We start from the raw sequence: 288,358 nt of genomic DNA, 5'->3' as shown, positions 1-288,358 counted from the left end.
TTAGATTATCTAATGTTTTATGTGATTTAAGAACAGTGATGATATACCCAACATCCCGAGAATGAGAAGTTCCTTATTTGGTAGTCATGCAGATTTAAATTTTTTGTTTTTAATTTCTATTTCCTTTAGCTATCTGACAACTAACATAAACTCATCTTCAGAAAGGAAGTAGTTGGCTGAAAGGAAAGCAATGCATTTGTCTTTTTGTATGAAAATCATGCGCTTAACAGCTCCTTTGCATCCAAAAATTACTGTTCTATCACTGGATGATATGTCTGATTTTCTCCAGAGTTCTATTATACCAGGAATCCTTAAAGCACAATCCCCAGTTCAAAGCCAAAACTAGGTTTTCTTTAGGGGATAAAAACCCCTTTAATTTTTCTGAGTCATGCCTTGCCCCCCAATTCATTGGCCTAATTATTGATTTATCAATCAACTCTTATTCTTGTAGGGATCGTTGCTTTTGAAATGTTTCCTGCTTCAAGAAAGGGCTGCTTTGAGAACCAGGAAGGATGTGGAATATGGGGCGATTGGGTGATGACTAAAGCCAAAAGGAAGGAACTTGGAAAGAATCTAGGATTTTAGGAAGGACATAACATCCTCATGCAGATTTCCTAATTTTGGAGCCTAAGTTTACAATTTGCCTCTTCTCATTTGACCTTATCAAACAACTTAGATTTTTCCCTCCAAAATGGAACAAATTTAAATAATATGAAACTTTCAAAAATCTTAAAAATAGTTTTAAAATGAAAATGTTATAGGAATATGTCTGACTCAATAGGAATAAAACCATATACTGCATTAAAACCTAATAATAAGTGCAAAAAATATCTGTACAGAACTATATTGAAGGATATAGAAGAATATCTAAAGAAATGAAAAGATACACTATAGTCTGTGAAGGACGGATTTTAGGTTGAATGTTTTCAATTCCCATTCCTCAATTAATAAAAACTTCCAAACCAGATTTTTATAGTAATTAACCATCTGGCTTAAATTAATCTACCAGAGAGAAATGGATAAAGATAGCCAAAACCTACTTTAAAATGAGGAAAAGATTTGTCCAAACAGATATCAAAATTTACAATAAATAGAATAATCAAAATGACAGGCAAATGTATTCAGGAATACATAAATCAGAAAAGTTAAAATAGAGTCACATACAAAATAAATCCACTTACATTTGGGAATTTAGTTTATCAAAAAATTGGCATTTGAACTCTAGAAAATTAATGCTCAATTCAATAATATATTGGGACAATCAGCTATCCATTTTAAAAAATGTAACCTTACATCATTTCTAAAAAATGCACTTCAGAGTGAATACAGAGGTAAATTTAAAGTCAAAAGTGTTCAAATAAAACATGTGATATTTGCCTAACTTTGGGAGAGGAGACTCCTTAAACATACCCATATGTTAGTGCTGCTAATTACAAATCCTGTGATGTGATTTCACCATTTCTATTCATTTCCAAACATTTTCAAACAACTTTTTATTTTACCAATTCTGCACAGATGGAACCTCAACTTTTCATTTTCTAACCACATTCTTTTCTCTGGTGACTTATATTCTGGCTGTTAACCCCATGAAGTTTGCTTATTATATTTAGTTCATAAAAGTGACATTATACAATATTTGTCCTTTGGTGCCTACCTTACTTAACTCAACATAATGTCCTCCAGTTTCATCCACATTGCATATACTTCACTACATCATTTCTTCTTACAGCTGAATAATATTCCATCGTGTATGTGTACCACAGTTTGTTTATCCATTTATCAGTTGATGAACACTGGATTGTTTCCATCTTTTGGCAATTGTAAATAATGCTGCGATGAACATCATTGTGCAGATGTCTATCATGTCACTGCTTTCGGTTCTTCTGGGTATATACCTAGTGAGTATTATTGCCAGGTCACAAGGTAGATCTATATCTAACTTCCTTAGGAACCACCAAACGGACTTTGACAGTGGCTGTGCCACTCTACACTCCCACAAGTAGTGAACAAATGTTCCTATCTCTCCACATCCTTTCCAACACTTGTAGTTTTCTGTTTTGTTAATAGTGACCATTCTAGTGGGGGTGAAATGATATTTCATTGTAACTCTGATTTGCACTTCTATAATAGCCAGTGATGTTGAGCATTTTTTTCAAGGTTTTTTTGCCATTTCGATTTCTTCTTTAGAAAATATCTATTCAGGTCTTTTGCCAAGTTTTTAATTGGATCATTTTTTTTTATTGTTGAGTTGTAGTATCTCTTTCTGTCTCTCTTTTTTTAAGATTTATCTTATTTCTCTCCCCTTCCCCTCTGTGTCCATTCCCTATGTGTTCTTCTGTGTCCGCTTGCACCTTTGACGGTACTGTGAAACTGCATCTCTTTCTTGTTGCGTCATCTTGCTCTCCATGTCTGCAGCACCACTCCTGGGTGGGCTGTGCTTTTATCATGCAGGGCAGCTCTCCTTGCCGGGCACACTCCTTGTACGTGGGATACCCACATGCAGGGGTGCCCCTGCTTGGCACAGCACTCCTTGCATGCAGCAGCTCTGCATGTGGGCCAGCTCACCGCACAGGTCAGGAAGCCCTGGGAATTGAACCCTGGACCCTCCCATATAGGCAGATGCTCTATCAGTTGAGCCACATCCACTTCCCTGTAGTATTGCTTTATATATAATGGATAGTAGACCTTTGTCAGATGTGTGATTTCCAAATATTTCTTTTCATTGAGTAAGCTGTTTTTTATACTGTTCAAAAACTCCTTTGAGGTGAGATGTTTTAATTTTGAGGAGGTCTCATTTATCTATTTTGTTGTTGTTGCTTATGCTTTTGGTGTAAGGTTTAAGTAGTAGTTTGATGTTGTTTAATGAATTCCAAAAATAGTTATTGGATTATGTTTGTAAACTGCTCTGTCAGAGGTATCACTTTTAATTGATTAAATTATGATTAGGACTTTGGGTCACATCAATAGGGCATTGACTACCCACCCCTCAGTGGCAGGGACTCACAGAGAAAAGACATGGCAAAGGACAGAGTTGGGAGTTTTGAGCTGGAGCCTGGAAAGTGAACACACAAGAGAACACAGGGGAATAGAGACATCTCCTTAGATATAGCAGAAGTCCCAAGGAGAGAGTCAGAGCCATTCACCTAATAAGCTAAAGCTGGTCTTGTGGAAAGAGCACAACAGCTGAGCCCAGAGAGAAACAGAGCACTGGGAAAAGAAGAACCAAGAAGGCTGAACTCTTGGCAGATGTCAGCAACCATCTTTTTTGAACACGTAGCAGTAGACTTTGGTGAGGGAAGTAACTTACACTTTATGGCCTGGTAACTGTAAGCTTCTACCCCCAATAAATACCCTTTATAAAAGCCAACCAATTTCTGGTATTTTGCATCAGCACCCCTTTGGCTGACTAATACACCCATCTACTACACATAAATTTGACTTTGACTTTTATATTTCTGTAAAGTAGGCTGTTGGAATTTGTATTGGTATTGCACTGAATCTATGAATCAATTTGGGTAGAATTGACATCTTCATGATGTTTAGTCTTCCAATCCATGAACATGGAAAACCCTTCCATTTATTTAGATCATCTTTGATTTCTTCTAGCAGTGTTTTGTAGTTTTCTGAATACAGATCCTTTACATTCCTGGTTAAATTAATTCCTAGATATTTGAGTCTATTTATTGCTATTGTAAATGGAATTTTTTCTTGATTTCCTCCTCAGTTTACACATTACTAGTGTATAGAAGTGCTACTGATTTTTGCATGTTGATCTTGTATTTTGCCATTTGCTGAGCTCATTTATTTGGTCCAGTAGCTTTGTCGTAGCTATGTCAGTGTTTTCTAAATATAGGATCATATCATCTGTGAAGAGTGAGTTTTGCTTCTTATTTTCCAATTTGGATGCCTTTTATTCCTTTTTCTTGCCTAATTGCTCTAGCTAGAACTTCTAGTACAAAATTGAATAACAGTGGTGACAGTGGCCATCCTTGTCTTGTTTCCGATCTTAGAAAGAAAGTTTTCAACCTCTTCCCATTGAGTATTATGTTGGCTGTGGGATTTTCATATATACCTTATATTATGTTGAGGAAATTCCCTTCTATACCGATCTATTAAAGCATTTTTATCAAGAATGGATGCTGGATTTTGTCAAATGCCTTTTCTACATCAATTAAGATGATCATGTGGTTTTCTTCCTTTGATTTGTTAATGTGGTATATCATGTTACTTGATTTTTTTATGTTGAACCACCGTTGTGTACCAGGAATAGAACCCACTTGACCATGATGTATAATATTTGCATTCAATTTGCAAATATTTTGTTGAGAATTTTTGCATCTATGTTCATTAGAGAGATTGGTCCATAATTTTCTTTTCTTGTTGTATCTTGCTATTAGGGTGATGCTGGCTTCATAAAATGTCTTAGGCAATTTTTCCTCCTTTTCAATTTTTTGGAAGAGTTTGAATAGGATTGGTATTAATACTTCTCAAAATGATTGGTAGATAAAAATAAATCTTTAAAAAAATGATTGGTAGAATTCATATGTGAAACCATCTGGTCCTGGATTTTCTTTGTTGGAAGATTTTTAATGACTAAGTCAGTCTCTTTGCTTCTGATTGGTTTGTTGAGTAATGTATTTCTTGTAGAATAGGTGTTAGTTGTTTGTGCATTTTTAGGAATTTGTCCATTTCATCTAGGTTGTCTAATTTGTTGGCATACAGTTTCTCATAATATCCTCTTATGATCCTTTTTATTTCTGTGGCATCAGTCATCATGTTCTCTCTTTCATTTCTGATTTTATTTATTTACATCTTCTCTCTTTTTCTCTTTGTTAGTCTTGCTAAGGATTTGTCAACTTTATTGATTTTCTCAAAGAATCGGCTTTTGGTTTTGTTTGATTTTCTATAGATTTTTTTCTTCTCAATTTCATTTTTTTTTTGCTCTTATCATTGTTATTTCTTTCTTTCTGCTTGCTTTGGGATTGGTTTGCTGTTCTTTTTCTAGTTTCTCCAGTTTTTCAGTTCTTTGATTTTAGCTCTTTCTCTTTTTTTTCATTATAGGCATCTAGAACGATAAATTTTCCTCTCAGCAGTGCCTTCACTGTATCCCATAAGTTTTGATATGTTGTGCTTCATTTTCATTCACTTTGAGATATCTACTAATTTCTCTTGCAATTTTTTGACCCACCGATTGTTTAAGAGTGTTTTGTTTAGCCTACATATCTGCAAAATTTCCCCTTTCTTGCCTATTATTGATTTCTGACTTCATTTCATTACAATCAGAGAAGGTACTTTGTACAATTTCAATCTTCTTGAATTTATTGAGAGATATGTTGTGGCCTAACATTTGATCTATCCTGGAAAAATATCCATGAGCACATGAGAAGAATGTATAACCTGCTGATTTGGGATCCAGTGTCTGAAAATGTTTGTCAGGACCAGCTTGTTTATCATTTTGTTCAAGTTCTCTCTATTTCCTTGTTGATCTCCTGCCTAGTTGTTCTATCTATGATGTGAGGGGCATGTTGAAGTCTCCAACTATTATTGTGGAGACACCTATTTCTTCTTTCAGTTTTGCCTTATTTTGCCTCATGTATTTTGAGGCACACTGGTTATGTGCAGAGATATTTATGACTGTTATTTCTTCCTGGTGGAATATCCCTTTTATTAATATATAATGGCCTTCTAAATTTCTTATCATTCTTTTGCATTTAAAGTCTGTTTTGTCTGACAACAGTATAGCTACTTCTGCTCTCCTTTGGTTACTATTTGTGTGAAATATCTTTTTCCAAACTTTCACTTTCAGTCTACTTGCTTCCTTGAGACTAAAGTGAGTCTCCTACTAACAGCATATGGGTGGCTTATGTTTTCTTATTCATTCTGTCAGCCTATATCTTCTTTTTTTTTAAGATTTGTATTTTTTTTCAATTGTAAATGAAAAAAATAACTGTTTGGAAATCTTAAAGGAAAGGAATACCTTGCATTCATGGAAAAAGTCACTAGAATAAAAATTACAATTGTGTGACTCCAGTCCTTCCCCATCTATTTAAGGGGCAGAGATGGGAAGACTGTTGAAGGTAACAAGCAATTCTTTAAAAACCGAAAGACTTAGAAACCCTACAAATTTTATTAAAATCTAAATTTGTTTCATTTTGAACTTTTTTTTTTCAATATATCAGAAGTCCTGCTCTAGTGACATGCTATTCCCACTGGAAAATAACCCCAATACCCTCTTGTTGGGAACATTCTTAAATTGACCAGACAACTCAATGCTAATAGCCTGTGTGTATACAAGCTCATGTGAATCTTTTAAACCAGAGCCATTGGACATGGGTGACTGCCAGTAACTGCTAGTAACCTGCTTCTACCTGTTAACGGACACATTTCCACTCCTTCAGAAAGGTGGGTAGGGCATTATCAAACTCCTTAAGTGGGAGGGAATAAATAGCCATTTTAAGCAATGCTTCTCCCACCCCACTCAAAAAGAGATCCTTATTTCTAAGTGTACTACATGTATCAAATTTGCCTCCAGGTGCTTAGAATATTTTTTTCTTTTAGAAAAACACACATATCCACACACTTATATTTATAAATATATTAAATTTAATATATTAAATTATATTTATGAAATATAAAAATACTACTCTGCTTTGTGTTACAAATGGAAGAACAAGTGATAGGAATTTTTCTTCTTCTTTAGGTAGGGATATCTATCAGTTAATCCTCTGAGCTTTGTCTTCAGGCTAGGACGTTAACCCCAAGCCTGAAAGCATAACAGCCAAGAGCCCAAGGACATTTTCCTCCTGATCTCCCTAACCTTCTTTCTCTACTAATTCCTTCTTCCAAATTGGTTATAATCTTCTCAAAAGATGGAGCTTCCCACCAAAATAGAGGATGTGTTCTAACTACTGAGTAGTCAGGCCCTCCTCACCTTTAGCTACCTCACAGAAAAAGTCCTGCTTTTCCTTCAAAAACATAGATGCTCTCTGTCCAAACTTCTATGCCCAGTGGACAAACACACATGATTAAATGGAAGCAGTGGTTTGATCTCCCTACCTTCCTACTAATGCACTATTTCCAGAGTCTTCAAAAGCTTCAATGATAGGGAAAAAGGGGTGGGGTAGGAAGGGTATGTAGAGATTAAGAACTTGACCCCACTATCCTGGCCCCAAAAATCAAGAGTTATAAACTGGGCAAGAGAAATAAAAAAGACCTCGATATTCTACCCTTTGAGTTATAACTAGTTGGACAATTGGGAGAGAGGAAAAGCGGGCATGGGATGAAGAACTGGGAGGAGTTTGATGGCTGAAGGTCTAGTCCACTTTGTTTTTGTATTGGAAGGGTTCAGGCCAGTTCTCATTGAGAAGACATGGATATGAGAACTTCTGTCACTACGAAAGGGTCACAATTGGCAGGTGGGTGGTGGTCTTCAAAGTAACCCTTCTTCTCTGGCCAACAGTCCAGGGAATGTTGATACTGGTTCCACAGTTGGCCACATCAGCAGAAAAATCATTGATATTGGAGATTTTTTAGAATCCAGTTGGCAATGGGCATTGTCCTGCCCGTCCTTAGGATCGTAGGCATGGATGTGGTACTGATGCTGCTTGCCTAAGTTTCTTGATGGACTCCTCAATGTACTTCAGACCATTTTCTTCTCACATGGCCTTGGTGATGAAGTTCGTTTAGCAGCCTGCACCATTCCAGTTCTCTGGAATGGGCTTATGATTAAAGGTTGCTATCACACTGAAGTCCTCGCATACACAATGCAAGATGAAACTGGCCACCCAAAGATGTTCTCCCATGTTGATTCCTTTATAGGGGCATGTCTGGAATTCCCACTGGGTGGGCATGACCTCAGCATTCATTCCTGCAAACCTGATGCCTTCATACAAGCAGGCCCAGTAGTGGGCCTTCATGATGTCTCTGTCTTAGGCTCTGTTCCCACACCATAGTGATATGGTCCTTGGGACCCAGGGAAGCTATTGGAAGGCCAGCCAAAGGGGTGTCCATCTGTTCCCATCAGGATATATTCCTGCTCCATTCCAAACCAGGGGTCCTGGTTGCTCACCATGTCCACTATCCATTTAAAGGTGGACCTCAAATTGGTCTCTGCAGATTTTTGGTTGTACTTGAAGTCTTCATAAAATGACAGCTTGTTAGGGTCCTTGTGGAAAGGGTCCTATAGGGCTGAGATACACGTCACTGTTGGGACCTTCAGACTGAAAAGTACTAGAGCCATGAAAATTCTGCTTGGGCAGCTCTTCTGTTGGGCTCACTGTCCAGTGTGTGGATCTTGCAGCACAGTCCTTCTCCAGTGCCATCAACTCAGATATACATAGCTTGGACTTTCTCACCCTGAGGCAGAGCCATGTAAACCTGCTTGATGCCTTTGTTTAAGTGGGAACTTACAGAAGTGGCCATGGTAGAAGGTGTTTTGTGTGGTTAGCAGAACAGAGAGTGGGCAGGACGCAGAAGTGAGGTGAGGAGAGGAGGCCAGGTTTGCAGGTCAGTTGCCCAGTTCTCTCATTTTCAGCTCTCCTATGTCTTTTTACTAAGGAGTTTAATCCATTAACATTCAGTATTATTATTGTAAAGGCATTACTTCAGCGATTTTATCCATTGGCTCCCTTCCAAGCCTCTCTCTCTTTTGTCTTTTCTTCTCCAGATGCAGAACTCCCTTTAGTGTTTTTTGCAGAACTGGATTCTTACTTAAGAACTGTCTTAGTTTCTGTTTATCTGTGAATATTTTAAGCTCACCTGTCATTATTTGAAGAACAGTTTTGCCAGATAAAGAATTCTTGGCTGGCAGTTTTTCTCTTTCAGTACCATAATTATATCATACTACTGCCTTCTCACCTCCATGTTTTCTAAAGAGAATTCCGCAATAAGCCTTATTGGACATTTCTTGTATGTGATGTTTTACTTTTCCCTTATTGCTCTCAGAACGTTCTCTTTTTCTCTGGCACTTGACATTCTGCATATTATGTGTATTGGGGAAGGCCTATTTGGATTTATTCTAATTGGAGTACACCATGCTTCCTGGACATGTTTATTCATGCCTTTCATAAGAGTTGGGAAATTTGAGTTAATTTTTGAATAAGGTATGAGATAGGGGTCCTTTTTCTTTCTTTTGGATCTGGCTATCCAGTTCTTTCAGCACCATTTGTTGAATAGACTGTTCTGGCTCAGCTTGGAGGTCTTGGCAGACTTGTCAAATTCACTTGACTATAGATGTGTGGATCTATTTATGAGTTATTGATTTGGTTCCATTGGTCAATCTGTCTGACTTTATGCCAGTATCATGCTGGTTTTTTACCGCTGTAGTTAAGTAATATGCTCTAAAGTCAGGAAGTGAAAACCTTCCAATGTTGTTCTTTTTAGAGACATTTTTGGCTATTTGGGGCCCCTTATCCTTCCAAATAAATTTGAATATTGGCTTTTCCATTTCTGCAAAAAATGCTGTTGGCACTTTTATTGGGATTGCATTAAATCTGTAAATTAGTTTGGGTAGAATTAACATATTAATGATATTTGGTCTTCCAATCCATGAACACAGAATGTCCTTCTATTTATTCAAGTCTTCTTCAGTTTCTTTTAATAATATTTTGTAGTTTTCTGAATACAGGTCCTTTATGTCCTTGGTTAAGTTTATTCCTAAATATTTGATTCTTTTAGTTGCTTTTGTAAATGGATTTTTTTCCTGATTTCCTCCTCAGTTTGCACATTGGTGGTATATAGAAACACTATTGATTTTTTTGTCTTTATTTATTTTTTTAATGTTACATTAAAAAAATATGAGGTCCCCATATATCCCCCACCCCTCTCACCCCACTTCTTCCCCCATAACAACAACCTCCTCCATCGTCATGAAACATTCACTGCACTTGGTGAATACATCTCTGAGCACCGCTGCACCTCATGGTCAGTGGTCCACACCATAGCCCACACTTTCCCAGAGTTCACCCAGTGGGCTATGGGAGGACATACAATGTCTGGTAACTGTCCCTGCAGCACCGCCCAGGAAAACTCCAACCCCCAAAAATGCCCCCACATCACATATCTTCCTCCCATTCCCTACCCCCAGCAGCCACCATGGCCACTTTCTCCACACCAATGCCACATTTTCTTTGATTATTAATCACAATAGTTCATGAAAAGAATATCAGTAAGTCCACTATAATCCATACTCTATTCCTCCATCCTGTGGACCTTAGAATGGTTGTGTTCACTCCACCTCTATATCAAGAGGGGGCTTAGATTCCACATGGATGCTGGATGCAATTCTCCTGCTTTCAGTTGTAGGCACTCTTGGCTCCCTGGTGTGGTTGTTGACCTTCTTCACCTCCATGTTAGCTGAGTGAGGTAAGTCCAATAAACCAGAGTGTAGGAGTTGCAAGTCTGTTGAAGCTCAGGGCCTGGCTATCACATGGTCAGTCCAGAGATTCAGGTCCCCTTGGTAGACACTAAACTGCAGCACCAACTACAGATCTGGTAAAAGTAACAGGAGAGACTTGTGGACAAAGATCACATCTGAGTCCAGCTCCATCACACAGAAACACAGACTCCAAAGTAGGGCCAACTGAGGTGGCAGTGAACTCCATCTGCCATGACCAGAGAACCTGTGGGTTTCTGGAGTCCTCAGAAGAACCAGTACCTGGGGTTGTATCTACTTTATCTGTCTCTGGGACTCTGCTGAGGTGTGCATAAGGGCAACCATTCTGATAGCCTCCCGGCTCTTTTTGGAGACTCACAGCCATATAAACTCATTTGTCCTTTCCATTTCCCCCTTTTATTCAGGTCAAAAAGCATTTTTAACTCCTGGTATTATATGTAGACTGAGATATTTTGCTGGTCTGAGTTGACCCTTTTATTCAAGGTCGTTTTCTAGCTACATCATCAGCTGGTACTTGATAGTAATCCCTCGGTGCCAGGGAGGCTCATCCCTGGGAGTCATGTCCCATGCTGGGGGGAAGGCAACACATTTACATGCTGAGTTTGGCTTCGAGACTAGCCACATTTGAGCAACACAGACTCTCAGGAGGTAACTCTTAGGCACCCTACAGCTCTAGGCCTTGTTCTTATTTCAGGTGCACAGGCTCACAAGCATAGTCATTAGTATCAAGGGCTCATTGTTGGACCTTCCTTATTTTTTGGTCTTTGCCATTGCACTTGGGGGATTGTTGCTGTTCCTTTAGGGACTGTGATAGAGCTCCCCTGGCTAGGAACTCAGCACTCCCTCAGTTGTTGTTTTTAATTGTATCCACTATGAAAATATCCAAACATTTTTATGTACTCTGGATATATGCCCTGGAGAACTCCCTGCCAACCATGTGTCCTCTGTCAGTAACATCCCACACCACTATTCCTCCCCTGCCATTGTTGGACCTCTCTGTGATCCAAAACTTCTTCAAAAATGAAGCCCAATCTATTGCCAGGTTCCATTAATAGTTAAATGGAATATAGTGATGAGTTTAAAGGTTAGATATAGAATACATATTAGTTTAGAAAAATTAAGGTAAAAATAAATTGGGGTATCAAAAAATTTAAAAATGCAAAAGCTTTGTTTTTGATGTTTTGCCTTCCATCACTGCAATAAGTGTTGCCCTTTATGCAAATTGGCAAGGCAACTTCTTCCATTTTTCCTCAGTGTCTATGTCCTTTCTTTTTCTTTTTTCCCCTAATTATTAAGCTTATCTTCACAAAAGTTTTAGATCACAGTAATTCATATGTACAATATACAGTAATCCCACATATCCAACATAAAACCCTTTTCCCTTCCATGGCAATAATCTTTTCACATGTTCATACTATATTTACTGAAACTGATGTACAGATATTGAGACAATAGGTTTCAAACAAGGTAACATTTGGGTTTACATTGTGATTTATATTTTAGACTATACAATTTTCTAAATTTTTAGTTATCTTATGTTTTACATTATGATTTACATTTTAGTCTATCAGCCCTATATATTTTTGGTGTAATTTTACAGGTCTTATATCCATCCTTGCGTATTCTTGTGGAACACTTCTATTGCCCTCACAGTTACATTGATTCCATCTATTCAATACCTCTTTCCCCCTCCCCTTAGAACCCACAGTGACAGTCAATCTTCATTGCTTGAAGGGCCATGTTCAGAGATACTTGCAACGGTGTTGGGGGCTTGACATGCTCAACTACCCTAATGCATTGGGAGCCACCATTTCTCTTGAGAGATACAATGCCCTCTATTTGAGAACATCAGTCCTCCCCAGGATGTGGGTATACCTTCACTCTCATTATATGGGTCTCTATCCAATGATATAACCCACTATGGCAAAATGAGCAATCGCACACTCCCTAGGAGCCTGTTCTGCATCAGATTATCCCCTTTAAGCATCTTAAACAGGTAACCTTCCTTACTATATTTTTGAAAAAGTTTTCTCTGCATTATACTCTTAACCAAATACCTGACATTCTCCTATGTTCATATGTTCCCCCACCCTCCCCCCAATTTCTTGGGCAATATGACCCATCCTCAAGCCCACAAAGCCCCACCCAAAGGTAACCCTATTCCCCCATTTTATCCCTTCCTTGTACATATACTTACCTCCAGCTTATCATAAATTTCTCCCATGTAGGTGTCAGCTTACATCCTTCCTCTACTCCCCAATTTCCGTTAAGCCTATCATCCAGTCTCTAGCGCTCTGAGGCAGCTTGGTTTACTTATTTCATATCATTGAGGTCATGTAGTGTTTGTCCTTCAATGCCTGGGTTGCTTCACTCAACATAAGGTTCTCAAGATTGATCCATGTTATCACGTGTGTTTGTAATGTATTCATTCTTAAAGCTGAGTAATATTCCATTGTATGTATATATCACATTTTATTTAGCCATTCATCCGTTGATGAGCATTTGGGTTGATTCCAACTTTTGGCAATAGTGAACAATGCTGCTATGAACATTGGTGTGCATATATCAGTTTGTGTCCTTGTTTTCAGTTCTACTGTGTATATACCCAGCAGTGGAATTGCTGGGTCATATGGCAAATCTATAGCTAGTTTTTTGTGAAACTGCCAAACTGTCCTCCAGAATGGCTGGATCCTTCTGCATTCCCACCAGCAGTGGTTGAGTGTTCCCATTCCTCCACATCCTCCCAGCATTTCTAGTCTTCTGTTTTTTTCATAGCTGCCAATCTTATGGGAGTAAGATGGTATCTCATTGTAGTTTTGATTTGCATTTCCCTAATAGCTGGAGATTTGGAGCATTTTTTTTTTCATGTGCTTTTTAGTCATTTGTATTTCTTCTTTGGAGAAGTGTCTGTTTAAATCTTTTTCCCGTTTTTTAAATGGTTGCTTGTCTTTTTATTTTTGAGATATAGGAGTTCTTTATGTATGCAGGTTATAGGTCTCCTATCAGATATATGGTTACCAAATATTTTCTCCCATTGTATAGGCTCTCTTTTCACTTTCTTGACAAACTCCTTTGAGGTGCAGAAGGTTTCAATTTTGAGGAAGTCCCATTTATGCATTTGTTCTTTTGCTGCTCGTGCTTTTGCTGTGAAATCATGAAGCCATTTCCTATTACAAGGCCCTATAGATGCTTCCCTACACTGCTTTCCAAAGTCTTTATGGTCTTGGATCTTATATTTAGGTCTTTGATCCATTTGAGTTGATTTTTGTGTAAGGTGTGAGGTGATAATCCTCTTTCATTCTTTTACATATGGATATCCAGTTCTCCAGGCACCATTTGTTGAATAGGCCATTCTCTCCCAGTTAGGAGTGTTTGGTGGCTTTATCAAATATTATATGACTATATATATGAGAATCTATATCAGAACTCTCAATTTGTTTCCATTGGTCTGTGTGTCTCTCCTTGTGCCAGTACCATGCTGTTCTCACTACTGTAGCTTTGTAGCATGTTTTGAAGTCAGGTAGTATGATTCCTCCAATTTTGTTTTTCTTTTTCAATATGTCTTTGGCTATTTGAGGCCTCTTTCCTTTCCCAATAAATTTCATAGCTAGTTTTTCTAGTTCATTAAAGAATGCTGTGTTGATTTTTATTGGGATTGCATTGAATGTGTAGATCAGTTTTGGCAGGATAGACATCTTAATAATATTTAGTCTTCCTATCCATGAACAGGGAATATTCTTCCATTTATTTAGGTCTTCTTTGATTTCCTTGAACAATGTTGTGTAGTTCTCTGTGTATAAATTTTTTACATCTTTAGTTACATTTATTCCTAGGTATTTGATTTTTTTATTGACTATTGTAAATGGTATTTGTTTCTTAATTTCCTCCTGAGCTTGCTCATTATTGATGTACAGAAATGATACTGATTTTTGCACATTGATCTTTTAACCTGTGACTTTACTAAACTCATTTATGAGTCTAGAAGCTTTGTTGTAGACTTCTCAGGGTTTTCTATGTATAGGATCATGTCATCTGCAAATAATGAAATTTTGACTTCTCCCTTTCCAATTTGAATGCCTTTTATATCTGGTTCTTGCCTCAGTGCTCGAGCAAGTACTTCTAAGACAATGTTAAATAGAAGAGGTGATAGTGGACATCCTTGTCTTGTTCCTGATCTTAGAGGGAAAGATTTTAGCATTTCACCATTGTAAACAATGTTGGCTGAGAGCTTTTCATATATACTCTTTATCATGTTCAGAAAATTTCCTTGTATTCTGATATTTTGCAGTATTTTTTTATCAAGAAAGTGTGCTGTGTTTTGTTGAATGCTTTTTCTGCATCTATAGATATAATCATGTGATTTTTTTCCTTCAGTCTGTTTATATGGTGTATTACATTGATTGATTTTCTTATGTTGAAACAATCTTGCATACCCAGAATGAATCCCACTTGGTCATGGTGTATAATTCGTTTAATGTGTTGTTAAATATGGTTAGCAAGTATTTTGTTGAGGATTTTGGCGTCTAGGTTCATTAGAGAAATTGGTCTGTAATTTTCCTTTCTTGTGGTGTCTTTGGCTTTGGTACTAGGGTAATGTTGGCATCATAGAATGAGTTAGGCAATGTTCCTTTTGTTTCAATTTTTTTGAAGAGTTTCAGAAAGATTGGCATTAGTTCTTTCCGGAATGTTTTGTAGAATTCACCTGTGAAGCTGTCTGGCCTGGGGCACTTCTTAGTTGGGAGGTTTTTAATGACTGATTCTATCTCTTTACTTGTGATTGGTTTGTTGAGATCATCAATTTCTTCTTTCATCAATATATGCTGCTTATGTGTTTCTAGGAAGTTGTCCATTTCTTCTGAATTGTCATTTTTGTTGGAATATAGTTTTTCAAAGTATCCTCTTATGATAGTCTTTATTTCTGGGGGGTCAGTGGTGATATCTCCTTTCTCATTTCTTATTTTGTGTATTTGCATCTTCTCTCTTTTTTTCTTTGTTAGTCTAGCTAAGGGTTTGTCAATTTTATTGATCTTCTCAAAGAACCAGCTCTTGGTTTTGTTTATCTTTTCAAGTGCTTTCTTATTTTCTATTTCATTTAGTTCTGTTCTTATCTTTATTCTTTCTTTCTTCTTCCTTTGGAGTTACTTTGTTATTTTTTAAATAATTCCTCCAAATGTGCAGTTAGTTCTTCAATTTTTGCTCTTTCTTCTTTTTTGATGTATGAATTTATGGCTATAAATTTCCATCTCAGTACTGCTTTTGCTGCATCCCATAAGTTTTGGTATGTTGCATTATAATTTTCATTAGTTTCAAGGTAGTTATTAATTTCTTTTGAGATTTCCTCTTTGACCCACTGTTTTTCTAAGAGTGTGCTGTTTAATTTCCATATCTTGGTGTGAAATCTGGGTCTCTGGTCCTTGCAGATTTCCAGCTTCACTCCACTGTGGTCAGAGATACTATTTTGTATGATTTCACTGAGCCTTTCTTTTTGGCCTAGCATATGGTCTATCTTGGAAAATGATCCATGTGCACTTGAGAAAAATGTATATCCTGCTGTATTCAGGTGTAATGATCTGTATATGTCTACTAGGTCCAGCTCCTCTAATATACTGTTCAACATTTTTGTTTCTTTATTGATTCTCTTTTGAGATGTTCTGTCCAAAGTTGATAGTGGTGTATTATAGTTCCCCACTATAATTGTAGAGGCATCTATTCTTTCACTTAGTTTTTCCAGTGTTTGCCTAACGTATTGGGAGGCGCCCTTGTTAGGAGCACAAATATTTATGATTGTTCATTCTTCCTGAAAGATTATCCCTTTCACTAATATGTAGTATCCATCTTTGTCTCTCACAATTGTTTTGCATTTAAAGTCTGTTTTGTCTGATATTAATATAGCTACTCATGCCTTTTTTTTTGGTTATTGTTTGCTTGTAAGATTGCTTTCCAGCCATTCACTTTCAACCTCCTTGAATCCCTGGGTCTAAGATGTGTTTCTTGTAGACAGCATATAAATGGGTCATATTTCCTCATCCAATCTTCAAGTCTGAATCTTTTGACAGGTGAGTTTAATCCATTGACATTCAGTGTTATTGCTTTCAAGGAATTATTTATGTTAGCCATATTTTCTTTGGACTTGTGTTTGTCATATTTCGTTTGTTTTTTTCCTTCTCTTTTTGTCTTTTTTGTTGCTTTTATGCTCTCCTTCAACTCTGCCTCTCCTGTTTTTTTCCTTTCTTCCTGCAGAACTCCCTTTAGTATTTCTTGAAGGGCAGGGTTCTTATTGTCATACTCTTTTAATATCTGTGAATATTTTGAACTCTCCATCATTTTTCAATGCTAGCTTAGCTGGATAGAGTATTCTTGGTTGGAAATTTTTTTTTTTTTTTAGTACCTTGACTATATCATACCACTGCCTCCTTGCCTCCATGGTTTCAGATGAGAAATCAGCACTTAATCTTATGAAGCCTCCCTTGTATGTGACGGTTCTCTTTTCTCTTGCTGCTTTTAGAATTTTCTCTTTGTCTTGAGCATTGGATAATCTGATAATATATGTCTTGGGGTCAGCCTTTTGGGATTTATGGTGTTTGGGGTGCATTGTGCTTCCTGGACATGTACATCCATCTCCCTCAGTAGATTTGGGAAGTTTTCACCCATTATTTCCTCCAATACCCCTTCTAACCCCTTTCCCTTCTCTTCTCCTTCTGGGATGCCTATAATATGTATGTTTGTGCATTTTGCATCATCATTCAGGTCCCTAAGTCCCAGCTGGATTTTTTCTTTTTATCCATCAGTTCTACTATCTGTTTGATTTCAGATGTACTGTCTTCCATGTTGCTAATTCTCTCCTCTGCCTCTTCTACTCTGCTGCTATTTGCTGATAGTGTATTTTTGATTTCTTGAACTGTGGTGTTCATTACCATCATATCTATTATCTTTTTGTGTATGTCTGCAATTTCCTCTCAAAGTGTTTTCTTCATATTTTTAATCTCTTTCTTTACTTCATTAAGTTTGTCTCTAATATATGTTTTGAGATCTTTAATTACTTGTCCAATGTTCTGCTCCTCTTGCTGGTTTTCAGTTTGTTCGTTGTATTCAGCCATGTTTTCCTGATTATTGGTTTGGTTTGTGTTTTTTTGTTGCTGTCTGGTCATCATTTTATCTTGATGGGTTTAAGCAGTTCCTTAGCTGCTTTGTCTAGTCTTGGTGATTAATTAGTTGTTGTTTGTGTGTAAGTATTATGTCTTCTCTTTGTCACTTTATTCTTCTTACTCTATTTTCTTGTTGCTAGCTAAGTTCACTTTGAAGGAAATTATTAGGGCCAGGGAAAGCAAAATGAGTAAGAAAAGAAAATGTGTAAAGTAGTATTGGTAATAAATGTTAACAGAGCAACAATGTGAGATGTAGGAGAATGGATATAAGACTCATGTAAGTTGTGTAGAGTTATAGCAGTAAGTAGAGTACCTATAATGAGACAGTCAACTGAATATGGGGAGGAATATAGTATGAATTAAAAGGCCAGTGTTTTTCATGAGAGAGGGAAAGAGAAAAGAAAGACAATAATATCAAGAGTAGATAAAAGACAGAAAACAGAACAAAGGTATTAGAAATAAAAAGTCAGACAATTTGGGGGCCAAAGAAAGGAAGGTGGAATGTAAGAGAAACAGTAGATGATGGAGGATAGAAAGATGTGGGGGAAAGGGGATAGTGTAGGTGGCCAAAATCAGTACACACAGAAAAGAGCAAATGGAGGATGAGGAAACACAGTAAATGTGAAGTGCTCCCTGCAGCACCTTTTATATAAAGAAAATAAAATAAAAAAGGAGAAAAAGATAGAAAAGGAAAAAAAAAATAGAAGGGGGGGCAAAGAAAAGGGTAAAACAAGCAAGAAAAAGAAAAAGAAAAAAACTAAATAAATGAAAAAGTACCTCGGGGGATAAAATGGGAGTAAAGACCAGGAGACAATGCAATATTAGCAACCATGACAAAAAACAAAAAACAAAACAAAAAAAAAACAACAAAAAAAAAAACCAGAACCAAAGTACCAAAGTTTCATGCTAGGAATACTCTTTGCAGTTAAATAAAACACTTAGGGATCTGACCTTCCCCCTTTCTTGCTTCCTCACTTCTCTCTCTCCCAGGGCAGCAGAAAAGCTGCCTGATAGGTCCAGTAGGAGATTCAAGTAGGTCCTTGTTGAACCAACTCAACACAGAAGACTATCACTCTTTATTTCCAGCGTGAGAGCACCTACACCTCACCAGAAACCCCAAATATGCTATTGGAAGCTTGGATAGCATGTACTATAGTCCCTCCCCCTTAGGTGTGCTAGGGGAAGTCTAATTGATTTTCTGACTCCATCTTCTCCCAGACCAAGTTTCCTATCCCAGGATGTTTAGGTAAATTGGGCTTCCTCAGCAGATTTGCCTCTCCTTTCTTCCCAGACTCTCCCCAAGTCAGCTGGTATACTCCTCCAAGCTCAAGGAGAAAAAAAATAACCACACAAAACATGGAGGGCTAGGGTAATCAAGGACCTCAGACGGACTTCAGGGCATGGTGGATTCAGGAATGGGAAGTCCGTGATATTGCAGACTCAAGGTGTGTGAGTCTCTGGAGAATGGGCTACCAGGGTTTAGGGGATACAGACCTGGGAACCACATATCCAGTTAACACGGGGCCTGGGAACACCACAGCACAACAAAGATTTCAGGGATTGCTGCAGTCAGGCAGCCAGCCCTAGGGGGAGGGGTTCCACTTACAACTTCTGACCACCATATCAGAAACCCAAAATTCCACCTCTCACAAGAATCTCTTCTGTCACTGTCTGACCTTCGTGTAAGAGACCCAAAATTCTACCTTTTGTAAGAATCTCCTCTGTCACTGTCTCACCAAATCGACATCCAGACACCTCCTGCCCTGCAAGCACCTGAAACAGCCCAGTCCAGCAGGACTCTGACCCTACTCAGCCACTTCTTTGCAGGAGAGATTATGAGGTGCACTCACTCAGATGCCATCTTGCCACTGTCCACACTATTGATTTTTGTGTTTTAACCTTGTATCCCACCACTTTGCTAAGCTCGTCTATTAATTCTAAGTGCTTTGTTGTGCATTTTTCAGAATTTCCTAGATATAGGATTGTGCCATCAGTGAATAGTGAAAATTTTGCTTCTTCCTTTCCTATTTATTTCCCTTTTATAACAGTGGTGACAGTAGGTATTCTTTTCTTTTTCCTGGTCTCAGCAGGAAAGCTTTCAATCTTTCACTATTGAGTACAATGCTTGCTGTAGGTTTTTTGTATATGCACTTTACCATATTGAGAATGTGTCCTTCTTTTCCTATCTTTTGGAATGCTTTATTAAGAAAGGGTGAGGGTGTTGTATTTTGTCTTATTCCTTTTCTGTGTCAATCGAGAAGATCATGTGATTTTTATTCTTCAATTTATCAATGTGGTTTATTACACTACTTGATTTTCTTGTGTTGAACCATCTTGCATGATAAAACCCACTTGATCATAGTGCATAATTATTCTAATGTGCTTTTGGATTCTGTTTGCAAGGATTTTATTGAGAATTTTTACATCTATATTCATTAGGAATATTGACCTATAATTTTCTTTTTTCATAGTATCTTTATCTGGTTTTGTTACTAGGGTGATGTTGGCTTCATAGAATGAGTTTGGTAGCATTCTTTCCTGTTAAATTTTTGGAAGAACTTGAGCAAGATTAGTATTAGTTCATCATTGAGTGATTGGTAGAATTCACCTAAGAAGCCTTCTGGTCCTGGGATTTTCATCTTTGGGAAGTTCTTAATGACTGTTTCAATCTCTTCATTTTTGATTGGTTTGTTGAGGTCTTCTGTTTCTTCTAGGGTCAGTGCAGGTGGCTCATGTGTTTCTAAGAATTTGTCTATCTTTTCTACATTGTCTAGTTTTTTGACATACAGTTGTTCATAGTGTCCTCTAATGATATGTCTTCCTTCTGCAGAGTCAGTGGTAATGTCTCCTCTCTCATTTCTGGTTTTGTTTCTTTTCTCTTTTTTTCTTTGTCAGTCTAGCTAAGCATTTGTTGATTTTGTTGATTTTCTCAAAAAACTAACCTGTAGTTTTTAAAATTTTACTTTTGTTGTTGTTGCTCTTGGTTCATTTATTTTTGCTCTTTCTTTCTTTACTTTGGCTTGGTTTGGGATTAGTTTGCTATTCTTTTTCTAGTTCCTCCAGGTGTGCCGTTAGATCTTCAACTTTACCTCTTTCTTTTTTCTTTTTTTTTTTCCAGGGCCAGGGATTAAAACCAGGACCTCATATCTGGGAACCTGGCATTCAACCACTGAGCCACATAGGCTCCCCTGAGTTGGGTTTTCATTTGTTTGCTTGCTGTCTGTTTTTGTTTTTAGGAGACACTGTGGACTGAACCCAGGACCTTCCTTGTGGGAAGCAGGTGCTCAGTCACTAAAGCTACATCTACTCCCTGGTCTTTCTTCTTTTTAAATGTAAACATTGAGGGCTATAAATTTCCCTCTTAGCACTGCCTTTGTAGTTTCCCATAGGTTTTGATATGTTGTGTTCTCATTTTCATTTGTCTCAAGGTATTTACTGAATTTTCTTGCAATTTCTTCTTTGACTGACTATTTAAGATTTATGAATTTTCCCCTTTTCCACCTATTATTGATTTCCAGCTTCATTCTGCTATGATTAGAGAAAGTGTTTTTTATAATTTAAATCTTTTTACATTTATTGAATCTTTTCATGTGACCCAACATATGGGTTATCCTGGAGAAGGATTCATGAGCACTTGAGAGGAATGTATGTCCTGCTACTTTGGGGTGCAATGCTTTATAAATGTCTGTTAGGTCAAGTTAATTTATCGTATTATTCAAGCCCTCTTTTTTATCCTCTGTTGAGATGCTCTATCCAATACTGACAGTGATGTATTGAAGTCTTCAACTATTATTGTAGAGATATCTATTTCTCCCTTCAGTTTTGCCAGTGTGTGCCTCATGTATCTTGGGGCACCTAGCTTAGATACATAAGTATTTATTATAGTTATTCTTGGTGAGTTGCCCCCTTTATTAATATATAATGACCTTCTTCATCTCTTATAACAGTTTTGCATATAAAATACAATTTGTCCAATATTAGTGTTGCTACTCCAGCTCTTTTTTGGGTTACTCTTTGCATAAAATATCTTTTCCAACCTTTCAATTTCAACCTGGTTGTGTTCTTACATCTGAGATGAGTCTCTTGTGGCCAACATATAGATGGCTCATAATTTTTTTATCCATTCTATCAGTCTATGTCTTTTGGTTGGGGCATTCAAATCATTAATATTCAATGTTTTACTTGAAGACATTATATACTTCATCCATTTTGTCCTTTGGATTTCCTTTGTCATATCTTATTATTGTCTGTCATTTTTACCCTTTAATTCACCTTTCCTAATAATCTTCATTTCTAGACTCTTTTCCAAGTCTCTTGTCCTTTTCCTTCAAGCTGCAGCACTCCCTGCAGTATCACTTGCAATTTTGGTCTTTTGGTAACATATTCTATCAGATTTATCTGTGAAGACTGAAATAATCCACATTTTTGAAACAGTTTTGTCAAATACAGAAATCTTGGCTGGCAGGCTTTTCTCTTTCAGTACCTTAAATGCATCGTATTATTTCTTCTTGCCTCCATGGTTTTTGATAAGAAGTTGGCATTTAATCTTATTGAGATTCCTTGTATGTGACACATTGTTTATCTCTTGCTGTTTTCAGAATCTTCTCTTTATTTCTGATATTTTTTATTTTGAATAGTAGGTGTCTTGGACCAGTCTTTTTGGATTTATTCTGTTTGGGGTGCATTGTTATTCTTAGATATTGATATTTATGGCTTTCATAAGGGTTGAAAAGGTTTCAGTCATTATTTCCTCAAATATTCTTTGGTCCCTTTTCCATTCTTTTCTCCTTGTGGGACATCAATAATGCATATTTTTGTACGTTTGACATTGTCATTCACTTCCCTGAGACCCTATTCCATTTTTTCCATTCTCTTTTTTTTTCTCCTGTCTTTTCCAGGTCAGATATTCTGTCTTCAAAATCACTAATTCTATCTTAGAGAAATTCAAATCTGCTGTTATGTGCCTCTAGTGTATTTTTAATCTCATCCAGTGTGTGTTTCATCCCCATAAGGTCTATTACTTCTCTTTGCAGGCTTTAAAATTGTTCTTTATGCTCAACCAGTGTCTACTTAATATCCTTTATCTCTTTGGCTATATTTTCTTTCACTAACCTGATTTGGGAGATTTGTGTGATTATCAACAATTTTCTTCAATCGTGTATCTCTTCAGGATATTTGATTTGTTCCTTTGGCTGGGCTATCTCTTCCTGTTTTCTAGTATGGCTTGTGTTTTTTACTGATGACTAGGCATCTGAATATGTTGGTGAATTTACTTGATGGCTAATTTCTCTCTCTTGCCTAGTTTTTCATTTTTAACAGCTCTTCTTTGATATTTGATTCAACTTATTCTCAGCCTTTAAAACTGCCCCGCTTAAGTTATTAAAATTGGACCAGGACCCTCTAATGGGGTGCAGATTTTCTCCCAGGGGTGGTGTAAAGAAAGACCTAAAAACAGTTTTTCTCCATGCAGTTTCAAGATTGCCCAGCAGATGGTGCTCATCAGTGAACCTTTCCACTGAAGTATTTCGTTCAATCTCTGCTTTCCTGTTTCTGTTCTGGCCAGAGTTGAAATTTAGAAAAGAACGAGGACACCTCCTCCCTTTACCTTTGCAACAGCTGACAGGAAGGAAGATGTCTGTTTCCCTCTCAGTCACCTGGAATGAACCAGGGTTTTTATCCTGGCTTAATGTCTTGGGGTGGGGGATGGGAACCCTTCCTGGCCACCATGGCAGTTGGTAACTCATGTTTGTTGTTTCTCATTCTTTGTCTCTCTGTCCTTTACCCTCTTGGGAATTGAGTAGCACTGTCCTGGTCTGCTGACCCCCAAAGCAGACCCCTTGGCAAGTTATGGTCCTTTCTCCATTGTTGTTGTTGTGAGAGAGTTGAGCCCTTCCTGCCTACTCTGACACCATCTTCCTGGTACTCTCTCAGTGTCTTCTTTTTTTTTCCCCTCTCCCCCTTTGTAGCTTTTTGCATGCTAACTGCTCTATGTGTCTATTCACTGTATGTTCCTCTGTGTCTGCATTTATTGAATTTTATTTTCCCTCCTCCTTTGTGGCTTGCTTGTTGTCTGTTCTCTGTGTCCATTCACTGTGGGACACTTCTGTGTTCTTGCTGGTCTCCCTTCTTTTTTTTTTTTTTTTTTTTTTTTTGCATCACCTTGCTGAGTCAGCTCTCTGCAGTGTCTCTGGGCCAGGTGGTGCTCCAAAGCATGTGGGTGAGCCTGCCTTCACAAGGAAACCCCAGGACCTGAACCAAGGGCCTCCATATGATAGATGGGAGCTCATCTGATTGAGCCACAGCTGCTTCCCCCTCAGTGTCTTCTTAATGTCTTTTATTTCTTTAGCCATGTTGTCCTTCAACTCCATGGTTTGTTTTAGGAGATTGTATGAACCTCATTGATTAGCTGTTTCAAGTCCCATGTCTCATTTGGAGCTTTGATTTATTCCTTTGCCTGAGTCATATCTAGCTTTTTCTTTGCCTGTCTTGTAATGTTTTGCTGATGTCTAGGTATCTGATTCTAATGCCGATTTTATGCTGATGGTCAATTTCTCTCTCTAGCCTAGAGATTTACTGTTAAGTAGATGTGTGCTACCACTGTTCTTTGACACATTGTTCAACTTGTTCTAGATATTTAGGATTGTCCCTGTTTAACTGCTCACACCAGAGATAAGGACTCAGTAATGAGGTGCAGACCAGTTTTGAAGGGCCTTGGAGAGGGTGGCAGTAAAGGCACTTGCCTGCCTATTTAATTTATTCATTATTTTCCCTTTTCATGCACTTTTCTGGCCTTTAAGCAGATGGTACTCTTTGGCAGATCTCTCAGCTCAGACCTCAGGTGTTAAGGGGATTGCATGCAGTGTAACTCCTCAGGTGGGTGGTCAGTGCAGAAGCAATATCTTCAGGGCTGGGCAACATTCACAAACAAACTTTCTCACAGGCTGTTCTTCACCCTTGGTCAGCCATATCCTCCCTCCCTCTGCCTCTTCAACACCCAGCCCAGGACAGTAGGGAGGGTGTATGAGAAGACAAATTATCTTTAGCTCCCTGAGGCTCTCAGGGCAAACAATGTCATGGCCCCACATGGCCTAGAAATGTGTGACCACCTCCAATGCAGCACACCAAGTTCACTTACCAAAATCTAAATTTCTTGTAGGCTGTGTCCTTCCCTCTCTCTTTTCCTTGGGATATAGGAGACCTGCAACTCCCTCAGTCCAAAGCACTGCAGTCCATAGCTGCCATCCACAGACTATTTACTCCATAGGTGAGGAGAAGGACATCTGCTGCTGCTTCTACAGCTCTACTCATGGACTTTTTCTGCCAGCTAAGTCTCCTTTCTTTTGTTTCTCTGTCTTCTGGGGGGTGCCTCACCTTGCTCTGGTGTCCTGAGCCCAAGAGCATCCCTCTAGACAGTCTCCGCCTGTTCTCCAGCTATTTTTCTAGGAAAGAAGTGATCCCTCTTCCTCTCTAATCGTTCACCTTCCTGTAAGTCCTAAAGCTTAATTTTTAAAATGGTAGATTGTATTCATGTACTAATTGTATAATTAATGAATTCATAAATGAAAGCAATAATACTGTAAAAAATAAGAGCAAAGAAAAAGTACATTTATGTATTGGGGTTTTGTTTGTTTGTTTAAAACCACTCCCCACAATGCTACACTCTTTGGTGTTGATTTGTTTTTTTTAAAAAGATTTATTTCTCCCCTCTCCCCTCCCCCTGCCCCTGCATTGTTTGCGTTTGCTGTATCTGTTTGTTGTGAGCTGGTCTTTTTTTAGGAGGCACCAGGAACCCAACCTGGGATGTCCAATGAGGGAGGGATGTACCTAATCACTTGAGCTACCTCTGCTCCTGCTTTCTTATGTCTCTCATTATATTTTCCTCTCTGTGCCTCTTGTTGCATCATCTTGTGCCAGTTCCCTATGCCAGCCTATCATGTCTGCTCACTGTCTTGCTTGTCTTCTTTAGGAGGCACTGGGAACCAAACCCAGACCTCGCATGTGGTAGGCATGAGCTCAATCACTTGAGCTACATTTGCTTTGTACATATAAGTGTTGTTGCAACCCAGCTCCTGCAGGGCATTCAGGGCAGCAGCAGGACCAAAGGACACACACAACACATAATCAGGCATGAACTTTATTGATTGGGGACTTACGAACAGGAGAGATTTTCTGGTGTCAATAGGCTGGATAGTGGAAGAAGTGCTCCACCAAGAGCTGGGAAAATGAGGGGCAATATATAGGGTCTTAGAACAAAGACATTTCATAACAGAGTTTCTGCTAGGGTCACATGAAGCACATAAATGAGGTCTGGTGATTTTATTTTAGGAAGGTATTATATTGTCTTGAGAACATTGCAGTCTATATACCATCTGTGTACATCTGTGAGGAGGTTTGTTACATTTTAACTTGTGTCTTGGTACATGAGGGTGGCTGTGTACTACGGGATATGTTTTCTTTTGGGAGGGGACCTTTTGGATTCCCACAATCCACCCCTATGCAGCAGTTTGCTTTGCCCATAGGTCACACACTGCATTTGCATTTCACAACAACGGTACAGCATATAACAGAATACTAAGTGTCTTCCACTAACAGCTAATAGATTTAGAAAGACATGTCACCAGGATTAAGAAAGGGAATTAAATGATTTCAACAGGGGTTAATATCTAATTTATCAATATGACTTATGTGTGCTTGCATATAATTTAAAATCTGTGAGATATTATGAGAATGATCAGGAATATATACACAACATTGAGCATTATTTAACGAAAAGGTCTTGTTCCAAACTTGATGATAGGCCATATTCTGCCATGCCAGCAGGGTGTCCCATGCTGTCCAATTTGCCAGAGTTATGGTTCAAGGCCAACTGTGCTAGTCTAACAGTAAATAAGCAACATTTTCATTAGTAGACAATAAAGTACTAGGTAGGGGAGTCCTATGAGAAGGCTTCCAATACCATACATTTTCCCCTTCTAAATTCTCTGAGTTTCTTACAGTGACATTAAAAACTAGTTTAGGCTTAAGGAGAGTCCACACAGACACATAGGGCCCAAGCTATTTGCTATCCTGATTGACTACCTTTTTACCCTCACCTGTCAGCTTTCAGAGATCAATGGGGAGGCCTTTTTGTTTGGAGTTATCCAGAACTTCTTTTGAGCCAGGGACTTTTAAACTGGACCTTGTGACCAGGATCTTTGGCAGGCTTTATTCTGACCCACTGCCTTCCTGTTTCCTATAATAACCTGCCTCAACTTTCCCCTCAGAGAGTGTACACCCTTATTCTTCAAAGGGAGATGAAGGGCAATGGTCATTTTTCCTGCTGGTTAGGGGCAGTAATCTAGTCCCTGGCTGACAGGGTGTGAAACTCTCTGGGTATTCTATTGAGGGTGAGGGAAGGCAGGTCTGGCACCATGGTTGGAACTGGATGAAATCTCCACATGACTAACATCAAGATGGCCTTGACTGTGGAAGAAATAAACTTAGAAAATGAATTAAGTTTACAAAGACTTTTAACATGTTCAGTATCCTTCTGCATAGATCTAGAATAGAGGAGATATTATTATATTTATCAGATATATAGGTAAAACAATACTAATCAATGTACTGATTAATTCACAAGCTCTTCTTTGAGCCGTAGTTAATAGATCTAAGCTTCAGGTTTGCAATACCATATATGTTGTTTCTCCATGGGAGTAGACCATAATGCCAATTGTGTTGGTTTAAGTTCAACTCACAGTACTCTGGTAATTATTGCTCCGTTTGGTGTGTGCTTCACACAGCCAGCATGCTGCAACACTCTTGGCCCTTGGAGGGCAGTTCCAGTGTGCCACTGGCCTGCTGGACAGCACCCTTCAGCACCGTAAAACAGAGCCAGTCTGGAGGCAAAATCTGGCGGTATCAAGCCAGTGCCAGCTCCCACAGGAGTCTAAAACAGCATTGCAGTTTCTGTCCACTTCAGGAGCCTTGTCAAGAGATGTGGTAGACACTTTCATTGTTTCAGGGGTCATAGTGACCTACTTAGCCAATAACTCAAATGGAGAGGCACTATGCAGGGTACTGAGGCTTGGTTTGAATGTGCAAGAGAAATGGACAATATTCAAGTGTGTTTCTTTTAATTTTTATACACTTTCTAAATACTTTCAACACAGTTTATAACATATCAAATAAATTTAGCTATTTTAAATACTTTACATTTTACTTTAGCAATGCACGAAAAAAAACTTTTCATTATTTTAAGAAATCCCAAGATTTCCAGTGAAATTAAGATTATCTTTCTCTACCACCACCTTAATATGCATTTTTGAGGGCCTCTGACAAGTTTCTTTATGAAGTTACTTTTTGTTATTAATATTAATTCAAGTTTTTATTTAATAATGACTTCCTGGGATTAGCTATGTAAATAATTCAGTTTAGAAAATGCTTTTTCCTATAGCCACAAGTTACTTTTACCTTTAAATAAGCTTATTAAATTATATTTAGGAACCAATGAAATTTGCTTTTATCCCTTTAAATCTTGTCTTATATTTCTCATTCTTTTCTGTGAAAACTAGTTATTTCACTTTAGGACAGATTTATATTTCATTAAACACAAACTTACAATTTTCATTATCTTAAAGATTTACTACATATAGTACTAATTTATTTTATTAATGTCTTATAAACCTAGCGAGATTACACCCAAGCCAAATAAAATTGGAACAATTATAGTTTATGCAAGAAATGTTCTTCTTCCTCCTTTTACAGGAGCCAAAGCCTCTTTTTATCTTTAATAAAATTTAAAAAGTTTGAATAATCTTAAAAGCATACTAACTGCTAGGTTCTGGAATATATTATAATTGTTTAATTAGTTTTGATCATAATTTAGAAAATAAATTTTCATAGCTTTTAAGCACTTTTCTTTACTGAAATTTGGTAATTGGATTAATTACCCTCATTTTAAGGCTGTTAAAAGATTTAAGTTGGGGAATTATAGGACAAACTATGATTTTTAATTCCCCAGCCTACATTTTCCTATTTTGCCACATCTAGCCCTTTTCCCATTCTTCTTTCTCCTCATCTGAGGAAGAGTCCATGGGGTCCTATGCCTTAGGGTCCCACCCAAGGGTGTCAGTATCCTCTGGTCCTGGACTTGAGGTAGTCTATGGCCCCTAGCCCAAGCATATCTATAAGTCAGGGTTTTTAACTGATCATTAACTTTGTGCAGGCGATAAGTAAAAGAATCTTTCATATTTGCCTGTGCCAGGTGCATGTTCCTTTTTAACTTTGACTTTTCTTCTAAGTGGCCCACAGAGGACTTTGCCACTTGTTCTACCTCAGTAGCTACAGGGAAGGGCTTTTAGTAGCTCCCATGCTACAGCTGCTGCTGTCAGTCTCCCTTTTCTTATTTAAATGCAGGTGCTCTGCTACCTGCTGTAGCACAGTCAGTATACCTGCTGGTGGTTTGGGGTGTCTCCATACTCTTCCAGCAGTCCTCACTCATCCCGGAGAGCAACACCCTACCCATGTGGATATTACAGGCAAACCCAGGATTTCCGTCATTAATTCTCCTTTCCCAGAGCTCATTTCTGCTACTGCCAGCAGGCCTTTGGTCTCCTGGCTGGTGGCTCACTAATTGTTGCAACCCAGCTCCTAAAGGGCATGGGTCAGGGCGGCAGCAAGACCAAAGGACACATGTTGCACATAATCAGACATGAACTTTATTTATTTAGGATTTACAGCCTGGAGAGATTTTCTGGTGTCCGTAGGCTGAATAATGGAAGTAGTGCTCTGCCAAGAGGTGAGGACATGAGGGGCAATATGTAGGGTTTTAGAACAAAGACATTTCATAATGTCTAGAGTTTCTGCTAGGGTCACATGAAGCACATAGATGAGGCCTGGTGGTGTTACTGTAGGAAGGAATTGTACAGCTTGGCGGACATTGTAGTTTAGATACCATCTGATTATTGTTCTGTGTGGAAGTTTGTTACATTTTAACTTGTGACCTGGGACATGTAGACAGATGTGTACTGTGGGCTGAGTTTCCCTTAGAAGGGGGACCCACTGGACCCCGACAATGTATTAAGTAGAAAGTGAAAGTTTTCCCATCTGAACCTCCAGACAGGTTTAGATATGCTTTCCTAAACATGTTTGTGCATATATGTAAATCCTTTTGTTTTAAAGAAATTGAACAGTGTTCTAAATACTTACAGTGCAGTTTATAACATATCAAATGATATTTTAGCTTATTGTATCTGGCACTCTTTTGTCAATTATTCACTCTTTTATTAAATATTTATTGAGCACACTCACCACTGTTCTAAGCATATTGATTTTTTTAGAAGATCATTTTATAAACTGAATAGTGTCCCATTGATTAGATTTCTGTGGTTTTAATGACTACCCAATTAAAAGAATATTAGGTTGTTTCTAGTTTTATATATTAACAAACTCTTCTGTAATGAACTGATGAACTTCTATGTACAGAGCTTGTACAGTTGAGGCAGGTGAGTGTAGGGAAAGGCAGAAGGCAGCTGGGACCGTGAGACCCCACCTGGAAACCCCCTGTGGGAAGGTTGCTACTAAGAACAAAGCTGGAGAGACCCCTCCAAGACCCTGGCCAGGAGGTCCCATTTGGAATTCTTTCCAGGGTCAAGGGGAGGACATGGATATCTCCAAACAGCCCTCCTCACTGGGTTCCTGAGAGCTAACAGGTGAGGATCATAAGGCAACGAATCAGAAAATAGCAAACAGCTAGGGCCCCTCCCAGTGATAAGAAACGGGAGAAGGAAAGATCTTAAAAGGCATAACCCAGGCCCCATGTGTGCCTCTCACCCTGCAGCATGCCCATACCCATGTCTCAGCTTGTATACTTATCTCTTTTCTTGTTTCTTAATAAACTCTTTATGATTTTGCCTACCCTATAGCATATTCTTATATGCTTTTATGCAACATAACCAAGAACCTAGAAGCCTGGAACCCAGAGCATTCTGCTAACACAAACATCTTTGCTCACTTGTTTAATTATTTTCATTGGATAAATTCCTAAAAGTGGAATTGCTAGGCTGAAGGGAATACACAATAAAATGTTGCTACATATTTTCAGATTGCCTCCTGAAATCTTGGATGACAATGCTATGAGAATTCTTGATTCTAAATACCTTTAGCAATATTAAACATTACCTGTCTTCTAAGTCTTTGGCAATATGATAGGTAGAAAATTATATATCAGTTGTTTTAATTGCAGGTCTTCAGTGATAAATGTGTTTGAGATTATTTAAAAGATTTGTTAGTAGTTTATATACTTTTATGAATTTCCTCTTCATGCCCTTTGCTTTCTATTTGAACATTCATGTTTTTCTTATTAAAATATATTTAACATATTAGTCTGATGTTTGCCAAGAGTTTTCAAAATTAAGTACTTTCAATTTTTGTTAGTGCTCACTTTAAAAACATGCATGGCCAAAGGTTGGCCAAGCTAAATGATTACAAACTTAATTAGCAATAGGACAACTGAATCCCAGTGACCTGACACCAAGTTCATGTTTTTTTCTCATTTTACCTCAGTGCTTTCTTGAGAGATAACTGATTTTATAATAATGTTATGAGAATATTAAGGTCAGTCATTGTTTTCCTGCCTTTTAGGAACAAAGGGTAGATTAGATTCTTTGCAATATTTTAGAATATTTCTAATGAGGGCCTAAAACCCACAAATTTGTTGCTAAGTTTCCTAGTTACTGATTTCCAAGGTGCTAAATATTATAGAGTTTGGAATTAGTCAGAATTCTTTGGGTTACAAGTGGTAGAGAACCAACTTATCAATTTAAGGAAAACAGAGGTGTTATTGGAAAGATACTACCTGTGAGAAAGGAGCTTAAAGGGTGTGTGCGGGACTTGAATACTATTAGCTTTCACCTCTTACTCGTATTCCCTCTCTGCTGCTGCTCTGCTGTAAAGGAATAGAAAACCCCGCCACGGCTGGGACCTGGGTCTTGAGGTGCCAGTTTTGTTCTTCTCACTGGATTTTTCAGCAACTGAGCCAAAGTAATAATAAAGAATTTTCATAAAGTCAGTTTATTGACTAGATAAGTGGTTTATGATTAACACAGCATCTATGGGATTTATGGAGTACCTGTGAGAGAAGGCAGAATGGGGCAGTGATTCAGAGGAGTTCTGGGAAGAATCCCAGCTCAGTCGCTGACCGACATTATGACCTTGGGCCAGGTACTTTTAAAAAGCTTGAGTTGCCTCAACTATAAATGAGGATGGCAATGGGAATCAGCTCAGAGGGCAGTTACAAACTTAAATGAGGTTATAAGTTTCTAGTACTTAACACAAACGTGGAACAGAATAAACAATTGGTTAATGTTAGCCGTTACTATTTTATGCCCCCTGGAAACCAATATGTTTTAATAACAATTAGGTTTAGCTACAATTAACAGAGTTCAAATAACAGTGGCTTAAACAAGGTAGACATTTTATTCTTTCCAAGAGTCCAGGGTTTTATAAATCATGCCTGAAGTTCCTCCTCCAATTTAAATATTTACTATTTGTCTCTACCTAGCCAAACCTTGATTTTTTCATAACATTTTTAGTAACTTTTATTGAAATTGTGAATTCAAAGAACAGTGTCCAAGATAAACTGCAGCAATGATGATAATGTCATTAAAGTTGGGTTGAGATTAGAACTCTACCGGAATAGAGATAGGAGGTTTTGAAGTTTGAATGCTGAGAAGATCAAATATGACAAGAAGAGTCTCTAGAAAGAATAATAGGGAGTCAATTAGTATTTGCAGAAACCTCCAACCAGGGGTGGGAGGAAGAAAAGAAATGAGCAAAAAGTAAAAGAATAGAAAGTGAATATTCTTAAGCCAAATGGTTCATTTCCAGACATATACTTGTATACACACTCACACACACATGCACACTTTCTTAATATATACAGATACAAAAAATCCATATACAGAGGGAAGTAAAGACATGATGAACACGAGATTCAGCATGATAGTCACTTGAGGTAAGGTGAGGTAGAGAGAGGATAGAGAGGACTGTAGGTGTGTGCGTGTGTGGTGTGTGTGTGTAGCAGGTTATTGAGTGGTGGTTTCACAGGTACTTATTACTTTCATTAATAATAACTAAATATTTTGCAAAAAAATGGATACCAGAAAAGAAAAACTCTCACAGAACAATTGCTATAGAAGAAATAGCTTTTAAACCAGAAATTAAGGGAGAAAGACCACGGTTATAACAGAAATGAAAGATGATAAACTCTTAAAAATAAATTTAACAAGAAATGTAAACATTTAGGATACAGGGGATTGAGGTTTACTTGTTAGCTCTAGGAGTGCTGCCATTTTTCTGGGCTCTGTGTCCTCAACTCTAAATAAGACAACCAGGCTAAACAATTTTAGGATCTCTTTCAGCTTTAATATGCTATGAGACATTCCTGGTCAAGTCTTCAATGAACTTGACATTAGCATAAGGATTTTCATGACCTTTCACTGTCTTTAGTAAAGATCTTGGATAATAGCCTACACAGAAAACAGCCAAACATTGATTAAAACCTGTTTAGTAGGTATTTGACCTCTCCTAAGCCAGTTAACCACAAAATAGCAGGGTCCTGGTCTATAAAATGAGATGATAATACAATCCTTACAGATTTACTATGAAAATTAAAATAAATATTATGACGACACTTCATGAAATGTAAAATGTTATACTTCATAAATTATTTCTCAGTAGATTATTAAAATTCTATTTTAAAAGCTTCCTAGGTATGTATCTCTTACTTAAACTATGAAGAATACTATTTTCTATGGAGTCAATGTCTACTTGGCTCTATAAACCCAGACTTCAGGGCTTTCCTAACATCCTGGAAGAAATTTTCAGAGCAAATCTTTTTTTTTGTTTTGTTTTTTGCTATTATCTAGATGAGCTTATGAATTCATATTCCTTCTCCAAATTGTCCTCCAAGACTTTTAATAAAGAGTGCTGCTTATTTGCAAAGTTATTACAGATTAGAAAACCCACCTTTCTGAGAGAGCAGCCTCATAGGCTAAGATTTTGCTGCTGGGATCAGAAGTTCCATCATCAACGCTGGAGAGTTTTCAAACACAAATGCTTTCAGGAAATAGGACCAGGCCAGTAATGAATGACAACCTCCAGAGTTAGAACATTTCACATTCCTCTTATTTGAAAAAACACCAGTATAAACATAATGATACATGTCAATTGGCACTTTGGTCCACTGGAGAGAAGAGGGAAAAGTGGATGTTGTAAATGACCTCCAAATGTCTGTCTAAAGGGGGATGGCTATTTCTCAGTGACAGCCAATTTGTCACCAATTCCATTTTTCATGAAAAAACCAGAAACCTTGATTTTTATGTCACATTTCACAATTTTAAAATGCTGGCTGATAATTCAAATTCAAAAATCATTGTGCTGACCAATAGCTTTTAATGGGAAAAAAGTGTCCTATGCCAGATTCCAGTGGCCAGTTAATGACCTCTAGGTCAGAGGACTCTTTGGTTTATAAAAATTTCCATAAATGAATGCACTCACTCAATCCAGGCTGCTCCTAGGGAAAGAAGGCAGAGGTTTTGCACAATACTCTTTTCCTTCCACATAATGTGGAGGTGGTTGGGTGGCAACAGGACTGATAATCCCACTGCTGCAAATCATTTAGCATAGAGCTTGGTCTAGTATAGGATAGTTTTTTTCTTTATTGTTCTCTTATTTAAAAAATTCACTGCCTCACCAACTCAAGATGTTTTAATCTTTAATTATTAATATAAAAGAGGATAAAAAGAAGTCATCTTGCTTTCTTGGTCTCCCTGCTTTCAACCAAGAATTCAAATATGATTTGAAGTCTCTGCAGAATATTAGCTAATACAGTGTTGGAGATCCAGAGAAAGCACAACATTTTAGTTATGATTCTAATTATTTCAGGAAAAGGCTACTTCTATCAAGCTTTTCCTCAAAATAAAATTTCTTCCTTTACTAAACTGGTGCTATCTATTCCTTATTTAAGGCAGAAGAGTAACAATTGTGTAAAGCAGGAAATGATTTCCATTTTATTGTAAACAGAGATGCATTTAAATCTTCTAAGAATCTAAGTAATGAGTAATGTGTATTCAAATGCAATTTAACTCCAGAGTAAGTTACTTTCTTAACTATTCATATGGTGTGCCAGTTTGAATTTTGCGAATCCCAGAAAAGATTATGTTTTTGAACTAATCCATTCCTGCGGGTGTGGGCCCTTTGATCACATTAAATTCAGTTAAGAAACTTTTATTAGATCACTTGATTAGATCACTTTAGAACTTTTAGATTGGATTTCTTCAGTGAGGTGTGAACCATGTTGGGTCTATGCCCTGTTGCTGGGTCTTATATAAACCCAGAGAAAACACAGAGAGAAGAAGAGATACAGAGAAGGGGAACTCTGTCTTTTTGACCCTGCCAAGTGAGAGAGAGGATTGTATATTTGTTTGCAGCTGCAGAAAGACACAGAAGCCCTGAGGGGCTCAAGGAGACAAAGTCCAAGGAGGGATGCCTGATTACCCACAGCTGAGAGGGAACAGTAGACCCACCATCTTGCCTCACTACATGGCAGGTCTCCAGGATCTGCTAGCATTCAACCTTTGGTGAGAAAGCATCTCTGAAGATGCCTTGATTTGTATATTCTCATAGCCTTGGAACTGTAAGATTTTCCCCTAATAAAACTGTCATTTTAAAAGCCAACCCATTTCTGGTATATTGCATTGGTAACCCTTTGGCAAACTAAAGCATAAGGAAAATTCTGTGTCACCTTTATTTCCAAGAAAGAATAAATATTGCCAGAATTAATATACCAATGACTTCTACTTAGCACAGTATTAAGGGGGGAAAATGTATTTTGACTATTAAACATAACTCTATCCCTAGACTCTCTGACTTGAAATGATTTCCAGACTCTCCATCTTGGGACATTGGCTTTATCATCACTAATGTCCACTTTTTCATTGTCAATGTACCATTTTGACATGGAGATTTACAGGCTTTCTTTCCATGTATGGATAAGTGTTTTCTAGGTATGCCAAAAGCTTTCACATAAAAGCTCACCTAATTCCAACAACAACCTGAAATGAGGATTTTTGTTTGTTCATCTTCATACAGGAGAGGATGCTAAGTTTCAGTGAGGCTGAGCAAGTTTCTCATAATCATAAATCAAGTCATTGGAAAGGTGGAAAAGGAGGCATCAGTCCTCAGGCTTATTTGAATCCCAGCTTAATGATTCATGGAGCCATGTCTTGACAGCATGGTTATCACATGATTCTTTACAGAGGGTATATCAATTGAGATTGATTTGTTGTAAATGACAAGAATCTTCAATATTTTTTTCAGTGATAATGGGTAGCTTGGTAGGGACCCTGAAGAGACTAGGCAAAGAACAAGAGAAGACATATACCAGCCCAGATGTTTAGGCTACAAGACATATTTTCATTCCATTTTAGAATGAAGTTTCAAAAGTCATTTTCACCATCTTATATCAGTTGGCTTATGATTAAAATTCCTTGATGGCTCAGCTGGAATCATGCGTCTTGGTGGGGGGGGGGGGCAGAGATCTTTATTACAAAATCACGAGATTGCTCATAACTAAGAAGAAATAATTCCCTCAAAGGAAATCAAGGTACTCTAAGAATGGAAAATGGATCCTGAAATACCAAAAAAGAAATAAAAGATAACAAAAGTCCACATGCAGTTCTTTTTCAGAATATCAACCTCACATAATACTAAGAATCATCCCTATTTTACTTAGGAATCTATTATGGATATTTCATACATTAATTTTCTCAGATTTCATCTTCATGAATTTCTTCTTCTATTGAGTCATTCCCATTGACTCTGATAAATTTTCTTCCAGTAGTTTTTACATAACTACTTTATTCAAAAGCAATATTTTGATTTTATCTAAATGACCACTTTTAATATTTGAAGAATATCTGTATTCAAACCATGGTAAACAATGCCTTTTATTCACAGTCTTTGTAATTTATAGAACCCATGCTATCCTATGCTGTTCTTGGATTTTGCTGTTACATTTCTGATCAGTGGCAGCATATCTCAGTCAACTGCAATAGGATCAGGCATTCAGCTAGCCATAGCCAGAGCATGACATAACTTCACCCTAGGTGGGCACAGGCAGAACACAGGGGCAAATTTCCAGACAATGGTGAAACATCATGATGGAAAATCTAAGAGCAGGAGATACCCCTCATTTCTAGGCAGGTTTGGAGTCAACATCAGAAGTTTGTCAAAAGTAGTGTGGCTAGTTCCATTAGGGTGATGGAAGAGTTTTAGTAATGGATGATGGTAATGGTAGCACAACATTGTGAATGTGATCAACACTACTGGAATGTATACTTGAAAATGGTTAACATGGGAAATTTTAGGTTGAACATATGTTTTCAAAATAAAAAAAGTTTAAACTCTTGGAACTGTACAATGCAAAGAATGAGCCCATATATATATACTATAGACTATAGCTAATAATATAATTATAATATTCATCAATAGTAACAAAGGTACCACACTAATGCAAAATATTACTAATAAGGAAAACTGCATGTGTGGGGGTGGTATATGGGAACTCTGTACTTTCTGAGTGACTTTTCAGTAAATAATCAATGGCTCTAATTTAAAAATGTGTTGGGAACAGATGTGGCTCAAATGGTTGAGCACCTGCTTCTCACATGGGAAGTCCCAGTTCCATACCCAAATCTGGTACCTCAAAAAAAATTGCATTAATGATAACTCTCAGCTTTTGTTTATCTGGGACTATCTTAATCTCTCTTCCATATTTGAAAGATAGTTTTGCCAGATATAGAATCCTTAGTTGGCAGTATGTTCTTTTTTTATTTCAGCACTTTAAATATGTCATCCCACTGTCTTCTTGTCTCCATGGTTAATGATGAGAAATCTCCACTTACCCTTATTGGGGCTTCCTCATAAATGATATATTGCTTCCCTCTTGTATTTTTCAGAATTCTCTCTTTATCTTTGGCATTCAACATTTTAATTATAATGTGTCTTGGTGTGGGTCTAATTTGGTTTATACTGTTTGGAATTCATTGACATCTTGAATGTTTATGTTCGTGTCTTTCATTAAATTTGGGGAGTTTTCAGCCATTACTTATTTGACTATTTTATCTTCATTTTTCCCTTTCTTCTCCTTCTAGGACTTCTACAGTGAGTATATTATACTTGAATGTATCCCACTGGTTCCTCAGCTCTGTTCACAATTTTTCATTCTTTTTTTCTTTCTTCTCATCAAACTGAATGATTTCAATTGTCTTTCTTCAAGGTGCTGATTCTTTCTTTTGCCTCCACCAATCTGCTGTTGAACTCCTCTAGGGAGTTTTTTTATTTCTGGTATTGTGGTCTTCAGCTCTGTTTGATTTCTTTTTACTAGTTCTATTTCTCTATTAATCTTTGTTTTTTCTTCATCTATCATATTCTTAATTTCCTTTAATTCTTTGTCTATGTTTCTTTTAGCTCTTTGAACATGTTTAGAACTCTTTTTAAAAAGTTTGTTTTGGATGGTAGCCAGTGTAGCTCAGTGACTGAGCACTGGCTTCCCACATATGAGGTCCTGGGTTTAATCCCCTGCCCTGGTACCTCCAAAAAAAAAAAGTCTGTTTTGTACATCCTAGATCTGGTCCTCTTCACAATGGTTTCTAATGCTTTAATAGTCTACTTTGCCTGGACCATCACTTCCTGTTTCTTTGTATGTCTTGTCATCTTTTGTTGAAATGTGGACATTTTGATGTTTTAGTTTGTTGTCATTGGAATTTAGATTTTGAGGCATCTATTCCTTAAGCTTGTATACAGTTAGTGTTATAACAGAGCTTTCCTTGCAAGCCAGGAGCCAGGAGCTAACCAAAAAAAAGAAAACCTTTTTTTACCTTTCCTAGTTTTGTCAGATTGATCTGTGCAAGTGTGTCCTTCAGAACTTATCCATCCAGTGAGTTTAGAGGTTCCAGGCCAAAATTAGGAGCCACTCTGCATATGCATCTGTTCTTGGGTGCAAATGTGTATGGCCCTAGAGATTTCCTCATTTACATTGACACAAATATCCCTTCTTTTCTAGAAAAGTTTCCTCATAGTCCCAGGCACTGTACTTTCACCAGACAATCCCTTTCACCAGGCAGCATGACTTGACTGTTCTCCCACAGTGTTCTGTATGAAAGCTCTGTGAGCTGCCTTCTATATGCAGAACAATTTTTGGGATAGCAATTCCCTCAACCACCACCAGACAGATTGGGCCAGGTATTCATGTGCTCAGTATGTGCATAAGGGTTACTCTGCTCCCTTCAGAACAAGGAAGGACCATACTAGGATGTGGGAGGGAATGGAAGGGACCATCCTGGGTGCTATGAAATCCTAACATTCTTAAGCCTGGAGCCTTTTTCTGTTACTGAAGTTTTTTACCTATTTCCTAGAGCTTTGAGCAATCCGATTCTGGCAGTTATTGCTATGGCAGGACAGAGCCCTGAAGGATCTCTTTCTACCATCTTGGCACCTGACTCTAAGGTAAAATTTTTCTGGGAGTTATATCCTCAGTAATCCAGTGGAACATTTGAGGAAAAAGAAAAAACTATATATAATGCTTCTTAATTCCTATCAAGAATTCTTATTCTTAAACCATTTGCTTGTAAAATATCTCAGATTAAATACTATAAAGGATTATTTCCTAGTTTCTTTTTTGCCTTTTGAAAGTTCTGACTGTTATTTTCATCTGTTTGCCAATTTACTCTCATGAAGACTTGCAAACTGGTGTCCAAGGCTTACATGGGGCCAGTCCACAAGATTATTTTCCAACACTGTATTATTTCAACAATTAAATTTTTTCATAATCAATATTGTTAAGTGGTTTGTCTTCATAATTGCTTTTTCCTGCTTCTTATGTTCCCAACATTCTTCCTTATCTTTATAAGGATATTTATTATACTTATTTTAGTTTCCCATTTTGTCTGTTCCATTGGTTCTGCTTTCTTTCAGTAGGGTGTTCTGTTTATTGTCTGTGTTACATAATTCTTGGTCCTCAAATGTCACATATTTTACCACTGTGGATTTATCTTTATTGCTTTGAGAAAATTAGTCACTTTAGCTAGTGAGGTCTACTTGGGGAAAGGAGAAAATCCCAGGCCCTTTGTTGTGCCTTCCCAGGAGAGTTTGGGAAAGAGGTGGGCCTCAGGTCTGAGACCCTCTGCTAGTACTAATTGGGCCTCAGCACCTCCCACCCCCATGCCCAGGTGGCAGTGTACCTCCCAGCCTCTTCATCCCTGTGTATTGTGGCACAGTCATGGTGGGAAGGCAACTTTCGTGTCACTACCTAGCTAGAAAGGAGCAGAGAGGGGGTTGTTCACAGGCTAACCAGCTACCTGCACCCTGCCAAGTTCAGCCCTACCTGATTCTACCCACCACCTGTGGCTGGAGCTTGTTCTTTTCACACCCCACTGTGCAGGTTGGGAATGTAGTGTCTAGGGATCCAGGCTTCAGAGCAATAAATGTTTGCTCAGGCAGTTTAAATTTTCTGGGTCAATGACTGTACTTGGTTGAGTGCCGTGCATCCAAATGCCACATTCCTCTAGGAAGCCCTAGTAAAGTTTTCAAGTACAAGAGAGAAGGGCCTCCCAGCTTAGTTGCCCTAATGACAACTTTTCATCTCTCCCGCTCAACACTTTTTTCTGCATCTTTTCCCACTTTGTACTGTTATTTCCCTCAAAATGCAGGTGTTTAGTCACCTTCTATCTCCCACAGACCTCTCACAGTTTTGGTGTCAGGTACTAAATGGGGGTGCTGAGTTCTAGTACTCTATTTTGGTCTCCTGTAGCATCTTCCTTTGACATCTCTTGGGTTAAGCATCTAGACAGACCATGCTTAATTCCCTATCAGGTTCCATCAATACAATACTGTTTTTACATTCGAATTTGAATAACCTAAGCCCCACAGATTTCCCTGGCCAGCTACCATTCTTCAACTCCCTAATATCCTGAATCTTCCAGTTTTACGCCTTTATGTTACCTGCCTGCCTATTGAATGCATTTGAATTTCCAGCTCCTGGTTTGAGAACTTTTTCAAATTTACAAATGTTCCTGTGTATTTCCTCTCCTGAGTCTTAATAAAAATGTTAAAGGGCCACCCAGAAAAGAGTTATGAGGTCCTTTTCACACTTGTTCATGCAGAAATGCCTATTTATTAAATCCAGAGGAAAGGATGTAGCTCAAGTGGCTAAGCGCCTTCCCATGTAGGAGGTGCAGGTTCAATCCCTAGTACCTCCTAAAAATAAAACAAAACAAGAAAATAAACAAATTGAAAAAAAAAAAAACAACTCTCATTGGGGAGTAGATGTAGCTCAGGGGTTTAGCACCTTCTTCCCATGTAGGTCCTGGGTTCAACCCCTGGAACCTCCTTTAAAAAATCCAATTATTTGCTTGCTATCTCTTAGCGCTTTATCAGTGATCAAATAATACTCCAATTTCACAATGATTTAATTGTTAATATCAAAGTCTTGTTGGAAGTCTAAATAAATGATATTTGTAGATGATTTATGAACAAATTATTTATAAATAAATGATTATCTCTGGTAACATGGAGATAATAATATCACTACCTATCTGGTTGGGTTGTTGTGACAATTAAATGATTAGTACAAGTAAAGCATTTAGAATAGAGCACGATGTATAATAAGTAGTCAATAAATGTTAACTAGTACTTCTTATTTAAAATGCTAATAATTAAATTAGGATTGATTTCCCTACTTTTAAGGCTGGCAAGTTTAGGGAATGAAAAAACAAATCTAGGCCTTGACAGAAAACCAAGGCCATGAAACACATGGACTTTGGAATCCCACCTGGAAAAAGACACCTCCCCTACCACCAGAAAGCAGTCTGGGATCAAGGAAAAGCCCCCGATATTCTTATCATTGGGCCCCCTGGGAAATTGGTGGGTGGGGTAATCAATCAAAACAGCAAACAACTGGGACCCCTCCCCTGAGCATTAGCAAATGGGGAAAATAATTAATGGTTTAAAAAAGAAAGAGCAGAAGCTAAATCGTCCCTCTTTTCCCTTTCTCTGCCTGGATCAACCCACAAGTATACATGGCACCCATAATCTTTCTCCATTTCTATTCTCTTCTCTTGTTTCCTTAAAAAACTACTGGCCTAACTAAACCAGGATGTTCTTAAATTCTTTTATGTAACATAGCCAAGAAACCAGAGGAAATCCAGCTTCAGTTCTGTCAGCTTCTAGGATCCAGAACATTCTGTGTTTTGACCATGGAAATGGTTGGTGTGAAAAAAAGCAACAGACCAGCTCTTTTTGGCTGAGGATGTGACCTTGGGCTCTGAGTCTCTGTGTCTGCATTTATGCATTGCATTTGGACTTTGTACCTTGATCTCTGTCACCGGAACTGGACTTTTAAGTTTCTTCAAGCTGGAACAATACAAGCTATTGTAGACTTGCCTAATTCATAGCGCTCACTCTCTAAAGAACTGTTCTGGTATGGCATCTCTCATAGCCCCTCTGTAAATGGGTCTGTTATCTTCTTGATCATGCTTTGCCATACATATTTCTCACAAAATGTATGTAGTAAACTGAATATTTACCCAAAAGATGTCCTGATTCTAATCCTCCAAACCTGTGAATATTCCTTTCATAACAAAAGGAACATTGCAGAAGCGTTTACGTTAAGAATACTGAGATGGAAGATTTATCATGGATTATCCAGGTGGGCCCAATGTAGTCACAAGAGGTCTTTAAAAGATCTGAGGGACAGGAGATCACAACGACTGAAGGAGATGTAAGGATGGAAGCAGAGAGCAATTTGAAGATGATACCCTGCTAGCTTTGAAAATGGAGAAACAGGCCATGAGCCAAAGAATGCAAGGGATTCAGGTCTAGAAGCTGGAAAAGGCAAGTAAATGAATTCTCCCCAGAGGCTCTGGAGGGGCATCACCCCACCAACCCTGGTTTCGACTCAGTGAAACCATTTCAGACTTCTGACTCCAGAACTCTAAAATAATAAGTCTGTGTTGTTTTAACCCACTGTTTGTGGTAATTTGTTAGCATAGCAATAGGAATCTACTACAATGTTTAAAGGTACAGACCTGTGAAAAATAACGGTACTTTGTGGAAGGTATCAGCAATGCTGATGTATAAAGTATAAGCCAGAAAGAGACAGTAAGATGAGTTAGTCATGGGGTGAGGTTTGAGGGGTGGGCAGGGGACTAATTGTGAAAGGCCTTGCATGATAAAGAAGATAAGCAATACCCAATAATGGACCCCAAGCTGCCTATCTAGCCTTCTCACAATATTTTCCCTATCTTAAAATCTCTTACTAATTCTTCTTATATTTGTTCTCTAAAATACTCAGTTTTTTTTTGTGTGAGAAATACAATTTTTCCTCTGAACAAGTCTTGCTTATAATATCCTTAATTCATAAAGTAAATAATTTATGAAGACTTTTTATATTATGTTATGTTCTAGAAACAGGAAATTGACCCTCTTTCTTTTATCTAATTACAATAACTTTAGATGTAGGGAAAAAAATCATCATTACAATCAACTAGATGAACTTATACTTCATGAGAAGCAGACATTTTTATGTGCCAATTGCAACACTTGTAGCATCATCATTTAGTTCTCCTATGATGCTCACAGTGGGAAACGAGAAGGGAAAAGAAAATACTGTGGTCTTGGAAATCTTAATTATGATATATGGTATGTCTTTATAACAGGAATTTCTCCCAAAGAATATAATTAGGTGAGTGAAAGTCAATCCCAAACATGTATATATATTGTTGAAAATAAACAACCCTTTGCATATGTACCTAACATTTTTATTTTTGCAGATTAACCTACCGAGTCACTGCTTAGCTCCAAATTCAAATCAAGGAGAAGGTTAAAGATCACAGGTTTTTTGAGGAATTGAATGACATGATGGAAATAATATTTTAGTAAAATTAATTTTGAACTGGGGGAATAAATATTTCTACCACATTCTTCTGTCCATGGTCCAAATTAAATTGGAAGGAGGGCAGGGAAGCTCTTGATTCATCTGCCACCCATATTGTTTATCTTTGCAGGTATGGAGCAGAGAGGAGAGGGTTAGAGAGAATGGATCTGAAGAAGCAAATAGAAAAATCTCCAGCAAAGAGGCACAGATCAGGGTGGAAATAGAACACAGATAAATAGCCGTGAGTGCTTACATAGTTGTTAATATAAAGTAAACGTTTCTTTAGCTTCCTTGTGATCAAAACAAGAAAGAAGATAGTCTTACATAGCTCTCACTATCCATGAGGAAAAAGCAGTCAGTTTCTTAACAAAGCTTTCCTTAACACTTAGAACCAAAGTTTATCAAAAGGGCTCCATGAGAGGACACTGAAAGATGGAGAGAGAAAAAATTTCCACAAAACAGCTCCACATCAATACCATGGCATTTTCAATGTAAAGCACTTAGAATTGAGACTAGTGAAAGAGGCACTCAGTACTTGGATTACTGGATATGGTGTGTTCATTTTCAATCGCTGCGTAACAAATGACCCCAAACAGCAGCTTAAAACAACTCATTTATTATCTCATAGTTCTGTACGTTAGAACTCCAGATAGGCTCAGTTGGGTTCTCTTGCTCAGGGAATCATAAGGCCAAAACCAAGGTGTTGGCTGGGCCAGGCTCTTACCTGGAGGCTCTGAGAAAGAATCCATTTCCAGTTTCATTCAGGTTTTTGGCAGAATTCAGTTCCTTGTGGTTGTTGGACTGAAGTCCTTGTTTTCTTACTATCAGCTATGCTGCTCTCAGCTCCCAGGGGCTTCTCTCAGTAACATTTCCTGTGGCCCTCTTCATCTCAGAGCTGGCAATCGTGCATCAAATTCTTCTCAAGCTTGGAATCTCTCTAACTTCCTCTTCTGCTCTTGGCTAAAACAAAACAAAACACTGATTAAAACTCACCCACCCAGATAAACACCTTTTTGTTTAATTCAAAGTCAACTGATTAGTAACCCTTCTACTATTCAACATAACATAATCACTGGGGGGCAAAGACCATGGGGGCCATCTTATAATTCTGTCTATATGGCTATTATCATGATTTCCATAGCATCCATTTGGGACAGCCTTTTGACTATGCTCAAGTACTTATCAAGGACAAAAAAATAATATCTTCCAAGAAGTGGAAAACAAGAGAATATCTGGTTCTAATTATATAGGGACCTTGAAGATCTGAAGAATTACATTTAAAGAAATAGTACTAAATGTTGAAACTATTACGTTGCTTTCAATTTTCTTCAGTTAATGTTGATGTGAAAACGTTGTAGATTGCCTCAAAAGTGTTTTATCTTAGGAAAGATATATTCTAGTATAGAGTAACAGAGAATTAAGATACTCAGAGCTATGGCTGTCATAACTGTAGTAAAACTTTTATTACTTACCGAATGTTAGTTTATATGGGTGCTAATTTCATTTGCTAGAATTTCAGCAATGTTTAATGCCCAAGTGTCCCTTTGATGTTAGCAAAAATAAACTTTTCAGACTTCAAGATGCCTATGCAGACCTGATAATAAGACTTACTACCAGATATAGTTAGCAGTACTTTCCATGGTTTCCAGGTGAATCTCTTTATTTTAAAGTGATTCACAGGGAAAAATCTATGTATTTCCGTGTGAATGAAATGTAAGATCTCAATGACTCCGTAATTAGTGAAAAATATCTCCCTAGGAGGAAATGGCACATACGTGGTTAAGCTTGTGAGTTTTGGAATCAGAGAGACCTAGTGTCATTAAGTCATCATTTACCACTGTGTCAGCCAGGATGGACCAGGTTAGGCTGCTTGATAACCTCAAAATAGACAAAGCTTTATTTCTTGTTCACTTTGAATGCCCAATGTAGAATGGCTTGGGTCTCTGCTCTGCATTGTCAAACTGACAGGGCTTCACATCAATATCTAAAACACTGATGGCATGTAGGAAAAGAACTGTGACAAATTTCAAGCTGATTCGTCAACCTTCTGGTCAAAATGGCACACATCACTTTTATCTATACGTCACTGACCAAAGCAATTTACATAAGCTGAACTTAACTTCAAGGGGCTGGAGAAATAAAATTGGCTATTGCCTGGAAAGAGACATGAAATATCTGCCCTGGTGTTGCCCAAAACCACTTACCGGTAAGTGACTTTATGCAAGTTATTCAATCTTGCTATGCCTCATTTTCCTTAATTGAAAAGTGGGAAATAATAATATAATTAAAACATATCGCATTAGATTCTCATGAAATGAAATAATGAAAAGAATGCACTCAGCACAGTGTTTGGAAAAGGGTAAATATTCAATAAATATTAACTCATATTATTATTACTATAAATAATGTTAGAACATTCTTCAGATGGAAGAAACTATAGAAATCTAGTTGACTTGTCTCTTTATAAGTGAGGGAAAGGAGACCCAGAGAGGTTAAGTGACTATTCAGTGGAATAGAACCTAGGCCTGAGAATTCATTGCTTCAGCCACCGCTCATCTGTACTGTGCTGACCTTTCACAGTTTCTTTTTAAATAAACAATTGTCTGAAGAACTATAACGATAGCTTATGGTTTGGGGACAGTTCCAGGTCTTGTAAGAGTTTGATGGACAGGAAGACAAGAAGTGTTTTAGGAAAGTCTCCTTATCAATAGTAGGGTGGGGACAGGACCAAATAGGCAAGAAAGAAGATGAGCTGCTGAACCCTGCCAACTGGCATCACTGCTCAAAAACAAGCTGACAGGTGGACTATAAAATGAATATAGAAAATACTAGGGGAAAGAGAGCTATGTAAGTGTCCACAGCTGCCCTCTTCACATGCATGATCCCTTCACAAACACATTTCCTGAACTAATCATTCTCAGCAGAAAAGTAGTCTCTTTACTGAGAATAAAAAACAAGATATTCTCAACTCCTTGGACAGGGAGGTTTTGCTTTGGAAGGGTCTGCCTTTTTCTGTATTTTGCAGAATACCTGGGAGAGGAGCTCTCAATTCTTTCATACTTCTTCCAATTTCTGGAAAATATTAGCACTTTTATTAGGAGAAGAATTGATTGAGAAGAGTGCTGCCATTAAAATATTTAAGGAACAATGGTGCAAAATGAAGAATTTCTGAGAGAGCCAGAATGATCTGGAATAGAGTTAGCCCAGGCACAATCTCTCATTTGAAAACACCCGTTTAGACTCAGGCCAGCTGACCTTAGTTATAACCACTTTCTTGTGGTTATTCTGGAGATTAAATATAACATCTAAATCCATACATGCATGGCTCTATTTGATACCAATTTAACTTCAATAGCAATCACAAACATTGTTCCTATATGCCTTCATCATCCCATCTTTTTATGTAATTGTTACAAATTACATTTTATTCACTGTATGTCCAGAACCATATATTTATCATTACTTTTTATGTAGTTGCATGCTAGAACCTATAAGAAGTAAAAAGTGAGTTATATACAAAATTAGAGCACAATAGTACTGGAAATTATAATAACCCATTTGTTTACCTTTATTGAAGTTCTCTATTTCTTTATTATTATGCTTATTTTTTAAATCCTCTGTATTTGGTATTGATACACTATCAACTTGCTTCTTGACTCCAACTTTCTTCTCTTTTTTGGCCACCAGAATAATCTTGTCAAATATAAGTTAAGACGTGACCCTCTTATATTCAAATCATAGCAATGGTTCTGATTTAATTTAGGGTTATCCTTACAAATGCCCACATTGTCTGACAAGGGCTACCTCTCAAATTTCATCTATTAGCCTCTCCTTCACCTCACCCACTTTGCTGAAGTTACCTTGGACTCCTTGCAGCTCTCACACTTTCTAAGCATAATCCTACCCTATGGCATCTGAATGGAATTGTCTAGAAATCAACAGCCTTCCACAACTGGATTTCAGTGGGAAAGTTGGAGCAGAAAATGTCAATGTTAGAACCATTCACTTAGACTAAATAATAACTTTGATGATAAATAAATAAATATGAAAAGAACTAGATGGCCAACAAATTGTCTTTGTGAGTAAGAGTGGTATTTAGAGAAGGAGAGGTCAGAGGAAAATCACAGTCATGCCAGGGTTATAAATGCATGTCTTCGTAGTCAGTAGTAGCGTGTGAGGCTGCGGGTGAGGATTGTGTAAACTTCTGAGTGCCTGAAATGGCTAAATACAACTTTTGCTAAAACAGTACGCTGGAAAAACAAACAAAAAAAACCCCTGTATGTCTAATTTGTCATTGAGTAGGCCACCAGGTTCTAACTTTTGGCATCAAGAGAAAAGAACATCAAGCAAAAGCTGGAAACAAAATATTACAGATGATAGAAAAATCAAAGCATGCAACTTGAGAGTAAACTGTCCATTGAAGTTAACCCTTAAGAAGCTTTTTTGTGGCTTTTAATAGTGCTGGTTCATCATTGGAATGGATGGGTTAGAAATCACCTAGTTAATACTCAACAGAAAAGTGAACAAGGAAAAAGAAGAGAGAAACCCTATGAGTTTGGGTGTGAAAAGAAGCAAACACTTGGTATGTTAGCCAAAGGGATAAAGGGGATGAGGAAGGAGAAATATGCCATGTACAGAGGCAGAAGGAAGTGAGCCCATTCTGAAGAAAAGGTTGAGGTGAGATCACAGGGTACACATGTAATCAAATGGAATTAAACTTCAAAGTGTTACCACTCTAAAATAGTGATCATTCTTTATTTACTTATTTAGCTTAGAGGCAAACTCTTGGCAAAAAGCAACTTGTCTGTTTCTAGAATTCTTCCTAATTATTTAAAATAAGTGTAGACTCAAGTAATTTACAAGTGTGTGGATGTTAAAAAGTTGTGAAATTACTCATTATTTTGAATGAATGGCCTTTCTCCCCCCAATTTTTAATTTTATTTAGTTCTAAGGATCCCTGCTGAGACTTGTTTTGCTCAACAAGCTGCCTCCTATGCTGGCACTCCATGATCCTTTCCCAGCTTTCTGCATCCAACCAGAGGGAGAGCTTACAAACTAATTAGACAGGTAGCTTAAGAAAATATAAACTGTGGTACATGCTCCCTGCCACATGCACACACACAAAAGGCTTACAGGCACAAAATGAGAGCATTTGGGCCTGCCCAGCACATCCAGGACTGCTAAATTTAGACTTTTATCTCATTCTTGGAAAATTGGTTTTGCTTTGCTTTGCTTTGTACTTTGGCATACTGTATAGATGTAAGACAATTCATGGAATAAAAGCTACATTTTGGAATGATGAAATCTGCATTGGGAAAAGTGTGCATGAGCAAATTTGGAGATACAACCTAACCATTTGTCATTAATGGATATATAAAGTAGCATAATAGCAAAATCTGCTTTTCCTGTTGAAAGGTTGAGGATGGCTTAAAGGGTTCATTTTTTGTGCCACATAAAGGAAAAACCACACTATTAACAGCCCAATTGTCAAATATAGTATTTTCTGCCCAGCTCCTGGTAGAATGATGGCTTTGCTGAACACAATTATCTTGGCCACAACGGGGTTGTAATTATGAGTGTTGGAAGAGAGGTCAAAGATAAGACAGTAGTTCTAAATCCATGGTCACTGGCATTAGAATCATCTGAGATGCTTGTTAGAAAAATAAATAAAAGCAGATTCCAAGAATTAAGTCAGTGGGTGAGTTTTGAGAATTTGCTATTTTAATAAGCCCCCAGATAATTCTTATGAAAATTAAAATTTGAAAACTAGATTTCAAAACATACAATCACCATTTAAAATTTTTTAAAAGATTTATTATTTATTTGTTTCTCCTCACCCCCTCGTTGTTTTGCAGTGGAAGCAGAGAGGATTCAGTGATCGCGTATTGAAGGTTAGGACTTAGGAATCTCTGACAAGGAAGATTTATTACGACTGGTCAGGCCCAGTGGACTCCTGTCTGAAAATCTGAGCCCCGAGTAGAGGTTTTAGGTTATTTTTATACAAGTGACACATGGGTGGGGCCAGGAGAGGTTTAGGGGTTCGTCTGAATACCAGCTAAGCTTGAATTAACATATCACTCACATTCTGTCTGGATGTAACTTTGAATACACATTCAGTCTATATCCTTTCTGAATATTCAAAGCCTATAGCACTTATTTGGCTTTCTAGAAACTAGGCATACTTGGATACAGAATTAGGTAAGTTTGAATTCATGCACAGGCTGTATTATAGTTTTATACTTGCTGTGTTTGTTCGTCTTCTTTCTTTCTTTAGGAGGCACCAGGAACTGAACCCAGGGCCGCCCATGTGGGAGGGAGGTGTCTAATCACTTAAGCCAGCTCCGTTCCCTACCATCACCATTTTAGATTCAGCACTGTACTCCATTGGTCAGAGAGGGGCAAATTCAGCATTTTCTTTATAATGTGCCAGTGTTATCTCTTCATAAAATTTAAAATATGGACATCCTTTGACACAGCAATTTCATTTCTAGATATTTACCTGAAGGAATAATCTGACAAATGTGTGAAGATATGTGGACAAAAATAGTCCATTACAAATGGACTATTTTTGTAGAAAAGTGGTACCAACTTAAATGCCTGTGAAGATATTTCAGTGAACTAAACCATATTACTGAGAGAGGACTTAATATGTGCTAGACACTGTTCTAAGCACTTCAAAAGCAGAAATAATCTAATCCTCATAACAGCCCCATCAGGAGAGTAATAATATTCTTACCCTCAATTTACAGATGAGAAAGCTGAGGCATAAAGCTGTTAAGTACTTGTCCAGTTCACACTGCTAGTATGTGATAGAGCCAGGACACAAAGCCACTTTGTCTTGCAAAGAGATTGTAGTTTTAACTCTGCACTATCTGGCTCTATTTTCTGCTGCCTTCACATAATGATTATATGCAAGAAATAAATGTTATAAAAGAGTATATTTGACATGACCGCATTAATGTAAAAATGCACAATTATATGTGCATGTTTAAATGAAAGGATTTTCATGAAAAGATAAAGAAATAGGCATTAGAAGCGGGTATATAAACTGAACATAGTGATCTGTGAATGAGTAGAATTTTGAGTGTTTTCTGTTTTCCTCCTTTAGTTGTCTATGATTTCTTTCTTTTCTTTTCTTTTTATTTTTTTGGAAGAAAGAGCCATATATTGTGCTTAGAGGAGGAAAAAGAAAAGAACAATGTGTGAATGGGCCTGGCATGCAGGCATCATAAATGTGCTTTTGTAAGAATGGCCTTTAAGGATAAATAGATTAAACCATAAACAGAGAAGATAAATAAATTTCTTATCTTCCAACATTTCTTATCTTCTTCCATATTAGTCCAGCCCTATCAATCTTCTCAGTTAGGCTTCTTTTTCATGAGCAAGCTAATATAGGTGGCTGTTTTGTTTCTTAATTAATACTTTATTTTCTATTTAGTTTTTCTTTCTTTTCACCACAAAGGGATAAGATTTCTCCTTTTTTTAAAAAATGTTTTCTCTTCCTCATCTACATACCTGAAAGTGGGGCACGATTTCATGGGGTTATCTTGGAACTTTTGTATAGTCAGGTTTATTCAGAACTATCTGAGTTTATATGTGTTGAGAAACCATTCAGTTATGATTCAGTCAAAGGTAACTATATTTACAAAGGCCTCAATGGTAGATATCACACAAATTCTGGACAAAGATTGGACTTATTGGGCTAACTCAAACTTATAACTAAAGCAATTTTCCTGAGCTTACTTTACTTCCATACAGGCAGGTACAATTGGTGTTCTTGAATTAGATGTTGTCTTTTCATAAATGTCAGTATTCTTTAAGAAGAATCTGGTAGAGCAACACGATGTATTTGCTTCCTGGAGATTTTAACTCTGGATTGTTATGTTTTACTGGTAAATTATTTAAACTGACTGTATTGCATTAAACTTGATTGTGTTTTAATCCACTCAAAATTCATTGCCAAATCACTGTCTTTAAAAAAAAAATGATTAAATGAATATTCTAGATGGATTTGGAGCCATCAAAATAAAAGAATATATACTTTTGAACAACAACCTGTCATTTCTCAGGAAATTTAAATTGATGTTTTTGTGTCTCAGCAAACATCAAATTCTAACAGAATTAGGAAGTATAAAACCACATCTTTACTATGACCCATAGTTACTTATCTGAAAAAATAAAAACTTTGCCATTTGAAATGAAACCATCCTCTTTTCCTCTTTTTCTTTCCAAGAAACTCCCTTTCTTTATCCAAAAGATAAAGCCAAAAGATAATTTCTTATGGGATTGGCACTTTTCTAAAAAATGTTAAATATTAACTCATAGACACTCATTCCCTTTTATTCTAAAATTCATTGTATTACTACATATTCTTGGTTTTTCTACCACTAACATTTTATTTGTTCATATATGTTCCTGTTTTAAATAAAACTTAATTAACTTTATTTTTAAAAGTAGAAAACAATTTATGGCGTGATTATAATGTTTACAAGCACACATTCTCTAAATTATTCCATAGAATTTGCAATAAATCTTTCAAAGGTATTCCAGGTGATTAATTCAGGATCAAAGTCTCCAGTATTTTAAATATAGTCAAGGAGAAGTAGTTGCTGAACAAATTCCAAAAGAGCTCAACTGTTATTGGTAGGTAATTAAGCTATAATTAATATAGTATACTGCTTAGTCTTTTATTGTACAATGTCCTTCCCATTTTGAGTTTATAAATCTGCTTCACTCCAAATTTCTGGTGTTTTTACAAATTTTTTCTAACATTACATTTTACCTGTCATAAAAAGTGCTCATTCTTTGCAGCGTCTAGGTACATAGTATCTAATCAATTGAAAAAATTTTGACTCAAATATTTTTATCAATTCCATTAGCTGTAGATGGCCCATTCAGTGATATAACTGAAAGGAAACTTGATATTTATTGCTTTGTGTAGTAAAAACTGCTCTGAAATAGGCCAATATTGGGTTCAAGTGGTTCTTAAAATTGTCATTATCACAAAAGCATGCAATAAGTTGACCGTTTAAAAGAAAACAACACTGTAGAATGGAAAGGCACTGTAATAGATTCAGTGCATCTGTTTGACTCTCATGTGTGCCATGACCTCATGTATAAAATGGGGATAATAATACCAATCTCTCAGGATTATTGGGAAGTAATAAAAAATGAGCACGATACTGCCTAGACAACAATGAAACTAAGTGGGATATCTACCTAATTATCAATGCAGTCACATTATTTTTCATTCATTCTGCAAGTATTTATTGAAAAAGCCAGTCAGGGTTTGGGCATAAAAACAGAAGCCACTCAATGTGTTCCAAATATGACTATTTTTGTTTTTTTCTCAAAGATTTGTTTTATTTATTTCTCTCCCTCCGCATTCCCCCCATTGTCTCCTCTCTCTGTCCATTCGCTGTGTGTTCTTCTGTGTCTGCTTGTCTTCTCATTAGGCAGCTCTGGGAACTGATCCTGGGACCTTCCAGAGTGGTAGAGAGGTGATTACTCTCTTGTGCCACCTCAACTCCCTGTTCTGCTACATCTTCTTTTTTTCTCTTCTTTGTGTCTTTTGTTGTGTCTTTTTGCTGGGCCAGCTCTCCGTGTCAGCTGGTACTCCTGCGGTACTCTGGTACTCTGGCTTTCCAACACTGGGTGGCATTCCCACACCGGGCAGCACTCCTGTGTGGGGCAGCATTCCTGTGTGGACCAGCACTCTGTGTGGACCAGCTTTCTGCGTGGGCCAGCTTGCTCCCTCAGGATGCCCTGGGCATCAAACCCTGGACCTCCTATATGGTAGACAAGAGCACAAATGGTTGAGCCACATCTGTTTCCCATGACTATTTTTAACAGAGGGAATTAGACTAGACTTACACAATGGTTTGCAGGCTGGAGAAGCCAAGGTCGGGGAGGCTACCTGTCTTAGTTTGCCACAGGGCCACTGATGCCAAGTAACAGAAATGAGTTGGCTTTTATAATGGGGATTTATTTGAGGTGAAAGCTTACAGTTCTGATGCTGCAAAATGTCCAAATCAAGGCACCATCAGAGATGCTTTCTCACAAAAGTCAGCTACTGGTGATGCTGGATTCCTGCCATGTGGTGAGGGAAGATGGTAGCCAATGTCTGCCAAGGTCCCTGCCTTCCCCTCTGAGCTCACCATCTCCTGGAGCTCAGCTGTAGGTGATCGGGCATAGGGCTGGTCTCTTTCCAGACCTCCTTTCTCAGTCGCTGAGAAAGCTGCTCTGCTTTCTTCCGGAGTTCAGCAGTGGGCTATGAGGCATATGGCTGTCTCTTCAGCCTTGCGCTGTTCTGTGGGCAGCCTCTTGGGGGCTTCGGGCTTAAGCTTTGGTTGCTAGTGATCCTCTAGTCCTCTCTCACATGGCAGGGTCAAAAATGGCAGTTTACTTTTTCTATCTCCTCTCTCTGTGTCTCCATTATATAAAGCTCTGGTAAATGAAGAACTTATAAGGGGATGGCAGTGATGCCAGGTTGACCCCAGATAACCTAACACACCAACTGCAGACTTGTGCAGTTGTTATGGGAAACATAAGGATTCGTATATGGAGCTTGTTCTCACGCTGCTTCCAATCTGTCCCTGATGATAAAACACGGAAATAAAAACAGTGGTTCAAGGCAAAAGATCCTGTTTAGGGGCAGATTTAGGGACAACGCTGGGCAGGGAAAGGCAGGGTGGTTTCTAACTGGGGGACAGAGAATCAGGGAAGATCATGAAATGGGTGGACTTTGGATCGAACTTTGAAGAAATAGAAAGCTTGGGGTATAAGTAAACATGGAAAAGCAGGGAAAACCAGGGGAATGAAAATGGCATGAGTAGAGACTCAGAAATAGAAAAGAGAAAAGAAAAAAGAAAAAAAAAGTAGAATAAGTATTGGGAACACCAGTAATTCTATGAAGCTGAATAAAAGTGTTCTTGAAAAGAAGCAAAAAAGAGGGGAAATCCTAGAAAGTATTTTTGTTTACTCATAGGATGCCATTATCAAATCAGAGTTTAAAATCTCTTTGTTGGAAAATGGAGAGGAATTTAAGGTTATGAGTGAGAGTATAATGATTAGATTGCTCTATTATGAGTCTTTACCACCATTTTATTACATAAGTATTATCGCTGCAGGACCTCTGAAAAACCAGGTTGTCAACTTCATCCCCTAGAACTATGGAGAATTCAATATGTACAACCATATGTTGCGCCTTATTTAACAGATCAGTAGAGGACATTGAGGTTAACAATCGATGGAACTGGAATTTCAACCCAGATCTGTGGCTGCTGTTTCCAAAGCTAAATTGTTTCTAGGATAATTTGCTGAACCAGCCCTTCTCTGCAGCCCTTCCAAATTTGAAAAAAACTCCAGATGTTTTTGTCCCCCGTTTTTTATATGTACAAATATTACCTTGGAATACTGAGAAATAATCAGAGGGTTGAAAATTTTGCTCCAGCCGTTGATCAGCCTCATAGTCTATGCTCTTCCTCATATACATATTACTGTCTCAATACTGTGCCATTTTACTTAATAAAATTTTGAAAATTATTCTTCTTTCAAAGAAATCTATTGAACAAATTCTCTGGCAATACAAATATTCTCAGTCCTTATTTTTGTATGCAATGGTTCTAGATTAAAGATCAACATTCTGCTTGGTCGACCATAGAAGTAATTTTTAAATTCATTTATTTTTTACTTATCTAAGCATTATAATCCAATCACCATGTTCATAATGAAATCTTATATCTTGTAGAAGTTTATTTATAATCTGAAATTATTACTCAAAACACCAGCTTTTGTTTCTGGTCCTACTTATCAACATTTCTCTTTCTTATCTTTGCTATTTTTACTCCGTGCCCCAGGATTTCTCACTTCCATGTCTCTCTGCCTAAAATGCCCATCTCCACACACCAAAATTCTACCCATTCTTTAAATCCCAATTTAAATTTAAATTTCCTCATGGAAGTCTTTGCTCATCCATCTCCCCACCATCATCCCCACTGAACCCTCCTTCCTCTGCTACTCCTGTATCACTTTAATCATTCCTAGAGACTCTATTCACATTTTCTGTATTTATATATACATAGTGTCTCTTTCCCTCTGGGCCACAAGGTCCACAAGAGGCAAGATTGTGTCGAATTTCACTCACATCATTTAGTAAAGTGTCTTACACTAGCAAGCTTTCAGTCAGTATTTATTGTGTTTGGGACCATTCATTTCTTCTTCCCAATCCACTCTCCACTGTTATCCACCTACTCTCTGCTCCCAGGAAATGGACCATTTAGCTTTGGCCAATGGGGAGGAAGGAGGCTAGAAAGAGAGGTTGGGTATTTCTCCCAGCTTTCTGCCAGTGGGATTCCAAGGAGCTGTCATTCCCTTTAGGGAAGACGACAGTCTCTTAAAGGCAGCGCTTTCCCACAGCCTCAGCTCTGGCAACGACTCACACTCCTCAGTCATTTGAGGCCCAGAGATGTGAAGAGTCCCAACTCCTAAAAGCCCTGAGACCTGCACTATCCCGAATAGTTTTTATATAAGCAGGTCAGAACTGGGGTACAGATTGAAATAAGGGGCTTAGTATCAAGGAGTTTAAGCATAAGAGTTTGAAACAGTTTTATAGAACAATCTACCATGGCTGATAGGGTTTTTGCTTTGTTTGTTTGTTTGTTTTAAAGGAGATATCAGGGATTGAACCTGGGACCTCACACATGGGAAGTAGGCACTCAACCACTGAGCTATATCCACTCCCCAGCTGTTGGTTTTTAATATCTGAGGTCAAAATATTTTGGGAGATTACCACATCTGTCTTAAATTTGTCACCTGAGACTATGATTAAAATGACTCCTACTTCTCTTTCCACAGCATACCATGTATTTTTGAAAAGAATAAAATTATACTTGCTTCTTTACTTCCATTCTATTACTCAGATTCACTCTATCAAGCTGGACTTGTCTACCATTGGAATGAATAAATAATAAAAATAGTAAACTCTTATGAAGGATTATACTAAGCCTGAGCACTTTACCAAATAATGTTTTTAATATTCAAAACAACCTCATGAGGTTGGTTCTATTATTATCTCTGTTTTACAAATGGGGAACCTGAGTTCCAGAGGAGTTTAATAACTTGCCTCAGGTCAGACAGCTAATACTTGGACAGAACTGGGATTCAAAGACAGGCAGTCTGATTCCAGAGTTTGCTTTTCTAATTATATTGAAATCAAAGTACATCAGGAAAGCAAGATCAACTCGATACATGACAGCAAACAATTCAGGCTTCTGCTGTGATCATAAGTGTTTGAAACTTTTGTCAGATGAGGATTTCTATCTTTGCTGCTTAAGGAGTTGAGTCACTTCTTTGAACCAAAGAATCTGATGCTATTTAAAATAAATTCAAATATAAGTTTGGACAAGATGTTTTATTCTCATTTATGCCAGCAGTGTCGTTTTATCATTTCACTGATCTGACTTCTCCATCTCAAACATTGCTTTTTAGTTAATGGATATGAAAACAGGTGAAGAAAAAAAAATCTCTGAATCTGAAATATGTGAAACCAATGATGAAGCTAGCCATCATATTGAAATACATCCATGCAACTATAATTATTTTGCAAGAAATATGTAAGTACCAGAATGTGGATCACTATATAGCTAATTAATATTAATTTATGGGACATTTACCAAGGTCTACATTGTATATTGGTGTTCTCTTCACATTATTTCACTGGATTCTCTTAATACTTTATTGATATAGGTACTGATAGTAGCATGATTTAGGTAAGGTAACTGAAGCTTGAGGAGATTAACTTATTTATCTGAGGTCATAGAGAGTAAGCAGTAAATCCAGGATTTGAGCACACGTTGGCCCCAACTCAACAATGTAATGATGCAAAATTAGGGTAAACTGACAGCTCTGAGATAGTAACATGAAACCATTACTCTGGTAATCCTCAAATCCCTCTGTCTGTCAGAATTAACTGTGGAGCAGTATAAACAAAACAAAACAAAACAAAAGCCACACATAAAGCTGTCTCTCCTCATATCTAGGCATCTAGAATTTTAAACGTTAACATAAATCATTCTTATGCACAACAAAGATTAAGAACCACTGCACTTTGTGTAGTGTTTATAGAGATATAGATGCATTCCTTTTTAATGACACAGACATTATAATAAATTTTCACTAAAAGATTTAAGCTGTATAGAAGTATACAGAGGAAGACAATGTGGATGCATTTCTCTTGGATTATATGCTCTGCCATATTATTTCAGAAATTTTTAACACATGGTCTATATTAATTGAAAATTTTATTTGTGCCATAAAAATCAGATTGTTGATAAGGTAAAGTGGCACTTCTGCCAAGATGATGCACCTATATGAAACCATTAGTGGAGGACTTTGTATCTTTGTGTATCCTGCCCTCTCCACACTCCTATAGCATTATCTTCCATATTCAAAAGTTCCTGCTGATTGTGCAGTCCACAGGCAAGGCTGTAGAGTCTGCCCTATGACTCACTGTTGGTTCATTTACAATTCGTTCCCCACTTAGTTATTCTTGGCAGGTCTTATTGCTGTTTGCCGCTCTGCCTCTTTTTCCTATGACTGCCTGGCAATTTGGCTTAAAATAATTTACCTTTTCTCTGACTTCTGCAAGTTATATTGATCATTCTGCCCAGGGTCTCCTCAGCCTTTCTGGCTAAGGAGAAAATTTTGATTTTGCTGAAACTTCTGTTCACCATCCTACCTTGGGACTGAGAGTAGAGAGAATGGGGCACATTGACAGAGAAAGTAACCCAACAGGAGACCCTGATTGAACTACAGCATGATTCAGGCAGTTGCCTGCCATCATCTCTTCCTTGTAAGATTTCCCAAGTATGGGGAGGGGATTGAAGCTGCCTCAGCCAATTTTGACTGGTAAGGACTCATGAAGAGTCAGCAGATCACTAGTGGCCTACCAGTTCATCCTAGTTCAGTGAACTTTGGCCTTCAATAATTCATTTATTCTACTCTGAAGAATGCTCTTTGCTACAATTTAACTAATTCTTCCTTACCCAGCAATATATGGTCAAGAAAACAAATAAACAAATAAAAATATTGTTAAAATCCTTCCTAAAGGAAGCGGATATGGCTCAATGAGTTGGGCTCCCGTCTACCATATGGGAGGCCCTACGTTTGCGAGCCAGGGCCTCCTTGTGAAGGCAGGCTTGCCTGCACACTGTGGAGAGCCGTGGGCGCTGCCCGGCCCACGAGTGCTGCGAAGTCTGCCTTCCTGCTAGCACCGCGGAAAGCGGACTCAGCAAGGTGACACAACAAAAAGCGAGACAAGCAAAAACACAGAAGAGCGCGCAGTGAATGGACACAGAGAGCAGACAACAAGCAAGCCGCGGGGGGGGGGGGGGGGGGGGGGGGGGGAAGCCTTCCTAAGAAGTAAAGAAGAGGCTCTAACTCTCCAAAATAATGTAGAAAAACTGAACAAGGGAGAGTTTCCATGTCCTACCCAGAGTCCCAAAATGTGCAGGACATCATCCATGTATCCCTCCAGATCCACTCCCCACCCTTCTGCATGTGCTCTGTGCCCTGGAGGTTTATCTGTGTGGACTTCATCAACTTCCTGATGGGTACAGGCCATGGGGACCACTGGAAGGAGATCAGACAGTGAAGTTTATGAATTTCTTCCCTTATGTCTCTTCTTTTGAGATTGACAAGGGCAAACTGTACCTATAAACCAAAGGACACAATTCCAGTTAGGCTGCACTCTATACCCAGCTCTCACTATCTCTTCATTTTCCCAGCTGTTCCCTCCTTTTTCTCTTTCAGCCACTGGTGACAGCAAAGCCCTAATGTTACTAGTACCAGGGCAATCAACCTTGGTTGATTATCTACATGATGCCTGTGCCTTTGTAAATCTTCCATTTCTTAAATTAGCTTATTTCTGTGTGCCATCTCCTTCCTGCAGGGATCCACATAAAGCAAATAGAGGACATCATTGCCTTTCTCCAAAATAGCATACTAATGCTAAGAAGTAAACTAAAATTTTAGATTTTATAAAGTAGGTAGCCCAGAACGATGAAAACAGCAATATTCTCTGTATATTCATCCCAGAAAGATATTCTAATGGGGCCCTATGCTTCAAATTGCACCTAAGGAAATCCTCTCCCATCATGGATATTAGCTCCCCCTCCCCCATTTAACTTAGCTTCTTATTAATCCTGAGAACTAATTCTTAGATTTGAGTTCTACACTTTAGTCAATAAATCACAGATGTAGCCAACATTTTTCTTTTTTTAGCAATTTTTTTTATTGTCTCTCTTTTTAAAAGATACATAAATCACACAAAATGTTACATTAAAAAATATGGGAAGAGGATGTGACTCAACTGATAGAACTTCTGCCTACCATATGGGAGGCCCTGGGTTCCATCCCTAGGGCCTCCAGGTGAAAAAGAAGAAGAGAAATCATGCCTGCATGGCAAGCCAGTGCCCACGCGAGTGCCTGTGTGGTGAGCCAGTGCCTGTGCAAATCCCCACGTGGTGAGCCAGTGCCCTGCACGAGTCACGCAGCGAGATGATGACACATCAAAAGAGAGACAAGGGGAGAGTCAAGGTGAAGCACCAGAGAAACCAGGAACTGAGGTGGTGTGATTGACAGGGAACCTCTCTCCCAATTAGAGGTCTCTAGGATCAAAACCAGTGAATCCTAGAGGAGAGAAAATGAGAAGAGAAGATAACACAGACAGCAAAAACAGCAGTACAGGAGGAGGGGAAGGGGGGGAAATAAATTTTAAAAATAAATCTTCTAAAAAATTGTATATGTGTATAAGAGTTTCGCATATGCCCCACTCCCCCCCCCCCCCCCACTCCTCCCACATCAACAACCTCTTTCATCAGTGTGGCACATTCATTGCATTTGGTGAATACATTTTGGAACACTGCTACACCATATGAATTATCATTTACATTGTAGTTTACACTCTCCCCTAGTCCATTCAGTGGGTTATGGCAGGATATGTAATGTCCTGCATCTGTCTCTGCATTATTCAGGACAACTCCAAGTCCTGAAAATGCCCCCATATCACACCTCTTCTTCTCTCTCCCTGCCCTCAATAACTCCTGTGGCCACTGTCTCCACATTGATGATACAATTTCTTCCATTGCTAGAGTCACAATAATTCTATAGTAGAATAACAGTAAGTCTACTCTAATCCATATTTTATTCTTCCATCCTGTGGACCCTGGGATGGCTATGTCCACACCACCTCTAAATTGAGAGGGGCTTAGATCCCACATGGCTGATGAATGTGATTCTCCTGCTTGCAGTTATAGGCACTCTCGGTTCCCTGGTGTGGTGGTTGGCCATCCTCACCTCTGTGTTAGCTGACCTGGGTGAGTCCAACATACCGGAGAATAGGTGTTACAACTCTGCTGCAGCTCAGAGCCCAGCTCCAGAGATTCAAGTCTCCAGGGGATACACCAATGTCAGCATCAACCACAGGTTCAGTAAAAGTGACAAAAGAGGCATATGTAGAGAGGTCACATCTGAGTCCAACTCCATCTCATTCAGGAGCACAAATTCCAAAGTAGGGCCCACTGGCAACACACTGAACTCTAGGTGCCATCTGCCATGACCATAGGACTAGGTGTCTCCATAGCCCTCAGGAGAACCACTACCTGGGGTTGTATCTACTTTGGTTGTCTCTGGGATCCTGCTGAGATGTGCATAAGCACAACCCCTCTGATGACCTTCTGACTCATTTTTAAGTCTCTGTATCCAATTTTTTTAATATGTTAAAGACAAGTGCATTGATTAAAAAATCAACAGTAAAATGTTGCTCCTATCTTGTAGTAGGTTGACTTATGGACCCCAAGAAAAGACATGTTCTTAATCTTAACCCATGTTCCTGTGGGTAAAAATCCAATTGTAAATAGGAATTTTTGAAGATGTTATTTTTATTAAGCTGTGGCCCAGTTAAATCAGGTTGAGCCTTATTCCATATTATAGGAGTCCTTTATAAGCAGACAAAATTTGGACACAACTAGAGAAGACCTCTAGGAAGAATGCAGAAGTCAAAAGAAACTGGAAGAGTAGGCAAAAGGGGAGAGAGACTGCCTTGTGATGGCCGGCAGAAATGCAAGTCAAGTAACCCCAAGGATTGTGACAAGCAAGTTCCAGAACACCATAGGCTTCCAGAAGAAAGCATAGCCTTGCTGACACCTTGATTTGGGCCTTCTGGCCTCTGAAACCATGAGACAATAAATCCTTGTTGTTCATGGTAACCCATTGTGTGGTATTTGTCATAGCAGAATGGCAAACTAAGCCATACCACAAGAAGAAGAAGGAGAATTATCTGTAAAATCATAACTTTTATCAAGAATTGGGTTGGCAAGACCACAAGGGAACTGAATTCTAAAGCATGAAAACTCCCTCTGAGGAGAGATAGGACATACAAACTCATTCACCTTTGGCAGAGCAAGGGAGAAAAGGCGGCAGCCATAGAAATAAGTAAGAAGAAATCAGAAAAAAAGAACTAGTAAATTTCTAAAGTTTGCATGTGGAATAGCATATCACTTTAGAATAATAGGAAGTGCCAGGCATAAGGGGAGTTTGCATTGACTCACAAACTCTTCTCCACAAGTAATTACTCATGAGAAAGAAGGAGGACAGGACAGGAGACCAGAGAGAGTCCACCTTGATGATACAAGAGTGTAAGAAGTGAACCACAGGCACTGGGAAACAGGTGTGAAATACTGCCTGCTTCCCAGATGCTCCTCTCATGCAAAGCAAAAGTTTGACTATTGGGGGAGCGGCAGCAAACATTTTCTGGACAAGAAGTAGAAAACTCTTCTTTTCACTCCCCAAGATCACAGCCTCTGTAGGAAGGGTAGAAGCAAGAGAGGTGGGGGAGGTGCTGGAAAGCCTCTTGGGTCCTGCATTCTGCACTAATAAAAAGTAGAGGTTTGCTGGGGGAGGAGGCAGGATCTTTCTCCTTCCTAAGACCCAAGAATCAAGGCAGGTTGTGGATGCCACAGGGTGGAAGAGAAGGAATGCTCAGAAGTCCCCATTTTTGAAACCCAAATGCACTCCCCTGCCTGAGGCTGAGACTGGATCAGGAGAAGAGAGAGCTCTGCCTGCCTTCACCTTGAGCAACTCGGGGAGGGGCAAGAACATGGAGAGAAAACTGGCGTTTTCAAATGGACTGATATTCAATGCTAGTAATTCATCGACAAGGAGGCCACCAGTAGCAGCAGCAGCAGCAGCAACAGTAGCTTCCTCGGGCCTCAGGGCAGCCAGTGCCTCCTAGGACTCATATATAAGTTTTAAGTCTCCTCAGTATTAACTTACATTATTCAGTTTTATGACTTGATCATTGAAAATTGAATATAGCTATACATTCATATGTATGTGTGTTTACTACTTTAATGTTCCACATCATATGTTCATTCAGTTATCGAGCTTTGCTATGTACTGAGCTATATGTAATCCTAATGTTGGATGTTAGCATTTACAATTCTAGAAGGTAAATTTTTCAATGGATTAAAGGTGTACAAAACAAATTTTTGTATTGTCAGATTATATATGACTATGTACATTAATAAACTGAACAGAATATTGGGGCAATTTTTATATTAAGAAGTACATTTTACGTTATTACTAAACTATGTCAAAGTAGTGTACAATAAGTACTCATATAACCTGTCTTAGATTAATTAAGTAGTAATATTTTGCTGTGTGGATCTTTTTCCCTGTTTCTTTCTATACACACGCACACACACACAAACAAACACACATTCCCTTTTGCCAACCATCCAAAATTTAGGCTTAGATATCAGTTCACTTTACCCCCAAATCTTTCAGCTCTCAAGAGCAAAGACATTCCTTTACATAACTATACTACCAGAACCACATGTAAGAAAATCATCCTGAATTCAATAATGGCATCCACAGACCATACTCAAGTTTCCTCAGTGTTCCATCATGTCCTTTATTGCTAGGTTTTTTCAATTCAGAATCTAATCAAGGTTTACATATTGCATTATATTATTGTGTCTCTTTAGGTTCTTTCAATTCTAATCCACTTTATTGCCTCTCTGTTTATAATGTTAAATTCTTTGAAGAGTTCTGCAGAACAACCTCCATTTGGATTTGTTTGTTTCCTTGTGATTAGATTCAGTCCAGCATTTCTGGTAAGAAAGCATTACAGATGATGCTATGTATCACCCATTCCATGATATTACAAATCAGGATGTGAAGCCATCCTACTACTGGCAATACCAGGCTCGATCACTTGGTTAATATGGTAATCTCTCCATCACAAAGGCCTATATTGCCCTTTGTAATTAGTGTCTTCTGTAGGGTGATACTTTAGAACTGGGAGACTATCCTCCTCCCCAAGAATCTTTCACCTAATTGTTTTAGCATCTAGTATTGACGACTTTTATATGAATCATTTTTGCATTGGGGGTTACTTCTGCATTTACTAGTAGATGAAGTGGACTTTAAATATACATTGACTGGAAATCCCAGATGGTGGAATAGGGAGCAGCAGGCTGCAATCCTCCACCAGAAACTGCAGGGAGGTGGGCAGGTTTACCTTGGCAGAAGGGATGCGGTGGGACGGTGGAGGCAATTACAGAGGGTAGCTAGAGAGGGGAGCCCAGTTGGCGGGAGTGTGTGTGTGGGGGTAGGGAACCCGTGCAGGACAGAGGTAGCCCGCTCAGAGGCTAGGGAAGCCAGGGAAGGGATCTGGCTGGAAGAGCAGCACTCAGCCTGCCTCTAGAGTAAGTTAAGTCCCCCTCCCCAGGACGACAAGGGGAACATCCTGGTGCCCAGCAGGCTTTTAAGGTGGGAGAGCTATGGGGCAAGCAAGTGTGGGGGTCCAGCACACAGTCAACGCGGGGAAAGATGTGTAGTGGGGGGACGGGGGGTGGGGGGTGGAAGGAGGGAAAGGAGGTTGGACCAGGAAAAAAAAAAGATACCAGCCTTCTCTAAAGCAGGTCCAGGGAAAGGGGAAGAGGGAACTGAGCAAGGAGGCTGCCACAACCACCTGCCCTGGGAGAGAGAGGAAATGAGTCTTTGCTGGGCAGGCTGACAGGCACCTATCAGCCCAGGAGAGAGGGAAGCCTGGAAAGGCAATTGCAAAACTTTAGAAGTGTAACTGGCCTGATGTAAAAAAGGGTAGACAGAGGTAGAGGGCAAACCTTCAGAAGTCTTCAGAAGCCTAACCTAACTGGTGGAGCTGGTGTAGGTCAGTGTTTAAATTCTTGCTTCACATATACAAGGTCCCAGGTTCAATAATACTCTGTACCTCCTAAAAAAAAAAAAGCCTAACTGGACAGAGTGATAAAGGGGTGGGGGTAGGGATAGGCACCCCAGAAATTGCGGGGAGCAGGAGTTAAAGGACAAGCAGCCTCAGGAGAGGGAATTTAAACATAGATTATTTTTTTAAGGTTCTTTGATTTATTATTATTTTTTTAAATTCCTTATTCCTTTTTCTATACACTGGTAGGTTACCTAGGGAAGGCAGGCCTGCAAAGAGATTGGTGAGCACTGGCAACCTGAGACTGTTCCAAGTGGCCTGAGAGGGAAACCTGTTTTTTCTGGGTTTGTTGTTTTCTCCCCCCTTACTCTCTTTACTCCTTAGTTTATTTCTTTTCTTTATTTCATTTTTCTCTCTTCAATTGCATTTATTTTATTCCACCTTCTCATGTTAGGTCTTTGTTTTCTTTCTTATCATATTCTGGTCTTTTGTTTATTCTACCTTTTTTCCTGTTTCTTTCTTTTTAAAATTTAATCCACTTTTATTCTTATTCTTTTTGTTTTTTATGATTTTTCATTCATATAAACTTATTTTTTCTTTTCACCTGCTGCTTTTTTTTTATATTTATTTCTAACCCTGACCCCTCCCCCCCACCCCCATTGTCTGCTCTCTGTGTCCATTCGCTGTGTGTTCTTCTGTGACTGCTTCTATCCTTATCAGTGGCACTGGGAATCTGTGTTTCTTTTTGTTGCACCATCTTGTTGTGTCAGCTCTCCGTGTGTGTGGCAACATTCTTGGGCAGGCTGTACTTTCTTTCACGCTGGGCGGCTCTCCTTATGGGTGCACTCCTTGTGCGTGGGGCTCCCCTACGTGGGGGACACCCCTGTGTGGCACGGCACTCCTTGTGTGTATCAGCACTGTGCATGGGCCAGTGCCACACGGGTCAAGGAGGCCCGGGGTTTGAACTGCAGACCTCCCATGTGGTAGGCGGAGGCCCTATCCATTGCGTCAAGTCTGCTTCCCTCCTGCTTTTTTTAAGGTTCATTTTTCATCATACATGTGTGTGTGTTTTATTCTTTTTCTCTTCTCCTTTCTTTTCTTTTCTATGGTCTTAACACTTTTTTCAGGGAAACACAAACAATTACAAGGATATAGAATAAGTGGAACCAAGTGTCAAAGAGGAACTGTAACAGAAAACAAAACAAAATAAAAACCTAAAGTAGATAGAGAACCATGTGAATAAGCCCATCAAGATAAACAGATGCTTAGATGCTAGCAAAAAATTACAAGTCATACTAAGAAACAGAAAGACATGGCCCAATCTAATGAACAAACTGAAAAACAGGAAGAGATGCAGAATGTGGAACAGCTAATCAAAGATGTCCAAAAGATATCATGAATCAACTTAATGACGTGAAGGAAGAGATAAAGGATATTAAGAAGACAATGAAGGAACATACTAAAAAAATTGTGAACATACATAAAAAGATAATGGATCTGATGGTGATTAATGGCATAATGCAAGATATTAAAAACAGGCTGGCAGCACATAAGAGCAGATTTGAACAGTCAGAGGAAAGAATTAGTGACATAGAAGATAAAATATCTGAAATTGCACAGATAGTAGAACAGATGTATAAATACAGAAAAAATTGAACAGGGACTCAGGTTTGAATGACAACATGAAACACACAGACATATGCATTGTAGGCATCCAAGAAGGAGAAGAGAAGAGAAAGGGGGAAGAGGTGTTGGAGGAAATAATGGCTGAAAATTTCCCAAATCTTTTCAGAGATATGGGTATACATGTCCAGGAAGCGCAGCACATTCCAAACAGTATAAATCCTAACGGGCATTCCCTGAGACATATGCTTATCAAAATGTCAAATGCACAGGATAAAGAGAATACTGAAATAAAGAGAAAAGAGATGAGTCACATACAAGGGAAACTTGATAAGATTAAGTGCTGATTTCTCATCTGAAACCATGGAAGCAAGAAGGCAGTGGCATGATATAGTTAAGATACAAAAAGAAAAAAAAAATCTGCAAGCCAAGAATTCTGTATCCAGCAAAACTGGCATTAAAAAATGAGGGAGAATTCAAAATATTTAAAGATAAACAGAAATCAAGAGAATTTGTCAACAACAAACCTGCCCTTCAAGAAATACTAAAGGAAGTTCTGCAGATTGAAAGAGAAAAAAAGGTGAGAGAGGGTTAAAAGAGTGTAGAAAGGAAGATTATTAGTAAGAATAACTAAAAAGATAAGAGAAATAAAAACAAAATATGTCTATGTATAAACCTAAAAAAAAAAGGTTAATGTAAGTACTGCCTTGACAGTAATAACATTGAATGTTAATGGATTAAGCTCTTCAATCAAAAGACATAGATTGCCAGAATGGATAAGGAACTATGATCCATGCATATGTTGTCTACAAGAAACTCACCTCAGACCCAGGAATGCAAGGAGTTTGCAAGTGAATGATTGGAAAATGATTATACATTCAAACAACAAAAAGGGCAGGAGAAATATTAAACTCCCATCCTGGGGAGTCCTGTGACATTCTCAAATAGAGGAGCAAGAACTTCTTGAGTACATAAGCAGCATCTAATAAAAGAAAATAGACCAGTATGTCAATCCCTCAATATTAATGTATGTAACTACGAACTTACTGTTCAAAAATTGAAACTTAGTGGTTGCCATAGGTTCTAAGGGGAGGGAGAAGGAGGAATGGGTGAAACATGGGCCGTCTTTGGGGTATTAGAGTTTTTCTACATGATCTTGCAATGAGGATGGGAGGGCAGGTGTGGTGTGTATGGGACTCCCCTGTGTTTTCTATGTGACTTTTATGTAAACTAAAGCTTTTTGGAAAATAAAGTGGATAAAAGTAAGACATTGGGGGAACATACAGAAGAAATTGTCAATATACATAAAAGATAAGAGATCTTACAAGGATGAAAGGAACACAATGTTAAATAAAAGCTGTAGGCGGCAGACTTGGCCCAGTGGTTAGGGTGTCCGTCTACCACATGGGAGGTCTGCGGTTCAAACCCTGGACCTCCTTGACCCGTGTGCAGCTGGCCATGAGCAGTGCTGATGTGCGCAAGGAGTGCCGTGCCTCGCAGGGGTGTCCCCCGCGTAGGGGAGCCCCACGCGCAAGGAGTGCGCCCCATAAGGAGAGCTGCCCAGTGCGAAAGAAAGTGCAGCCTGCCCAGGAATGGTGCCGCACACACGGAGAGCTGATGCAACAAGATGACGCAACAAAAAAAAACACAGATTCCTGTGCCGCTGACAACAACAGAAGCGGACAAAGAAGCAGCAGCAAATAGACACAGAGAACAGACAACTGGGGTGGGCGGGGGGAAGGGGAGAGAAATAAATCTTAAAAAAAAAAAATAGTGGTGACCAGGGGCATCCCTATCTTGTTCCAGATCTTAGAAGGAATGGCTTTAGCATTTCACAATTGAAGACAATGTTAGATGTGGGTTTTTCATATGTACCTTTTATCATGTTGAGGAAATTTCCTTCTATTTCTATCTTTTTAAGTGTTTTTATCAAGAAAGGATTCTGTATTTTATTGAATGCATTTTCTGTATCAATAGAAATGATCACATGATTTTTTTTCCTGTCAATCTGTTAATGTAATGTAATGTATTACATTGATTGATTTTGTGTTGAACCATCCTTGAATAGTGGGGATGAAATCCACTTGATCACTATGTATAATTCATTTGATGTGCTGTTGAATATGATTATCAAGTGTTTTGCTGAGGATTTTAGCATCCAGTTTCATTAGAGAGATTGGTCTGTAATTTTATTTTCTTGTCGTATCTTTATGTAGCTTTGGTATTAGGGTGGTATTGGCATTATAGAATGAGTAAGGCCATGTTATTTATTTGCATCTTCTTTTTTTCTTTGCCAGTCTAGCTAAGGATTTGTCCATTTTATTAATCTTCTCAAAGAACCAGCTTTTGGTTTTGTTCATGTGGTCATTAGGTGTTTTCTTGGTGGGTGAAGACCGACGCAATAACTGATGGAGTATTCAACTCCCATCCTGGTGAGTCCTGCTACATTCTCTCATAGAGTGGTAAGAATCTCTGGAGTACATTGGTAGTGACTAGCAAAGAGGGAGAGACCAATACAACAGGCCTTGATATTGATGCTTGTAATTATGAACCTTGGTCTTGTGAAATTGAAACTTGGCCTGGTAATATATATTGCCTCAGAGTTACCTCTGGAGGCCCTCCTTTTTCTCAATTGTGGCCTCTCTCTAAGCCAAACAGCATGTAAGTTCACCACCTTCCCCCTGACATGGGACATGACTCCCAGGAATGAGCCTTCCTGATACTAGCAATGCATCTGGAGAAAGACCTAGACCAAAAAGGTGAAATATTAAATGCAAGTGAGTTTTTATGGCTAAGAGATTTCAAAGTGAGTTGGGAGGTCATTCCAGAGGTTACGCTTATGCATGTCTCAGGAGGATTTCACGGTCTGCCATAGTTAACAGTGCCTCAAATAGGGGTCCTCCTAGGGGCCCTAGAGATATCTAGACACTATAGGCAGGGTACACAAAAACCCAGAAAATCAGCACCTCATAAGTGGGCCTTGCCTTATAATATAAGATAATCCATTTCCCCCAATGTATCAGAGTTAGACTCATTTATAATTTTCCTACACATGATTCTTCTATTTCCATTTATTTGAACCTATAATTAGCACTATATCCATTAAATATATGTCCCAGAGACTTAAATCTTCCAGCCATACATATGCTGGTGGCACCCTGAATCTCTGCGTTGTTGCAGCCAACATCTGCTCTTCAATTTTTCAGATTCACCCAGGGCAACTAACAAAAGAATGATGATGGACAAAGCCCAACTCAAGAAGCAGAGTATCTTCAACTGCGAACAAGACAGTTCCACTTGTCTGCCCCATGGATCTAAGCCCCCTCTCCCTTGGAAGCAGACTGGGTGGGCATCACCATTGCCCAAATCCTCAAGACAGAGGAACAAACAAACATGAGGGACTGCAACTATGGACTAGAGTAGATTGCGTATTATTCTAGTAATGGAAGAACTTGTAAAATTGATATAAAAGCAGTGGCCACCAGAGGTTCTGAGGGGAAGGAGAGGGGACAATAAGTGTAACAAGGGGCATTTCTGAGACATTGAAATTGTTCTGCATATTACGATGACAGATACCAGCCATTACACATTTGGTCAAAACCTATAAAAATGTGCAATGTAAAGTGTAAAACATAATATAAACTATAGACCATGGTTAATAGCAATGCTTCAATGTGTTCATCAATTGTAACAAATATACTAATGAAAAATGTTGTTAATGGGGCAAAGTGTGGGAGGGGGAGGGGGTGGTGTATATGGGAATCCCCTATATTTTTAGTGTAACATTTATGTAATCTAAAACTTTTTTTAAAATAAAGAAAAAAAAATTTTTTAAAGCATTATACCTTAGTCTTCATACTTTTGGCGTCTAGGAAAAATAGGGTATCAATATATGTTTATTAAATAAAGTATTGGCACCACAAAAAATAAATATACATTGAATAAAGTAATAAAATCTCAGTAACTAAACAAAGTAGTACCATTTCCTCATCAGGTCTTAGTACTTCTGAAACGCTGATCTTCAGCCATTCATCCAGTCTCTCCAAGTTCACGGTCGCTCAAAACCAGTTGGTCGAATCCAAAAGTGCCTGGGACACCACAGGATTTCAGTTTACTTCCAACTGCACCCCACCAAGAGGAAGGTGTACCACCTTCCCATATCAGTTTGAGTGTCCTCCCCTTCGGGGAGCACTTCCTCATTAAACCAGGCTGAGACAGTGGTGTTCCCTTTGTGCCCAAGCTGTGCCGTGCCCTGCACAAACCTCCACCGGTATATCTTTGACATTTTATTGCACGCAATTATTGTTGTGTTTATCTCCTTTTTCTGGATCAGCTCTGGGGAGATAAGGGCCTAATTTTATTGGTCGTCTTATCTACAGTACTGAAGATGATGCTCACTCAGAACATATTGAATTAACATTAAATTGAGAAACATAATCTACATTATCTAACTAAACTCCCAAGAGTACGTAGGGCACATATAACTGCATTTTATTTATGTGGAGAGCAACTCAAAGACGTTAACGAAGGGTTTGGGTTTCATGTCCTGTAACAGTGCACTACACAACAATTGTTGCCCAAGAACAACAATTTTTGGGATTTTGGGATTTTCAGGAATAGAAAAATGTCTCCCAAGTTGATTTCTGTCACAAATGCCTTGCCAGTTTTCTTTAAACCTGTCTTTCTTGGATAGTCTTTTCATTTTCCTGATTGTTAAAGCTATTATTTCTTATCCTCATTTTGCAAAAAGAAACAGGGGCAAGGGAAGATGAAATAACTTGCCCAGAGTAGCGCTGCTGAAAATGAGAGCACCAGGATTCTCCCTGATAGTTCAGACACAGCGCTTTAACCCTTGCAGGACAAAGCCTGTATCATTGCTCTAGAGTAATCTGTCAGGCCCTGACAAAAAAGAACCACTTAGATAGGAAGTGTTAGGGTCCTCATTTACATGTGATTCAGAGAGATATCAAGTAATTTTCCAGGCAAGAACTAATAAGTGGCAAAATTGGGTTTTTTGAAGTCAAACACTTAAACCTTTAATGCACTGTCTCCTTAAGTTGCTACTGCACCCCCCATCTGTCTGATTGCACCTCCTTCTTATATAGTCTGCTTTTCAGAGGAAGGGAAATCAGTATTGCACTAAGAATAATAACTACTAACATTTACTGAGCTCTTACCATGAGCCAAGTACCAGGTATTTTAAATACGTTGTCTTGTTGCAGCCTCACATTCACCCTAAAGTAGGTGGGGTTCTAAGCCTTGCACAAACATTTTCATTTAATCTTCACAACCAATATCTTTCTGAAATCATTGCGATTTTACCTCAGGAATATCACTGGCTCATGAAAATATACACAGAATAAGCAATTTAATAAAGAACAACTTGAGGACCTACAGTGAAGCTCCAGATGGGTAGGTCACAGAATGTCCTACTGTGTCACTTTCCACTAGATGAAATAACAATTAACTTTAATCTTATGACTTAGAAAAAACTGGAAAAATTATCTTCCCCAGGATAAAGTTAAAAAGCATAGATTTGTTAAAACAAACACACCACTTATAAGGCATCATAATCAAACCAGATTTAGTCGTATTTTCTGTCTTCTTTAACAAATTTTGTAGTCACATGCTTTCATCCAAACCTCTTATCTGCAAAAAGAATATGGATGCACAGCTAAGAAAGAAGAGTACTTGCAATGTGGTCAACACGTCACATGGAGAAAACTTCTTAAATTGGTTTTACTGAGCTTCTAAGTTAATTTCTGTTAACTTTAATTCCAGTGAGCCACACTGCTTCAACAGAGTTGACAACAGCAAACACTAATCTCATAGCAAAACTAAGTAGAGGGGATTTGCATTTCATTAAGGAGAGGAGTTGTTATACTAATATGTATTCCTACTGCCCAATGGAAGTGGTTTTGAGTATGTTCTAGCTTAAGTAAGGGAAAAGATTATGCAGCAGTACTAAAATTTTTTGTGGTGATGAATGTACAACACTGTGACTATACTAAAAGCCACTGATTGTACACTTTGTATGGTATGTGACTATACCTCAATAAAACTGCTTTTTTAAAAAAACCACAGGAAAATGCAGGTCATTTTGTCTTCAGAAAGTCTGACTAGGAAACTGTTCCCAGAGAATTCCTAGATTAGGCATACCTGTCTTTCAGTCTTAAAGTGTCTTTTTCTGACTGCATGTTTAGGGAAAGTACAATGTTCACTGTAAGGGTAGTCATAAAAATCTCCATTGACCTGGAGCACAAAGCAGGACTTGTCATGGACGGATACATTGCTGAGGGCCCTTAGTGACCCCTGAGCAGTGAAGCAAGGAGGAGAGCCTCTTCCAGATGAGCTTGTTGCAGCAGCAAGCTTGCACATGGGAAGGGAGGGCATCTTTAGACCATTAGCTTTTTTCAGCTCTTTTTCTTTCAAAGTCTAGATCAGGCATTAATATTATGATTTAGAAATTAGAAAGAGAAGGGGCAACAGCAAGGAAGGAGGCTTTGAGTATCAACTGAGAAAAACTACACACATACACAAACACACACAACTATAGGAGTTTGTCTAGAACATACTTCAAGACCCCAGGAGATTGGAGAAGTTGAAGTCAGATGCTCAGTGGCCCTGAAAAAGAACTAGAACGCAACAGAAAGAGCCTATTAACAAAATGTTTTTTTGTGTGTGTGAGGGAAATAACAGGTGCTATTCTAAATCATGTGGATTCTGTCAGAGCTGAGGGGCTCCTCAGAGATGTTAGTCCACAGGTTTTCAAAACGTATTCCACGTAGCCCAAGGATTTTCTGAAGTTCCTCTAGGGCCATTTTTGGTAGGTAAAGATAAGTAAGCTATGCTCTGGGCCACTGTTATGGATTGAATCATGTTCCCCACCCAGGCATGTTCAAGTCCTAAACCCCAGTCCTGTACATGTGAACTCATTTGTAAATAGAATCTTTGACGATCCTGTTAGTTAAGATGAAATCAAACTGAATCAGGGTGGACATTAATCGAATATGCCAGATTTCTTAGCAGCAAAGGAAAAGAGTAGGAGAGAGATGGGGAGAGAGACAGCCATGCAGGGAAGCAGTAACTGGGTTAGAGATTGCTAGCAAGTTGACACCAGAACACTGCAGACTTCAAAGAAAGCATGATCTGCCAACACCTTGATTTTGGACTTCTAGCCTCCAAATTTTTGAGACCATAAATTCTTGTTATTTAAATCAACTAATCTGTAGTACTTTGTTACAGCAGCCCTAACAAACTGACAGCCATCCCCTCTTCCACTTCAACCAGAAAAGCTCAGCTTCCCTATGTTTTCATAATATATTTGTGCATTCTTTAGAGAAAATATTTTTTTAAAAACTACCAATTAGTCCAAATATGTTCAAAGTGATGGAATCCCTTTAGGCTACATTAACTACCTGTCGGCACTCTTTCCTGATCAAAAATATTTAAACATAGTCCCTTTTTTTCATTCTTGCTAACAAAAAATCCTACTTTAAGAGTATAGGATAAATCCCATTATGAAAAACAACAACAACAACAAAAACAAAACTTCCATGGGACTATCCAAATCATTTTCTTGCCCTTAATATTATTCAAATCTGAAGAAACATCAGCTAATGCTTGAAATTTTGTTAAAATGGTATATTTAAACTTTAAATTACCACCTTTCTCAGGGAATGAGTTATTTTAGACTTTTAGCTTTAAGAATAATGTCTTGCCTCAGTTTTGATACATTTATATAAAATAAATATTAAAAATGTTCATTTAACTTTTTGAAGTCTTACATGACACATAATTTCAGTCCTCATTCTCAAATCAGTCCTTATCCTGCTTATTTAGTTGTGACTATAGAATGTGTGAGGAATTTGTCTGAATTTATACTCCTAAGATTGATGTCTTGGAAAGTCACTTTTTAAAAACTTCCACCCCTTCCCTTTTTTCAATAAAACTAATATATGCCTGGTACATATAAGAGTTTCTCTAGGGTATAATCCTCAAAAATGAAATTGTGTGATGATAGGGCATGTAAATCCTCAAATTTACTGCATCAAGCCAAACTTTTCCAATTTTGTTTCTCCCCATCTATGGCTTGCTTGCTCATATTCTTTGTAGGATATTTTGAAGAGCAGAAGTTTTTAATAAAGTCAAATTTATTATTTTTTCTTTAATATTTAATACTTCTTTGTGTCCTGTGATATTGTTGTCTACCCCAAATATTTTCTTCTAGAAGTTTTATAGTTTTAAGTTATACATTTATGTCTTTAATTCAAATTGTTTTATTGTGTATATCACAGTATGGGTAAAGGTTCATTTTCTCCCATAAAACTGGCATCTTCCCCACAGTTGTTTTAGCACCATTTATTTCAAAAATTGAAACATAAAACCTCTCCTATCCTCACTGAAGTATCTTGGAATCTTTGTCAAAAAATCAATTGTCATTTGGATGATGTAATGTGGCTAACAGTACAAATATGAGCGTATTCTCTCATGAACTATAACAAATGTACAATGCTAATACATGGTGTTAATAATACAGGGGTGTATGGAAAAAATACACCAATTGTAAGCTATAGATCATAGTTAGTAGCAATATTTTGATGATGTTCTTTCATAATCTGTTACAAATGTTCCACAACAACGCAAGGTGCTGGTGGTGGGATGATATATGGGAATTTTGCATGCTATGAATGATTGTTCTGTAAGCTCAGAACTTCTCTAATAAAAAAATTTTTTTAATCAATTGTTCATTTGTATATGGGTTTACCTTTAGCCTCTTTATTCTGCTTCATTATTTTATGTCTAGTTTTATATCAATACCTCACTTTTTTGTTACTATAACTTTATAATAAGTCATGAAATCAGGTAATGTAAGTTCTCCAAAAATGTATTGTTCTCTTTCAAAATTATTTGACCCTTCTAACTTTTTGCATTTTTGTATTAATTTTTTAACTGGTTTGTAAATGTTTGCCTAAAAATGCCTATTAGGATTTAATTAAGATTTAAGTTGAATCCCAAGATTAATATGGAGAAAAATGACATCCTAACGATACTGACTCTTCCAATCTATAAACATCATATATTCTCCATTTATCTGGAAATGCATTAATTTCTCTTGGCAAAGTTTTGTAGTTTTCAGTGTACAGGGCTTAAACAGAATTTAATAAATTTACCAAAATATTTCATGTTTTTGGATGCTAGTAAATGGTTTGTTTTTTCATTTTTCAATCTTTATTGCTGGTTTATGTAAACACTATTGATTTTTTTGTCTTGTTAGTGTTTATTGTGACCCAACAAGATTAATTATCAGTGATTTCCTAATCCATTGTTCTTCTCAGTTCTAGTTGACTCCAATCTCTAGACTCTTGGCTATGCTGTCTGTGACATCTTTCCTTTTGGTAAACAAACAAACAAAATTCTGTTTGTAGTTTTATAGTTGAGTAATGGTCTCAACTGGATTTCTGCTTCCTGCCCTCAGAAAATTGGTAGACCAATGGCTTCTTTTCTTTTTGTACTATGTCTATCATTTTTATTTAATTCAAACCTGTTATGTTTTCTCCAGCACATTTCTCAAAATCTCCTCTCATCCCTACATAATGGTTACAGGGCAGGTTTCTAAGAGGGTAAAATATATATAAACTTTGCCTCAATATACTCCCATTATTATTGTCTTACATGTTATAATTATTTCTTCATACAATATTATATCCTTTCAAAAAATTAATAGAAGAAAGGAGAAATTAAGCCACATTATTACCATTTTGATGTTCACTTCCGCCTGTGGATTCTTGGTCCATATCCTTGAGGCAATACAGCACCATTCTGTTTTGTCTCCTTTGTGCTATTATTGTTATATAGGCTAAATTTTTGTGTGCTATTAGCCCCAAAATACATAATCATAATCATTTCATAACCATTGTTTTATGCAATCATATCTCAAAATAGTTAAGAGAAGAAAAGAGTGCTCTTTTAAAATCATATTCTCTTTGTTATTCATATGGATTTGGGTTACCATTTGCTGTCATTTCCTTTCAGTTTAAAGGATTTTATTTAGCATTTCTTGTAAGGCACATCTTCTAGCAACAAATTCTCTTAGTATTTGTTTACCTGGAAATGTTGTGATTTAACCTTCACTTTTAAAAGTTGTTTGGTGTTTAGTGAGGAAAATGAGGCACTCACCTCAGACAAAATTAAGGGAAACCAGAAATTTCAGTAATCAAGATAAGTAATATTTTAGTGCAATGTTTCAAATAAAAATTAATGCAAAAATATCAAAATTTTAAATAAAGACAGGATTACTATTACTAGATTTTTCCTTTTGCATCAGGCTCCAATAATATAATCCTGCACTGGCAATTTTTTTTTTTCTTTCAGCACTTGAAATATGTCATAATAATACTTTGGCTGCCGTTGATGAGAAATCAGCTGTTAAAATTACTGTGATTCCCTTGTAAGTGATGAGTTGTTTTCTCTTGCTACTTTCAAGATTTTCTTTTTGTCTTTTGTTTCAGCAGTTTGTAAATGATATCTCTAGGTGTGGATTTCTTTTGTGTGTGTGTGTTTTTGTTTTTGTTTTTTTTTAATTTCTTTGGTGTTCTTTGAGTTTCTTGAATGTGTAGATTAAGGTTTTTAATCAAAACGGAGACCTTTTTGACCATTATTTCTTAATTTTTTTTCTAGTTACTCTCTTTTCTCCTTCTGGGACTCTAATTATGCATATATGGGTGTGTTTAATGTATTCCACTCTTCTAATAAACTCTTCCTTTTCTTCATGCTCTTTTCTTTCATTTCTTTAGATTGGTCATTTCTATTCATCTGTGTTCAAGTTGGTTGATTCCTACCTTGCCAGCATAAATTTTCTTTTAAGTTCCCCTAAATGAACTTTTTTTCATTCTAATTATTTTAGTTTTGAAATCCATTTGGTTCATTCTTTTAAAAAAATAATTTCTCTCTTTTCATTGATTGTCTGATCTTGAACCTACAGAATAGGTTCCTCCAAAGTTCGATGGGCACTTAAGACTGAAAAATGAAGCAGATCACCAAATACAGCAAAATAGTTAAGAGTTTATTAGGGGACTTACAAAGCAGGAAACTGGTCCTGGGCAGCTGCAGGACGTTCAGAGTAGTGGTTCTCGCTGCCCAGGGGATTACAGGGGATTATGTGGGATAAGAACAAAGGCTGCACAGAGTCAAGTTGGGATATGCAAGATCCTAAATATGTTTCTTTAAAGTCACTGATACGTTCTTCTATGTCCGCAGAAGAACACACAGTGAATGGACACAGAGAGCAGACAACTGGGAGGGGGAAGGAAGGGGAGAGAAATAAATAAAAAATAAATCTTTAAAAAGAATAAAATAAAGTCACTGATATGTAGCAGTAATAGTTTAGTATAGAAAGCTATCATGTTTAGGAATGTGTACATGTGCTTTAAGATGTACCTACAGGGAGGGGGTTTTTTGGTCTTAACTAGGAATTTATGGCTTCTCTGTTTCATGCTAAAAAAATTCACTCTTATATTCTACACACTCTTCTTCTTTCTTGAATATCCTGAGTGGTAATTGAGAGGCACATTGTGGAGGCAGAATCCACAACAATATAAATTACATATACTAATGCCTATGCTACTAATGTCAAGAGGAAAATTAGTGACGCATATCCCCAAACTCTTGGTAATGGATGCAGCCAAGGGGTGAAAGCATCAGGTATCCCCACATTAGTAATAGTCAATATTTCATTTTTCATATGCAATAAAAGATCAACAATATTTGCATCATTATCAGGTATGTATGTGCAATAATAGCCACATTGGATCCCCTGAGTTGGTTTTTTCATTTGTTTGCTTGTTTGATTTTTAGGAAGCACTGGGAACTGAACCCAGAAGGAAATAGGCACTCAACAGCTTGAGCCACATCTGCTTCCCAATTAGTTTAAATTAAGGCACAAGTTCCTCCCTGCGCTGCTGTGAGGCCATACAGTTTTGGAGGATTACCTTGAACATCTGGGTGGTTTCTTCTATTAAAAATTAAATACTTTGCTTACTATTATTTAAAGCTTTAGCAGTATAGTGTTCAAGAACATCCATTTGTAAATGAACCTCAAAGACTCCTGCTGATGGGAGAAATATGGCCAGGGGATATTCCCACAAAGCTTTATTATGTATCCAGTAGGCTTTCAGAGCTGGAAAATTATGGGATGTCTCTAGTAAAGTCTGATATTTGCCCCAGAAAGAGAGAATATTCTTGTGCCCATTTACCTGTCCTACCATATGGTAAATATGGCCATAGATGGTTTGCACATTCCCCTATACCCTGGCTAGGGGCTAAGGAAATGTCATGGGTATAGTTTTTGTGCCTATGTCTTATGTGCTATATATTAAATACAATATATTTTGAATGCATACTTGCATGGGAGTCCATCCTAAATGTATAGGAGTGCTATTATTTTTAATTTCATCATGCTGTAAGCATAGGCATGCTGTCTACCCTAAGACAACTTGTTCAGCTGTGAACTATCCTAGTCTGTCCCATGTTGAGTACCCTGAAGGGGAGTGGCTTGTGTTCAGTTTGTTTCTATGTTGGATGTATAGCAGTTGTTGGATGGTGTGTATGTGGTTAAAAATAGGCTAGTTAATGATAAATTCCAATCATCATGAGACTGTTGGAAATGCACGATCCCCAGTCTGTTAGATTAAAAGGCAGTACTGTCCAAGACATTCCAACTGTCCACACACTTAGCAGTCAGCCTGGTTATGAGTTGCTGCCACTTTGGTTGCCCATTTCAGGAATTAATTTCCTTCTGTTGTAAATATTAGAACCATTAATCTAAGGACAAAATACAAGATGTTTGGTAGGAACTAACATGGGGAAATCAAGACCGTTTGGTAGTATACAATTATAGACCAATGTTCTGAAAATACAGTTCCCAACTACAGGTTTCTTCTATAGGGAAGTGTACCAAATTTTAGCCCCCAAGGGTTCTAGGCATTGGGTAAGACATTATATAAAGAGACTGTGCTGGCTTTCATAGAGGAGGCTGTCTGTAAACCAGAGCAATGGGGACCTTCTACATTTAAAATAGGAGTCAGAATTATTGCTAATTCCTTTTCCTTTCCCCAAAGAATAAGATTACCTGTCCACTTGGGTGGCATTTTCCAGCACGAGCCCTATGAAATTTGGAGGATGCCTTCGGTATGGCTGTGCCAATCTCAATAAGAGTCCCTGTTCTATTTTATTTGGAGAAATACTTCTATTCTATACTTGACCTTAGCCAAAAGGTCGAGAAACGATTTTACTTCTATTCTTATAGCTGATGGAGTGGAAGTGGAGTTCTTGAATCATTCATAGCCTTAGATTTGTCCAGTAGTTGGTGTGCTATTTATTTGCCTAATTACTTCCTGAAAACGATGAGCAATGGGTGGTTTGGAGATAACTGCTGCAGCTGTTGTTTCAAAATACCATTCTTCCTCTCTATCAGGCCAGTGGTCTGGTGGGGTATATGGCAATTGAAAATGCCAGACAGTTTCTCTTCATTGCACCCAGTCCTAGATTTGGCGGCCTTTAAAAAGGTGCCTTGGTCACTGTCAATGTGTTGTGGGTACCCGTACATACAGGAAAGCTTCTCAAGTCCTCGTATTGTTGAAGCTTGAGCCACTCTTCAACATCTAAAAACCTGCAGAATCACTGAAACATTATCCACTCAAGTTAGTGCGTGCTTTTATCCATCTGATGGAGGAAGGGGTCCTAAATGGTCTATTTGCCAGTATTGCCTGGCCTGTGTTCCCTGGAGGATCTGCCCCATAGTATGAGGTAGGGGACAACTCCATTGAGCACATGTTGGACAGTATTCACAGGCTGTAAGCACATTACATCACTATATTTCAAAGGGAGACATAACCTTTTACATAATTCCCATGTAGTACTAGGGCACTTACGTCCCAATTTATGGTGTAGCCTATCTGCTTGGTCACAGTTTCCATCCACCCATCTAATTTTAGCCAAGGTATTGGCTTCCGCATTTCTTGGAGGTCTGTGTCAAGTATGGGCTCGAATGTGCCAAATTGTTATTTTGGCATTGGAGCTTTGTGCCCTAACCCAGATATCTTCCCACAGAGCTTTACCCCATATGTCTCTACTGACTATGATCCATTTCTCAAATTACTGTTGTCCCATCCAGAGAGTCATACCATGATACACGGCCCAGCTGTCGGTGCATATGGAGGTCAGCGTAGGCTCATGGACTATAACCATCCAGACAGCTTGTAGCTTAGCCCACTGACAGCCCTGACAATCTCCTTCATCCATTCATATGGTGTCCATAGTTGTTTGAACTGCCATTGTATACCATTAAAGGGATTTTCCACTGCAGGAACCATCATATACCAGGCATCCGCTGATGGGTCTCCTACACCCTCTTTTTTTTTTTTTCTTTCCCCTCCCCTCTGCTGGTTGTCTGCTCTCTGTGTCCATTTGCTGTGTGTTCTTCTGTGACCGCTTCTATCTTTAGCAGCACCAGAAATCTGTGTTTCTTTTTGTTGCGTCATCTTGTTGTGTCACTCTTCGTGTGTGTAGTGCCATTCCTGGGCAGGCTGCACTTTCTTTTGTGCTGGGCGGCTCTTCTTATGGGGCGCACACCTTGCGCGTGGGACTCCCCTATGTGGGGAACACCCCTGTGTGGGGCACTCCTTGCGCGCATCAGCACTGTGCACAGGCCAGCTCCACACGGGTCAAGGAGGCCCGGGGTTTCAACCGTGAACCTCCCATGTGATAGTCGGACGCCCTATCCATTAGGCCAAGTCCGCTTCCCTACACCCTCTATTTTTTTTTAAAGATTTTTATTTATTTATTTATTTCTCTCCCCTCCACACCCCCCCGCCCCGGTTGTCTGTTCTCTGTGTCTATTTGCTTCATCTTCTTCTTTGTCTGCTTCTGTTGTCAGAGGCACAGGAATCTATGTTTCTTTTTGTTGCATCATTTTGCTGTGTCAGCTCTCCGTGTGGGTGGCGCCATTCTTGGGCAGGCTGCACTTACTTTCGCCCTGGGCGGCTCTCCTTACGGGGCGCACTCCTTGCGCGTGGGGCTCCCCTGCGTGGCAGGGCACTCCTTGCATGTATCAGCACTGTGCATGGCCCAACTCCACATGGGTCAAGGAGGCCTGGGGTTTGAACCGTGAACTTCCCATGTGATAGACAGACACCCTATCCATTGGGCCAAGTCCGCTTCCCTACACCCTCTATTTTTGATGCTACTCTTGTTATTGCTCGCATAGATGGTGTAGGGAAGTTCGGATTCTCTACATACATAGCTGGTCCCAATAACTTATGCAACTCTTCACACAATCAGCTAAGTATGTAGAGAACTCTGTTGTTGCAAATAAGCATGCACCTTTGTAGTATGCTAGCCTGTGCACAAGCACTTTTAGCCTAATACAAATGTCTTTGACCCATCCACTTATTGGCAAAGACATTTGCACAGTTATTGACAAGGTCATTTTTATAGACTCAGCCTGCCTAAGAGCAAGATATTTTACTAGCAGTTGTTTTTCAACGGGACTGTTTTGTTCTTCTGTTCCTTTCCATTGCTGTGACCTGAACCTAAGTGGAACTCACTTCCCATTTTGTTTTTGTCACAGGCCCCACCTGAACCCTTCTGGGTGGCAGGCAACCTCACTGGCAACAAGCTTGCCCTGCTTTTAAAGTGCATAGAGACTGGATCTGTTTTATAGCTATTTTTGTTTGTTGGAATGCTTGCTCAGCCTCAGTGTCCCTACACTAGTGAATCCCCTTTTTTTCAATCTGTTTAATAGTCAAAGTATTTGAGCTAGGCTTGCAGTTCCTTTATGGTGCGTTGAGTTAAACACATTTACACTTTTTTGTACTTTACCTATGACTGCTGCTGGAACGACCTGTCTTAACTTGACCAAACAACACCTAGGAATTTTTTTTTTTAAGAAATGGGAAACATGGGAAACAGGTTCTCAATCACTGAGCTACATCCGTTCCCCACTGAGAGTTCATTTTATCTCATCTGTTTGTTTGTTTGTTTTGTTTTAGAAGGCACCAGGGATCAAACTTGGGACCTCTTATATAAGAAGCAGATGCTCAACCACTTGAACTACCTCCTCTCCCCGCTAGGAATTTCATACTGTCTGGGGCCCTGGATCTTGGCATCATTCATGGTTCTTCCTGGACTTGTTAACAGGTGCTATAATGGCAGAGCTACCATTTCTAGAGATGTAATGCTATCAGAAGTAAGCACAATACCATTGACAGAGTAAAACACAGCAATATTTGGTGATTTTTCCCATCTTGCTAGATCAGCTGTCACCATTCCATGATGGATGGCAGGGCTAAGTAGGTACCCTTGTGGCAAAACCTGAAAGTCCACTGCTACCCTCCCCATATAAATGCAAGTTGGTCTTGGCTGTCTTCAGCTGGTGGCTACTGGAAAAGGCATGAGCTAAATCTAATATGTAATAGAACTATCCTAACTATGCCAGTAAGTTATCAAGAAGCATTGCAATATTTGGCATTCCTGAGTGAATAGGAAGAACAGCCTTATTTAATTCTCAATAATCAACTGTCATTTTCCAACTACTATCAGGTTTTTTTCACTGCCATACAGGACTCTCAAATGGGCTCTGTGCTGGTTATATGATCCCCACTCTGGCCAGTTCTTGTAATGTCTCACTGATTTCAGCATGTCCACCCAGAAGGCGATGTTGTTTGGTATGGGTGACCTTCCTGGGTAGAAGCACTTCCACTGGGGACCAACAAGCAGCACCCCACATAATTGATTATAATTGATTTCACCATGCAGAAGTGGAGGCCAAAGTCACTGGTGGCGGGAAGGTCTAGGTCCTGCCCTAATACATACTTGGGATTGAGAAAAATACCTACAATATACTTCTGGGGAGTGTCGTGCCCAATTTGCAATGTTAGGGTAGTTTTCACTTTTCTCCCATATCCATCTATCACCCGTAGGGGCCAATTAAATCTCCAGGGATTCCCACCGAAGAGTGTACACTCTGTCCATTATCATTTAGGGCTACAACGTGCAAATGGTTTGTTGGAGACCCATGGATAACTAGCTCTACGTGAGGCTTCCTATCACCTGATGCCATCCGTATTTGCAATTGACTGTGGCCTCACCCCAGTCTTCAGTTTAGAGAGTAGTTGCCCTTTTATACAAGACTTACTTTTCTTGGAGGGTGCTGTGGAAGTGATAACTGGTGGCACAGATTTAGATGTATGCAGAGGCTGGCTGATATCTTTTTTCCTAAGCAGTTTTTGCCAGAGTCCTACTAACATAGCATTAGGTGGTTTATCTATTTTTTTTTCTATTGGAGTGCCTGCAGCAATTAAATCAGCCCATCATTGTTTATGGGTTGCATGCGCAGGCCCCCTCTACCCCTTCCTGTATGTGTTCTCTTTGGTTACTTTCCTTAACACTTTGGACCGTATTCTTTCCATCTCACCCAAGTCCACTATTTTCCATGCCACCTGGTGAACAGTCTGACCAACTAGTGGGCTGAGATTAGTTAGTAAGGTCCCATACCAGCCTGGAGGCACACTTTGGAGGATTTTATCCTTCATACCAACCATGAACAATTCATTATCAGGTCCACAAAAGTGTTCAGCGATATGCTGCATGCTTCATTCCTAGTTCTCTTGTTGCAACAAAGCCAGGAGTTCTGAGCAGCAGAAAAACCCAAAACGGCACTGGGAGAGGCAGAGGAACAGATTTATTATGGGCAGGCTCAGAGAAGAGTCAGTCTCCAAATTCTGAGCCCTGTTTTTCAGTTTTCATAGGTTTATATAGGATTTTATGTGGGATCAGCATGACTTTTGCTCATTGGCTAATGTGTTGCTAGGCAAAATTTTGCAAGTGGGGTTACAGAAGGAGAATGCAGGTGCAAGGCCATGCTTCTGTGGGCTGATTTATGGAAATGGGGGGCAGGAGTAGTTTGTTAGATTACAGAAGTGGGGTGCAGGAGTTGTTTGTTTGATATTCTCCTGCAAGGCCATGTTCTCACAGGCTGATTTGCAGAAGCAGGGGCAGGAGTGACTCGTTAGATATTTTTGCAAGGTTATGCTTTTTATTTCTCGGCACTCTGACTGTATTCAGTAATTCTTCCATAGATGACCATTTGTCAGTTGTGGACGGCATAGCCCCCTCATTAGGTCAAGCCAATTTTACAGCTAAAATGCACCACATTAATGAATTTTGAATGCTGTCAGGTCTTGGTCATGACTGGTAAAGATGCTGATGAAGAGAGATGTGTGGCTATGACGATGATTTTTATTTCCACTCCTGAAAGCATAATATCATTTCCCCCTATGTCCATAATCTTAGTAACCAAACGATTATACTTTCTTTGCCCTTTTGTTTAAACTTTTTTGTTAATTCTACTAATTCTGCAGGGGCATACTCCCTCATTATCATTTGCTTCTGAGCAGTGTTCTCATTCAGTCCCAGGATCCAGATTCCTGGTTGCTTTCATTTTTCAAGTTAACAGCCTTGCTTGCTTAGGCTCATCTTCCATTTCAGTTTCCTCCTCCCATTCTCCCTCTTCTGCACTCTCCCAGGTAGCCCACACCTTCGGATCCCAGCCTTCCCTCTGAATAACCTAGAACATGCCCCCATGTCCTCCTCCTTTCGTTTATATTCTAATTGTCCCTTTGGGTTTGTATCATTTTTGCTAATATATTAGCGCTGTCAGAACATGCTAACCTAATAACCTTTCCTAGAATTAAAGCCTCTTCTAATATCCTTACTTCAGTTTCTGCTTTTAATTAGGCTTTGGTAGCAGCACATCTACCTGACCAGAGCAGTCGCTTCTTTTCTTTGCATTTCCATTTGCACCCTGCCACTCCCGCCCCAGATTTCCCTTCAGGGCAAATAAAAATCTGGCTGGCATTTTCAGGCACTGGGCTGAACTGTTCCAAAAAAACAGGATCCCTCCCCCCACGTCCTGGAAGTTGGCCACCCAGGGAGTCCCCAGCCCACCGCGCCGCCCGCCCCCGGGGAGGCCTGTTTCCCTCTGCTTGTTTCCTTGTCAGTCTCCTAGCTGGCTTGCCAATTGTCTGGCGGTGAACCGACAGAATAGGTTCTGCCAAAGTTGAATGGGCATTTCAGACCAAAAGAGGAAGCAGCAAAACAGTAAGTTTATCAGCGAACTTAAAAACCGGAAAGCTAGCCCGGGGCAGCCGCAGGAGGTGCGGAGGAACGCTCCTCGCTGCCCGGAGGTTCCGGGGTTATACTGGATAAGAACAAGGCAGGCACACAGTCAAGCTGGGATCTGCAAGATCATAAACACACCTCTTTGAAGTTACTGATATGTAGCAGTAGTCATTTAGTACAGATTGCTATCGTGTTCAGGAATGTGCACATGCGCTTTAAGAAGCACCTCAAGGAAGGGTTTTTTGCCTTAACTAGGAATTTATGGCTTCTCTAGTTTATGGCTACACATTGATATACTCTATTTAATGAGTCCTTGACATCATACTTCCTTTAATTTTTAAATCATGAGTCCATTTTTTTTCGTTGAATATATCTATAACAGCTACTTTGAAATCGTTATCTCCTATTTCTAGCATCTGATCCCCTCAAGATAGTCTTTTTTTTTTTTTTTTTTTTTACTATGTACAGATTACACTTTCCTCTTTCTTTGCTTCTCTCTCTGTCACGCTTTTTTCTTCTTCTAATTTTGGTTGAAAACTAGACCCTTTAAAGAATATATTGTAGTGACCCTGGATTCTGATTTTCCCTTTAGGGAGGGGTTACTAATGGTTGTTTGCTTTGTGGCTTGCCTGGACTAATTCATTGATGTCTGTCTCCTCTGCAGTGTGCGCCATTGATGTCTTGGCTCATTTGTTGTTGTTGTTTCTTAATTCTTTTTACTTTTAAGCCTTGCTCCCTATAATTTCCTCTAGATAAGCATAACTCAGTGGTCAGCCAATGATGGTTCAGATGGTTAAATACATTGAGTCCATAAAGCTCCCATCTTGTGCTGTTGTGTCCAAATGTGGTTTAAGGAATGTTTTGATTGTTCAGTCAGTTTAGAATTGCCCTAGATTTTGCTATTTGCATGCACATGGCCTCATGTTCATCCAGAGACAAGGAGATAGCTGGAGACCTCTCTTTTCTCTCCTGAGCCAGTGCCAAGCCTTGCGAGTGCAGGTAACCCTCCTGTGACTCAGGGATAGTTAGTTGCTTAGCAAGGCTCACTAGGACTGTCTCATTTCCTGGAGCTTTAAAAATCTGACTGATCTACTCATTTGTTCCTTGCCCCAATGAATATTTGCACCACAGTCTAATGGCAATGTTGGCTTTCCTTGATTGTTGGCCACCGAGGTCGCTATTATTTTAATCTGTGCTCCTCCTTAGGCACTGCCTTCACAACCTGCCTGGCCCTCGTAGAACTTGGCGCTCCAGAGCCGAGGGGACGGAGAGGACATTGAGCACGCATACTTGCATGAATGAAAGCGGCCCCCGACTGAAACTGCACAGGCTCCGAGCTGCTTTCCTTGAATAAACAATTCTCAAATTGCTGTGTGCCTTTGACGAATTTTCAGTCTTAAAATGGTCGTTTTTGAAAACGTCAGTCTACTTTCATCATTGCTTTTTTGGAGAGAGGCGGTGTGAAGCTTCTCACTCCGCGGTTTGGGAAGCCCCTCCTCCTGCCAGACCTTTAAGATCTAGCCCTTAATGCCACCCAATATCACTGATATCACTGCCTCATTCTATGGGACAAAGCAGGTCACGTGCCAACCTTATTGACTTTCTAATGGGAAGAGTGGTGAAAAGGTACAGGGCTGAGACGCAAACATACAGGGACAAGATAATTATTGTAATCATCTCGCCGACCATCTACCACCATGTGAAGATAGATGATCTATAATAGGTAGGTAGATAGAGAGATAGACAAGGATATGGTTACATGGATGGATATAGACACAAGTATGCATTTAGATAATTATAACTTCCTAAACCTTACATAATGCTTTCTCTGCAGTGAAAGACATTTTAAAGAAAGGACAGAAGTAAAATCAATTACTGAAAATAAAGCCTTTCTTTTATATTTGTTTATTTTAAAAGATTTCTTTTTTATTTATTTCTCTTCCCTTCCCACCGTTGTCTGTTCTCTGTGTCCATTTGCTGTGGGTTCTTCTGTGTCCGCTTGCATGCTTGTCAGAGGCACCAGGAATCTGTGTCTCCTTTTGTTGCGTCATCTTGCTGCATCAGTTCACCATGTGTGCAGCGCCACTCCTGGGCAGGCTGTGCTTTTCTTGCACAGGGCAGCTCTCCTTACAGGGTGCACTCCTTGTGCGTGGGGCTCCCCTATGTGGGGGACACCCCTGCATGGCATGGCACTCCTTGTGTGCATCAGTGCTGCGTTTGGGCCATCTAACCACAAAGGTCAGGAGGCTCTGGGTTTGAACCCTGGACTTCCCATATGGTAGGTCAACGCTCTATCAGTTGAACCAAATCCGCTTCCCTAAAGCCTTTATTTTAGATCTAGCTTAGAGTTTAAGTTTTTGCAATGTCTAAATTTAAGAAAAATTTTAAAATGACAGCTTGTGATTTCAAAAAGTATACATTTGAAGGGATGTTTATCATTCGACTTTCATGTTCTGATTCACTAACACAGTTGGTTACAGCATAATCTTAGAGGCAAAGTTGTGAGACAGCTTCCCTTTCAAAGAGAAAGGTCCTTTTTTATCCTCCCTCATAACAATTCTTTGAGGTAGATAAGTACTACTAATGAGTAAACTAAGGGATTGAGTAAGGTGCCTGCACACCTGATAAGCAGTGAAAGCAGAATTTAAACCCAGGCAGTCTGTTTCTACAGTCTGTGCTGTATTCCCTTCCATATTTCTTTACACTAGTCAATGTTTTGGGTCCTCCCCACCCTTTCAAAGTCCTCCAATTATTCCCACGAATCTGCTGGTGTGTCCCACGAACATAGTACTTTTTACTTCTGTGTGGCATCCACCATTTTCCTCTGTCTGCCTCCCCATGGTTATGTCTATGGCTGAGACCCCCAAATTGGTCAAGCTTCACCAAGACAATGCCTCCTGATGCCGCTGCTATGCCACTGCGGCCTTGGTCTTGCCAACACCCCTCCACGCTGTGCTCTATCTGCCAGCCCAGATGCTGCCACTATTTCCAGCAGGTGCAGCTGCCGCCCATGCTGGCAAGGGCTTCTGCTGATGCTGGTGATGTTTCATCCTCCCAGAGCAGTGCTGAGCTGAGCCTGGCCTCTCTGTGCCTTTCCCAACCCACGAACACAGGCAAAGGACGAGGTGGGTAAGCTGAGCTGAGTGACAGAAGCTGCTGTCATAAGTCATCTTTCTCCTTCTGATGCTGAGTTCATGTCTAGACCACACTTGTGTGCTCAGCTCTCTTCTTCCCGTAGGATGAATTTTTCTTTTAAGAGGTGATTCAATCCAGATGTAACTCAATTCTTGGCATGTCTGCACCATCAGGGCTGTATCTAGACTCACTCAGACAAGTCCAATAAGCTCTATTAATTTCTATTAAAGTTAATCCGAGACCACCACACATTAATGCCTTCTTCAGAATCGAGGACTGCTTGGCACTATTCACTAGATATGTCCATGTATAGACCCAACCAATAAATACATTGACATTCATTTCCCATGTAATTAACACTATTATTCATTTTCTGGTCACTTCCATTCTGATAAATGACATTTTCATACACAGCAGGAAAGAATAACTTTCATAGAATATATTAAGCTGACTTCTACCTTGATATTCTAAAAATTGTCTTTTGATATTGAAACATGGGATACTTCAGTTCGAGGAACTAACTGCCTGTTTAGTACAATTTGCTGCTTTAGTGTGGTTTTCAGTATGTTATTTTGCATGGAGATTAAGGCATAATCTCTTGGAATAGTTTATACTAACATTTTAAAGTAAAGATGATTGTCAAGTGTAATTATGTTCTTAGTTTCTCATTTTCTCTTCTTTTTTTTTGGGTCATATTTCCATAAGTGAATAAGCTACCTTCAGGTTAAAGTTAGCTCCTCCCACCCCCACAATGTTACATACATTTTTTCAGGCAAAGAAAGGTTCACTTAGTACATTAAATTTGAATCTTAGTAAATGGCCTGAAAGAGTGACTACTATACCTCTAGTGTTGTCCCATTGAATAGTTTATCTAGCTAAGAGATTCTGGCCCTGTGGAGAACTATAAGAAACGCCTATAAAATTGAATAGTTCGTTTTCTCTCAAATTTGACATACTTTATTGGCTCATTTTTAGCACAATGTATGTAGAAAGACTGGTAATATATACAATAATTACCTGAGAATTTTATCTTTTTGACTTAATATATGTATATTTGATGTGTGGGGCTGGAAATTGAGCCTGGGACCTCCAGCACTCAAACTCTGAGCCACATTGTCTCTCCTGAGTTGGTTTTTTTGTTTGTTTGCTTCTTTGCTTTTTAGGAGGCACTGGGGATTGAACCCAGGACCTCCCATGTGGAAAGCTGGTATTCAACAGCTTGAACCATATTTGCTCCCTGACTTAAAATATTTTAAACAATCCTCCCAACCCAAATCTGCAGTGTTTTATGATAATAAAGCACATTTGGTTTTGAAAATATAATAATTCAAAAAGAATCCCCACAAAAGAGTTATTTCTTTAAAAAATGTAACTTACGAGGAATCTGAACCTATTGATTTCCAAGCTTTAGTATTAATGTATTTGCTTAGTTATTGTGCTTTTAGTATTCACACTTTTGGAATTGTTCACAAAAGAGCCATTCTTTGTGTATAATAGAAACATCAAAAATGGCAATGTTAAGGAAACTGAAAAAGGGAAGATATAGTTGATATTTTGGTTTTGGGACTGTGTAGTTACATAAATCATAATTAAGAAGTATGGTATTTTTCTTCTTTTTAAAGTACAAAATGGTTAGAAACAATTTCCATTGTAATGAGTCAGAAGAGGGAGGGAGATTTACCTGAAATTAACCAACTGTTTGAATTTTTCCTGAGATCTGCAGGCATAGGCAATTTTGTTCAATTTAGTACAACCCCCTCCTACCACTTCCTTTTCCTTAGTCTCAATTCTTTCCATGTGCATTTTAGAGGAAGAATTTTTGTAGATCTAATGTTTTGCATGGATTTACATATAGTTACAACTATCTTTGTGTAACAGGCCCTATATCATGACATTTAAGTGTAAGCATGTCTGCATGCTTGAATGATAAGGATTTTGCAAAAGACAATCCAAGTAAAATTTCACCCTGTGAAATATGGAAGTAAATCATTTTAATTACACATCAAGGTAAGTCTTATACAGACAAAATTTATTTTCACTCCTATATTTCTCACATAGGAAATGTTTCAAATTCTAATGGTGTTTTTGTTGTTGTTGTTTTCTACAAACTAGGAGAGCTAGATTGGAGATTTCCTTAAATGATCTATATTTGATGGGTTAAATCAATGTGTAAAGCAGTGCTTGGCACGTAATAAATATATGTATGTATTTTCTATGTCCATTCACAATAGAGGTAGTATTACAGTAGACAAAGTAGTTTTTTTAAAATTGGTTAAGAGTTAGATATTTGTCTCAATAACATATTATTTTCCACACATAATAAGTCAAAATGTTAATAAGTGAAGTTAGTGAGATCTGGGTAGAATTACATTGGACAGAATTTCCAAAATCTCTATTCTAAGACTATTTGTTCTTGTTTTATTTTTTTTTCTTACCTCTACTACATTTTAGCAAATAAAGAGCTAAGAAACATACCTCAACTTCCATGTAACTAGAGTGGCCAAGTTTCAATTTGGTGTGCAATGACTATTCCCTGGGAGCAATCCAAAGTATAGAACTTATACCCATAAGACCAGATTCTCTTCCCTACTAGATTCTCCCTCCCAGAATCCCCCAGGATGCTTATTTGTTACAAAAGACATGTCATGTTTGCCTTTGTCCTGTGGCTGGAAACAGAACTTAGATAGCTTCCTCCCCAGGGCTGATGAGCACCATGAATGCTTTGAGAAGCTGGATGTCCAGAATATGTTACATTGCTTCTGCCTGTTATCGCAGCTGAAGGCTGGATTGTCCAAATAAGCTCTCCATTCATTACAGCTAGCATTCTATCACATTATTTCTATTTCGTGATGATGGTTGCTGCAATGGCCAGAGGAAAAAGAAAGGCTAATCATTACAACATCAAGAACTTTAGTACCAAAATTGATCTGAGCCTCCAATATGACAGCTCTTAGAATCCCTCAGACAGTCACTCCCTGAGTACAAGACTCTCTCTCTCCACCATGCCAATGGCTAATTTGGGAGTGATTCCATTGTCTATTCCTCCATAAACCCAAATTCACATTTCCCTCTTGACCACAGAGTTAGAGTAGGCCTCAGTCAAACAATTCACTCTCTACCCTTACGGGCAATTTCCCCCCCAGGAACTTCAGTGCCTTATCCTGACCTAGTCAGGGCACTTGGATGATTCATTTTGGATCATTTCTATTGTCATGACTTAAACTCACTGATCTTACAATGTCTAAGCTGCCATTATTCTCACCCAGTGAGTTTTTCAACTTAGACCTTGTAGTTTTCATCTCTAGTAGTTCAGTTTGGGTCTTTTTAAAATTTCTCCCATGTCTAATTAACTTTCTGAATCTATGGAATATGGTTATTATAATTATTTTAATGTCTGTCTGCTAATTCTAATATATGTCAGTTATGGTTTCAATTGATTGAATTTTGTCTTTAGGGATCATAGTTTTCTGCATCTTTGCATGGCTAGCAATCTTTGATTGGATTTTAGACATTGTGAATTATTTCTTGTTGGGTTTCTTGTTGAATATATAAATATTCTTGAGCTTTGTTATGCAATTTTGGATGCCAAGAAAACTACTGAATGTGGTTCTGTTTACTGATGAAGTGGAGGGAATGTGCTCTGACACCCCACCTCCCATCCTCCACCAAAAGGCACAGAAGAGCAATTATATTCTGTATATATCAGGTGAAATGTTAAACAGAGCTAGTGAAAGTGAAGTCTCATGGAATTGGACATATGAAGAAAATTAAACCCACAAAGAAAGAAACTGAAATACTGTATGCTCTTTTTAGGGTAAAGTTAAACCAGGGCAAGTTAGAGAAAGGTACCTGCAGCCAGTGTGGCGAGTGTAGTGAAGAATGATCCTACCAATTAAAACAGTGTATATGAGCCCTCTATTGCATAGCTTAAAAGTGAAAGCAAACCGCTTGAACTATGTAAACTTTTCCTGACTTGAACTTGACTGTGCCATTCAAAATATAGTCTTAATGTCAAAACTTCTAAGATATAGTTTGGCATTTTATTTTAAAAATTAGAGTCACAATTATCATTACTCTTTGAAGGGTAAAATTTCAGGAAGCCTTCTTAAATTTGGCCCCAACTTCCTACTACAACTGACTTTTGGTATTTTTAAACAAATCAATTTTATTGATACATATTGATGAAACAGTTTATTCAAAGCATACAACCAATGGTATTTGGTATAATCACATAGTTGTGCATTCAATCACTTAAATCATTATTAAAGCATTTTTATTATTTTAATAATAATTAAAAAAAACAGATGAACAAGCAAACAAGAAAATTCCCCACCTCTTAATCTCTCTGTTTCCCCTAATGTACATAGCTGCTATTTCTGGCTATTCTTGCACAATTATTTATTTGTTTATTAAGCATTTTTATTGAGATATAATCACATGACATATGATCTTTCGAAAGTGTACAATAATGCCTTTTTTAGCTGCCAAAAAGTGCTTTGTTGAAAAATTGTAAAGTAAATAGAAAAATAGAAAGAAATTACAAATTTTAAATGATAGTACAAGGCTAGGTTAGATTTAATATAACCAATGATAAAAATAGATAGCATAACAACAAATCTTTATACATGTAAATGATAATTTAAATATAATAGAAATTAATTATAACATAATTCTAATTTTTATATTACAGCCCTCACTATTGGACATAATTATCTCTAAGAATGAAATAAATTATGGGTTTATTTTTTAGTTTCCATTTAGGCCATAATGCTTTCTAGATAATCAAATTCCTAGTTGAGAATTCTTCACATTTTATTGGAATGAATTACAGCAGATAACTACTTAGCAACTCATAATTTTATGAGGCAAAAAAATTCAAAATTCTGTTCAACACTAGTCATGCTAAATTATTATTGATCCAGATAGATTATTTTAATTAAAGAGTATGAATAAGAAAGGGTTAAAGAAAAAAATTAAGTATCCAAAAATTTATCTCTTCTCCACCCCTCCTCAATTAAAAGCAAGTGTTTATTTTGTATGAAAAAAATTACAGAATACTGATCCCAGGAACAATTTTCCAGTTGCACTGAGTAATTTTTGTTCTTATATTATAATACTCTTATTTTACATTTATCAGGTCTACTCCGGATCTTTTTTGATTACTATTTGCTTGTAATACCTTTTTCCAACCTTTCACTTTTAACTTGATTGTGTCCTTATGTCTCAGGTAGGTCTCTTGTAGACAACATATAGATGGCTCATATTTTTTATATCCGTTATATCTTTACATCTTTTGATTAGGGAGTTCAATCCACTAAAATTCAGTGTTATTAGTGTAAAGGCATTACTTACTTCATCCATTTTGTCCTTCAGCTCTCTGTTGTCATATCGTTCTATTGTCTGTCTTCTTATGCTTTAGTTTACCCTTCCTAATAATCTTCATTTCTAAACTCTTCTCCAAATCTCTTGCCTTTCTTTTTTCCTTTGAGACTGCAGCACCCCTTTAGTATCTCTTGCATATCTGGTCTTTTGGTAACATGTTCTAGCAGTTTTTGTTTGTCTGTGGAGACTTTGAACTCACCCTCGTTTTTGAAGGACAGCTTTGCTGTATACAAAATTCTTGGCTGACAGTTTTTCCTCTTTCAGTACCTTAAATACATCATACCACTTTCTTCTCTCCTTCACAGTTTCTGATTAGAGGTTAGCACTTAATCTGACTTCTGCTTGTATGTGATGCTTTGCTTTTCTCTTGCTGCTTTCAGAACCCTCTCTTTATTTCTAATACTTGTCATTCTGAATAGTAGGTGTCTCTGGTTAGGTCTATTTGGGTTTATTCTGTGTGGGGTGCATTGTCCTTCTTGGATATTGATATTTATGTCCTACTTAGGTTGGGAAGTTTTCAGTCATTATTTCCTCAAATATTCTTTCTGCCCCTTTACCATTCTCTTCTCCCGGGACAACAATAATATGAATGAATGTGAGTGTTTCATGTTGTCATTCAATTCCCTGAGACTCCATTCCATTTTTTACATTTTCTTCACTTTCTCTTTCTCTTCTCCTGTATTTTCCAGATCAGATGTTTTGTCTTTGAAAGCATGAAATCTGTCTTCAAGCAATTCAAATCTGCTCTTACATGCCTCTAATATATTTTTAATCTCATCTACCATGTCTTTCATTCCCATAAGGTCTATTACTTTTCTTTGCAATCTTTCAGATTGTTCTTTATGCTCTTCCAGTATCTTCTTAATATCCTTTATTTCTTTAGTCATAGTTTCTCTAAATTCTTTGAAGTGATTTAGAATAGTCATGTGATTATCACTGATTAATTGTCTTAAATCCTGTATCTCTTCAGGATATTTGGTTTGTTCTTTTGGCTGGGCCAACTCTTCCTGTTTCCTAGTATGGCTTTGAATTTTTTACAGATATCTAAGCATCTGAGTATACTGGTGAATTTACTCTGATGGCTAATTTATCTCTCTCTTGCCTATTTTTTTTTTCACAGCTCTTCTTTGATATTTGGTTCCACTTATTCTCAGTCTTTAAAATTGTCTAGGTTAAGTTTTTAGAATTGGGCTAGGGACTCACTAGTGGGGCACAGGTTTTCTCCCAGTGGTTGGGTACAGAGAGTACAGAGAAAAGCTTTTGTCCATGGAATTTCCAGGCTAGCTAGCAGCTGGCACTAGTCAGCACACTTTTTCACAGAGGTGCTTCAGTCTCTGCTTTCCTGTATTCCTCTGTTGAATCTCCAAGTCAGAGATTCAGAGTAGGCTCTGCTGGTCAAAGCACCACAGCCTCCTGTCCTTTTTTCCCTTGAAACAGCTGACAAGGAGGAAGCTGCTGTGAGCCAGGGGTTTTACCCCAGCTTAATATCTTGGGGATGGGGAAGGGGAGCCCTTTCTGGCCACCATGGAGGCTTGGTAACTCATGTTTTTTGTTTTAGCTTCTTCATCTCTCTATTCCTCACCCTCCTGAGAGTTGTGTAATACTGTCCTACTCTGCTAACCCCCAAAGCAGGTAACTTGGACAGCTTTTGGCTCCTTCTCCATTGTTTTTGTGAGAGCTATCAGCTTTTCCTGTTAGTCCATTGCCATCTTCCCACAATCCTTACAATTGACTCTTAATGTCCAATTGAATATTTTTCTCCTTATGCTACAAATTTATCATACAGTGAATAAAATTTCAAATGATTGCGTGAAGAAAGGACTCAAAGAAATATTTCAAGACACATTGCCAAATCTTTGTTTTTATTATTCCAATGCTAACCAAATTTTAAAGCAATTTCTACCTGAAGAACAAGAATGGATAATTAAATACAGGAATTCCTTCTTAATTTATTTTTCTTTTTAAAAGAACCTCCAGGGAAGTGGACTTGGCCCAGTGGATAGGGCGTCCGCCTACCATATTGGAGGTCCACGGTTCAAACCGTAGGCCTCCTTGACCCAAGTGGAGCTGGCCCATGTGCAGTGCTGATGCGCGCAAGAAGTGCCCTGCCACACAGGGGTGTCCCTTGTGTAGGGGAGCCCCATGCGCAAGGAGTGTGCCCTGTAAGGAGACCCGCCCAGCACGAAAGAAAGTGCAGCCTGCCCAAGAATGGCGCTGCACACAAGGAGAGCTGACGCAACAAAAAGAAACACAGATTCCTGGGGCTGCTGATAAGGATAGATTTGGTCACAGAAGAACACACAGTGAATAGACACAGAGGGCAGACAAATGGGGGGGAAGGGGAGAGAAATAAATTTTAAAAAATAATAGATCTTTAAAAAAATATAAAAAATAAAAGAACCTCCAATCAATAAATAAAATAACATCACTGTAATGTTCAAATCAGAAGTGGAATTATATACATTATACTGTGTTTGTCAAGCATATGTGACTGTACCTGAAGCTTGTGAGGGACAGATACTATAATTTATATTAAGTCACTGTGCATAATAATCATGCTTGTATTTTGCATCCTATAAAGACTGAGATAAATGAAAAGCACCAAGACCATGCCAAATCCATAAAATAAAAAATGTTTTTAAAACTTTATATCAACTGTTCATTCATTTCTTGCCAATTTTATTGCTTGCCTTCAATTGGGACAGGAATGATGACAGAGAAGAAAATATTAAATATTGTAAAATAGTTAATGCCATAACTAATAGACACTGAATTTTGCTAGATATAGTACAAAGAGCCCTGGTCTGGGTGTCTACTTATGGCTATTCCTTCACCTGGCTTAGTGATCTTTCGAAGGTGACCCTGCATTTTAACTTGCTTTTCTGTAAACTAGATTATATTTAAATTGCATTGCAACTCTCAATTTCCATGTTCTTATGAAATATGAATTTGTCTTTATTTTTATATCAGTGCAGGTAGAATCTTCTATGTTATGGTTTAATACATTCTTACATATGATGAGTTAGACAAATTATTTAGATATGGTGAAACCATCCTCAGGATTCCCATTTTGATAAGTTAGGTTTACTTAACTTCTAAAACAGATGCTGCTACTCAGGCCATAGTGAATGATTGGCATATTAATATTCTGATTCTAGGTTAGGGCATGGGTGTGGTAAGTATATGATAAGAATTTAGTTACATAAGTGAAAATTCAACCGAAAGCACAGTCCCCACCAATGATAATGGCATAATTTCATCTTTAAAGACAAAGGTCAATATGAAGATTTATTTATTAGGTTGACTGTCCATTGCAGGAACTAGTAGGAATCTCTCCAGGAACTTGGTGAATGTCAGAGGGTAGAGATGTAATCAGGGCAATGACCTGAAAAGCCACTAACAGTTTAAGAATGGTGACTAAGAGAATCTGAAGGAACTGGAGGAAAGAATTTCTCTACTCAAAGATGGGGGGTGTTCTCTTTGTGTCCTCAACAGCAGATCAGATAACCATTTGTAGGAGCAAGCAAAGCCCGTGCACTGTACCCAAAACTAGTTTTTTATTTAGTCCTTCCCCCCGCTCCAAACCAGACATACTTACTTTGTGCCTAGTAAACACCTGTTCCTTGTTAAGTAAAATAAAATGGCTACCTGCATTGGGGAGTTGTCTGGAGGGATCTTTTTCCAAGAAAAGATTTTCCAGAAACAAAGACATTTGACTGCAGGGGCTTTCTGAGAATGTGGAACAATGGGCCATAGAATTGCAGAAGAGCAAACCTAGTGACAAACCAGTTTCTGTCCAGTAGTGACAGCGTACCAGAATGGACAAGTATACCATACTAACCAATAATATCTGCTCCCCACTCTGTAAGAACCCCCTATGTAAAATGGAAACTTAACATTGGCCAATCAGAACGTTTCCTCACTTGCTTCCATGTTTGCCCTATGTACCTTTCCCCCTTTCACTCCCTTGGCAGGAGCTCTTTACCACTTCTGATTTGGCGCTTGCTGATTGATTTGTTGCCCAGATAAATGTTAACAAATTTTAAAAATGCTTCAGTTTATCTTTGGAACATTCTTCTAGGCAATGGAGATAGAAGAAAGATAAAACCTCTGCTTGCTGAAGCTTACATTCAGCTTGAGGGACAGATAATAATTAATAACAAACAACTTAGTGAAATAACTTCAGATGATGAGGAGTTGTGAAATAGTGGTTAATGAGGAAGGAGAAGGACAGTAGAAATGGAGCAAGGCAGTGAATGAGGTCCTCTCTGAAGTGGTGACATTTGAGATAAGCCTGGAATGGTTAGGAGGGAACCTTGCAAAGATATTGGGGAAATGTTTTAAGCAAAAAAAATAGCCCAGAAAATGGACTCCAGAGTGTTCCAAGAACAGACATAAAGCCAGCATGAATGGAGCTTAGGGGATAAGAAGAAAAGATGTCTTGTAAGTACTTGCAGGCCTAAGAAAAGTATTTCAGTTTTGTTCCAATTGTATTGGCATTCATTGAGTTTTAAGCTGGGAAGCAATGCTATGTATATTTTTTGAAGGACTACTCCAACTGCTGTGTACACAGATTTGTTTCTGAATTAGACTTCTATTTAAAAATTCATAAAGATTCTTCAATAAAAAATAGTCATCCTTTAAAATGTGAAACATTTGCTTTATCTAGCATGTGTATCTGAATGTCAGCTGTGTGCAATAAAAGTTTATAAGGGAAATTTGTGATCTCACTGTGTTCTGATCCATGTAGTAAAACAATCTCCAAGGGAAGGAGTAATGTATAACAACATTTAAATGACTGGACACTGAAAAAGGACTCCAGGATGGACAGGGTAGGTGGAAAGAGGAGGTAAGATTGGGGAAAAAGGGAGAGAAGCCATAAAATGGAAATCTCAGCACAAACATGAGGTCAACGATCAAAAATACAATTTATGGAAAATTTCAAAAAGGAAGAACATAGCTAAAGATTAAACATTACCCTAAAAAACTAGAAGAATCATGAAATGATGAGGGGGAAAGGATTATTTTTTTTAGAGATAGAACATAAACATCTTTTCTTAGTTTACTTAACTTAATGGATTGAGATTTTACAGTACAAGGAAGTAACAGATGCTAATAAATTAAACATTTAGATTTTTTGTGAATGACTGATCAGTACAACAGTGTGTGTATTTCACTAAATATTAAAGTAATATATCTTCAGGCAAATACTCTGAGCAAAACAAAATAAAAACAATCACACAAAGCTACAATAGAAACTTCCCATAATCTTAAGAAAATTACTGGTTTTAACATTTCAATTTATGTTTTCCAGTCTTTTTTCTATGTATCTATTTTTACAAAAGTAGTTACATATTGTACATATAATTTTACTGCCTGCTTTTATCACTTAGTGTATATATACACATATTAGTCAGCCAAAAGGGTGCTGATGCAAAGTATCAGAACACTATTGGCTTTTATAAAGAGTATTTATTTAGGGTAGAAGCTTACAGTCACAAGGCCCTAAAGAGTCCATCTCAAGGTACCATAAAAGGTACTTTTTCACCCAAAGTCTGTTGTCTCATGTTGACCCAAGATGGTGGGAAACGTCTGCGAGGGTTCAGCCTTCCTTCTTCCTCTTAAGGCTCAGTGGTCCCAACTTCTTCCGATCTCAGCTATATGTTGGCATAATGCTCACTTCTCTCCCGGGGCCTCTGCTGTGTCTAATGAACTGTCTTTCTTCATCCGTGTTCTTCTCCGTGTGTCTACTTCTGTTTTATCAACCCAAGGGGGCTGGGATTCAACACGGAGTCACACTCTAATGATATGGTTGAATCAAAGTCCCAGTCTTAACATAATTTAATCAAAGACATCTCAGCTGAATCTAATGCAATCAAAGGGTATCATGCCCAGAGAAATAGGCCAGTTTACAAACATAATCAATATCTCCTTTTTAGAATTCATGAAATAAATAATATCAAACTGCTACAATACATATATTACATTACTTGCAATTTTTACTTTTTTACAATAAGCCTTTATTGCCTAGTCATTAAAACAGGTGAACATAGCATCATAATAAAATGATGTAGAATTTCAGAGAGAAAAGCTGGCAAACTGCTAGTATATAAGCTTAATTCAATTTTTATTTATAACTAAAAGAGGAAACAAGTATTTCTTTCAACTTAAATTTTACCCAGCTCATCATTTTCATTCACTTATTCCAAATATATTTTCTATGGCTTTATTTCCCTGCTATGCAGTGTGGGGTATACACAAGGATTAGAAAACACAATGAATGACCTGAATCACAAAATGTTCAATGGGGATAAAGGCTATCTATTATGTCAAACAAGTAGAAAACAGTTCTAAAATAGCAAAGAAGTTAAAAATAGTGTACAACTTAAATTCTGAAGCACTCAATAACAAAGAAAAGCTGATTCCATGCAAGTGAGGTTAATTCATTTGACCCAACACATTTGTGCCAGATGCTGTACCAAATACCATGAACACAACAAGCATGAGATAAAGGTCCAGCATTCTAGAGTTGCACTGTTGGATGCAGTAGCCACTAGCCATATGTCAGAACTGAACACTTAAAATGTGTCTAGTCCAAATTGTTCTGGAAGAGTAAAGGACACTAGATTTTGAAGACTTTGCATGAAGGTAAAAGAATGTGACTATAAATTAAAAGAGTTTATATTGAGTACATGTTGAGATAATATTTTTGCTATACTGAGCTAAATAAAATATATTCTTAAAATTAAACTTCACCTGTTTCTTTTTCATTTTTTTAGTATGCTATTAGAAAATTTTAAATTACATATATGGTTCACATTATATTTGTATTAAATCAGTGCTCTTCTGGGTTTTTAAAGTCCAATAAAGAAAATGGCAAATAATGCCATGTATATTAGTCAGCCAAGGTGGTGCTGATGTTGGCTTTTATAAAGGGTATTTATTTGAGGTAGAAGTCCACAGTTACCAGACCATAAAGCATAAGTTACTTTCCTCACCAAAGTCTATTGCCATGTGTTGGAGCAAGATGGCTGCCGACGTCTGCTAGGGTTCAAGCTTCCTGAGTTCCTCTCTTCCCGGGGCTTGCTTCTCTACAGGCTCAGCTCCTCTGATACCCCTGCAAGGCCAGCTTTAGACTATCAGGCAAACAGCTTGTTTCACTTCCCAAGGTCTTTTCTCTTTCCTCACGACCAAGCTGCTATGGTGTGTTTACTTCCCGAGGCTTCAGCTCAAAACTCCCAGAACCATCCCACTCTCTGTACCAAGCTGTATTATCAGGGTTTTCTGGGGAAACAGAATCAACAGGAGATATCTGTCAATAGTATGTCATTTTATGAGTCTCTCATGTGACTGTGGGAATGCACAAGTCTACTTTCTGCAGGCAGGCTGCAAACCAGGGGCTCCAATGAAAGTCCACTGAAGGTCCTTGATGAGTTTCTGGGAGATGTTGGCTGTCCAAAGACTAACTGGGAAATTCTCTCTGAATGCTGAAATCGCTTCCCCATTTAAGGCATTCAACTGATTGGATAAAGTGTCACTCATTGCTAATGGCAATCTCCCTGATCAATGTAGATGTAATCAGCCATCTATGCAGTAAACTCACCAATGACTAAAGTCCATAAATGTCCTTGTATTAAAATTAGGCCAGTGCCTGTTTGACCAAACAACTGGGCACAATTACATGGCTGGAGATGACACATTAGTCTAACCATCATACCATGTAAGACAACACATATGAGGTGCCAAGTGACAGGGAAGAGAAGCTGTAAATTGTCAAGAATCTATGATATACCTCACAATCTGTGAGGGAGAGGGAAGAATCTTGGTTGACCCCAAAGAAGAATGATTATAATATTGGTGGGTGTTTAGTTTGCCACAGGGCTGTCAATGCAAAGTGTCAGAAATGTGTTGGCTTTTATAATGGGGATTTATTTACAGTAAAAACTTACAGATCTAAGGCTATGAAATGTCCAAATCAAGGCATCAGCAGAGATGCTTTCTCACCAAAGTCAGCTGCCATGTGGTGAAGAAAGATGCTGTTCTCTGCTGAGGTCTCTGCCTTCCTCTCCAGAATCTATCATCTCCCAGAACTCAGCTGAAGGCAACCAGGCATAGTGTTTGTCTCTTACTGGCCTCTTCTCTCAGTCTTGGCTGCTCTGCTTTCTTTCAGATGTTTAGTTGTGATCTGTCAAGCATACGAGTCATCTGTCCTTGGGCCTCAGCTCTTTGAGCCTCTTGGGACTTCTCTCATTGAGCTCAGATTTGGGCAAAGCTGGAGTCCTATCTCTTACATGGCAGGATGGAATATAGTATGGCCCTTTTCCTGTGGGCCATTTATATTTGGCCCAGCAAGAGGGTGGAGACTCAACCTGAGTCATGCCTCACTGGCATAGTCCAATCTAAAGGGTCTCACACCCGCAGGGATAAATTAATTTAAAAACATAATCTTTCTCATTTTGGGAGTTACCAAATTCAAACTCTCACATTGGAGTTTTAAAAAAGCAAGGCAAGGTGGTGGACTTGGCCCAGTGGTTAGGGCATCTGTCTAGCACATGGGAGGTCCGCGGTTCAAACCCCAGCCTCCTTGACCCGTATGGAGCTGGCCCATGTGCTGTGCTGATGCGAGCAAGGAGTGCTGTGCCATGCAGGGGTGTCCCCATGCAGGGGAGCCCCACGTGCAAGGAGTACGCCCCATAAGGAGAGCTGCCCAGCGCCAAAAAAAGTGTAGCCTGCCTGAGAGTGGCGCCACACACATGGAGAGCTGACACAAGATGACGCAACAAAAAGAAACACAGATTCCCGTGCTGCTGACAACAACAGAAGTGGACAAAGAAGACGCAGCAAATAGACACACAGAACAGACAACCAGGGTGCGGGGGAGAAGGGGAGAGATAAATAAATAAATAAAATCTTAAAAAAAAAAAGGGGAGTCTATTACTAAGGAAAATTTAAAAAAAAAAGCAAGGTAAGGAGGAGTTGGGAGATACCATAGTTTTGTGAGGGGTTGCTTTGGACAAACTGGATTGCAGGTGATGGTGCAATATGCAAGCAGATATGGTCAGGCACAGTTTTGACTTTGAATTTCAGAGAAAATTTGGATTACTGCTGAAATTTGGGGATTCCTAAGTAGATTTAATGGTCGAAGCCATAAAATTGAATTATCCCAAAGAGGGAGAAAAAGAAGAGAAAATGTCTATTTTGGAAGAACTTCATTTAGAGGGCAAGAGGAAGAAATTATTGGTCATAGGAGAAACAGAGTGGGAGAAGAGAACAGAGCAATGTGGTGTCATTGAAGACAGAGAGGAGAGTTGGGGGCAGGGAATGGCTCTTTCTTTCTTTTTTCCTCTATAGTTTTCTTATACATTAGTTTATTCTTCATTCACTCTACATTTCTTTAACCTCTACTCTATGCCAAGTACAGCAAGAACTGCTGGAGATAAAGCAATGAAAACTTGGTGTTGAAAGTAGAATGGTATAAAAGGAGGGCTAGCTGAGGCTGGCTATGGAAGTGGCAAGAAAAATACAGAGACATGGAGTTTTTGCACAACTGATAATTAGTGAGCACAGCTATCAGTACATCACAGAACCAGAACAAGAACCTAAACTTAATCAAAGACAGGATTGGAAAATTACTAAATAAAACACATGATGAAATTAACCAAATATTTAATTATATTTATTTTGTGCATAAAATTTGGCTTGAAGCAAGGTGTCACAACCTCTGCAACACTAAACTTTTTACCAGACAAGGCAGAGGGACTCTATCCTAAACGTTAGAGATGTCTAAAATCACCCAGGGCCTCTACCCCTTAGATGCCAGTACCACTACTACCCCCTGTGGTGATAATCAAAAATGACTCCAGGTTCTGACTCAATGAATTTGCTAATTCAAATTAGGGTGGGGAATAGGGAGTTAGTGCTTAAATTGTACAGAGTTTCTATTTGTGTTGATGGAAAAGTTTTGGTAATGGATGATAGGGATGGTAGCACAACATTGTGAATGTAATTAACCGTGCTGAATCATATATTTGAATGTGATTTAAAAGGGGGAAATTTTAGGTTATACATGTGTTACTAGAATAAAAATTTAAAATAAAGCATAGGACTGTACAACCAAACAGGGAACCCTAATGTAAACTGCAGACTATCATTAATATTACAGCTATCATAATATTGTCTCATCAATTGTAGCAAATATGCCACACGAATGCAGGAGTTAATGATAGGAGGATATATGTGACCTCTTTCTGCATGATATTTTTCTAAACCTACACGTTCTCTATCATTAAAAAAAAAAATGTCTCCAGATATTGCCAAGTGTCCCCCAGTGAGGAGTGGGGTGAAGTGAGGGGTGGGAGAGAGTGTCACCAATTGAAAAGCATTGGCCTAAAGTAAAAACTTAGCAAATAAATTACGGATAGTAAATAATATTAAAGTCATCCTAGCAGATGATCTCTTCAACTCTTAGTAAGTTAATGCAGTAGAATTTTATTTCTTGCTCACGTAAAGTCAATTGTTGATATGGAGCTGGGCAGGTGGCTGTGGTCATTTGGAAGCCCAGCTTCTTTCCCACTTGTGTCTCTACCATCTTCAGTATGTGGTTATCCACATTACCCTGAGAGTTGACATTGGCCTGATAGGCAAAGGAAGGCTGTGGGATCACACAGATGGTTTTCATGATCCAGGTCTGGAAGAGGCTCTATCACTTCTCTCCACATTCCATTAGCCAAAAGGGAGTCATATTTCCACTGGCAGGAAGCCTGAGAAACATTGTCCAGCTGTGGATCCAGGAAAAAAGGCATATGTGCTTCATGAACAATTAGCTGGTTGCTGCCAATAAGCCAAAAGTTGCCTGGGATTTAAAATGTAGTTTTGTCTTTAGTTATCAGATTCGAATGGCTACATGAGTCCAGTTAATAAAATTGTTGGATGAATTCCCATATATCTTATTGCCATGGACAGGCACTGTTGATTTAGAATTGACAGTAATGAGTTGCAGAAATAAAGAAAAGCAACAAAATGAATAAGGAATTCCAGACTGAATGACACACATTCATTAGGCAAATTACTTTCTAACCACTTGGGGAAATGAACAATGCTGTCCTTCAGAGAGATATTGAACAGATGGATCAAGTGTTATGATTGAAATCACAGAATGGGTTCAGATCTTGAACTCATGGCTGGAGTCACAGTAGGAAAATGGCCCGGCAGACTCCCTGAATAAGAGTGAAGTTACTTTATGTGTATAACACATGAAAAATTAATCATCAAAAAGTGAAGGAGCTTTCATTAAAATCTTCTACAACAATAACTCACTCAACTTCTGAAATCTGACTTGTTTAAAAAACAGAAACAATCACAGTTTGCGTTAAATAACATTATTATGTTATTAATAACATAATAACATCTCCCCCCTTTCAATATTCTAGCATAGTCATCCTCAACTAATAAGCGAGATGGTACTTGGACTGCCCAGATTACAAGACCAATTTCTGAATATCCTCAACAGACAGGAGTACCACTAGGGTGCCCAGAGGCCAAAAATAATGCAAAGACCATCCCACCTTGTGCCTGGTTGACCAAATAAACATGTCTTATATTTTGGTTCTTGTAATACATTTTTCCTTAGAAGCAATATCATAAACGTTATATGTTGCCTAGGTCAGCTACAAAGATCTACATAGCCCATGCTATGTAATTTATTAGTGGAGAAGTCTGGGCTTGCCCATAAATAGTACAAAATGTTTTCTATTAGATTTGGAGGGATCATGGTGTGGTAAGTGGCAGCTGGGGCTCATAAGAACTAACTCACAGCATTGCTGGACACATTACAAAGACAACAAATAAAAGACATGTGGCACCAAGAATGTACTATGAATCTTGGTTCTGTTTTATTCCATTTCCTCCTGCCTCCTCTTTCTTTCCACCTGAATGCAACTTTTGTTTACATTTGTTTCTATGGTGTTCTAAGGGGCAAATGAAATGACCATTTTGAAAAGAAAATAGGGAGTTGTTGTACCTAATAAGCTAAGCCATCCCTAGAAGCAGTGTGGGACACAGGGAAAATCACACTGCAGGCATTCCTCCCTCACAGTAAAACAAATCTGCCCATGTAAAATCAAGTTAAAAGAAATATTTAGAACTCCATGGTGGGAAATGAGTACAAACTCTGATCACGTAGCCTGATGGTTTTTCTATATGTGGGAAGAGAGAAGGGATTTTGCCTTGGAGATGACTTTAGACCTTTATAAAAAATTTTAGCAGCCATTCAGTGCAACATTTCTCTTCCTCCCTATAGCCTGCCAATCTGTGCCACTCTGCTATACCAGCAAAATAAATTCTTAGGAGGGGAGGCCAGTAGAGGCAGAGATGGCTAGCTGATCTCCAAAGCCTTGTGCTCATCTCCTGAAGGGTAGAGTTGTTGTGCCATCTGGGGACAACAAGTTCCAGCCCCTTTGCTCTTAGGAGGACTGATAGGACAAACCAATGGTTGTGAGTAGAAATAATGGGTGTGACTTCCAGCCATGGTAACTAAAAATTCAGTGTAAGTTCTCCAGGCCCTCTTCTCTTTCTGCAGCAACCTTGGAGGAGACCTGCTAAATGGCAGCTTCACGAGAGGAAAGGAGCCTAAATCCCCAATTCACTGCCTGGAGGAGTGTTCTCCAAGAGAGTTCTCCAACAAATAGTGTTCACTTTGGTTGTGGCCTGTTCAGAAAAAAATTTTTAGTGCATCCTGTAACAGATAATTTGGTACTACTTGTTTGGGCAGTTAGACTATGCTTACTAATACACAGTATAATTGACTAGTCTGAAAATAAATGACAAAGGAATAGTATCAGGTATAAGTGCAGGCATTTAGAGAAAGATAGATCACTGAGGTCTGGCTGGTTCAGTAAAGGCTTACTTAAGAGATGTGAGCTGGGTCCTGAGAATGTCTTAAAGAGGAAGAGAAAAGAAATCCTGGCAGGCAGCAGACTTGGCCCAGTGGTTAGGGCGTTGGTCTACCACACGGGAGGTCCGCGGTTCAAACCCCGGGCCTCCTTGACCCGTGTGAGCTGGCCCATGGGCAGTACTGATGCATGCAAGGAGTGCCCTGCCACGCAGGGGTGTCCCCGCGTAGGAGAGCCACACGTGCAAGGAGTGCGCCCCGTAAGGAGAGCCGCCCAGCGCGAAAGAAAGTGCAGCCTGCCCAAGAATGGCGCCGCCCACACTTCCCGTGCTGCTGACGACAACAGAAGCCGACAAAGAACAAGACGTAGCAAATAGACACAGAGAACAGACAACAGGGGGAGGGGGGTATTAAATAAATAAATAAATCTTTTAAAAAAAAAAAAGTTGAATTAGAAAGCAAGGCATCAAAGGAAAGTACCTGAAATGCAGAAGTCAAATATTCAGTCAATTCACCAGACTACTTGTCAATAACAAGAGTAGAAATAAATTGATGCTAAGCATTTGGAATATAGAAGGAAATTATTTTATCTGTAAAAAGTAGTGTTATTTTGCCTGGATTTATAAAATTATTGACAATAAAAACCATTTGGAATTAAAGCTTCCAAATCAGAAGTGATCTAAATCTTTCCCCAGATACAAATTTAAATAAATGACTGAAATGAAATCAGTGAGAGGACTATTATTTATACAAAAATACATACATGTTGTTCAATGAAGAAATAATTTATCAAACCCTGTTAAAAATATGTCATGGTGAAAGCAATTGGAAAATAAATTCATAAAAATACTTTAAAGCCTTGAGTAAAATCTATGCCCCAAAGAAGAGAAAAAAGAGTTCTGAAGTGTATTTCCAGAAAAGCAGAAGTGACTGAAAGAAGAGAATGTGTTATTGTCCAAAAAGCCAAGATTCTCTTATTCTAACCCTCTTCCTGTTTGTGAAAAACTATTCTGTCCAGGGACTATGTTTTTTTTCCTTCATCATTTTAAAAATTTAATACATATAATGTTAATTTATTAACTTTGTATTTTATAAACCAAAGAGATAACATCCAAGCTAAACAAACTGAAGCTGTTACAGTTTATATAACGAATAGGTTTGTTTTTTGTTTGTTTGTTTGTTTTATAGGTGCTAAACCCCTTTATATAATACAAACTGATCCTTTTTTTTTTTTGGTGAATACGTTTTGGAGCACTGCTGTATTGCATGGATTATAGTTTACATTATAGTTTACACCTTCCCCCAGGGTATTCAGTGGGCTATGGCAGGATATATAATGTTCAGCATCTGTCCCTGCAGTATCATATAGGACAACTCCAAGTCCTGCAAATGCCCCCACATCACATCTCGTCTTCCCTCTCCCTGCCCTCAGCAACTACCATGGCCACTTTCTCCACATCAGTACTACAATTTCTTCCATTACTAGTCACAATAGTTCTATAATAAAATACCAGTAATTCTACTCTAATCGATATTTTGTTCCTCCATCCTGTGGACACTGAGATGGTGATGTCCTCTCCACCTCTGTATCGAGAGGGGACTTAGATCCCCATGGTTGATGGATGCGGTTCTCCTGCTTGCAGTTGTAGACACTTCTCGGTTCCCCTTGGACTGTGTTTTCATTTGTGGTTTTAAGGCATGCTTTTCCATCAGTTGTAACGCCTGGCATGTTGTGACTTTCAATAAATGTTTGTTGAATGAATAGCTGGACAGCTGTGTTAGTTTTCTGTGGCTGCTGTAACAAATTACCACAAATTTGCTGGAGTAAAACAACAGAAATTTATTGTTTCACAACTCTGGAGGCCAAAAGTCTGAAATCGGTTTCACTGGGCCAAAATCAGTGTGTGGGCAGGGCTACACTCTCTCCAGAGCTCTGGGGGGAATCGGTTCCTTATGTCTTCCAGCTTCTGGTGACTGCCACTATTTCTTGCTTTGTGGCCTTATCACTCTAATTTTCAAGGCCGGCATCTCCAAATCTCTCTCTGCTCTGTCTTCTCACTGCTGTCTCTGCATTTGAGTGTAAAATCTTTCTCTCTGACTCCCTTTTGTAAGGAAACATATGACTGCATTTAGGATCCACCTGAATAATCCAAAATAATCTCCCCATATCCAAAACCTTAGCTTAGTCCCATGTCTAAAAACCCTTTCATGTCATACAGGATAAGATTCAGAGGTTCCAGGGATTAGGATATGTATATCTTTTGTGGAGCCATTTTTAAGCTTAACACAATAGCATATTATGAATAAAAAAGTGGCAAACTGAAAACAAAAGAGATGCCAAGAAGAGAGCACACACAGGAGAGATAATGTTCCTGTTACTCATATAGATGACTTTGATCATCTAAATGGATTTAAAGTCTTTCCTTCCTTCCAAAAAACGAAGCTGAAAACAACTTTGTTTGTTAAAATTGATATAGTAATAAAGGAAATTTCAAACCAAACAGCCAGTGCTAATACATCAAATTTGGAAAATTCCAGGCCTTTTCTCTGACAGAAGTAAATAATGTTACCTAAGGTGAAGAATGAATGTATTAGAGTTTTGGAGGAATGTGATCCAAAATGATTATTGCTAGTATAATTCATTGAATAAAAGACCATTGGGTGGGATATTTTTCCTACACCAACAGTATGTTTGCAGATTTCTGCAGATAGCAGATAGAGAAAAACATTGCCAAGAATTCTGAGATTACAAAGGCTGAAAGGAAATGTTGAGTGAATTAAGCATTTTAGGAGGTTTAAAACTCTCTCAGAATGCAGAGCTTTTATTTAGGACACTGAGAAAATAAAGATAAATTTGAAATTCTTAGAACAATAGAAATCCAGACTGTATTATCACTATTATTTTTCTCCTGCTTTTCTATGTCCTGCCACTTACATTGTTCTATTGCACGCTAGGAAACCCAATTTAAAAAGCGGTGGAAAAATTATAAGAATAATAAATCTTTAGTTTTACTTTTTGTTTGTTTTTTCTGAATATTTCCAAAACCTCTACAAGCTAACAGCTAAGTAAGGATTTATGCCTTTGAGAAGAATTACTAACACTTTCTTTTAATGTCCACATTTTAAAAGTTTATCCTAGAATTCCTTGTCTAGGAAATATTTGTTGGAAAGTAAATGTTTATTGAGTCAATATTTGTTAAATTAGTGACTGACTGAATGACTGAATGACTGAATGAATAATGGATTGAAATATATTCTATAAACTAATGGAGTTAATAAATAGAATATAGGTCACCAGAAAATTGAATGAGGTTTGGAAAGCTGAGGGTTAATTGTGCAGAACTGGTAAAAAAGAAAAAAAAGAGTTGCGTGTTAATCTTTGGAAATGAATAGAAATGGTGAAAATACAATACAATGTTTGCAATCAGCAGTGCTATTATACAGATATGACAGTGGTTGGAAGGGAAAATCTAAGGTCATGTATGTTACTAAAAGGAAAGCTAAAAAAATGCAACATGGGAAGGAAGCAGATGTGGCTCAAGCAATTGGGCTCCCATCTATCATAGGCTCCAGGGTTCAATTGCTGGGGTCTCCTGGTGAAGGCAAGTTGGCCTGCATGGAGAGCTGACCCAAGTGGACAGTGGGTGACACGGAATACTGGCCTGCATGGTGAGCTGGCCCAAGCGGAGTACTGGCCCGTGCAGGAGTGCTGGCCCATGCAGCAAGCTGGGCCGAGTGGAGAGCTGGCATAGCAAGATGACACAACAAAAAGAGACACAGAGGAGACACAATAAGAGATGCAGCAGAGCAGAGAGCCAAGGTGGCGCAAGAGATTGAGCACCTCTCTCCCACTCTGCAAGTTCCCAGTGCTGCCTAAAGAGAAGACAAGCAGACACAGAAGAATGCCCAGCAAATGGACACAGGGAGCAGACAATGAGGCAGGGGAAGGGGGAGAAATAAATAAATATATATTTTTTAAAAAATGGAACATGGGACTGTATAGCATAGTAAAACCTCACATGAAAGATGATTATGGGTAATGTTGCATACATACATTCTTTTTTTATTTGAAATTGAACAATTGTTATGTATGTAATGTTACAAGATGTTAATATCAGGCAAAAAAAAAAACAAAACCCACAACAACCCACAAAAACAATATGCTAAATGAATTGCTGCCATAAATTCACTACCTACCACTCTATTTCCTAAATAGAATTATATAATTTTGTTTATATAAAATGTAAATATAAATCAATTTATAGAGATGGAATTAGATTAGTGGTTATTTAGGGCTGGGGAAGAACAGAATGATTGCAAAGTGACTGCTAAAAAGTGTGGAGTTTTTCTTTTTGAAGTAATGAAATTGCTCTAAAATTTTTTGTGGGGATGAATGCACACAACACTGGTTATACCAAAGGCCAGAGTGTATGTACACTTTGGATGGATTGTTTGGTATGTGAATATATCTCAATAAAACTGCTTTAAAAAAACATGAAAGGAAGCACAGAAAAAAAAATGTTTCAGAGTCACTTCAGGGAGGTGGGTAAACTGAACTGATTTCCCCAGGATAAACCAACTGGGTAACAGGAACATGATTCTTCCTTGTGAACTGTGAAACGCTCCTTCCCATGGGAAGAAAATCGTGAGCAACAGTCTATGTATCCCTGTAGAAAGATTCTCAAATTGGCCAGGAAACAGCAACAAGGAAGAGAGAAGAAATAAACCTACTGTTTCACTTATTTTTTATTGAAATTCTATTGGTTATGTTTTGGAGGATTAGTCTGATCATCTTCTTGGAAAATCCTCCCCCTCCTCCTCCCTCTCTTCCATTTCTTTCCGTCTCCTCTAGCCCCTCTTTCTTCTTCTCTTCCTTTTTTTCCCTGTGGTTTCCTTCTCCATATTGTACCCGTCATTGGACAAATTCATCATTACCAACCAACAAAAATTAGATGTGACATGCTGAACATTTTCTGTCTTGAAACTACTCGGGACATCTGCAGCTGTTTTTAGCTCTTGGAAAAAGTTAATCTAGGTCACTTAGTCCCAAAACCAATTGAAACTTTTTAAACAGTTGCCAAAGGCAAATGAAAGATCAAGACACAGGCATTGGGAGAACAAGCTACTTAACCAGGATTGCAAAGCACACTGCAAATATGGATTTAGAACTCAGCTTTAGTCAAGTCCTACGCAATGGTACTCTCCCTTTTCAAGTCTTTTAAAAGTTGGAAATGCCTTGATTGACCATGGGGATTTAGAGAATCTACATGCTTGACAGTAATGGTCCTAGGGCAGGATGGAAAGAAACTGGTTCCAGATCCTCCCTGTTCCCTAAGTAATAGAGCCGATTTGCAGGTTCTGCTTCTCTTTTGGTGAATCTAGCTTGCGTTTTTGTTCGTTTGTGATTTTCCTGAACCCAGATGTACTTCACCACTAATCACTGATAGGAGTAAAGGCCAGTGTTTTCAACTATTGACAACATTTTTGGAGATGCTTCTAGTTCTCGGTAGACACATGTATATATAAGGTTCAATAGCCTTGTATTATAGAATGTGTAATTCCTGGGCCTTAATGCAAAAGCAGTATATTGAAATTCCAAGTGAAAGAAACCCCATAGGTATCCCTCTGGGTTCTTGTCTGGAGTAAACGAGTTAGAGTTCACAACGAGAAGGTTAGAAAGAAAGCAGATTTATTAATGAGTGAAGGACAAGAGATGGGAGTCTCAAATCTGCCTTCTTAATTTTTAGGATTTTAGGGCTTTTATGGATTCAAACAGAGGAGTGTGGAGTGGTTACCATCACAATAGTAAGTGTACACAATGGTGAGCCTAGTTTGGTATAGCAATAAATAAGTCCTAAATGTTATTGTAGGGACAGATGCTGGACATTATATATCCTGCTACTGAAATGTAAACTATAATCCATGCAGAGCAGCATTGCTCCAAAATGTATTCACCAAATGCAATGAATGTACCACACTGATGAAAGAAGTTGTTGATGTGGGAGGAGTGGGAGTGGGCTGGGAGATGGGGTATATGGAACCTCTGATATTTTTTAATGTAACATTTTTTTGTGATCTATGTCTTCAAAAAAATTTTTGAAAATAAAAATAAACATTTAAAAAAATAAAGCATACTACAAAGCTACAGTGGACAAAACTGCATGGTTTATAATTTTGGTAACCAAGTATCTGATAGGAAACATATCCAGCATATATAAAGAAATCCTACATCTCAAGAATAAAAAGACAAAATACCCATTTAAAAAATGGGCATGACCTCTCAATTAGAGGCAGAGTGGTCATCACCATCCACAAATACTCAGGAATGGGAAATGAACAATGGACTAAAGTAGATTTACAATTATTCTACTATAGACTTAGACTTATTGTTATTCTAGCAATGGAAGAACTTTTATCATTGATGAGGAGGTAGTGGCCATCAGAGGTTTTGAGGGGAAGGAGAGGGAAAAATCTGTGTAATATGGGGGCATTTTTGGGACAATGGAATTGTCCCATATAATAGTGCAATGACAGATACAAGCCATTATATATTGTGTCATAACTTACAAAATTGTGCAGGACAGAGTGTAAACTATAATGTAAAGTAAAATCCACTTAGTGGCAGTGTGTCAGTATGTGTTCATCAATTATAACAAATGTACCACAATAATGAAGGGTGTTGTTAATGCGGGAAAGGGTGGGAGAGGGAGGGAGGGGGGAGCATATGGGAATTCCCTAAATTTTTATGTAACATTTATGTAATCTAATGTTTCTTTAAAATAAATATATATTTTTAAAAATGGAAAACAAAAAAAAAAGGTGAGGCCATTTTAGAATGACCATCACAAAGGTGGTGCTAGTCTAGGGTAACCATAAACAGAGATGAGTCCAATTTAGAATCATCACAATAGCAAGTCTTAATTAAAAATGATCCTAGACAAGGGGAGGTCTAGCCAGTTTCAGTAATTTCAGGTATCAACTTTTGGCTATTGTGCAACATACTGGGAAAGCAAGAAAAATCATCTGTATAGTGCTTAAGTAATCACAATCATCTGTTAATTCCAAAATCTCCATTAATTTCAGGCTTCGTTTTCACTTCAGAACAAGCTGGGCACTTTTGTTTAACAACCAAGCAACTAAAATTATTTTAACATTAGGTTATGGAAGACAGGACTGTCCTGATCAAGAGCCTGGTGGGGCTTGATGTAAATTGCTGTGGTTCACAAGTGGAAAAAGGGGCAGGGGGTTGCACGCTGGGTAGTCAGTGCTACGGTGGGTCTCTTGGAGAAGTCTAGCTGTTGTGGGAAAGGGTTAGCCAACAGGTCCCTCACCTACTGGAGAACAGGGCCTCACCTCTGGGGACTTTCTCTCCAAGACTTTCTGGAATTTGAATTGAGGACAGTTTATTTCAACAATCGTGGCAGATTATGCCCATTAATTCTGGATTCCTGGTATTCTTTCCCCTTTATTCATTTATCTATCCATTATTGATTTATTCAACAAATAATCAATAAATATTTATTGAGTGCCAAATATGGAACAGATACTGGGGGGAGGGAGAGTGTCTAGAACCTTGTGAATGGCTATGTATTCACTCCACTGATAGTGATTTATTAAGTAGAAACTGACCAGAAGTATAGATTTCAAATTATTTATAGCTATTATTATTTATTCAATGTCAGGTTATCCAACATCAACTATTTAATCTAGGTGGGTGCTTGCGATGGTGCATTGGTTTCCTCATAAGAATAGAAACTCTTCCCCTTTCCTCGCCCCCTAGTGTCTGCCTAGACTGTCACTATGGATTAGACCTGTAACAGGAACTTTCAAGGTCCAAAGACTCCTGCAAGTATCATTGAGAGGAAGGAAAGCAAGCGGCAATGACAATGGCATCACTGAATTATAAAGTTCAGCTATGTATTAGTTAACCTTAATATGTTGGTCCTAGATGTGTTGGGTGCACATGCTGACTCTGCTTCCCGCCCTCACCTGACTGTAGGTTTGACTTATATTACATCAGGTATGTTGGTCCTGATAAGAGGTGGTGGCCTTCACTGGATGTGCATCTTATTAGCATCTAATGCTAATAAGGTGTATAGCTAGAACTGGGCCTTAGACTGAAAATGCATAAACACATGCATGGATTTAAAGCATTTTTGTCTTTCAGCAAAAATTGCATTTAAGTAATGAATCTTTGATGGTGGAATTTCAGGCAGAGTAAGAAGGCTATTTTATAGGAGGTGACCATTCTCAATCCCCTGTAAATGCCCTTTATCCCAAAGGTCTATTATCATCTCAGTTCAGTCTCACCCAAACAAAGGGCCTAATAATAAGCTTGCTCTCTTTCTATATTAGGTTGATTTTAAGAGATTCGATGTGTGTTTGCCTGTATCTGAAAAAAATTTTTAATGCTTCCTGTTTGACACAGCTTTATGTACTTCTTCCAAATACTTTTCCTTTCATTCGTTTTATATGTTGAGGTAAATTTGATCCACATTTTCCCTTTCGTTTATAAGAAATACGTAAAAATATTTGACCTATTAAACATTTAGTGAAATGTCAGATTATCTTTTCAATAAAAAGGGTTTTAAGGGCTAAAATTTAAGAAGGTGATTTGCCAAATTTAAGCATACTATAATCTCAAAAAGTTTAAGATTGTTTCAAATGTGAAATTAATAAATACAATATGGACCTGTAATTTAGAAAAATATGTCATTCTTCTTTTTAATTCTATTTATCTAACCATGATTTTATGAGAAAATAATGGAAATGTTACCAAGTTAAATGGATCCATTTGCTTTAAAGCAGGGGTTCGTAACAAGGGGCCCATGAGCTTGAACTGAAATTCAGAAAAAATACATTATTCTTGTGGGAACTTGGTGTGGGTGTGATACATTTATTAAATAACACATGGTATAGTGTGGACTAAGTAAGGGGTATGTGGTTTTCACCTGACTGGCAAAGGGATCTGTGGGACAAAAAATGTTAATAAGAACCCCTGCTTTAAAGGTTGTTTTTTTTTTCCTGTTTGAATTTCTGAGAGTATGTTCCATGGAACACAAGTTCCTCAAAAAACAAAAATAAAAACAATAAACACTGTCTTGTCAACTAACTATGGACATTTCTCCACAGTATATTCCCTCTGGGAGGTGCACAATGTGTGTTACCATTGGAAGCTCTGAAAGAATGAATAGAAGGTAGTAAAAGTAGTGGAAGTTAGATAATTTTATCTAACACAGCACTGTCTTGCGCAAGTATGTCTATTAATATACATGGGTTGCACTTTGAGAAGTATTAACTAAGTTTATTATAGTTACTTAAACCTTGACTATTTCTCCTTTTCAGGGGATAGAAGCAGTGTACCATAGTGATTAGATACTTGGACTTTGGACTCAGAGAACCTCAATTCAAATCCCAGTTCTGCTATTTAGCAGTTGTGTAATCTCAAGCAAAAGACTGTACTTCTCTAAGCCTCAGTCTTTCCATCTTTAAAGTGGACATCATAATAGTACCAGTGTCACAGGGTTGTTGGGAAGATATGAATAATAAATAAGAGAGTGAACAATATCTAACTAGTTGGCAATAGAAAGCTCTCACATTTTTTATAATTGCTTTTATTGCTTTTATTAGTGGTGTCTTGGTGTCTGTATGTGAGTTACTGATAAGCATGAGGACATTATTAAGATTTCCCCTCTGGTCTCATCATTCAGAAGCAATATGTTTGCAATGATACTGGACTTCTCAACGGGCCAACTTTCAATGTTGGGAATTGCTCCAATCATACTGAAGTTGGAAGAAGTCAAACTCATTGGAAACAAATGACAGAAACAAGTAAGGCGCTTTCCTTTCCTTTCCAGCCTTTCATTTCTCTTTTCATCTTTTTACTATTTATGCTTTCCAGCTCCTCTACTGCTTTGGCTAATTTTCTCATGTTCCCTCTCTTCTTTTTTTTTTTTTTCCATCCGTCATTGACTGAACCGATTTATGATCACCTGGTAAAGGTAATCCACCAATTCAACAAAAATTTTCTGAGTGTCTAAGTGGTCCTTGAATTTATGTACCACTCTTAGCACCCAACTCCAGGATATGACTTTGCCAAAAGCCAGAATCAGAATGTTTGCATAATATGAGGGGGGAAAAAATGAAAACACTTAGCTTCTTTGGCAGGCTACCTGCTAAAAGAGCTGAAATCCAAGAAGCCCCTTCATTAAAAGAGAGATTGCAGGCACAACAGGAAGAAGTCATAGACCTCTTAAGTTTTTCTATGGTAAGCACACTTCCCCAAAGACTCTCCCTGAAAGCTGCTGACAGAGCTTTGGCAAAGGATCATCCTCCCGTTGGCTGATAAAGCTAAACCCTGTTTTATATTTAACTCACCCCAGGGCAGGAGGGGCAGGGATAGGGACGGGCTGTTTATAAGGGGAGCTGTAACAATATTCTCCTCAGTCCTCTTCTTCCGGCTCAGCTCCTCTTATAGAGGCCCTTTCCCAGCCCCCTTGTTTTGGCATTCATCCTTGAGTGGCTGGTGAGATCGCAAAGAGAGAGGAAAAGAAGCAAGAAGCCAGAGAGAGGTGTAGGGGAAAAAACGAAAACAGACTGCCAGGCCAGGGAATTCCTTCCAATTTAAAAAGGAAGTCTGCTGACCTTAGTTGAATTTAACATCCTTTTTATGTGTCACGCGACTTCGGAAACAAACAATGAACTTTGAGGAGGGAGAAGACTCCAAGAGGTACTGCATTAAAACGAAGCATGTGGCCATTATCTGTGCGGTGGTGGTAGGTGTGGGACTAATAGTGGGACTTTCTGTGGGCTTGACCAGATCGAGTGATTCCACCACAGCTCCTGCTCCTTCCCACCTTCCTCCCACTACTTCAGATCTTCCTCCACAGGACCAGGGGGTCTGCCCTGCCAGTGAAGATGAAAGTGGACCTTGGAAAGAGTTCAGGCTGCCGGATTTCATAAGCCCCTTGCATTACGACCTGGAGATGAAGCCCGTGCTGGAGGCAGACACGTACACCGGGCGGGTGAGCATCTCCATCAACGTGAGCAGGCCCACCCCGCACCTGTGGCTGCACTTGAGGGAGACGAGGATCACCCAGCTCCCGGTGCTGACGAGGGCCTCCGGGGAGCAGGTGCAAGTCAAGCGGTGTTTCCAGTACAGAAAGCAGGAGTATGTGGTGGTTGAGCCGGCAGAAGAGCTTGCAGCCAGCAGTGACTACGTGTTGACCATGGAGTTCTCGGGCTGGCTGAACGGCTCGCTCGTGGGGTTTTATAAAACCACGTACTTGGAGAAAGGACAAATCAAGTAAATATTACTTTACTTCCCCTAAGCTCACTTACGTCTGCGCTCCGTTTCTTTTCCTTTGCTGCTCATTTTCCAACTTTTAATTCGTTTGCTGGCCTGATCTTTATCTGCAGTTCTGCCTGTTCATCTAGAAGCTAATTTTTTTTGGCCTTGTATTTTCAAAGACTATCTTGAGATTTGAAAGTAGTGAATGACCTGCTCAGAGTCTAAAATTAGTGTAAGCTTTTTAGTCCATCAGAAGAAATCATAATATGCTGCATCCTCTCCTTAATATTTATGTAAGCATGTTTATGGTAAATTTCACTAGTGATCTCCTTGGATGATTTGGCAATGATTTTAAACTTTAATGATATTGCACTAAAAAGAAAAGTCAGTAAATGTCAATTACTATTTTGTCTATTTTATTGGAGGGGAGAGTCATTGAAATATTCCGTGAAACACAAGGAATTGTCTTTCTGTGTTCATCGCAGAGGAAAGGCAGGACTGTGTCTTTTTAATCTCATGTGGCAGAACCATGTTTACACACAGGCTTTTGATAAATACATTGTTGAATTCATACGTCAGTGACAGCACCAAGGTTTTAAATGTTTGGGCTTGTTGCCCCTCATGCAGTAGTGACGCTAAGCCTTTTTGCAACATAAAAAATATATGAAGTAATTAAGTACATGTAAATATTTTCCCATTATCCTCCCACCAACGATGGTCTATCTATGTGTAGGAATGTGCATCTATAGCTGTATCTTTAGTAATAAATACCCGTGCATGCATACATACATACATACATGAGTCTAGGAAAGATGGTTACTTGTCTTTACAATAGATCAGTGACTAATACTAGAGCTATGTGAAAGGCATAAGCTCTCTCTCAGAACTCCAAAAGCCTCCACACTGTGGGTGTGGACTGTGCCTCAGGGAGCAAGGCTGCACTTGAGATCTGACAACACGAAACTGATTGGACCTTTGCCTACTTAGATTCTGAACAACTGATGGTTAAGGAAGCTAGTATCAGAGTTCATAAATATGAGTCTGTGGAGAGCCCAATGAATATCTCTTTCCTGTGATGCATCTTGTTGGGCAAAGGAATTATTTTTGTCAAAATTCTTGGCAATTGCCAGAGAGACTCAGAGACTAAAGAGAAATGTTTAAATATTCCTATGTTACTCTGTGGTAAACTGATGAGTAGAAATCATAGTTTGGAGAAAACATTTGGAAGAATAGTGATTATACATATCCTGTATCATAAATTTCACCAACCAGTGGTAACTCATGTTAACATTTTAATACACATTTGAATATTTTTCTAGACAATCAAAATTATAATTTACGAATAAATAAATAATTAAAAAAATTATAATTTGCTTATATCTGTGTAGCTTCATATCTATCTACCTATCCATATGCCTTTTTTACTCAACATATTGTAAACATTTTCTCTCATAACTATTTTTGAGAACCTGATTTGAAAGGCTGCAATATCCATTGTATAATGTACAGTTATTTTTAAAAGCTAATTTGCTAATGTTGGGCATTTGAGTTGCCTCCAGTATATTATTCTAAACAGGTCAGAAAAGACCATGGTTGTAAATACATCATTATGGATAGATCTATGTATTTATTTACATTAGGATATATTTCTAAAAATAAAATTACTAGATCAAAAGGTATGCATCTATCAAGAAACTTGTAACATTTATTGTTTATTATGTAAATAATACACATTCATTGCAGAAAATTTGAAGGCAGAGAAAATTATAAGAAAAAATGAAATCCTCCATTGATCCATCATGAAATATAGCCCTTGAAAACATTTAAGCATATACTCTTCTAGTTTTTTTTTTCTAGACATAGGTAAATGTGGCATTATTATGCTGCACATACTACTATGTAACAGGCTTTTTCAATATATCATCAACACTTCATCCTGTCATTTGGTGTTCTTCCACAAATGATTTAATAGATACATGGTAGTCCATTGTATGGTTATAATGTGTTCTTTTCTACTTTGTCTTTATATTTGGGCATTTACATTGCTCCTATTTTTCATCTATAAACATCCTTATAAATAACTATTTCCAAACATCTTCTAGTATTTCTATAAGAAAATTCCTAGGATATTGGCCAAAGCTACATATGTGTATGTACATACATATATATGTGCCTTTATGTATATAGAACATATTTGTGTATGTATGTGTATATGTATAAGCATATGCATGTGTGTTTATGTATATGTGTATACATAACATCTTTGTGTGTATATGCGTATATATGTCTCCAAACTGACTTTCAAAAATTGTATTCAAAATTATGTTTCCATAAACAATGTATGAATGTGCCTGTTTGTATGAGCCTCACTAATGATGAAATGGCTTTTTAAAGTGTTTGCCAATTTGATAGAGGAAAAGGTATAATATTCTAAGAAATATCCACTTAGAGTCCACAAAAAATTCACTAGTGTAATGTGAAAACAAGACAAAACTTTTAAATTATTAAGTCTTTAAAACTGCTTCATGGTTTGAAAAGACAAGACAAATTTCATCTGAGAAGAACCATGAAAATATTTTATAAAAGTTTTGTGAAAGTTTTATACCCTACAGGAAGGCCACAAGACACGGAACAAGGTTCCATTACTGAAATTTCTGTTATATACTTTGTAAATTTATAAAAATATCACATACTAAGTATATATTATTCCATCTAACACTTTGCATTATTTTACTGTACTAGTTCATTTTACCAATAAAGTATATGCCTGAGAACTGACCTTCTGAAACTCAGCTAATCAAAAAAAAACTAAACCACAGAAAGATTGGCGGGAAAGGCCAGGACTCTAATTGAGAATTGTTGTTCCCGAATTTGTCTGTTTTCATAGGTGGCAGTTGAGACTCTTACATTACAGTAGATGCTGCTGGTTTTGTACTGCTCACACGGTTTTGGAACATTTCTGGCACATCCTCAATAACCTCATTTAGACCAAATGGAATACTTTTTGTTTTTCTTGTTATGAAATATTTCAAGCCTATGAGAAAAGTGCATTATGTTTCTTTCCATGTCTGTGAGTAACATTTTCACAATGCAAGCCTCCAGGGGTTCTCATCCACTGTGTCCATATAAGGACTGTAGGAATGAGTTGATTGAATACAGCACCATCTTTTTACACTACAGAGCGAGCTTCATAATCTAGGACATTCACAATTAAGGTTCCCCTACTTTCAAATATCATCATAACAGTATATTTAAAATATATGTGCTGTCAAAATTACATTTTCTGACTGTTCTGCCTTCATGTAAAATTTAACTCCTGGATTAAGTACCAGAAGTTTGGTTCTTAATGTTGTGCACATTAATGTTGGGATATTAATGTGCCACCACAACGCAAACTAAATACGACTGTACTCAGTAGTAATCAAGTAAATACAACTGGAATTGAGTTTCACAAAGAGTAAGAAGTTTCTTTCCCTCAAGACTGCCAGGCAAAGGAAGGGGTAGAGAAGGAGGTGGGTATAATTTAGTGAGCAATAATGTCTATACCATCTTGCTAGGAACAGACCTATAGCAAGACTTGGGAAGAGAAAGCTTGAGAAACTTAAGAGTTACTTTTCCTTTATGGACTAACCTAACTCCCTGCTCTATTCCTTAGATTGTGAGGAAAATCACTTAAAGCTTTGGAACCTTTGGAATGTTCCTCGTGCCATACCCACGCACCCCCCACCCTCTTCCTCATTTGGTTTATGTCGGATTCCCAGCTGTTCTCTATCCAGCCAGAATTCCCTTCTGTGCAAATATCCAAAGTATATAAAATTTTCTTTACTCCAAGGCTCGGCATTTCCTCCTCAGCATTTGAATTGCTATTATACAGCATTTCCCAAAGGATGTTTCACAGCTCTCTAGTTGCCTGGGATCCTAATAGGCATTACCTGAAAGAAAGAGCGGGGAGGTTTGGTGGCCAAATTCATTGGGAGAAAACTACCAAATACAAAATGTGTTGTTTTTTAATGGCAGGATTATTCAGAGACTTTTACATGATAAGATCCATGATGAATCTTAAGAAGCTACTATAATATACAGCATTTCCCAATCTTATGTGAGCGTGGAATCTTCTGTCGAGTTTCTGAGAGAAGGGCTGTGTCTCACTGATTTATTGCTTACTATACAGTGGGCACTCAAATATTAATGCGTGAATAAATGGAAGCATTTTCATATAGGCTCTCACATGCTAGTGTCTTCTGAAACATTCTGCATTGCCATGACTTCTTTCCCATATTGAAATCCATCTGCCACCAATGAGTTCTCTACCTTCCCACACAGTCAGGGTGGAAAATTCCCACTCTTTTCCTTTTCTCCCCACCCCGTGTGTGATAAGAGTCTATTAAATCTTTATTTATTTTTTTTACTTAAGAATGCAGTCTTCATACTTGAAAGACTGAGAATCATTGCAATTGACAGGAAGTACAATAAGAATTTAAAAGAGGGGGAGATCCTTTCTATTTTTGGTATTCTGGGTATTCTTTGTAGTACTGCTAGGATTTAAGCTGAATTTAGGTTTTATGATAAGATTTCAGTGGGCAGAAGCAAATGAGAAGGAAAGATGGGCAAAATGCAAAGACCCAAGTCTGAAAAGCATATGGGGACAAGTAAATAAGTTTGACGGGAAGTTTATAAGAAAAAATTAGCTAGAGATAAGTCGGGAAAACCTACAGGGGCATGGGGAGGCAGAAAGAAAGGTAGTGAAACAGGTATTTTGGAGGAAAAATTAACAGGCTTGGTGACCTTTGGATGTGGATGGTAAAGGAAAGAGTAAAATCAAAACTTGGGTATATGGAAGATTATTGTGATGATCCAGAAAAGAGAAGATGAGGGCCAGGTAGGGCAGTGGTTTCAGGACAGCAAGAAGATACAATGGAGAAAATAGTTTGGAGGTAAAATAGTCAGGATTTACTGACTGATTAACAATGAAGAAGGGTAGATTAAAGTTATAGGATGCCCTGGATATCTGACATGAATGATAGTCCACACCCTTAATTGAAATTAGAAATAGAAAAAGAGTAGGTTTGGAAGGGAAGGTCATGCATTCAGCATCTGAAATGTTGAAAGCTTGTGGAATGCCTAGAAAGAGATGTCTAGCAAGCATTTGGATAAATAAGTCTGAAGCACAAGGTAAGAACTAGTGATAAAGATTTAGACTTTGGGAAACATGGCAGATAAGAAACCAGTAAAATATTATTAGATAAGTACGTGCTTGTGTGTGGATGTGGGTGTGTGTTGGTGGGCATATCCTGACATATCTGGACATTCTCATACAGGTGTAGTTTTGATCTTGAAATTTCAGTTGTCAGCATAAGTCAAACTATTCATTAATCCCTATAGTGACCACTGAACTATGGATAAACCCATATCAAAGAATAGATTTTTGTCTTGTGTACTTGTTGCAGGAGGCCTGTAATTTCCTTTATGTTGGAAGCGTGGAAGCAAAAAGAAATTTTGCTTGACACTATGCAAAGCCTTAAATGTCTTCTATATACAGGGGAAAAAAAAAACAATTGGAAAATATTGTTGAAATAATTATCTGGGTCATTCAAACCCCCATAAAAATATTCAAGGGTCTGAATAATCTAGATGGTTGCTTTGTACCAGTCAGCTCCCCCACAAAATTCTGGAACTCTTTCCTTAGTCTGCACAGACACTTAGGGCTCGTGTCTGTTTCTACATTGTCAGAAGCCCTTTGTTTAAGTTTCTAACCAGGTCTTGCTGGCTTTTGCTGGCTTAAGTTATTAAATTGTCGAGTATAGCCTAACCCTGAAAAGAGTATATCCCAGATAATTTATGAGATAATCAAGTCATTTTTTTGGTGTTTCTTTTTAAGGTTGATTCTGAGTGAGCCAAGCTGTGACTGGTGACTTCACCTCCTCTCTAACTTTATCTGAAGTTGCCTTGTTCTGATGCCCCCAGAGAAGTCAGAGGATTGTTCTTTCCTTTTGTAAATTAATAAGCTACATAGAATTTTTTAAATATGTTGGGTCTAGTAAGTGACTCATTAACATGACATAGAGAGGCCTCTACAGACAAGTAGTTTACTTTGGCACATTTTCCTGGCATGATATTATTCAGGACCCAAGAGTCACTCCTGGACATATTAATCTCTTAGTCATGCTTTGTCCATTAATTTGTAATATGATTCATCTAATTATAAAAAAAAAGAAATGTAGTCATCAAATAAAACTTCACCAAAGAAGTTTTCATTTATTTCTTTATTTTAAAGATTTATTTTATTCATTTCTCTCCCCTTCCTCCTGTTGTCTGCTCTCTGTGCCCATTTGCTGTGTGTTCTTCTGTGTCCACTTGCATTCTTGTCATGTGGCACTGGGAAACTCACTTTTTTTGTTGTGTCATCTTGCTGCATCAGATCTCTGTGTGTGCGACGCCACTCCTGGGCGGGCTGCACTTTTTTTTCGTGCAGGGAAGCTCTCCTTGAGGGCTGCACTCCTTGCTTGTGGGGCACCATTAGTTGGGGGACAGCCCTGTGTGGCACGGCACTCCTTGCATGTAGTAGCACTGTGCATGGGCAGGCTCACCACACGGGTCAGGAGGCCATGGGTATAGAATCTTAGACCTCCCATGTGGTAGGTGGACGCTCTATCAGCTGAGTGACAACCACTTCCCAAGAAGTTTTCATTTAAAACTGTTTTGTGCTGCTATCTCACATACCTTGTCTCCATCTGCATGTATTTATAAAGGTTTAGTGACTATAAACATAATTTAGTATATACTATATATAGGGACTTTTAAGTTATTCAGGAGTTCATGAGAAAAATATTTGCCTGCCAAATTTTAAAATGGCTGTTACCTGTAGTGTTTGCACACACAGTGTTATTCCAATACAGATATAGCAGACAAATGAATGAATTTCTATGTCCTTAGATTGTGGAAAGTGCCATACCAGAATGCATGGTTAGCCTTGTAGAGGTAAAGGAAATAGAATGAGATACATTATAATCCCATTATACAAATGTCAAGGGAGTTTCATATCTATTACTACATGTGATCTCCCCAACCCGCCATCCCAATGCCTGGAGTGTTCTGCTAGCCAGGTTTTACAGATGCAGACTCTAAAAGTTGGGAGGTTAGTGATTTCCTTAAGATCACACTTAAGAGACAGAGGTACCTAGGATTTTTTTTTTTTTTTTACCTCTAAGATGAGGGTCTACCCAATAAAACCATAGTGACTTTATACTTTAAAAAAGAAAAAATGTAGACATTTGGTAGCCTTTCTAGTTCATTGTTACATTGCCTACCCATATAAGTCCAGTAATTAATCCCAGTGATTGTGTTGGATAATATTTGCACTAAGACAGAGCAGGCACAGAACACAGAGCAATCTCCAGCACTGTTCTGTGCCATTTCTAAAGGCGAGTTAGGATAACTAATTTAGGAAGGCAATTTTGCCAAGAATCAAATATATATTAACTTTTTTTTTTAAAAGAAAGAAGGTAACGAAAGGTTTAAAAATGTTTCTCTCTGCTGGGTGCTGAGGAAGTATATACTCGCTAGTAAAGAGCAGAGTGGAATAGAATAACTGAAAACCTACCCAATTCCCTAGGACATGCTTAGAAAAGTGTAATTCCACTCCCTCCTCATCCTCACCTCCTCCCACATACGTAGGCACACACACACACTCCTATTCCCAAATTAGTTAGCCAGCTTATTTCTGAGGTGTGAGTAAGCTAAAACATTCTTGCAAAGAGAGACTTTTTCTTTTCCTCTGCTTCTGGAAGAAATTAGAAGACAGAAGAATTCAGAAAAGCAAGGCAGCTGACTATCATGAATTTGGAGCTTGATGGAGCTTATTAAATATGGTATTTCCCTAATACCCTGAGAAAATATTATATTTAAAGAATATATATTCTTTATATTCTAATATATTTGTAATTCATTTCAATCTGCAAGGTGTTGGAAACTCCAACTGACTAGTTACAGTGTTAAGGTCACAAAAACTAATCAGTAATTACTGAAGAATAAATTATTGGCTGACGTTTTTATTTTTATTTTTTGGTAACCTTTCAATTTTTAAATAATTAACACAGAAAATTTGCAAGATTAGTATTAAAAAAATTCTAGGAACACTTTACCAGTATTCACCAATTGCTCACATTTTGTCCAATTTTCTCTCCCTCTCTGTCAACCTTTAGAGAATAATTTGAGACAGTGTGTTCCTTTATGCCTTAATATTCAGTATATATTTCTTAATAGGAACATTCTCTGACATAACCACATTACAATGATCAAAATTAGAAATTCGACATTGATAGAATACTAGTATCTAGTCTACAGTCCATATAAAATGATTAAATTTCTTTAATTAACCCAACAATTTTATATTCTATACTTCTATTATATAAATATGATTACAAAGTAACTATTTTCCACAGTCCACTATCAAGCCTGAAATCATGAATTACTTTTAGTGGTCATACATTTTTAGACTCCTTTCAACTGAAACAGTTCCGTTCCTTAGCCTTTCTTTGTCTTTCCCAACCCTGATATTTGTGAAGAGTACGAGCCAGCTATTTTACAATCCCTCGATTTTAGTTTTTCTGACTTTCCTCTGGATTTAAAAACACAAGTAAAGCATTGTTAGGAATATCAAATAAGGGATTTTGTGTCTTTCTCAGGAAATCACATCAGAAGACATACTATGTTGGTTTGTACTATCATCAGTGATGTTAACTTTCATCTTCTAAGGTGGTCTCCAACAGGTATTGCCACTCTAGACTTACATTTCCCTTTGTAAGCAATTTTTGGAGAGATTCATTGAAACTACGTTATTATGCTTTCTTCAGCAAACTTTCACGCACTTTTTTTGGCATCCACTGATGATTTGCTAACTCTATCATTCCTTCTACTATAACAAAGAGCTTTCTTTTCTCCCCCCATTTATTTATTCATTTTTATTTTTATGTAAGCAAGCTTTCCTGGATTCTTATTTTAGTCAATGAGTTATAATCCCATTATTTATTTTGCTGTTTATATTTCTCCAGATTTTGCCAGCAATAGTCCCCTCAGGGTGGTTCCTGTGTCCTTTTGACCTGTCCCCATGATTCTTTGAGTACTTCCTTACACTAATTTTTTTTTAAATTTTAAAGTACTTTTAAACATTTAGGACAATTATAAAAATAATGCAGACCCCAAAGAGTTAACTCCAACTTTTCCCTACCCCCTCAGATAACCAGTTCTACCAAATTTAACATTTTATCAGAATGTTTTATCATTCTATCTGTCTTCTACCTATCTCTATCTATTTATCAACCATTTTATGAAAACTTGAGTGTAGATGTATACATCATGCTCCTTGAACACTTAATACTGCCATGCACATTTCCTAAGAACAAGGATATTCACTTATGTAACCACCTTAAGTAAGTGTAGTTAAGTTCAAGAAATTTCACATTGATGTAAAGCTTAATCTATGTTCCAATATTTTAATATGTCCTAATATTGTCCCTGTGTGTCTTTTCTCCCGCCTTGCTAGATCACATCCAGTATCATGAGTTGCATTTAATTGTCATTGCCTCTTTAGTTGCCCTACTTCCTTACTTTTTTGGTACAGCAGGATGTTCCAGGATTATCTTGTACTTTTTCTGCCCTAGCACTGGAATCGGTTATTTTTCCATGGAACTCGGATTCTTTTTAGTGGAGAATGTTATTTAGACATCAACATCTGGGAAGTATCAGTTTTCCTTGCTCCTAGCTTGTCGTTGCTCCTAATTCCATTCAGCAGACAGAGCTGGGAAAGTTTTGTCTTTGTGTGTGTATCTCTTTATCAGTACATCTACATATGCATTTAAAATCATTGATTTCATACTGATACTTGCAATTTCAGTTCAATACCATGGGGTACATTCTAGTTTTCTGACTTTACTAATTTATAACTCCCTTTTCCAACAGTGAGAAACCTGTCTTCAAATTATTCTCAATATATGTTTTCATTTGCTCAAGCCACTAATACAGAGAAGGTTTTGTTTCAGATTTGCTAATCCATACCATTGCAAAAAAGACAAACCTACTTACGAGGTGGAATGTAATATTTATTTACAGTTTTTTTTAATGTAAAATTTATATACTTTGAAGTGCACAAATTTAATGGATGCAATTTAATGAAATTTGGTAACTGTAGCTATCTTTATAATCCTTGAGCTTTGAAGCACAGTGGGGTGGAGCTCTTGGTGGTAGGAGCAGATATTCAAATGAGAACTTTGAAGGATGAAGTGGAGAAGGGCTCCCAATGAACAGCAGTGGAACATGGGGCAGTCAGTCCTGAGAGATGCGCAAGTACTGTGCAGAAGAGACAGACGATGTCCTCTGTTGCCCTCTGCCCATGGAAGGGGAATTGGGTTCAGATCCCCAAATCCCGATCAGGGGAGAAAGGCGCCACAAGGCATCCAGGGAAGTGATGCAACAGATCCCTGCTTCCATTGGGAGTGCCAGAAAGAGTTCTCTTTTCTTTCTTTCAATCATTATTTTATTTATATTACTATGCTTAAGTTACAAGAAAAAAAGAAAATAGGCAGTTCTGCCCTATTTCAGAAAAACTTTGCAATCAACACTAATTACGTGATGACAAATAATTAGGAATGGTGACTTTGTTGGGTCAAGACTGACAAGGAAGGATGTGCTCTGGTGCTACAGTTCATTGCCGGTAAGAATATGGCACAGTGGCCAGCACAAGCCATCCTAATACTGAACCTGTAATCCTGGTTACACATTTGGATCTCTTCTCTGAAGCTGGCAAATCGGTGAAATACTGGGTTTTTTAAAAAGCAGTTTTAAAATGAAGCCCAAATAAGTTTTAAAAACACGCTCTTGACATATTTTCCTGTTAGCATTTACATAAAACACACTATTTTCCCCTCACATAGCCTACAATGTAGCTGCAGATAGACTTCTCCCTCAAGATGTAAACATAGGGGAAGAATTAGGGATTCTGCATAACAGTCTCTCTACACATAGCTGCTGTATGGAAAATAGAACATCAGAAAAAAAAGAAGAAAGAAATGTTTCATCTTGGATTCTCACAACTTCTTGTTCCACTCTGATGCTAAAGTGACAATGTACGTAAATAGGTTTTTGTTTTCAGTGAAGGAGACCTGAAAAAGACAGTATTTATCTCTTTTTCTTTACGAATGTTCAGAGGGTACATGCTCCTCAAAGCCCTCACTCTCTCAAACTAGAACTCTTGCAGGAGCCCACTCCCTTCCCCTTACCAGATAGCTGTCCTCAGGTGCAAACGCATAGATCCATTCAGGTTTGCTATTGGAGTTTTGCAGCTCACATCTCAAACCACGTGGTGGCCAGTGAGCATGACTCCGTTTCGAACTTCACTGTAGCAGATTAACTATTTTGTTAAGAAGTTGTGTTCTGCCAGTGGTGCCTGTGAAACGAGAGGAGATGAGTTCTGAGCGGTTGGTCAGGATTGTATCACAGTTTGCACAAGAAAATAGATGGGTACCACCAATATGATCAAGGAAAATTCTGCCCATTTTTGTTGCTGAAGTTCTAAAAACCCTGAGCAGCTCTGTGATCCATTATATAATCCATACTCTAGCCAAAATATAGACTTTTTCAATCACCCCACAAAATTCCCTGCCTCTGTCAACACCCTCCTGAAAGGGAATCAATTTTCTGAATTTATTTTAACATAGATTAGTTTTCTTGGCTGAGTTTTTAACAAGTTTTTTTTTTAATCCAGAGTGGTTTTTAAAAATTTACATATTGTCATTTGCCCTAGATGCATGTTAACCTATGGCATATTACTTCTGAGATAAATTAATGCATATAAAACATCCTTGAACAAAAATAAAGTGTAGACTTTTTATCAAAGTCTGCAATATCCTCATAATATGGCCTCTGCTGACCTTGCCAAACTCCTCTTTTGCCCCAGGGCCTCTGGTTCAATGTACTTCAGTCACATTGACACCTTTCAGTTCCTTAGCCACACCAAATTCTTTTCCATCTTAGGGACTTTGTACTTGCTGTTCCCTCTGCTGGAACACATTGTCCTTATCCTTCACCTGTCTGGATGTGTCTCATATTTAAATCTCAACAAACCATCACCTACTCAAAGAGGTCATCCCTGACTACTTTACCGAATGGTGCTCACCATTTTTCCTGAGTTATTCTCTATCACGTCTCATGTTTTATTTTCTGTATAATCCTCTTCACTCTCCTAAATTGTTCTATTTATTTATTTGTACGTTCATGTCTGTCACCCTGTAAGAAACCAGAGACCTTATCTATATGCTCTTAGTTATTTTCTCATCACCTAGAATAATATCTGACAAACGTGTTTTGTGGGAGGGTGGGGTGAGGGAGGAATAAAATATTTGTTGGATGAATGAGTGTGTGGTAGAATATGGGGTATACCCCATTTTGGACATGTTCTTGATTTGGCTCACATTCTGGTGGGCGTGGACCCTTTGTAAATAAGATCTCTTCAAGATGTTACTTCAGCTAAGGTGTGGTCTAATTGAATCAGGTTGGGTTTTAATCTAAAATTACTGGAGTCCTTTATAAGTAGAATGAAAGTTCCAAGAGAACTCATGGGGAACAGCCAGAAGCTGGAAGTCAGTGAAACTCAGAAGATAAAGGAGAAGATAATGCCATGTGTACTGTCATGTGAGAGATAAACAAGGACCAGGGATCCCTGGCAGCCAGCTCCAAAATTCCACATTCTTCTAGGAGAAAGCATCACCTGCCAAAGCCTTGATTTTGGACTTCTAGCCTCAAAACCACAAGCCAATAAATTCCCATGGTTTTAGCAACCCTTTGTATATTATTTTTTTTTAGCATCCAGGAAACTAAGACAGTTTTTTGGTACTGGAAAGTGGGGTGCTGCTCTGACAAATACCCAAAAGTGTGGAACAGCTTTGAAATTGGGTAGTGGGTAGAGGCTGGAAGAATTGTGAGGTTCTTGATAGAAAAGGCTTAGATTGCTTCAAAGAGATTGTTGGTAGAAATATGGAAGTTAAAGGCAGTTCTGATGAGACTTTAGAAGGAAATGATGAATGTGCTTTAGAAATTGGGAGAAAGGTGATCCTTGTAACATGGCAGAGAACTTGGCAAAAGTGTGTTCTGCTGTTGGATTGAAAGTGGAACTTTTAAGTAATGGTCTTGGTTATTTGGCTGAGGAGATTTTCAAGCCATGTGTAGACTGTGCAGCTTGGCTTCTCCTTGCAAGTTATAATAAAATGTGAGAGGAAAGGGATAAGCTGAGAATGAAGACTGAAGCACAAAGCAACTTGAAATTTATGGTTTGGAAAATTCTGAGCCTATCCAGATAATGTACTCTAGACTGGAGCCAGAAGTGGCTCTATCAGGGATCCCCCCTGAGTTTTTTGGGAAATGAGTCCCCAGAGGACAAGGCTCCATGTAAGTGTTTAAGTGAACAACTGTTTGCTAAAGAGGGGATGCCTGAATGAAGATGGACACAATCAGGCATTTCAGTGGAAGTCAAGATTGGAAATGCAGTTATCCATGAAGGATCTGTGGAAAGTTCTATCATCTGATTCCTTACAGAACTTATCAATGAACATAAGTCAACATTTCTTTACTCTTCCTTTCTTCGATTATTTTTATCTTGCTTCCTTTCTAATGACCAAATATAAAACAACACTGTCTTGCTGTTATATACTTACATGTAAAAAGGTGATATATTCTTTGTTTTTTGAGCAATTACTCAGAAAAAAAAATTTTCACTTTGAAATTGTGGAAACTTAAACATTAACAAAGCTTTAGCTTACAAAAGCATATGCCTAGTTAGATCCTTAAAAGAATTCAGTTGTCTCTTTTCAAAAGTGGGCTTTAAGCCAGGCGAAAGTTCACTTCACCTGAGGGATTACACAGAGCACTGCCTTTGTATAATAGATATGAAACTGGGGTTGTGTTCCTGATGTAATGTAAATAAGGAAGAATGTGCCATTAAGAACAGAAGCTGGGAAGTCTGGAAAGTATTCCTCTGTGCTCTGATAGAACACAGCTGTTCATTTCTTGCAAGGGCATGTAGAAATAAGCCTTTGGGTTTGGCTTTGTTGTTTATCTGCTTGTTGCTCAACAGCTTTGGGGTGGACAGAGTGATAGCTCATAATTGAACTTATTTTTGCTCAGCTACAGCTAATGGATTTTTAGGTATGGCACCCAACTATCTAAATATCAGCATAAAATAGAAAGCACTCTTGAGATTTTCATTTATTTGTTAACCTAAAAAATTCCAGGAAATACTTTGACAATTATTTGAGAGTTTTCTAGATGGAATTTCATTTTAAGAAGTGCAATAGCTATAATTGCTTAATTGATTTTTTCCCCCTATAGAAACAGAAGCATAGGTACTCTCAGGGGAGGCAACATATATTTTGTTTGTGTGTTTGTTTCTAAGGAGCATAGCAGCCACTGATCATGAACCAACAGATGCCAGGAAATCCTTCCCTTGTTTTGATGAGCCCAACAAAAAGGCAACTTTTACAATATCTATCATCCACCCCAAAGAATATAAGGCACTGTCAAATATGCCAGTGGCGGTGAGTATTTTTACTTTTTTTTGTTCTTTATGCAAATTGTCTGTTTACAGTATCAAGTAAATTACATGATTTGCTATGGGAGAATACCCACTGAAATTTAAAATTAAGTATGCACAAATAGTTTATTTAGAGGAGTGAGAATACATATTGGCAATCCTTTTCTTTGAGACCTAGAAGTCTTTAACCCAAGATATTACAGTACCATTAAGAGCCACTTTGGGTGTCTAAGCAAGAGAGAATACAATAAACATACATGCGTTGGGCTCTGCTTAACTGAAAGAAATGTTAAACTAAAGACGAACTAATAGAATTGCAGACTTTAAAACATTCAAGAGCCAAGTCATTATAGGTAGTTGAATATAAATACATCCCTTAAATACTGAGGTATAGAAGCATTTAATGGTAAGTGCTCATTAAATGTTAAAAAATAACAGACTATGATGAGTTTTTGTATCATTATTAATTAACATTACTTAAGTCATTACTTTAATAGGTAATGTAATAAACTAAAGTGTAAGTGTCATAACCTCAAGGCTAAGGTTTATAATACCTATTAGACCTTGACATATAAAAGGATCAGGCTCATACTTAGGTATACTTGTCAACCACCTAGTAGAGGACACCTGCCCCAAACTTTATCTCCCATCTTTCTGCTCCACTATCTGAAATATCAACATTGAAATTCACCCCTTTTAATTGTAAAATAGTCAATGAAAAAGATAAAATAAAATTTTAAGAGGATTAAATGTAAACTACCATTGGCCATCCATGCCTCAGTGTGAAGTAGTTTAATAACATTATTTTTTTCCCCCTGGTGTCTGGCACCTGAACAATTGGGTTTTGATTGAAGAAGAAAGAATAAACTTAAAGTATGGCATAACAATCCAGAAAATTGGATCAGGGTAAAATACAATTAGAATGTCTTGGCATGGATAGTGGGAAATTAAAGGTGGGAGGAGGAAGAAAACAAATTTTGTCAAATTCCCTCAAAGACTCCCCCAGTGATTTTCCCTTTTGCAGAGTTTAGTTATTCACCATCTACTAGATGTTCTACTTTTTATCCAAATAAATGTCCTGAAGAAAGGAGAATATTCTGGGTAATTAAGAAGTCAAAACTAATACTATTAGGTTTTTAGCGAGAGAGAGAGAGAGAGAAGACTGACTTACCTTGCTGGAGCCCCAACACTTTTATACAAAGACATGCACACACAAGAATGCCTTGCCAACTATGCATCAGATCTAGCCCAGCCTACTTTGCTTAATCCCTTTTTCAATCCTTCCCCACCCCATTTGTAATGTGACTTAGAGAGTAGCTGCAGTGGATGGAAGGATTGGGCAAATATTCTTGATTGAATTAGGATTGCTAATTGCCAGTGAGAAAGGCAGGACTGACATGGGCAGAAAACCAGGATGAGTGGGACAGTTGATGCCATGGGCAATGGAATCCTTCTCTCTCTGTATGGTAAGCCAGTGACTTTAATGACCATATTTTGGGTCTTCGTATAGACAACCAGAAGTGGAAAAGAGAAGCCCATGTCCTGCTCTATCTGGTACAGCTATTGCCCTTCTGTACATAGTCAACTCAGCTAATATTGATTTAGTTCTTACTGTGTTCAAGACATTACCTATTCTTCATTAAGGTCTCAGAGTATACCCCAAAATATTATGGTTAGGACTGTGTGTTTGGGGTAGAAAAAGAAATAAATGCTCCTGTCCAATTTATATTGTAGTCAAAGTTTTACTTCTCCCTGAGAAACCTAATACAGCATATAGTTCAATTCTTCTTTCAACTGGGAAATGCTTCACTATACTGAAAATAAAATGATAAAGAACTTCTGACTAGAGAGCTAAGTTTGAGGCAAATGTTTCTTTGTTTCATACGTGATCAATCTTTTTGATAAATGAAAGATTATCTTTTGCTTTCAATAGAAAGAAGAGCAAGTGGACGATAAATGGACTCAAACAACTTTTATGAAGTCTGTCCCCATGAGCACTTACCTGGTGTGCTTTGCTGTTCATCAGTTTGACTCCGTAAACAGAACTTCAAAGAGTGGAATACCTGTGAGTCATATTATACAGTTAAAATTTATCATCTGTGGCATTTATAATTAATGATCTACTTTTTAAAAACATTCTTCCTTCACACAATAGGCTATAGAATCCCAATAGTCACCAGGGTCTATGCGCTTTGATGATATATTAAACAATACAAAAAGGATATAAGCTAAAAGCACACAGATGAAAAATAAACACGATAGACACAGAAGGTATAGCCTTGAATTGTTTTAAGGAGAAAACTCATTACAAACCAAAAGCTAGGTCCTAAGTACACCCACACAAATACATTAAGGTATTTGGGCACACTCAATTTAGTAAAATGATTGGGTGTATGTGCTGTGGTGCGGGTTTCTGGTAGAGAGGGAAGAGCAAATCAGAGGTTGGTGAATCCCCTGGAAGTAAGCATTCAGAGGTTTATGGTGCCACTTCTACATGTAAGTCAAGATAGGCCAAGAATAAAGCATCGAAAAGCAAAATTTTAAAGTGTAATAAAGTATGATTTTTAAAATCAGGATGACAAATTTGATAATTTTTAAAAACCCAAATGCTTTTACATAATTATTTTTCCCATTTGGGGGATCTCATTTTCCTTATGGCCTAAGCATTTGCTTAGTCTAGCTATTAGTTCATCCACCTCCTCCATATATCACACATGTAAAACTTCATATAGTCTTTGAAACAATCATTTTGTATAGGAAGATTATCCCTGTTTTTGAGGAAATTGAAGCTTAACAAGTTTAAATAATTTTCCCAAGTTCACACAGCTGGCAAGTGGTGGAGTCTCAGATTCCAAATTCTTCCCAAATATTGTGTCATGCTAAGCCTTCTGAAATGTGATATTCTGAAAATACCTTTGCCTCTTCTCTAGTAATTTGAGAGGAAGGGATAGGTTCCTCTATTTCCTGTGAAACTGGCTCCCAGGAAAATTTACCTTCACTTCGGTGGAGTAGGGATTGATATTGTGATACCCTAAACCTTGTTTTCCAGCCTGCTTCCCATATAGTTTCCAAATTATAGCCAGCGGAGGATGTCCAAAGGCCTTCTCCAAGGGGCTTTCTATCGTGATGATTCATCCAACTTTTGTCTTTCCCCTGTTACATATGTTCTTTTGATATCATCCTGAGTTGTGGTAAAGGATACTAACAGTGACTAACATATGATATTAGGTGTAAAAAGAAATGCCACCAAAAAAAAAAAGAAGTTTTTTTTTCTGAATTGTGCTGAGTGCAGTCAATGGCACTTCTCTTATTGAATACAGATATGAGACATTAATCAATCCTGCCTTTTTTTTTTTAAAGATTTATTTATTTTTATTTAATCCCCCCCCCCCCCCAGTTGTCTGTTCTTGGTGTCTATTTGCTGCGTCTTGTTTCTTTGTCCGCTTCTGTTGTCGTCAGTGGCACGGGAAGTGTGGGTGGCGCCATTCCTGGGCAGGCTGCACTTTCTTTCACGCTGGGCGGCTCTCCTTACCGGCGCACTCCTTGCGCGTGGGGCTCTCCTATGGGGGAGACACCCCTGCATGGCACGGCACTCCTTGCGCACATCAGCACTGCGCATGGGCCAGCTCCACACGGGTCAAGGATCCCGGGGTTTGAACCGCGGACCCCCCATGTGGTAGACAGATGCCCTAACCACTGGGCCAAGTCCGTTTCCAAATCCTGCTTTTTAAATTCTGGTCTCATAGTAAACCTGGACTTTTTGTCTGAAAGTATTTTCCTTATCACCCACAATTCAGTTGCATTGTAGGGAAAGCAGAGAGAATTTGGTGATCATGTATTGAAGGCTAGGATGCAGAAATTCTCTGAGAAGGAAGATTTATTATGACCAGCCAGGCCTGGTGGACTCCTGTCTAAAAAGCCCAGCCCAGAGTAGAGCCTTTCAGTTATTTTTGTACAAGAGACACACAGGGTGAGGCCAGGAGAGATTCTGGTACTGAAAGACTCTTTGTTAGCTTTTTTAGTAGGGTTTAGGGGTTTGTCTGGATACCAGGTAAACTTGGATTAACATATTGCCCACATTCCATCTGGATGTAAGTTCGAATACACATTCAGTCTATATTCTTCCTGAATATTCAAAGTCTGTAGAGCCTATATCACTTAACTGGCTTTCTGGAAACTAGGCAAACTTGGATATAGAATTAGATAAGTTTAAATTCATGCACAGGCCATATTATTTCCCCCCTTTGATGCATGCTTAAGCTTGTTAAGCTTTGGCATCTGTATTGTTGGGATTATGAGGTGGGCCACTCTGTGTTCTTACTGCATTATTTATTACAGCATGTACTCTAGTTATTATTAAAGGGAGGAAGCAGGGAAGTATGATGAGCACATGGGTGTAGTTTCAGCTGTTTATCACCTTGACTACTAATTTTTCCCACTAATTTCTCAGGAGGGCTTAATGATAAATTCTCTAGGAATATCCCAGGCTTCTCTTGGCTTCTGGAGGAAGTCTTCTTTCAGGTGGTAGAATCTTGGGGAGATTTCTTGTTAGGATCCAGATCCATCTGGATTTCCTATCCTACTAGCCTGCCCTATTTTGTCTTTAGAGAGTTTACACCTTTAGTCTTGAAGGGGATGCTGAAGGGAGATGATCTTTTTTCTGTAGCTACTTCCTGCTGGTCAGGGGCAGTTGGCCCTACCTAACAAGGTCTGAAACTCTCTTGCTCTCTTATCTCAGTTGGAGGAAGATGAATCTGGCATCGTGGGCAAAGCCGGATGAAGTTTCCCTATGGCCAACAAGATGTTGATTCTGGAAGATATAAACTTAATTAGAATTTTGAGAATATATGGTCCCACTAAGAGGACACTGGACCACAGAAATAGAAAAGGTCAGGTGTCTGCAAAGGCTGCATTTTCCTAAGGTTAATGGGAAACAGTATTTTTCTTTGAGTTATTTTATGCTGTTGGTTAACTTTAGAAAGAAATTGCAATAGACAACAGGTTTGGGTATAAATTGTCAATCCCAGTTCCTATGGTAGAGGAGAGGAATGAGTATTTCTCTTTTCAGTTAAGCTAAAGGAGATGAAAAGAGGCAAGGTTTTTAAAGGGAAGTCTGGTTTGCCTTTCCCCTAGCAATAGGCATTTGGGCTAGAGTTAGAGGGAACAGTTGATTTTGATAAAGACACTACTTAGCTTTGTCTTTTTTTTAAAAAAAGATTTATTTATTTTATTTCTCTCCCCTTCCCCCCCACCTGTCCACCTCCCACCCCGGTTGTCTGTTCTCTGTGTCTATTTGCTGCATGTTCTTTGTCCACTTCTGTTGCTGTCAGTGGCACGGGAATCTGTGTTTCTTTTTGTTGCATCATCTTGTCGTGTCAGCTCTCCATGTGTGCGGCACCATTCCTGGGCAGGCTGCACTTTCTTTCGTGCTGGGCAGCTCTCCTTACGGGGTGCACTCCTTCTGCGTGGGGCTCCTCTATGCTGGGGACACCCCTGCGTGGCAGGGCACTCCTTGTGCACATCAGCACTGCACATGGGCCAGCTGCACACGGGTCAAGGAGGCCCAGGTTTGAACTGCGGACCTCCCATTGGTAGACAGACGCCCTAACCACTGGGCCAAGTCTGCCGCCATAGCTTTGTCTTTTGAAGAGGTATTTCAGGTGATTGGCACTTGTGTGTTCTGTCAAGTGCTTCTGGTGAACAGGCACTCTCTTGGGCAGCTGACTTTATTCAGGATCAGTCACCAAGCTAGACATTCCTTTAACTTTAATAGCTGTGGGAGTGATCAGAACTACAGAGTTAAGGTGGTTTTTTTTATATTTTGGCTCTAATTGAGCAACTCCTGGTAATTTTTTTGGCTGTTTTTACCAGGCTTAGTCTTTTGAAAACCCATTTGGCTAAGCTGGTTAGAGCATCCCTCCCTGGATGAGTGCCTTGGTGAAGTTCATGAAGGACTTTCTGCTGCGCTGCTTCTGGCAGGTAGATTTGAGTATTTTTAACAAGCCACCCATTAGTTTCCAGGATGAACCCCAGGCTAGCCACCCTGGTTTGTCCACCCTGGGTATACTGTGAAACTTCAAGTACTGGTACAGGTGCTGGAATAAGGCATAGGAGGGAAACCTGGGTTATTGCTGCTGCTTTAGCAGCTGTGTGAGCTTGAGCATTTCTTTTTGCTATAGCAGTGCTCATTTTCTGATGCCCTGGATATGCATAACTGCTATTTCCTGAGGTGACGTATGGCTTCTAAGTCTATCTAGGATTTTTGCCTGTGTTTAATAGGTGACCCACTGTTAGTAAGCAAGCCTTGTTCTTGTTACACGGCAGAGTGAGTGTGAAGGACAAGGAAAGCATACATAGAGTGTGTATAAATATTAACCCATTTCCTTTCCCAATTGCTGACTTTAAACTTCAGGTAAGGGCAATTAGTTCTTTTTTCTGGGCTGAAGTTTCAGGGGGAAGAGCTTTGGCCTCTATGGTTTCAAATTGAGGAACCATTGCATAGTCTGCCTTTTCAAAAAATTTATTTTCATTTACTTATTTATTTTTAAAGATTTATTTATTTCTCTCCCCTTCTCCCCCCACCCCAGTTGTCTGTTCTCTGTGTCTATTTGCTGTATCTTCTTTGCCCGCTTCTGTTGTCAGCGGCACGGGAATCTGTGTTTCTTTTTGTTGCGTCATCTTGCTGTGTCAGCTCTCCGTGTGTGCAGCACCATTCCTGGGCAGGCTGCACTTTCTTTTGTGCTGGGCAGCTCTCCTTACGGGGCACACTCCTTGTGCGTGGGGCTTATCTACGTGGTGGACACCCCTGCATGGCAGGGCACTCCTTGAGTGCATCAGCACTGCACATGGGCCAGCTCCACAAGGATCAAGGAGGCCCAGGGTTTGAACCGTGGACCACCTATGTGGTAGACGAATGCCCTAACCACTGGGCCAAGCCCACCGCCTAGCCTGCCTTTTTTATTCCTTTTTTAAAAAAACTGCTTTCATCTGTGAACCATTTAATGTTTGGGTTCACAAGACACTCATCTTTTAAATCTGGCCTTCTTGAGTAATCATAATCATCAGACATATATCTAGAATAGTAACTTTTCATTACCACCACTTGAACATGCACACTGAGGTGACTTCCAGACAGGTTTTATTGCTATGAAATTACTTTTTGCTGTTAACATGAATTTAGGCTTTTAGTTAATAATGGCTTTTTAGAACTAGCTATTTAAACGCTTCAGTTTAGAAGATGCTTTTAAACTCCTTATAATTAACCACAACTATACAGACTGATTAATTTACCTTAGATTACAATTAGCAACTGATGGATTTTACTTTATGAATTTAAGAGAGGGCTGATCTACATTTCTTCAACTTTATTTCATTAGATATGAATTTTTATCATATTGAAGACTTAATACATATAATGTTAATTTATTAACTTGGTGTTTTATAAACTAAAGAGATAACACCAAAGCTAAATAAATTGAAACTGTTATAGTTTATACAGAGAATGTTTTTTTTTTCATTTATTTACAGGGGGCTAAACCCCTTTTTAATATAAACTGATTCTTTACTTTCTCTGCTTAGAAGAGTTTTAATCTGTTACATCTAGTCTTTTTTTTCAGAGCTCTTGCAAAGAGAAGGTCCAGGGGGCTGGGTGGGTCAAAGAGCTCAGGAAAATCTTTTCTTCTCAATAGTTGCTATATTTAGGTTTCTATATGACTTTTCTCTTTTTCTTTAGCTTAATTTAGGCTCTAGGAATATTCATTATATATATAACTGCATATTTAATTTTTAACAATTTGAATAGGGCTCTTTTAGGAATTCTTTTTTAATTTGATGTTATTATACTGATGTATGAAGATAAATACTGAGCAAACAGGCAGACATGAATAGTTTGACATGGAAACACAACTTGGTTACTTAAAACTTCCATTTTCTTTTCTTTTACAAAACAAGTTCGACTGTAAAACAACATTTGAAAGATCTCTCTGAAGGCTTTCCTTTGTGGGCTTTTCCAGACTAGGGGTCCACAGTTCCCCCCTTCGTGACCTTCTTAATTAATGGCTTATAACCAAAATGTTTCAAGTACTCTAATACAATTTTTCTTTGCCTCAGAACTTTATGTTTTACTTGGACTTTTAGCAGACTTTGGATGAGGTAGACTAATTATACGTATATTTGCTAGGGCTAGACCTGCAGCAACTATAAACAAAAGCAAACTCAGTTTATAATTACCATCACAATAGTGAAGTCTAGGGGCTAGATGAAGTTATAAAATAACCATAATTAAAAGTAAGTTTAAGCTATAATTACCATTACTATAGTAAGCACTAAATAGACTTGAAGTAGCATAAACAAAGGTAAATTAGTTTAAGATTACCATTACAATAGCTGAAATCTAGTCTCCATCTACCCTGTTGTAATAATTTCAGTTATTTTTTTTCTGTTTTATCTATAAAGGCATTTATACAATGATATCAACTCATAGTTTCTAGAAAGTTTTTACTTAAAATCGATTTGGGCGTCTTTATTTATCAACTAAGCAATTAAAACAATTTTATTAGTAACAATTTTGTGTAGTTTCTCTGTTTTTTTTTTTTCTTCAGCAATTAAATAAATTTCACTTGTGATTTATGCATTAAATTCACTAGGAAGACATACTGACATTTAAAGATTTATTTTTAGGTTATCTTTCAATGTTATTCCATTTTTAACAGGTGAACTCCAAATCTCATTTTCTAGGAATAAGCACACTGTCAAGCTAAATGCAGATTTTAAAGTTGAACACAGAGTTAAGCACAGATTAAAACAGAAGAGAAAATTCCATACTTTTTAACATTCCTAGGAACTCCTCAATCTTAATTAATGGCATATAAGCTCTTTTTATCTTGATCACTATTTATACCTTTTAAAGGCACAACCAAGTTTACGCTAATGAAAGTTTGAGGTATATTTTCTTATTTCCTTAAGGAGACTCAAGATATATCTACTCCTTTTTTTATGCCAGTTTAACTGGAATTCAGGGTTCCACACAGAGTCTTCTCTGTGGCCATATGGACCAGCAGCAGGCAGAAATTCCTAATTCCTGAGAATAGACTCCCATGGGGACCCCGCTGGCATGCCAGAAGCCTTGCTTGTTATTCTAGGAAGAATGAAGAGACATCCTTTTTGTTGACTGACCTGGTGTCCCAGAGTTCCAACCTAACCAAAGTTCACCACTTCACACAATTCAATACCACCATCTGGCGGCATGCAAACATACACTGGCATTGAATAAATGGACAAACACCAAAGAGCCACAGCACACAGACAGAAACACAAAGCCCATCAATTTGACTCATAATTTCCATTTACTTTTTACTTTTATTTCTAGGAGGTTTCTTTGTTTAACTTTTGGGAAGTGCCATTGTAGGCTATGGGGGGAGGGAGCTTATCTTTCTTTAATGCATATCAGGGGGAACTGAGTTACAAATTGTTAATTACTGCAAACTTAGGGAGGGAGAATTTCTAACAGAACTCTTTGCCTACCCTTGCTGTTTACAAAACAAGCTCAGTTGCAATCTAGCATTAAAATTAAAAGACTTATTTCTGGTTAAACGTCTCTGTCACTCAATTCATATTCAGACTAAGCTTTATCACAAAAACCAATTCATCTTTCTGTAACCAAGATGTTTCAAATTTAAACCAATTCTTCAGGATGCATCCCAGTGGAAAGCACTGGGATACTGATGCCTCATTTCCTATGGTGGTGGAAAGAGAGAAAGAGAGAGAGGGAGAGAGAGAGAGAGAGAGAGAAGCCAAAATAAAGGCACAAGAGGCAGAGGGCCTTTTTCTTCAAGGGAGCAAGGCAGGGGTACCTGAACCCATCAACGCCTCTCCCACTGTAACCAAACCTTCACAGTCTTAGTGAGGGCAAACCAAATGCCAACCCACAATCAGCTAAAACCAAACATCAGGCTTTTTTTTTTTCTTATCGGACCTGAAGAAGAGGACTTCCCCCCAAACTTCCTGGGAGTACTAGGGTCCTCTTGGGGGTTGGTCAGGCCCCCCTTCTAATGTTTTACAGTTAGGCTTTTCTTACACTATGCCCCCAGGAGGCTTACCTGTCTGGTGTATGGAGTTTTCTTGTTCCATTCTCAGGATCTCCCTTTAAACCCTTTGGTGACTCTGGTTTCTTCTGGGAGGACTCCGGCGGAGTCCACAATCTCTTGCTGGACTAAAGGGGTCCAGGGCACCCTGGCTGGGGTTCGCCTAGGCCCTCCTGGCTTCCTTGAAGATGTCTAAGAGGGACAATGAAATGCTGCCATCTCAGGCCTTCACAGGGGTCCCAGACGAACCTTCAAGAAATGTAGTGGAAGCAGAGAGATTGGTGATCATGTATTGACGGCTAGGACACAGGAATTCTCTGAGAAGGAAGATTTATTATGACCGACCAGGCCGGGCAGACTCCTGTCCAAAAAATCCAGCCCAGAGGAGGGTCTTTAGGTCATTTTTATACAAGAAACACACGGGGTGGGACCAGGAGAGGTTTTAGCACCAAAAGACTCTTTGTTATCTTTTTTAGTAGGGTTTAGGGGTTTGTTTGGATACCAGGTAAGCTTGGATTAATATATCGCTGACATTCCATCTGGATGTAAGTTCAAATACACATTCAGTCTATATTTTTCCTGAATATTCAAAGTCTGTAGAGCCTATATCACTTAACTGGCTTTCTGGAAACTAGGCAAACTTGGATACAGAATTAGATACGTTTGAATTCATGCACAGGCCATATTAGTATGACAGCCTTTCATCATCTGCAGATGCTCTCTACACTGATTTTTTTTTTTTAATTATGATTACCTTCTGGTCAAGTTTTTTGTTGTTGTTTTTTTGTTTCTTTGCTTTTCGGGTAGAAGAACCAGGACAAAGCATAAAGGCCCATCAATTCACCAATGATGATGTAGTTTCATAAACCCAAATGAAGTAATGAATCAATCAGCAGAGGACATTGTACTTGGAGTAATTTTCTAATCATGATAGTTAGCTTGAATTTCCAACGTGGCTCTATCACCTGGTCCTCTGACCAAGGAAGTTGATATACAAGGTTGCTGCAATAGCTGAGTGAATACTTAGAGCCATACTCGTTTGTTAGCTGGGCTCTAATGATGGATTTTCTGTAAAGGATTTGGAGAGAAAGAATAAAAAATATAGCTTGAAAAAGATCCCAAAATTTCCTTTACATGGTAAATATTTCCTGAGTTGTTCTTCTGTAAAAGCTGACAGTATAACATTCTATCTTACATGTGTGAAGTTTTCATCATTTAGGTGGGAAATGCAGATAATATTGACACAATACATTATTTTCTGTTCTCTTATTTAGTAAGAGACGAGCAGTAAACCAAACTCCCCTTTGAAACTTCCCAGAGGTCTGGGTCAGAATTCAGGGAGAGTGAGCTGTGGAGCTGAACAAAATATATGTCCCTTTCCCCTCCTTCTACCCTTCCTACAAAAGGCATGCAACCAGACATTTCCCTCCTGCAAAACAAAGCAAAACAGAAACAAACAACAACAAAAAACCCTGTAGAGCCTGTTTCCTTAAAAAGTTGAACAGAATCTTACTGGGAGAACTTCAGGGTCTCCAAAGTGAATATTAATACTTCATAGTCAAGTCCCCTTCTCTGAGCTTTGAGCTTTTGGGAGGTTTGGGTGGGGCTCCTCATCTACCCACTCTAATTCAAAATCTAACATTCGACACGTAAGTGCAAAATCTTTCCTATATGAATTCCCACTCTAGAGAGAATTACTAGAAAACCAGCAAACTTAGATCCATTTAAGATTAACAATAGAGGAATCCCACAACAGCCTCATAGGCCTACATTCTTAAAATCAAAGGGAAGACCTAAGATAACCATGCATAGGAGGTAAACAAGCAATAGGAAAGAGAAAACCCGAGGTGAAAAACCAGAAACACACAATGGGAGTAAATGATGACTGGAGAAAGAGAAGAAAAAAATTTTAAATGCCAAAATATAAATAAAACATTTGTGTAACTGTACACACTCACACACACACATTCTTTAAATAGTACACTCAAATTCACAAAGATATGACCACCATCAAATAAAAATAGAAATTCATGAGGAAACTATCAGAAAGAGTAGTCAGAGTTTAAAAACATGATTTCCAAAGCACAATGTGGCTCTGACCTCCAAGAACCTGTTCTGACCAATTCCTTGAAAAACCAGAGCCCAATAAGCCTATAGCTTCAGTTCCTGCCCAACTGCTTTGAATTTCTGTTGACTCCACAGAGGTGTTTATATTGTTAGAGCTCTGACATGTCTTGTGGATTTTCTGTTTTATATTGTATCTATCATTTCTGTATGTTAGGAGCAATGGGGTACATCAAAGCATCAGTTTACAGCACCATCTTGACCCGAAGCCCCTATGTTATTTTTTCAGTTAAAAAAAAATGTAAAAATGGAGGTAGATCATAATCATGTAATACACCATTTTTTTTTAGTAGAATTTTCATGACTCAAAAGACCATTCTTATCAACTCTGTTTCTGGTAATATTATTTTGGTACATTAATCACTTGCTTCATGATCAGTTTATACTGTGCAATCCAAGAATCTAAAACACCTGCTTAAATGCTCTTGAAAGTTTAGCTTCTCTGGAACAAGTTCTTTTATATCATTAAACACTGAATCAAGAACTTTATTTTTCTCAATTTATTGTTTGATGAGAGTATGGCAGATATTCATATTTGAACTGAATGCTTAAAAAGTCCTTGTCGCTCATGTGAAAAATTTACATGAGTATACCCAATCCTATAAATTTGTTAAGAAGAAGATAACTGCATTTTGAAGGCATTTCAGACGACCTATGGTGCTGCATTCCTTACACTTTGATTCAATACTGGAAAAAAAACAAAATAACTTAGAGAGTTACTTGAAGTAGTTTGGCAACAATCGAGGCCAGCCAAAGGTAGCAGGTTTTTTTTTTTCAAAATGTGTTGGCAAGAAAATCTATTCCTGAGGACTTTTTCAAGTTTAGTTGATTAGGTAAGTAAGAATTTTAAAGTAAATGAAATCACTGAATTCCAACCCAGAAATAAAAACAAACCAACCCCATACAAAGTTTAGAGAGATTATATAACCTTTTAATTATGTGAACTAACTCTTGAGTTATCAATAAAAAATTGTGCTTCTGTAGTTTTTGTAAGAACAATAGCATGAGAAACATACTCCCAATAAGCATGTTATTAAACTGCTAGCTGAATTCAAACTTCTCATTGGGATATATTGCAATTTGTTTTCCAATCCAGAAAAATGTGGTTTATAAATATATTTTTATGTGCTTAAAACTGTAAATATAATATATACACATTTTAGGAAATTTGAAAGAAAAACAAGAAATTAAAAAAAGAATAAAAAGTACCCATATTACCATATATAAAATCATTGTAAGTCATTAGGTTTGTGATGACGTCTGAGGTACTTTGACCTACAACCTCAGTAACTGCCAGAATGTTTTGGTTTTGCAGCAGTGTTCTATGAATCAAATTCAGGACAAGTTAAATAGACAGGGTAATCCTGTTTTTGAGAAAGAGTAAGTTCTAATTAGACCTTGAATTTCTTTGGGGGCATTTGGCTTCCATCTGTTGCAGTGAAGGATGTGTAAATAAGACCTATTGCTTTGTTGGGGAGTAGCTCAGCCCTACTAACGTTCTTCTTTGCTTTCATGATCAGAGGAGTAAGATGAGAAGCACAGCCCACTAAGAGAATGCTGGTAGAAAGCATATTCATTTAATTAGATTGATTTTATAACTGGATTAATTCCAATAACTCAGTAAAAGAGATAACATTGTGCCTTCTTCCAAAAGTCTTATAGGGTAATTCCTAGACTGAATGAATGAAGCCTCCCTACTTCCTGTGTGTCTTTTCTTAGTCCATTGTTGTCTGGATTAAAAAGATTGTTCAAGAGAAGAAAGTATGCATGCAGTGGGTTTTAATATGTGGATTTCCCTATATGGAATTAATGGGGGGAAATAACCTTGTTTTAATACTCAGAGATATATTTTTAAACTTTTAATTTTGACATAATTTTAGATTACAGAAGATTGCAAAGATGTAAGAGTTCCCATATAACTTTCACCTAGCTTCCTCAAATATTAACATCTTACATAACCACTTATATATATATAAAACTAAGAAATTAGTATTTGTACAAAACTATTAACTGAACTATTGCCTTTATTTGGGTTTCACCAGTGTTTCCACTAACATGTTTTTTGTTTTGTTTGTTTTCTGTTCCATCATACAAGTTTTATCTGTTCTGTGATATAATCAGGGTGTCTCCTTAATTTCCTACAATACATGACAGTTTCTCAAACTTGGTTTTTTTATGATCTCAACACTGTTCATGAATACTGGTCAGATATTTTGTAGAATTTTCCTTAATTTGGGTTAGTCTGATGTTTTCTTATCATCAGAATGGGATTATGGATTTTGTGGAAAAGAATAGCACAGAGGTGAAGTGTTCATTTCATCTCATTTTAATTGGGGGAATTCTGGCCCATTATAGTAACTGACTTACTACAGATGAGGCTAACTTTGATCATTTGGTTAAGGGGTATCTGCTAGATTTCTCCATTGTTAATTACTATTTTTTCCCCTAAGTTATTTGTTAGAAATGACCACCAAGTGAAGCCCACATCAAGGTGGTTCCTGGAAGGAAGAGTATCAAAGAATTTGTGGGCATGCCTATGTTATCACAATCATAATGATGAATAAATATTTTTGAGAAGTTAATTTGAGGCTATGTCAATATCCTATTTCTTCTTAAAGTTTAACCACACATTTTAACATTCATCAATAGATCTTGCCTGCAGCAGTTATCAACTCTGCTGTTCTAGTGGTGGTTTTCTATTTCCCTCAGAATGATTTTTGAAATAGCTTTATTTTATTATTTTAATAAGATATTTGCTGTGGTTTTGCTAATTTTCCTGAATGTCTCATTTTAATAATATTTTATTTGATATTTATGACATTTGTTATGACGTTTTTTCCCCTAAATTAATTTCTTTCCTGGGAGGGTTATTCTAGATTAAAGACTATTAATCTTCCCTGAAGGAATATGACTAATTCAGGTGGCAATGGGAGATTGCTCATGCTGACTATTCTTTAAGTTTACAAAAATATAAACAAAATATTAGTAAAAATGTGATAAAATCCTACAAAAGGAAATTTAGATTTTTTAAATGTTTATTTTATATTCTTTTAAAAATTGTGCTGTGGTAATATTAATCCCTAAGGCTCAAACATCTTAAATTTTAACTTAAATGGAAAGTAAACTGTCAACAAATATTTAGTTTAACCTAAGTGACAATGTGAAGCTGCTTCTCAAATGGCTCTTAACCACAGCTGAGTTCTGAAATCAAAGTTCTGAGCAAATTCTGAACCTGCAAAGCCACAAGTGAAAAAAAAAAAAAAAAAAGTCCTTAGTCACCCAGTCAACTTCAAGCCCAGTGTCTCGGTCTGCTGGGCTGCTATGAGAACTACCATACTCTGTTTGACTTAAACAACAAGAATTTATTGGCTCACGGTTTTAGAGGCCAGAAGTCCCAAATGAAAGCATCAGCAAGACCTCGCTTTCTCTCGGAGCGTGTAGTTCTGGTCCTGACTTGCCACAGTCCTTGGGGTTTTTTGGCTGGCATCTCTGCTCCCATCACGTGACAGGATCCTTTGTCTCCTGTGTCTGCTGTTCCGGTTTCCACTGACTTCCAACTTCTCCTTCTGGACTTCTCTGGCCGACTGTGTCCGAATTTCTTTTGCTTAAAAATGGCTCCAGTATTATGGATGAAGGCCCACCCTGATTTAGTTGGGCCAGACTAAAAATAACATCTTCAAAATGTCTGTGTATAAATAGGTTCACACCCATAGGAATTGTGGATTAAAATTAAGAAGATCTTTCATTGGGATACATAATTCAACCTATCATCCCAAGGATTTACATAGTATTTATCAATAAGTAAGAGGTAAGGTAAAATTAAGGTAAAATACATCCTGATCCAGAATCCTGAAAAAAATGTTTCACAACTGTTTCCCAGTTGTCCTGCCTCCCCTCCCAACATTCTGTCTGAAAGGAACATTAAATACATAAACTTATAAAATCCAAAACATTGATCATAATAACAACTATATGGGCCTTAAAAATGCATTTGTAGAATTTAAAACAACATGGAGTTATTTTGTATTTCTTACCTGGCATCTTCTGTATTAAAAATGAAACAGAAGTTCCTGCCAATAGATTATATTATGTCTTTATTGAGCATCTACTATGCATACAAAAAGGATGCTAAGCACTAGGAAGGGAGTGAAATATACTGAGATATAATCCATGCCCCAGAGAAGCTTGCAAATATGGTTGGGCATGATGAATTACTACATGATTCCTATGTGAAGCAGAGGCAGTCACCCACCTGTGTCCAGGACTACCCACATAGTTTTCAGTTCCTTCTTGGTCCTATATCTTTCTCAGTGTCCAAGATCTTACTTTCTGCTTTAGGAACCCTGAGAAGGACATAGGCCATTTAAAGGGATGTGTCTCTTTGGAGCAGTTGAGATAAAACTCAGCAAAATCTCAAGAGATGAATGAGTACCACCTCTGCTGAATAACTGACCGTGGAAAAGATAGGCTGCTGTTGATTGGTAGGGTGACCATATAGTTTGCCATCTATAAAATATAAAGATAGGAAAGATGTTTTAATTATATTGGAACAAGAGGCATAATTGGTAAGCAATAGGCTTAAATCGGGGCATTCCTGGGCAAATGTGGATGTATAGTCCGATGTTTCATTTCATGAGTTAACTTTGCTAGGTAATGGCATCCAGCATACACTGACTTGATTGTTACAGTGAGGTATGCATTAGATGGATTTGCATATTTGGTCAGTATTGCTGATTACATCTACAACCAACAAAGGAGATTGCCTTCAGCAATGAGAAGAGCCTCCTCGTCCAATCAGCTGGAGGCCTTACAGTGGATTTCAGCAGTCAGAAAGAACAATTTTTATGTCTGTATTAGCAGCCTGTTCTCCTGGAGAATTCAGTGCTCACCTTCATGGGAGCATCTAGCTTACAGCCTGCCCTACAGAATGCAGATTTGCCAATCCCCCTGCTCACATAAGCCAATTCCTGGAATGAATCTCTAAATGTCTGTCTGTCTGTCTATCTATCCATCCTGTTTCTCTGGAGAATCCTGGCTGATACATTCGGTCACCTTTATCAACAGAAGCTTCTCAACAGACAACAAGGACATGTATCTGCAGCCCCCTGCCTTGCAGTCCTTGGATGTGTATTGGGAACCCGCAGGCACTGCCCGGCATCTCTTCCAGTACTGTTGGCAGTTTGGGCTCCTTTAGGTTCACAGGGCCTTTCGGACTTCGTGCCCTCATCTCGGACCCCAATACGCCCTTCCAGAATCTCACCCCATCGACTTTCCCGCCCATCTCATGGCCCAGGTGGCTTTCATCTAGTTTTTTTTTTGAGACAATGTAGTCAGGACCTCCTTCCATTCTTTTCCTAATTTATTGTTACAACATAAATTCTGTGCTTGCCTTTTTCCTGCCTTTCTTTTCTTGCTTTTTTTTTTCCTGATTTTTTTTAACTGCTTTAGGGGTCTTGCTAAAAGCCTTTAGCAATACCAGGTTCTTACCAATCAAAGGTTTTGGCTTTCAGTTTTTCGGGGGAGAGGGAGGATCAAGAATCTATTTTGGAAGTCAGAAACATTTAACATTGACTTTTTTCCCTGCATTCTTTTAATGTTCCTAACAATGATGTGAACATCAAAATGTGGATATCACTCACATATAAGGAAGTATAAGCAAGAAAATCACAAAGGTTAATAAATTCAATGTATTTTCTCTAATGATACTAATAGTTTTGATGGAGCACATGAAACTATTACATGTCAAGCACAATGTATGTATTAGCTTATTTAATTCTCAAAATAACTCTTTGAGAGAGGTACTATTGTGATTTCTATTTTGCATCTAGGAAAGGTTAGGTTTCTGTGTTAGGAGTAGAGAAAAGCTGTAGTATGATAGAGAAAAAAACCTTTGGACTGAATTCTAGTGTCATTTCTGCCTCTAACTGTGTGAACTTAGGCCTCATTTTTCTCAAGTATACAATGAGGAAGCTTATCTTTAAATCCCTTCCAAACTCTAAAATTCTAATACAGGTCTCAAATCCTTATATAAAACCCTCGCCACTGGCCAGTTGTATGTTGGAATTAAGACATTTTCAAATTCGTGAAAGATAATATTATAGAATAACTTTAGTGGGATCTTGGGTAGCACCTAATAATCAAACAGCAGTATTTCTGCAGCAATATTTTTATAGTAAGAAAAATAAAGACTCCAAAAAATCCTCCTATCAGTTCAGGACAGATGATGTTGCCAAATTCATTTGCCTTAAATGTATAAAAAGCTTTTGATTTTCAGAGCTCTCTGTCTTTTATAAATGTGAATAAGAGATTGTGAAACCTGGACCAGTAAAAAGATTGACGTAAAGTGATTATCAATGATGCAACCCTTTCTATTCTATGATTAATAGTAGTACCAAATCCACAGGGTTTACATGGAGAGTAAAAGAGATATTGCTTGGAAGGTACTTATCACATTACCTCACAAATTATAGTAATTACATTGCTGAACTTTTTACTTGGTTTTGGTTTCAGAGGCACAAAAACTTACTTTATGTAAATCTAGACATAAATCCTAGAGTCCAGGGAGTACAAGGCTTTATTGTGTTGTTCTGCAGGAGGTAGATCTATCTAGTGGATCAAGTCATTGTTGTTAAGAAATTCTAGCAAAGGGACACTTAAGGGAGAGACAACAACCTACCAGGAGTCAGTTCTCATGGATTCAAACCCTGGAGACACTTGAACGAAGGGGATAATATTGAGAATTCTAAAAGCCTTTTATTTTTATAGTAGGTTCCAAAATGACAAAGGAAAATAAAGCAGATGTATCAGACCTCACAAAATAGAAACTAGCCAAATACAGTTTTTGAAAGGCCCGTTATTTTCCAACTGATGCTTGCTCAATAGAGTCAGTGCTTTGAGACATGACTGACAGTGTCCAACACTGGCTGGGGTGGCAAGGTCATTTAATTTGCTTAGAGAAATTCCTGTCCTTAAAAAGTAAACATATAAATAAAGGTTCTTGAAGCCTTACAAACTTCATATTTATATATAATTTTATATGGAGAGTTATAAAGTTTATGTATAAACTTTATAGTTAACCTTATTGGGAATCCTTGAATAATAAAGATATATATGACTCTTTTAGAAGCTAAAGAGCAAGAAAAAAATTATATGTGTATCTCCCTCCTCGTTCCATGTTATTCCATATGAATAGACATGCACTAAAAAAAGGAAAGTTACATCTTAATAAAGCAAGCACATAAACTGGAAAGATAGCAATAATTTAAATATGTTGCCAATTTAAGGATAGTTCACTGAAGTTTGTTGTGAATAGAAGCATTGAAGCTTAGCAAATGATGGAGGAGCGTTAAGCACCTCTGCCAAAACCTAGAGAAAGGAGGGGAAGATGCAGACAGAGCATATGTTGAAGATGAGGTCAGAGAACAGGAAAAACTGAGCAGAGGATGAGAGAAAGCATCTGCAGAAGGGAGGATGTTTTTTAAATCACCAAGTCTAAACATCGCAGATGTTCTTCTGTTAAATGGATGCCACATAACAATTCTGGAACTTCAAATGACAGACAGTGATGGCATGTTGATGGAGTCTTTAACATTAAAAATATGCTTATGATCTATGGCAAATAAGACATTCATAGATATGAGTTGGTTGATTATGTTACAGAATGAATGGGCTGTATCTATTCATTCTCTGATTGCTAAGCTCAGTCGATTGAAGCGGTGGTTTTCAAAATAAGGGTCAAGGTAACAGGTGATTTGTGGACTTACCAAAGTGCACAGATAGAATGTATTCCTATGGCATTGAGTTTTGCAGAGACAAGAGGAAGGGACTGCTTTTATTTAAGAATATTGCTTTCCTGCTCCTGCCACCAATAGAAATAGGAGGAAGAAACAACAGATTGTATGGTCATAGAGGCTCACTGCTTAAACAAAGTTAATCTGCTGTCATCGGAAATGAAGAAATATTGGTAGAAAGAGCACATGGAGTCTTTCTCCTCCTCATTGCTTCATGATGGTGGGAAACATTCCTGTTATCTGTTTTTCCTCTTTCTCAACTCGACTCTTTCCACTCCTCAAATGCTACAGCCCTATAGTACGGAGGGTGTAGACAACAGTGGAATGAGTCCAAAGGAGCTGCCCTTTCTGAAGTTTTTTATGGTAGAGGGGGAAAAAAATCTGAAGGAGTTTGACACACTACTTCATCAAAAAATTTTTCTAAGAACCTCAGTTTGCAATATAGTAATCCTGGATGAACCTGATGGCTGTGGCTTCATATGGGACAATTACCCTTACTTTGTTCAGTGGCCACCAACTAAATGCTTCGTTTCACTAAATTCTCTAGAAAATATATGTTGTTGATTACAAAGACAAAGAGGGCAGTAAAAAATAATGTGTTACCACTTCTTGCAAGAAAATGAAACAAAACAAAATACCTCAAAGAATGCTGCTGTGGTGATAATTGAGTGATTTGTGTTGCCTTTGGAGTTGAAGACGAACACATCTCTACCTAAGCAATTAAGGCAAATCAACTACCCAGTGGATGTAAGAACAGTGACACTGCTGGAATTTAAGGGGTGCTTTTTTTAGAACTCATCCTTTAAATTACTGGTTCTTTCCACTGTCCTTCACTTCTAAGAACAGATGGCTCAAGATGTGTGCCTAAACAAACGCCAAAATTAGCAGTGCATTTGGAATAATAAAGGAAGCAAATGCACATCATTTTTCTTTCTTTTTTATCTTTCTTATCTTGGCTCACCTGGTCTGATTAAGTGGAGGACCGTGTTCTTAAAAGATGACTGCATCTTCTATTTTACTTGAGGATTTTGAATTATGTCAGTGATGGTTAATTTCATTTGTCAACTTGACTAAGCTATGTTGTCCAGTTGTTTGTCCAAACAAACTCTGGCCTAATTGTTGTGTTACTATGAGGATTATTTCATGGATTAAAATCATCAGTAAATTGGAAAGCAGATGCAGCTCAAGCTATTGGGCTTCCATCTCCCATATGGGAGGACCCAGGTTGGATCCCGGGGCCTCCTGGTGAAGGCGAGCCTTGCCCCATGCAGGGAGCAATGCAGCTAGATGATGACGCGACAAAAGAGAGTCACAGGAGAGAGTCAAGGCAAGATGCAACAGAAACCAGGAACTGAGATGACACAAGCGACAGGGAACCTCTCTCCCGCATCAGAGATCCCCAGAATCGAATTCTAGAGAAGAAAATGAGAAGAGAAGACAAAAAGAAACAGACACAGAAGATCACACAGCAAATGGACACAGAGAGCAAAGAGTGGAGGGGGTGGAGGAAGGGGATGAAGAAATAAATCTTTTTAAAAAAATGATCAATAAGTTGACTGCATCTGTGGCTGATTACATCTGCAATAATCAACAAAGAAGATTGCCATCAGCAATGAGAAAAGGATCTTCCAATCAGCTGAAAGCATTAAATGGGGAAATTGATTATTTCAGCAGTCAGAAAGACTCTCCAACTTTATTTCAGTCAGCCAGCTTCTCCTGGGGAATTCATCAAAATCCTCCATTTCCAACTTGCAGCCTACCCAATGGAATTTGGACTTGTCAATTGCTACAGTGGAGAACAGCCAATTCTTATAATAAATGCATACATATATATTCTGTCAGTTCTATTTCTCTGAAGAACCCTAATACAAGGTCTTGGGTTTAGTGATATATTTTATTTGAATTTCTCATAAACTTTTAGCAGAAGCAAAATATCCAAAGACTCTTTTCCTTTTCCACTTATTCACAAGCGCCTACACATCTATGGTATACTTGTACCTAAATCCTAGAGTTCAGGGACCCCATCTCCTTGTCCAACGCTATGTTTAGGAAGAGTCTTGATAATTTTTTATAAAGTCATAAATGCTTAGAATTGGGAGAAAAAGTTGTGTGTATGGTTTTATTTTAAAAAACAATGTCGTTGGGGCACAAAATAATCTTAGTGACTTAGAGAATAGATGTAACTTACCAACATGCTTCCTTCCCAAGAAATTTTGGATCATTATATTTTAGGCTCTGGCAGTAGAGTAATTTAAAATACCAAAGGAATAATTTGGGTAGCAATGCTAGAATAGCACTAACTATTTGTAATTAAGGACTCTTCAGTTAAGAAAAATCATATGACCTCATTCCCTCAAAGACAAATTGCACAGAGATAAATATAGGTAGATATTAAGAGAATAAGCTTTCTAAATAGAACAGAAATAATAACGTTTTAAAAATGTCCAGGACCCTTTGCCATAAATGCCTCAGTGAGTTATAAAATATCCTTTCACACGAGTCTTAGAGATGCAAAGTGATTTGTCCAAGACCACACAGTTAGTATTAGACAAAACTGGGATTCCAATGAGGTTTAGCTGCCTCCAAAGCCCACCCACTTACCACAGTACCATATGTTATAGCTTTCTGTATCCTAGCAAAGAATACATTTCACTGAATTTTTGTGTTTTGTTTAATAGCTCACTGTTTATGTCCAGCCAGAGCAAAAGCACACAGCTGAGTATGCTGCAAACATAACTAAGAGTGTGTTTGATTATTTTGAAGAATACTTTGATATGAAGTATGCTCTTCCAAAATTAGGTAAGAATCATTTTTTATTTTTAAAATTGCCTTTGTTTTCACATGTTATCTCACTTTCTATAATTATATCATTAGTGAATGGTTATCCAAGAGTCTATTTAATCAATGCCTACAGCACAATTCCTAGATGCTGAAAGATCCAGTTAGTTGTTTCTGGATGCCTTCAAGAATAAAGTCTATACTCTGGTCTTGTCTAATAAATATATAGTCTTTCATTTCCAAATAAAGATTAAAGTAAACCTTGATAATGATGAAGCCAGAAATAATAGATCAGTTGATTTTAAAATCAGTATCCTTTTCAATAGATTATATTGACTCCCTACTGTCAATGATTTGAAAAATAATAGGGATAAATGGTGTTGTAAGAGCCCTGTGTCCTTCCGGTCTTTCCAGTGTTGAACAAGACTAAATCTAAATTCTCTAGCAGTTCAAATGAAACAATAGTGCTCCTCTCAAAATTTTTTTTTAAATAAGGGGATGGAAAGGGGCATATTTCCTTTTTTTTTTTTAAGATTTATTTATTTATTTCTCTCCCCTCCCCCCCCCTGAGTTGTCTGTTCTCTGTGTCTATTTGCTGCATCTTCTTTGTCTACTTCTTTTGTTGTCAGCGGCAAGGGAATCTGTTTTCTTTTTGTTGCATCATATTGTTGTGTCAGTTCTCCATGTGTGCGATGCCATTCCTGAGCAGGCTGAACTTTCTTTCGCGCTAGGTGGCTCTCCTTACGGGGTGCGCTCCTTGCACGAGGGGACACCCCTGCGTGGCAGGGCACTCCTTGCGTGCATCAGCACTGCACATAGGCCAGCTCCACACGGGCCAAGGAGGCCCCGGGTTTGAACCGCAGACCTCCCATGTGGTAGACGGACGCCCTAACCACTGGGCCAAGTCCATTTCCCATGTTTCCTTTTTAAATAAAAATAAAGCTCTAATCAAACAGCTATGAATATGATAATTATATCCATATCACGAATGCTTTATTAATAAGCTTGAGTGGTGATTAGCAAAGACTTTACATGTAGCACTCCTATAGATGTGTGAAAGGATGAAATGAAGTCAGCAAGAAAACCAAGCAACCAACAATTGACTTCTCTCTTCTTTTTTCTGTCCCTATTTTAATAAATTACCTACACAAAGCAAATGGAATATCAGATTCTTTACATGGGAACAGCTGTGATTGTGAGCAAGTTTGTAGATACTTCATTTTTCTCTTCAATGGCAACAGCTCCAGTTTTTAAAAAAATCTTTTTTCTTTATTAAAAATGTGTCTCAGCCTTTCATTTTTAAATAAAATTTTATTGAAGTATATCATTCATACATGAACATATATAAACAATAAATACATAGTAAATTCATTGTTGTGAAACATTTGTTACAAACTTTGAAAGAGCATCATCAAAATATTACTACTAACTGTAGCCCATATCATACATTTGGTGTATTTTTCCCCAACCCACCCAATCATTAATCCCTTATTTTAGTATTATACACTTATTATAGTTCATGAGAGAATATTTTCATATTTGTTCTGTTAACCATAGTCCATCTCCCACCACTGGATTCCTATGCTATGAGTTCTATACTTTGTACAGTCCATTCAATGTTTATACTCAGTAGCGCTCATTTTCATCATACAGTTGTGCTGTCATCACCTCAGTCAATTGAAGAACATTTCCTTTACTCCAAAAGGAAAACTCTGCCTCTCTTGTTGTCTCTTAGAATTGAAATAATATCTACTAGCCATTACTGTAAAATATTACAATATTGTTAACTACTGTCCTTAAATTGCATTAGTTGTAAATTTCCTGTGTATCACCACATTCTTAGCACTTTGTAAAAGAAGAGCACTCTTATATTTATACTATTAATCACAATCTTCATCCACCACTGAAATCACTATATTATATATTCCCTAGTTTACTCTCATTTCCTCTCAATTGACATTTACTTCCACATTCTATCCCCTTCAGCCACAATCACATTTATAGATCAGCAGTGTTATATTCATTATAATGTGTTACTCTCAGCTCTGTTCATTTCCACACTTTTACAGGTAACCTTATTAATAATGCTACAAACATTAAGCATCAGTTTCCATTCTGAACCCACCTTCTATTTCCTAGGAACCTTATTCTAGAGTTTACCTATGTGAGTTTACTCATCATATTTAATTCATATTAGTAAGATCATACAATATTTGTCCTTTTGTGTCTGGCTTATTTCACCCAACATAATGTACTCAAGGTTCATCCATGTTGCCATATGCATCCCCATTTCATTTCTTACAGCTAAATAGCATTCTGTTGTATGTATATACCATATTTTGTTTATCCATTCATCAGTTAATGGACACTTGGGCTGGTTCCTTATTTTAGCAATTGGCAGCAATTCCACTTTTCGGTCCCTTATTAACTATTAGAGAAGGAGACAGAGGAGCCAGTTTTCACCAAAATCAGAATAATGCTAAATAAAGTATTAAGCACAAGAACCTAAACACTTCTTCCCTTTTATCTCACTTGTACCACTCAGGATAGGTATGAAAATGCCAAATATTTAGTTATTTTTTCTGTTACTTTTATCCCTTATCTTCCTTCTCCCTCCTCTCTACCTCCTTCTTCAAAATCTTTGTTAATGACTTTCAACCCTTTTGGAGTTAATTCTAGCATACACTTGCCTTAGAAATATTTTTTAATGCTCAAAATAAAATAGAAATGCACTGGAGTTCATTAATTATAATGGCAATACTTACTAGAGAGATGAGGTTACAAAAATTTCTTTCTGTTCAAGGATTGTGTGCAAATATACACTCTGTAACAATATTTTATGTGAAATATTGGAACTTGGAAGAACAGTTTTCCATCATTTAAGTGTAATTCTTGTGACATAATAATCAAATCTAAGAATGAAGATAACAAGAAAAGGAAACTATTGCTCTGGTCCTGACCTCTAATTGAGATGTAGCCATTTTTATCCCTTTATAAAAACTTTAAGAATATTTATGTTCACCCAAAAGAAAAGACTTTTTCTTATGTTAGATGAAAATTCTAATTATTTTCATTTAGTGCCTCATTTAAATCCTGTGTAGTAATAAAGCTATTATATTTTGATTAGAGTTAACTGTGGAAGCTGCATTTTCTCCACTAATCCAGCTGAATATTTTCTGTTTGGGGATTTAATATAGATTTGATCAACACTGCCTCCTCCTGTCAGATATTACGACTAAGATCATGGACTCGAGCAAATATAATATAAGGAGTAGAAAGCTCTCACAGGATCCTAAGTTCAGGAAGGGACTTTAGAGAGAATATAGTCAATTCCTATTTCTCCACTTACTTAATACATGTAAGTGCTATAATATGGTGTATTATTAGTATTATATTAGTAAGGAATCAGGTTGACCTAAAATTGTGTAGAAATAAGAAAAAAAAAAGGTTTTAATTCTCTAATATTTTGTATCCTTGGATAGAAATTTATTTCTGTACACTTAGAAGCTTTGCACTTTTAAGTCCTCATTTGAGAACTTCGTTCTCTTATTCCACACCTCTTTATCCCCCCAAATAGACACTCTGTGTTACCTAAGTCAAACTGTGAGAAAAAAAAAAAAACAGTGTTTATAAAAATGAAGTACAGAGACGAACAAAAGGCATAAAATTGCAGAGGCCTTTAACAGAGCATTGCCATTAGTTTCCTTCATTAAAACAAATAAAAGACATTGATATCTGGAAGCGACAGGAAAAACTCTATGGACATTTTGAGTGTAATAGGGCTGAAAAATTTAGTAGATTACTAGACTTTTCAACTGGATTACTGTTTTGTACTCTAAGAAATTATTTTTAGCCTTTAAAAAAAAACCAATCATCTAAAGAACTTAATTTGGTAAGAAATGTTATGAACAAATGGAAAGACTATAATTCTCACTGGACTCTTCCTTTTTCCAAAGATAAAATCGCTATTCCAGATTTTGGCACTGGTGCTATGGAGAACTGGGGCCTCATCACTTACAGAGAAACTAATCTGCTTTATGACCCTATGGAATCAGCCTCGTCAAACCAACAGAGAGTGGCCAGTGTTGTTGCCCACGAACTTGTGCATCAGGTATAGGATCTTAGGCATGAAATCAGTTTGTTTTAAAAAGTAGCTTAAGACCACAGGAATAATTCAAATTAATAAATAATAACAGCAAAAAGAAAATAGCCAACTCAGGAAAGCCTTCAAGGAAGACTTTCTTAGTACTGAAAAACATTTTACCAGAAATTTAAAACACAATTGTTTTGCCTTTAGTCAATACATAGGTGACCTTCCTTTAACTTTGTATATTCCCAGTAACTCCCAAATAGAGATGATAAACTAAGGAGAATTTAAGGCCATTTAAAAGTCAATGGGGAAAAAAATCAAGGGAAATAAAGCATGAAATAAATATCAACTGCTTCTGTGTCACAGTGACAAAACTTATGTAGGCACATGTATTAAAGTGTTCTAGGCGTTTCTCCTTATGACAAGCATGAGAATTTATAACTGTCTTTTTGTTACCTATCATTTCAGTGGTTTGGAAATGTTGTGACCATGGACTGGTGGGAAGACTTGTGGCTAAATGAAGGGTTTGCTTCCTTCTTCGAGTTCCTGGGAGTACACCATGCAGAAAGAGACTGGCAAATGGTGAGCCCTGAGCACAGAGCCTGGGATGCCCTAACCCACACACTTCCAAAGCTCTGTTTCCCTCAGGCAAAGTTTGGAGTCTTTGGACTGTGTGGGGAGCCCTCAGTCAGCAGGCCAAGTGCTGTGACAACTTGGGAATTCCATTGGGAACTTGGGGTGGAGCTAGCTGGTTTCTCCTGAATTGTAGCTTGTGCTGAGTCCTTACTCGGGCCTAGAAGGCAACTAACCATCACAGTCTCTGGGATACCGCTCCTGAAGTCCCTCAAAAACATGTGTCAAGGCAGGGAAAAAAACAACTAGCTTAGAAAATGCCGCCATTGGATCAAGAAAGGATCTGTTCCACTAATCCTTCGAAAAATTACTAAGTTTTGTTTTGTAAACCATTCAGCCTTAGCGGGTTGTTGAAATACTGTGGTGAAGAGAGGAGGGCAGAAGCTTAAGTGAAACCCAGGTTCAAATCACGGGTGCACCATTTCTTAATGTGTAAAAGGAAATATGACTTTGAGCAAGTTATATAACCTCTCTGAGTCAGTTTTCTTTGATAAAATGAGACCCTTGTTTTCTATCTTGTGTGCATAAAAGCTCCAGAATGTGCATATATGATTACTATTATCATATATTTGTGTCAGTGAGGGTCCTGAAATAGAAGTTCTCAAGCATCTATCAACCTTATACATTTTTTACCCCCAGAAAAGCTAGGCTTGTTTGTCATTTATATTTAGACCGTCCAAGTATTCTTATCTGTTTGTATATAAGAATGTTTAAATGTGTAGATGTGTGAAAATAGGAAATTAAAAGCAGTTGTGTACTATGTAGACTACTGCCCTCTACTGGACAATAAAAAGACAATATTAAATGCTAGAACTCCGTGCAGTTTCCATAAACTAGTTTTAAAAATGAAAAAGCTGTTGTGCAAGAGTTGCATTAAAAAAAACTATTTTGATCTATAACAGGGTTTTTCAACCTTGACACTATTGATATTTTAAGCCAGATGATTCTTTTTTGGGGAGACTGTCCTGAGCATTGTAGGATATTTAGCAGCACCCCTGACTTCTACTCACTACATGCCAGTAACACCCCAACCCCAATGGGATAATCAGGAGTGTCTCCGCATAGTGCCAACTGTACCCTGAGGACAAAACTTTTCCCCTTTGAGAACCACAGATGACATTGAAAATTACTGGTTTCATAGTATATTGAAACTAACTTTATAAGTGAAAAATTATTTGGCCCTTTATTTCCTATCAAAATAACCTAATGGTGTTCTTATATCAAAATGTTTTGCTTAGCAATTAAGAAATTATAATATTCTAATATTGCCTAATATACCAACTTCAGCATTTCAAAATCATTGACTAATTTCCAGAGCAATTTTGTATGCGGTTCTTAAGTGAAACTTTAATCATATGGCCCAACATATTCATTCATTCATTCATTCATGTATTCAGCAACCACTGCAGAGGATCCAAAATGAATAAAGCATGAAAAAGAAAAACAAGTAAGAATGCCTTTAAGTAGTTCCCAATTTAGGGTCTAGCTGGAGGAGGAATCAGATAAATCAAGATATTCTGTAAGATGCCTTGATAAATACCACAATAGTATAACCTTATTTCACAGCTGAAAAATCTGAGACCCAGTTGGATAATGTAATTTTCCCAATATCATACAGATAATTAATATTAGTAAAACCAAGATTAGAGCCAAATTTCCTGACACTAGATCAGAATTCTTTCTATTTACCTAAACCTTTTAATATGAAATCTAATTCAGTGTTATCTTGATTTGCAGTCATCACTTAACAATAGTACTTTGCTCATTATAAATGGAAACCACAAAATTGGAAGTATTAAAGTAATATATCATGCTCCTTTTTAAGAAATAGTTTTAATTAAGTAGGACCCAAAAGCTTTTGATTTTCTTCTTCTTTTTTTTTTTTTGATAGTGAATTAAAAGCTCTAGCTTTCAGAATCTAACTGTTTAAAAATAGGAATAATAATAGCAGCTAATGTATTGGTTTTTCACTATGTGCCAGGTACTATAAAGAATATTTTACATTATATTGAATTCTCTGCACACCTCCAAAAAGTAGGTGCCATCATTACCCATATTTAGCAGGTGAGGAAACTTGCTTGAATTTACACACCTAGAAAATAGGAAAACTGAAGTTTGAACCTAGGAAGCCTGACAACATTAGACCTTTCAATCAACCATTCTCTTATACTGAGAAAACCTAGGACTGGAAAGAGAGGATAAATATTAGAACTCAAACTTAATGATTTCTTCCATTAATTATGAATATGCCAAATTTCAGTGATGAGGTAGTATATAAAAAAAGATTGAACATTAATTATAAACTTGACAGTTCAATATGCTGCCTCATTTAATTCTCAGAACAACTTTGTAAGGTGATATCAGCATTCCCATTGCACATATATACAGCAACGGAACTTGAAACGGTTGACATGTATCCAAAAGTCACTCAGAAACAGGCAGAAACCAAATTCAAAAATGCTTGTGTCTTCTAGACCTGTCATACGGGAAGAAGTTGAAGGAATTATAAATAGAAAAAGGGAATGGTATCAGTAAGTATAGATGAAGCCTTAGTTTGGGAACCTGATATTTTAAATGATTTGAAATAGTGGTTATATTTCCCCAATTTTTATTATATAGCTATTTTAAAATATGAACCACTATTAAGGAAATGCTATATTTCTTTGATTCATTTTGTCATTTCAGCGTGACCAGATGTTAGTTGAAGATGTTTTACCTGTACAAGAGGATGATTCTTTGATGTCTTCACACCCAATTATTGTCAATGTGACAACCCCTGCAGAAATAACATCTGTTTTTGATGGAATATCCTATAGCAAGGTGGGGGAAATATGACATTGTTTTGAACTTCTTCCTGTTCTGTAGAACTGATCAAAGGCAGTCATTGCCACAGGATTTTAAAATCCCATTTTTAAAAGAATTTCTCTCTTCATTTTTGTTTATAACTGCTTTCATTCTGATAATTGACCATTAGCCTTTAGGCAGAAATTTTAGAATTATTTGATTTGATTTTTTTAAAAGACAGTAAACTTTCTTTTCCTGCCATGTGGTCAATTAGAAACATCATATATGTGGACACCTTTTCTAGCCGAATCATTTAGTGCTCTTAGGAACCTCTTAAAGCCAACTCAGTTGAAAGGATTTACTTTTATCCATTTTTTGAGGTAAGATTTAAAGATGTCTGTGTTAGCATGTTGTAAATAGGCACTTTCATCCATTAAAATTTTGTGAAAAGTTGAGAGAATTTGTAGTGACTCTCTCCATTTCCTACAGTTGCTATAACACATACAAGGTGGCTTTAAACAAGAGAAATTTATTTTCTCCCAGTTCTCGAGGCTAAATATCAAAAATCCAGGTGTCAGACAGGCCATGCTTCCTCTAAAACATGTAGCAGAGATTCCTCCCTTGGCCTCTTTAGCTTCTGGCATTCCCTGGCAATCCTTGACATCCCCGGGTTCACAGCCGCAGCACTTTAATCTCTGCCTCTTGGTCACATGGCATTCCCTCTTCCTGCCTGTCTGTGTCTCTCTTCCTGTTCTTATAAGGGCATCAGCCTATTGAATTAAACTCCAATATGACCTCATATTAACTTGACTAATTCCATCTGCATTAACTTTTTCCCAAAATAAGGTCACTTTCTGATGTACTGGCAGTTAGACTTCATCAGATCATTTTGGGGACATGATTCAACCCATAACATTGACGCTCTTCTACAACATTTCCTGTAGCCACTCCTCCAATCAGAGTCCATATTTGCTAATATTTTACAATATGTCAGCCATTTCCCACCTCACCTTCTCAGGGTTAACTTACTACCATGAGTTGCTCAACATTTACTGCAAATGAATACACGTTGTCCTGACTGATAATTAAAATTCAAATTAAAAATATTTTATTATAACTATTAAAATGAGGGAAGCAGCTGTGGCTCAATCAGTTGGGCTCCCGTCTACCCTATGGGAGGACCTGGGTTCATGTCCCGGGTCCTCCTTGTGAAAGCAGGCTCTCCCGCAAGCACCGTAGAGTGCCACCTGGCCTGCAAACGCCACAGAGAGCTGACTCAGCAAGGTGATGCAACAAAAAGGGAGACAAAGCAAAAAAACAACACAACAACACAGAAGAGTGCGCAGCAAATGGATAGAGAGAGTAGACAACAAGCAAGCCGCAAGGGGGGAGAGAAATAAATAAAAAGGAAATACAGACACAGAACAACACACAGTGAATGGACACAGCAGACAGCAAGCAGAAAGCCACAAGGGGGGGGAGGAGTTAGAAGAAGAAAAAAATGACAGTAGGCAAAATTGACTTGAGTGAAAAGCTTTCTAAATAACAGTATTTGAAATTTGTAGAGTCACTTTTTTTTTTGCACTTTTCAGGCTTCTTTTACTCATTTTCCTTTCACACTGTCAATTATTCTTTTTCATCTTCTTGTTAAAATGAAACTTTCTAAGTCTACTTAGAGCATATTCTTATAACCCGCATGGGAGAAGTTTGTATTTGTTGAATTACTTTCTTCCTGAGTCCTAGATACTTCACGGATTTAAGATATTAGGTCATAAATAAATCAATGTTACCAAGTTTTTAGTCTTCTACTAAGCACAAAAGTAATTTAAAATCCTTAATAAATTGCAGTAAAAATTACTAACGTAAGTGGGAAGGCAAAGTTTTACTGGTCAGTTACCTGAAAATTGACTTAAAAGTTTATAAATACTGTATCTTAGGACTACAAACAATGAGATAAACCACTTTTGAAGAGAAAAAAATTTGTGCCTAAATTATGTATCTCTTTATAATAAACTATTTGACCAGATGATTCCTCAACTATCTACTTCCTCTACTAAATATAACCTTTCAACTATGAAAATATATTTAAAGAGTAGCCAAAATTTTATCTTGGAACTACATTATTTCCTCTTTCATCAGAGAATGTGATTTTTCTGACTTTCCATTTCTAAGAGTTTCTCTTTCCTTAGGAAAGCCCCATCTGCTGGTTCTTTTGGTGAAGTGCAATTATTATTTGAACCCTAAGTCATCAAAAATGATGGCCATTTTAATCATTTCTCTTTACCTTTTAGTTATTTTAGATGTCCGGATACAGGGGCATGGCCTTTAGAAGTATAGGTACAGGGATGTACCGAGAGGTATTTTTCTCCTAACATCATAGAGCTACAACCATGTAATTTAGCAGACTTATCCTGAAGAAATAATCTCACAAATTCTACAACGAAATACTGATGACAATAGTGATCATTGATATTTGTACCTTACATATCCTTTTTTAGTTTAATTCTTTAGTTTTTTCCACCTTAGGGTGCTTCCATTCTGCGAATGCTTGAAGATTGGATAACACCAGAGAAATTTCAAAAAGGATGCCAGGTATGATACTACTTACAGTGCTATTTAAAATGCACTACACTGATATGTGGCTGATGAATGTTAAGATATGTGATTAACTAGGGACAATTCCCTTTCTGTTTTTGCTTTCCTTTCTTAGAGATATAAAAACAAAAAATAAAAAAAAAGATTATTTCATATCCAATTAAACATCTACATTGCATCTGTAATTGTCATTTAGTAGAAGTCTCATAGAGAAGTTTAAACCAGTGGTTTAGTTATTTCTGTTACCCTTTACCTGATATAAAAATATAAATCTATATAGAAAGCTTTTCCCTTATTGATATGGAAAATGTTTACTCTAAATATTCCTGTTATGATGTGGTCAATGAATAAAGAGGGTTTTCTTTCTTTCAGAAATAGTAAAGACAAAAACTTTCTAAAGCATTTCACACATCCCACTTAAAGTTATTCCGTCCAGCGGGTATTCTGGTTTTGTTTCCGTTGCTATAGCAGACTCTAAGCCAACTCTCAGGCTCCTACATTTTCCAAGTCAATAGTGTCTATCCTTATAACTGTGCTGCCTGCAGGTTGGCTTCATTCTGGTCTAGAAATGAAGTTGCCTTCCTACTCTTTTGTTTCCACCTACATCACACCTACTGTGATATCCCAGGTAGTTAGGTAGAGCAGTGCTGATGGCGTCCAATCTGTAGAGATGGTTACAGCCGTGCTCTGTTTGTTTCCCCCATACTTCTTTTGGACATGATTCCCCCAGGCAATGTCTGCCCACCATTCCTGCAGCTCTCATGGGCACCAATTTGGTGATGCCAACTGTTCTTTACTGGGCTCTTATGTGGCATTTATCCCCTCTATAGCACCAGAGCCCCAAATGGAAACGACCCCCTTCTACCCCATACCGAGTTTCCTAAGGTGACTATAAAATAGGAAATAAGATTGGGATTTAGGAGATGGTTAGGGAACATTAGTAAATGTTATTCCCTTGTCCATTAATAAAATATTCTGTGCAGACATAAAGTATGAAAGGGGAAGCCATGTGCATGTGCATAGGTGTACATGAAAATATCTTGTAGTGTTTCCATTAGCTTCAAACTCAAAATCGGATTTATCTTCCTTCATTGTGAGTAGCTTCAGTGAGGTCTTCTACAGCTTTGTTTAGTTCCAGTGCCCAGAGAGTGGTCGACTTATATTAGATGATCCAAAAAGTGCTTGATGAATGGATGAATGACCAAAGAGCCTATAATAAATAATATGAAATATAGAAATAAAGGAAGTTTCTTTTAAAAAATTAAGTTAAAATGTCTATTTTCATAATTTTTGTTCTAAATTAAATTATAATTGATAAATAATGCATTCTTGGTATCTTTAAGCTGACTTCAAGCTAAATGATCTTGGATTTTAACTTGTTTAGACAAATAACAAAGATTCTTTAAAAAGTGAAGAGCTATTCCAATAATTCAATATTATTCTCACATTTTCTTTAGCCCAGGCATAATTAGTAAAAATTCAGACAGTTTGAAAAATATTTCTCAAGTTCAAACTGTCTTCCTCCAGTCTAACTGTGACCACAGATGATGCTGGAAACTGAACTAGGATGACCTGAACAGATACTAAGTATTCAAACCATTATAGTGCTATGAAATGTATTTACAAAAAAACAACAACCACTTTTCCTTCAATTTTCAAACACTGCCTATTATCTGCAAATAGTTCATGATCAATATAGGCCACTCTCATTAGGTTCTCACACCAACTGGAACATTCCTTCACTTAATTCAGACTTTCTAACAGTACCACTCTTTGAGTTTTTATCATAAAACTATCATTGCTGCCCCCAAATCCTACAGTCTGTGAATTTTGACTTCTAATTCTTTCATTTGCAAATACCAACTTTCTGCCCAACGTGGCCTTCTGTTAGTTAATCTGGTATGGCACTAAATCTGGGGATGACCCATTGTCTGTTCTCTTTCATGTTCATCACCTTCCCCCAAATCCAACTTCAGATAGCAAAGTAAGTACAGGACAAAAGGGAAGTAAGTGCAAACTCATCAACTCGAAAATCTCTTAAAGGCTTGGCTTGGATATTAAAAAGTATAATAAAGAATGAGGCAGGTGCTTGTACCTACAAGAAAAAAATCATTATGAAAGAGGAAACTGAGAAATAGATCCATTGTTTCTCTTTGTTCTACTATTGGTAACATCCCTGATAAGACAGAAATGGCTCAGCCAGAAAATGTCCTTTCCTTTTCTGATACTAGTAATAGAAACATTGTTCCTTTCTTTTTTGTGCTCACCAATACCAACCAATGAGAGCCCATAACCCTAGGTTATCTTGTGATTTTGACTGAAATGACTATATCAGGATTATTCAACGTTCTGAAGCAAATTCAGAATATTCAGCAGAATTCATTTAAACAAAATAAAAACCAGCACCATTTTATATACTGTTTACTTAAATCACCATTCAGCCTTTCATTAAGGGAAAGCAAAGTATTGCAATGAAAAAACACAATAACAATGATGGTGAAAACCACACACACTGGTCCATGATTCAGAACTCTTAAGTTCTAGATGTAGCTCTTCATGGTAATATTGGGCCAATCACTTCACCTTTTTAGGCATCCGTTTTTTTCACCACAAAAATGTAGGAAATGTATTAAATGATATTAAGGTCCCTTCCTGTTCCAAGATTGCAAGTTTGTAAGTTCAAGACATTGTGTGTATAGAAATAAATGCCTCTAAAAAAAGTTAAAGATGCATCGTTCAACAGGAATTATCTTTTTACAGGTAGTTTTGATTATAATTATTACTGTTCCATGTAGCCAATCATTTTATTAAGATAGAATGAATGATTCCTGTAAAAACTCTGGAAGAAATCCCTGGAATTGATGGAGAATTATTGCTTTTTCGTTCTTCTCCCTTCCTTTGCCTGCCCTCTGGTGGTAGCACTTAGAAGTGAGTTATCAAATGAGCAAATACAGAGGCAGCATTGCAAAATGGTTCCATCCTCTTCCAGGCTTCTTTGAGCAGTCCAGCTAATATTGTTTTTAATTTCTCTTAATCCTGGAAAGAAGAGGAATTTGAGTAGTCCTGCTAATATTGTTTTCAATTTCTCTAATCCTGGAAATAAGAGGAATTTAGAAGATAAATTGACTTAAGTACAGAGCCTACTTAAAATTATAGCAAATTTGCACATATGTAAATGCTATGTGCAAATTTAACCATTGATTATTTTCTTTGCGTCTGAGCACTTAAGGTGCTTAAATCCACATTTCAAACAGGATGATTCTAGAGTGTAACAGAGTATTACATCAGGAAATTTGGACTTTCCTAGATAAAAGTCCAGCAGCGGCCAGTTTTGAAGTTAAGAGACTGGGAATTTTCTCTGGGGATGTATCACACTCTATCTAAAAACTTGTATATAAAGAGAGTTTTTGTGGGCAGTATCACCAAAGATGGGTCTTCTATTTGAAAGGTTTGTATTTTTTAAATATTTGAAAAGTGAAAATTCTTCTTTAAAGAGAATAATTTACACCATGATTCACCACCACCATTGCCACTACTATCATTATTCAGAAGGTTGTTTATTCATCTTCTTAGAGGAGATGCAAACTACTGCCTATGGATCAAATCTGGCCCACCACCTGTTTTTTGTAAGGTCCACAAACTAAAATTGGTTTTTACTTTTTTTCAATGGTTGAAAATATTCAAAAGAAGAGTAATATTTTATGACACATGGCATTTATATGAAATTTAAATTTTAATGTCAGTGTATAATTTTGGGGTAGTGGGGGAAGACAGCAATGCTCATTCATGTATGTGTCCTTTATGGCTGTTTTCATGCTACACAGGCAGAGTTGAGTAGTTGTGACAGGGATTATATGGCCTACAAAGCCTAAAATGTTTATTATCTAGCGTTTTACAGAAAAAAAAAAAATTGCCAACTGCAAGCTTAGAGCCAAGCTCACCAAATTTGCCTTTGCATATCACCCCAGTCACTCGTGTGATGGGACCATCTTGTTTCTGAGAAGAGAAAACACCATCGTAAGTGAAGATAAAGAACACAGCCAGTAGTGAGCAGACTCATGCCACTAATGATGAAGGTCTGTCTTCATCGTTGATGGATCAAAATTATTAATGGACTTTCGATTGCTTGTGCAACACTTGGCTGCTCTTCAGTATCCTATATTGCCTGTCCCATAAGAATTAAATTCTTTTTTTCTCCTTTCAGTCTAATTCTATCAGTCTATATAAAAAGAACAAACATACCTCATTGATCAGAAAACAGATCCATTACAGCTTACAAATAAATTATTATTTGTGAGGTGTTTATGTAGTTTACAAAGCATTTTGCATGCAATATATAGTTAGATTTTCATTTTAAGTAGAGCTGTAATATTCTACATTAAAATGAAATATGAGTGAGGGTTCTGTTCATGTTGTGGAAGTATGAGAAAAGCAATTTAAAAATTCTTATTATCTTTTACATACAGATTTACTTGAAAAAATATGAATTCAAGAATGCCAAAACAGAAGACTTTTGGGAAGCACTGAAAGAGGTAAAAAAGCATATGACACCATATATTTCTTTGTCCGATTATTATATCCTTCTATTTCCACTTACTTATTAGTTAATTAATCTCCATGTTGTGCAAATTATAGGCAAGTAATTTACCAGTGAAGGACGTAATGGACACCTGGACCGTACAGATGGGCTATCCTGTGCTTAATGTAAAGAAGAGGGAGATCACACAGAAACGTTTTCTGTTGGACTCAAGAGCTAATGCTTCCCAGCCCACTTCAGATCTTGGGTAAGTCTTTATAAAGCATTTCAAGAGAAAAGCAGAAATTGTATGGGAAAAGTCATTTGCCTTAGTATAATTAATGGGTGAAAGTATAAGGCTGCTGTGCCTTTGTGCAAACAAAGGATTTAAACATAGCTGAGTGTTCTTCAGGTTCAAAATGGTGATCGGAACATATGTGCTGATGTCCTTCTCTTCCAAGATATCATTGAATAAAGAAAGAGAGTTACTAAAAGAATAAACCCATAAAAGTGAAAAAATTAAGGGAGGCTTCAAGTGCATCCTAAAATTCTGGAAGAAGAAGAAAAATACTGACAAGCAACAAACAAACTCAGGAAGTTGCATCCATATAATAGTAAGGGGCCTTGCTGTAGAGGCAATTGTCAATCTTTCCTAATCCTGAACAGGCTTTGGGCTCAGTGTCAGCAGAAAAAGTAGAGAACAAAAGTGAAAAATGAGGCAAAAAATAGACCAATTAATTTGAATTCTAGACAAAGGAAAATTGTGCCAACTAGACATCCCCCCTCCATTTTCTCTTCATCCATTTCCCACCTCTTCCTCTGCCCAGAGCTCCTAAAGGTCTGGCAATTAGCCAGGTAATAAGATAAAAATCCAGATGAATTTTTATCTAAAAAAAATGTCTAAAGAAATTGAATAAAAGAGAATAGCAGCACTAAGGATATTCATATGTTTGGAACCCAATCATTCCTCATTATTGCATTTACTGACTGGGGTGGGGTGGGGGACTGGAGCCTACCAACGTGCTCTCATACATGTACAGAGATCCCAGTCAGACTTCCCATTCAGCAGAGAAAAATACCCTCCTTTCTCAACTGGATTACATACCAACTGCCAAGAATTATCAACTGAGCCCTTCTTGCTTAAATATGAATGAACAGTCAAGGATCACAAGAAACTTGAAAACATTTAGGTGCATACAAGACAAAATCACATGTGAAGAAACAAACAAAAAAAAAACTGACTCTAAAATAAACATAAATGAGAAAACAAAAAAGAAATTTATGTAATCTCTTCAGTGATCAGAGAAGTTATTATATACATTAAACAAGAGCAAAATGTCTTGGAAAAAGACAAACTGGGGGGAAAAAAGAGCTCTGAAAGTTTAAATATTTGGTTGCCAAAAAATTAGACAAATTATTTTAAAATATGGGAAATTCTTTAAAAATATTCTACAAAAATACATAGAGCTGGAAAATATGAATGAGAAGACCAATACAGAAAGTCAAGCACTGATATTAAGTCTCTGAAAAAGAAAACACAGTAGCCTTAAGGACGGAGAATACCACAGAAATAACAGAATAAAGGACACAAAGCTTCTGTTTAAAAGACTCCACTGAGTACACAGTTAAAAAGAACAAAAACAAAAACCAAAAACATACTTAGATACATCCTAATGAAATTTTAGAAAATAAGGATACAGGAGTTAGCCTGGCCTTAGACTCCTTCACAGCAACCCTGGGTGCAAAAAGAAAATGGAGAATGCATCCAAAATGATGAAGAAAAAAATATTCTCAACCTAGAATTTTATACCCAGTTAAGTAAACAATGTGTGAAAGCACAGTGGAGATGTTTTCAGATACGCAGCCTCAGAACATGATTTCTACATAGCACTTGTCTGAAAGTTACTTAATCCTACTCCAGATGGGATTGAAAAGAGAGGGGTAGGAGAGAGTGAGAGAATTTAAAGGAAAAAAAGAGGGCGACATGGGACATAGGACTGGAACCAGTGCATCCAGGAGCAGGCTGATGGCTATCCTGTGGATTAGCACTGCCACCAGTACCTGTGGAGCAGAATGACTCAGGGATAAGGTAGGTGATCTCCAGGAAAAAGAGGAATTCTATCCAGTAGTTACTGTAGTTGGGAGAATGGCAAAACTTGAGGATTTAATTAAGGCCTCCCATTTGGGTCAACAATAAAAAAGAAAATCAAAAAGAAAAAAACATTTTTTAATGTGATCCAAAAATATGAAGCAGGTATGCCATTGACAAAATGTAAGAAAAAGGAAACTGTTTGATGCTAATATTACGGAAAATTTTATTTGAATGACTCAAGTGTTGTTTACATGTTCAGGAGAAATCAGACCATAGAGAAGGAACTTTTACACCAAAACACTTCTTGACCAGCATTAAGTATATTGTATGATTTCTTAAATGTCATTTATTGGCCTTTAACTTTTATAATTAATCAATAAATAACATGGAAAATGTAATGGTGACAGAGGAGATTGTAATAGGGGAAAAAAAGCTGACAGAGAAAGGAGATAGAAGAAGAGAAAAGGTGGACGGAAGTGGAAGGTACTAATTCAGTGTGTGCTGGAGCCAACTCTCTTCCCAACTTCATGTCAGCAACATCATGTTGGTAGCTTGAAATTTGTTAGGACAGGAGCATTACATGGAAATTGGCAAACACTATTGGTTTTCCCCCTGAGACTCAGTTGTTCTGCATTTACTAGCACTCTTCTGGATATCCTCATTTTACAGTTAGGAGAGTAGTGATACTGAAATATGTGAAAAAGAAATGGCAGTATGAGTATATTTTTTGAAGGTACGATTATAATCTATAGAAAATCTAATCATTTTATTTTACTAAGATTTAATTTTTAAGGGAAGAATGCAGGAGAAAATAGAATAAGTGAGTAAACAAAAGCACTGGAAAGGGGGTGACTTGGAGAGTGGAACTGGCCTTCGGGAAGGGTGGAAGAAAAGATGGTGGCTTTTCAACACCAGCCTTTCTGGTTTTGAATAATGGTGGATTTATTTACAGATTTCACAAATTCAATTCTCCTGAATATGTAAACAGCATTTACAAACTGAATCAAATTCTCTTGCATATATAATTTATAAGAAACTTCTATATTGAATCAAATTTTTCTGAATAACACAAGTTAAAGGTTTATTTGATTCAATTTATCATTTCAAAATACAAACATCTACATACCTAAAGAATCAGATTTATAAATCTGTTTTTAAAAATCTTCCCATATATTTTTATGAGTCCAACAAACTTAAACTAATAAATTCGGTAAATCAAAATTTGGGGTATTTTCAGCATGTTAAAGATCAAATGTTTATATTTCCAAAATCAGATTTTTCTAGACATTTACGCATAGCCACTGAATTAAAGTTTTTTAAAGTATTTCCATCAAAATTACAAATCCAATATGTCATTTTGTCTGATTCACCAGATTTTTAAAAATATTTTAAATATTGTAAAATCTGACAAAGCCTATACAGCCTAGTCAATGATGTCAAAATTCATCACACCAGTATAAATACAACTTGTACAAAAGTGTTAATACTGTATTCCTTTCTTTATAACTAAATAGTTATTTTTGTATGCAGTTATGGGTTGTTAGGGTTGTTGACTGCTTTTAACTGAAGGTAACAAAATCAGAATCCCCCGACCTCCAGTGTCTGAAGCAGGATGTCGCATCTGGGTGCTACCATCTGGGGATTTCAGCCCAGCTCCAGGCTACTCAGCCAAGCTCCCTCACAGAATGGATCCTGTCCAAATAGGAGAAACATAGTGCATTATCTGGACATTGTTCCCATCTCTCCCATGCCTAATTTTTATTGTCCCTTCTTTCAACTTCTTTTAGCACTGGGTTTTGGTAGAGAAAATTTTGTACCTGGCCACAACCCACTTGGCCTCTAATCTCTACTGCCTGATTTAACTGAAGATTACCCTTCTCCTACCTTATCTCTTTCCCAAAGGTCTCAGTGACTTAATTTTAGAGTTAAGTCATCATTGGATCAATTATTCAGTAGCAGTGAGGATGATATGAGAAGGAAGAATTATAGGGTGCTAAGAAGGTATTACAGAAGGGTACCTGAATTCATTGGTGGGGCAGGAGGTGGATTGGTGTGGGAAAGATCATGGAAGATTTTTCTAAGGAAGTGATATTTAAACTGAGCCAATGGGGGTGGGGAGAAGCACACAAGAATATTCAAAACAGAAGCTACATGAAGGCCCTGAGATGAAAAGGCACATTGTATTTGTAATAATATGTAATAGTTATTGAGAATTTTTTATGTGACTGGCACTATTTTAAACTCTTTAAATGTATGTTACCATGACAGAAGAGGAAACTGAAGCAAAACAGAAAATTGCTCAGGGTCACACAGAGAATAAATGACAAAGCCTTGATTTAAACCCAGTCCAAGAAAGTGAAAGAATGCCAAGGTGGTGAGACAGCAAAGAGTGCCTGGGAAAAGTGGTAGGAGATAAAGTTGGTGAGGAAGGCAGGGACCAGGTCATGTAGACCATGTTAAAGACTTTAGACAATAATATGCAAATTAGAGGAATTTTTAAGAAAATAATTAGCACGATCTTGTTTCCATTTTCAACATTCTCTTCTGGCTGCACTATGGAGAATGGATCAACCAACCCAGGAGTGGGACCAAGGAGACCAGTTATGTCTATATTGCAGGGACCCTAGTGAGAGATGAATGAAGTGATGGGGTTGGAGTAGGAGAGTGGCGCAGGGTGGAAGGGTGTGGCAATGTTCCAATTCCAATTTGGTTAGCTAAAATTTCTAATTATGGAATAATCAACATAAAGGGAATTGACTCAGATGAATTTTCAGATAACAATCTCCTTTCATAAAGTATTATTCTCTTCTTCTACAGTGGTCTGAGCCATGTTTCAAGAGAACAGAAAGCTCTTTATAAACACACTCTGTAATACGTACTCTGAGATAGATGACAGAACCTATTTTCTGACTTCCAGTTCAGGGTTTTGGAAACTAAGTCACACTGACAGCACACTCAGGCGTTTCCAAAAATTCAAACTGCAAAGTATTCAACTGCTCAAGGCATCAAAAAATGAAGAGCACCAGAACTATTAAATCAGGTACTTCCAAGGTGCATGTTGGCACCCTAACTAAAGAGGCATCGAGGAAGCCACCACGGGTCTTTCCTCCTAGAAGCCTCAGATACTCAGCCTTCCCATGGTAACTGAAACCTAGAGAACATGGATGTCTGGCTGTAATGCGAATTCTGAAAATTAATACAATAGTTTATACACATCAAAGGAAAATTTGAGTAACTAGACCAATATGAGATCATTCAGGGATTGTCTATGTATACTTCTGCATTATCTTTTCTTTATTTTGGAAAGGAAAGAGGATAATGGAGGAAACCTCTTTGTTTTTACTTCTTCTTCATGACAAGTGAATAGAAACATAGATCTGACTAGTTTTCTGGTAATAATTCAATCACAAAATCAATATAATAGTTATAATTATTATTCCTTAACAGCTATAAACTAGGTCTTTCATAGCTACTGATTTATGCTTTATCAAATTAGGTTGACCATATTTAGTACTGCCAGAACCTTTGGATATCAAAATGAAAAAAAATATTTCTCTCTTGTGAAACAAGCTTCCACCAGCTTCTGGTTCATTGATTTGTTGAACCAGAGACACACTCAACACTGTATTTAAACTAATAAGATTTGATTTTTTTTAAACTACTTGTTTGTTATGAATTCCTCTCTCACAGAAACAAAAATTTACTACCAAGTGAACTAAATATTATATAATCAGATGTAAAATAAAATTTTAAGTTACAATACATGTCTAAATTTTATTCACCGTGATTTAGAACATGAAACTTATCAATATTTAAACTTTATTCTAATATTTGTATTTAATTTCTATATTCAGAAATGATTTCCCTTTTATTTAGATGGATAGATGCATGGTTTTTAATGATTATTTGTCATAAAGTCAATATATTTGTCCCATTTTTGAAAAAAAAATTATATATGTATAGGAAAAAGATCATAAAAAATACGTTCTCTATCAAGAACATTTGTTAAAAATCAGTAGTAGCTACTGAAAAAAGAGGGGAGAAAAAGGCATATCAAAAGTGATCCTGGTGAGCGGTGTTGCTCAGTGGTTGAGCAATGGCTTCTCACATATAAAGTCCTGGGTTCAATTCCTGGTACCTCCAAAGTGATCCTGCCCTATTTTTCATTTTGTTAAAAAAAAATTAGATCATAATATATGCTTTCATGTACACACAAAGGAATTAGTCCTTCTCTAGTCCTGATGTTCACCTGCTCTCTGTTCAGATATAGTCCTATCTGGCAGACAGTGTGGTCAGTTGTTACACTATGAGCTGAATGGCTCCCTGTAAATATTTTCTCACTGCTTAAGTATTCCAAAATTAGGGAATTCTTACTGACCAGAAACTTTTTATAATCCAAATGGCCCACACATGTCTAGGTTATTGCTTCAGTACCATGGGCATGACCATCTCTTAGAAATGCGCCCATTTCACGTCTCCCTCAGGGGCATTTCACTTTCTGTCCTGCTCACCTGCCTTTGAGAGGCCCCTCGGTGTACACAAGCAGAGCAACGGGAGCAAGTGTGTCCCCTTGGGGCGACCAAAGTCATTTTCCTCACAGAGTTGTTAGATAGTAAGTTATACCGTTAAAAAATAAAAGCAGGGAAACGGACTTTGGCCCAGTGGTTAGGGCGTCCGTCTACCATATGGGAGGTCCGCGGTTCAAACCCCGGGCCCCCTTGACCCGTGTGGAGCTGGCCATGCGCAGCGCTGATGCGCGCAAGGAGTGCCGTGCCACGCAAGGGTGTCCCCCGCGTGGGGGAGCCCCACGCGCAAGGAGTGCGCCCGTGAGGAAAGCCGCCCAGCGTGAAAAGAAAGAGCAGCCTGCCCAGGAATGGCGCCGCCCACACTTCCTGTGCCGCTGACGACAACAGAAGCGGACAAAGAAACAAAAGCAGACAAAAGAAACAAGAAGCAGCAAATAGACACCAAGAACAGACAACCAAGGGGGGGGGGGGGAATTTAAATAAATAAATAAATCTTTAAAAAAAATAAAAATAAAAATAAAAGCAGATATTCCTGAATTTTAGATAACATATAAGAAACTAGCATTTTATTTAGGTAATTTGTATTTCTTTGACATTTTGTACTCTCAAATCCACTATTTACTCAGCTTACGTTAGATTCTGTAAGTGCTTCTAAATCTATAAAAGTAGATGATCTCTATCATGTGTCATTTTTGTCTTAAGATACTTTTGAAGACCATAAGAAGTATTGTTGAACATGATCCTAGTAGTAAGTATATCGTATCCCCACTTTTAGTCATGGCTAGTCCCAGAGACCAGGTTTCAGAGTTGATAGCCGCGGTGTGAAATCCTCAAAACGCATGAATGGCATCTACACGCTGTGTGCTCTGCTGTTTCCCACAGGTAACAAACATGAACATAATAATGGGGAGAGGTGGGAAAGAATGAAATAGACTACTAGGAGGCACCAAATCAGCAGAGCAGTGAAAGAAGAATGGGTGAAATATGTAGGTAGAAGTGACTTTTTAAATGTTTCTTTGTCTGTCTTCTGAGAAACCGCAAGGGAACTATCTTAGTTTGATTCCCTTGAAAGCACACCCTGGGATGATTAGACAAGTGAATGTGATTCATTAAAGAAGGGTTTCCAGGAAAGGTCTGCTGGAGAATGGAGAAGTGGGACGTAAAGCAAAGGAAGCCAAGCAAAGGTGAAACATTAAGCAGGTCCCACCGAGGATAACTTTGGCTCAGTCCTACAGGAAAGCTATGGAGACATTGCAAATCACACTTCAGAGTGGTTCAGACTGATTAAGGCAAGGAAACGAGAGGAGACTCACACCCATCATCAGGGTCCAAGGGCCACATCCAGAGCTCTTCTGACCTTCCTCGCTCAGGCAGCCTTGTGCAGGCTCTGCCTGAGAGACCCAGGCGCTGGCTGTTGGAAGAAAAAGCACAGTGGGAGCCAGGGTGCACAAAAATGACGAAGGAAACCATAGCAGTAAGGGGGAGCGCCCGCAGCGTCTGCTACAAGACCCAAGAAGCAATTGATGCCTTGATTCTATGAAACTTAAAGCCAAAACCTTCACTGCAATAAAATCTCTAAGGAAGCCAGTAAAAACTCAGTCCTAGAAAACCATTTTGATAGTTACAGAACAAAGAATTCTTTCTTTCATGTGGATAGCAAAAAAAAAAAAAAAAATTCTCCCTGAATTACACACATTTTATTCAATCTTCAAAAAGAGAACCATCAACCCTCATTCTCTGTCCGGGGCTTGAATGATCGCAGGTGAAGAAAAACAAGACCAACTTTCGGATGAAGCCCCACCAGTCAACGGTACATAGTCATCTTCCATCTTCTCCCAACTGATATGGAATGATAGGAGAACAAAGATCAAAAAGATGTTTAAAGCTTATTTTATGGGATTTCAAGACTAAAATGATAAGTATGCATTATATCAAAATACAAAGCTAAAACCCTCTCTCCCATTCCACAGTGAAGTTCTAAGGAGCTAAGGAGAACAAACTTGTGAAATCCCTGAAACATGCTTACCTGATGATTTTTCCTTTGCAACACACTGGTTCATGTGATTATATATAAGAGAACTTTAAAGAAGAACATGAGAACCTTTGGGATGGTGATGATGATAATTTCAATTTATTTCTAAAATATGTTATTTTCTTCACAGAGTGTTACAGAATGTATTTGATTTCTAAACATGTTTGTTGCTTCTTGATAGAATCTATAGCATATTAGTGTGTGAATGTTAAATAATATAATATTAAGTGTGATATTTACACAATATGTTTGTATTTATAAAATGTCTCAAGGTATTTTAGTGAAATAATCGTCTTTAGCTAATTTTTGTTGTAAAATTTCACATTTTATAGGCTTATAGAAATTGAGAGCAGTTACTTAATTAACCTTACCACTATAGTGTTGTATTATCTGAATTATTATACATTGTATGATCACCTATAAGGAAAATACGCTTGTCTGTAACCTTTTCTTTTTACTTTCTAAAATTATTTTAGTTTTCTATAATAAAAGCTAAATTTTTCTATTTTAAACATTTTAGTTATACCTGGAATATTCCAGTTAAATGGACTGAAGATAATATATCAAGTACTATAATCTACAATAGGTCAGAAAATGGAGGTAAATATCATCAACTGATTTATTTCTTCTTTGAATTAATGTTCTATGTTAAAGTAACATAAGTGTAAAGAAGCAACTATAAAACTGGAACTTATGTAAAATTCAGCTACAATAGACCTCTTAAATAATTAATTGATGATTCCAAATTTTTCCTACAGAAATGAGAACTTCTCTACCTTCTTTTTTTTTCCTTCTTAGAGAAGGTGTAGGTTTACAGAACAACCATGCATAAAATACAGGATTCTCATACACCACCCCAACAACAACTTAGCATTTGTTAACAATTGATGATAGCACATTTTTATAATTATAGTACTAGTTAAAGTCCATGGTTTAGCTTAGGGTTTACTGTTTGTGTAGCATAGTTCCATGGATTTAAAAAAATGTTTTCTGTTACCATATAAACAATCTGATATTTCCACTTTTCATCATGTTAAGATACACATTTCAGTGTTGTTAATTGAGTTCACAATGTTGTGCTACCATCACCACCATCCATTACCAAAGTATTTCTATCATTCCCAATAGGAACCCTATATATTTTAAGCCTCAATTTCCCATTCCCCATCCCCACCCCATCCCCTGGTGGCCTATTTCTAGATTTTTACTTTATGAGTTTGCTTATTCTAATTATTTCAAATCAGTGAGACCATACATTTGTCCTTTGCATTTGGCTTATTTCACTCAGCATGATGTCTTCAAGGTTCATCCATGTTGTTGCATATCAGGACTTCATTTCTTTTTGTGGCTGAATAATATCCCATTGTGTGTGTGTGTGTGCGCATGTGCATGTGTATATACACACACACACACACACGCCACATTTTATTTCTCCACTCATTGGTTGATCAACACTTGGGTTGCTTCCATCCTTTGGCAATTGTGAATAATGTCTCCATGAACATCAGTGTGCAAATACCTATTTGAGTCCCTGCTTTCAATTCTTTAGGGTATTTGCATAATAGTGGGATTGCCAGGTCATGTAGTCCTGTGCTTAGCTTTCTGAGGAACTACCAAAGTATCTTCCACAGTGGCTATACCATTTTGCATTGCCACAGCAATGTATGAGTGTTCCTATTTCTCTGCACCTTTGCCAATAATTGTTACTTTCCAATTGTGATTTTTTTTAGCAGTCATTCTAATGTTATCTCATTGTGGTTTTGGTTTGCATTTCCCTGGTAGCTAATGATGTTGAGCATCTTTTCATGTGCTTTCTGGCCATTTGTATATTTTATTTTGAGAGATGTCTGTTCAACGTCTTTTGCCCATTTTTATTTTTTTTTTGGAGGTACTGGGGGCCAGGGATTGAATCTAGGATTTCATGTGTGGGAAGCTGGTGCTCAACCACTGAGCCATGTTGTAGTCCCTGTATTGGTTTTTTGAAGAACCAGGAAGCAAACCTGGAACCTCCTGTGTGGGAGGCAGGTTCTCAACCACTTGAGTCACATTCTCTCCTTTTTGTTCACTTTTAAATTGGATTGCTTATTTTTATTGGTGACTTGAAAGATTTCTTTATATATTCTGGATATTAGACCCTACTCAGATTTGTGGTTTCCAAATATTTTCTCCCAATTTGTAGGCTGTCCTTTTACTTTCATAATAAGGTTCTTTGAGGAGCAAAAGTTTTTCATTTTGTTGAAGGAGATATTTATTTTAAATTTACCATGACTGACACAATAATAAATGTCCATATCCAAAGGAGAAGGATCACATACCCAACCACTAGAAGGACAATATACAGATTTCCTTTCCTTCCTTACTTCCATCCCTTCTTCCTTCCCTTTTAATTTTTTTTTCTTTTTATAATAAACCATTGAATTTCTTAAAATGTTATATGATAGGCCCTTTTTTAAATGTGGTCATTAAATTAGGCCAATTGTTTTTCCAAATCTGCATGACAAGAAAGATTCTTTAATAACTACAAATGATCTTTTCTAAGTTGCCAGCAGTAGCTCAAGGCACTTTATACATTTATATATTTGAAATGATTCCTAAATGAATTACTTGGCCCTTCCTGTGCTAAAATTCAGCTGTAACAACACTTCCTGTGCTAAAATTCAGCTGTGACTCTTAAACAGTAACTTAAGTGGACTTAAAATATATTTCTATATTCTATCTTCATTGATTTGTCTTTTCTTCACTTGAAAAGTTTTGGAGTTATGTAAAAATGAGGAGATCTTATCACATGTTCTCTCCTTCAAGTTGCTGAAAAATAATAAATAAAGAGATTGTAGTACCCTTCCTGGAAAAATCCTGCTTTTTATACTTTTAATGATGTATTTTGTTTTGTGTTTTTAAACCGTTTCTTATCTAAGACAAATAGTCTCTTTTCTAGCCCATCCATGAGGATATGGCTGCAAAAAACATTTGGCATGGACTTTCACCCATAGGCTCTTCAGAATAAAAGTAGAACATTCATCCTTTATGTACATAAAGCAAAATATTTTAAGTGTTAATTCGATATTGATTTCCTATTGCAAGTAACTTTTTACTCTGCTCCCAGTCGTTATTTTTTTAAAAAAGAAAACAGTTTTGTTGAGTTTTAATTCTCATACCATATAATTCATTCATTTAAAGTGTGCAATTCATTGGTTTTAGTATATTTACAGATATGTGTGTCATCAAAGTCAATTCTAGAGCGTTTTCATCACCTCAAAAGGAAATAGCATACCCTCCAGCTTTTAACCCGCCTTTACCTCCCAACCCTCCCAGTTTTAAGCAATGACTAATATACTCTTTATTTAGATTTTCCTATTCTGGACATTCCATATAAATGGAACCTTAAAATATGTGGTCTTTTGTGACTGGCTTCTTTCACTTCATATAATGTTTTCAAGGATCACTCATGTTGTAGCATGTACTATGTATTTCATCCTCTTTATTTCCAAATGATATTCCATTGTATGGGAATACTACCTTTTATTTTTCCATTCATTAGTGGCTGGGCATTTGGGTTGATGCCACTTTTGGACTATTATGGATAATGTTGTTTTATGAACATTCATTTTTACTTTTGGGGTTTTTTACTTTTATTATAAACTCTTTGTGATCCTTATTTGCATTAAAGACTCTACCAGCTCCTTTCTGGAAGTGGTACTGGTGGTGAGATTCCTTTCTGGAGCCCTTTTCAGCAGAGATTACTTTTACAATGAAACTCTCTCTTGTCATGAATGGCGTTATAAGGCTAGGGTTCATTGGGAAGTTTTCAGTGGGTTTGGTTTAACTATTACTACATACTTTTCCCATTGGTCACCATGAATAATTGAAGGTTGGAGGAATGTCTCTCTTGTCAGCTTCTCGATTTGCTGGTTACAAAGGTAAAAATATGAACAATTCATCTACCCTAACACAATTTATCCAACATCCCCATGGACTGATGAAATTGAGCTCCTCTCCATGTCAGTGCGTTTTCCAGATAGCTAATGCTCGGTCAAGTGCTTTGTAAGAAAAATTCAAGAGTTAACAATAAATGTTATTCTAATATGTATTTTGACTTAGTAGATAGGATATTCAGAAAATGATTTAAATAATTATTTCAAGCAAGCAATAACTGAGAACTAACTTATATGTTAGGTACTGTGGTAGATGTTGAGATAAAGCTGTAAAAAATGGCATAATTCTTACCCTCATGGAACTTATTGTCTTAGGGCATATAGATGGGGCAGCAAGCAAATGTATTATACCATGTCATGAGTACCTGGTGCAGTAGTGGAGAGAGTCAAAGGTACTCACAGGAGAACATCTGCCCAGATTTGATGGGAGCAGTTACTAAAGAAAAGATCATTTACACCTAGACCTAGGGCAGAGTTTAGAAAAGCAAAAGAATTGAAGGGTTGTAGAGGGGACATGTGTTCTGGAGAGAGGATGCAGGTGTCACAAAAAGAGCAGGGGGTCTCTATCCCTCGCTATCCCTCCGCCATTACATTTAACACACTTTTCTGTAACCATTGACTTATCTGAGTCTCCTCTCCACAGAGTATTCTTTGAGGAAATGGGGCTTAATCTTTTTTTCTTGTTCTGTATCTCCAGCAGGCACTACTGCTGGCAACCCCCTAATCACTTTTTATTGAGGGAATGAAGGAATAAATGTAGAGGCTTTGATGTCCACAGAGCTTTGATGACAAACCTACCTTTATCTGAAACTTCAGAATCATGTCTGGTCACTCGGCCAGAAGCAAACTAGACATCTCTTCCTACTTCAAAGTGCCTGCTCCATTTTTAGGCTATGCAATAAGTTCCTGTTTCCTGTTTGAGGACATCTTCAGCTCTCAGTTCAGAGCACAGATGACTAACATGTCCTGAGTTTACTGAACGGGCAACCAACTCAGGTTACCAGCCCATCCCCCTACTCCCATTTCTTTGACGTTTCATTGTTGGAAATTTCCAGACAATAGTAGGGCTTTCCCCAAGGCATTTTATTTATAGTTGTATTGGACATGGTATTTTGTACATTAAAAAAAGTAAACTTGCAATTTCTAACAAAAGAAAAAGCCTTCTCTGGCTATATACCTCAATAATCTCTCCTTTCATCTTTCGTAGTATATTTTATGCTGTCATTTTCAGTAGTCTTTATACTCCTTGTATTATTACTTTATATTTTGTTATTGTTCTGGGTTTTTTTTCAGGAGGTACTGGGCATTGAACCCAGGACCATGTGCATGGGAAGCAGGTGCTCAATCACCGAGCTACATTTTTTCCCCAATAAGAATTGGTTTTCCTATTTGTTTGTTTGCTTTTGTTTTTTTGTTTCTAGGAGGTACCAGGGATCATACCTGGGACCTCATACATGGGAAGCAGGTGCTCATGCTCATCTACTCCCCATTACTTTAATTTTTAAAAGCATCAGTTTTTAAGCTACGTATGCGCTTTCTTTTCTTTTCAACTAAATTACAAGATCCTTGAAGTCACAAACTATGCATCATACTTAACAAGAGTTTAGTAAATCCTAGGGTTGTTTGTCCCAGACTGCTATTTTTGTAGAGGTAATCTGTGTATATGTTAATTGTGTCTCTATTTTTAGAATCAGCTACTATTTTGGCTACATTTAGTATTACATCAAATTTTTGCATCTACGTTTAGTGTTACACCAAATTTTTGCTTTTAATTTGCTGCTTCCTAACATTGAGGAAGAATTGAAAATTATCACAAAAGTGCGAAGGGTCTTAAAAGGTGGTCTAGGACCTCGGAGATGGTATAACTTGGTGATGACTGTTTTTATAACTTGGTTCGAGGTTTGAGAATGCATTCTGGATGGTTCAGATATCCAAATTCTGACTATCATATAATAAGATATCACTAAAATTTGATAATAGTCACACCTAAATGTTTCATACCAAAATAATGATATGCACTTTCATTTGTATTGAATGACAAAGATAGATTCTTCATCCTCTCAATTGAATCTCTTAGAATGTCTGAGCTTTGATCAGTTCATTATGGATTCAGGGAATATTCATCAGTTTTGTCGTTGAGGAGCTTGATTTCATCAGTTCATCCCTTGTCAACCAAGTCTTGGAAGATTTATTCACATAAAACAAACATACAAGGGATTAACTAAGAATACTAAGTTGTTAATTTATACAGATAAAATATTTCATTCAAGTGAACCAAAATGCTCATATCAGCCAGTTAGAGTATATTATCCCAGAAAGAAAGTTTATTTAGAAAGGATAAAGGGAGAGGTAAAGTACTTCTATTATTTTAGAGAGATCATCAAGTGGTAACAGCTTTATATGTTGTATTAGCAAGGAAAGTCTGGTTCTTGCATTTAGAGCTATCAATAATGGCTTGATGCAATAAATTTCTCATTCAGGCAACAGTCAGAGAGAGGTGTTCCTAACCAGGCAGCTGTCCCACGTCACTCTCCTCCAAATGGTGGCTTATTAGTCCTCTTTTTCTTCTTTCCTGGTTCCTCTACCCTGGCATCTTGAAGACCCCTGCTGAACCTTTGCATCGAGCCAGCAGAGACAGGAAGATAGTGGAAGACCAAGCATGGAGGGAGGTTTAATGGACCAGGCCTAGACATGCATCTATTACTTCTGCTCTCATTTTCTGGCCAATTCTCAATAACATGCACACTTGACTACAAGGGAAGCTAGTAAGTATAGTCGAGCTGTGTACTATATAACACTGTGCAAGAGGAAAAGCAAACAGTGGATTGAACAGCTAACAGGTCCCTTCCACATGCACTTTTCACTCTAGGACTAGGCTTGCCAGATGGCCTGGAACACATGTGCACACTCTATCTGTTTGGCACCCGCCTTTCCTGCACTGACTGGAGACACACTGACAGATCCTCACTACCTAGCTTATTTTTTTTTAAAGATTTATTTCTCTCCCTTCCTCCCCCATCTCCCCCCGCCCCCACCGCCCCAGTTGTCTGCTCTCTGTGTCCATTCGCTGTGTGTTCTTTTGTGTATGCCTCTATTCTTGTCAGCAGCACTGGGAATCTGTCTCTCTTTGTTGCGTCATCTTGCTGTGTCAGCTCTCCGTGTGTGCAGCACCATTCCTGGGCAGGCTGCACTTTCTTTCGCGCTGGGCAGCTCTCCTTACGGGGTACACTCCTTGCGTGTGGGGCTCCCCTACGTGGGGGACACCCCTACGTGGCAGGGCACTCCTTGCACACATCAGCACTGCGCATGGGCCACTCCACATGGGTCAAGTAGGTCCTGGGTTTAAACCGGGGACACCCTATTCATTGAACCAAGTCCACTTCCCCTAACTCTCTTTTGAGATTATTTCTTCCCAATCCCCAAAATTATTGATGGTGATAAGCCTTCCTCATGATATGCAAGGTACATTTTTCTAGATTTACACTCATTGCATATTACATATTAAAATTATGCCTTCCTTGTCAGGGAGATTCGCTTCACACACACCAGGATGGTTACTTGCTGAAATGTAGGAAAGACCCTGTAACTATTTGTAACACAATTCTGATACTTGCTTGAATGGTTGATTTGTTAAAAACATTTCCACAAATGGATAATCAGTTCATTTTCATTTTACATTGAATTCACGTTAGTCTTAAATTCAGAAGTTGAATTTATTTTCCTTGACCCCAAATTCTTATAGTATACCCAACTTGAAAATTTTAGCTCTCCTCATATAATTTTTGCATCATTAGTTAAAAAGTATACTTCTTGTATCTTTCAGGTTTTTTTTTACTAGATGAAGTACAAAATTTAATTAAGACATAAACTCTTTCATTTTCCACTGCAAAATAATTCACTTAAAGGATCCATGCAGCACAATATGTATATCACCATAGAAAAAATGTTTATTCTTCTGGGAATCCCAGGCTATCCTAAGCTGTCTAGTTGTTTAAAGTTTGCTATAATTATTTATATAAGATAGTAATAATAAAGAACTGTTATTTTTGTTCTGTTACTGAAATCTACTTGGGCTCATATTAAATAGCTCTGAATGAAATTTTGAAAAGGTAATTACCAGTCTGCTCTATCATCAAGACAAATAATAGAAAAAAGGAACTTCCCAGAAAGAGCCGCTCTGAAGGAACAGTTCATTCAATACTTTTATGCGTAGAATTAATAAGAGACAGAACAAAACGACTTATAGAGTTATAGAGTATCATATGGTCATTAAACTTACATTTTCATATATATGTAATGCAATTGCAAAATGTTTACAATATAACTTCAAGTAAAAAAAGATTACTAGTCATAAAATGACTAGGATCTCAATATGTATTCTGTGTTTGTGTGTGTGTGTGTGTGTATGGAAAATGTACACACACATACCCAAACAAAAGACACATGCACATAGAAGATAAACAACATAATGGTGGGTAATTTTTATATCTTTTATCCTTTTTTTTTTTGTATTTTCCAAGTGTTCCACAAAGAATACACATGGCTTTTATATTCAGAAAATAAATAAATAATAAATGGGGGAAACAAAAGGAAACATGCACCTTTAATTCTACACACCACTGAGAATAAGCATCAGTACTTTAGTCCTACTTACTTCATTATATAACTAAACAACCTAACGGCATTTTGCTGTTGACAACTGTTCTGAAAGTAGAATGAACCTGGAAAGTCCTTAACTACCAACTTCCTGGATATCAGCTTCCTCATCTATAAAGTGATAAAAATCACAGTAACTCTAGAAGGGCTTAACTAGGTACCTATAAAGCACACTAAAATACTGTAGCATTTAGATGGATTGCCAGGAACTTCTCAATGTTATTTATATTTGCTTTGCTATTTATGGAAATGATGGCATATCTCCTTTCATAATAGTGGGGATAGCTACCATCTGTTGGATACATAACTATGTGAACAACCCTTTACCTATGTTATCTTTTTTTTCCCAATTAAAGGCAAGTGTTTATTTTGTATGAAAAAAATTACAGAATACTGATCACAGGAATAACTTGCCAGTTGCATGAGTAATTATTGTTCATATACTATAATGTTATTTTACATTTATCTGGTTTATTCCAGCTCTTTTTTGGTTACTATTTGTATGGAATACCTTTTTCCAACCTTTCAACTTTTAACCTGGTTGTGTCCTTATGTCTGAGGTGTGTCTCTTGTAGACAACATAGAGATGGCTCATATTTTTTACCCATTCTATCAGTCTATGTCTTTTGATTGGGGACTTCAATCATTTAACAGTGCTGTTCCTAAAACGGCATTACTTACTTCATCCATTTTGACCTTCAGCTCTCTGTTTTCATATTGTTTTGTTGTCTGTCTTCTTATCCTTTAGTTTACCCTTCCTAATAACCTTTATTTCTAAACTCTTCCCCAAATCTCTTGCCCTTGTTTTTTCCTTTCAGGCTGCAGCACCAGCTTTAGCATCTCTTGCAAATCTGAATTTTTGGTAACATATTCTAACAGTTGTTGTTTGTCTGTGAAGAGTTTGAACTCACCCTCACTTCTGAACGTATACTATACCATTTCTCTTCTCCATGGTTTCTGATGAGAGGTCGCCACTTAATCTTATTGAGGTTCCCTTGTGTGTGATGCTTTGTTTTTCTCTTCCTGCTTTCAGAATCCTCTCTGATATTTGTCATTCTGGATAGGTGTCTTGGGATAGGTCTATCTGTTTGTATTTTCTGTTTAGAGTGCATTGTCCTTCTTGGATATTGATTTTATGTCCTTCATAAGGGGTGGGAAGTTTTTGATCATTATTTCCTCAAATATTCTTTTTGCCCCATTTCCATTCTCTTCTTCTTCTGGGATACCAGTAATACAAATGTTTGAGCATTCTGTGTTGTTATTCAATTCCCTGAGACTCTTCCATTTTTCCATTCTCTTCTCTTTCTGTTTCCCTGTCCTTTCCAGTTCAGATGTGCTGTCTTAGAAATCACCAATTCTGTCTTCAAGCAATTCAAATAGGTTTTTATGCGTCTCTAATGTATTTTTAATTAATTTATTGAAGTATATCACTCATACATAAACATACATAAAAATAAGTGTATAATAATAGTTGTGAACTTAAAAAACAAACATATATAACACCATACAGGACTCTCATAACTCACCCTACTACCAATAACTTGCATTGTTGTTAAACCTTTTCAACTAATGATTAAAGAGCATTGTCAAAATATTAATACTAACCAAAGTATTTTCCCCCAACTAACCCTATTATTATTATTATCTTTATATCATTTATATGTAAACATACATAAACAATTAAGTGTTTAGTAAAAGTTGTAAACTTAAAAAGCAAACATACATAACATCATACAGGGGTCCCATACATCAACCCTCCACCAACACCTTGCTTTGTAGTGAGATGTTTGTTACAAATTATGAAAGAATATTGTCAAAATCTCACTATGAATCATATTCCTTATCTTACATTTGGTGTGTTTTTCCCCCAACCCACCCTATTATTATTTTTTAAATATGTTTTTTATGACAGAAGTTGTAAACTTATAAAACAATCATGCACATGTACAGAATTCCCAAACAACACCCCTCCATTAACAAACCACACTTGGTGGAACATTTGCTATTGATAAGATAATAAATATCATCTGACTGTTACCATGTTCATAGTGTACATTTGGCTCACACTTTCCATACTGCTTCATTATCAAAACAGTACATCTTTTACATAGATGCAAGAATATTATATTATTACTGCTAACCACAGTCCATTGGGCACTCCAGTTGTATTTTTCCCAAGCATCTCCACATTCCCAGCACCCTGCAGTAGTGTTGTACATTTGCTCACAAAGGACACTCTTGCTTCTGTACCATCAACCACAATTCTCATCCACTGATTTACTGTGCTATTCAGTTCCTAGATTATTCTCTAGCATTCTATCAATTGGCAATGACATACCTAGACTACCATTTTCAGCCACATCCCTATTTATAAACTAGCTGTTACACTATATGTTACCATTCACTCTATACATTTCCACACTTTTACAGTAAAGCTAATTAAAACTTCTGCATACATTAAACATCAGTAGTCCGTCTCAGTACTCCTCTTATCTCCTTTTAGAACCCACCCCTACCACCAGGTCTTGAAGATATTTTCCTACAATTTCTTCTAGAAGTTTTATGTTTCTTGCTTTTATTTTTAGGTTTTTTATTCATTTTGAGTTACTTTTTGGGTAAGGTGTAAGATAGGGATCTTCTTTCCTTCTTTCAGCTATGGACATCCAATTCTTTCAGCACCATTTTTTTCAATGGATTGTTCTGCCCAAGCTGTGTGGGTCTGACAGGCTAGTCAAAAATCACTTGACCATACGTGTGAGGGTCTGTTTCTAAACCATCAGTTTGGTTCCATTGGTCCTATGTGTCTGTCTTTATGCCAGTATCATGCAGTTTTTACCACTGTAGCTACGTAATATAATTTAAAGTCTGGAGAGGGTTTGCTTTTCCTTTTTATGATGTTTCTGGTTATTCAGGACCCCTAACCCTTCCAAATGAATTTGATGATGTGTTTTCAGTTTTTTAAGAGGTATTTATTTATTTATTTATTTATTCCCCCCGCCTTCCCTCCTGTTATCTGCCCTCTGTGTTCATTCACTGTATGTTCTTCTGCGTCCGCTTACATTATCTGGCAGCACTGGGAAACTGCATCTCTTTTTTGTTGCGTCATCTTGCTGCATCATCTGTGTGTGTGTGTGGCGCCACTCTTGGGTAGGCTGCGCTTTTTTCAAGCTGGATGGCTCTCCTTGCAGGGCACACTCCATGCGCATGGGGCACCCTTACGTGGGTGTGCCCCATGTAGCATGGCACTCCTTGTGTGCGGCAGCACTGCATGTGGGCCAGCTTACCACACAGGTCAGGAGGCCCTGGGGATCAAACCCTGGACCCTCTATATGGTAGATGGATGCTCTATCAGTTGAGCCATGTCTACTTCCCTCAATTTTTTTTTTAATACTGCGGAATTTTTATCAGGATTGCATTGAATCTGTATATCAATTTAAGTAGAATTGACATCTTAATGATATTTAGTCTTCCAATCCATGAGCATGGAATGTTCTTCCAGTTATTTCGGACTTTTTTGATTTCTTTTAACATTGAGTTGCAGTTTTCTGAATACAAGTACTTTATATTGTTGGTTAATTTATTCCTGACTATTTGAGTTTTATCTGTCATATTTTATTTTCACCAGTCTTTCGACACTTTTAGTAACTTTTGTTGATATAATCTTCATTTCTAGACTCTCTTCCAGGCCTCTGTCTCCTGCCTTTTTTTTCAGGCTCTAGCACACCCTTTAGTATTTCCTAAAAATCTGGTCTCTTGCTTAGAAATTCTCTCAATTTCTGTTTATCTGTGAATATTCTAATCTCACACTCATTTGTGAAAGACAGTCTTGCTGGATATAAGATTCTTGACTGGAAATTGTTCTCTTGTAGTATCTTAAATATATTGGACCACTGTCTTCTTTCCTCCATGGTTTCTGGTGAAAAATCAGCACTTAATCTTATTGGATATCCCTTATATGTTAGGCATTGATTTTCTTTTGCTGTTCTCAGAATTCTCTCTTTGTCTTTGGCATTTGACATTCTGATGAGTATGTGTCTCTGAGTTGGTCTATTTGGAATTTTTCAGATGGGAGTACATTGTGCTTCTTGGACATGGATATCTATGTCCTTTAATAAGGTTGGGAAATTTTCTACTATTATTTATTCTAATATTCCTTCTGCACCTTTTCCCTTTTCTTCTCCTTCTCAGACACCCATGACGCATATGTTTGCATGCTTTTTGCTGTCATTTATTTCCCAGAGACTTTGTTCAATTTTTTCCATTCCTTCCTTCATCTGTTCTTTTGTATGTTCACTTTTAAAGGCCATTTCTTCAAGCTCACCAATCCTTTCTTCTGTCTCCTAAAATCTGCTATTATATGATTCCAATGTTTTTTAAATTTCATTTATTGCACCTTTCATTCCCATAAGATCTGCTATTACTCTAGGTATGTTTTCAAATTCTTCTTTGTGCTCACCCAATGTCTTCTTAATATCCTTAATCTCTTTAACCATCTCATTGAATTTATTAAGGAGATTTTTTTGAACATCTATGATTAGATGTCTCAACTCTTTATGTCATCTGGAGGTTTATCTTGTTCCTTTAACTGGGCCATGGCTTCCTGTTTCTTAGTGTGGATTATATTTTTTGTTGATGTCTTGGCATGTGGCTTACTAGAGTGTTTATTCTGGGTACGATTTTTTTTTCTTCTTTAGAAAGGGCTTCCTGCCCTTTCTCCCTTGCTTGTTGTGCAATAGAAGCCAAGGTTGCAATTGGTGCTATAAGCTGTGGAGGCTCAAGCTACGCTCATTGTGCCAGGGACCAGTCAAGCCTCTCCCAACTTTCTCCTTTGCCAGGGGTAGGGACAGAGTCATAGCTGTGTGGAATAATCCAAGTTGTGAAGGCCTAGACTGTAGTTGCCCAGAGAGACTGATGAGGCTTCACGTCCCTCTCTCTCCTGCCTAGGGCAGGGATGGAGCTGCAGGTGTGGACAGCAATCTGTGCAGTGCAGGTCCAGGATGACTGCAGTTGCCCCAGTAGATTTCTGATTTTCAGTCTGTGCCAGCCAAAGGTACCTGCAGTTATCTGGATAGACTGGTCAGGGCCCACCAGTCTCCTTCCTGCCAGAGGTGGGGCTGAAGCCTAGTCTAGGGCTGCACGTTGATCTGGGTAAAGAAACTGGTTCCTCCCATCACTGTGATTTTCAGTCAGCCCAGCTTCCTACCAGGCTGTGGGCTGAGTCAAAATGGCAGCCACAGGCTCTTTCCAACTTGGGCAGATTCACACGCTAGCTGTTCCTAGGGTTATATCTTAGCCAGTCGAATCTACCAATCAGTAGCTGAAATTGGCAGCTGACTGTCTTCTCCTCCCCTTTTTTTGGAAATGAAGCTTCCAATTCCAGCCACAGAATATCTCCTGGGGTGGCTCATGCCACCCGAGTAAGATAATCACAAGCCTCTGAGGCCTGACTGGTAATTTCCCAGAGATGCTGGCACAGGTCCCTGCATCTTTCTCCCTGCTGGAGGTGGCACTGGGACCCCACCTAGAGCTGCAATCTGGCCTGGATATAAAGAAGCTGGTCCTGACCAGCACTGTGATTTTCAGTCCACCCCACTTCCCCTTGTGCCAAGTGCAGAGTTAAGATGGCGGCTGCTGGTCCCTTTCTGGCTTGCACATGCTCAAACTTTAACTGTTCTCAAGAGTATACTTTTTTGAAAAAAAAGTTTTTATTTTTTATTTATTTCTCTCCCTTCCCCCCCACCCCCAGTTATCTGCTCTCTGTGTCCATTTGCTGTGTGTTCTTCTGTGTCTGCTTGTATTCTTGTTAGCAGCACGTGGAATCTGTGTCTTATTTGGTTGTGTCGTCTTGCTGTGACAGCTCTCCATGTGGGCGGCACCATTCCTGGGCAGGCTGCACTTTTTTTGTACTGGACAGCTCTCCTTGTGGGGTGCACTCCTTGCGCTTGGGGCTCCCCTATGTGGAAGACACCCCTGCGTGGCACAGCACTCCTTGCGCACACCAGCACTGCACATGGGCCAGCACATCACATGGGTCAGGAGGCCCTGGGTTTGAACCTTGGACCTCCCATGTGGTAGACAGATGCCCCATCCATAGAGCCAAATCTGCTTCCCTAGGATTATACTTTAACCCGCTGAATTTACTCATCAGTAGCTGAAGTTGGTGCCCAACCGTCTCTTCCTCCCCGTTTTTGGGAAGTGGATCTTTCAATTCCATCTGTGAAACAGCTCCTGAGGCAGCTTGTGCCTCCAGTGGAGGATATGCACTGGCCTCCATGACATGGAGCACTCTACTTATGAATCTTCTCTGCAGATGGGCAGTCTTCTTCCATTCCTTCAAGGATGTAGCAGGATGCTCTTCTGGCCCCCAAACAGGTGGTTCACCTAGCTCCAGAGAGCTCTGTGTTTACTAACTGCCCTGTAATAGGAGCTCACTCTCGGAGCTCCTTACTCTGCTGCCATCTTGTTGGTTGTTCCTCTAATGTATTTTTAATCTCATCCATCATATCTTTCATTCCTGTAAGGTCTGTTACTTTTATTTGCAGGCTTTCAAATTGTTCTTTATGCTGTCTTAGTGTCTTTTTTCTCTCTCTCTTTTTTTTTTAGTGTCTTCTTAATATCCTTTATTTCTTTAGTCATATTTTCTTTAAATTCTTTGAAGTGATTTAGGAGAGTTGTGTAATTATCACTGATTAATTGTCTTAAATCCTGTGTCTTTTCAGGATATGTAGTTTGTTGTTTTGCCTGGGGCATCTCCTCCTGTTTCCTAGTACTGCTTGTAATTTTTTGCTGATGTCTAGGCATATGAATATGTTGGTGAATTTACTCTGATGGCTAATTTCTCTCTCTTGCCTTTTGGTTTTCTTTGTTTTTCCACAGCTTTTCTTTGATATTTGGTTCAACTTATTCATGATCTTTAAAATTGCCCAGCTTAAGTTTTCAAAATCAGGTCAAAGTGAGGTGCAGATTTTGTGCCAGGGGTTGGATACAGAGCATGAACAAATTTTGTCCATGCAATTTCCAGATCAACCAGAAGATGGCGCTTATCAACACACCTTTAGGTCTCTGCTTTCCTGTGTTCCTGTGTTGCATCTCCAGATCGGAGATTCAAAGTGGGTTCTGCTGGCCGAATTCTTTGATCAAAAGCACCCTGATCTCCCCTCCCTTTTCCCTTGAAATAGTTGACAAGGAGGAAGTTGTCTGTTTCCCTCTCAGTCGGCTGCAGTGAGCCAGGGGTTTTACCCCAGCTTAATATCTTGGGTCTTAGCAACTCATGTTTGTCATTTAGGCTTCCTTGTCTCTCTGTCCCCCTCCTGTCCTGGTCTGCTGACCCCCAAAGCAGGTCCTTTGGACAGTTTGGCTCTTTCTCGATTTAATTTTAAAAGAATGTAAGGCCAGGTGAGATTTAATATTCCCTTGTTTTTGTGAGAGCATTCAGTTCTGCCTGTTAGTCTGTCACCATTTTCCCACAATCCTCTGTTATCTTATTTAATCTTCACAACAGCCCTAGGAGGTAGTTTTATCCCTATTTCCCTTATGGTGAACTGGGACACAGAGAGGTCAAGTGATTTGGCCCAAATCTTACAGTTAGTTAAGTCACAGAGCAAGGATTTTTCCCAAGGTCTGTCAGACTCAAAAGTTCAGGCTTTTTATCCTGTAACTTATGACTCTATGTTTAGCAAAAGACACTCCTCCTGATACAAATATTCAAAGTGCACAGTTGCCAAAAGATTAGCCTCTTTTCAACAACTTATCCATGGAAGAATGACAAAGAAAGATAAATACTACATGAGTGAGGTAAGGGCTTTTCATTTGTCAAGTACCTCCTCTAAAATTTCCTAAAGAAACTTATTGTCTTGTTGAAAAGTTACCCATATATTATGAAAAACTACTAGGCCCTGGATATCTTCCAGACTTTGCAAACACTTCCAAAATTTAAATCATCTTTCCTTCTAAACTTCCTCATCCTCTATTCCCTAACGGCAACATCATTATTCATCCAGTCATGCAAGCCATCCTCCCCTCCTCTAACTGCCCACATCCAGTCAGAACAGTTGGGGCTGATTTCACCCATGATGTGTCCTTGTATCCATCACCACCTTTCTGTTTTCATCATTTCCACATTAGTGTAAGCCCTCATTTTCTCTTGCCCTAGATTATCACAGTGTACTCTGAATTAGTTTTCCTGCTCCAGAATCACCTTCCAATATATCTCCCACACCACTATCAAAATTATCTTTCTAGAAAACAGACTTGGGCATGTTATTTCCCTGCTTAAAAATCTTCCCTATCAATGTAAGTCGAAGCCACAATGAGATACCACTGCATACCTGCTTTTGTATCATTGAGGATGATAAGGATGGCTATTATTTTGAAAAACAAAACTAACAAGTGTTAGCAAGGATGTGGAGAAATTGGAATCCTCATGCATTGTCAGTGATCATGTGAAATGGTGCAACCACTTGGAAGTTCCTCAAAAATTAAACATAGAATGACCACATTACCCATCAATTCTACTCTTAGGTATATACCCCCAGAGAATGAAATAAGGGAATCAAACATATATTTGTACACCAATGTTCATAGCAGCATTCTTCACAATTCACAACGTAGGAACAGCCCAAGTGTCCCATCTACAGATGAATATATAAATAAAATGTGGTATATCCATACAATGGAATACTGTTCAGTCATAAAAAGGAATGAAATTCTATTATATGCAACAACATGATGAATCTTGAATACATTATGCTGTGAAATAAGCCAGACACAAAAGGACAAATATTGTATGATTCCACATCTATGAAATATCTAGAATAAGAAAGATTAGAGGTTACCAGGAGCTGGAGGTAGGGGGTAGAATGGGAAGGAGAGAATGGGAAGTTATTACTTAAAGGATAAAGAGTTTCTGATTTGAGTGATGAAAAAGTTTTGGTAGTGCACACTTGGTAGAATAACCCTGTAAAAATAATTAATGCCACTGAATTGTACTCTTAAAAATGGTTAAAATGGCTAATTTTATGTTATTTATATGTTACCACAATAAATTTTAGAAAACCTTCCCTTTCCCATTTTTTGGAAGATGGATTCCTTAATATGGCATGTGGACCTTCAAGCAGAAGTTACAGCTTATAGTTTGAGCCTCATGCCCTATTTTCCAATATCACACCCTACATTTTCACTACATTAAACTACCTGAAATTCTTCAAATATGCTTAGCACTCCCACATCATGATATAAATTGCAAACAAAAGAGTATGTGCATTGGAAAGTATTGGAGTAACATGAGCAAAGACTGGTCATATCAGAACATTGCTATTATTTTAAGTGAGATAATTAATTTCAGTATCTTTAACCTAAAACATTTGTCCCTTCAATGTTGAACTTCTAAAATCTATATCCTAAAGCCCTATGCAAATATTGAATGCCATTTTATAATGAAGGTTCATTTCATAAATCCATGGATGAAAATGCATTGATGTAATCAATTGAAAGAAGGAAGTAGAGAAGTTTACAAAGATAAATAAAATTGAAGAACAAGTATGAAATGGATTACAAAATCAAGAATGTTGTGTTTGAATTTTAGTCCTATGGCAGATCTTCCTGACATTTTAAAAGCATTGCAGTCTCTCAAATCATTGTTCTGCTTAACAATAGCCATTTCCATCAATTTAAATGTTGGTTTGAATATGTAAAATATTTTTAAAGTTTACATTTTTATATCCTCCCCAGGCTACCCCAGTGAATATTCTTTGTGTAGTTAATCTGTTATGATTAGGAATATATGGACTACCCCAGAAGGCATGCACTTCTGTCTTTAGGCATGATTTTCTTTTACTGACATATTGACAAGTGCAGAATTGTTTCACCCATTTGGTAAGCTTCTGCCAGTAAGAAGTGTGAGTCACAAATTACAAGACACTTATTTACATTACTTGTTTATTTTTCAGTGCACGCACTCCAGTGATGTTCTAAAGTTAAGCAACTAAATAAAAATTAGGCTTTGGGAGTTTGGATCCAAATCAAACTTGACTCCTTGAGCTAATATTTCTTTTCTCTTGTTTCTAACCTCTAAGTTTAATTTCTCTGTGTTTATAGTATATACAAACATGTTTCTCATTAGTGCTTATTTACTACTGCAGCAATCACTTTGAACTCTTCTAATCCTGATGGAAATGGTTTTCTCAAAATAAACCCAGACCATATTGGGTTTTACCGTGTAAACTATGAAGAACCAACTTGGGACGGGATAGCTACAAATCTCTCCGACAACCACAAAGTAAGAGATAGCAATGGCTGTGAATTGTTTTTTATTCTAAGAGCATTTTATTTATATTAATGTTTTCAACATGTTTTACTTTAAGAATCATGTTTCTTACCTCTTCCTTTCTCCTCCCAGAACTTTTCTCCTGCTGATCGTGCAAGTTTTATTGATGATGCTTTTGCCTTGGCAAGGTGGGTTTTGGAATGAGACAAGGTCACTTAAAAATACCATAGGTTTTGTCATGATTTTTTAAATGAATTAAACCCAAGTTAGCTAAACAGGAAGGATTTAAATATTCATCAATTTTAGTTTAAAACATCCAAAGCCACTATTTATAACCTTATTTTGCTTAACCCTAAAGCCACCTATTTTTTTAAACAAATCAATTTTATTGATACACATTAATAAAGCATATAACTCCTCCAAAGTTCACAATCAATGGCATTTGGTATAATAACACAGTTCTGCATACAGCACTTCAATCACCATTCTATAGCCACCTATTTTAAGTCATGCAAGCATCGTAGCCAAAATTCTGATATTAACCCTTAACATAAACACAAAACCCACCTACCCTTGACTTTGAGTAGGTTTTGTCTCTATCAGAGTTCTTGAGTTAATTAGGAGTAACATTTACAAGTGCCCAAAGGTACACCTTCAAAATTTGATTTGTAAAAAAGGGCGAGCAATGTATTTCATTAATTCTGTTCTTTGATCTCAAGCCCCTCTAAGATATTATGACTAGAATTGCCAAATCTGTTCAAGTCCTTCAGGTAAGAAGTCTAAGCTACGAGGCTTTGGGATTGATCAGAATTAAGGTACCATTTAGGAAAATTTCCTTTTTTTTGTCATGGTCTGAAGGGAAAAAAATCAATGTAGATTGAAGAAAGGTAGGAGTAGTTACCATGGTGTATCTAAATCTTTTCTCAGGTAGTTCAACACCACAAATATAACAAGTACTTATTGACTGTCTGGCACTTTTATGGGAGCTAGGGACACAGCTGATTTATTTCACTGACTTTGAATGGCCTCATCCTTAGTATGAGCAGCATACTGAGAATTATGAATTTTATTTTAATTTTGAATTTGAAATAAAGTTTGAGAAAAGAAAAAAAAACACAACAAATCAGATGCCGCTTCCTTAGGAAGCCTCTAATTGCCCTATGTTTGGACTGGATGATCCTCTTATGGGTCCCTATATTTCACCACAATGTTATATTATTAAATTTCCTCCTTTCCCCACTAGACTATAAATCTCATAAGAGTCGGCTCCCAGATCATCTTCCTATTCAGTTTACCCCAGCCCATGGCTGTTCCCAGCTTGTAGTAGATGATCAATAAATATATGGCTGGAAGAATAGTATAATAGCACTAAAGGCAGTAAAGAACTACTCTACACAAGCTTCCTAGGTATTCTACTGAGAGCCAGAAAACCTTCTCAACATTCTTCCTCAAAGAGGCAGTTATGGGGTTAACACAGAGTCTCTTGAACTAGACTAAAATCCTGCTTCTACATAACATAAGTTTCTTAACCTCTCTCTGCTTCAATTTCTTTATTAATAGATATGACCTCATTAGATATTCATGAAGAATAAATAAGATAATGCATGTAAACCTTTCAAAAGATTATTTGACTTTTAGAGAATGCCTAGTAAACTGTATTACTGTATTGCTGTTCAAGCAATACCATGCAATGGGTTGACTTAAACAACAGTGATTTACTGGCTCACATTTTGAGGCTAGGAAAAGTCCAAATCAAAGTGTCAATAAGGTGATGCTTTTCTCCCAAAGAGACTGGTGTTCTAGGGCTGACTGCCTCTGATCCTCTTGCTGGGTTCTTCTGTTACATGGCTATGCACATGGCAGCCTCTACTGACATCGGCCTTCTCCTCTGGTTTCTGCTGACCTTCCGCTTCTTGCTTCCTGTGGCTTTCTCTCTATCTGTCTGAATTTCATTTCTACTTGTAAAGGACTCTACTAACAAGATTATGACCATCCTGATTGAATTGGGTCACACCTTAACTGAAGTAACCTCTTCCAAAGGTTCTACTTACAAGGGGTTCACACCCACAGGAATAGATTAAATTTAAGAAAATGTTTTTCTGGGGTACATAGCTCCAAACCATCATACTTGATGATTATAATGATGATTCCAAGAATTAATGGAACAATGTGGTTTATAATCATTGACTCACCTAAAATTCATCCACCCTGGACATTAAAAAGAGATACGCTTTGTAAAGCTGTCCTGAATCTTAACTTAGAGCCCCTTTGTAGACACTACACAATATGATTTTTTTTTTATTAATCTTCAAGTTTAATTTTCCAGATATGTAATAGTAAAGTTCTTTTCATTCTGTTATACATATAATTCATTCATTTAATAAATACTTACTGAGTGCCTACTATGTACTCAATATATAACATTGACTAAGTTTCTTAATCTAGAATATATAACTATTCTAGATCCTGGATAATTAAGTGGTAAAAGAAAATGTTCAATAGATATATTTTTTTAAGATTTATTTTATTTTATTTATTTCTCTCCCCTTCCCTCCCCCCACCCCGGTTGTCTGTTCTCTGTGTCCATTTGCTGCGTGTTCTTTTGTCCGCTTCTGTTGTCAGCTGCACAGGAATCCATGTCTCTTTTTGTTACGTCATCTTGCTGCATCAGCTCTCCGTGTGTGCGGCGCCATTCCTGGGCAGGCTGCACTTTCTTTCACGGCAGGCGGCTCTCCTTACAGGGTGCACTCCTTGCGCGTGGGACTCCCCTACACAGGGACACCCCTGAGTGGTGCGGCACTCCTTGTGCCCATCAGCATTGAGCATGGGCCAGCTCCACACGGGTCAAGGAGGCCCGGGATTTGAACCATGGACCTCCCATGTGGTAGACGGATGCCCTAACCACTGGGCCAAGTCCGCTTCCCTCAATAAATATTTTAAAAACACAATAAAACCATTTAGAATTTTTCTGGAAAATGACACTGTGAACGCACCTTGCCTTTTTACAAAGTTTGGAAATTATTAGAACTGTAGAAATTACGCAGAACTGTAATATTTCCTATATTAGTCAGCAAAGGGATGCTGATGCAAAATACCAGAAATCTGTTGGTTTTATAAAGGTATTTATTTGGGGTAGAAGCTTATAGTTACCAGGCCATAAAGCATAAGTTACTTCCCTCACTAAATTCTATTCCATGCATTGGGGCAAGATGGTCTCCGACATCTGCCAAGAGTTCAGGCTTCTTGGGTTCCTCTCTTCCCAGGGCTCCATTTCTCTCTGGGCTCAGCTGCTGTGCTTTCTTCATAAGTCCAGCTGTAAACTATCAGGTGAATGGCTCTGTGTCTTTCCCCAGGGCTTCTGCCATGTCTAAGGAGCCATCTCAATTCCTCTGTGTTCTTCTCCTATGTGTGCACTTCCTGGGCTCCAGCTCAAAAATTCCCAACTCTGTCCTTTGCCATGTCTTTTCTCTGTGAATCCCCACCCACCAAGGGGCAGGACTCAACACCCTACTGATGTGGCCCGAAGTCCTAATCATAATTTAATCAATTAAAAGTGATACTTCTGACAGACCAGTTTACAAACATAATCCAATAACTATTTTTGGAATTCATAAACAATGCCAAACTGCTACATCTCCATAATTTCTTATCTCAGATCAAAGATGAGGTGATAGCCTCTTGAATAGCTCTGTCTGAGAAACTGTGCATCAAGCAAATAACTCACACAATTGAAAGACTTTCTCACATTTTCTCAGCTTCTTGGCCATAGTCCCATAAAACTTTGAAGAGAGGGAGGAAATAAAACCAATTTGTAAAACCAAAAATATGTAGTATCACACAATAGACCTGGAAAATACCTGAGATATCACCTGGGCCAATTTCCTTCTGAAGCACATGAGAAAGATGGGTGTCAGAGAGGAACAGACTCGACCAGAGTTAATGAAGGCTATGTGCAGACCAATTTGAAACCTTAAGGGGAAAATAGGTAAATGCCAGTGGTAAGACTAGAATTTACATAGTTCTCCTCAGATACTCAAAAATAAATACAACTAGTCTGTTGAATTAGCTGAACTAAATGGGTGCATCAGGAAATAAATGTATTTTTTGTTCCTTCTGTCTCTTCAAAGGCAATGAGAAGGGCTACTTCTCTTACTAGCGCTGGATAGAATATCCAGCTCGGCACCTATCTTAGTTTCCTAGGGTTGCTGTAACAAAGTACCACAAACTCGGAGGCTTAAAACAACAGAAATTTATTGTCTCATCTTTCCAGAGGCTAGAAGTCTGAAGCTGAAGTCTCAGTAGGGCCTTCTTCCTTGGAAGTCCATAGGGAAGAATCTATTTCATGCCTTTCCTGGCCTCTGGCAGTGACTTGCCAGCAATCCTTGGTGTTCTCTGCCTTTATTGTAACATGACAATCTCCCCCCTCTGTCCTTCTGTCTCTACCCAAATATCCTCTTTTTATGAGGATACTTGTCATATTGGATTAAAGACCCACCCTATGCCAGTACTACCTCACTTTAACTTGCCTGATTCCATCGGTAATGACCTTATTTTCAAATAAGATCTTATTCTGAAGAACAGAGGACTAGAACTTCAACATATCTTTTTGGGGAACACAATTCAATCCATAACAACACCTGGTCAGAGTAAGGAATAAAAACTTACCCAGTCACTTCTAGTCCCCCAAACAGTCACATTAAATGCCTAGTCCAATAAAACAATCAACGTTTCCAACTTCTTTTAAAGCCTCTCTCTGTCCCCAACTCAGCTTCAAGCTGGCCCTCTGCACTAGGAATGTATTGCTGCATTTTCTCTCCTTTTCTCTACTTGAGACCTCTACTTCTTACTCACCCAGCTGCCTCTGGATCCTCCCTAACAAGTTCAGACAGGAATAGTGGGCGAAAGGAAGAAAGATCCTGATGATCTGATTCTTTGGGGTCCTCTTTAAACTTCATTACTGTTTTTTAAGATGGCTTTTTTTCTTGTAGGGTGTTTCAGGAGATTTTTCCCACCCACTCCCATTCCATTGCTAAGGATCATTCTCCTGCAGTTCCTTTGAAGTGGGAAAGTACACTTTATCCATCTGGTTGCCTCTCATGATACCATTCTTTCTATCACCTGGGCATCCAGCCTTGTCCAGTGATGGTCTGCTCAATCCTCCTGGGACCCTCTTGATCAGTATCTGTGACAACCTCTGATCCAAATCTGGTCCATAGGAAGTATTCATGTCCCCTTTGCCCAAAGTATGGGAAGAGATGCCGTCTCATCTCTTCACTCAGGGGTCAGACCACTAGCTAACCAACTCTCTTATCCTGTAGAATTCTTGGGATACTAGACTTCTTGTGAAGGATTAGCATGGAGGAAAGAACCCTCATTGTATAGTGGTGCTCTCTAAAAGCCCTCATTTTCTCTTTTATCCTCTACAACCTCTTTCACAGACTGACAGATGGGTTATCAGCTAAGTGTCACAAATCCTGTTCTTAACCATGTAATTCCTACTTTGATAGTCTTGCATCTTACTCTAGAGCAGAGGCCAAGGATGGCCTTGCCCAAACCAAGAAAGAATTATTTTTGTCCTCTTGTTACAGTAGGCTTTTTTCCTTTCCAATCATTTATACTGTTCTCTGTAGCCCACTGGGTGCTGGAGCTGGTCAAGAGGGTGGGGGCTAACATAAAATAAAGCAAACTCTGATGGTTGGCAAGTCCATGGGTGAGGGAAGAGGTCACTAAGTGAGGTACAAACAAAGAAGAGAGCTTAAAAGACAAGCTAGGAGATTGTGGGAAGATGGCAGAGTAGGACGGGCCAGGAATCTGTTCCTCCACAAGAACAGCTATTAAACAGGAGAAACTGTCTGAATCAACTAATTTTGAAACCGTGGGGTCCAGAAGAACACTATACAGCATCCAGGGAAGGGCAGGAGGAAAAAGCTGGTAAATTATGGTAAATACCAGGAACTTGTTCTCTCTGCTTGGTTCCCAATCTTATGGCAGGCAGCAGTGGGGTCTAGCCCCTGGCAAAACTTGCTGGTGCTAGAAAGAGACATAGAAATCCCATTTCCCAAGATCCAGGGTAGGCACAGACCAATCACTGGTCACGACTTTTGATTAGCTACTTTGGATCCCTGGAGGTCTGGCTCTGAGGGTGGGTAGGAAGATACTTAAAGATGGCACACTTTCCTCAGAGGTGCAGAAGATAGTTGAAGGGCTATATTTTCACTGAGCTTAAGAAAGCACAGCTTTGGGGAACCAGGAAAGAAGATCCTGGTGCAATTACTGGCCACTCCCTCATCTCCTCCCCAGGAAAGCTTGTTGCTGGCTGGCCAGTGTTCCCTTTGTGGGTTCCTGGTCTTGTTCTGGCTGGGAAAGCCAGACTTGGGAAATTCCTGTCCAGCATACCTCCCCTCCCAGAATTTTCCCTCTGGGCAAAAGCAGCTTCAGTCAATCAAAGCAATGTAAGGCAAGCAAATGTGGCTCAAGTGATTGAGCTCCCGCTGACCACGTGAGAGGTCCATGGTTTGATTCTCAGTGTCTCCTGAAACAGACAGCAAGCTGGTGTGACCGGCAGGCATGGCAAGCTGATACGAGAGACACAAGAAGAAAAACATGATGAGAGACTCAATAAAGCAGGGAGCAGAGTTCCTGGTGCCTCCTACAGAAGAATGGCAAGACAGTGAACTGACATGACAGGCAGGCATGGCAAGCTGACACAACAAGATGAAGCAACAAGACACACAGGAGGAAGAACATAATGAAAGAAACAACAAAGCAGGGAATGGAAGCGGCTTAAGTGATTAGGTACTGCCCTCCCACATTGGAAGTCCCGGGCTCAGTTCCTGGTGCCTCCTAAAGAAATGAAGAAGACAAACAGGCACAGCAAGTGCAAACAATGAGGGGGCATGGATAAAAAATGTTTAAAAAAAAAAAAAAAAAAAAAAAGAAACAATTGAGGTGGATGGCCTGTGGAAAAACTTACTTGTTTTAAGCCCAGCAGTGGAATACCTGGAAGAGGGAGAAGGTCTACTTCCTAGGAAAAAGAGGGGACATTCAAACTCCTGTAAACATCAGAACACCTAAGTCACTGGCAAACACAAGCTCAAGACAAAACACAGGCCCAGAAAACACAAGGAGAACCCTGAATTTGCATTCACTTTGGGCAGACCTTCCTGATAGGGGGGCTGAAGCTCAAGAAAATCTCTGTCATATCACCAGCTGGTTACAAAACCAAGAAACAGACATCTCAGGGAATATACCCAGAGTTAACATTTTAAAATATTAAAATGTGCAGTGTACAAAAAACATTACAAGGCAAACAAAGAAACAGGAAATGATGGCCCATCCAAAGCTAGAGGATGAAAATCCAGAAAACACCAACAAAGACCAGACTGTGGATATGCTGGACAAAGATGCTAAAATTATGATCTTCAGTATGCTCAAGGAGTTGAAGGAAAATACAGAAAAAGAACTAAAGGAAATAGGGAAAACAATGAATGAACAATATGAGAGTCTCAATAAAGAGGTAGAAAGGAACTAAACAAAACTACTCAAATTGAAGATCACAATAGTTGAAATGAAACATTTCCAGGAGGGTTTCAACAGCATTTTGGAGCTGTCAGAAGAATCAGCAAACTCCAAGACCAAACAACTGAGATTAGTCTGGCTAAGGAGCAGAAAAAAAAAAAAGAAAAGAAAAGAATTCTAAAAAGTGAAAATAGCCTAAAAGACTTCTGGGACACCAACAAACATACCAATATATACATTATGTGGGTCGCAGAAGGAGAAGAAAGAGAGAAAGGGACAGAAAAAATATTCAAGAAAACATCCTAAACTTAGTAAAAGATGTAAATATGCACATCCAAGAAGCCCAGAGAACACTTGATAGAAAAATATACACCATCACATATTGATCAAACTGTCAAATGCAAAGGACAAGGTGTGAGTCCTTAAAGCTTCAAGAGAAAAGCAATTGTCATATACAAGGGAGTCTCAATTAGATTGAGAACCAGTTTCTATCAGAAACCATGGAGGCAAGAAGTCAGTGGGTTGAAATACTTAAAATGTTGAACGAAAACAACTACCAACCAAGAATTTTATATCTGGCGAGACTTTCTTTCAAAACTGAGGGAGAGATTAAGACATTTCTAGATAGCAAAAGCTGAGAGAGATCACCACCACTAGACCCACCCTGTAAGCAATGCTAGAGGGAGTTCTTCAGATTGAAAAGAAAGAATAAAGAAAATACCAGGAAAGTCTGGCTTTCAGAACTGTTGGTTGTCTATGGAATTAACAAATCAAGTTTGAGACCCAAAGTTGATTGTGAATGTGTCTTAGGATGGTTACCAAGAAGTCGAGTCTGAAATGAGGGTTCTTGTACAAGTGATTTATTGAAAGAGTACTCTCAGGAGATAGGAAATGAGAGATGTAGGATAGGTTAGGGGGAACAGCTGAACAAGGATGTGGTCTCAGCTGGAGACAAGCTTTGCCAGATCCACTAGGAAGCTATGAATTTTACCAAGGAGTTGGTCCAAATTGAGGGAAGCAGGCTAGTGTTCTGTATTCCTCAATTAGCCAATTAATGAGGAGGACTGAGGGTTAGAAAAACTCTTGGGCAAGATGGATATGCTTGGCCAACAGCTATCCTCTGGAGAAGAGGGAAGCTGTGAGCCAACACAGCACTCTCAGAGGACTTGGGAAGGGCCATATAAATGCCTTTGTTCTAAAAATAAGTGGTTCTCAATGTGTGGTACCCTACCAACAGTGACAGCATTGCCTAGGAACTTGTTTAAAAGGCAAACTCTTGGTTCCTATACTAGACCTATTGAATCAGAAACTCTGGGAGTGGGGTCCAAGAGTATCTATTTTAACAAATCTTCTAGGTGATGCTCATGCATTTTAAATTTGAAGGTCATGGTTCTAAATAATAATATTCTTCCTTTGAAGCACCAAATGCCACTGAGTCAGTGGGTAGCTGCTGCAGAGCAACATGATTTATGGGGGGTGGAAAATGCATTAGCTTAATCTCAAAATATTATCCTTGTGATATTAATCAGCCAAAAATCATTCCTAGTCCAGACTTGAAGAAAAAACATGAACCAAAGTAGGACTATTGGATGACTATCAAATGTATTGGAAAAATAAGGCCCTAAAATAGGATATTGATTTTCCACACAAATAGCACGTAATAATAAATAGGAGCTCCTAACCTTTGGATCATTGGGTTTCCTTCTTACTTTAATTGATGCTACCCAATTAGCCAGTTCTTCTAGGCTTTGTAAGGAAGACCCATCCTCTTAATCTTTTCACCTACTAAACTGTGCAGCCTACTTGGCTTCTAGTTAAAGAATCTGGTTACTCTTCCTAAACTTTCATTAGTCTCTCTTCTCCAATTTGATCCTCAGAGCAACAACAATTCTTCATAAGTTTCCTAAGAAAATCCTAACTGGGCATAGTTGTTGCTCTATTCACCTGGGAAAATAAAAAATCATTAAAATTAGAAAATTCTTAATTAAGTTTCATATGCAAGACAGTATTCTACCACTTTTTACTTAACAATCTCACATAAAACATTCCATTTCTTGGTCTTGTTTATACTTTTATTGAGAGATGCTAAATGTTCTAAAACATAAAGCATTCTAAATTAGATCAGGAACTGAGGAAATATACAGAGAAATCATCTCTCGAAACTGAAAAATGGGGAGCAGATGTGGCTCAAGAAATTGAGAGCTGTTTCCCACATGGGAGATCCTGGGTTCAATTCCCAGTGCCTCCTAAAAACAAAGACAATAAACAATCAAAGGAAAAAATCAACTTGGCTTCCCACTCACGAGGTCCCATGTTCAATCCCTGGCCCTGGCACCTAAAACAAACAAACAAACAAACAAACAAAATCTTTGTATTGTTCCTAATTAGTACATATTATTTGATGCCAAAATATTTTTATTCTTACCTATTTCTCCAATATTAGTTTATCCTCTAATCAAATTCTTAACCTATTACTATAAGGAGAGATCAAGGCATAATTACTTTATTCTTCATTCATAAAATGACCTCAAACATAATGCCACTTAATGTATTAGTATTCCCAAATTCAATAATTTAAAAATAAAACTTTCAAAATGTAATTTGAAACAGGATTTCCATCTGACATTCTTTCCAAAGCTTGGCTAAAATTTGAAGCTGAACAGATTCCTGAAAACATGATTTTAAAAGGTCCTAGCATCATTTCTAATGGGAAAAATTGATCTCTTTCAACTTTGAAATGTCTACAATATCTTCATAATTTCTAGAAGAAAAAAATTCATTTTTTAACCAAGATAATTGGGAAATATATTAAAAAGGAGATGTTTTAGTGTAAAATGTCTCATTTGAATATTTTAAGGATTCATGATTTGCTGACTACTGTTAGTGTTTCCTCTTAATGTGCAAATGCAAATAATCCCAGTGGTAAACATTTGTTCTGATACATTTGTATATTATAACCAGTCTGTGAACCTAAAATTTAAAAGTTACTGTTTATCAAGATTAACTGAACAGCTCAATAGCTTTTGTTTGAGCTGAAATTTTGCTATAGTGATTTTTCAAACGTACATCTGTCTTCCTCCTTATTACTGTATGTATGAACACATTAATGTACCATTTTGAACAAACATTTTTGATTGGCCTTCAATGATAAATGCATTTCCTTGATTGTTTAGCAAAGGAATTCTCATTAACATTCAATAGTATGATCCACATACTAGTCCTTTCAGTCAAATGGAAACTACAGTTTATGGTTTTAATTAACTGTGTGTGTGTTTTTCCTCAGAGCTCAACTTCTGGATTATAAAGTGCCTCTGAACTTGACCAAGTATCTCAAAAAGGAAGAGGATTTTTTACCATGGCAGAGAGTCATTTCAGCAATAACCTACATCATTAGCATGTTTGAAGATGATAAAGAACTATATCCTGTGATTGAGGTGATGATAATGTCATGATATTTTATGAAAGTAAATGTTTATCCATTAGTAGAATAGGAAAGTTTCTGGGAGAAGGAGCTAGTGCCTGGGGGAACACAAAGGTGTATTTGTCTGCCAAGAGAAATCAAAGAAAAATGCAATGAGTCAAATAATCAAAGCAAGAGATGTTACCTTTTCTTTTCATCTTGCACTGTGTGAGTTCTTGTGATTCAGGATACCACTTAGAGGTATTTTAGTTTTAGAAGGAATAAGATAATTAATATTTTACATTTTATCCATAAATACTAAAATAGCAACGTTTTATCCATAAATACTAAACAGATCTTGTTTTACATAGATTTATCTGTTAAAATAAATTTATTTTTTACCAAAATGTAACGTTATATTTACTTATTCATACTACTGCTATTTCTATAGTGAGAGATTTTGTCGTAAGATTGTCATTCTAAGCATTCGTTTTTGCTTCGATATTTCTATAGCACTTTGGTAGGACACATAATTCTAGACAAATTTTGATTCATATCTCTAGCTCTTCCACTTACTAAATGAAAGAGCATAGATAAGTGGTTACATATTTGTGACCTTTAATGTCCTTTTGTAAAACGGGAATGAAAGACTTCGCTACCTATGGTAATAGGATACTGAGGAGCAGATAAAATAAAAGACCTTTGTAAATCCTAAGGCAGTACACAAATATTGTTTATTGCTATTACTTCAGCAATACTTGAACCATTTTCTTACCGCAGTAAGTATGACAGGTGTGATTATTTTACATATTTTGACTAAGAAATGGAGGTTGAAAGGGGCTTATCCAAAGTTTTATGAAAAGATAAAGACAAAGATCCAGGATGGTTCATATCTTCAGGACTGAAGCAAAATTGCATTGCAATAAGAACTAAATATATACCTTTCCTAAGGACTGGCCCAGAATTTTCTGAACTAGGAGAAAAATTAAGATAAAAAGAGGGGGTCTTAGATTATAATAAATGGGAGACTGTTGATAAAGAGTAAATTATTACTCATTTTACATCATGCTTTATTTCAGGAATACTTCCAACGTCAAGTGAAACCCATTGCAGATTCTCTGACATGGGATGACACCGGAGACCACCTCACAAAGTTATTATCTTTTAAAACTAAAATTCATTAACATTTATTTGTGTGTTTTAAGGCCTGTTGAAAAGCTTTAAAGGTCTAAGCTCTGTGCTTATTTGCTTCCTAAGGTTGCTCCGTGCCTCGGTGTTAGGGCTCGCATGCAAGATGGGAGATACAGACGCTTTGAACAGTGCATCGCAGAGATTTGAGCAGTGGCTAAATGGAGCAGGAAGGTGACCGTTCACCATGTTTTCATTTCTAGAAGACCTTGAGCTGGAGAAATGATAAAGAATCTCTGAAACACTGTTTCTTCTTCTAGTCTCCCTGTAAACCTCAGGCTTCTGGTGTATCGGTATGGGATGCAGAACTCTGGTAATGAGACTTCATGGAACTACACTCTTGAGCAATACCAGAAAACCTCATTGGCTCAAGAAAAAGAAAAACTGCTCTATGGATTAGCATCAGTGAGAAATATCACTCTTCTCTCGAGGTAAATTGTGACTTTATTTAACTTAAATGCATGGTATTTAAGATTTAAATGCCACAGTTCATTTAAGAATCTAACTGAAGTATGACGTCATTTCCCAAAAACCCATTAAAATTATTTTTCTACAAGAAACAAAATATCGATATAAGAGTAGTTTAAACTCTAAAGAAATGTAATCTCATGAAAAAAATTCTGGAGGTACACAGTTTCCAGTTTTGTGCATTGCCTCACATTTTCATTCTTAACCCAAGTGCTTTCAGTTTTGCCATCCTCAATATGTTACCTTACAAGGCTCTGTCTTTTATACGAAGAGGTCAATAATCTCTACTTCCCTTCATAATCTAGAACTAGTTACATGTCTACCACTCCATCATTTGCTGACTAAGATGACCTTGACTGACTTTGACTGATTTAGTCCAGTCATGCTTCCCTGGAGCTGGGATAGGAAGTCTATCTTCCCTAGGATCAAGGGTACCTAATGACACCTGAACAAAACTGGACTCTGTCAGCAGAGAAAGGAGTGCCTGCCAGAATGTGCATACACACACAACAAATGTATTTGCACTCCACTCAGCACTTGTAATTTCCTGTTGTTGTTTTTTTAATAGAAGCCACTGTAGTGAAATACTTTCTCATTGCAGTTTCTTTGTTGTTGTTTGTTTGTTTTTACATTGTTTTGTTTCAAGGTACTGAGGCCAGGTACCCAGAACCTCACTGATGGGAAGCTAGTGCTCAAACACTGGGCCACATCAACTCTCCTGAGCTGGGTTTTTTTTTTTTTTTTTGGCTTGTTTGTTGTTTTTTTGTTTGTTTGTTTATTTTCAGGAGGCACTGGGGATAGAACTCTTTCCTTTCCACGTGGGAAGCAGGAACTCAACCACTAGGGCCATGTCCGCTGCCTCTCATTGTAGTTTTGATCTGCATCTTCTTAATGGCTAAATGATTTTGAAAATCTTTTCATGTGCTTTGCAGTCATTTGTATATCTTCTTTGGAGAAATGTCTGTTCAAGTCTTTTGCCCATTTTTAATTGGGTTGTTTGTATTTTTATTGCTGACTTGAAGATTTCTTTATATATTCTGAATATTAAACCCTTATCAGATATGTGATTTCCAAATATTTTCTCCTATTGATTAAGTTGTCTTTTAATTTTAATGGTAAAGTCCTTTGATTCCCAGAAAACACCACACTGATAACTTTATGATTAGTTTATGGTGATTGTATCTGATGAGAAAATTTAGAAATTACTTGGGATGCCTTGTGATTCCTGCATACCTGAGGTAGAAGAAAAATTGCACAAAAATTCAGGGCTCACCACCTCAATAACGTTTCTGAAGACTCAATGCCTACTTCCCTATTTATTTTTTTGTTTTTGAGTCTCATCTCATTTCTTTCTGGGTCTATTTTACTGTATTTTCTTTTTGGTTACCATTGGGTTAAAATTTAGCATCCTAACTACGTAAAAATTATATTTGATTTGATATTAACTTTATTCAATAGCATACACAAAACTCTTCCTTTACCACTCCATTCCCCCATTTTTGTTACAAATTATATCTTTATACAATGTATGTCCAAAACCATTAATTTATCATTATACTTTATGCATTTGTAAGCAGAAAGAAGTGGAATTACATAATTAAAATACATCACAAAGAGTACTGGCATTTATAATTACTCTTTTTTTAAAATAATTACTCTTATGTTTATCTTTACTGGAGGACTTTATTTCTTATGCTGCTTTGATCCATTTTCTAGCGTCATTTCCTTTCAGTCTGAAGGACCTTTAGCATTGGTGGTAAGATTGGTCTTGTGATAATGAACTTTTGTTTATCTGGGAATGTCATCAAAGTTCGGTGGTATAGAGCATGTCAAGAGATCCCCTCCAAGGTGAACTACAAGTTGCCCCACCTTACACCACTTACCAGAAAAAAATTTTTTTCTTTAGTGGGCTTAAAAAGCTTCTTTGAATTTTGGAGGCAATATATTCTGCATTTGAGTGTGCTACTTCAACCCATTTACAAAGTCTTCCAAGTTTGAATGGGACCAGTGCAAGAAAAGACTCTGAAACCAGTCCAGGCTATAGTAAAAACTTCCCAGGAATTTCTTTGCTTGTCTGAAATGTGCGCTAAATGTGTTTTTTTTTTTAATCCTGCCCCCTTGCAGCTTTTTGTGTGCTGTCTGCTCTCTGTGTCCATTCTCTGTACATTCTTCTGTGTCTGTATTTTATTTATTTCCCCTACCCCTTGCGGCTTGCTTGCTGTCTGCTCTCTGTCCATTTGCTGTGGGTTTTTCTGTGTTCTCACTAGTCTCCCTTCTTTTTTTTGTTGCATCACCTTGCTGAGTTGGCTCTCGGTGGTGTCTGCAGGCTGGGTGGCCCTCCACAGCATGCAGGTGAGCCTGCCTTCACAAGGAGGCCCCAGGATGTGAACCAAGGGCATCCCATGTGGTAGACAGGAGCTCATCTGATTGAGCCACAGCTGCTTCTCAATGTGTTGTTTTTAATGAGTATATATTTGCCCACACCACTGCAAGTACAAAGAAAATGTAGTATCATTATTTCCTGAAATTGATGTGATTTTCCCCAAGAGTCTCCACAATGTTGGATGATAAGCCAGTAAGATGGGGAATAATTAATATTGACTATTATTGTCTGTCAATCTAGTTTTTGAGACAAACTAAAATCATAGCTTAAATGGTTTATTTTGAGAAAATTTTCAGTCTCGTAGGATTCCTTCCTATTCTCATGTTTCTCCTGCATAAGGAGATATGAGTCATCTTGTGGTGATAGAGAAGGAGCCCTCTGGTCCATGTTAGTTTTTACCTAAAGATGTTTACCTATTCTGGCCTTTGACTAGAGTATATTAGGTTTTCTTTGAAAATATTTTACCTGCTGGAGCACTTTCTTTCATCCAGAGATACAAGCTGTGGTTCAAGATATTTGCCTCTGTTCATGAAATATCTGTGCTGTGTGACATTTCTTATCTTTTCAGACATCCCTCAGCATCCCTACATCTTATAGCTAGGCTGAAGAAAATTTATGCCCACCTACACAGTACACATAAGTCAAAGGAACTAGAAGCACTATTCAAACCATTAATCTGCTTAGATGCACTACCACCCCCTTGCCATATTGGACATAGCACAAAGATAGATACTAAATTGTATCTTTTCTCTAGCGAGTGGAGGGAGTGATATTACCCCTTTCCCATATGGCACAGAAATCCCTGAAAGGCTTGGTTTTCTCCAGTATTACATGGGGTCATGTATATGCTAGCCTGGCTCTTTCTCAACTTTTATTCTAACTCTTAGTAACCTATACTTTTGAGTTTGCCTCCATGAGTTTACTCAGCATTTTAGTTCATATTAGTGAGACCATACAATATTTGTCCTTTTGTGTTTGCCTTATTTCACTCAACATAATGTCCTCCTAGATCATCTTATGTTGTTGTATGCATCCCAATTTCATTTTCTTACAGCTGAATAGTATTCCATTGTATGTATACACCACACTTGGTTTATCCATTCATCCATTGAGGTACACTGGAGCTCTTTCCATATTTTAGCATTTGTGAATAATACTGCTGTGAACATCAGTGTGCAAATATCAGTTTGCATCTTTACATTCAATTCTTCTGAATATATTCCTCATAACAGGATTAATGGATCATACAGCAGTTCTATATTCTGTTTCTTGTGGTACCACCAAACTTTCTTCTAGAGACTGCACCATTCTACTTTACTACTAATAGTGAAGGATGTTCCTGTCTCCACATCCTCTCTAGCACTTTTAGTTTCCTGTTGTTGTTTTTTAAAATAATGGCCATTTTAAAATAATGGCCATTCTATTGTAGTTTTGATCTGCATTTGCCTAATAGCTAGTGATGTTGAACATTTTTTTCTTATGCATTTTGGTCATTTGTATTTTCTCTTTGGAAAAATGTTTGTTCAAGTCTTTTGACCACTCTTTAATTGGGTTGCTTGGCTTTTTATTGCTGAGGTGTGTAGTCTCTTGATGTAACATGGATATCAAACTCTTATTGGATATGTAGTTTCCAAATTTTTTTCCCACTGAGCAGGCTGCCTTTTACTTTTTTGACAAAGTCTTTTGGAGAACAAAAATGTTTAATATCTTTTTTTTTCTTTCATTGCTTGTGCTTTGGATATAAGATTTAAGAAACTACTGCCTACCACAAGATCCTGAAGATGTTTCCCTACATTTTTTTCTAGGGGTTTTGTGGTGGTAGCTTTTGTATTTAGGTCCATTTTTAGTTCATTTATGTATAAAGGGTGAGATAGTGGTCTTCTTTCTTTCTTTTGGATACGGATATCCAGCTCTCCCAGCACCATTTGTTGAATAGACTATTCTGGTTCAGCTGGGAGAGCAATGCTATTAATTTTTTAAATTAATAATTAATTAATTAATTTCAAAATAATTTTTCAACATTCCCATAGTTTAAATTCCACTAGTCCTCCATGAGAAGTTGTTCTTTAAAAACAGTTAAATATATTAGAAAATTTTAAATACACTTTCATCATTTGTATCTTTAATTAACATTATCAGTTGGTGCTTTAAGAGTTGAATTGCTAGAATGAAATTATGTTCTATTGGAATTTAGCTAGGGGTGAACAATGAGTCCAAAGAACTGGAAAGTAGGTGTTGCAACTCTGCTGATATTCAGGGCCCAATCAGCATATGAACAGACCAAAAATTTAAGTCTTTGGGACATATATTTAACAAGTACAGCATTAATTTGAGGTTCAAATAAAAGGGGCAGAAGAGCCATGTGAAGGGAAATTATAAATGAGTCTTACTCTTGTTACTCTGGGGAGCACATATTCCAAAGTAAGGCCAACTGACAGGGTGCCTAATTCCTGGAATTCTCTGCCCTTCCTATAGTGTCTAGACGTCTCTGGAACCCTCAGGAGCCCCACTGTTTCAGGCACTGTTTACTGTGGCAACCCATGAGATCCTGCTGAGACATGCATAAGTGTAACCTCTGGAATGACCTCCCAACTCTTTTGAAATCTTTTAGTCATAAAAACATATTTGTACTTAATATTTCCTCCTTTTGGTCAAGGTGTTTTTCCAGATGCATCACTAGTCAAGGGTAAAAATTCCTTGGTGCCAGGAAAGCTCATCCCCAGAAGTTATATCCTATGTCAGAGGGAAGGTATTGTGTTTATATGCTGAGTTTGGTTTAGATAGAGGCCACATTTGCGCAACAAGGAGGTCTTCGAGAGGTAACTCTTAGATAATATATAATACTAGGCTGAGTTTCAGTTTCACAAGAAAAGATTCATAAGTACAACCATCAGTATCATGGGTGCTGCCCATGTACATGAGAGAGTCTTGCTGCTCTGTTAGAGAATGAAACAGGACTTCCCAGGGTGGGAATTCAATATTCTTTCAGTTATGGTGTGTGTCTCCACCCACAAAGACAATGCCCCATGACCACTTGAACGTATTTATATGCAGTAGAGGCATGTCCCTAGTGTACCTCTCCCTATACATCCCCCCATCACCGACACCCCACACCAGTGATCCTCCCCTGCCATAGTTGTGACCCTTCTGCAATCTAAAACCTCCCCCAAGACAAAGCCAAAAAATAAACAAATAAAAATAATAAAATAGTAATAATAAATAAAAGTAAAATACAAAAATAAAAAACAAAAGTAAAAATTAAAAATTAGTCACATACAAAATTTTTTTCAGTGTGTCTTCCATCTCCATAAGATCTGTTATCTTTTATGTACAGTGGCAGTTTCTTCTGTATGTTCCCGCCCAGTGTCATTTTAAAGCTTCAAAGGAGCTTTAAGTTACAGAAAAGTCACATAGACAATATAAGGGATTCCCATATACCCAACCCCTCACCCGCTCCTGCTCACCCTATTACTAACATTTTACATGTGGATGGTACATTTGTTACAGTTGATGTGCAAATATTGAAGCATTGCTACTAAGCATGGTCAGTGGTTTGTATTATGGTTTATATTTTACACTGTACACTTTTATAGGTTTTGATAAAATTTAAAATGACCTATATCTCTTACTGCAAGATCATATAGAACAATTCCAATACCCTAAAAATGCCCTGTGTTCCATGTATTCTACTCCTCCTTCCCCCTTCTCCTCGGAACCTATGATAACGACTAAGTTTCAATTTTTGAAGAATAAGGTTAGTAGTTACATGTAATAATATTGAAGGTTTGACATATTGGTCTCTTTTCTTTTATTCGGCACAGCCTATGTTCTTGAGAGATTTTTGCCCCTCTAATTGAGAACATAGCAGGACTCCCCAGGATAGGAGTTTAATATTTGTTTTTTGGGTTTCCACCCACTGAGATAACACACTCTGACAAGATGAACACTTCTGGATGATGATGGACAACATCCATCCCTGGAAGCAGAGAGTGTCTATACCTGCAAGCAAGAGAATTCCATCCACTTGCCCATGGGATCTAAGCTCCCTCCCAGTCCTGAGCACAGTGGACATCACCACCCCAAAATCCTTAAGACTGAGGAATGAACAAACACACGGGTGGAATGCAACTATGGACTAAAGTAGACTTATTATTATTCTAGCAATGGAGGAACTTGTATCATTGATATAAAGGCAGTGGCCACCAGAGGTTCTGAGGAGAGGGAGAGGGAAGAATAGGTGCAACATAGGATCATTTTTTGAACATTGAAATTGATCTGCATGACATTGCAATGACAGATACAGGCCATTATACATTCTGTCAAAAACTATAAAATTGTGTGGGGCTAAATTATAATGTAAGCTATATTCCATGGTTAGTAGCAATGCTTCAATATGTGCTCATCAATTGTAACAAATGTACCACACTAATGAAAGATGTTGTTATAATGGAAAGTGTGGGAGGGGAAGGAAGAGGGATATATGGGAATCTCCTATATTTTTGATGTAACATTTATGTAATCTAAAGCATCTTTAAATTTTTTAAAAAATTAAATCATTTTGAATTGTTTTTCTATTTAACTTTCCTTAGGTATCTGGATTTGCTCAAGGACACAACCGTTATTAAAACTCAGGATGTGTTTACAGTCATCCGATATATCTCCTATAACAGCTATGGGAAGAACATGGCCTGGAATTGGATACAGCTCAACTGGGAATATCTAGTCAACAGGTGGGATGACGACATAATGGTTTGTTGTTTTCTTTGTTTGATACCATGTACAGATTTTCCTTATTCTCTTGGATATATTTTCTCTGACATCAACAAGATATCTGAAATGGCATATTATCAAACATAAAAGATCATCTTAGTTTTATTCAAGGGAAGCAATGTATTAGTAAATATTAGGCACATATTTCCCATTTTAAAACTGGGAAATACAGTACCCTTTTAAGCACTATTCAAGATACCTGAAGTTTAATTTTCTGGTCAGGGGAGATGGAAGTTATCACCTACATGTGAGCTCTTTAAGATATAGGCCTCTATTTTGAACCCAGGTCCAGGAATTCTAATTTAGTTTTCATGAAATCTGGAATTAATTGTCCACAAATGATCTACAGGATTCTGAGATCTGGAGAGATAACTAAATTGCATTATTTTCAGTTTGGTTCAAGGTTTATATAATCCTGCCCGTCATGCCAGCACCTAGCACAATTACAGGCACATACTTAGTTCTCAGTTAAGATTTCATGAAAACTGTTACCTGTGAAAAGGTAATAGTAAAACTTATATAAATAATCTTCTGTTTTTCATATTTAAATGACCATTCCTTTATTGTTTATTAAACAGAGTGTTTCTCAAGGCCTAGTTAAATACTTATATTGTGGAATATTTCAAATAATGCCACTTTCATTTTTAGAAATTAGTTAATCTTTTTTACCTGTTAAAAATTAAGTAGAAAAAATTAGGTCTTACTTTGTCATAAAGGTCATAAACATCTGGACTTAAAATTGTCTACTAGACCTAATAAACTGATTTTTTCCTTAGAAAGATAAATTGACAAATTGTTCCCAAAACCAAAGCTCAAGGCTTTTTTTTTCCTTTGTAATCAGTATATTAAGGAGACATTCATACATTTCAAGAGTTGCTTAAATTCTGATACCCAGATTTAAGCATGTGAACAATATGATGACTTCTAAACATACAATTAGCTATTCATCATAATTTGCCAGACTACCAACATTAAATTACAGTTACTTTGGAGCATAAGTTAAATGGCTTAAAGTGAGCCTAAGGAACCTACCTTCCTATTTCATATGCGCAAACTTCTCCATGTAAATTTCTCTTCACCTTAACTTCTAAGTTACCCAGCTTCTGCAATCAGTACTTGAGGCTTTTCATGGTCCATAGAGAAGGGGTGAAAAAAAAAGGTAACCAGGACTTAGCAGTGTATGTAGATGGCACAGAAGGGAATGCAACTGTCAAAGTGCATGCCCCTCAAGATGCAGTATATTATGATAAACCCAACTCAAGACTTTTAATATTTCTTCATAGTCTAATGATCCAATTCTCACGAGGTATTTCAAATGGTCACAAACACAAAATAGTATTATAACCACATGTCTGACACAAAAACAGCCAATATTATTTATGGTTGGTTTGACTGAGTAGAATTTCCGCTTAAAAATTGGATAAGACAAATTAAACAGAAACGAGCCAAGCTTCATACAAATATTTCCAAATATCTAGTCACCTTAAAATAAATAGGCTGTTTTTTAATAAAGCTTTTGTTTTGTGATCATCTTGACAACTTGTGATTGCACATTAATGTTCTTGCCAGTTTGAGGTTTTACCACAAAGTCCCAAAGACACTTCACAAAGTATTCTTTGCTTTTGTTTCCTTCACTAAATTCTTAGATAAAACTGTGATAGCAGGGTGTGATAAAGTTAGATTTTAGTTTATGACTGTAGATAAAAAGTTAAGTCAATGGGACATGCCTGAAACAATTTAAACACTATCTCATAAACAAAATAATTTAATAAGTACTTGAAAGTTTTGTGTGCATCAAAATCATTTCTTTTGGACATCATAAAAATACTTACATAAATATTAAGTCCAAAAATATGATTTCATAGAGTTATTTTTAAAATATTTATATATAATTAAATCCTTATTTCCACTTTAAAAGTAGCCAATAATAAAATTATAGTTTCCCTTATTTTCTACATTTTATATGACATTGGTATCTTGGGAAAAAAAGCATATTTTATTCTTACATGTCTAGTAATTATTCAAGTAGTTGCACACTTTCTTCAATCTACTAATTGCTAGTTCCCAAATATGTCCTTTAATTTTTAGTCACTAAGAGCAAAAATAGAGGAGAAATATAGAAATTATAGAAGGTCACTGACAAAAATTGTTTTATTATCTGCAATTAGCAGACTTTCTTTGTATTTATATAACACTGTCATAGCAATTTAGTGTGATTTCCTTTAAAATTCCAATTTTTTACTTATAAAAAATATATGCTTTATGATAAATGTTGATAAGCAAAAATAAGATTCCACCACTTAAAAATAAATCTGTTGTCATGTTACTGTTTTTCCTTGAGTCATTGTTCTAAAGCTGTTTACTTATTTATTCACAGAAAGAGTAGCATATACATATGATTTTATAACTGACATTTTTCACATAATACTATATTATGACTATCTTTTCAAGACTTTAATTATGCTTTCTCAATGCTATTTTTAATGGCTATGTAGTATTTTAATGTATAACTGTATCTTAGTTTATTTAATCAATCCCTAACTGCTGGACATTAGAATTGCTTCCAACTTTCCACGGCTATAATAATGTATTGATGAACAAAATCTTTGAAACTAAATTTCTTTGTTCTTCTTGAATACCCATAAAAATTTCTTGAGGGTACAATCCTAGAAGTAATATGCTGGGTTAAAGATACATTCATTTTTAGGATTTTTGGTTAACATGGCAAAATTACCATCCAGAAAATTTTTACTAGTAACTCTGCATATTTTTCCAACCAGTACCAATGTTCAGTGTTGTGATTTTAAAATATCTTTGCTAATTAAATAGATGAAAGAGATCTCATGTTAACTTATCACTCTCATCCAAAAAAATACTATAGGCTAGGCATTATTCTTGGATTTGGGGATACAGTAATGAAGAGAAACAGACTTGGTTCTCTCTCCACATGGACTTTAAAGACTAGTGACCAAGACCAATACTAAATAAAGAATCACACTAATACATGTATACTTAGAACTGTAGCAATTGCCAGTAGAAGAAATTCAAGGTATGCTGAAAGTATATAAAGGGGAGACTGACCAGGTCAAGAGGAGTTAGAAGAAAGGACTGATGATGCTTGAGCTGGGTTCTGAAGGAAGGGCAGACGTTAGTTAGAAGTTAATTAGATAAATGAGAGGGTAAGAATTACTGTCTGAAGAACTGCTATGGAAAAAGAGGGAGGTAAGAACTGATCCTTGCAGTCATTATGAGATGTGGGCTTTTGATCTAAGGGCTTTGATGTAAGAGCTAAGTCAGTAAAGCGTTTTAAGTAAGAAAGTGAAATGATCAGTTTTATTTTTAATAGAAAGCTCTGGTGGTAAACTGAAGCACAGACTTGGATGAGGGCCGGATTGCAATTAGGGAAAGCAGTGAGAGAGCTATGTAGTCCCATCAAAAGGTGGTAGTGGAATGGACTATGGATGTAGTGGTGGAGATGAAGAGTTAAGAATAATAACATTCAGAACTTGGTGGTAGATTAGAAATGAGGGAGGAAAGTGAGAGTGACAAATATAATGCCTAGCTTTTTAGAAAAGATAAAGTTTGCAGAGGGAGAACCATGAGTTCAGTTTGAAATATATGTTTCCTATGAGTCTCTTTTAAGACATGGAAGTGGAGACTGTATCAAGGACGTTATGGTCCCTTGTTAAATGCTATTTAAAATTTGAGTAAACTGAAGACTGAAAAAAATGTCCATTATGTTTGTTGGCATTAAAGCCATTGGTAACTCTAGAAAGAGTTTTTCAGCAAAGTAATGTGGTCAGAATTCAAAATGAAGCAAATTGACAAACGAATCAGTGAGTGAGGCAGTAGAACCAAGAAATGTAGAGAAATATCTTGAGAAATTTGACAGAACAGGGAGGCAAGAAAAAAGATATAAAGAGACAGATGTCTGTTCAAAGTAGACAGCCCCCCCTTTTTTATATGAAAAATATTTTAAATACTTATCATATCTAAAAGCTGATGAGAAAGAGCCAATGGAGAATGAGAGATTTACTATATGAGAAAAAAACATATTTTTTTAAAGTAAGGGTTTTAAAGTAAAGTAGGGAGAATAGTGATAGGAGAAAGGTGTATATGTTTGTGTTTTTTTTTTATTGACTTTGTAATAATATTACATTAAAAATATATATGTGAGGTCCCATTCAACCCCACCCCCCCACCCCCCCCCTCCCCCCCTTACAACACTCGTTCCCATCATCATGACACATCCATTGGATTTGGTAAGTACATCTTTGGGCACCTCTGCACCTCATAGACAATGGTTCACATCATGGCCCATACTCTCCTCCATTCCATCAAGTGGGCCCTGTGAGGATTTACAATGTCCGGTGATTACCTCTGAAGCACCATCCAGGGCAGCTCCATGTCCCAAAGACGCCTCCACCTCTCATCTCTTCCTGCCTTTCCCCATACCCATCGTCCACCATGTCCACTTTTCCCAATCCAATACCACCTCTTCTATGTGGACATTGGATTGGTTGTGTCCATTGCACCTCTATGTCAAGAGGAGGCTCAGATTCCACATGGATGCTGGATGCAATCCTCCCATTTTCAGTTGTAATCACTCTAGGCTCCATGGTGTGGTGGTTGTCCTTCTTCAACTCCATCTTAGCTGAGTGTGGTAAGTCCAATAGATCAGATTGTAGGTGCTGGAGTCTGTTGAGGCTCAGGACCTGGCTATCACATTGTCAGTCCAGAGATTCAAATCCCCTAAATATATCTTAAACCCCAACATTAACTGCACCTCCAGCACATTAGCATGAAAGTCTTATGAAGGGAGATCCCATCTGAGTCCAGATTCATCACACATAAACACCATTTCCAAAGAGGGGCCATCTGCCTTGGTAGTTAACCCCATCGGCCATGACCATAACTCCCATGGGTCTCTTTAGCCCTCAAAGGAACCAATATCTGGGGGTTGTATCTGCTTTATCTGTCTCTCTGACTCTGCTCAGTTGTGCATGAGGGCAATCCTTCTGCCAGCCTCCAGACTCTTTTTTAGAAACTCGTAGCCATATAAACTCATTTCTCCTTTCCATTTCCCCCTTACTTTAGGTCAAACAGCATTTTAAAGTCATGGTATTTTATGTAGACATGGATATTCTGCTGATCCGCATTGAACCTTCCGTATAAGGTCATTTTCCAGTTGCATCATCAGTTGGTAGTTGATAGTGGTCCCTCGTTGCCAGGGAGGCTCATCCCCAGGTGTCATGTCCCACGCTGGGGGGAAGGCATTGCATTTACATTCTGAGTTTGGCTTCGAGACTGGCCACATTTGAGTAACATGAAGGCTGACAGGAGGAAATTCCCAGGCACAATGTTGCTCTAGGCCTTGTTCTTATTTTAGGTTTATCAGCTCACAAGCATAGTCATTAGCATCAGAGGCTCACTGTTGAACCCTCACTCCCTCCCGGTCCCCGCCACTGTACCTGGGAGACTGTCGCTGCTCCCCTAGGGACCACGACAGAGCACCACTGGCCAGGAACCCAGTACCCCCCCTGCTGTGGTTTTTAATTGTTGCCACTATGAGTGTATCCAAACATTACCATGCACCCTGGACATATGTTCTGTACAGCTCCCTGTCAGCCATATATCACCTGTCATTGGTATCCCATACCAGTATCCCTCCATTGCCATTGTTGAAACACTCTGTGATCCAGAACTCCCTGAAATTTGAAGCCCAATATAATGTCATGGTCCCTTACTAGGGAATGGCATATAGCAATGGGTTTAAAGGATAGATAAAGAACTTGGATAAACTTAGATAAAGAACTTAGATAAAGAATGTTGACTTGAAAAAATTCCACATCCTATCTTTTTCTTTTCTTTTTTTTTTTTTCCCCCCCCTAATTATTCAGCTTTTCTTCACAGGAGTCCTAGACCACAGCAATGTATATATATAATATACAGCACTCCCACACATCCACCAGAAAACCTTTTCCCTTCCACAGTGATACTCTTACGCCCTATTCATATCATATTTACTTAAAGTGATGTACAGAGTCTGAGACATTAGCTTTCTAACAAGGTGACATCTGTGCTTACATTATGGTGCATACTTTAGGATACACAGTTCTTTACATTTTTAGTTATCCTATGTTTTACATTATGGTTTACATTATCAGTCTGTCATCTCCTATATGTTATGGTGTAATATTACATGATTTATATCCATCCTTGTGTACTCTCAAGAAACTCCTCTCTTACCCCCCATTTACTTTGGTTCCACACATTTAACGTCCATTTTCCCTTCCACCTTGGTTCCCACAGTGACAGCCAACCTCCGTTTCCTGAGGAGCCACTTCCAGAGATAGATGGAATAGTGTTCAGGGCCTAACTTGCTCAACTACCCCAATGCCCTGGGAGCCACCCTTTCTCTCGAGGGATACAGTTCCCTCTATTTGATGGCATTAGTCCTCCCCAGGATGTGGGTCCACCCCCACTCTCACTACTTGGGTTTCTACCCCATGGTGTCACCCACTCTGGCAGAATGAGCATTTAGACATTCCCCAGGAGCCCGTCCTGCATCAGACCCTCCCCTCCGAGCATTATAAACAGGTAACCCTCTTTATTATATTTTGATATGATTTTCTCGGCATTTTACTCTCCACCAACACCTGACCCTCTCCTGTGTTCGTATGCTCCCCCTCCCTCCCCCCACTTTTGGGCAACGTTACCCATCCGTCCCTCCCCAACCACCCTCAAACCCGCAAAGCCCAAACCAAAGGCAACCCCTTGCCCCCCTTTTATCTCTTCTTTGTGTTCATACTTACCACCATCTCGTCTTAAATTCCACCCCTGCAGACATCGGCTCATATCCTTCCTCCACCCTCCGATTTCCTGTAAGCCTATCATTCAGTCTCTTGCTATCTAGGGCAGTTTGTTTATTTCATATCATTGAGGTCATGTAGTATTTGTCCTTCAATGTCTGGGTTGCTTCACTCAACATAAGGTTCTCAAGATTCATCCATGTTATCACATGTGTTTGTAGTGTGTTTGTTCTTACAGCCGAGTAGTATTCCATTGTGTGTATATACCACATTTTATTGATCCACTCATCTGTTGATGGGCATTTGGGTTGATTCCAACTTTTGGCAATAGTGAACAATGCTGCTATGAACATTGGTGTACATATATCGGTTTGTGTCCTTGTTTTCAGTTCTGCTGGGTATATACCCAGCAGTGGTATTGCTGGGTCATATGGCAAATCTATGGCTAGTTTTTTGGGAAACCGCCATACTGTCCTCCAGAATGGTTGGATCCTTCCACATTCCCACCAGCAGTGGATGAGTGTTCCCCTTCCTTCACATCCTCTCCAGCACTTGTATTCTTCTGTTTTTTTCATAGCTGCCAATCTTATGGGTGTAAGATGGTATCTCATTGTAGTTTTGATTTGCATTTCCCTGATAGCTAGAGATTTGGAACATTTTTTCATGTGCTTTCTTGCCATTTGTATTTCTTCTTCGGAGAAGTGTCTATTTAAGTCTTTTTCCCATTTTTTAAATGGGTTGTTTATCTTTTTATTTTCAAGATATAGGAGTTCTTTATATATGCAAGTTATAAGTTTCTTATCAGATATATGATTGCCAAATATTTTCTCCCACTGTGTGGGCTCCCTTTTTACTTTCTTGACAAACTCCTTTGAGGTGCAGAAGGCTTTAATTTTGAGGAAGTCCCATTTATCTATTAGTTCTTTTGCTGCTCGTGCTTTTGGTGAGATATTCATAAATCCATTTCCTATTACAAGGTCCTGTAGATGTTTCCCTACACTGCTTTCTAAGGTTTTTATGGTCTTGGCTCTTATATTTAGGTCTTTGATCCATCTTGAGTTGATCTTTGTATAAGGTGTGAGATGGTAATCCTCTTTCATTCTTCTACATATGGCTATCCAGTTCTCCAGACACCATTTGTTGAATAGGCCACTCTCTCCCAGTTGAGAGGGTTTGGTGGCTTTATCGAATATTATGTGGTTGTATATGTGAGGTTCTATATCAGAGCTTTCAATTCGATTCCATTGGTCTATGTGTCTCTCCTTATGCCAATACCATGCTGTTTTCACCACCGGAGCTTTATAGTATGTTTTGAAGTCAGGTAGTGTGATTCCTCCAATTTCGTTTTTCTTTTTCAGTATGTCTTTGGCTATTCGGGGTCTCTTTCCTTTCCAAATAAATTTCATAGTTAGTTTTTCTAGTTCCTTAAAGAAGGCTGCGTTGATTTTTATTGGGATTCCATTGGATGTGTAGATCAGTTTTGGTAGGATAGACATCTTAATAATGTTCAGTCTTCCTATCCATGAACAAGGAATAGTCTTCCATTTATTTAGGTCTTCTTTGATTTCCTTGAACAATCTTGTATAGTTCTCGGTGTATAAGTTCTTTACCTCTTTAGTTAAATTTATTCCTAAGTATTTGATTTTTTTATTTACTATTGTGAATGGTATTTGTTTCTTGATTTCCTCCTGATCTTGCTCATTATTGGTGTACAGAAATGCTACTGATTTTTGCGCATTGATCTTATAACCTGCGACTTTACTAAACTCATTTATGAGTTCTAGAATCTTCGTTGTAGATCTCTCAGGGTTTTCTATGTATAGGATCATGTCATCTGCAAATAATGAAATTTTGACTTCTTCCTTTCCAATTTGAATGCCTTTTATTTCTGGTTCTTGCCTCAGTGCTCGAGCAAGTACTTCTAAGACAATGTTAAATAGGAGCGGAGACAGTGGGCATCCTTGTCTTGTTCCTGAGTTTAGAGGGAAGGAGTCTAGGATTTCTCCATTGTAAACAATATTGGCTTTAGGTTTTTCATATATACTCTTTATCATGTTCAAAAAATTCCCTTGTATTCCAATCTTTTGGAGTGTTTTTATCAAGAAAGGGTGCTGTATTTTGTCAAATGCTTTTTCTGCATCAATAGATATAATCCTGTGATTTTTTTCCTTCAATCTGTTTATATGGTGTATTACGTTGATTGATTTTCTTATGTTGAACCATCCTTGCATACCTGGGATGAATCCCACTTGGTCGTGGTGTATAATACGTTTAATGTGTTGTTGAATACGATTAGCAAGTATTTTGTTAAGTATTTTTGTGTCTAGGTTCATTAGAGAAATTGGTCTGTAATTTTCCTTTCTTGTGATGTCTTTGTTTGGCTTTGGTACTAGGGTAATGTTGGCATCATAGAAGGAGTTGGGTAATGTTCTTTCTGTTTCGATGGTTTGGAATAGTTTCAGCAGGATTGGTGTCAGTTCTTTCCGGAATGTTTTGTAGAATTCACCTGTGAAGCCATCTGGCCCTGGGCTCTTCTTAGTTGGGAGATTTTTAATAACTGATTCTATCTCTCTGCTTGTGACTGGTTTGTTAAGATCATCAATTTCTTCTTTTGTCAATATGGGCTGCTTATGTGTTTCTAGGAATTTGTCCATTTCCTCTAGATTGTCATTTTTGTTGGAATATAGTTTTTCAAAATATCCTCTTATGATAGTCTTTATTTCTGTGGGGTCAGTGGTGATATCGCCTTTCTCATTTCTTATTTTGTGTATTTGCATCTTCTCTCTTTTTTTCTTTGTTAGTGTTGCTAAAGGTTTGTCAATTTTGTTAATCTTCTCAAAAAACCAGCTCTTGGTCTTGTTTATCTGTTCAAGTGCTTTCTTATTTTCTATTTCATTTAGTTCTGCTCTTATCTTTGTTATTTCCTTCCTTCTTCTTCCTGTTGGGTTACTTTGTTGTTGTTTTTCTAATTCCTTCAAATGTGCAGTTAGTTCTTCAATTTTTGCTCTTTCTTCTTTTCTGATATATGAATTTATGGCTATAAACTTCCCTCTCAGTACTGCTTTTGCTGCATCCCATAAATTTTGGTATGTTGTGTTATCATTATCATTTGTTTCAAGGTAGTCTTTGATTTCTTTTGAGATTTCCTCTTTGACCCACTGTTTTTCTAAGAGTGTGCTGTTTAATTTCCAAATCGTGGTGTGAAATCTGGGCTTCTGTCCCTTGCAAATCTCCAGCTTGACTCCACTGTGGTCAGAGATAATGTTTTGTATGATTTCAATCTTTCTGAATTCGTTCAGCCTTTCTTTGTGGCCTAGCATATGATCTATCTTGGAGAATGATCCATGTGCGCTTGAGAAAAATGTATATCCTGCTGTGTTTGGGTGTAGCGATCTATATATGTCTATTAGATCGAGCTCCTCTAATATACTATTCAGATGTTTTGTTTCTTTGGTGATTCTCTTTTGAGATGTTCTGTCCAGAGTTGATAGTGGTGTATTAAAATCCCCCACTATAATTGTAGATGTATCTATTCTTTCACTTAGTTTTTCCAGCGTTTGCCTGACGTATTTAGAGGCACCCTTGTTAGGGGCATAGATATTTATGATTGTTCGATCTTCTTGACAGATTTTCCCTTTCACTAAAATGTAGTATCCTTCTTTGTCTCTCACAATTGTTTCACATTTAAAGTCTATTTTGTCTGATATTACTATAGCTACTCCTGCCTTTTTTTGGTTATTGTTAGCTTGTATGATTGTTTTCCAGCCATTCACTTTCAATCTCCATGCGTCTCTGGGTCTAAGATGTGTCTCTTGTAGACAGCATATGGATGGGTCATATTTCCTTATCCAATGTCCCAGTCTGAATCTTTTGATAGGTGAGTTTAATCCGTTGACATTCAGTGTTATTACTATCAAGGAATTATTTGTGTTAGCCATATTTTGATTGGATTTGTGTTTGTCATATTTTGTTTGTATATTTTTTTTTGTCTTTTTTTTTGTTGTTGTTGGTCTTATACTCTCCTCCAACTTTGCCTTTCCTGTTTTTTCCTTTCTTCCTGCAGAACTCCCTTTAGAATTTCTTGAAGGGGAGGTTTCTTGTTGGTATACTCTTTCAGTTTCTGTTTGTCTGCGAATATTTTGAATTCTCCATCATGTTTGAATGCTAGTTTAGCTGGATAGAGTATTCTTGGTTGGAAATTTTTTTCCTTTAGTACCTTGACTATATCATACCACTGTCTTCTTGCCTCCATGGTTTCAGAAGAGAAATCAGCACTTGATCTAATTGAGCTTCCCTTGTATGTGATGGTTTTCTTTTCTCTTGCTGCTTTTAGGATTTTCTCTTTGTCTTGAGCATTGGATAATTTGACAAGTATATGTCTTGGGGTGGGCCTGTTGGGGTTTATGACTTGTGGAGTGCGCTGTGCTTCTTGGATATGTACATCTGTCTCTTTCAGTAGATTTGGGAAGTTTTCAGCCATTATTTCCTGCAACACTCCTTCTGACCCCTTTCCCTTCTCTTCACCTTCTGGAATTCCTATAATACGTATGTTTGAGCGTTTTGCATTGTCATTCAGGTCCCTAAATCCTAATTGGATTTTTTCTATCTTCTTATTGACCACTTCTACTATCTGTTTGATTTCTGATGTACTGTCTTCCACATCACTAATTCTCTGCTCTGTCTCTTCTAGTCTGCTGATATTTGCTGCAAGTGTATTTTTGATTTCTTGAACTGTGGTGTTCATTCCCATCATATCTGTTATGTTTTTGCGTATGTCTGCAATTTCCCCTCCAAGTGATGTCTTCATGTTGTTAACCTCTTTCATTACTGCATCAAATTTGTCGGTGATAAATGTTCTGAGATCTTTCATTGCTTGTGCCAAGTTTTGCTCCCCTTCGTGATTATTGGTTTGTTGATTGGATTCAGCCATGTTTTCCTGATTATTGGTTTGGTTTGTAGATTTTTGTTGCTTTCTGGTCATCTCTTTATTTTGACGAATTTAATCAGTTCCTTAGCTTCTTTGTCTGCTCTTGGAGGTTAATTAGTTGTTATTTTTGCATAGGTGTTATATCTTCTCTTTGTCACTTTTTTCTTCTTATTCTAGTTACTTGTTGGTTAAGTTCACTTTAGAGGAAAGTATTAGTGTTGGGGAAAGGCAATTGTGTAAGCAAGGGAAAAATGTAAAGTAGTATTGGTGATGTATGTTAACAAAGCAAGAATATGAGATCTGGGAGGATGGAGGTTAGATTCATGTAGATTGTATAGAGTTATAGCTGTAGGTAGAGTACCTTTTATGAAGTAGATGACTGAATATGGGAGGAATATGGTATAAACTACAAAGCTATTGTTTTCATGAGAGAGGGAAAAAGAAAAGAAAGGTAATAGTTTCAAGAGTGGATAACAGACAGAAAACAAAACAAAGGTATTAGAAATTAAGAGTTAGACACTTTGTGGATCAAAGAACGGGAGGTGGGGGGTGGAATATAGGAGAGACAGTAGATGATAGTGGATATCAAGATGCAGGGGAAGGGGGATAGTGTAGGTAGCCTAAATCAGTTCACACAGAAATGAGGCAGTGGAGGATGGGAAAACCCAGCAAATGTGAGGTGTTCCCTGTAGCACCTATTGTATACTTGAATTAAAATAAAATAAGTGGAAGATGAGGGACAAGAGGGAAAGAGAAAACCGAGAAAAAAAAACTAATTATAATAAAGAAAAAAAGAAAGACAAGAAGAAAGGAAGAAAGAAAAAGAGGATGGGCAAACGGTGGGGAATGGATAGGGGGAAGAGAGATACAGGTATACACGTGTCACAATTGCAACACTATCTAAAACAACAACTTCCCCCCGCTTTGCCCTAAAACCCCCCGTCTGTCTGCCCAAATGGGTCTGCAAGCACCTCCCTTCCCACAAACCCCCAATAGGCCGCCCAGGGCCCACGAACTCCCCAGTACTGCAGATGCTCAAAAAAAAAAAAAAATTAAATAAAATAAATTAAAAAAAAAAAAAAACAAAGAACAGAAACCCCTCCGCAGGCCCGGCTCCACCCGCCGCTGCCTGCCGCCGAGGCCTGGACCGGTTCTGCCCGGCTCCTTACGCCGCCGCAGCCTGGCCTGGCTCTGCCCGGCTCCGTTCGCTACAGCGGCCCAGCCGGCTCCCGCGTCCACCTCCCGCCGCCGCGGCCTGGACCGGCCCCGCCCGGCTCCGTACGCCGCCGCGGCCTGGCCTGGCTACGCCCGGCTCCGCTCGCTACAGCGGCCCGGCCCGGCTCCGGCGTCCGCCGCCCGCCGCCGCGGCCTGAACCGGCCCCGCCCAGCTCTGCACGCAGCCGCGGCCCGGCTCGGCCCGGCTCGGCCCTGCCCGGCCCCGCTCACCGCAGGCACAGCCTGGCCCGGCTCTGGCGTCCGCCGCTGCGGCCCGGCCTGGCTCAGCCCCACCGAGCGGGGCTAGATGCCTCGTCTCCGCCTACCCAAGGAGGGAATCCTCTACAGGTAGCTGGGATCTCCGTGTATATTTCACAGACGGATCCTCTCTGTTACCTTCCCTCCAAATCGATGTCCAGACACCTCCGGACCAGCAAAAATCCCGAAACAATCCGGTCCCAAAGAGTCTCCAACGCTGCCCAGCCGATTCCCTGCAGAAGACCCTAACAGGGATGTTCACTCAGCCGCCATCTTGCCCCCTCTGTTTGTGTTTATAAGCTAAAGGATGTAGGCATTGTTATGAATTTTCTCTGTGAAGGAGAAGTCAAGGTCATCTTTGGAGGGAAGGAGAGAGGAGAGTGACTGGAGGTTGGAAAAGAGTGAAAAGGTTTGAAAAAGGCAATTGAAAGAGCAAGAGTATAAGTTGACCAGGGTAATGTAGGAGGATTATTAGTGTGGAGGGACAATTTAAGATTGTTGTGCATGAATTTATAGCAAAACACTATGGAGAAAGTGGAGTAAACACTCTTGATAAACCTTGGTGACCTGGTGTAAACCACAGAAAATGGGCTGGCTGTTCATTTCATCCAAAGCTAGGGTTTTGCTAAACACAAAGTTTTAAAATTCAAGGAGGTTTAGGGTTTAGACATCCCCCTCCCCTCAGAACCTTTGATAACCATTATCTTTATATTTATGCAACAAGTTCTTCTGTTACTATTAAAAATAACAAGTCCACTTTGGTCCACGTTTGCATTCTTCCCTTATATTTGTTCATTCCTCAATCTTAAGGATTTGGGGATGGTGATACCCACACTGCTTCAGATTGAGAGGGGGCTTAGATCTCATGGGGCAGATGGAAGGGACTGTTTTGCTTGCAGTTGTAGATACACTTTGTTTATTTGGGATAGGAATTGCCCATCATCATTATTTCATTACTTTTTCTGGGTGAGTCCAATGAACTGCAGAGTAGATTTGGCACCAACTCTGCTGAGATTCAGGGCTCAATTGACAAGTGAACAGACCAAAGTTTTAAGTCTCTGGGACTTACATTTAATGGGTGTAGTGCTAATTATAAGTTCAAAATAAAATGGGTAGAAGAATCATGTGTAGGGAAATTATAAATGAACCTGTTTTAGTGGGGAAATAGGTTATCACATATTCCAAGATAAGTCTCACTAATGGGGTGCTGATTTCCTGGGGTTGTCTGCCCTGCCTGTAGTGTCCAGGTGTCTCTAGAACCCTCAGGAGCACCCCTGTTTAAGGCTTTGCTTACTGTGGCAATGAGTGATATCCATCAAGGGACTAAGTTTTATACAAAAAAAAATTGTGGTTGTTTTTCTTGCACACATTAGTTAAGATAGGATTTTTTTCCATATCCCAACCATTTCTGTTATGGTCTTTAGGGAAGCTTCTGATTCTTGCTCTTAAAGAGTGAAATTGTAAAAGGGACAGGACAGAATATCATTTCTAGAAATTCTGTTTCAGCCAGTCTAATATAGATCATAACTCCAGGCATGCAATTAACTAATAAAGGTTTTGAAATCAGAAAAAAATAGCCTATATTCAAACTTCAGGAAGATATATAGTATGTAAGCTAGGATAAAGGCTAAGCTGCAGTAACAGAAACTCAGAAATGCAGACACTTAAAAACATAGGTAATTTCTCACTTATTCATTGAACAATGCAGTCCAAGTTTTAGGGTGGCTGTGCCCATGAGACAATTCAGCATGGAGATTCTGTCCCTCTTGTAGTTTACCCATCTCCTCGAACACCATCCTATCTGTTTGATTACAGCTGGATCAGTGGTACTTTCATGTTCCAGTTTGGGGAAGGAGAAGGGAAGAAGAAGTCTAAGGCAAACAATTACCCTTTATTTGAAGTGAAGAGGCAGAAGTTGCACATACTATTTCTGTTCATGTTGTATTTGATAAGATTTGGGTCACATATTTATACCTAGTGTGAGGGAGACTGAGAAATGTAGTGTGCAGGGAAAAAAAGAGAACAGACCTGGGAACACAGCTAGCAGTCTACTCCACCTGGAAGAGTGGTGTGAATCTGTCTGAAAAAGAGTACAGAATTAACTAAGGATTTCTCCTGACAAAAATTATTTTAAAGTGTAAAATAATGTCATTTCTTGTGTTTTGCCTACTTTAAAATTAATTTTTAAAAAACACATAAAATCAAAAAGAAATGTCTGCATCTAGAGAAAATATTTAAAGTTCTCAGCACTTATACTCCCTCTTACTCCACTAAATTTCTCTTCAGATATACTCTCAATGACAGAAACCTTGGTCGAATTGTCACAATAGCAGAACCTTTCAACACTGAACTACAACTCTGGCAGGTATGATGATAAATTCCTCTATATTCCTTGTCCAGGAAGAAACCAAATTAAACTTTTCCTCCCAAACAGAAATGGTATTTTTTAAAATTTCTCTCCCCTTCTCCTCCCACCTCCCTCCCTCCGCCCCGCCCCCCCCCCCCCCCCCGGTTGTCTGCTCTCTGTGTCCATTTGCTGTGTGTTCTTCTGTGACTGCTTCTATCCTTATCAGTGGCACTGGGAATCTGTGTTTCTTTTTGTTGCATCATCCTGCTGCGTCAGCTCTCCGTGTGTGCGGCACCATTCTTGGGCACTTTCTTGCGCGCTGGGCGGCTCTCCTTACGGGATGCACTCCTTGCGCGTGGGGCTCCCCTACACGGGGGACACCCCTGTGTGGCAGGGCACTGCACATGGGCCAGCTCCACATGGGTCAAGGAGGCCCGGGGTTTGAACCGTGGATCTCCCTTGTGGTAGGTGGATGCCCTATCCATTGGGCCAAGTCCACTTCCCCAGAAATGGTATTTTGTCCATTCAAATCAGAGAAGAAATGAAAAAGAAAAAATACTTGTATTTAATGCATGCATTTTTCTTCTAAACTTGAAAAAAATCCAATAACCAAGAAAAAATAAAAAGAGTTTACAAGCTGAGAAAGGTGAGTCCTTGGAGGCGTAAGAAGGTTACATGAGACGTTCAGTTTACCAAAGTAAAAAGCAAATGTTTCCCTTTCCTGGTAAATGTGAATCTGGAATTGGCTGGTCAAGATTCTATTCCATTCAGAACTCATAGTTTTGGAATTTCAATACTAAACTAAATTGTTTAGGTTTCAAATATCTCAATTCCTAGGGGGGAAAATGTCCATTCAAGTTGGACAAGAAGAGATTGTATGAATTTTAAATTATGATGCTTCTGTATGTTGAGAAACAAAATAATTCTTGTTTTTGTAAATAGCAGATAATATCATGGTTGAGTTTGGGGGGAAGTTTTTAGAGGGAAGTAGGAGGATAAAACCAACTTAGATTTTTTTTATGAGTCCTTAGTAAATGAACTGAAAGTATATTAAAATACTACATACTCCTGGAAATGTTATGCAGAACCATCAATCCAGAAACCAGAATTTGCAGGGAAATCTTTGGTAAATACACAGAACATACAGAAGCCAGCAGAAGGAGAAATGGACATATAGACTCTGGGATGCTACTCTCCACTCCCAACCTGTCAGAGCCTTTTTTGGCTTGATATTCTGCCAGGAGTCCAAAAGCCATGGGTAATGATTGCCAGTCTGAAAGATGGGCTCAGTCTGAAGGAGGGACCAAGAGGTGTATCTCAAGGCTGTAAAATGATACTGAATTTCCAGGTAGGAAGGAAACAAATCCAGATTGTAACTGAAATTCTTAAAGAACAAATTTGTCTAAAAATGACTTTTCTTTCCTATTTCTTTTTTCCCTCCCTAGATTGAGAGCTTTTTTGCAAAATATCCAGAAGCTGGAGCTGGAGAAAAACCTAGGAAGCAGGTGCTGGAAACAGTGAAAAACAATATTGAGTGGCTAAGGCAAAATAGAAACGCCATAAGAGAATGGTTTTTAAATTTACCTTAGAATAGTTAATGTGTTCAAATACCATATTTCAATTTTGTGAATCTATTGTTTATGCTATTAAGCATTTGGTGGCATGATTTATAAGCACAATGGAAAGAGTCATAAACAGATACTTCTTTTCAATTGTTCCTCTTTGTTTATGAAGGAAGATACTAATAGAGTATTCAGTATACTCAGGGATTTCATCTAAGTGTACTTCATAGGAGATTCTTTACCAACTGAAGAGAATCTAATAGTCATTTTAATGTCTTTAAATGTCATTCCTTGTATCTTAACTCTGTGAAAATAGAGCACTTTGTTCTTAGCTTTACATTTTTAGTACCAAAGAAACTTCACTTAATCTTCTTTCTTGATTGATTTTTTAGATTTAAATAACACTACTTGAGGGACCAGTATTACAATCTTAATCTTTATTCTATTATTCAGAATTATACAGACCTTATATTATTTTATTCACATACATCTTACTACTTTAAATTGTACTAAAGTAGCTTGGTCTTAAAATTTACTTAATTCATGCTTGGCATGAATTAGCCAAATCATGGCTGACTGTTGCCTTTGCTCTTATAAAATCAACAAGAGAACTCTCTTCTCCTTTTTAAAATAAATCTGAATTACCTTGAAAAAAATATTGTTTTATTGCATCATTTTATTTTTGAATAAAAATATCTGCAACATTCTCCAAAAAATTTAACGTGTCTCAAATATGATTCAAGAAACCCAGCCTTTTTCATGCTTGATGCTCACTCATCTTGCTCCATTCCCTATAAAGCTCCTTCAAATATCCTATGAAATTGTAGGGAGCATAGTACTTAACTCTGCTTCATGGACTTTAGAAGAAAATGGTTAAATAATTGGAAAGTGGTCAGGAAAGAGAAAAGGCTGATTATTCCATAAAACTAAATGGAATTAGAATTTGGCTTTGACCTCACCTAGAAATCTGAGTGTGAAATGGGGAAACCCTTGGACGCCTTCAGCATGACTCTGCATATCTGAGGCTATAGCTTCTTATAGATAACAAGTTTTAGGTATAAACCCTTAGATCCAAATCCATACAGAACAGCAGTTATCAAATATATGTGCATGACTTGATTAAAGATATCAATTTCAAAGAAGTTGGTGACAAGAATATATTTAATATGGCACTTGATGCCTAATAGATCCACAATGTAATTCCAATAGGTAGAAAAAATAGTAAATTACTGTGTTCCAGTCTGCGATACCTAGAGAATTCAAACGCATTTGGAACCTTCAGAGGTATAAGGTAATTTAGGGTTGGCTTGGTGAGAACTGAAGCTCAAGGGAACAACCAAAATTAGCTGTGACTTTGTTCACACAATAACAGCCTTATGCCCTATGAAACTCTGAATCCTTCCCTATTGTTGTTTCTTAATTATTAATATCACTTCTCAAGCCACCGAGCTACACTTGAAAATTCAGACGTAGGTTATATACACACAATTTTTAGACAAAAAAAATTAAAGTATTATTTTCAATTATTTCAAAAGAAAAAACACAGTAGCACCATAAATTATCAGGAAAACTCTCCTCTCCTCATGGGGATTAACAACCTAACTTCAAACTTTGACCATAATAATCATAACCAGTACTAGGAGTTTGTGTATTGTTTCAAATAGGTAAGTAAGGAAGGAGGATGATTAATCCTTCTGCTTTAGGTAATAAATGCATTATTTTAAAGAAAAATGTAAGTTTGAGGGAGATGGTAAATGAAAATAGTCTACTATTCACCAAAAAGTCGTTCTGTTTCATTCCATTTCCAGCACTAAAACTGAGTATGAATTATTTCATTCTCTTCAGTTCACATGAAAATGAGCTGGATATACTTTGTCATAATAACTCCATTAGACCATTGGGCAGAAATGTCCCGAGCCAGCACATGGTTGCTCATGTTCTCCATTTTTCTTCTGCCATTAGACCTAGCGATGTTCAAGATAGAGGTTGCTCTATTAGCCTGAATTCCAGAATGAAAACTACATTGAGAAGAATTTAGCCAGCACACACTGCCCATGGATTGTGAGTGATAATAAAACTTTTCTTATTGTAAATCTCTGAGGTTTTGAGGTTGGTGGTTGCTGCAGCATAAACTAATCAGCTTGTCTAATATAAGCACCAGACTAATATTAAATAAATAATGAATATTTATTTATTTCCCATTCTTTCTCCTCGTCCTTCTTCTATCTCAAGGATAGCAAGCTTCTCCTAGCAGGCCAAATATGGCCTTTGACCTGTTTTTGTAAGACCTGCAAGATTAAAATAGTTTTTGCATTTTAAATGGTTGAAAAAACAAAAAGAAAATAATATTTGATATGTGAAAATTATATGAAATTCAAATCTGCATCCTTAAAGTTTTATTGGAACCCAGCTGTATTGATTCATTTATATATTGTCTGTGATTGCCTTCTTGCTACAATAGCAGCACTGAATAGTTGGAACAAATATCTTATAGCCTATAGAGTCTAAAATATTTACTGTATGGCCCCTTATAGAGCAAGTTTGCCTATCCCTGTTGTAACTTATGTTTACTCCTTCTCTCCTTTGGAATTCAATTCTTTTCTTTTTTTTTTTTCTTTTTGTCTTCTCTACTCTAATGCAGGGTTTCTCAGCCACAGCACCATTGACACTGTGGGCCTGAAAATACTTTGTTTTCTTTTTGTTGTTCTTTTTAATTTTAATTTTTTAAAAGACACTTAGCTTACATAAATGTTACATAAAAGATATAAGGGATTCCCACATGTCCCCCTGCCATCTCCCCCCACATTAACAACATCCCTCATTACCGTAGTACTTTCATTGCAATTGATGAATACATTTTGGAGTATTGCCACTAAGCATGGATTAGTGTACACTGAAGTTTATCCTCTCTCCCATCCATTTCTGCAGGCTATGGCAAGATATATAATGCCCGTATATATCATTTCAATGTCATTCAGGACAATTCCCAAGTCCCAAAAATGCCCCCATATTATTCCTGTTTTTCCCTCTCCCTGTTCTCAGAACCTCCAGTGGCCACTGCCTCCACACCAATCATATAATTTCTTCCACTGCTAGAATCACAATGAGTCCATAGTAGAATACCAATAAGTCTACTTTAGTCCATAGTTTGTTTCTGAATCCTGAGGATTCTGGATGGTGATGTCCCCTCCACTTCTAACTGAGAAGGGTCTTCAATTCCATGGGGTTGATGGATAGGACTCTCTTGCTTGCAGTTGTCGACTCTCTCTGTTCCCATCATCACCTCCTTGTTAGTTGTCCTGGGTGAGACCAATGAACTAGAGAATAGGTGTTGCAACTTTGCTGAGATTCAGGGCCCACCTGGCACATGGACAGAGCAAAGATTTAAGTCTCTTGGACATACACCTATCAAGTCTAGTACTAACTATAGGTTCAAGTAGAAGAAGAGAAGATCCATGTGTAGGGAAACCACAACTGAGTCCAATTAGGTCACCCTGGGAAGCATAAATTCCAAAGTAAGGCCCACTGGCAAGGCACCAAACTCCTGAGCTATCTTCCCTGACTATAGTGTCTGGATGTCTCCAGAGCCCTCAGGAGCTCCACTCTTTTGGGTAGTATCTATTTTCGCAGTCAATGAGATCCTGCTGAGACATGCATAAGTATAACCTCTGGGATGACCTCCCGACTCACTTTGAAGTCTCTTAGCCATATAAACTCATTTGTAGTTACCTTTTCCCCCTTTGGGTCAAGGTCTTTTTCCAGTTGTATTGTTAGCTGTGCTCAGTAGTAATCCCTCAGTGCTAGGGAGGCTCATCCCCAGGAGTCATATCCTGTGCTGGGGGGAAGGTAATGCATTTGTATACTGAGTTGAGTTTAGAGAGAGGCCACATTTGAGCAACAAGGAGGATCCTGGGAGGTAACTCTTAGGCACCTTATAATACTACTTATGTTTCAATTTCAAGAGTAAAAGTTCATAAGCACAGTCATCCATATCAAGGGCCCATCAATGGACCCTCCTCTTCCACTAGTCTTTGCCCCTCTACACAGGGGATTGGTTCTTACTGTTTGATTAGAGAATGTGGAAGAGCTCCCCAGGATGGGAATTCAATATTGTTTTGATTATTGTGTGAATCTCCACCTACCATGATGATGCTCCATTAACATTTGAACACATGTGTGCCATATATGTATGCCCAGATGAGCTTCCTCCCATGTATCCCCCATCACTGATATCCTGCTCCAGTGATCTTCCCCTGCCACAGTTGTAACCCTTCTGTGATCCAAAACCTCTTCAAAAATGAAGCCAATAAAATAGCCAAATACAATTAATATGAAAATAAAATAATAACAATAGTTTTAAAAATAAGAAATAAGATACAAAAAATTTAAAAAGATAAAAAATTTTGGGATAATAAAAAATAATGAAAAAATATTTTAAATGTTTTTTTTGGCATTTTGCCTTTCATCCCTGTAAGATCTGTTCTCCTGTATGTACAATGACATTTTCTTCCATTTTTCCCCTAGTGTCTTTTTCATTTTGTCCTCAAAGAAGTTTTGGTATACAGAAAAGTCATGTACCAAATACATGGGACTTCCACATACCCAACATCCTCTCCCTTTTCCCCCTTCCCCTATTAACAACATTGTATATGTGGATGATACATTTGTTGCAACTGATATACAGGTATTGAAACATAGCTACAAACCATGGTCAATGGTTTACATTATGGTTTACATTTTGGGCCATGCATTTTTATACATTTTGATGAAATTTAACATGGCCTGTATCCATCATTGCAAGAGCATGTAGAACAATTCACCCTGAAAATGTCCCCCGTTTCATCTATTCCACTTCTCCCTCCCCTTTCCCTTGGGAGTCACAGCAATCACCAAGCCTTACTCCTTGAAGGATGAGATTCACAGTTACTTGCAACAAAACTGAAGGCTTGACACACTGGTCTGTCCTCCTCTATTAGGCACAGCCCATGCTCCCGATGAACTCCTGCCCCTCTATTTGAGAACATAGTGGGCCTCACCACCTTCCTGCTCATTATGTAGGTCATTATGTAGGTCTCCACCCACTGAGAACACGCTATAACAAGATGAACGCTACACACTCCCTAGAAGCCGGCTCCAGGTGCACCCTGCCTGAATGCCCCACCCCCACATCTAACACCCTAAATCAGTAATCCTCATTCGCCATATTGCCAAAAGAGCATTCCCAACAATGTAGTTTCAACCACGTATGTACCAATCCCCAGTGTTCATCTGCTCTTTCCCCTGACTCTCCCCCCCACTTCCATGAACAGTCCAACCCACCCTCCCCAACCTACTCCCCTCACAAACCAGCACTGCCCAACCCAATAGCATCACTGCACCACTGTCATACCCCTCCACTACCCAACTACACACTTCTACCTCCTGATAATACTTTGTTGTGGAGGTCTGTCCTATTCATGGTAGCATATTCAGCAGTCTCTGTCCACTCTATCCAGAGAGTCAGAGCACGTCTCCCAACCAAAAATGTCTCCAACTATTATCAAATGTCCTTTGGAATGGCATATCATCCTGGTTGAGAACCAATGCCCAACCTTAAGCTATGAATAGATGTTGCAAGTGTGTGTTATAGGTGAAGACAGGCCTCTGGCTTAAAGCAGAGGCCTGTCTGAGGTTATAGAAACTGAAGGACCAAGAGAGGGAAAAGAAGATTGGGTACAGGCATTGTAATGAAGAGAATACTGGACAAGGTATTCATTCATTCACTCATTCATGCAGCAACTATTCATAAAGTGTCTGTTATATGACAAGCACTGTTTTAGGTACTTGTCCTGGATTTGGGGATGGATTTAGAAGACAACTAGAAGAAAACTTAAACCAAGAGGGCAATGGAGCAAGATAAGACAGATAGGACTAGGGTAATGTAGGAAGGCATTGGCTAACATCAGCAATTGACAATATTTGGTCTTATAATTCACTTATGGAGATCTTATATAATAACATGTGCTACATACATAAATAAATGTTTATGACCTATTGGACATTTAAATTGTCTGATTTAAAGTTGTGCTAGATACTGTCTATTAGCACTGGGCCACCTTCTATGTCCCTGGCCTCCTGTATTGCTGGGACTGGGATGCTTGCTAAAGACAGCAGTTCCCAGACTTCCACACAATTTAGGCCCTGCTTGTGATATGCTTTTGTATGAGATCTGGAAAAAAGAAGGAGGCCATTTTTCCTATCCATGACTGTGTAAAAGAAAGTGGTCTTTGGTGCAGATGTGAGTTGACAGCCTTTGAACTCCAAATCCCTGTCCATTCACTAACTCCATTGTGTGGGGAAGCTAGTTTCTAATCTTTGGATCAGAAAGATCGTGATACACACCCTTGAAACCAGAAGTCTGGCACTAACCTTTAACTTTCATTTTTCCAGCTCTATTTATTTTTTTTTAAGATTTATTTCTCTCTCCTTCCCCCCCCATTGTCTGCTCTCTGTGTCCATTCACTGTGTGTTCTTCTGCGTCCGCTTGCATTATCAGGAGGGAAACTGCATCTCTTTTTTGTTGCATCATCTTGCTGCATCAGCTCTCCATGTGTGTGGTGCCACTCCTGGGAAAGCTGTGCTTTTTCTCATGCAGGGCAGCTCTCCTTACAGGGCGTACTCTTTGAGCATGGGGCACCCCTACACAGGGGTGCCTATGCATGGTAGGGCACTCCTTGTATTCAACAGCACTGCGCGTGGGCCAGCTCACCACACAGATCAGGAGGCCTTGGGGATTGGACTCTGGACCCTCCATATGGGAGACAGATGCTCTATCAGTTGAGCCATGTCTGCTTCCCTTTAAATGATCTATAAGTTCTTAACTCCTTGTATTCAAACTTTTTCTGCTTGAAATAGCTAGAGTATTCCCTGTACTAATTATATCTTGATATACAAGATATAACAATAGATTTTGTTTGGGTTTATATTTTCACTTAACCCAGTATTCTTTTCCTGCCATTTCTCTTAGCATATATATTTTTTAAACATATAAACATTGCTACAATATTCATCAGTTGGGGACTATTGAATAAACTGTAATGTGTCCATACAGTCCTTCAGTGTGGTGTGTGTGGGTACTTTATGGCAAAACCCATGATAATGTGCAAAGGGGTGGTCTGGCAGTGGATGGGGATGATGGTCATGCAGGGAAGTGAGTAGGGTCAACATTGCTGGAATGTGAGGGTGAGCAGGGTTGGGGGGGTTGGATTGGATTATCCACGGAACTGAGGGGAGGACTGAAATAAGGAACAGATGAACTCTGGGGATTTGTAGGTCTGTGGCTGAAACTACAATGGTAGGACTGTTCTTGAAAATATAGCAAGGAAGGGTCACTGGTACAGGGCATTGGTGGTGAGGGGATATGTGGGATAGGGTGCACCTGGAGTATGCTTTTATAGAACATGAATGGGTTCTTCTTGTCAGAGGGTGTTATCTCAGTGGGTGGAGGATGCACATAATAAACAAGAAAATATTAAACTCCTATTCTGGTGAGTCCTGCTACATTCTCAAATAGAGGATGAAGAATCTCTTGAGCATGTCAGCAGTGCCTAATAAAAGAAAGCAGACCTCATTATTAGTGCATGTAACTATGTACCTTGTTCTTCAAATATTGAAACTTAGGGATTACTATAGGTTCTGAGGAGAGGGGAGGGAAGAAAGGGTGGGACGTAGAACATTTGGGGGGCTGGGAATTGTTTGGTATGATATTACAATGATGGATACAAGCCATTACATATTTTGTCAGATCATATGAAAATGTATGGTGCAAAATATAAACCATAATGTAAACCACTGACCATGGTTAAGGGCAATGCTTTGATATTTTTTCACCAGTTGCAACAAATGTACCATACTCATGTAGGATGTTACTGGTAGGGAAGCATATGTGTGTGTGTGTACGGGGGTGGGCTGTGGATTTTCTATGTGACTGTTCTGTAACCTAAAGCTTCTTGGAAAATAAAGCTTAAAAAAATAAAAATTTTAAAAAAAGAACACAAATAACTACAAATTCAGCCCTTTGCTTGGAAAAAGTTGTAGACTGGAATGACCCTCAGAAAGTCCACTCCAGCCCTCATAATTTCTAGAATATGGGAAAAATGATGACAGGCAGCATTTCGTAACAGATTACTCCCTGTGCTAAAAAAAAGAAAGAAAGAAAGAAAAAAGAAGTAACCACTGAATTGAGCAACATGCTTCTCTTTGTGTCAGAATTGGTGGGCACATTAGATCACACCATTGATAAACTATCAAAGTTGATTTCTTAGATTGCCAGAGCTGTTAAGAAATTATTACCATACAATGAATTGATGTGAACAAAAAGTATTTATTTTTTCACGGTTTTGAAGGCTGCAACTCTAAAATCAAGATGTCTGCAAGATTGTGCCTTCTCCCAGAGTTGGTAGCATTCTAGTGATAGCAGTCCTCCTCACATGATGATCTCTCTCTTTCTTTCTCCTCTCTGGATTTTTATTGATGTCTGGCATCCCCCTTTGGTTTTCTCTGACTTCCTGCTTCTGGCTTCTAAGTCTTTGTACAATTTCTTTTTCTTATATGACTCCAGTCATACAGATTAAGGCACAACCGGATTCAGTTTGGCCACACCTTAAATAATACCATCTTCAACAGTCCTTTTTAAAATGGCTTCACCCCCACCAGAACATAGATTAAGATTTGAAATGTCTTTTATGAAACAGCTACCAACAATTGACTTTCACAACTTATCAAACACTTATCAAAGTGTTAAACATGTAGTTATCATATGACTTATCAATTCCATTCCTTGGTGTATACTAAGAGAATTGAAAACATATGTCCAAGCAAAAACTTGTACATGAATGTTAATAGTAGTATTTTACATAGTAGTCAGAAAGTAGAAATCACTCAAATGCCCATCAACTGATGAATGGATAAATGAAAGGTGGTATTTCCATACAATAGAATATTATTCAGCAATAAAAGGGAATGAAAGGTGAGGTCACCAAGATGGTGGTGCTCCAGGGTTCTGTTTCCCAGAGAAGCTTTAAACAACAAGCAAAAATTGGCAGAACCATCTTTTTCAGAAAAAAACAAAACAAAACAATTAATGAGTTGCAGTAGCTACAAAAGCATTGTATTTTTTTTTTTTTTAGGCAACTGAAAGTGCGACGGTTTGCTCGGTCGGTAGAGGTGGGGTCTGGCTGCGGACGAGGGGTCGGTCCAGCTTGGGATGAGGGGTCGGTCCCACTTGGGACGAGGGGTCGGTCCGGCAGCAGACGAGGGGTCGGTCTCACAGGGGTTGCACGGTTCAGCTGACGGGGTCGCCTGGAGAAGCAGGCGATGAACTGGGGACAAGGGAGGCCAGGCCCTTGTCGGGGGCTCTCAGGACTGGAGGGCGCACGGCAGAAGAACTACTGTGGAGACAAGGTAAACACGCAAGTCCAACTTTATTGAGGGAGAGGCAACAGTTTTATAGGGGCTGGGGAAGGCTGATTGGTCGAAGCCACGCCCTGTTCTGATTGGTTGCCGGAGAAAGGTCAGTGGGCGGTACTGGACGGGGGAGGGGTGGTGATTAGGGATTGGCTGTTTCTGTTGCTGGGGAAAGTGGCAGGGTTTAGTGATTGGTGGCTGCTGTTGCTGGGGTAGAGGGCAGACTTGAGTTTCCCGCCCACGCCTGGCTGTTGCTGCTGTCGGGGGGAGGGAAAAGGGCAGACTGGATTTTTCTGCCCATGCCTGGCTGTTGCTGCTGTCGGGGGAGGGGAAAAGGGCAGACTGGAATTTTCCGCCCTGCGCCTGCGCAGGGAGAAAGAAGGCATCGTGCGGCGCTATCTGGGAAGAGGGGCGGCCACGGAAGCATGGCTGCCGAGAAGGGGAGACCCGAGGGCACTCTGCGCCCATGCCGAGCTTCCTTCAGGGGTGGCAGTGGGCCCGACCAACCACCCTATTATGGGGGCAGCGGCTTGGAATAGGCCTACCGCAGCCGCCGCCCCCCTCCAGGCCAGCAAACCACAGTTCAGCCCAAGGGGTGGCCGCATAAAAGCATTAGGAAAATCATGTGATGCCATTTGCTGGCCCTTCTCCTATTCCTCCATTCCTGCCCCTGCTTGGTGCACAGCAAGCTGCCATTCTAGGTACAGGTTCATGTTCTTGGTTCCAGAAGTAACAGAGTAATCCATGCATGCACACAGGGGTGAATATGTTTATACCAGTTTATGTGGTGGCAGTCTAAAGGACTGAATCATAACATTTATCTTTGACTCACCATTGTGGAACTTGCCTTACTTGCAGAAGCAGCCTACAGGGCAGCTAAATCAGTGTAAGAAACAATGAAATTGAAATGGCCTGAGGCAAAGAATTAATGGTTTTAAGATATATAAATAGATAACATGGATGAATAACTAAAAGATATTAAGAAAATGATATATGAACAAATTGAGAGAAATCAATAAAGAGACAGAAATCATAAAAAGGAACGATGGGGTGGTGGACTTTGCCCAGTGGTTAGGGCATCCATCTACCATATGGCAAGTCTGCGGTTCAAACCCCAGGCCTCCTTGACCCATGTGGAGCTGGCCCATGTGCAGTGCTGATGCATGCAAGGAGTGCCCTACCAACAGGTGTGTCCCCCACGTAGGGGAGCCCCATGCGCAAGGAGTGAGCCCCATAAGGAGAGCCACCCAGCGCAGAAGAAAGTGCAGCCTGCCCAGGAATGGTGCCGCACACACAGGGAACTGACACAGCAAGATGACGCAACAAAAAGAAACACAGATTCCTGTGCACTGACAACAACAGAAGTGGACAAAGAAGACACAGCAAATAGACACAGAACAGACAACTGGGGTGGGGGGGAGGAAGGGGAGAGAAATAAATAAATCTTTTTTTAAAAAAATAAAATAAAATAGAAAGGAACTAAACAGAAATATTGGAGCTGAAAACCACAATGACTGAAATAAAAATTTCCTTAGAGAGGTTTAATAGCAGATTGGAAATGTCAGAAAAAAGAATCAGTGAACATGAAGAGAAGTCCATCAAAATTATTGATCTGAGGAGAAAAGAGTAAAAGGATTGAAGAAAATTCAACAGAGCCTGAGAAATGAATGGGACACCATCAAGCATGCCAATATATACATTATGGGAGTCTCAGAAAGAGAAGAAAGACGGAAAGGGGCAGAAAAGATATTCAAAGTAATAATGGCTGAAGATTTCCCACAGTTAATGAAAGACATGAATATACATAACCAGGAAGCTCAGCAAACTCCAAACATGATAAATTCAAAAAGGTATACACAGACATATTATAATCCAACAGTCTAATGCCAAGAGAATCCTGAAAGTAGGAAGAAAGCAACACATCATGTACAAGGGAGTCTCAATAAGATTAAATGATGATTTCTCATCAGTAACAATGGTAGTAAGAAGTCAGTGGGATGACATACTTGAAGTCCTGAAGAAAAAAAAACCTGCCAACCAAGAATTATATATCCAGAAAAAATTGTCTTTTAAAAATGAGGACAAGATTGAGTAATTCCCAGATATACAATGCTGAGAGAGATGATCATCACTAAATCAGGCCTACAAAAAAATACTAAAGGGAGCTCTTGAAGTTGAAAGGAAAAGACACTAGACAGCAGATTGAAGATGCCTAAAGTAATAAAGATCTATGGTGGAGGTAATAAATGGGTAAATATAAACACCAGTACTATTGTCATTTTTGTGTGTAACTCCACCTTTTACTTCTTAAAGGATTAAAATGTAAATGCATAAACATCAATGATAAATCTATGATTATGAACAAAAATGTATACAGATATGATGTGTGACAAGAACAATATAACAATGGGGGGGGGGGTCAGAGGGATACAGGAAGATAGATCGCCTAGGCTATCAAAGTTAAGTTGGTATCAAATTAAATGAGACTATTACCAATTTAGGATGTTAAATTTAAGCCCTATTCTAACCACAAAGAAAATATATGAAAAATATGCACAGAAAGAAATGAGAAGTTATTTGAAATGGCTCACTACAAAAGATCAACTAAATGCAAAAATAGGCCAAAGTAGAATTGAGGACAAAAAAAGGTATAAGACTTAGAGAAACCAAATAGCAAAATGGCAGAAGTCAATCCTGCAATATGTGATAAATTTATTTATTTTTAAAGATTTACTTATTTATTTATTTCTACCTCCTCCCTCCATTGTCTTCTCTCTGTGTCCATTTGCTGTGTGTTCTTCTGTGTCTGCTTGTATTCTCATTAAGCAGCTCTGGGAATGAATCCTGGGATCTTCCAGAGTGGGAGAGAGGTCATCATTCTCTTGTACCACCTTGGTTCCCTGGTCTGCCCCATCTCCTATTATCTCTCCTCTATGTCTCTCTTTGTTGTGTCATCTTGCTGCCCCAGCTCTCTGAGCAGGCCAGCACTCTCTGTGGGTCAGCTTACCTTCACAGCTTGCCTCTGTGTATTGAATCCTGGACCTCCTATAAGGTAGATGGGAGCCCAATTGGTTGAGTCATATCCACTTCCCACCAATAGTTACTTTAAATGTAAATGGGTTAAACTCTCTGATCAAAAAGCAGACATTAGCAGTATGGGTTGCTGTTTTTTAAAAGCATGATTCAATTATTTGCTGTTTATAAAGATACTCACCTTAAATCCAAAGATATAAGTAGTTTGAAAATAAAAGAATGGAAAAAAATATTCCATGTAAATAGTAATAACCAAAAGAGAGCAGGGGTGGCTATTCTAATATCTGATAAAATAGGCTTTAAGTAAAAAACTGTAGAAAGCAACACAGAAGGACAGCATATATTGACAAAAGGGTCATTTCATTTAGAAGATTAAACAATTGAAACATATATGACCTGATCACAGAGCCCCAAATTACAATAGGCAAACATTGACAGATTTGAAGGGAGAAATAAACATTTCTATATTAATATTAAGAGACTTCAATACACCACTTTCAATAAGGTATATAACATAAAGACAGAAGATCAATAAATAAAGGACTTGAACAATACTCTAAGCCAATGTATAGAAGACTTCATCCAACATCAGCAGAATATATGTTCTTCTTTAGTATACAAGGGTCATTTCTAGTATAGAACATACATTAGGCATCAAGACTCAATAAATTTAAAAAACATTGAAATCATACAATGTATCTTCTCTGACCACAAATCAAGCTAGAAAACAATAACAGAGGGAGAAATGGAAAACTCACAAATATGTGAGAAATTAAATAACACACTCTTAAACACCAATTGGCCAAAAAAGAAGCCATAAGGGTAATTTTTTAAAAATCTACAGATGAAAGAAAATGAAAACACAACACACCAAAATTTATGGGATGTAGCAAATGTAGTGAATTTAGCTATGAATGCTTACATTAAAAAAGAAGACACAAATGGGTAGATTTGATTTCATCAAAATAAAAGCTTTTGTACTTTGAAGGAAATTATCAAGAATGTGAAAAGAAAAAATACAGAATAGGAGAAAATAGTTTCAAATCATATATCAGATAAAAGTTCAATATCCAGGATATATAAGGAACTGCTACAATGCAATAACAAAAAGAGAAACAACACAGTTTTAAAAAGAGCAAAGGATTTAGACAGGCATTTCTCCAGAGAAGATACATAAATGCCCAATAAAGACATGAAAAGCCAACATCATTAATCATTAAGGTAATGCAAATTAAAATCATAATGAAATACAACTTCACACACATAAGGTATGAAGGAAAATAAGTGTTGGAGAGGACGTGGAGAAATTGGAACTGGTACATTTTTGGTGGGAATGTGAAAAGATGTAGCCACTATGGAAAGTGATATAGTGGTTCCAGAGAAAGTTAAGTATAGGATTACCATTTGACCTGACAATCCTACTTCTAGGTATATACCCAAAGAAAGTGAAAGCAGGGTCAAAAATAAATATTTGTGACCAAGCAGCATTATTATTATAGCAGCATTATTCACAATAGATGAAAGGTGAAAGCAACCCAAGAGTCCGTTAATCAAGGAATGAATGAATTAACAAAATGTGGTACATATACACAATGGAATATTATTAGGCCATTTTAAAATAAATTTACAAACACTTCACTTTACCTCTTTACTCCCACCCTCACTTCCCCAATGACCTCTGATCTGCTTTATATCACTGTGAATATGCTATCTCTAGTTATCTTTTATAAGTGGTATCATACAGTTTTTGTCCTTGTGTGTATTGCTTATTTCATCAAGCATAAAGTTTTTGAGATTCTTCCATGTTGCAGCATGTCTCATAATTTCATCTTTTCTTATGGCCTTGGTCATCTCAGTTGATATACAAATGGCACTTGACAAAATCCAACACCATTTCATGATAAAAAGCAAGGAGAAAATAAGAATAAAAGTTAATTACCTCAACATAATAAAGAGCATATATGAAAAACCCACTTCCAATATTATACTCAATGGTGAAGGACTGAAAGCCTTCCCCCTGAGGTCAAGAACAAGATAAGGATGCCCACTTTCCCCGCTGCTATTCAAAATTGTATTGGAAGGCTTTGCCAGAACAATTAGGCAAGAAAAATAAACGTAAATTGGAAAGGGAGAAGTAAAACTATCTCTAATCACAGATTACATGATCCCTTACATAGGAAATCCCAAAGAATCCAAAGAAAAGTAAGGGAACTATAATGGAATTCAGCAAAGTTGCAGGTTTCAAGATTACACATAAAAAATCAGCTGTGTTTCTATACAGCATCAAAGAATATTCTGAAATGGAAATTCAAAAAACAAACCCATTCACAAAGATTTTAAATGGATTGAGAACCTAAACAAAGGAACTGAATGAAAAAACCCTTAGAAGAAAACATAGCAGGGAGTCTTCATAACTGGATTGGGGAGCGATTTCCCAGATACGGCACTGAAAGCATGAGCAACAAAAGAGAAACAGATAAAATGAAGTACATCAAATTAAAAACTTTTTATATCAAAGGACATAATCATAAAAGTGAAAATACAACCTAGAGAATGAAAGAAAACCATATATCTATAAGGGCTCAATATTCAGAATATATAAAGAACTGCTACAACTCAACAACAACTCAGTTAAAAATTAGATAAAAGACTTGTATAGACATTTCTCTAAAGAAGATATACAAACGAGCAAAGTTCATGGAAAGATCCTCAGCATCATTGATCAATAGGGAAATGTATATCAAAACCACAGCGATCCTGGAGATGAGCCTCCCTGACACCAAGGGATTACTACCAAGCACCAACTAGCAATGCAACTCGGAAAAAGACCTTGACCAAGAAGGGAAAAAGGTAAAGACAAATGAGTTTATATGGGTAAGAGAATTCAAAGTGAGTCTGGAGGTCATTCCAGAGCTTACACTTATGCACGTCTCAGCAAGATCTCGTTGACTGCCACAGTAAATATTGCCTCAAATAGCAGGACTCCTGAGAGCTCTGTAGACGCCAGACACTATAGGCAGGAAAGACGGCTCAGGAGTTTGGTGTCCTTCCAGTGTGCACTACTTTGGAATTTATGCTCCTCAGTGTGACAGAGTTGGACTCAGTTGTGGTTTCCCTATACATTGCTCTTCTGCCCCTTCTATTTGAACCTATAGTTAGTATTAGACTTGATAGGTATATGTCCAAGAGACTTAAATCTTTGGGCTGTCCATGTGCCAGGTGGGCCCTGAAACTCAACAGAGTTGCCACACCTATTCTCCAGTTCCTTCAACTCACCCAGGACAACTAACAAGGAGATGATGATGGACAATGACCATCCCACGGAACAGAGAGAGTCTGCAAATGCAAGCAAGAGAGACCCATCCATCTGCCTCATGGAATCTAAGTCACTTTCAATTACAGGTGGGGTGGACATCACCATACCAGAGTCCTCAGGATTGGGGAATGGATGAAGGACTTGAGTAGACTTACTGATATTCTACTATAGACTTTTTGTAATTCTAGCAATGGAAGAACCTATGTCATTGATGTGATGACAGTGGCCACTGGAGGTTCTGAGGGGAGGAAGAGGGAAAAATAGATGTAATACTGGGGCATTTTTGGGACTTGGGAATTGTCCTGAATGACACTGCAATGACAAATTCAAGCCATTATACATCTTGCCATAACTTACAAAATTGTGTGGGAGAGAGTGTAAACTACAAGGTAAACTATAATCCATGCTTAGTGACAATGCTTCAAAATGTGTTCTTCAATTGTAACAAATGTATCACACTAATGGAGGATGTTCTTAATGTGGGAAAATATGGGAGGGGTAGGTAGTATGACATATGGGAATTCCCTATATTTTTTACATAACATTTATGTAATCTAAGTATCTTTAAAAAATTTTTTTAAGTATAATTTTAAAAACTTATGGCCCACAAACAAAAACAAACAAAAACTCACAGTGAGATACCTCTTCTCAGCCACTAGGATTGTTATTAATTTTTTTTTAAAAGCAGAAAATATTAAGTGCTGATGAGGGTGAGAGAAATAGGAACATTTGTACATTTCTGGTGCCACTATAGAATGGTGCAGTCATTGCAGATATCAGTTTGGCAGTTCCTCAGAAAGTTGAAAATAGAATTGCCATATGACCCCACCATCCTTCTTGGTTCTATATCCAAATGAATTGAAAGCAGGGACTCAAACAGATATTTGTATACCAATATTTGTAGCTGCACTATTCCCAATGCTATTAATAAAAGGTGAAAGCAACCCAATTGATGAATGGATAAACAAAATGTGGTATATACACTTAATGGAATATTATTCAGCCATAAAAAGGAGTGAAGTTCAGATGCATGCTACAACATGGATGAACCTTGAAGACATCATGTTAAGTAAAATAAGCCAGGCACAAAAAGACAAATATTTTAAGACCTTGCTCATTGGAAAACCTAGAAGAAGAAAATTTCAGAGACAGAAAGTAGATTACAGGCTTACAGGGAAACGGGACAGGGGAATTAATGTGCAATGTGTGCAGGGTTTCCATTTGGGGAGATGGAAATATTTTGGTAATAGATTTCAGTGAGAATAATACAACATTATGAATGTGATTCAGCCCACTGAATTGTATGCTTAGGAGTATTTAAGCCCCTGCCCATATGATGAGATCCCCTAGATATTAAAAATACATGTGTCCATCAATCTTCTCCACTATTAATCTAGTTTAAGTTGGGTTTCCCTCATTTTCAGTAAAAATAGCGCTAATACAATGTTCCTTTGCAAGAAAAAATTATCTAGCTCAGGGAGAAAGTTATGGAAAAAGAATTGTTGGGGCTAAATGGAATTGTTAGGGATTTTAAAAAAGGACACTAAAAAAGAAAGGAAAGACGGAAGGGAAGGGAGAGGGAGGAAAGAGGAAGGAAGGAGGGAATGAGGGAGGATAAAGGAGAGGGAGAGGGAGGAAGTGAAAAAAGAAAAATAGGTAAATTAGATTACATCAAAATTTAAACTTTGATACCATAAAGAAAGGGAATAAACAACTTGCAGAATAAGAGAAAGTATTTACAAATCATATATCTTATAAAGGACTGGTATCTTTAATATATTTAAAATCCTTACATCTCAAAAAGTTAAATAAACCAATTTAAAAAATGGGAAAAGGCTGTGGTTAACAGGACAAATAAGAGAATGGTCTTTACAATACTGGTGAGATTGTAAAATGGTGTAGCCACTTTGAAAAATAGCTTGGTGGTTCCTCAAAATGTTAGAGTTATACAACCCAACAATTCTACTCCTAGGTACATATCCAGTAGAAATGAAAACATATACCTACAAAAAAAACTTGCATGTGAAAGTTCATAGCAACATTATTCACAAAAGTAAAAGAGTGGAAAAAAACAAATGATGAATGGATAGACAAAATGTCATATATCCATACAATGGAATATTATTTGGCAATAAAAAGGAATGAAATGAGCTAGAGAACAAATGGGATTGTATAACACAGCGAACCCAGTTGTAGATGATGACTGTGGTTAATAATATAAATATAAGAATGATCTTTCATGGACTAGACATGCATCACTATTACAAAGTGTTAAGAATAGGGTGATATATGGGGGAGATGTAACTAATGCAAACTAATATTTTATTTTTTTATTTATTACTATTGTGATATTTTTTCATCAATTGTAAAAAAAAGTACTATATCAATGCTAAGGGTTAATAATAGGGTGGTATAGGGGTGTAGAGTTTTTCTCTTTTTGAAGTAATGAAAATGTTCTAAAATTGATTATGGTAATGAATACACAACTATGTGATTATACTGAGAGCCATTCATTGCATATTTTGGATGGATTGTACAGAGTGTGAATAAAATTGTGGCAAGAAAGGAATGAAGCTCTGACACATTCTACAATATGGGTGAACCTTGAAAATCATTTAATTTTATATTTTCAATGACTGAATTTTATCCTTTATCACACTCTAATCATGTTTTCACCCCCATCATTCCACTATAACTATTCATATTGAGGTCATCTTGCAAAATTCAATAATCATCTCACTTGATATTTCAGCAGCATTTGACCCAATATATCAAAAGAGTCCCTGCAATAGTTTTTCTTTCATTTGGCACATATCTCCTCACTCTCTGGCATCTCTCCTTCCTAGCCTTTTCTTTTCAATCTCTTTGCTGGTTCCTTCTCATCTACTTGAACTTTTCTAGTCAGAGCACCACAGAATTAAGTCATGGGACCCCCTCTCTTTTTTCAGCCACTCCTATATGATGTATTCTAGGCCCATGGCTTTAAATGTCATCAATATGCTGATGCTATCCAACATAAGTCTCCCTCTTAGAATTCTACCTATACTCATAACCAACTGCTTACTTGACATCTCAGTTATTAAGAGGCATCTTATCCCGCTGAGATCAAGAACAAGACAGGTATACATTAAACCCCAGCACCAACTACAGTTCCGTTAAAGTAACAGGAGAGGCTTGTGGACAAAGATCACATCTGAGTCCAGCTCCATCACACAGAAACACAAACTGCAAAGTAGGGCCAACTGACATGGCACTGAACTCCATCTGCCATGACCATAGAACCTGTGGGTCTCTGTAGCCCTCAGAAGAACCAATACCTGGGGTTGTATCTACTTTATCTGTCTCTGGGACTCTGCTCAGGTATGCATAAGGGCAACCCTTCTGATAACCTCCCGGCTCTTTTTGGAGACTCATAGCCATATAAACTCATTTGTCCTTTCCATTTCCCCTTTTTATTCAGGTCAAAAAGCATTTTTAACTCCTGGTATTATATGTAGACTGGGATATTCTGCTGGTCCGAGTTGACCCTTTTATTCAAGGTCATTTTCTAGTTAAATCATCAGCTGGTATTTGGTAGTAATCCCTCGGTGCCAGGGAGGCTCATCCTGGGGAGTCATGTCCCACGCTGGGGGGAAGGCAATTTATTTACATGCTCAGTTTGGCTTCGAGACTGGCCACATTTGAGCATCTCTGGACTGACCATGTGATAGCCAGGCCCTGAGCCTCAACAGACTTGCAACTCCTACATTCTGGTTTATTGGACTTACCCACTCAGCTAACATGGAGGTGAAGATGTCAACCACCACACCAGGGAGCCAAGAGTGCCTACAACTGAAAGCAGGAGAATTGCCTCCAGCATCCATGTGGAATCTAAGCCCCCTCTTGATATAGATGTGGAGTGGACACAACCATTCTAAGGTCCACTGGATGGAGGAATAGAGTATGGATTAGAGTGGACTTACTGATATTCTATTCATGAACTATTGTGATTAGTAATTGAAGAAAATGTGGCATTGGTGTGGAGAAAGTGGCCATGATGGCTGCTGGGGGTAGGGAATGGGAGGAAGATATGTGATGTGGGGGCATTTTCAGGGGTTGGAGTTGTCCTAGGTGGTGCTGCAGGGACAGTTACCAGACATTGTGTTTCCTCCCATGGCTCATTGGGTGGACTGTGAGAGAGTGTGGGCTGTGGTGTGGGCCATTGACCTTGAGGTGCAGCGGTGCTCAGAGATGTATTCACCAAGTGCAATGAATGTCTCATGATGCTGGAGGAGGTTGTTGTTATGGGGGGAGGAGTGGGGGGAGGGGAGTGGGGGGGTATATGGGCACCTCATATTTTTTTAATGTAACATTAAAAAAACAAAGACAAAAGAAAAAAAAAAAGAACAAGACAGGGATGCAACTGTTATTCAATATTGTGCTAGAAGTTCTAACTAGAGCAATTAGGCTAGATAAAGAAATAAAAAGTACCCAAATAGGAAAGGAAGAAGTAAAACTTTCATTATTTGCTGATGATATGAACCTAAAATATATCTAGAAAATCCTGAAAAATCCACAACAAAGCTATTAGAACGAAAAGAAAAGTTCAGCAAAGTGGCAGGATACAAGATTAATATGCAAAACTAAGCAGAGTTTCTATACACTACTCATGAGCAATCTGAGGAGGAAATCTCTCCTCTTGACTCCTTATCTCACATTTAACATTCAATCCAAACACTGTTAGATCTTCCTTCAGTTCTAACAAGAGATCTACCTTAACCATTTCCCTGCTGCCAAACTGGTTCATCACTTCTTGCCTAAATGACTGCAAAAGCATCCTAATGGATCTCCATCTCTACCCTTGGTCATAAATAGTCTATTCTTAACCCAGCAAAGTGTTCCTACTAAAAAATTCTTTTCAGATCATGTCACTCCTACCAATGTTGTTAATATAAAAGCCAAGACATTAAATTAAATATAATATGAAGAGAAAAGCCAAAGGTGGAGAAGAATAAAACCCCTCTTATCCCAGATTATATGTAGCTTCATGATTTATGGCCATAGAGCAAAATAATTTTTTTAAAAATAAGTGAGAAATTCTGGGGAAAGAAAAGAAATGATAGGGAAACATATCAGATGAATCCATAAATAACATTAGAGCACAAAATGTATGCCACAATTTCTTATACACTGGCTAAAAATGGGTCACTAATTTGACTCAATGTTTTCTATAAATAGTGCAGAAGGAAACATGATTAATTACATGATCTCACACACATACAAACATACATTTATCAGCTGCTCAAAAAGAACTCAATTACTTCTGGTACTGGGACATTAAGGAAAATTCCCACTTCATTCTACAGTGACTGCCTTAGTTACAGAGGATGGAAAGTTAAAATTACATTTTCCAGACTCTCTGTAGCTAAGGTTGTGGACATAAATTTGTTTCTACCAATTAGGTGCATTACCATGAAATATGGAGACAGAAATGAGATTGAGATCATCATTGTGCTACTCTTTCTGCTTTCTGATGACAAAGAAAATTGTGATTATGCCTGTGTCTAGTTTACACCTTCATGTGTGTCAAGAGGTATTTGCAACAGCAGCTTTGACTATCCTCTGAGTTCCAGTGTCCAGAAGATTACAGTCATGGCAATGCAATTAACTGACATGGGCTTCCTTATCCTTGGACCACAGTGATGGTAGTGTGTTCTTGAATGCCACAGCTCCAGGGACAGTTTTTGGTGGAAGGAGCTGGTAGGTCTCATAGAGTCAGTTCTGAGAGTCCTCCCAAGGGCCTAGCCAAAAGCCTGTTCTTTTATCCCTTCCTTCCATTTTCTAAACATTTCACTATTGGTTTTCTTCCTGCTTAAATATCCAGGGTGGTTTGTTTACTACAGTGATACAGAAAAAAATCTGGCCATTATTAGAATCCAGCTTTCTAGAGGTAGAAAAACTTCCAGAATGCATTGTTTAGCTTGAACTTTTAAATCAAATGTATAGTCATAAAATGAGAAGAGTCCTAGCTGTCACTTGGGATCTGGACTTCCAAGCTCATTCACCAAATTCATGTAACTGTGCCTAGAATCTACTCTTAGCACTGGTTCTGATTGCCATAGTTAGATTCCCTCACATGGATAGTTTTATTTTTGATGTTGGTATTGAGAAGAAGCAGTTGTTTCTGTTGAGGCAATATGGAATAAAAGACCCAAATATAGTAAGATCCAGTGTGGACTTTCATTTCACGTGATACCTCACAGATGTGACACATAACTTTACTAATACCTGCTTTAAAAACTGCCAATCTTTTTCAAACAATAACAGGAAATTATGAATATTAATTCAAGGGTATGGCTATCCACAAAATGAATTCATGAATTAGGGCAGTCTTCAGGCTATTTCAGAGATGGTAGAGAAGGACTCTTTCCTGAAGTTTTCCAGAATATAGATGCAGTTATGAGTCTCCAGGCAACGTCTCTGTAAGAAATCCCTCCTTTTCTTCCTCATCAAACATAACGGGTGGATTTACTCCCAACTCCTAATGTATCTTTCATTGTGGAGGGACCTTCCAACAGAACCAAAGTCCTGGCCTTTCTCTGCCTCTTACTCACTTCTCCCCGGAAGTTTAGGAGTTGAAGTAGGACATACATGGGTCAGTCTCCCTTTCTTTTCCACTTCTCCCAGAAGGACAAGTTCATGCTTTAACCCACAGTCCTATGAATATGAATTTGTTTGTAAAAAGAATCTTTGAAGATTACATGAGTTAAGATAAGGTCAGACTGAATCAGGGTGGGCCTTAATCCAATTTGACTGGGGTCCTTAAAGCAGAGGAAACCTGGACCCAGGAATAGAAGTGAGTAGGAGACAGAAGAGGCAGATGAATGGAGGGACAGGCATGTGACAGGCACAGACTGAGCTATGGACTGACGTCAAGCCACCACCAGAATGTAGACTTCAGAGAAAGCATGGCCCTGCTGACACCCTGATTTTGGACTTCCAGCCTCCAAAACTGGAAGATAATTAATTCCTGTTGTTTAAATCAACTATTCTGTGGCACGTTGTTGCAGCAGCCCTGGCGATCTAAGACAGCCATCCCCACTTCCGCTTCAGCCAAAATAGCTCAAATAGGAATTTTTTCATTTCTTGCGTTACCGGAATAATCATTAACAATCAAGATAACTGATCACTCTCTCTTTCTTGAACCTCCCCGCCCCCCAACCCAGCTTCCATAATGCCATGCTCCCTTAGGGCTCCACTCGTACCTCTGACCACCCCTATTCATTGCCTTCTGCTCATTTCTCTTCCTCCAACTGCCATTTAAGTGTTGATGTTTACAAGGGTTCTGTGCTCCTTTCAACAAATGGTGCTGGGATAAGTGGATATCCAGTTGCAAAAAAAGAAAGAGAAAGAGAGAGAGAAGAAAGAAAAAAGAAGAAGAAGAAGAAGAAAGAAAATGAACCTAGGCATAGACTTTAACTTGTCACAAAAATTTAACTCGAAATGGATTACAGATCTATAAAGAAAATGCACTTCTAGAAGTAGGTAAAAATCTATGTGGTATTGCAGGGTCACGTGGCAAATCTATATTCAACTTCTTTAGGAACTGCCAAACAGTCCTCCATGGTGGCTGTATCAGTCTGCATTCGTACCAACAGTGAATAAGTTTTCCTATCTCTCTCTACAACCTCTTCAACACTTGTAGTTCTCTGTCTTTTTAATAGTGGCCATTATGATAGGTATGAAATGATACCTCGCTGTAGTTTTGATTTACATTTCCATAATCATTAGTGATGTTGAACATTTTTTTCATGTGTTTTTTTTTTTTTTGCCATTTGTATTTCTTCTTTGGACAAATATCTATTCAAGTCTTTTGTCCATTTTTTAATTGGGGCATTTATATTTTTAGTGCTGAGTTGTAACATCTCTTTTTATATCTTGGATATTAAGTTATCAGACATGTGATTTCCAGATATTTTCTCGCATTGGGACAGCTGCATTTTAACCATTTTGACAAAGTCCTCTGAGGTGCAAAAGTGTATAATTTTAAGGAGATCCCATTTATCTATTTTTTCCTTTTGTTGCTCGTTCTTTGGGTGTAAGGTCCAAGAAACCACCACCTACCACAATGTCTTTAAGATGTTTCTCTACATTTCCTTGTAGTTTTTTTTTTCAATGATGTTTCTGACTATTCATGACCCCTTACTGTTCCAAATGAATTTGATGATCATGTTTTCACTTTTCTTTTTAATGTTGGTGGAATTTTTAATGGATTGCATTGAATCTGTATATCAATTTGAGTAGAACTGACATCTTAATGATATTTAGTCTTCCAAACCATAAGCATGGAATGCTCTTCCAGTTATTTAGGCCTTTTTTAATTTCTTTTAACATTGAGTTGCTGTTTTCTGAGTGCAAGTGCTTTATATCATTGCTTAAGTTTATTCCTATTTGAGTTTTATCTGTCATATTTTATTTTAATCACTCTTTTGACACTTTTACTTACTTTTATTGATACAATTTTTATTTCCAGACTCTTTTCCAGGCCTCTTTCTCCTGTTTTTTCTTTTCAGACTGTAACATCCTTTAGTATTCCCTAATAATCTGGTCTCTTGTTTAGAAATTCTCTCAGTTTCTGTTTATCTGTGAATATTCTAATCTCACCGTCATTTGTGAAAGACAGTCTTGCTGGATGTAATATTCTTGGCTGGAAGTTGTTCTCTTGTAGTATCTTAGATATATCAGACCACTGTCTTCTTGCCTCCAAGGTTTCTGGTGGGAAATTAACACTTAAACTTATTGGGTATTCCTTATATGTTATGCATTGCTTTTCTCTTGCTGTTCTCAGAATCCTCTCTTTGTCTGTGGCATTTGACATTTTGATGAGTGTGTGTCTCAGACTTGGTCTATTCAGATTTTTTTGGATGGGAGTATGCTGTACTTTTTGGACATGGATACCTATGTCCTCCTATAGGGTTGGAAAATTTTCTACCATTATTTCTTCAAATATTCCTTCTGTCCCTTTTCCCTTCTCTTCTTCTGGGACACCCATGACACATATGTTTGCATGCCTTTTGCTGTCATTTATTTCCCTGAGACCTTGTTCAATTTTTTCCCATTCTTTTCTTCATCTGTTCTTTTGTATGTTCACTTTCAGAGGCCATTTCTTCAAACTCACCAATCCTTTCTTCTGCCTCCTCAAACCTGCTATTATATTATTTCCATGGTTTTTTTTATTTCATTGATTGCATCTTTCATTCCCATAAGATATGCTATTTTTCTATGTATGCTTTCAAATTATTTTTTGTGCTCATCCAATATCTTCTTAATATCCTTAATCTCTTTAGCCATCTCATTGAATTTATTAAGGAAATTTATTTGAGCATCTATGATTAGTTGTTTCAACTCCTTTATGTCATCTGGAGGCTTATCTTGTTCCTTTCCTGTTTCTTGGTGTGGAATGTAATTTTTTATTGGTGTCTTGGCATCTGGATTACTAGAGTATTTATTCTGGGTGTAGATTTTCTCTTTAGTTTAGGGCTTCCTGCCCTTTCTTCCTTGCGGGTTGTACAGGAGGAGCCAAGGTTGTAATTGGTGCTATAAGGTGAGGAGGCTCAAGCTGCCCTCGTTGTGCCAAGAACCAATGAAGCTTTTCCCAACTTTCTCCTTTGCCAGGGGTAGGGACAGAGTCATAGCTGTGTGGAATAATCCAAGTCATGCAGGCCTAGACTGTAGTTGCCCAGAGAGACTGATGAAGCTTTATGCCCCTTTCTCCCCTACCTGTGTGGAGCTGTAGGTGTTGGCAGCAATCTATGCAGTGCAGGTCCAAGATGACCATAGTTGCCCTCATAGACTTCCAGTTTTCAGTCTGTGCCAGGAAAAGGTACCTGCAGTTACCTGGATAGGCTGGAGCAGGGCCCACCAGGTTCCTTCCTGCCAGAGGCAGGGCTGAAGCCTAGGTTAGGGCAGCAGGCTGATCTAGATGAAAGAAATCAGTTCCTACCATCACTGTGATTTCCAGCCAGCCCAGCTTCCCCTCTTTTGGACTTGGGCAGATTCACACCCAAGCTGTTCCCAGGGTTATATCTTAGCCAGCTGAGTCTACCAATCAGTAGCTGAAATTGACAGCCAACTGTCTCCTCCTCCCCTGTTTTTGGGAAATGGAGCTTCCAATTCCAGCCACAGAATTTCTCCTCATGCTCATGCCTCCAGAGTCGGATAAGCACTGGCCTCTGCGGCTTAGCTGGTAATTTCCCAGAAAGGCTGGCACAGGTCCCCACAGCTTCCTCCCTGCTGGAGGTGGCACCAGGGCCTCGGGTAGAGCTGCAATTTGATCAGATGGAAAGAAGCCAGTCCCCACCAGCAGTGTGATTTTCAGTCCACCCCACTTCCCCTTGGGCCAGGCATGGAGTTAAGATGGTGGCTACTGGCCTCTTTCTGACTTGGACAGGCTTGAACTTTAGCTGTTCTCAGGATTATACTTTAGCCCACTAAATTTACTCATCAATTACTGAAGTTGGTGTCCAACCATCTCTTCCTCCCCCATTTTTGGGAAGTGGAGCTTTCAATTCCAGCCACAGAATAGCTCCCGAGTTGGCTTGTGCCTCCAATGGAGGATGGGCACTGGCCACCAGAGCATGGAGCACTCTACTTATGAGTCTTCTCTGCAGATGGGCAATCTCCTCCTTCCATTCCTTCAAGTATGTTGCAAGATGCACTTCTGGTCTACTGGAGCCCCAAAACAGGTGCTTCAGCTAGCTCCAGATAACTCTGGGTGTTTACTAACTGCCCTGTAGCAGGGGCTGATTCTAGGAGTACTAGAATCAATACTAGTGTACAAGAACATTACTGATTTTTGTGTGTTGTTCTTGTATCCTGCCATTTTACTTTGCTGCCATTTTGTTGGTTGTCCTCCTTGTAGTTTTTATGGTCCTGGCTTTTATATTTAGGGCTTTGATCCATTTTTAGTTGGTTCTTATTTAGGGAGCATGATAGAGGTTCTCTTTCATTCTTTTTATTATAGATATTCTGTTCCCCTAGCATCATTTGTTGAAGAGACTCTTTTGTCCCATTGACATGGACTTGATAGGTTTGTCAAAAACCAGTTGACCGTAGGGGTGAGATTTTATTTCTGGACTCTCAATTCTATTCCACCAATCTATGTGTCTGTCTTTATGTCAGTACCATTCCTCCCATGTCACTATTCTTTTTTAGAATGCATTGGGCTATTCAGGTACACCTTCCTTTCCAAATAAACTTGTGAACTGCCTTTTCTATGTCTATGAAGGAGGCTCTTGGAATTGTGATTGGTATTGCATTGAATCTATAGATCAATTTGGGTAGGATTGACATCTTCACAATATTTAGTCTTCCAATATATAAACATAGAAAATCTTTCCATTTGTTTAGGTTTCATTGATTTCTTTTAGCATTGTTTTGTAGTTTTCTGCATATAGGTTCTATACTTCTTTGATTAAATTGACTCCTAGTTTTTTTAGTCTTTTTGTTGCTATTGTAAATGGAATTTTCCCCCTGATTTCCTCCTCAGATTGTTCAATATTAGTGTACAAGAACATTACTGATTTTTGTGTGTTGTTTTTGTATCCTGCCATTTTACTGAACTTATTTATTAGCTCAGGTAGCTTTGTTGTCAACATTTCAGAATTTTTTAGGTATAGAATCATGTCATCAGCAAATACTGAGAGTTTTATTTCCTCTTTTCTTATTTGGATGCCTTTAACTTTTTTTCTTGTATATACTCAGAAGAACTGAGAGCAGTGACACAAATAAGCATCTGCACACCTATATTCATAGTAGTGTTATTCACGATTGCCAAAAGTTGGAAACAAACCAGGTGCACATCAACCAATGAATGGTGTATTCACACAACGAAATATTATGCCCCTGTAAGAAGAAATGAAGTCCTAAAGCAAATGACAACATGAATGAACCTCAAGGACATTATGTTGAGTGAAGCAAGCCAGACACAAAAGGACAAATAGTGTATGATTCTGTTACTATGAACTAAATCTATAGTGTAACATATTGTATAATTCTATTTATATAAATTGTAAATATAAATTAATTTATAAAGATGAAATTTGATTAGTGGTTATGCAGGGCTTGGGAAGGTGTGCAAAGGGAGTATGGAGCTTTTCTTTGTGGAATAATAAAATAATTCTAGAAATTTTTATGATGATGAATGAACTAAAAGCCATTGATTACATACTTTAAATAGATCATATGGTATGTAAATATATCTCAATAAAACAGCTTAATAAATAAATAATTGTGCAAGAATAACCAGAGATAGCAGCTATGTACAGCAGGGGAAACATAGAGAGATTGAGAGGTAAAGAATTTTCTTGTCTGTTTTTTTGTTTATTATTATTGTTATTGCCTTAATGAGAATCCTCAAATGATTGAAATGATTGATTGAAGTGATGATTACACAACTATGTGATTATCTCAAATACCACTGGCTGTACACTTTGCATGAATTGTATGGTTATTAATATGTATCAATAGCATTGATTTGCTTAAAAAAGCCTATGTGGCCTTGGGTTTGGTGATGAGTTCTTTTATTTTAATTTTATTAAGATTTATTATTTATTTATTCCCACTCCATCCCACCCCACCCCACCCACCCCCTTTAGTTGGCCCTGGGAACTGAACCCAGGACCTCCCAAGTGGGATGGAGGCACCTATTCACTTGAGCCACCTCCGCTCCCTGCTTGTTATATCTCTCATTATGTTTCCATGTTGTATCTCTTCATTGTGTCATCTCATTGCATCAGTCACTGTCTTGCTTGTCTCCTTTAGGAGACACTGGGAACCAAACCTAAGAACTCCAATGTGGCAGGTAGGCATCCAACTGCTTGAGCCACATCTGCCTCCCTGTGATGAGTTCTTGAAGCAGGTGCTCAACCACTGAGCTATACCCACTCCATGAAATGTGTTCCTTTTATCACCATGATCTGTGATCTATGGACAAAAAGGTAAGTTGGACTTTATTAAAATTAGAAACTTCTGTTCTATGAAAGACGCTCAAGAGAATGAAAGGAAAAGCCACAGACTGGGATAAATTATTTTCAAAACACATTCCAGATAAAGGAGTTGAATTCATAATATACAAAGAACTCTTAAAGTTCAACAATTAGAAAACAAAAAACCCTATTAAAAATGGGCAAATGGGGTAGAAACCCAAGTAGTGAGAGTGGGGGTGGACCCACATCCTGGGGAGGACTAATGCCATCCAATAGAGGGAACTGTATCCCTCGAGAGAAAGGGTGGCTCCCAGGGCATTGGGGCAGTTGAGCAAGTTAGGCCCTGAACACTATTCCATCTATCTCTGGAAGTGGCTCCTCAGGAAACGGAGGTTGGCTATCACTGAGGGCACCAAGGTGGAAGGGAAAATGGACGTTAAATGTGTGGAACCAAAGTAAATGGGGGGTAAGAGAGGAGTTTCTTGAGAGTACACAAAGATGGATATAAAACATGTAATATTATACCATAACATATAGGAGATGACAGACTGATAATGTAAACCATAATGTAAAACATAGGATAACTAAAAATGTAAAGAACTGTGGATCCTAAAGTATGCACCATAAGGTAAACACAGATGTCACCTTGTTAGAAAGCTAATGTCTCAGACTCTGTACATCACTTTAAGTAAATATGATATGAATAGGGCGTAAGAGTATCACTGTGGAAGGGAAAAGGTTTTCTGGTGGATGTGTGGGAGTGCTGTATATTATATATATACATTGCTGTGGTCTAGGACTCCTGTGAAGAAAAGCTGAATAATTGGGGGGGGGGGGGGGGGGAGAAAAAAATAGGATGTGGAATTTTTTCCAGTCAACATTCTTTATCTAAGTTCTTTATCTAACTTTATCCAAGTTCTTTATCTATCCTTTAAACTCATCGCTATATGCCATTCCCTAGTAAGGGACCATGACATTATATTGGGCTTCAAATTTCAGGGAGTTCTGGATCACAGAGTGTTTCAACAATGGCAATGGAGGGATACTGGTATGGGATACCAATGACAGGTGATATATGACTGACAGGGAGCTGTACAGAACATATGTCCAGGGTGCATGGTAATGTTTGGATATACTCATAGTGGCAACAATTAAAAACCACAGTAGGGGGGGTACTGGGTTCCTGGCCAGTGGTGCTCTGTCGTGGTCCCTAGGGGAGCAGCGACAGTCTGCCAGGTACAGTGGTGGGGACCGGGAGGGAGTGAGGGTTCAACAGTGAGTCCCAGATGCTAATGACTATGCTTGTGAGCTGATAAACCCAAAATAAGAACAAGGCCTAGAGCAACTTTGTGCCTGGGAATTTCCTTCTGTCAGCCTTCATGTTACTCAAATGTGGCCAGTCTCGAAGCCAAACTCAGCATGTAAATGCAATGCCTTCCCCCCAGCGTGGGACATGACACCCGGGGATGAGCCTCCCTGGCAACGAGGGACCACTATCAACTACCAACTGATGATGCAACTGGAAAATGACCTTATACGGAAGGTTCAATGCGGATCAGCAGAATATCCATGTCTACATAAAATACCATGACTTTAAAATGCTGTTTGACCTAAAGTAAGGGGGAAATGGAAAGGAGAAATGAGTTTATATGGCTACGAGTTTCTAAAAAAGAGCCTGGAGGCTGGCAGAAGGTTTGCCCTCATGCACAACTGAGCAGAGTCAGAGAGACAGATAAAGCAGATACAACCCCCAGATATTGGTTCCTTTGAGGGCTAAAGAGACCCATGGGAGTTATGGTCATGGCCGATGGGGTTAACTACCAGGGCAGATGGCCCCTCTTTGGAAATGGTGTTTATGTGTGATGAATCTGGACTCAGATGGGATCTCCCTTCATAAGACTTTCATGCTAATGTGCTGGAGGTGCAGTTAATGTTGGGGTTTAAGATATATTTAGGGGATTTGAATCTCTGGACTGACAATGTGATAGCCAGGTCCTGAGCCTCAACAGACTCCAGCACCTACAATCTGATTTATTGGACTTACCACACTCAGCTAAGATGGAGTTGAAGAAGGACAACCACCACACCATGGAGCCTAGAGTGATTACAACTGAAAATGGGAGGATTGCATCCAGCATCCAGGTGGAATCTGACCCTCCTCTTGACATAGAGGTGCAATGGACACAACCAATCCAATGTCCACATAGAAGAGGTGGCATTGGATTGGGAAAAGTGGACATAATGGACAAAGGGTATGGGGAAAGGCAGGAAGAGATGAGAGGTGGAGACGTCTTTGGGACATGGAGCTGCCCTGGATGGTGCTTCAGAGGTAATCACCGGACATTGTAAATCCTCACAGGGCCCACTTGATGGAATAGAGGAGAGTATGGGCCATGATGTGAACCAATGTATATGAGGTGCAGAGGTGCCCAAAGATGTACTTACCAAATCCAATGGATGTGTCATGATGATGGGAACGAGTGTTGTTGGGGGGGGGGGGAGAGGGGGGGTGGGGGGGTGGGGTTGAATGGGACCTCACATATATATTTTTAATGTAATATTATTACAAAGTCAATAAAAAATAAAAAAATTAAAAAAAAAAAAAAATGGGCAAAAGAGCTGATTAAATGATGTAAGTATAGAAAACACCTAGCACAGTAATTGGCACAAAGTGGGAGCTCAATAAATGTTAAGATCCATCCATTTTGCAAGTTACAATGAGACCTGGAAGTAGAAAAGAGCAAGTCTTGTATGCTATGTAAAAACCTGAATGTTTAAGTCTCGTACTATAGATTAATATTTTAGCATTCAACACTTAAAAGGTGGATATCACTTGTCAAAAATCAGAATACTTTGAAGGCAATATGCCTTTAATAAGAGATAAAGCCTGTATCAGCTATTAGAATTTTTCATAAATCTTCACCTTGTATTCATCCTGTATTTTCTTATTTGAGATCTAATTATATCTTGCCTATCTGAAAAGCCCTTCCTTATTTTATTAAAAAGAAAGTAGGGAAAAAAGAAGGACCATATCATTCACTATAATGGTTAATAAGAAAAGCTACAGACTGCATTTTGGTCATGAATTGCACCTTAATAAAAAGTGAGTTTCTTTCTCATTGGAAAAAGGACATTTGGTAACAGGAATCCGAAACACCCCAGGCTTATCTAATGTGCTGAAATACAGAAGCACACACTAAAATGAAGAATACCTTTGTCTTCTATTTGGATTTCAACAAAAATCAAACAGAAAAAAAAAAATAAGAAGAAAAAAAATCAAACAGAACGAACACTCTACACCAAAAAACAAAAAATACACACACACACACTATTCTTACTCTATTAGTACTAACGTTAAAAATTTAGAGCATCCTCTAGTGGCAGTATAAGAATTTTACAAAATAGCCTTGCAAAAACAAAAAATGCCTTTTGTTTACTTGATTACTGAGCAGAAAGTACATGTCATCCAAGGAATCTGAGGAAGCTCAGTCAAATTTCTAATGAGCTTTGGAAAGCATGCATGATTTCACTCCATCTTTTTACTGATGTTTTATTCATATTCCTTTAAAAAAATGAAGCTTTAAAAGCCTCGATTTCTTTGCAGACAGAAATACTAACTGAATGGGTCATCTATTATCTACATCATGGGTCATGGGTGGGGTGTATTTTATTTTAAGGAATGGATTAACTAAAACCTTAATGGAGACAGTTTGTGTGAACTGAAGTCCTCCTCTCATTTAGCTTTTTCCATCTCCCCAAATTACAAGCGACAAAACACCGTGTTCTTGTTTTCTACATTCGTGTTTCTCTTCCTCTGAACTCTAACATACATTCAAACTCTTGATTTCCCACCACTCAGGAAATTAAAAATGAATAAATAAAATGTTCTTCCTCATAAATTCTTGCTACAAAGACACTGATGCTAACTTTGGATAAACTCAACAGTAGTGCTGGGACATGAGCTTTGCCTGTAATGACAGTCATACAGCTATATTGCAAAAACCCTAGCTAGAATTACACACGATCTACAGGAACAACCAGAAAGCTTTGCGAACACATGCACAAAGAATAGTGCAGGGAGTTGGAGGGAAAAATCGCTGAGCACTGGGACGTAAGTTGGGGACGCAGAATAAGACACTTTTCCCTGGGATAAGGAGTCGCTCGAGAGCGAGGCCCAAGAAACCAGTTTCACATAACACTGCCCCCTTGGACTTTTACTGTTTTTTTAAAAGTTTTATTTTATTTATTTTATATCTCCCCACACCCCGCCCTCCTACTGCTTGCTCTGGCTGTCTGCACTCTGTCTGTTCCTTGAGTGCTGCTTTTCTTTTCTTAGGAGGCTTTGGGTATCCCACGTGGGAGGGAAGGGCCCAATTGCTTGAGCTAACTCCGCTCCTTGCTTTGTTGTGTCTCTCCTGTTCATTGTGTCTCTGTGTCATCTGGCTGTGCCAGTTGGTCCTGCCACCTGGCTGTCTTGCTCCTTTAGGAGACTTAAGGAATGGAACCCAGGACCTCCCATGTGGTAGGCGCACACCCAGCTGCTTTAGCCACATCTCCCTCCCATCCCCCCTAGACTTTTAATTAGCCACCCCCCCTTTGAAACTGTGAGATAATAACACAGTAAACCTCACTCACCTTCCCTCCTATCTGAACACCCTTCCCTGCTCTGCTGCGCCTCAGGGGACCGTCTTCTCCCTGCCTTCCTCCACCCCGCAGGTTTGAGCTGGTGTAGAGCCATCAGACGTGAGCTGAGCGCACCGTGCCTGGGGGGCCCCTGCACAGGACCGGAGGACCTGGGAGGCTATGGCTGTTTTTTCAGCTCTCCAGCCCTCGGTAACCGCCTCTGCTGAGGATTTCCGGCCTGCTTTCGCTTCTGGGCGATTTCTCTTCCAGTGCAGATGGCAGCCCCACATCGGGGTCATGACAAGGGGCAGAGAAGCCAAGAGGGTGAAACCTTAGACTTCCCAAGATAAAATAACAGTCCGCCCGGTAGTGGAGAGAAGAAGGAAACCTCAGGGAAAGGGTAGATTAGATCATAACTCTGTCAAGGGTATAAATGGGCTCTCCCGACCCCATGCGTACCCTGGAAAACTGAGGAAGGAGATGGTCTTGAGCCCGGGAGCTGCAGCCACGTGGAGGAGCATGCGCTTGCCCAGACGCGCTGCTCCGAGGCTTCTGCTCTTGATCGTCGTGGCAACTGGGGGAGGATGGGGAGGATTGCACCTTTTTGGATTTTAGTCAAGTCTCCTAGGAAATATTGCTAATTGTTCTTTCACTTGAAAAAAGGAGACTGGAAACATTTTTTTTTAACCTTGGCCGGCCCTTACTCCCATGCACTCCTCACATGATTTCCTCCTGAAATTACTTCAAGGGAGAATGAAGCGTAAAGAAATATTAACTTCTTTCATATAATTAATATTATCATTTAATTTTTTAGAGTTGACTTGTCTTTCATAGGTCCTTTCAAATAAATTAATCCAGATTATATTTTATTTATTAAAAATTCCTACTTCATAAGAGTGCTGCAATGATGAATTAATATTTGCTAAGCCCTTGGAAGTTGAAAACTACATAAAATTTGATGGAATACTCTGTTATTGTTGATACAGAAAATAATAACTTGATGGGACCGGTAACCTGTGCCATCTGTTATGTTAACTGAAATTACTATGTAAAAAGGCTTTTCCTATTCAGGCAGAGTGGTCCAGTACAGGAATAATTTCCAGGTAATTCAAATTCCACAGAAAAAAGAACCCTACTTTGAAGGAAAAGTGAGTCTTCTGGCTGATTCTGTCTTATTTTGAGCTATTATTGTTATTGTTACATTCAGATTAATCATCCGTATAAATGTAATGGCCTGGATAACATGTCAATTTTAATTTCTCCTCCCTATGATTTAAAGTGAATTGTTTTACAAACAGGTCTGCACTAACACACAATTGAGAATTAAATAGTGCTCTTCCTTTCACGTTCCACTATTTTACTTTATATTCAAGTATTGTAAGAGAAATTTAAATAAAACTCCAAAGAATTTCAGTTTTCAAATCTGTATCACAAATTGCACAAAATTTGTCTTGCAGAGAGGAATAAGGATGATAATGTGTACTTTTTATGAGGTATATGGTAAATACATAAAGGAGAGGCATAATGTCTAGAATTAGAGTTCCATTTAAAATTCATTTCCACCAAAACACTCTTAATTAGGACAACTACTTTAATTCCCTTTATTTGGCCAATGACAACTTACACATAGTCTTCAAAAAAAAAAATGATATCGATTGGTTTCAAAATTAAAATAAATTCTTTTTCAACACAGGGTTTTTTTATGTACCGTTTCTAAAAATCTGGCAAGCAGCTCTCATCAATCATTATAACACTTCCCTATATTTAAGCACAGAAAACATTAAAATGTAATGTCACAACTGTAGGCCAGACCACTATCATCAACATCATCATGGCCATCATTTATATCATTTGCTAAATTACTCAGTGTAGCAGTGCCAAGAAGTAAAGTAATATTATGAATTCACTAGAGGGAGCAATTCTTTTTAGTAAGTTGGTATTACTTAGTTCTATATACTTAGTCATCCTAGAGTGACTTGGGAAATATGACATAATTTGAAAGTAAAAATATGTGAATTCTTGAGAGAAATCTTGGTGGAGATGTACTGTCACTTAAAGACTTGTTTAGAGGTTTACTTAAAACATCTGAGGGAAAAAGAGAGCCGAAAAACACAAGATGGAAAAATCCAAGGTGGTGATACTTAAGCTGAACAACTATGAGCATTTACATTTTGTTTTAATTTTCACATATTTGTACTCTTAGACAAAAAAATGAATGCCTACTAAAAGTGGCACAGCATAGAATCCATTAAAAGTTCAACAACAACCATAATAACAATAGTTGGTTTCCAAGTGTCTGGTATAAATGCAAATAAACTCCAGATTCAATTGATTAAAGATACTTATAGTTAGCAACATAAGTGACAGATGTTCAGGCCAACTCACAGTCCTGATAATACACTCCTATTTTTAGCTGTTCCTGTCTTAAGCTAAAAAATTCATTTAGATTTGTATCCTATTTGATATCTTTTATTACTTGGGATTTTAGCCAAGAAACCTTTTTAAGGAAAATTTAATATAGGATTAATAAATAGTATTTTATATTGAAGTGATGAATACACAACTATGTGATTATACAAAATACCATTGATTGTACACCTAGATGGATTTATATTTTATTAATATGTATCAATAAGATTTTTTAAAAGGAAAAAATAGTCATTTTATAATTATGTCTAATTATATTGTTTCAAAGACCTGAAATCTATTGTTTCATGATATAACTTTTTCCCTTGAACATAAAGTAAAATAAAGTAAAATTTATTGTCATTGAATTTATGCTAAAGTTAATAATACAAAAGTTCCTAAATTTTAAAATGATAATTCTATTTGTAAAATAATTCATTCTATACATAGCTAATGAGTTTCTACTTTGTGCCAGACACTGTTGGGATCTGGGGGTACAAAGATGAATAAGGTCCAATCTAACTCACAGTTAATTTTTAAAAATAAAATCATTGTCCAATAATTTGATCACATTTAAATTTAAAATGCTATGTATTTAAAAGCCACCTCAAATCTTTTACCAAAAGGATTTCTCTTTTTTTATCGCTAGGAAATCTGATAAGGGCTCAGAGTTTAAAGAAAAGTTTTATAGTATCCCAATATATAAGACAGGTTTACAATATAAATTGTCAATTCTGGTAGCTCTCATTCAAGTATTTATTACTATTTATTTGTATGTGGATGGGCCAGATATTCTTCAAACTGCATTCTCTGAAATATTTTCCCTAAGACACTTCTTGAAATATGCATTCTGAATAATTGTGCTATTGAACTGATGGTTTTGATCTTCTTTTTACTAGGGAGGAATGATGAAAAATAAGTGATCAATGAACCCCTCATAATAGTGTATTTTACATTAAATCTTTCTTCTTTCTGTATTCTGTTATACGATCTAAAATATTATTTCCACAATGTTATAGTACACTGAATAAATGACAGACTTGAAGAAATTATAATAATACTTTACTAAACGTATCTATGAAATTATATTCCAAACCATGGTGATGCCTATCCTTAGTTGCACTGATGGTGTCATTTCAAATGTGATGTGTGCTGTGAATTAAAGTATAAATATCAGAGCCACAAAGGAAAAACTCGTAGCTGAAATATATTAGGCTAAGGATTACATGAGTTGGGACTGGATTAATTTTCTTTTAAATTAAACACTGTAGGAAAGCGGATTTGGCTCAACTGATAAGAGTGTCTGCCTACCATATGGGAGGTCCAGGATTCAAACCCATGGCCTCCTGATCCTTGTGGTGAGATGGCCCATGCACAGTGCTGATGCATGCAAGGAGTGCTGTGCCATGCATGGGTGTCTCCCACGTAGGGGAGCCCCACGAGCGAAGAGTGTGCCCAGCAAGGAGAGCTGCTCCATGCAAAAAAATCACAGCCTGCCCAGGAGTGGCACTGCACACACAAAGAGCTGACACAGCAAGATGACACAAAAGAGTCTGGATTGTCAGAAGGAATGCCCTTATGCACAACTGAGCAGAGTCTGAGAAACAGATAAAGTAGATACAACCCCAGGTATTGGTTCTTTTGAGGGATAAAGAGACCCACGGGTCCTATGCTCATGGCAGATGGGGTTCACTGCCATGGCAGATGGCCCTTCTTTGGAGCTGGTGTTTCTGAGTGATGGAATTGGACTCAGAGGGGATCTCTCTTCAAAAGATTTGCATGCTACTTTAATGGAATTGTAGTTGGTGCTGGGGTTTTAGATATATTTAGGGGTTCTGAATCTCTGGACTGATAATATGACACCCAGGCCCAGAACCTCAACAGACTTCAGCTCCTACACTTTGATTTATTGGACTTACCCCACTCAGCTAACATCGAGTTGAAGAAGATCAACCACCACACCATGGAGCCTAGAGTGTCTACAACTGAAAGCAGGAGGAGTGCATCCAGTATCCATGTGGAATCTAAGCCCCCACTTGACATGGATGTGCAATGGACACAACCAATCCAATGTCCACAGAGACAATGTGGAATGGGTGTGGGAAGGGTAGCCATGGTGGCAGCTGGGTTTGGGGAATGGGAGGAAGAGATGAGATGTGGAGGCGTTTTCGGGACGAGGAGATGTCCTGGGTGGTGCTTCACGGACAATTACGGGACATTGTAGATCCCCCCAGGGCCCACTGGATGGAACATGGGAGAGTGTGGGCTATGATGTGGACCATTGACTAGGGGTGCAGTGATGCTCAGAGATGTACTTACCAGGTGCAATGGATGTGTCACAATGATGGGAGAGAGTGTTGCTGTGGGGGGAGTGGGGGGTGGGGGCGGGGGGTTGAATGGGACCTCATATTTTTTTAATGTAACTTTAAAAAAATAAATAATTAAAATATTTTAAAAAAAAAAAAGAGGTACAGATTCCTAGTTCTGCTGACAAGAATGCAAGCTGACACAGAAGAACACACAGAGAATGGACACAGAGAGCAGACAATGGGGAGACAGGGGAAAGGGGGGAGAAATTAAAAATAAATAAATACATCTTTAAAAAATCAAATACTGCAAACTCACTTTAAGTAATGACTTAAAGAAAAGGAGTAGTTGGACTTTAATTAGTGTTCCATATACCAGTTACAATGAGATATTTTAATATTGGCATATGATTTATAGGGGTATTTGAGAAAACAGCCATTCATTCCTCATTTTAAAATTTACTTTCTTATAAAATTACATGAGGGTAGTTCTCACTATGGAATATAAGTACTTAGCAAGAAAATGTTATACTCTAATTCAAAGACATTTCTGGCAATGTTTTACTTAGTTTACTATAATGTGCCTAAAACTAAATCTTCAAGCAAAGTTAGTTTAACAGTGGCTGTGGACTTGAAAAGCCCTTAGCTTTTCAAAAAAGGGACTAAATACATTAATTTTTCCATATTGTTAAGTATTGAGTCACAAATAGCCATCTAATATGAAAAGCAGGCACTCCCATCATTATCAGAAAGATATTTATAAATTTTCCAGATTCTAAACGCAGACCAATTCAGTTTTAAAAGGAACTGAATTTGATTGTAATATGTGCTAAAAATGAGGGCTCTCCATTCTCCTTATTGATAATTAAGATGACCTCATTTTACCACTGCAAAGAAAACAAATTTATACCTATTTGGAAAACCCTTGGCCCTTGGCTTTTTGCATATTTGCAGTTTATAAATGTTAACCCTGGGGACTCTTAGGGACTGGAGAAAGTTCATTAGACTAGGGGCATATTTTGGAAGAAGTGAAAAAAACAAACATTCTCCCTCAGTTATAAGGCGAAGAATTTAAGAACTTTGAACTACAACCTAAACAATTTGTCATACATTTTCAATTTCATATTTTAAAATGAAAGTTTCCATGTTAGAACATTAATATATTTATGAATTCTTTATCTTATATATTTCTTCTACTTAATCTATACTGCTAATATAAAATAAAAATAATGATGACAAAGAAAGAAGTTGGGGACTTAGCCTGGAGAAGGAATGCTAAGAAAAGAGCTTAAGTTTTTTTTTTAAGGAAAGAACACAAGATATTTCTTAGATGGCAATCTAAGAACGAACTTTTATATAGGCTAGTCTCTTGAGGAAGAGCTCAGAGCAATGGGGCTGTGTAATGTCAAAAATACATGTTTATTTCAGACTTAAGCTTGGCATTTTCATATATTTTTTCTAGTGAAGATAATCTCTCAATAAATTTTAAAAATGAAACTATTTTCAAATACTTCACAATTATCAGGCTTTCATCTTCAAAGCACAACAGATAATAAATCACTGTTTGCATAACATTCATATATGTTCCACATAAATATTAATCCCAATGTATAGATGGTAAAACTGAGAAAAGACTCTTTAATAACTTCATAGAAATTGCTAAAGACTTTGATTTTGTTTTCCACATTTTCGTTTAAAGAAATTTTATTACTTTAGGCAAAATACTGAATAAAAAATTTGCAGATACAAATATTGTTCTTATAATTTTAAATATTGTCTTAACTATTTCTTATTTTTAAGGGTGAGGACATCTGCTCATATTCTGTAATTTTTTATATAATAAAAAACAATGTATTATTTAAGAGACCCCAAAAGTGTATTACACTGAGAATGAAGAAATAAGAATCCTCAGATCTAGTCCCAATCCTGTCATCAATAGGATTGAAAGTTTAACACTTATCTGTATAGCACATCATAGACCCTGTAGCTAAACCTGAAACAGTGGATAACAAAATCATTTCTAGTGGAAAAATGATTTACACTTACCTTTTTGTGCTTTGTGGTATGCAATGTTAATTTTATATCGTATAAAATTATATAAAATTTTTATATAAAAATATATCGTATATAATTATTCTAGTTCATGATGTTCTGGATTTAAAATAAAGCCAAAGTTGAACCTGAATCTTAGTTCAGAAAATACACCTATCCTAGAGAAGCCTTTTTAAGTCATTATTACCAGACCAAATAAGAAGAATAAGAGGTATCTTCCTTCTGTAGTATTCTTTCTGCTTTGTTTCCGTATCTTCGGTAACTGGGAAAACACTCCATAGATTACATTCCATAGATTTATAAAAAGTCCTTTTTATGTGCTACCTAAGATGTACATCTAGCATATCTTGGACGTTTGTGTCAGGGAATCCCTATTAATCTACTACTAATTGCAGATAACTGACTAATGGCTAATATAGCTTAGGTTAGATCAGATTGCAAAGAAGTCTTGAGGCCATTTTGCAACATCCCAGTCCAGGAATTTTCTGTACTACCTTCTCCCTCCTCCTTTTATTAGAGAAGTTGTGGGTTTACTGAACAACCATACATTGTTTGGAAACCCAGCACAGGATTCCCATATATCACCCAACTACCCACACCTTTGCATTGGTGTGGAAAATTGTTATAATAGATGATAGCACATTTTATAATTGTACTGTTAATTAAAGTCTGCAGTTTAATTTAGAGTTCACTGCTTAGGTAGTGTAGCTCCATGGTTTTTTTTTTTTTTATTTTTCTGTTACCATATATACAATCTAACATTTCCCCTTTTAATCATATTAAGATATGTATTTCAGTGCTGTTAATTGCATTCACAATGTTGTGTATCATCACCACCATCCATTATCAAAATATTTCTATCATTTTATAGGAGCACTGCACAATTTAAGCTTTAACTTCCCATTCCCTATCCCCACCCATCCCCTAATAACCATATTCTAGATTCTGACTCTACGAATTTGCTTATTCTAATTATTTCAAATTAGTGAGATTATGCAAAATTTGTCCTTTTGTGTCTGGCTTATTTCACTCAAAATGAGGTTTTCAAGGTTCATCCATGTTGTCACATGTTATCAGGATTTCATTCCTTTTTATGGCAGAATAATATTCCATTGCATGTGTGTACCACATTTTATTTATCCATTCATCAGTTGATGGACTCTTGGGTTGCTTCCATCCTTTAGTAATTGAGTATAGCACCACTATGAACTTGGGTGTGCAAGTATCTGTTCAAGCTCCGGCTTCCAATTCTTTTGAACATAAACCTAGTAATAGGATCTCCAGGTCAGATGGTATTTCTATACTTAACTTTATGAGGAATGGCCAAACTGTCTCTCACAACAGCTGCACCATTTACATTGCCACCAGCAATGAATGAGTGTCCGTATTTCTCCGCATCCTCTCTAACACTTGTTATTTTCCATTTTTTAAATAGCAGTTATCTAATGAACATGAAATGGTATCCCATTGTGGTTTTGATTTTCATTTCCCTGACAGCTAATGATGCTGAGCATATTTTCATGTGCTTTCTGGCCATTTGTATATCTTTTTTTGGAGAGCTATCTGTCCAAGTCTTTTGCCCGTTTTTTAATTGACTTTGTGTTTTTATTATTAAGTTGAAGGATTTCTTTATATATATACATTGAATATTACTCTGTAATCAGGTGGTTTCCAAATATTTTCTCCCATTGTGATGGTTGTCTTTTTACTTTCATGATGAATTCTTTTGAGGAGCAAATATTTTTTATTTTGATGAAGTCCCATTTTTCTATTTTTTTCTTTTGTTGCTTGTCATTGAGTGTAAAATCTAAGAACCCATTGCCTAACACAAGATCCTGAAGATGCTCCTTTAAGGTTTCATCTAGAAGTTTTATGGTTCTAGCTCTAATATTTACATATTTGATTCATTTTGAATTGATTTTTATATATGGGGTAAAGTAGAAGTCCTCCTTTTTCTTTACAAAAGAGACCCAGTTTTCCCAGCAGTTTGTTGGAGACATTCTTCTTTCCCAATTGACTAGTCTTTGCTTTCTTGGCAAAAATCAATTGACCATAAACGTAAGGGTTGATTTCTGAGCTCTCAATTCTATTCATCTGTTCTATAGGTCTGTCCTTGCACCAGACCATGTTGTTTTGATTACTATGGCTGTGTAATGAGTTTTAAGTAGGAAACTATGAGCCTTTCAACTTTGTTCTTTTTTGAGATGGTTTTCATTATTTGGGGTCCCTTACGCTTCCATATAAATCTGATCATTGGTTTTTCCATTTCTACAATGAGAGTTGTCAGAATTTTAATTGGGATTGCATAGAATCTATAAATTGCTTTGAGTAGTATTGACATCTTAATGATATTTAGTCTTCTATCTCTGAACACAGAATATCCTTCCATTTATTTAGGTCTTCTTTAATTTCTTTTAGCAATGTTTTGGAGTTTTCTGTGTACAAGTATTTTACATCCTTGGTTAGATTAATCCCTAGATATTTAATTCTTGCAGTTGCTATTGTGAATGGAATTTTTTTCTTGATTTCTTCTCTGATTGTTCATGGTCATAGAATATGCATTGTATAATTTCAGTATTTTTGAAATTATTGAGAATTGTTTTGTTATCCAACATATGGTCTATCGTAGAGAATGATACATGTGCAATCAAGAAGAATGCGTAACATATTTTCATTGGGTGAAATGTTCCATACAAGTTGGTTAGGTCTAGCTTTAGAGTATCATTTACGTCCTGCACTTCCTTATCAATCTTCTCACTAAATGTTCTATCCATTTTTGAGAGTGATGTGTTAAAATGTCCTACTATTATTGTAGAACTGTCAGTTTCTCCCTTCAAATCTGTCAGTGTTTGCCTCACATATTTTGGAGTTTTGCTGTTATGTGCATATATATTTATAATTATTACATCTTCCTGTTGAATTGTCCCGTCTCAGTTATGTAAAGCCCATCTTTGTCCCTGTAACTGGTTTTGACTTAAAGTCTATTTTATCTGATATTATTATAGCCAACTAGGCTTTCTTTTGATCACCACTTTTTTCCCATCCTTTCTCTGTCAGTTTACCTATATATATGAATTTAAGGTGAGTCTCTTGCAGACAACATATAATTGGGTCATGCTTTTTTAATCAGTTTTGCCAATCTCTGCTTTTTGAGTGGAGAGCTTAATCCATTTACATTTAAATCTCTACTGATAATACAGGTCTTTCTTTTGCCATTTTGCAATTTAGCCTTTATGATTCTTATACCTTTCTTGCTCCACACTTCCATTAAAGCCCACTTTTACATTTTTTGTTTTTTGCTTTCTTGTGTTGTACCATATTGAGTGCCCTCTCATTTTTATATGGATATATTTTTCATTTTTTAATGGTTACCATGAGTTAAAATTTAACATGCTAAAAATAAAACAATTATATTTGGTTTGTGTGGCAATTTGAGATTATTTTATGAATCTCAAAAAAAAGAAAGATGTTGTTTTTAAATTAATCTATTCCTGTAAGTGTAATACCCTTTGATGGCATTAAATTCAGTGGAAGGTCCTTTGGTTAGATTACATGATAAACTCAGTTTAGGGCTTTTGACTGGACTGTGTCAGCAAGGCCAGCCCCTTGCTGGGTCTGATATAAATAGAGGTACAGAGAGACATAGACAGAGGGACATAGGAAAAGGAAGCCACCATGTTTACCCTGCCATGTAAGAGAGAGGACTAGAGGATCACTTCAGCACAAAGCCCCAAGAGGCTGGGCTCCTTGCGCAGCTCAAGAAGAGATGAGTCCTGCTATATGCCTGATAACTTAGAGCTGAACTTGGGAGAAAAATGGAACAGCTGAGACTGATATAGGAAGCCCAGAAAGAGACAAAGCCTATGCCTGGTTGCCCTTAGCTGAGCTCAAACCTTGGCAGAGCTCAGTGGCCATCTTGCTTCAATACATAATGGCTGACTTTGGTGAGAAATCATCTCTAATGGTGCCTGGGTTTGGACTTTTCACAGCCTTGGAACTGTAAGCTTTTACCCCAAATAAATCTCCTTTACAAAGGCCAACCCTTTTCTGTAATTTATCAGCCTCTTCCTCCTGATTTGCCTGGATGCTATACAGTGTTCTACTATACTCTGAAACTTCAAAATAGTTGTTTCAGATAGTACTTTTCATCAGCAGCCCTTTGGCAAACTTAAATAGTTTGATAAAAATTTAACTTCAATAGCATGCACATATTTCCTATATCTCTCTGTCCCCCACCGACAATTTTTGTACTAGTTTTCACTTATATCTTTGTACATTTTATGTCCAAAAACAGATTTATCATTACTTTTTATGCATTTACATTTTGCAAATATATGAAGGAAGAAGTAGCAATACACACCAAACAATACAATATAATCATACTGGCATTTATAATTACCCAAACAGTTCCCTTTACCATGGTCTTTATTTCTTTATGCTGTTTTAAGTCACTGTCTAGTGTCCTTTCATTTCAGTCTGAAGACCTCTCTTTAGCATTGTTTCTAGGGCAGTTCTAGTGGTGATGACCTTCCTCAGCTTTCGTTTATCTGGGAATGGCTTAATCTCCCCCTCATTTTTGAAACAAAGTCTCACCAGATATGTAATTCTTGGCTGGCAGTTGTTTTCCTTTAGCACTTTAAATATTCCAGCCCACTACCTTCTTGCCTCTATGGTTTCTGATGAGAGATCTTCTTGGAATTCCCATGTATGTAAAACATTACTTTTCTCTTCCTGTTTTCAGAAATTTCTCCTTGTCTTTTGATAGCATTTGATAGCATAATCAGTACATGAGGTGGTATCTTTTTCTTCATGTTTATCCTATTTGGTGTTCTCTGAGCTTCTTGCATGTACATATTCATATCTTTAGCTAAGTTTGGGAAGTTCTTTGTCATCATTTCTTTATGCCTTCTGCCTCTTTCTCCCTTTCCTCTCCTGGGACTCCCGTAACATGCATATTGGTGTGCTTGATGGTGTTCCATAGTTTTCTTAGGCTATTTTCACTTTTAATATTTTTCCTTTCAGCACCTCAGCCTGACTCATTTCAAGTGACTTGTCTACATGTTCACTGTAGCAGTTTGATATGGTTATGAATTCCAAAAATAGATACTGGATTATGTTTGTCCATACCTGAGCATGATTAAGTTATGATTAGGGCTTTTGATTGGGCCACATCAGTAGGATGTGGCAAAGGGCAGAGTTGAGGGTTTTTGATGTTGGAGCTTGATGCTGAAGCCTTAAACAGGAGCCCCAGGAGTAAGCACACAGAAGAAAGAGAAACAAGCCCCAGGAAGAGAGGAACCCTGAGCCCAGAGAGAAGCAAGGCCCTGGAAGAGAGGAACCCAGGAAGCCTGAACCCTCGCAGACATCAGCAGCCATCTTGCTTCAACACGTGAAAACAGACTTTGGTGAGGGAAGTAACTTATGCTTTATGGCCTGGTATCTGTAAGCCCCTACCCCAAATAAATACCTTTTATAAAAATCAACCAATTTCTGGTAGTTTGCATCAGCACCCCTGATTAATACATTCACTTATTCTTCTGCCAGCTCCTTTCTGCTCTTGAAACCCTCCTGGGCATTTTTCACTTCAGTTATTGCAGTCTTCAACTCCAGTAGTTCTGTTTGGTTCCTTTTTAAAAATTTCTCTCTCTTTACTTAGACTCACTTATTGTTCATTCATTGTTTTCCTGATATCCTGTAGTTCTTTCTCTGTACTTTCCTTCACCTCTTTAAGCATTTTTAAGAACATTTGTTAAAAGACTGTTCGGCATGTCCCCGTTCTCATATTCCTCACTAGTGTTTCTGTATTTTCTCTTCTTCCTTTGGATGGGCCATAATTTCCTGTTTCTTTGTTTGCCTTGTAGTGTTTTGTTATGCACTGTACATTTTAATATTTTAAAATGTGAACTCTGTGATTTACTCTCTGGAATGTCTGTTTCCTGACTTTGTAACCAGTTGGTGAAAAGACAAAGATTTTCTTGTACTTCAGCTCTCCTATCCGGAGGTCTGCCCAAGGGAAATGCGCTATGTAGGGTTTTCCTTGTCTCACTGGGCGTCTGTCTTGTCCTCGGCTTTTGCTCTTTAGTTGTTTTGGAGTTCCACTGGTTACAGGAGTTTGGTTGTCCTCTCTGTTCCACAGGGGACAACCCTCCCTCTCCCAGGTATCTCAAGCGAACAGTACTTTGTGCCAGCCTGTCCACGTCTATATTTTTTACATTCCTTTCATTGTTTCATGTTGCTTTTGCCTGGCGGGCAAGTTCTGGGAGGGTCACCGTGGGAAGGACTTCCCCAGTTCAGTCTTCCCTGCCAAAACAGGGCCAGGGGCCCATGAAGTGGGTACAGACTGGCTCCAATGTGTCCTGTGGAGGGCTCAGGAAGGATGCCAAAACATCTCTGACGGCTGTGCAAGCTGTGCTTTCCTAGTCTGCCAGTAAAGGCAGCCCTTTCAGTCCCGAGGAAACCCTGTGTCTTTAAATCTCTACGGCCTCTGCCCCATCTGGGGAGTATTGAAACAATGGCTGCTGCCATCTTTGTCCAGGGTGGGTTGAAACAATAGCTGTCCCCATAGGTGGGACCCAACAATCTGAATTCACTACTCAAAAGCTGTGGTCGGTGATCAGCCACGCTCACCCTGTCATTGAGGAAGAGGGTTCGCATGTGCTTCTCTGTCAGCAGGAATTAGCCAGGGACTAGAGCTGCTAGAGCGGGGGATGGGCTCCAGTAATGGTCACATGGAGAGAGCAATTTACAGTTCTTTACTATAATTGATCAGCTTCCTCCTCCTGCTTTCCTTGGATGCTATACAGTGTTGTCCTATCCTCTGAAACTTCAAAATAATTGTTTCAGACATTGCCTGTCTGTTTAGTAGTTGTTTTGGTGGAAGAACTGAGTCCGAGAACTCCCTACTCCATCATCTACTCTGGAAGTCTGTGTTTTCTTTTTTTAAAATTTCTCCCCGCTCCCTCCACTGTCTGCTCTCTGGGTCCACCTGCTGTGTGTTCTTCTGTGTCTGCTTGTATTCTCATTAGGCAGCTCCAGCAAGCAATCCTGGGACCTTCCAGAGTGAGAGAGAGGTGATCATTCTCTTGCTTCACCTCAGCTCCCTGGTCTGCTGCGTCTCTTATTATCGCTCCTCTGTGACTCTTTTTGTTGCATCAGCTTGCTGCCCCAGCTCTCTACGTGGGCCAATACTCCTGTGCAGGGCAGCACTCCTGCACAGGGTAGCACTCCCGCATGGGGCAGTACTCAGTGCAGGCCAGCATTCCGCATGGGCCAGCTTGCCAAATGGGCCAGCTTGCCTTCACCAGGAGGCCCCGGGAATCGAACCCTGGACCTCCTGCTTAGTAGACAGGAGCCCAACTGCTTGGGCCACATCCACTTCCCAGTATTATATTTTTAATAGTTGGAAATCCAGCCTATGTTTCAATGTTTCCAGTGAAAAGACCATTCTTTTGTTAGTAATTTGAAGCATCAAAAAATGTTTCCATATATTAAGTTGAAATCTGCTGTTGTGTAACTAGACTTTTGTTCTTTTCCTCCCTTTTAGAGGGACACAAGGTATGTGTAATATATCTCTTGCACCTTCCTCGTGCTTCTGCTTTAAGTACATGAATAAATAACAAGTCACCCCTAAGTCTAATCAAGGTTAAACAATGCCAGTTGTCTCAAGCACTCCTATTATATTTTGTGAAAACTTCACTATTTGGTGAGAATCCTTTAGTGCTTTCAAAGCCTTTGCAAATGTCTTTCAAAGTACATGACTCAAATTATATACAGTATTCTGAAGTTCTCTAAGTCTAGAAGCGGACTATTAACATAACTGATGTGGAATCTTATTCAATTGATGCAGCCTAAAAACACATAACATTTTTAAGCAATCATTTCATACTATTGCTTCGTACTGAAATTGTGTTTCATTGTATTATTTATCTATTGCTGTATAACAAATTATCCCAAAATGTAGTAAGATATAAACAGCAATAAATATTTATTATCTCACACAATTTCTGAGGGTCAGGAATTTGTGAGCAGCCTTAGCTGGGCACTTCTAGTTTAGAGTCTCTCCTAAGGTTGCAGTTAAAATCTCAGCAGGCCAGTAGTCCTCTGAAAACTTGGCTGAGATAGAGAATCTGCTTTCAAGATAGCTCACTCACATGGTTGTCAAGTTTGGGCTGGCTATTGGAAGTCAGCATCAGTTCCTCCTTGCCACATGGAACTCTCCATAGGGCTGCTTGAGTGCTGCTTGAGTATCCTCATGGCATACCATTATAGCTGCCTTCCCCCAGAATGAGTGATCCAAGAGATAGCAAGTCAGAAAAACCATAGAATCTTTGATATCTTACTGCACATTGTCATTTCCACAATATACTATTGGTAACATAGATCAGCCCTATTCAAGGCTACACAGGGACATGAATACAAGAAGCTGAGATTATTGTGGAGCCTTTGTTTTAGTTTCCTAGACTGTCCAAAGCAAATACCATGAAATGGTTTGGCTTGATCAATGGGAATTTATTTACTTATGGTTAGAGTCTGGGAAAACATGTCCAAATCAAGGCATCATCAAGGCAATGCTTTCTTCCCCAAGACTGGCTCGCAGCAATCCTAGGCTTCTCTACCACATGGCCAGCTTCTGCTGCTCTCTATGCTCTCTTCTGGGTTTCGTTGATTTCAGCTTCTTATTTCCATGGTGTGCTCTCTCTTTTTCTCTCTCTCTCTCCTCATTCTGTTTATAAAGGACTCGAGTAATAGGATTAAGACACATCCTAAATGAAGTGGGTCACACCCTAACTGAAGTGCTCTCACCAAAAGTCCTACTTATAATGGGTTTACACCTACAGGAATGGACTGGATTTAAGAACACATTTGGGGAAGAGGATGTGGCTCAAGTGATAGTGCCTCCACCTACCATATGGGAGGACCCATGTTTGACTCCTGGGGTCTCCTGGTGAAAAAGAAGAACAGAAAGCCTGTCTACGTGGCAAGCCAGTGCCCACATGGTGAGCTGAGTTGCCCCACAGTGAGCCAAGTGCCCGGGCAAGTGAGATATGCAGCAAGATGATGTAACAAAAGAGAGACAAGTGGGAGAGTTGAGGTGAAGCACAGCAGAGACCAGGAACTGAGGTGGTGCAATTGACAGGGAACCTCTCTCTGCATCAGAGGTCTCCAGGATCCAATCCCCATGAATCCTAGACGAGAAAGATGAGAAGAGAAGACAAAAAGAGGAATAGATACAGAAGATCACACAGTGAATGGACATGGACAGCAAAAAGCAGGGCAGGGGTGGGGAAGGGGAAAGGAAAAAATTTTTTTAAAAGAACATATTTTTCTTGGGTACATATAGTTTCAAACCACCACACTCCATCCTCTGCAGCCCCAAAAAGACATGCATGCATGCACAATACATCATTCCATTACAAAATACCAGAAGTCTTAAGGTCATTTCAGTAATAATGCTTAGTACAAAGTCTCATCAAAATTAGTTATAGGTGTGGGCTGTCCTGGGCACAATCCCCTCCATCTGTGGACTTGTGAAATTCAGAGAACACATTTTCTGCTTCTAATATACAAAAGAGAGAAAAGCATAGGATAAACATTTCCATTCCAAAAGGGAGATATTGGAAGGAAAACAGGGTTCATAGCTTCCAAACAATTCCAAAATCCTGCAAGAGATTTCAATGCCTGAGAGTCATATATAGAAGGATGTTTTGTCTTCCAGACATGATGGAGCAGCAGCCCCAATCTTCCCAAGAACCCATGCAATAGTCATGCTCTCCCCAAACACTGGGCTGAAGGGTACAGCCTCATCAAGCATTAGGGTGATGGCAAGGCTCTAGGCTCCACCCTTGTCAAGCTTCTGGGTGGTAGCCAGGCTTCCCCAGGCATTTGAGAAAACTGGGTTGATATCACTCTTTCTGAACAATGTGGGGAAGGCCCACCCTCTCCAAGCGTTGGGCATACTAACACTTTCCCCACCCAAGGTTGGGACTGTTCTCTTGGCCTGAGAAGATGTCTTCAGTCCAGTCCTCAGCTTCCGTGGTCCTGCGTTTGAAGTGATTTTTTCTTTAATCTGTCTCTTTTCTGTTCCTTTTAGTGCAGACTGAAAGTGGTTCTGTGCGTACAAGTTATGCAAGAAACTTGTCAGTTTTGCATGTGGTACACAGGGGTCCAAACCACCAGATAGCAGAACTTTCCACAGATCCTTCTTAGATTTCCAGTTCTGGCTTGCTGGAAAATGACTGACTGGATCCATGTTCAGTTAAAATTTCATATAAAGCATTATCATCTAGGGAGTGCACCCCCCAGAAACTCAGAAATTTTCACATTATAAAGCATTATTATCTAGGGAGTGCACTTTCCAGAAACTCAGAAATTTTCACACCATCAATTTCTGGTTTCTCTATACCCAAAATTTCAGTTGTCAGCTTATCCCTTTCCTCTCACATTTTACTATAAGCTGCAGGAAAAGCTGGGCTGAACTTTCCATATTTAGTTTGGAAATCTCTTCGGCTAAATATCCAAGCTCATCACTTTTAAATTCTGCCTTCCATCTGACATCAGAATTCAATTTTGCCAAATTCTCTACCACTTTAAAACAAGTATCACCTTTCTTCCAGTTTTCAATTTGCACATTCATCATTTCTGCCTAAGTCCTCATCAGAAGTACCTTTAGCCTCCATATTTCTGCCAACAGTCTCTTCAAGCAATCTAGGCCTTTTCTATTATGTTCCTCACAATTTTTTTCCAGCCTCTAATCACTACCCAATTCTAAAATCATTTCCACAGTTCTGATATTTGCAATAGCAGCACCCCACTCTCCTACTACCAAATCTTAGTTTCATAGCCTGTTCAAAGCAAATGCCATGAAATGATTTGGCTTGGACAGTGGGAATTTTATTTTTTTAAGATTTATTTTTCATTTATTTCTCTCCCCTCCTCCCCCCGTTATCTGCTCTCTGTGTCCATTTGCTGTGTGTGCTTCTGTGTCTGCTTGCATTCTTGTCGGTGACACCAGAAATCTGTGTCTTTTTGTTGTGTCATTTTGCTGTGTCAGTTCCTCATGTGTGCAGTGCCACTCCTGGGCAGGCTGTGCTTTTTTCACATGGGGCGACTCTCCTTGTGGGGGCGCACTCCTTGCGCGTGGTGCTCCCCTATGCAGGGGACACCCCTGCGTGGCATGGCACTCCTTGTGTGCATCAGCACTGTGCATGGGCCAGCTCATCACACAGGTCAGGAGGGCCTGGGTTTGAACCCTGGGCCTCCATATGTAGGCGAACGCTCTATCAGTTGAGCCAAACCCATTTCCCTGGACAATTGAAATTTATTTACTTATGCTTAGAGTCTGTGGATAATGTCCAAATCAAGGCATCATCAATGTGATGCTCTCTTCCCAAATACTGGCTTCCAGCAGCCCTTGACTCCTCCACCACATGACAGCATCGGCTGCTATCTACCTTCTCTTCTAGGTCTCATTGATTTCAGCTTCTTGCTTCCATGGAGTGCTCTCTCTCTCTCTCCCTCTCCCTCTCCCTCTCCCTGTCCTTCTTTCTTTCTCTCATTCTGTTTATAAAGAACCCCAGTAATAGGATTCAGACCCATCCTGATTGAGGTGGGTCATACCTTAACTGAAGTAGCCTCATTAAAAAGTCCTACTTATAGTAGGTTTATACCTATAGGAATGGATTAGATTTAGGAACATTTTTTCTGGGGTACATACAGTTTCAAACCACCATAGCTATCTTGATGGCTGACTACTAGAGCCCAACCTCTAACCCCAATGATTTACTTCCCTCCCACGTGCAAATTATACTTACCCCTTCTCAAAGTCACCAAAAGTCTCATCCCATTACAACATCATCTCACAATCCAGAATTTTGTCATCCGATCAGATCCAGATGTGGATGAGGCTCCTTGGATGTAGTTCTTTGAGTACAGCTTCTTTGGTAAAGTTCCTTTATAAAGACTTGTGATATCTTCCCCACAGACTCCCAACATGTAATGGTGGGAGAGGAATAAGATAACTACTATAGACATTCCTTTTCAAAGGGTAGAAAACAAGAGACATTCAGAAGTCAATGGCCCAGTAAAAATCTGAAAACTAGCTAGCCGAATATTGGAAACTCCTTCACTAGAATTCATTCCTACTGTTTCCTGGGAATGATTTTCCATGAATCTTGGCACTGACCTTTGGGATCTTAGTTCTGCCCTCTGAGTCACCTTCTTTTTCCATGAAAGTAGTATGTACTTGAAACTGCATATTTCCAATAAACGTGGAAAGTACAGTCTGGTTTTATCTTACAGCTTTTAGTAAAATGTGAGAAAAAAAGGATAAGCATGTTCTACATGCTTGTAGACGTTTGGAGGTTCAAAGCTGTCTTTTCATTTTGTACTATCTCTGTAGTTTTCAGTCCAAGCCAGTGATGTTTTTGACAATAAAATACTGTTAAAAAAATTTTTGAGTATCATGTGAAGTTTACTGGGATTTACTCTTTCATACAAAAGAGTATCTGTTTGAGATAAACCCTTCTCTACCTTGGGAATCAGCTGAGATTACTGAGGTACAGTAAACATAAGATTCTTAGAAGCCTCAATGATGCTCTGAAAGGTTCTCTGAGGCATGACCTCAGATATATCTAAGGTTGTAGTGAAGGACCATATAACCAGGCCCCCAGCATCATTTTTAGAGTGTGATTTTCTGGCAGTGCCTGGAGTTGATCTTTGCCAAGAAGCCATTTCTTTATTTTAGTATTGTTTTCCATCTTGAGATGCTGGGAATTTTCAAGACCAACAAGTCTTGGCTTCTTTTAATTTAACAATCCTTCCTTTAACTTATCTCCTCCTGTCTCACATTTTATTACAAAGAGAGAGAAGCAACCAGGCAGCACTTTCAACACTCTGACTTGAAATCCCTTAACTAGATCATCCAATTTATTATATACATTTTTTCACTTTCCACATTGCTGCATGTGACAGTGTTGCTAACGTTCTGCCAAGATAATAAAACTACCCCCCTTTCCTCCAGTTTTCAATAACATTTTCATCACCAGCAGCCTCCTCAAAGGCTGTCAGGCATCTATTAACAGTCAGTTTAAAACATTTTCTGCTTTCATGAACATTCTTTTTCAAAGTTCTTCCAGTTCCATCACTGCCTGATGCCAATGTCTTTCTCACATTTTTGGAGGTTTGTTCTAGCAGCAATCTACCTCCAGATATATTAGTTATGCAGAACCATGTGACAAATTACACCAAAACATAGTTGCTCAAAACAATAGTAACAGTTTCTGTGGGTCAGGAATTTGAGAGCAGTTTAGCTAAGTGGTTCTGGTTCAGGTCTTTCATGAGTTTGGAGTCAATTTGGCTAAGGCTGAAGCCATCCGAAAGTTTGACTGGGGCTCTGTGGTCTGTTTCCAAGATGCTCCCTTACATGGATGGCAAGTTCATTCTGGTTGTTGGCAGGCAGCCTCAGTTCCTCACCACATGGACCTCTTCATAGGGCTGCCTGAGTATATTTGTGACATGGCAGATAATTTCCCCAAAGAGAGTGATCCAAGAAAGAGCAAGGCAAAGTGTCTATATCTTTTATGTCCTAGCCTTGGAATCCAAACATCATCATTTCTCCAGTACCCCATGGCAATAAGGGTA

The 288,358-nt window shown here is 38.1% G+C and overlaps 1 protein-coding gene and 1 pseudogene across 1 annotated transcript; one reads left to right on the top strand and one right to left on the bottom strand.

Annotated features, from left to right (window-relative positions):
- Positions 1-7,313: 7,313 nt before the first annotated feature.
- LOC101444254 (glutamine synthetase pseudogene) lies at positions 7,314-8,421 on the bottom strand (annotated as a pseudogene).
- A 108,898-nt stretch (positions 8,422-117,319) lies between these two features.
- ENPEP (glutamyl aminopeptidase) lies at positions 117,320-235,231 on the top strand. Its single transcript, XM_058294092.2, has 20 exons — positions 117,320-118,270; positions 132,696-132,837; positions 134,767-134,898; positions 155,508-155,628; positions 159,564-159,718; positions 160,166-160,279; positions 163,016-163,150; positions 165,641-165,706; positions 170,176-170,241; positions 170,345-170,493; positions 179,396-179,475; positions 197,603-197,739; positions 197,860-197,915; positions 208,529-208,679; positions 209,725-209,798; positions 209,903-210,007; positions 210,094-210,264; positions 217,274-217,414; positions 232,953-233,031; positions 234,459-235,231. The coding sequence occupies exons 1-20, from the start codon at positions 117,663-117,665 to the stop codon at positions 234,600-234,602; spliced, it is 2,826 nt and encodes a 941-aa protein (XP_058150075.1). The 5' UTR covers positions 117,320-117,662; the 3' UTR covers positions 234,603-235,231.
- Positions 235,232-288,358: the final 53,127 nt, after the last annotated feature.

The sequence above is a fragment of the Dasypus novemcinctus genome, chromosome 1 (genome assembly GCF_030445035.2).
Source record: "Dasypus novemcinctus isolate mDasNov1 chromosome 1, mDasNov1.1.hap2, whole genome shotgun sequence".
Lineage (NCBI taxonomy): Eukaryota > Metazoa > Chordata > Mammalia > Cingulata > Dasypodidae > Dasypus > Dasypus novemcinctus.
The sequence above is the reverse complement of the archived record's forward strand: the minus strand, read 5'-3'. Positions and strand labels throughout refer to the sequence as shown.

Excerpts from the sequence above, each read along its gene's own strand:
- ENPEP (XM_058294092.2), top strand. The coding sequence starts at position 117,663 with ATGAACTTTGAGGAGGGAGAAGACTCCAAGAGGTACTGCATTAAAACG. Across the intron at positions 197,740-197,859 it reads ATCTCTCCGACAACCACAAA|AACTTTTCTCCTGCTGATCG; the intron begins GTAAGAGATAGC and ends TTCTCCTCCCAG. Across the intron at positions 210,265-217,273 it reads AATATCACTCTTCTCTCGAG|GTATCTGGATTTGCTCAAGG; the intron begins GTAAATTGTGAC and ends AACTTTCCTTAG.